General features: G+C 41.4%; 3 protein-coding genes and 1 long non-coding RNA gene across 13 annotated transcripts; 2 read left to right on the top strand and 2 right to left on the bottom strand.

Moving 5' to 3' along the window:
• Nucleotides 1-12,821: 12,821 nt before the first annotated feature.
• calr (calreticulin) lies at nt 12,822-32,584 on the bottom strand. Of its 4 annotated transcripts, none has more exons than XM_055641766.1 (9): nt 32,446-32,584; nt 21,956-22,057; nt 20,704-20,907; nt 19,350-19,444; nt 17,251-17,460; nt 15,458-15,571; nt 13,617-13,760; nt 13,429-13,521; nt 12,822-13,041 (listed from the first exon to the last, which is right to left on the bottom strand). In XM_055641766.1, the coding sequence occupies exons 2-9, from the start codon at nt 22,020-22,022 to the stop codon at nt 12,949-12,951; spliced, it is 1,020 nt and encodes a 339-aa protein (XP_055497741.1). In that variant the 5' UTR covers nt 22,023-22,057; nt 32,446-32,584; the 3' UTR covers nt 12,822-12,948. The 4 variants fall into 4 exon arrangements, with proteins under 4 accessions (XP_055497741.1, XP_055497739.1, XP_055497742.1 ...); XM_055641764.1 differs by lacking the exon at nt 32,446-32,584 and adding an exon at nt 24,622-24,877; XM_055641767.1 differs by lacking the exon at nt 32,446-32,584 and adding an exon at nt 23,451-23,473.
• Nucleotides 32,545-140,517, top strand: osbpl9 (oxysterol binding protein-like 9). 7 transcript variants are annotated; one of them, XM_055641760.1, is made up of 24 exons: nt 32,545-32,677; nt 38,984-39,034; nt 50,539-50,617; nt 61,812-61,888; nt 86,196-86,291; nt 90,076-90,123; nt 93,484-93,513; nt 93,645-93,695; nt 99,479-99,517; nt 101,297-101,390; nt 107,150-107,254; nt 111,552-111,711; nt 123,183-123,262; nt 124,162-124,280; nt 124,848-124,933; nt 126,902-127,076; nt 131,158-131,242; nt 133,307-133,417; nt 134,515-134,578; nt 134,695-134,835; nt 134,915-134,993; nt 135,821-135,912; nt 137,423-137,558; nt 139,594-140,517. In XM_055641760.1, exons 1-24 carry the CDS (start codon nt 32,567-32,569, stop codon nt 139,666-139,668), a joined length of 2,184 nt encoding a protein of 727 aa, XP_055497735.1. In that variant the 5' UTR covers nt 32,545-32,566; the 3' UTR covers nt 139,669-140,517. The 7 variants fall into 7 exon arrangements, with proteins under 7 accessions (XP_055497735.1, XP_055497732.1, XP_055497731.1 ...); XM_055641757.1 differs by having other exon boundaries at nt 123,156-123,262; XM_055641756.1 differs by having other exon boundaries at nt 123,141-123,262.
• On the top strand, nt 93,702-97,416 carry LOC129700938 (uncharacterized). The gene is made up of 2 exons (XR_008724118.1): nt 93,702-96,477; nt 97,081-97,416. It is a non-coding gene; the product is annotated as an uncharacterized LOC129700938 (long non-coding RNA).
• A 4,444-nt stretch (nt 140,518-144,961) lies between the features above and the next one.
• On the bottom strand, nt 144,962-222,463 carry LOC129700936 (nardilysin-like). The gene is given in 31 exon segments (XM_055641777.1): nt 144,962-145,646; nt 147,013-147,102; nt 150,098-150,214; nt 153,992-154,082; nt 155,969-156,052; nt 157,322-157,374; nt 159,615-159,662; nt 160,165-160,303; nt 163,673-163,704; nt 165,459-165,624; nt 169,008-169,135; nt 169,756-169,906; nt 172,975-173,026; nt 174,151-174,270; nt 180,274-180,360; nt 186,002-186,125; nt 188,055-188,159; nt 188,258-188,312; nt 189,539-189,597; nt 191,360-191,480; nt 197,145-197,222; nt 199,336-199,405; nt 200,480-200,553; nt 207,261-207,318; nt 207,829-207,951; nt 208,051-208,149; nt 209,027-209,097; nt 211,441-211,594; nt 213,066-213,147; nt 214,734-214,959; nt 222,081-222,463. Coding segments are annotated over 31 exon segments (3,204 nt in total). The 5' UTR covers nt 222,230-222,463; the 3' UTR covers nt 144,962-145,448.
• Nucleotides 222,464-225,480: the final 3,017 nt, after the last annotated feature.

Genomic DNA, 225,480 nt, shown 5'->3' with positions numbered 1-225,480 from the left:
AGCTGTCCACTCTGACTCTCTAAGGGACCAATTTTATCCCTCGTTATCCTTTTGCTATTAATATAGCTGTAGAAACCCTTTGGATTTACTTTCACCTTACTTGCCAAAGCAACCTCATATCTTCTTTTAGCTTTTCCAATTTATTTCTTAAGATTCTTTTTACATTCTTTATACTCCTCAAGCACCTCATTTACTCCATGCTGCCTATAATGATTGTAGATCTCTCTCTTTTTCCGAAACAAGTGTCCAATTTCCCTTGAAAACCATGGCTCTTTCCAATTTTTACTATTTCCTTTCAACCGAACAGGGACATAAAGATTCTGTACTCCTAAAATTTCACCTTTAAATATCCTCCATTTCTCTTCTACATCTTTCCCATAAAACAAAATGTCCCGATTTACTCCTTTTAAATCCTTTCGCATCTCCTCAAAGTCAGCCTTTCTCCAATCAAAAATCTCAACCCTAGGTCCAGTTCTGACCCTCTCCATAATTATATTGAAACTAATGGTATTGTGATCACTGGACCTGAACTGTTCCCCAATGCATACCTCTGCCACCTGACCCGTCTCATTTCCTAACAGGAGGTCCAGCACCACCCCTTCTCTAGTAGGTACCTCTATGTATTGCTGCAAAAAACTATCCTGCACACATTTTACAAACTCCAAACCATCCAGCCCATTTACAGAATGTGTTTCCCAGTCTATGTGTGGAAAATTGAAATCTCCCACAATCACTACCTTGTGCTTACTACTAATATCTGTGATCTCCTTACATATTTGCTCTTCCAATTCTCGCTCCCCATTTGGCAGTCTATAATACACCCCTATAAGTGTTGCTATCCCTTTCCCACTTCTCAGTTCCACCCAAAATAGCCTCCCTAGACGAGCCCTCTAATCTATCCTGCCAAAGCACTGCTGTAATATCTTCCCTGATAAGCAATGCAACACTTCCACCTCTTGCCCCTCCAATTCTATCACACTTGAAGCAACAAAATCCTGGAATATTTAGTTTCCAATCACAGCCCTCCTGCAACCATGTTTCACTGATCGCCACAACATCATACTTCCAGGTGTCAATCCAGGCTCTAAGTTCATCCACCTTTCTTACAATGCTCCTAGCATCAAAATATACAATTTAAGAAACCCACCCTCTCTTATTCTCTGCTTATTGTCTTTTTCTTCTTTCTCCCCTACATTCTGGGTCAGAGTGCTACCCTTCTCTGCCTCCTGCCTCACACACTGACTGCTAGCTTTCCCAATTTGAGTCCCTCCCCCCAACTGTTCTAGTTATAAGTCTCCCCAGTAGCCTTTGCAAAGCTCCCCGCCAGGATATTGGTCCCCCTCGAGTTCAAGTGCAATCCGTCCTTTCTGTACAGGTCGCACCTTCCCCAAAGAGGTCCCAATGATCCAGAAACTTGACTCCATACCCACTGCACCAGTCCCTCATCCACGCATTTATCCTCCACCTCGCTCCATTCCTGTATAATTATAATTCCCTGTTTTCTCTCTCCTGCCTTTCTTAAAAAGTGGGATAACATTAGCTACCCTCCAATCCACTGGAACTGATCCTAAATCTATAGGACATCAGAAAATGATCACCAATGCATCCACAATTTCTAGAGCCACTTCCGTAAGTACCTTGGGATGCAGACCATCAGGCCCTGGGGATTTATCAGCCTTCAGTCCCATCAGTCTACCCAACACCATTTCCTGCCTAATGTGGATTTCCTTCAGTTCCTCTGTCACCCGTGCTCCTCTAGCCACTAGTACATTAGGAAGATTGTTTGTGTCCTCCTTCGTGAAGACGGATCCAAAGTACCTGTTTAACTCATCTGCCATTTCCTTGTTCCCCATAATAAAGTCACCCTTTTCAGTCTTCATGTGTCCAACTTTGATTTCTACATGATTCAACAAGATTTCTAAAATTATATGAATTTTGCCTTTTTGAATGAACACAAATACAATGGTCATTGAATGCTGTTAGTAAACAGATACTGTTAGCTCTTGGGATAATGGAGAAATTTTTCCATTTAAGATATCAAATTTCTCTTGAATTCCCATTTGTCCAAATGCTTAGATCAAATTATCCAAATCTCAAAACCATGTATCTAGCTAGGTTTTCCTAATGTCTATAAATCACTTAGCAATATATCTATCTAAGTTACTGAGTTTTCCTTAGTAAATATTTTGTCATTGAAGAAATCATTTCTCAAAGTTAAACATGAAGCAATTACTTTAAAAGGCCTCTCGAATGCCCGTCATTACTGAGAGCACTTTTTGGCAGCTTCCCAAATTCGACACATTCCAGATGTTACTATTAAATACGGAACATATGCATGAAAGAATTATCTGAATATGAATGTTTTGCTAATATTGCCAACTGCTGCTTTCGTTCATCCACCCACCCTTGTTATAAACTGCTTCCCATTGTGAAAGTTAAATACAACAGTTTACTACACTTTCACCATTCTACCAACCATCGTGTACAGCATTAATCGGGACCACACAACAAAAGAATCAGCATTAAGCTAATTCACTGGAATTTAGGATGAGAGGGGATCCGATCGAAACATATAAAATTCTTAAAGGATTGGACAGGCTAGATGCAGGAAAATTGTTCCCCATGTTGGGGGAGTCCAGAACCAGGGGTCACCTACCCCCAACATCGGGAACATGCTTCCTGTCTCTAGCGTGTCCAAACCCTTAATAATCTTTTATGTTTCAATAAGATCCCCTCTCATCATTTGGCTGGCAAGCCGCTGACTAATATGAAACTGATCCTTCTCATGGAAAATGCTTTGGGTTTCTCACCGTCAAGTTTTCATTTGGAATAGATTCCTAGAATTGGAATGGGCTGGAGTAAAAATATAATTAAATGATACAACTCATCAGCATTATCAACCAACCCCTCTGGCCCATTTGATGGCCAATAAAGTAAAAGTGACAAAAGTTCTATAAAAATGTTTACCAGCCAGAGAGGAAAACCCAAGGTGAAAATGTATTACTAGTTTCTCTGTCAAATTGTACTTGGAAGATGGCAACTAGTGTTTGAGATAGAGGGAGGCAGAAGTGATCGAACCCTTACATCAGCATTCCGCAGACGCTGTCAGATCTGTTGAGTTCCTCCAGTAGCTTACCTTTAAGTGTTTGAAGTACTGTGCTGCAGAAACTCAAATTTTGTCCATATAATTATTTTTCACTTACGATCCTAACATCCTATTTTGTTATTTAACCACAATAAACATCACAGCAAAACCCAAAGATAGACACAAAGTGTAAGAGTAACTCCTCAAATAACTGTTTGGTATTCATCAGGATGCCTTGGCAGGGGTGAGGGGTTGGTTGATAATGCTGATGAGTTGTATCATTTAATAGTAAGATTAAATGAGAACTTACCAGTTTGAAGTTTGATCTGTATTTTATGAGTTACGATGAGGGATTACGTGAAGAACCCGTCCAGCACGCATATGCGACATACTTCAAAGCAGCGGAATCACAGGCCAATTGAAATAAATATAGTAAAGAAAAGGAGAACTAAGATACCAGTTGATCTCTGTAATTGAGGGTGGGAGCGGAGGGCACGTAATCCCTCATCGTAACTCCTCATAAAATACAGATCAAACTGGTAAGTTCTCGTTTAATCTTACTATTTTACTTCGGAGTCACGTGAGTGACTACGTAAAGATTTTAAAGCTCTGTGATAATAATAATAATAATAACTTTATTTGTTAAGCACCTTAAAAACAACCAAAGCTGACCAAAGTGCTGTACAGAAAAAAGAAAACAAGCAAGACATCATAAAACAGGCAGAACAACAGAACATACAACTAACACGAGGCGCATAAATTACATACAAAAATCCAAACAATAAATTAAAAAACATAAAACACAAGTACAAACAACGCAGCAAAACCAAGCAAATAAAGTTAATAAACAATTCAACACCTCACTGGTCTACAAAGGCCATGGAGAATAGATATGTCTTCAGGAGTGATTTAAAAACAGCTAGAGAAGGGGCCTGTTTAACGTGCAGAGGCAATTCATTCCACAATCTCGGAGCCGACACAGCAAAGGCACGGTCCCCTCTGAGCTTCCGCTTAGTCTTTGGCTCAATCAGGAGCAGCTGATCATCTGACCTGAGAGAGCGGGAGGGCGAATAAGGGTGAAGAAGCTCAGATAGGTAGGACGGGGCAAGACCACTTAGGGATTTAAAAGTAAATAAAATAATTTTAAAACGAATCCTATACTGAACAGGCAGCCAGTGGAGAGAGGCCAAAAGGTGAGAAACATGATCATGCTTTCGTGTGCCAGTCAAGAGACGAACAGCTGCATTCTGTACCATCTGGAGACGGGCGATGGAGGACCGACTAACCCCCAGATACAGTGCATTGCAGTAATCCAGCCGGGTGGTAACAAAGGCGTGGATTACCGTCTCAAAGTGCTGCCTTGACAAAATCGGCTTTATTTTTGCCAGCTGCCTCAGATGGAAAAAACCAGATTTAACAACAGCCCTTACCTGACAGTCAAATCTAAGCTCAGGGTCCACTTTAATCCCCAGGTTCGTGATGTTAGGTTTGAGATATGCAGACAAAGAGCCTAGATCAACAGGGGGGGGGGGCCCCAGAGGTGCCACCAAAGATCATTACCTCTGTCTTGTCATCATTAAATTTTAAAAAGTTCAGTGACATCCAGGCCTTTATGTCACTGAGACACACAAGCAAGAGGCCGACAGAGTGTACACCCCCCTTTCCCCAGAGGCACATAAAGCTGACTGTCATCAGCATAAAAGTGGAATGAAATCCCGTGCTTCCTAAGGATGGAACCGAGTGGGAGCAAATAGAGTGAAAAGAGGAGAGGGCCAAGAACTGAGCCCTGTGGGACCACACACGACAGAGGAGCAGAGGAGGATACAGAGTCCCCAAGGCTGACACAAAAAGTTCGATCAGCCAAGTACGACCTGAACCACTCCAGTGCTATGCCCCTGATACCCACCCACTGCTCCAAACGGGAGATCAAAATTTCATGATCCACTGTGTCAAAGGCAGCTGACAAATCTAAAAGCACGAGGACAACACAGTCACCTTGATCAGTAGCCAAAAAAAATATCATTAAAAACCCTCAAAAGGGCCGATTCTGTGCTGTGCCGGGACTTAAAACCGGACTGGAAAACCTCCAAAACGTCATGTTCCTCCAAAAAGGCCATCAAGTGCCTGTGCACGATCCTCTCTAGGACTTTTGATAAAAAAAGGCAGTTTGGAGATAGGCCTGAAATTCCCAAGAACTGCAGGGTCAAGAGCAGGTTTCTTAATCAGGGGTTGTACTACTGCATGCTTAACAAGCGCAGGAACAACACCCGAGGACAAACTGCTATTAACGACAGCGATAACAGATGGCCCTACAGTGTGCAACACCTCCTAAAACAGCCGAGGAGGAACAGCATCATTCGGAGAACCTGAGGGCTTTGAACGACCAACAATCTCATGCAAAAAGGAGAGAGACACCGGCTTAAAATGATCAAATACAGCCGTGCATGGAACAGATACCGAGGGGTCATAAGCAGATGGTGGGAGTAGAGCTCTAAGCATAGCGACCATATCAACAAAAAAGCGGAGGAAGTGCTCACACACAGCAGGGGACGCCTCCATACAGACTGCCTGCGGGGCATTAAGAACTGTGTTAATGGTGTTAAACAAAACACGAGGGCTGCGGCAGTCAGAGAGGATAATACCTGAGAAATGTTTCCTCTTAGCAGCTTTCACAACTTTCTGATAATGGCACCAACTCTCCCTCAACATTTGAAATGACACCTGCAGTTTGTCTTTCTTCCACTTCCGCTCAGCTCTACGACACTCGCGCCTGACAGCACGAGTCGTGTCATTCATCCAGGGCTCAAATTTAGGTTTAGGCTGCCTGAACTTCAATGGAGCCACAGTGTCCAAAACAGTCTGGCAGGTGGAGTGAAGCCATGAGCTAAGCTCCTCTGTATCACACACAGACTCAGGAACGATGGAGTTCAGAGCAAAAGCAGCCGAGAACTGAACAGCAGTGGAAGGGCTAACAACACGACAGTGCCGAGCAGGAGCGCGAGATCGAACTGCAGTAGGTGCAATAATAACCTCAAATAACACAGGCATATGGTCGGAAAACACGGCATCACAAATCACTAGATTAGAAACGGGCAAACCATATGATAGGACAAGATCAAGCGTGTGACCATGCTCTTGTGTGGGTCCTGACACAGATTGTACAAGTGATTTCAAACCATGTAACAGTTCATATTTCACTCACTGCCGTAGTCATTCAAGGGAGGAAGTATGTTATCGTAATCAACCATGAATCTGTTTGTAAATCAATAATGGTATTTATTAAACAATAACAAAAATAAAAAATGCTCCCCCGGGCTTAAATTATATATTTGCAGATTCTAAAACTCTTTCTGCAAATAAAACAGGTTCTGCTAGCGGCTTATTGTAGAACGTTTGGAATGTTTTCTCCATGGACCACTCCACTGTAGCCAGAATGTGGTCCAATGGCACGTCCATCCTTTTAGCCGCCGATGTGGATGCTGCCCTGGTGGAGTGAGATATACATCAGTATCTACTCCAGCAGCTCCCAGTACCTGCATGAGCCATCTTGAGATGGTTTGGCTCGACACCGACCATGAGGTTTCTTGTGGCTGACCCATAAGGCTTTTTCTCTCCCTCAGGAATCTCTTGTTGTGTTGATATAAGTGAGTAAATGAGTCATGAAATAACCGTGGGTCAGGTGGGTATGCCCGGAAATCCATAACTAGGCCTGAAGTTCCTGGCCTGCTCTGCTCCTGAATAGTGAAAGTGACATGGCCTGGTGTTATAACCATGTTGTCCAGTCGCAGTAAGTGGAGGGACTGGACTCTTTGTGCTGAGACTAGTGCCATCAGCATGACCGTTTTCAGGGTTAGCTGTTCCAGGGTGAGAGACCTGGCTGGTGACCACCATCCCTTTAGGTATGTCAAGACCACACTGACATCCCAGATTTGGGTGTACCTAGGTCTGGGGGGGTTGGAGTTGAATATCCCTCTCATAAGTTTGATCACTAGCGGGTGAGACCCTATGGCCTATTGTCCTGGTGCCCGATTTAAGTAGGCTGATAGAGCACTTCTGGCAGTATTGATGGCGCTGTAGCTCAGTCCTTCATTATGGTGAAGGCCGGCCAGGAACTCCAGTACATTGGTTACGGTTGTAGATGAGTATGTTGTCCCAGTTTTCGAGCAGTATCTTTCCCACACCCTGATGCTCGATAGGTATTGTTTCCAGGTGGACATACGGTGGGACGCTGTCATCGTGTTGATGGTCCTGTCAAATAATCCCAGGCCCAGCAGTGGTCTTTTCAGAATCTGCAACCCAGTAAATTAATTTTGTCATGGCATGGATGACTTATGCCTGACACCAGGTGAGTCAATAGGTCTGGGCTACTGGGAAAGGTCATTGGAGTTTCAATGACCATGTTGAGGACCACTGGGAACCATGGCTGTGTAGGCCACTCGGGTACTATCAAAATACCTGAAGCAGAGTCCATCTATATTTTGCGTAGTACCCGACTAATGAGGCAGAAGGGGGGGGAAAGGCATAAAATAAATAGTTCCCCCAGTCCAGCGCGAACGCATCTATCGCTGCTGCATCTGGGTCTGGTTCCCAAGCGACATACATTGGTACCTGGTGATTTAGTCTGGATGCAAAGAGATCGATATCTGGCGTGCCATATTGCTTTGTAATTTTAGCAAATGCTTTAGAATTTAACATCCATTCGGTGTTATCATTGAATTTGCGTGGCCTGGTGTCTGCCACTGTATTTAGCTTACCTGGTAGGTAAGTTAATGATAGCCAAATATGTTTATCGACACACCATTGCCAGATTATGTTGACCAAATTGTCACATGATATCGATTTTATTCCGCCCATATGGTTAATATAGGCCACCACCGTGGTATTATCAATCTGTAAATGAACATGCAAGTGGTGCATATTCATAGAATATGCTTTTAAACCATACAATGCACCCAACATTTCCAAATAATTTATGCCCAGTGTCTGTAGTAAAGATGATTCTAGGTTAGTCCATCTACCACCTGTGCTGGATATGGTATTAGTTGCTCCCCAGCCTTGAGCACTGGCATCTGTTTGTATAGTTAACGTTGGGTTATTGATGATGATAGGGCTGGAACTATGCCAAATGTTCTCTATCCACCATTGTAACTCTGATATTGCTTAACTGGGTAATTTCATGGTTCGGTCAAAGTGACCTGCATGTTGTTTTAACGCCTGCACTTTTGCCCTTTGTAGGTTTTGATAGTGCAGAGGTCCAAATTGTGTAGCTGGAAATGCTGCTACTATTTTGCCAATTACTCTTGCCACTTGTCGGATGGTTGGTCGATCGCTAACCATTAAATTGTTACACGTCTGTGCCAATTCTGCTGCTTTATCTTTTGGCAATGTTACAGACATGTGGACTGAGTTAATTGTGAATCCCAGATAGTCCATAGTTGTGGATGGCGTCAACTTAGATTTATCTGGATGCAAGACAAATCCCAGGGTTTCAAACAATTGTTTGGTAGCTAATACAGCTGATAGCCAATTGCATAATTTTGCCTTACTATTAAGATATCATCAAGATATGCCATGACAATATGTTTCTGTTTTCTTAATGTTGCCAAGGCTGGTTTTAATATCTTGGTAAATAGTCTTGGGGCTGATGTTAACCCATTAGGCAACGCTTTAAACTGCCATTGTTGCCCCATCAGGTAAATTTCAGGTATCTGCAATGATCCTTTTGAATGGGCACTGAATAGTAGGCATCTTTTAAATCGATGCTTGCCATAAAGTATCCTTTGGAAATCAGTTGTTTGGCAGTTACAAATGTTTCCATTTTGAAATGTATATACTTAACAAAGGTATTTAGTGAGGTTAAGTCAATGATGATGCGACATCCACCATCTTTTTTGTTTTTGGTAAATATATTTGAGACAAATTCCAAAGGTTCATGTTTGAATTTCTCAATGATACCCTTTGTCAATAACCTCACCAGTTCTGCTTGACCCTCTAGTTTTTCTTTGACTGAGAGGGTAAAGACCCTTTGGGATGCATGCTGAACTGGTGGCATATTTTCTTGAATTAATTCTATTTTGTATCCACGAATACTGTTAAGTATATAACTATCATTCGTGATAGTCCTCCATGCTTCCATGAACAGGTGTAATCTCCCCCCTGTTAGTACAGTTCCCCCACTTTTTATGTGCTGGTAGGAACCAGACCCACCTACCTCCATAGTTATGGGAGTGTTCCTTTCTTCTGTTTCTTCATCCGTCGTTGTGCTGCTGGATGTACTGCTGGTTGGGGGTGGCGCATTTTCCATGGGGTCCGCTTTGGGCCCTAGCCTAACAAAGGCTTTCGGGGATGGTATGCGGACCCCGAGCTTTCACCAGTCCCATGAGTTTGACGTCGACTGGTGGACGCGGTGGGGTACTGCCGTCTGGGTTGTGTGGGTCTCCTCGTTCCGGGGCCTGCCCTCATGAGGCCGAATGCTTTGGACTCTTCCTCTAGGTTTTTTACTTGTTTTGACAAGTCCTTACCAAATAGCAGGATCTGTGGCTCTGAGGCCGGTGTTTTGCACAGTCCTGCAAATGTGGGATTGAGGGCAGGTCTTATTATCTCCTTGCGGAGGTTGTTTATTTCATATTGGGTGTTGCACAGCATAGCCATAGTGTCTTGTTGGTTGGTGGTCATGTCCACCCCATCCACGGAACGAGGATAGGATGTTATGGCTGACGTCAGGACCTTGAGGATATGCTGCAATTTTAGTTCCTGGTTTGGGATACTCTGCCCAACGTACCCCCAGATTTGGCTGTTGACAGCCGGTAATTTGAGCGAAATGCAGTTCTCCGGAGGCAAGTAGAGTTCTAGTGCCTCATTGACTACCTGTTCTTATAGGGGTTTGAAGGACAGGTAGTCAATGTTGGCCGCCAGTTTTGGCTGCAACGGCCGCCCTGCTCGTGGTGTAGCCACGTAGCGATTCACCACACCCAGCAGCTCTTCCTGATCCTGTATCCCGTGCGTACTCCCGACATCTTCGGCCAGTGACCCCTGTTCCTGACCAGCCCAGTCCTGGTCGCCAATGCTGCCCTCGGCTGAGGGGGAAGCGATGGCCAGTGCATTGTAAGGCACTGGTGCGGGAGTGCCTGAACTCCCTTGGCAAGACTGCTCCAGCTCCCGAAGCAAGTATCGCTGGAGCATTTGCTCCATGAGCCTTTCCATACGGCTCAGACGGCTACCTCCGCCGCTCTGAGGCGGAGTCATCAGAGATTAACGATCGGTTTGTTTTTCTTTTTGATTTGCCTCCAGTTTGCTGCTGTTGGTCAGGCTGCGCTAGTGGTACTGGGCTCAGCATCAATGATTGTGGACCGCAGCGTGTGCGGTCCAGGTGCCGCCTCTCGCCCCCCCACTGATGGAACGCTCCTGTTCTGTTGGAGTCGAACGGGGGCAGTCTTTTTTCCTTGTCTTGCTTTGCTCATTTTCCAGCCTTTCTCGATCTGGAGTGCACAAAGCAGAGCAAAGTTTTGTAATTATGACCTCAGAGTAAGTACTTACCTGTTGTCTGCCTTTTTAAGCTTATAGCGGGAGCGCCTGTACTCACGTTCATCAAAGGGAGGGTAGAGAGGGAGGCTTGGCCACTGCCTGGGCTCCAGTCCAGGCCCAGGCTTGTCCTTGGTTCCAGCGGCAACCTCCAGCCGTCAGTTCAGCCACCGCCTGGGCTCCAGTGCAAGTCCTGACTTTACCATCCCTGTCCCTGGACCCAGGCTCATCCTTGTTTCCACTGGCGGCTTCTTTCTCGGCCCGTCATGGCCCCATCCCAAGCTCAGGGCTTGGCCCTCACTCCAGCTCCAGGCTCGGTTCCAGTCCAGGCCCAGTCGCCGGACTCGGCCCCGATGGTAGGGAGGTCAGAGCCAGTGATTGACTGGGCAGTCATCAGTAGTCAATTGACAAGATATTACAAAGTTGATATTACAAAGGACATTAATTGTCACATACACCAATTGGTGTAGAGAAATTTGAGTTGCCATTGCAGCACACCAATAAAAATAAACCACATTAAAGAATTTGACATTAAACATAAAAACATCCCCCCACAATGGTTCCCACTGTGACGGAAGGCAGCAAAGTCCAGTCCTCTTCCTCTTGTTCACCCTATTTGAGGCCTCCGCAGTCGCCGTGATGGCGGCCTGATGTTTCAGGCCCTCTCGCCAGATGATGGAGCTCCGGCATCGGTAAAACACTCTCAGCGGCCTGGAGTGTCTGGAACGGTCGCTTGCTGCCAGAGACCGCGGCTCCCGAAGTCCACAGGTCGCGCTGGTCGGCGCTCCAGCACTGGCAATCTCAGCGAAAGATCCCAGGCTCCGCAGTGTCTAAACTCAGCGCCTCCCGCGGCTGGACGCTCCGCAACCACAGCTCTGCGATGTTGGAGTTGGCGGTCTCAGCACTCCGGCGCTGCCGCCGAAGCTGATGTTCTGGCCGGTCCCGACAAGAAAACGCCGCTTCAGTCCAGATGGTAGGCCGCGAGGAGAGGGCGGAGATGTGGCTCGGAGGAAAGACGCATCTCTGACCAGGTAGGCTGAGAAAAGCAGTTTTCTCCCCACCCTCCCCATATAAAAAGACTAGAAGACCTCCAAGCCAAAACTTTTAACACACTAAAAATAAAAAAGGGTGAAAGGATGAACAGCTGCAGGCTGGGCAGCCATTCTCAACGGCGCCCCCACTCGACTTAGTTGATATTACTTAGTTAGTTTGCACACCAGGGTGCTTGGGGGTTACATAGAAACATAGAAAATAGGAGCAGGAGTAGGCCATTCGGCCCTTCGAGCCTGCACCGCCATTCAATATGATCATGGCTGCTCATCCAACTCAGTATCCTGTTCCTGCCTTCTCTCCATACCCCCTGATCCCTTTAGCCACAAGGGCCACATCTAACTCCCTCTTAAATATAGCCAATTAACTGGCCTCAACTACATTCTGCGGTAGAGAATTCCAGAGATTCACCACTCCCTGTGTGAAAAAAGTTTTCCTCATCTCAGTCCTAAAGGATTTCCCCCTTATCCTTAAACTATGACCCCTTGTTCTGGTTGAAGGGAAGTTTGCTCATCTCTCAACTCCTTGTCCCAAATTTCCCATTTAACTTCCAACTCCACCTCACCCTGGTTCTATATTTCACAGCTCTTATCATCCAACATGAAAGAACAATCTGTGGAAATCTCTTGTTAATGTTGTGTAAATGGGTGATATCTGGCAGAGATGCTGCCTCACAGCACCAGAGACCTGGATTCAATTCTGACCTCGGGTGTTGACTGTTTGGAAATTGCATATTCTCCCTGTGGTTTCCTAGTTACCTCCTCCTACACCCCAAGGATATGTGGGTTTGTAGATTAATTGGCCTTTGAAAATTGGCCCTAATATGTAAGGAGTGGATAGGAAAGTGGGTTGACGTAGAACTGGAATGAAGAGGTAGATAGACACAAGAAGGGTCTCAACCCGAAACATCACCCATTCTTTCTCTCCAGAGATGCTGCCTATCCTACTGATTTATTTCAGCATTGTGTGTCTATCTTTGGTGTAAACAAGCATCCGCAGTTCATTTGTACACATAGAATTTCAGCACACATGTGACTCAGTGCTGAAATGCCTGCTTCCATGCTAAATCTTTCCATCAATCAAGATATATCTCAATCCAAATTCTGATTTAACTTTTACTATCACATATTTTTGTATGCAAATATTTAAAATAACAACACAACTCTTTTAATTTTAAGACATGGTTTGTTTATGATGGCATAACAATGCAATTCCTGGAGATACGTTTTTGTCACAAGATGAAAATTCAAACGATAGACAAATTGGTTGAATAGTCAAAATGATTTGGACATTTAGAGTTCATATTTATCCGAATCAATCACCGTATCCATTTCTTTTATTTTCAGTTCTTCTGCCAATTTCTCTTTCATTTTCCTTTCACCATCCTATTGTGAAATAATTAAATGCAAAACTTCAAGTTTTAGTTATCAAAGTTAACACAACTTCATTGTCCTAGAAACAGGTGGGCAACTAGAAACAAACATGAAATTATGTAGTTCAGTACTGTACAAAGATATATAAATGTGTGTGTGTGAATAATTACTTTGGTGAAAAATGTTAGTTAACCATGATCACCAAGTTGTTCTACCATCAATAAAAATTAGAAATGCAAACTGCATTTGTACAATACCTTTCCTGTGAATTACCCTTGGGTTATTTTTCCCAATGCTAAAATATACTGTACAAATGTTATAATTAGAATCAAAAATGAGGAACTAGCAACAAATAATTTCACCCCAACCCCCACCCCTCTCCCACAATAAAACAGCTACCTTGGTTATCCCCCATGTTTGATTGGCATATTCCTCTGCATATTTGGCATCATTTGTAACAAGAAAGTTGTCAAAGATTGTACCAGACTCCACCTACGATACATAAAAACGTCACAAAAAACAGCAATACAATTTCTAGGTATTTCACTTTAAAATATTTGTTTCCTTGATTCTTAACATTCTATTACCTGCCACAAATCAAGACCAAGAACTCCAATGTTATCATACTTGTACAAATTGACATCTGGTGTGTATTCAGGATTTACAGTTTTTGGATGGACCCAAATGCCTTTGAAATTAGGGTTCTCAACCTTACGAGGTTTCCATTTACCCTGTTAAAAAAATGTGTTAAAATCATTTCAATATTCTCCCATCATTTGATCATTAAGAATATCTGTAGTTGATACAAGTAGCAAATAAAATTATATGAATCCATTAATATGTTATTAGTATTGATATTGCTTTATTATTGAAACATGTATACAGTTACAGTGAAATTTTTTTCGCAGATATGGAAGTATTTATCCAAGCGTAAAAGGACGCAAGCAATTTTGTAGAAATAACATCTATCATTGAATTAAACAGCACTGAAACTGGCTCTTCGGCCCAAATTGTCTATGCATATTTTGATAATTAGGCCTGACTTTCAAACTGCATCACACTAATTTAGGACAGTAATTGCCAAGTGGTGACATTTCTATCAGATCTAGTCAATGTGAATTCTTTACAGAAGATGCTTTATAAGTATTTTCTCAGAAGGATTGTGTGAAGGCTTAGATAAATATAAGCTACGAAAGAATTATTAAGCCTGAAAATGTACAAATCCATCTCTGGATTGCAGATCATCAGAACTTTGGGATTTATATATTTTCAGCCTTACTGCCACCTATTGTTCCCTATAGATCTAGCTTGGTGAGTTCAGATTCAGATTATCTATTGTCATATATACCTGGGTGCAATGTAATTATTGCTCACATGAAGATTAGAGAACACAATCCAGATTATAATGATAGATATAACCATGCATACAAGGATAAATGCAAAACAGCAGATATGTGCATAAACTGTAGCACAATCTGAAATAGTGAATCATGTTTATCGTATTTCTAAATTTGCTTAGGAATGTAAATGTTGCATTGGTTTTAATTGTAAGATTAACTCTACAAATATATCCTTCTCACCTCCCAAGTAATCCTCATTTTAAAATATTGTTTCCATTAAATTCCAGAGCATAAAGTTGCTTCTAATGCAAACTAAGACAATCAATGTTTGACTGATCTACAGATTTAACATTGAATCACTACCCCACATTGGCTGATGTAACTAAATTGTTCACCTGAAGGCCGTTTATTCTCTAGTAATAAAGTATTATTGGATTGGTTCACATATCTGTATACATTTGTGGGGCTGCTGCAATATTTTCTTGGATGAATATATTCCCCTGAACACCATTTTCATTTTCCCTGTGCAGGAAATTTCTGAATGCACATAAAAAGTGTTTTCTCATTACAAATCATTTAGTTCTCTTTTGAACACATAGTAATTATTTATTCCCAAGAATACAAGAAAATAGGAGGAATAGTAGGCCACCTGGTCCCTGAAGCTTGCATATTCCATATGATCATGGCTGATCAATGCTGGCTTAAACTACACTTTTGGTCCAGCTCCACATAACTCTCAATTCTCCAAATCTTTCAAATATTTACCTATTTCCTTTAATATATCTCAAGATACAATTAAATATACCCAATGACCTGACATTCACCACTCCCGTGGGTAGTACATTTCAGAAATTCACTACCACTGGATAAGAAATGTCTCCACTCCCCAGTTTTAAATGATTTATATTATGATCATGTTCCTCACTCTCCCACCAGCGTAAACATCCCTGTGCACCCTGAGGATCTTAAATGCTTGAACCCCTCATTCTTCAAAACTTCAATTTTTTTCAAAAGGTCAGTGATCCTCTCATAAAAATATATTGATAATAAATTGTAATCTCATAAGGAAAAGACAATTCCGTGTTCACCTTATACTCTATATTCTGAATCAACGGATGTTCCCATTCACCATCCATCTCAGTGTCCCAGTCATTTGGTTTCGTAGCATCAGGGTCTGGAATCTTTTCTGGTTTGTCCCAATCCTGATTACATTTTAAGAGGCAAGGCAAATTAGAACAAAGAATTAATATATATATCTTCTTCTGGGAGTGTTACCAGATTTAAGATGAAAATCTGCCTTGATTTAATTACAAAGGCTTTTGAAATTAGCTATTTTCCTGCAATAAATTTTCATTGGTCTCTAAAGCACTGATTGACCTCATCACCAAATTCAGATGACTTACTATGGTTTATTAAATTATCAACTCCTGCATTATACTCTTTCTGCTCTCTTTTGCATGTTTAAAGTATGCATACTCTGCATAAGCCAGCAATTTGTTCGAGAGATTGATTACCCAAATATCAGGTCTAGTTTAGTCTAAATTGACACATGCATCCCTTTTCTCTTCCAATTCAAATTAGAATCACCATTGCATCTCTTCAGTTACATCAAACAGAACATGGAACAATACAGCACAGTAACAGACACTTTCGCCCACAATATCTGCACTGACTGTGATGCCAATCTAAAGATACCACTATCATCCCAATGTCGAAGAAAAGCAAGATTTCATGCCTTAACAACAACCATCCAGTGGCCTTGACATCCATCATTATGAAGTCCTTCAAGAGACCCTCGGACAATATTCAATTGAACTTTACTGGACATTATCTTGCACTAAATGTTATTCCATTTTTCATGTCTTTCACTGTGGATGCTGATTGATTAGCATGCAACAAATGTTTTTCACTGTACCTCGGTACACGTGACAATAAACTAAGCTAAGTAATAACATCTGCCTGCACAAGGTGCATCTCCATCTATTCCCTGCCTGTTTATGTATCTGTCAGTGAATAGTTTAATTTTGTATCCCAGTCCAACTATTGCAACATAAAGTGTTCCAAAAAGCTCAAATGCAAGGCTGAGGGATGGCAATCCAGGTTCTAGCTTCAGCTTATACCATCCCACCCACAACCCCTCTCTACTTTGGCATTTTATTTATCATAATCATTTTGTTATTCACAAGCTTTTACCACACACACACAATATTTGTTGATCAAACTTTCATGGTTCTTCCCTAACACGGATCTTTCCTTATATTCTCTACACCCATGCCCTTGTTTTCAACAATTTCAGGTCATCAGGCCAAACCATTAAATCAATCTACCTGCCTGACTGACCTGCTGAATGTTTTGAGCATTTTACGATTTATTTTAGCGGTCAAAAGAAAGCCAGAAGAGGTATTTTGGAGGGCTAACTTGGAAGTGAAGAGAAATAGTGCGTGGCATAGTATATTGAGGAGATTTTAGAGTTTGAGATTTGATAGATGATGGCATGACTGTCGATAGTAAAGTTATTAAAAGGAGGGATACACAATAATTTAAAGTGCTGATATATAGAAGGGTTGTGGTGCTGGAGATCAATAAAATAGAGAGTAGCAATGGCATGGAGGCTGGAAGCAGGAACAAGAATTTAAAAACTGAAACACTGCTAGAAAATCATCTGAGAACCTATATGAGAGCCAATCTGAAACGTGAACTAAAGAATCACAGTCCTATAATGAAGATGCTCAAGAAGTGAGTAAATCATTAACTTCTAATAACTATCATCACTCAAATTACATATTTAACAATTGAAAGGGCAAATATATAGAAGGCTGTTACATTTCTAAAATTGATCATTATGGTAGTTTCAAGTTTGTTTTAAGCTTTGTCTGCTTACTTCCGGTTTTACATCATCAGGGTCATCAATCTTCTCTCGGTCATCCCATTCATCAGGCTTCTGAAAATTTGGGTCTTTAATCATTTTAGCAGGCAGCATGTCCCAGTCATCCTCCAGAGAACCAGATTCAACTTTTTTGTTATCAATCTTCACTTCATAAGTGTTATCAGAATTAAGTATTAGAGTGTAAAGATGAGTGTATTCGTCATCCTGTGGAGCAAAATATTAAATTTAGCATCGGAATCATAAATCCATACAGCATGGATACAGGCCCTTCAGCCCAACTCACCCATGCCGAGCAAGATGTCCCCATTTAAGCTACTCCCATAGGCCCAAATTTGGCCCATATCCTCGTAAACCTTTTCCATCCATGTACCTGTCCGAGTGTCTTTTAAATGCTGCACCTTCTTCAACTGCTTCCTCTTGCAGCTCGTTCTTTACCCACCATCCTCCGAGTGAAAAAGTTGCCCCTCAGGTTCCTATTAAATCTCTCTCTCTCATCTTAAACCTATGAATTCTGGTTCCTGATTCTCTATCCTGGGTCGGAGTTTGTTTATTCACCGTATTAATTCCCCTCGTGATTTTGTACTCTTGTATAAGATCACCCTTCAGCATCCTGCTCTCCAAGGAGTAAAGTTCTATCTGCTCAACCTCTTCATACTGCTGAGGCCCTCAAGTCCTGGCAACATTCTCGGCCATTGCTTTGTCCACTTCCCCGTCGACTGCAGCCGTGTCTCCTCCTTCTCCTGTCTCTTGAAAGATGCTTCACCTTGGAACATGTTGGCAACTCCGGGGGTGGAAGAAGAGGGAGCAGCAGAATGGACAAGGCGACCAGAGGAGGAGGAAGAGGCGGTGGAGTGGACAAAGCAAAGGCTGACGGGAAGAAGCAGCAGCTGGTGAGAGGGGAGGGAGCCCCACGGCGACAAAGCGCTACCTGTCGGTAGCAGCAGCCTGAAGAAAGCACTGATGGCCAGGGGCTACAACATGAGCCGCAACAACAGCCGCGTCAACCGGACGGTGTGGCAGCTGGTGAAGAAAGGTTCGCTGGTGATGTACAGCTGCATTTTTAATTAATTTTTTACCAAAAAATAATTTTAATTAACTATTTACAAAAAATACACACTAAAATATAAACAAACCCACCACCATAATACAAAAAAAACAACAAATATTCTTAAATATTATATTACTATTTCCCTATCCTTATTGAGGCTACCCTTCATGCAGTGCCCAATGGTCCCAGAAATACCCAGTGGGTGGGGGTGGGGGGGTGGGGGGGGGGGGGGGGGGGGGGAGAAAGAGTTGTTACCAAACTGAACTAACTGTGGAATGAATCCATTAACGGAGCCACTCTGCTGCTGGATTGCAAGTTGTCTCTGCCTTCCCTCTGGAAGCCTCCTCGTCCCCATCAGATGCCGAGTTCCCAGAGCTCTGGTTAAACGCGGGGGCTGCTCACAGTTAAGTCTGTGAAAGCGGCCCCATCAGAGACTGTGAGCAGCAGCAGGGTTCACTATAGGAAGGACTATTGCGCCTTTACCCCGCCCACCTGTCGCCTTATCTCTTCTCCCCTGAAGCAGGTCGGTTGGGCACAGTTGCCAGAAGCTGAAAACTAAATATTGCAGTGGGAAAACTGCGGCTGCGGTTCTGGCAACAGCCGGCGTTCTGTGCTGTCTGGAGGTGGGAGGGCGAGTGGGGGTGAAGAGGGGGAGAGGAAGTGGAGGATGGGGGAGAGAGGTGGAGTGAGCGGGCAGGCGGGCGCGCGTTGGGAGTCCAGCTGCGGGAGGCATGGCGCGAGGGTACTTGGAGGCATACTGGAGGCAGGTGGGCCTGGATTGGTCGGCATGTGGGCATTGTGACGTCAGCAGCTGGAAAGAGCCGTTCAGATTTTAAAATTGAGTTTTGTTTGAGTTTTGTGATAAATTTTACTCAAAATCTGGGGTAATAATTGACCAAGGAGTGGATGTGCGAATGTAAATGTAAAATCGCTAGCGAAATGGTAAACATGTCGCCATTTTTGCGTCTGGTTTTCGCGGAGTAATGAATCAAAGGCAAAATGCCGTACACCCACACACACAGAATTTTTTAAGTATATAGATTACCTTGCATTTAATATCTTTCTTAATCAAGTGATTCTTCCCTTTGTAGTTGAAAATCACATGAACCTTTTTGGTTGCTGCTCCACAAATATCTGGGCCTGATGAATATAATGGCTTGAAAGTTTATACATTTTTTCTTAAACTGTAGAGTTTCTTAATCTAAACAACACCACACTTTACTGAAGCTTGATGATGACCGTTTATATCTGCTCCATTAACAGCTTCAAAAATTGCACATCAACTGAATAACAAAGCTCACTGCAGCTTCTGTTCAGTCCAGTAAGTATTATAGACAAAATGTTGCATGTTCCTGACAGAATTTACATTTTCAAATAAATACTGGGCCATGAATTTTCTATTCTTGGCCTCATACCAACCACCACACACTCTGGTAGCAATGGAAGCAACCCTATACCTACATATTTCGAAAGGCCTTGGCCAGCTATAAAAGCTGCAAGTGTTTTTAATAATTTAAATTGAAGCAAATGATTAAAACACTTCTTGTTTACTGAAAATTTGATAAATACTTAAAAACGGAACTTGCATTCATTATCCTAATCACCAGCCCTACATACATGTGAAATTAAATTGATTTAAGGGACAATTCCCATCATAACAGGGAATCTCTAAGTCTGTTTTCAACTGCAAACAGGATCAGCATCCAAATCAGAGTTCTAAAAATTGATATTGGCATGAGATTTACGGGTTTAAAAAAAAAAAAGAGGCCCAAACTGTATGTTAGTTTTCATATTCCAAAAGGGTTATCAAATAACTTCTATATATACAGGTCCACCTCCAGTTTTCCAGCAACTGGTGGTCTGGCATCACCATTAAGGTCATAAGTGGCAGGAGTAGGATTAGGCCATTCGGCCCATCAAGTCTACTCCACCATTCAATCAAGGCTGATCTATCTCTCCTTCCTAACCCCATTCTCCTGCTTCTCCCCTTAACCTCTGACACCTGTACTAATCAAGAAGTATGCATTAATCAAGACAGAATTACGAGAACGCACTTGAAATCCTCCACCCCAGAAGACCTCTCCAATTGGCACCTAGACCGGTTGAGGCCGCCGATCTCGACTTCCATGGCCAACTGGTGAGGTTTCTAGAACTCTAACAACAACCTAAAGTTCACAATATGTACTTGGTCATAGTGCAAAGGAAAATAAAGAGGGCAAGGGATAAAGTGCTTTTTCCCCCACATGCATTGGTGCAAGATATGTTCATGGGACAACTGATGCAGATGCTTGGTGGTAAATAATAAAAGTATTTTGGCTCCTCAGCACTTCCTGCTCATTTTAAGCATGAGATTAAATTAAAAAAAGTAAAATTGACAATTAATTCTAATTACTACTTACCAAACATTATGTAGTAAGGGGAATCTCCATTCATATCCTCTTGGTTCAGATCAGTCGGAAAGAGCTTAATGTATCCTCCACCACAGTCAATATTTTGCTCATGTTTCACAGTGAACTGTGTAACCATAGTTTGTCCTTCATTATTGAACTTTTCAAATTTAATTGATCTTGCATAGTATTTTGCATCTTCACTTGTCTGAATTCCTGGGTTGGGATAGGAGTCGAAGGATGAAAAAATATACTATATATTTTATGATCTTTTGGACAGCAGACAATAAGCACTACAAGGAGTTTTAGCACCATTCAAGATTTCTGCCACATTAATTTACCACACTGTCAATAGCAAGCACAGAATGTGATGGCAAGAATATTAGAATTAGTAGTAGTGTATACAACTCCTTAAACCTGCTATGCATTTCAGCATCAATTGATCCTGAGTTTAGAGCTATTCAGATTATTTCACTCCACATAAACCAGGCATATAAACCTACTAAAATGCAAGCAACAGACCTAACAATAGGTGAAATTCTTTAAAAGTGTAAAAAATTAAATGTTCAGTACAAGTTGTTACCTCCTGTGTGTCAAGGCAAAGGGATGCCTCATTAGGGCTAGAAAACATTAAGTTAAGAATAAAAAAGTCAGGAAAAGAAAAGGTGACAAAAATGTGGAGAAACTCAGTGGGTGAGGCAGCATCTATGGAGCGAAGGAAATAGGTAACGTTTCGGGTCGAGCCAAAACGTTGCCTATTTCCTACGCTCCATAGATGCTGCCTAACCCGCTGAGTTTCTCCAGCATTTTTGTCTACCTTCAATTTTCCAGCATCTGTAGTTCCTTCTTAAACAAGAAAAGAAAAGCATCATTTTTTAATAGCACATAAATTGTTTGTAGATAAAGTTAAACATATAAATCAAAAGAAAGGACTTACAAAATTAAAGTAAAGGAATAATAACGAGAACAATATGTTTAACTTGACGAAAATGAAAGGTAATATTAAATAACAAAAATAAAATGAATGGAATATGTTTAGGATTAATTGAATGCATAGATGGAAAAGCAGTATCAGCTGGAAGTTGGGAGTGACATAAATCAGCAAGGATAGATTATACATTTTTAAAAAATTACCATGTGCAATTTTCCAAACACATGATCTTTTTTGATGGGATTGGAGAAATAGAAGTGGAGAAAAACTAAAAACTGGACACAGACAAGTTAGTGTACATTCACTTCTGCTTATCCTACAATCATTATTTACCTTTGTCTTTCTCAGAATCCCCATAAAACTTTCCAGCATTGAGTATGAATTTACCATAGTCCAACATGTGTTTTGATTCTATCCATCTGCTTTGCCAAACATCTGAAAATAAGTATTTGGATACTCATGATAATGCATCTGAAGGATGATGCGTGTATTATTACATAATCTAAAAAGTTACAAACAGATTCAACAACTAAACTATAATGAAAAATTATTTTCTCCGTGTCGCAATATGGCAGATTTATCATCATTAATGGCTGAAGAATGAAGACTATTTTCAATTTGGTTATTCATTCAGCAAGCCCACTGCTCTAGTGTTACAACTAGCCCATTTGACTTTTTTTCCCCCTTAATTTATGGGAAAAAGTCTCATATTGATGATTTATTATGCATCCTTAAATCCTTTGGTTTATATTGTCACGTCTACTGAGATACAGTGAAAAAATGTGTTTTGCATGCAATCCAGGTAAATCATACCATAGGTGTACATTAGGTGGCACAAAGAGAAAATGAGTGCAGAATATAGTACAGAGAAAATGCATGTTAAAAAAATGTGCATGGGTCGCAATAATATTGGCAAATTAGGAATTCATCCATGGCAAACAAGAAGTGAGGGGAGAAGAGAAAATGACTGGGGAGGGGACGGGGGCGAGTGGTCCTTGATTATATTGGCTGGTTTCCTGAGGCTACCTGAATGGTATATAAAGTGGATGTGGGGGCGGGGCAGGGGTGTCTGGGGCAATGGCTGGTTAGCATGATGGACTGGGATGTGTTCACAACTCTCTGCAACCTGTACTCCATTTCATTGTTGTTCGAGATCCGGCCCACTATAGCAGCATCACCTGCAAACTTATAAATGGAATTAGAGCAGAATTAGGCTGTACAGTCTTGAGTATCGTCTTGAAGGCAGAGCTATAGTCAAAAGAAGTCCAACATGAGTGCCCTCGTCATCTTGATGTTCCAGGGATTAGTGTAGGGTCTTGAAGCTGGTATATGCTGTGCACTTTTTGCGGCAGTAGGCGAATTGCGGTAGATCGTGGTTATCTGGGATGCTGGAGTTGATGTGCGCCATATCCAGCCTTTCAAAGCCTTTCATAATGCTAGTGGTCTTCTTAGAGCAGGTGGGAATCTCAGATTGGAGTAAGAGAGGTTAACGACACCTATGCATACTCCTGCCAATTGGTCCAGCTGATTCTGAGAACATGGCCAGGGCTCCATCTGAGCCTTCTGTGAGTTTGCTCTCATTAAGGTGATCTGACATTAAGATAGTGAACTGTGACACAGCTGCACCCAAGGCTATGGGGTGGGTAACGCTATTCCACTGATCTGCTGTTCAAAGTGAGCATAGAATGCATTGATCTTGTCGGGGAAAAATACATTGTCGCCAATGATTCTGATTGTCGCCCATTATTGCATGCGAGCCTAAGTTACCATTTTCACACAGTTTTCACCCAAATTGAATTGTTTTACAAGATAACAGTTTAGAGCCTACCTTATTATCACGGGTCTTAAACTCGTTCAAATCTGTATCTAATTCACATCTAAGAAGAGTCTCATCATCTTTTCAAGTCCCTCCACATAATTGGTTCTGTCATCACCGGTTACATTTTGGGAATTTCCTAACGTAAAAGTCATTGGAGCCATGCCATATTTCCTTGGTCTTCTGAGAGAGAAGAGGCATTGGTATACTTTATTGGCCAAAGTAATGGCCTACCTGGTAATTTAGAAACAGTCCATTAAATTTCCTTGTTTCTATCCCAGCATGTTGTTTTTCCATTCTTGAAGGTTATAGGTTCAGAATTGTTTTTTATCAGCTTGCTCTATACCTTCAGAGATTTGTGTATCTGCAGTACCTATTTTCTCTGCTGTTTCACTCCCTTGAAACTTTTATCATTTTGTTGCCTTATTTTTCCAATCAAACAGCCAATTTACATTTTTCGACAATTAACTTGGGGTTAAAAAAGATCAATTTCTGAGGTTCATTGTTTGTTATATTTCTATATTCCAGGTCAATCACAAGCTTTGAAATACAGTATTTAAGAAGGAACTGCAGATGCTGGAGAATCGAAGGTTACACAAAAAAGCTGGAGAAACTCAGCGGGTGCAGCAGCATCCATGGAACGAAGGAAATAGGCAACGTTTCGGCCCGAAACGTTGCCTATTTCCTTCGCTCCATGGATGCTGCTGCACCCGCTGAGTTTCTCCAGCTTTTTAGTGTAACCTTGAAATACAGTAGTTCCCTATGTGCCCAAGACCAAATAATTAAAACAAAACCGTTCACTTTACTAATTATTTTCTTCACTGCGGCAACGTTGTATCCAAGCTGACGATATCTTTTTTAATACAATAGGCTTTATGTTTTAGGATTTCCCAGCTCCCGGAGAAAGTCCGGAGGCTGAACATAGCTTGAAAATATTGAAAATAAAGAGAGAAGCATCCGTAAACTTCCAAGTTATCTTTATGAGTTTTGTTAAAATTTAGGAGCCAACGCCGATAAAGTTACACATCACGAATGGAAACGTCAAGGTAATGATTGCTTTTCGCACAAATAATTGTCGGTACCTATATATCAATGAGCAAACCCGTGTTACCACCCTACAAGCAGTAAAGGGGGCGACTCGCGCTTCTTACTTGTAACCTGAAGTGCAAACTTTGCGCCTTACCGCCATCCATGAACTCTTCCTTCAAATAGATCAGGGTGTCTGCTAGCGACTGGACGACCAACAAAGCCAGCAAAAGAACTACTACCTTCATATCACTGGGGTTAACAGATTGTTTCGTGCAGTTGTTATTCTTATCGTCAGTTTATCGTTTAGTAATTTTGGGAAACACAAAATCTTTCCAGCTACCTAACACCCAGTCTGCTGCACACTGGCAGTAAACCATTGGGTGGGCGTTAATACCTGACGGTGACCTGACAAGGCCAATGGCGAGAAACTACGCAGTGGGTGGGCTCTGTGAAGTCAGAGAGCTACACAGACCTGTCATCGTGTCTACACAGATCAGGGTTAAAAAAAACTAGAGCACATTTCTAATTTGCCAATTACATTAGTAACAAAAACACTCAAATACATTTACAAAAGACTCGACAATAAATTATAAAAGCAATAAATAGACTATTCCTTAACACCCACACGACATGTCCACATATGTCAGAATTGAGGCAACGCTAATATACCTGATTCCCACCTCTGATTTTACTGAGAAGCTATGCTGAACATGGAAATTCATTATGATCGACACAAGGAACTGCCGAAGCTGGTTTGCTAAATATAAATAAATGCTGGAGTACCTCAGCGGGTCAGCCAGCATCCCTGGAGAACATGGATAGGCACTAGTGATCTTAGAGAAACAAGAAACCAGGAATCCCAGCAGTTCTTCCACGTGAGCAGGGGTTCACGTGCACCTCCTATAACCTTAACTACTGCATCAAGTGTTCCTGATGGGGCCTCTTACATTGGCAAGACCAAGCGTAGACTTGGCGACCATTTCGCTGAATACTTATGCTCAGTCTGCCATACTGACCTTTGCGTTCTATCCCTCCTCCATTGCCAGAGTGCAAATGAAGGAACATCACCTCATATTTTGTTTTGGTAGTTTACAATGGTCTGACCATTGCCAATCAACCCTGTCTCCTCACCAGGGTGTGGGCGGGAGAGGTTGTGGGGGGGAGGAGGTGTGTGGGCAGGAGAGGTTGTGGGGGGGGGGGGAAGAGGGGTGTTTGGGCGGGGGGGTTGTGGGGGTAGCTGATGTGTGGAGGGTGGATTGGTTGTGGGGGGGAGAGGGGAGTGTGGGCGGGGGGAAGGGGTGTGAGAGAGCTCGGAGAAAAGACGGGGGCAGAGCCAGGGGGGAGAGGGGGGGTATCACGGGGGAGGGGAGGCAGGAGCCAGTGAGGGGGACCAGAGGGGAAGAGGCTGTAGCTGGCGGTGCGATGGGGACTTGCAGCGGGCGCTGCTCGCTGGTCGTTCTCCTCTGCCGGGATCAGCGTCTTTGCTTTCCGTTTGGCGACATTGGCGGCATCTCCGACACCGCGCCGCTTCCGGTCACTCCACAAATTGTGTCCGATTGGAGTCCTCTGTTGGCCATCCTCAGCTCCAGTAAAGACGCGATGGCGTAGGAATGGGCGGACCGTCCCGTGGAGTGACAGAAGAGACCAATCCGTGCGCCGCTGACTGGCAAGAGAGGAAATCGATCTACGCATGCGCGGTTTTTAAGATTTTTAAACGTCGCTAACTTTTACAATATACCAGCGATCTGAACTAATTTTTTTGCACTCGCAGCACAGGAGAACGGTGAGTGAGCTGGCGAAAAATCGTAGCGCTATTGTGTACCGTTTTTGTGCAAATGGAAATACCACGCAAACCGGAAGAGCACAAGATCAGTTTTAATTATGTATAGTTAGATATACACATTAATGTTGTTAAAGAGATACAAATTGCTGGAGTAATTTTGTGGCTCAGGCAGTATTTCTGGAGGACATGGATAGGCAACATTTTAGGTTGAGACTGAATTGATTGAGGGAAGGGGAATGGGAATGGGATAGGTGGATGCAGGTGAGGTTGGTTTAATTGGCAGATGGGTGAACAAGGGCTAGAGTTGAAAGGAGAAAAAAAAGGTGTCAGAAAAGGAGAGGAATGGAATGTAAAGCCAGAGAATGAGGATATAGGTGGAAATGATGAGGTGGGCGGGATAATGGGAGAAAATGGTGTGGCACAGGTAAGAGAGGGGGTTATTGCATAAAATTGGAGGATTGAATCTTCGTACCATTAGGCTGTAAGCCACCCATGCAGAATATGGGGTGTTGTGCCTTCAGTATCTTCTTCTCCCACTATCCTGCACCTCCCTTTCCCTTCAGTTCCCTTCCACCTATATCCTTCCATTAGGCTTTACATTTCACTCTTCTCTCTTAAATGTTGGGATAGTCCCTGCCTCAACGATCTCCTCTGGCAGCTTGTTCTATACATCCACCATCCTTTGTGTGAAAGGTTTACCCCTCAGATTCCTATTAAATCCTTTCCTCTTCACCTATGTCCTCTGGTCCTCAACTCACCTATGGGCTAGAGACTCTGTGCATCTACCTGATCTATTCCGCTCATGATCTTATACACCTCTACAGGACGGGATTTATGTATCTCACAACCTTAAGCTTCGGGCCTCGAGATCTAGGGGGGCCTTGGCCTCGCATATAAAACTTTTGACATAGTGGCGTTGTTACAAAACCTACCATCAGTGGCACTCCCCGCGGTCTTCCACCCTCGATTCCACTGACCCTCGCCACTCCACCGCCCTCCAGCAGCCCGCAGCCGTCGCCTTACCTGCAGCCTGGACTGAAGCTTCCATGCTGCAGACTCGCACTCCCCTTGGTTTGACTGCGCTGGGTCCTAGTGCCAGTCCCTCCAACCCTGGTAACATCAGTGGCTGTTCCACTGGGTCTTCCCCATCCCCCTCAAACCATGTGAGCGTAGTCCTCCCCACCCACACTACAGTCCTCATACCCCCTCCTCCCTGACCACCCACCACCCCCCCACCAGACATCGCCTCGGTCTCAGTCCACTCACCTGCTTTCCTCCGGCCCCAACCCCCATCCTTGCCGTGTGTTCACCATCCACCCCTGACCTCCCCCTCTCAGACACTGAACGGTCTGTCCTCAGCAGAGGCCTCACATTTGTCCCCCTCCGTCCCCACCTCAATGAGTTCCGCGCCTGCCGTGATTTGGAGCACTTCTTCTGTCGCCTCCGCCTCACAGCGTTCTTGCATGGGAAGGAGTCCTCGCCCCCCATTGATGATCCCTTTTCCCATCTCCAATGGAACCCCTCCTCTCGAGCCCCCCACAATCGCCGCTACGGGCGGCCCGATGCTCAGGCCCTCTCGCCGGGATGATGGAACTCCGATGTCGGAACGGAAGAACACCCTCAGCAGCTTGGACTTCCGAATAGGCCACTTCCTACTGGAGACCGCAGCTCCCGAAGTCCACAGGCTGAGCTGGGCGGAGATTCACGCTGGCGGCCCTCGGCAAAGGGGTCCCAGGGCTCCGCGATGTTGAAATCAGCGAGGCCCGAGGCTGGGAGCTCCGCAAACCACAGCTCTGATGTTGAAGCAGCAGGCCCAACACTCCGGAGCTTCAAACGACGATCCAGGTAAGCCATCACCCACTCCGCGGTGAATCCAATATGTATTTTAAAACGTACTGTTTAATGACAACATACAATAGGTTCTAAAAGTGTCACACTGTCACTGTTGGGTAGGCATGGTCCTCTAGTTGTGGGGGTGGGGGATTGGGAGGGGGGGGGCCTCACACGTGAAATAGCCTAAGATCACCCCTCCAAGGAATAGTCCCAGACTACACAACATCTGCCTATAGCACGAGAACATCGTATTTATTGTCCACTCCTAATTGCATTTGAGAAGGTGTTGAATAGGGAATCCCAGAGTTTAGCCCAGGTGGATAGATGGAACAGCAATATATTTCCAAGTCATGAATATTTGTCATTTGTAAGGGATATTGTAGATGGTGGTATTTCCATGCATTTGTTGGTCGTGGCTTCTTTTGCTAGTAGAGATTGTAGGTCTAGACTATTTTTGAGTAGAATTTAAATAACAGCAGTACATTTTGTAAATGGTAAAACTTAGCCACAGTATGCTTATGTAAAGAATTCATGAAAGCGATCGATGGCTGCCAATAAAGAAGGCTGCTTTATCCAGCATAATGTCAACCCCTTGGATGTTGGTGCATCATTCATTCAGGCAAATGAACAGCAATCCATCACACCCCTGCTTTGCATTAAAACTTTGGAGAGTAAGGAGTCAGCCATTGCAGATATACTCCCTAACATAGTCATAATGCACAGAAGCAGATCCTTTGGTCTAACTCGTCCATGTTGTCAGAGATTATTATCTTCTGCCATCTATGTGGCAGAAATGTAATTCAATTTTAAAATCATTATATCTAAATGTTGTAACCAAAGATAGACACAATGTGCTGGAATAAATCAAAGAGATAGGCAGTATCTCTGAAGAAAAAGGATGGATGATGTTTTGAGTTCTTCAGAATCAGCCTGAAGGGTCCTGACACGAAACATCATCCATCCTTTTCCCCCCACAGAAGCTGCCTGACCCGCTGAGTTACTCGAGCACTTTGTACCTCTATTTGGTATAAACCAGCATCTGCAGTTCTTTGTTTTTACATTTAAATGTTGTTAATGTATTATTTCAGACAAACATAGCCTGCTTTAACATTATTGCAGACAAACATAGCCTGCTTGGTGTACAGAATAAGGAAAGATGTTCCAATTCCGTCCATAGGTCCTCTAAAAATAGGACCTATGAACGGAATTGGAACAGCTTTCCTTATTCTGTACACAAAGAAGAGTCTTAGTCATTGAACATAGAAACATGGCCTTTGTTTGATCATGTTAATGCTGACCATTAGCACCCATCCATTAATCCCTACAAGTAGTCTCTCACCTACTATGCCTTGGTGACTCAAGTACTCATCCAAATGCTTCTTAAGTGTACCTGCCTCAGATTGTACCATTCCAGATTGCAACTACCTTCTAGGTGAAAATAAATTTCTTCCTCAGATGTTCTCTGAACTTCTTGCTCCTTATCTTAATCCAATGTCATCATAGCACCTCTTCCAGGGAGAAATGTTTCTTGCTATCTTCCTATCAATGCTCTCATAATTTTGGTTGGCTATAACAGATCACCCTATCAACCTCTTCTACTCCAGTGGAAGCAAACTCAGTGTCAGTAGCAGCTGTAAAATTCCATCCCAGGCAAACATCCTTGTGGATCTCTTCTGTGCCCTCTCCAGTGAAATCTTGTCCTTCTTGTAATGTAGTGACAAGAACTACATACCATATTCTAATCATGATCTGACCAATGTTTTGTGAAACCAAGTCAAAGAGCCATGACATGAAGCCAATGTTTGGAGTGTGAGTCACAATGCCCTCCATAATGTTTGGGACAAACCCATCATTTACTTATTTGCCTCTGTACTCAACAATTTGAGATTTGTAATAGGGAAAAAAAAATCACATGTGGTTAAAGTGCACATAGTCAGATTTTAAAAAAGGCCATTTTTATACATTTTGGTTTCACCATGTAGAAATCATAGCAGTGTTTATACATAGTCCCCCCCCCCCATTTCAGGGCATCATAATGTTAGGGACACAGCAATGTCATGTAAATGAAAGTCATGTAGTCATGTTTACTATTTTGTTGCATATCCTTTACATGCAATGACTGCTTGAAGTCTATGATTCATGGACATCACCAGTTGCTGGGTGTCTTCTCTGGTGGTGCTCTGCCAGGCATGCATTGCAGCCATCTTTAGCTTATACTTGTTTTGGGGGCTCGTCCCCTTCAGTTTACTCTTCAGCATATAAAAGACATGCTCAATTGGGTTCAAATCGAGCGATTAACTTGGCCACTCAAGAATTGACTATTTCTTAGCTTTGAAAAACTCTTTTGTTTCTTTAACTGTATGTTTGGGATCATTGTCTTGCTGTAGAATGAACCGCCGGTCAATGAATTTTGAGGCATTTGTTTGAATTTAAGCAGATAGGATGTGTCTATACACTTCGGAATTCATTATGTTACTACCATCAGCAGTTGTAACATCAATGAAGATAAGTGAGCCAGTACCTTCAGCAGCCACACATGCCAAGGTCATAACACCCCCACGACCATGTTTTACAGATGAGGTGGTATGCTTTGGTCTTGGGCAGTTCCTTCTCTCGTCCATACTTTGCTCTTGCCATTACTGTGACAAGTTTTGCTCTTTTAAGTACTTCTTGGCAAACTGTAACCTGGCCATCGTTTTTACAGCTAATCAATGGTTTGCATTGTGCAGTGCAACCTCTGTATTTCTGTTCATGAAGTCTTCTGCAGTGGTCATTGACAAATCCACACACGACTCCTGAAGAGTGTTTCTGATCTGTCGGACAGGTGTTTGGGGATTTTTCTTTATTATAGAGAGAATTCTTCTTTCATCAGCTGTGGATGTCTTCCTTGGCTTGCCAGTCCCTTTGCGATTAGTAAGCTCAAACAGTGCTCTCTTTTTTCCTAATGATGTTCCAAACAGTTGATTTTGGTAAGCCTAAGGCTTGCCTGATGTCTCTAACCATATTATTCTTTTTTCTCAGTCTCATAATGGTTTATTTGATTTTCATTGGAACAACTTTGGTTCTCATGTTGATAAACAGCAATAAAAGTTTCCTAGCAATAAACTAAAATGTATAAAAACTGACAATGTGCAATTTAACCACATGTGTTTTTTTTCTATTACATATCTTAAATTATGGAGTAGAGGCAAATAAATAAATGATGGGTCTTTGTCACAAACATTATGGAGGGCATGTATGAGGAAAAAGTACATATGTATTGGAAATCAGAGGAGATGCAGCCTGGAGTGCTGGGCATGATGTATCACTCTCCATTTTATGCTTTTTATGTTCCTTTGGCTGTATTCCAACCATTTAACTGAACTGATTTTATGGCTATTGTTCTTTTGTTTGTCTCTAACTCCTGCCATCACTCAGATGATTTCTATAACGTATCGCTTTGAGCAACCTCGGCCTCATCCTATCAGTGATCTTCCTTTGTCTTATCTCTCCCTCCCCACTATCTCTATAACTTAAACTAACTTGTCTTATTTCTTTCCCACACTTGACAAAGTGTCTGAACCTCTCTTACCACATATATTACCAAACCTGCTGGGATTTCTCAATATTTTGTGGTCTTGTTTAAGATTTCCCGTATCTCGATTTTCATCTATCCTTCTTTCTTTGTCCTCCCTGAACCCAGATCCATCTACATGACAATTATTATTCTTTAAATTAATTTGTGAATCCCATATATTACACCAACATCATTAGTTTCAATGTCTTATTGTAATTGTAATTTTATCTAAACCTTTAGTTGTAATTTTGGTCATTTTTTGGTCTGCAGCACCTCTGTACGTCTTATATAAAAATAATGAACAGATAAAAATGTCTTTCAAGTGTTTGGGGTCCAGGACAACAACATAAACGTTGAAGTTAATAACAAAACTGTTGTTAATGTTTGAATGCCCAATGACTGTTTACTTCATTGTCCACCCTGATAATGTGCACGTAGAGCCGCAGCAAGAACTGCCTTGTTTTGCTCCCGGTGCATCTGACAATTAATTAAACACTATCAATTCAGTTATGTATAAACACAATTAAAGTCTAAATAGGGGGGCCCGATCGAAACGTCCTCTATTCACGTTCTCCAGTTGCTGCCTGACACGTTCAGTTACTCCGGCACTTTGTTTATATTAAATATATTAAATACTCTCTCACCAGCTGAGAGAGCAGGTCCAATTCACTCCAAATATACAAAGTTTCATGGGGGCAGTTTAGCAACCGAGGGGTTAAGAAGGAAATAATTTGCTCACATTATAACATACATTAAAATGAGTCAGCGTTCCCGTAAATACAGATTTGTAGGTGTGTAAACCTGACCTCTTTAACAAAAAAATCCTCTAGCGATGATAACATTTGGGTCTCCTCCCCTCTACCCAGCTCCGTTCCCAATGAGCGGGCGGCGCTGACGTAGCTGTGGGTTTGTTATCATTCCCTGAAGATGGCGTCGATCATGGAAGGGCCGCTGAGCAAGTGGACCAACGTTATGAAAGGATGGCAGTACCGCTGGTTCGTGCTTGACTACAACGCGGGCCTACTCTCTTACTACACGGTGAGTGTATTCGAGGTGACTTAACAAGGTCGGTGGGGGGGTTGTGGTGGAAGCTGTAGCTGACTAGGTCTGCGTGCGAGGTTTATTTGGTTTCTCCCCTGCATGCCCGCCCTCCCTCACGGCGGACTACATTCCTGCATCGTGAGTGCGGCGAGCGAGCGAGGGCCCGGGCCCGAGTGGGCGGCCACGGAGCGTGTGTGTGACGCCGCTATTGTCCAATCACATTCCCAACTCCTCAAGACGACCTGGGAATTCAGTTGGACCGGCCAATCAACGTGGTAAATGGGCGGGACCTCTAGTTAAAGGGGTAGTTGGGCTGGTAGGTGAGGTGAGGGCAGGTTTTGCTTTATGATAGCGGAGTGGGCCCATTAGGTGATGGCTTTGTGAAACAAGGATCGGGTTTTTCATACGAGTGTGCAAGTGCTCTGCAGAGTATGGTAATTCCACAAGAAAACAATATTCACCCTTTTGAAACGAATGACTTGTAGTCCAAGGATGTTATCTGATGTTCGTTATTATCGGAACCCGATATTGACGCCAACATGTTTGCCAAACCCTGTTCCCTTTGTTTATAAATACATTATTACATATTTATCGTTTTCCTTTGGTTATGTCCATAATACAAAAGTTGGATAAATATTTATAAAAAGCAAAGTGTTATTATAACTTAGCGATTTATATTTTAACGTATCTCATTTGTAAACAAAATGTAATTTCACTGAATGCGAACACAATGCTCCCAACAATCCTGCAAAGTACACAGCATTCTGAAAAGCTAAGGAAGAAGAGATTATTGATCAATGGAATTGTTCTTGTGATGTTGCAACTGCCTTTGTGTTGCAGATAGTCACAATAGTTGATGGATATCACAATTATCTTAACTATCACAATGGATAGTTAAGATATAAAAAGCCCTGAGTTATTTAAAATTACATTTTCGTTTTAGGTTTTGATTAAAACGCTACATTGATTCTTTTTATCCAAACTGGTGCAAGATTAACACACAATTAGAACAAGCGATATTTCTTCATTTACAGGCGGCCAGTCTTTGACATTCAGTGGAGATTTAGTTATTGCTGACTGTTAACTCTGAGATTGTTTGATTTCTGGATACTAAAGAAATTGATGTATATTAGCTGCTTTGATCTTGTTGAAGGCAGAGTTGCTTTGAGAAAGAAGGGGCTCCACCTGGTCCAGTTATTTGTCTCCCCTCGCCAGAAATTGTGATTATTTTGGCCTTCAATAGCTAAATGATCACGCGTTATCAATAAATCTGATTTATCCCTCTTCTTTAAAACCTTTGACTATCAATTATTCCATGTTCTGAAAAAAAACCCACATCTATTTGGTGTTCAGCTAATTCCATATTTGTGTGTGTGTGTGATTAAATGTCTTTGAAATCTTCAGATCATTTAGTGATTATGATGATTGTAAATGATGGTGGGTATTATTTTGCATGAGTAGGTGCTACCCTCTCTTTAATTTAGTATGTTGAGTCCTAAATGGATCTATAACTAGACTAACTGAATAACTAGACTAAGTGGGACCCATTGGGTCCCATGTTTGCACGGGAGGGTTGGTCCCCCAATGCAATATTCCACTTCTCCACCAAATCCAATATTGGTGGCCTGTGGGGGGAGGGGAGGGCTTTCTGGAGTGCTAGTATGGGTGTTGTGGACCGAAGGGATTATTGCGGCTCAGTCACTCGGGCCTGGTGGGCTGGCAGTTCAGTCGCTCAGGCCTGGTGGGCTGGCAGCTCAGTCGCTCAGGCCTGGTGGGCTGGCAGCTCAGTCGCTCAGGCCTGGTGGGCTGGCAGCTCAGTCGCTCAGGCCTGGTGGGCTGGCAGCTCAGGCCTGGTGGGCTGGCAGCTGATGCCTGGTGGGCTGGCAGCTGATGCCTGGTGGGCTGGCAGCTGATGCCTGGTGGGCTGGCAGCTGATGCCTGGTGGGCTGGCAGCTGATGCCTGGTGGGCTGGCAGCTGATGCTGGTGGGCTGGCAGCTGATGCCTGGTGGGCTGGCAGCTGATGCCTGGTGGGCTGGCAGCTGATGCCTGGTGGGCTGGCAGCTGAGTTGCTCCGGCCTGGTGGGCTGGCAGCTGAGTCGCTCCGGCCTGGTGGGCTGGCAGCTGAGTCGCTCCGGCCTGGTGGGCTGGCAGCTCAGTCGCTTAGGCCTGGTGGCTGGCAGCTCAGTTACTCAGGCCTGGTGGGCTGGCAGCTCAGAAATTGCCAGAAATTTTGCCCAAAACAGGTGAGAGACTCTGTGTGAGAGAGAGAAGGGGGAAAGGGTGGAGAAACATTTTTCATCCTTTTTCTGCAGATCACAGAAATGAAGGAGGAAAGTCTATCCTGACCTGGATCTCACAGGGAGCAAATGAAGGGAGGGAGAATACTGGGGTGAAGTTTAATACTTGCAGGGGAAATACTGATGGGCTGAAGGGACTCCTGTGCTAGTACAGGCCTGATGGGCCATAGGGGCTCTTTTATAAAAATAAATAAATAAATAAAATCTGTGAAAACTGAGTGAAATCTCAATCTTTTTCTGGGCTTTTCCTGGCCTGGTACGGGTCTTTTGGGCCAAAATGTTCCTCCTGGGCTAATGAGGGCATTTTGGGCAAAAGGACTGGTTTCTCGGCTAATAGCGGCCTTAAGGGGCGAAATTAATGGTACCAGGCAGGTCAAACAACTCATTTCATTTCCAATTGCATTGCAGTTTCAAGCACAGGGCAGACCGAATAGCTCATTGCATTTTCATTTCACTTCCATTGCCATTGCAGTTTCAAGCCAAGGGCAGGCCAAGCAGCTGATTACATTTTCACTTCATTTCCATTGCCATTTCACTTTCAAGCACAGGGCAGGCTCATTGCATTTTCACTTCATTTCCATTGCTATTGCAGTTTCAAGCACAGGGCAGGCCAAACAACTCATTTCATTTTCATTAAGGGTTAACAAATAATTTATTCAAGTACAATGCATACTCGGTGTTCTGTAGTTTCCCAGCTCAGAAAGAGAGTCGTGACCTCTCCTTTGCCATCTTGCAGACAGACTGAGCCATGCCCCCACTTCCGGGTTTTATAGTCCCTCCCCCTCCCACCGGAAGGGGCGTGGCCTTCATGGCGGTGTTAAACACTAAAGTCTTTTATTTTTCATCCTCGGGGCCTGCGCAGCGGAGGAGGACTGAGTAAGATGCCAAAAAAATCACAGCCATTGTGGTAGCGTATTTTCTAAAATCAAAGCACAGTGCAAACAGGAAATGGTTAAGATGAGACTTAATTATATAGATTACTTTTAATCTGAAGTATATACTGTATGTTGGAGTTGGGTTCCTTCGTAGCAGTGATTTTGATAAATATTTGAAATATAATGGGTGTCAAAATGGCCGTTCTTCTAGGTCCTCAGCTGAGTGCTGGATATGCGATTGGTATAGATGGGTACTTGATGGTCAGTATGGATGTGGTGAACCCAGGGGTTTGTTGCCATTTTATGTGACATTGTTCATGCCCGAGACTAATCTATTCATGAGGTTGATCATATTGGATAAGGGGCAGAATCCGGTGTGTAAGTGTGATATGGATTTAATATTTTGGTGGAGGATAATGACTTCACTATCTGAGGAGGGAACTAAAACTCGCAAAGTGATGGATGCTGGTTCGTGAGATGATGTAGTCAAGATTAAAAAGTCATAGTATGGCCCACAAATTTGTGTCTAAACATGCATAATTGCCATTTGGTTCTGTTTCCTTGCTCCTGAAATGTATGATTCAATATCTCCAATGTTTCATATAGGTTTAATTAACTACTTGCTCAATTATATTACATCTTCAGTGACTCCCCACTTTAATATTGTTCATTTATTAGTCACAGAATGATATATAGTATTTCAGATGTGATGATCCAAAGATGTGCAGATTTGTAAGCTAACTGGCTTCTGTAAAATTGCCTCTTGTGTGTATAAGATGCGAAAGTGGGATAACATGGAACTAGTGTACGGGTGATCTATGGTCAGCGTGGAGTCGGTGGGCCAAAGAGCCTGTTACCATACTGTATCTCCAAACTAAAGGTACTGCATTGTGTCTGGAAACATGCAGAAAAGCAGGTAGAGAAAGCAATGTGCAGGATCTGTTTAGTACACAAATCCTGATACTTTGAATAGCAACTCCAAATCCTGGTCTAGCACGATATCACACGATATAACGGGGGGGGTAGACAAAGAGTTCCCACGGTGCTAGGCATTTCTGTTATTTGTTGCGAGTGACTTGTCCGTCTCCCGAGCTTTCCCGTTAAATCTTGAATGACATTGTATACTGTCAAGTGTAATTAAATCATCACGTGGCACAAATTATGTCACTTTTTTCACACACTATAAATATCCTCCCTTGGTTGAATTGGTATATACACACACAAAGCAGAGTTTTACTGTGTATGTGGGAGACACAGATGGAGTGAGCACAGTTACTGAGGCAGAGTCTCTCAGCCTGTGTGAGAGGGAAGGAGGGAGAGAGAGAGGCACACACAAGGTGGATGTGAAATCTCACCTGCCTGTTTCAGTGACAGACACCCACCGCCAGTAAATGAAGACACCCCCATCTGTCTCCCCCTCCTCTCCCTCCCAACTCGTCCCGTCCCGACCCCCTGGGAAACTGAAGGGAGCAACAATTAACTGCTGCCTGCCCGCTGAGTTAAAGAGTTCCCACGGTAAGACGATGTTAGTTGCGCCCAAGTTTAAATTTCCAACGTGTGTTTCAGAGTAAATCAAAAACTGTCTGAATCAACAAGTTAGACACAAAATGCTGGAGTAACTCAGCGGGCCAAGCAGCATCTCTGGAGAAAAGGAATAGATTCCATTTTTGGTCGGGACCCTTCTTCGGGATGATTGTAGGGGGGAACTGGAAGCAAGAAAAGACCGTGACAAATCAGGGCCAACAACAGATGACCTCAGCAGGGTATTTTGAAGAAGGGTCCCGACCCGAAATGTCGCCTAACCCTTTCCTCCAGAGATGCTGCCTGATCCACTGAATCACTCCAGCACTTTATGTCTATATTTGGTTCCCTGATAGGCCAATTGCTGGCTAGGGATAGTGTGATCCCAAGAGGGAACCATCGTTGCAAACCTTGGACTGGTTAACCAACATTTACTGCATGGGGGGGGGGGGGGGCAGGAGGAGGGGGTGGGGGGGCAGGGAGAGAGAGAGAGAGAGAGAGTGTAAGTTACCTAAAATTAAATAATTCAATGTTCATAGTGAACAAGGACAAAAATGTTGGTGCAACTCAGCAGGTAAGTCAGATCTGGGAAGAAAAACATAAAAAGCTGGAGTAAGTCAGCGTGTCAGGCAGCATCTCTGGAGAAAAAGAATAGGTGGCGATTCGAATCTGAACCCTTCTTCAGACATCCTATTCGGAATTGAGTCTGAAGATGTGTCTCGTCCCGAAACATCACCTATTTTTCTCCAGAGATGCTGCTTAACTCGCTGAGTTACTCCAGCTTTTTGTGTCTGTCTTCGTTTTAAACCAGCATGTGCAGTTCACTCCTTTACACGGGTCTCTGGAGAACATTGATTGGTAGCGTTCCGGACCCTGCTTCGGAAAGGCATCGATCACTGGTTGGCGAGGACTCCGAGCAGTATCTCTCAAAGAAGTACATATGAAAAATTTCTCACGGACGATAAAAATGCGGGACCTTTCAGTAAAGTCCCTTTTAAAGATTATAGTTATTTTCTTGAATCTCATTAACATAACTCATGAATAAGTTGATGTCCATATGCGGATGCAAATCTTTATTTTTTAAATTCAATCCCAAAGAAGACAATTTTTACTCACCTTCTGTCCCCTCAGTCCAGCTTCCGGGTTCGCAGGAGTTCCCACGGTACACGCAAGAGTCAGTACGGATATCGCACTGGCCACTACGTGCATATAAGGTTGCAATGTTCAACCACAAGTGTACAAGTCACTCTTGGAGAAATTCAAGCTTGTTTGAATTTTCTCCCGAGTCACCAAGTTACACGAGTACCTGCCGTTAGCGCCACGGTGGTCCACGAATGCCGTACGGTTATCGCAAGAGGTTCCCACGATGTTCAACTCTGGCGTCGTCGCCCCGTGAAAAAGGGGTTTAAGGAAGTGTTAACCAGATTGATATTAAAGTATCAGATGGAGAAATGCTTTACAGGTTATCATCTACCCATGTGCTCCACATTTCAAAAAACAATAATTGCCAACAAACATGCTGGTAAGAATTTGAATTGTGTGAATTTGATCTGCTTTATTTGTTATTGTATTTTAGAATCAGATCCACATTATATTTGTTTTTTTCCAGTCCAAGGACAAAATGATGCGAGGTTCCCGAAGAGGCTGTGTCAGACTGAGGGTAAGTATAACAAATTTCACTGTTGGTACATCCTTGGAATCTGATTGCTAATATCTTTTTTTTTTTTTTAAATGTAATATCGTGTCCTTTTTTTGCTTGTATATCTGTCATGGTTTCTCTATAATTTATTGCCCATCATTCTCCATGCTGTCTTTGGTTTCATCTTGTCTGTGAGATTCTATTTCCTTCAAAATTGTTGTCTAATTAGTTTGCCTTTGAAAGGTCAGTGTCAGAAGGGGAGTTAAACTGGTTAGATGCCGGGAGATCCAGTAAGCCTTGGTGGACCGAGCACAAGTGTTTGACAAAGCGGTCACCGAGCCTATGCTTGGTCTCGTCGATGTACAGGAGCCCACATCGGGTATACGGGATGAAGTAGATTAGATTAGAGGAGGTGCATGTAAATTTCAGTCACTTGGAAGGACAGCTGTGGTTCTAGATGGAGTCGAAGGAGGAGGTACAAGGACTGCTATTACACCTCCTGTGGTTGCAGGGGAGGGGGGTGGTTTAGGTGGGAAGGGATGAATGAACCAAGGAGTTGCGGAGGGACGTCACCTATCCATTTTCTCCAGAGACGCTGCCCGACCCGCTGACTTGCTCCAGCATTTTTGTATCTATTTAGGAATAAAACAGCGTCTACAGTTGTTATTGCATATAACAAAGCAATTGGATATCTGTAATTCTATCTACATGAGAAGTTTGCAAAAAGGATGAAATGACAAAATGATGCAGTTATTGAAGTGGTGGATAATAAACCAAGCAATCAATTAATAGTTGCTGCAAATCGATGGAATAGTACAATGGAAGGAAATAAATTCAGTAAAACTCCAATATTGCAGTATCCAATTTTTAAAAATAAATCCAAAAGATTTGGTATCTGGTGCACTGGGTTCAGATCATCATGGACTACTTCCGTGATATTCCCCGTGATCAATAAAGAAACTCCCCTTCTCTCTACTTTAACCCCATATCTATCTTGCCTGCAGCACCTGTACTCTGGAACATTACACTGGCAGTCTTGTAACTGTTCCTCTGTGAGTCAGGTTTTTTGCAATAGCTATAATGTCCTGGTCAAATATATTTATCCACACTCTGTTCTACTTTACCTGTCATGCCTCTGGCATTGAAATAAATGTAGTTTAATATAACTGTCTTTCTTCGCTCCCTGCCATGCTCCTGCCGAGCCTGTCTTTGGACTTGTTGTCATTGAAAATCTTCTACGGACGTCTCGCCTCCTACCTGCCTCACTACTGCCTTGGATCCCACCCCTTGCCAATCTAGTTGAGCCTCCCCCCCCTGTGTAGCACCAAAAAAAAATGTTACCAGGATATTGGTTCCCAAACCATTTCAGGTGCAACCAGTCTATTTTGTGCAGGTCACCTCTATACCATCAAGATCCCAATGGTCCAAAAATCTAAATCTCTGCCACCTGCACCAACTCCTCAGCCATGCATTCTCCTGTTCTATCTTCCTATTCCTAATGTCATTAGCACCTGGCACCAGGAGTAATCTGGAGATTACTACCCTTTAGGTTCTGCTTTTTCATCTTTTGCCTAACTCCCAATTTACTCTGCAGGACCTCGTCCATTTCCCTACCCATATCATTGATGCCAATGTGTACAATAACTTCTGCATGACTATCTCTCTCCCCCCCCCCCCCCCCCGCTTGAGAATGTTCTGCAGCTGCTCCGAGTCCCCCTAATTAATGAGTTTTGTTTCACAATAGTCCTCTCTGATCTTTCCCAATCCCAGTTGCCACGTATCCAGGCGTGGTGCCACAGACCAGAATGCTGCTGCTTTCCCCTGAAAGTTCATCCATCCCTCCCCCCTCCCCCTCCTCCCAGCAGTTTCCAAAAGAGTATGCTTGGTTTGGAGGGGAGATGACCAATCCTGCACGGTGCCTACTCTCTTTCCTGAAAGTCCACTTTCCACTTTCTATCTGCACCTTGAGTGTAATTTCCTCACTGTGGCGCAGTGGTAGAGTTGCTGCCTTACAGCGCTTGCAGCGCCGGAGACCCAGGTTCGATCCTGACTATGGGTGCTGTCTGTACGGAGTTTGTTCTTTCTCCCCGTGACCGCATGGGTTTTCACAGAGATCTTCGGTTTCCTCCTATACTCCAGACGTATAGGTTTGAAGGTTAATTGGCTTGGTATAATTATAAATTGTCCCATGTGTGCGTTGGATAGCGTTCATGTGCGGAGATCGCTGGTCGATGCGGACTCGGTGGGCCAAAGGGCCTGTTTCCGCACTGTATCCGTAAACTAAGCTCCTAAGCATGATGTTCTCTTTCTCCCGGATGATCCCAAGGCCATCCAGTGCCAGCTACAGTTCCTTTGTGCAGTCAGTCAGGACTGCAGCTGGATAAACTTCCCACAGTTATCTAGTCCACCTTCAGTCTCCCTGACTTCCCTCATCCTGCAGGATAAGACTAGTGCCCCAACTGCCATCTGTACTGCACTAAGACCAAGGAAGAGTTGTTCAAAGCAAAAGACGTAACCTATCTTGCCATTACCCTTGCACGCAGCTACTCCATACACGGCAGTTCCCAATAGACTGCTCCATTCGTGCCTGCCTTCCTTTTATACACCACTAGGAGCAGTCACTCCCAGATGCTTATGGTTGCTTTTAAATTTCCCGCGCGGCTCCTCCTCTCAGCTGCTCACTCGCAAGTATGGCACTCAGTCTGCAATTTGTCTTATTGTATTCAGGATTGCATTGGTTGTTTCAAAATATTTCAGTTATGACATTACTCTCAAACTCACCTTACAAATGCCACTTAAACTGATAGGGTGCTATTTGAATAATGGCGAATGCAGTAGATCAAACTTCCACGGGGTGGCAGAGCAGGAGAGTGTTTTCTTGTGTTCTTAGACAAATAAATTAGTAACAATTGATTCAGTCCAGTGTTTATTTTGTTCAATAAATAAAACTTTTGGCAATAGATTAAATGACATTGCAATTCTATAGATGGTCTTTCCTATTTCCTATCTCCATCTGCCTTTTGGAAGTACCTTTTCACACAGTTCTGGGTGTGAAATTCTCTGCCTCGGAGGGTGGTGCAGGCCGTTCTCTGGATGCTTTCAAGAGGGAGTTAGATAGAGCTCTTAAAGACAGAGCTGCCAACATTGAGCGCGAGACTCGTGCATTTTGCCCAGTTCTCACACTCTCAAGCTGATCACAGAACTTCTCACGTTCTGTCGTGAGAAATTCTGTGATCAACGAGAATTTCAAATCTAATATCAACTGCATGGGCAGCGGGTGTTGGAGAGCCGGGGCGGAGGGAGGGATGGAAGCAGAAGCAGCGGCGGGGGCAGATGTGGATGGGGAGCCGGGGCTGGTGAGTGTTTGCCGGGATGGCGAGCCGCTCGCTGCAGCTCCGGCCATGGATCAGCCTCAGTGCAAGAGTCCCTGGTCATCGGAGGTGTCGTTAGCGTTGCGCCGCTGCGTGAGAGTCTCTGTGCCGAATTCGCCCTGGTGTCCGGCATGGATCAGGCTGCTGCTCGGTGCATCCTGGAGAACAACCAGTGGCTGCTGGAAGTAGGTACCAAGCACTAGGTAGAAGCAGTGGAAGATAGTGGCCTTCAAATGGGGGTGGTCGGAGAAAACATCTGCTTGCCTGCTAGATTTTCACAAACTGCAACTGCAGGAAAAATGTTCCCGATGTTGGGGGAGTTCAGAACCGGGGTCACAGTTTCATAATAAGGGGTAGGCCATTTAGGACTGAGATGAGGACAAACTTTCTTCACCCTGAGAGTTGTGAATCTGTGGAATTTTCTGCCACAGAAGGCAGTGGAGGCCAATTCACTGGATGTTTTCAAGAGTTACATTTAGCTCTTGGGGCTTGTGAAATCAAGGGATATTGGTGAAAAAACAGGAAAGAGGTACTGATTTTAGATGAACAGCCATGATCATATTGAATGGCAGTGCTGGCTCGAAAGGCCGAATGGCCTATTCCTGCACCTAATTTCTATGTTTCTATGCTTGAGTATATGACAATAAAACATGACCACTTAATTTTAGCAAAATACTGAAAATATTTGGGGTGAAAATGACGTCAATGGGAGTGTTCAGCATTGGGAACCTAAGCAGGTAAGCAGCTATGATCAGGGTATGAAATAATTCGCACAAGTAGGAAAAATAGAAAATAAGGCGTTTAGAATGATGGGAGAATTTTGGTTTTTGGAGAATCCAGGATATTCTTGTGCACGTTTAACGAAGTTTGCATGCAGGTTCAGTGATTTACTTAAGCAAATGGAATAATGACTCTCTTTTATAAAGGCATAAGAATGTAAAAGTGACTGTCTTGCAGAAGTGAGCTTTAATGGGTCGACTGGGCTTGTATTCACTGGAATTTAGAAGGATGAGAGGGCATCTTATAGAAACATATAAAATTTTCAAAGGATTGGACTGGCTAGATGCAGGAAAAATGTGCCCGATGTTGAGGGAGTCCAGAAACAAGTGTCACAGTTTAAGAATAAGGCATAAGCTATTTAGGACTGATATGAGGGGAAACTTTTTCACCCAGAGTTATGAATTCTTTGCCGCAGAAGGCAGTGGAGGCCAATTCACTGAATGTTTCAAGAGTTAGATTTATCTCTTCGGGCTTAAGGAATGAAGGGATATGGGGAGTAAGCAGGAAAGGGGTACAGATTTTAGAAGATCAGCCATGATCATATTGAATGGCGCTGCTGGCTCGAAGGACCGAATGGCCTAATCCTGCACGTATTTCCTATGTTTCTAGTGAGACCGTATCTTGAAGTTTGTGCTGACCTGAGGTCCTTGCTTAAAGAAAAATATTGAGAGAGCGTGTAACAGAATGTTCACTTGACTTATTCTTGGAATGATTGTATTGTTCTTTGAATGATACTATTCTATGAAATTAGATTAAAGAATATTTCCACACCATAAAGTGAAGGTTGAATGTGATATCAATGAAACATGTTAAATTCTTAGTATGAGGAAATGCTGTGAGGATATTTTTCCCAGCTGGTCATGGGATAAGGGATAGGCCATATAATATCGAGATGGGAGCAATATGTTTATGCAAGGGATATTAGTAAACTCCTAGAATGCTGTGGCTGTTGGACATGATGGATTATTAGTCCCAAGTGCATTGGTAGATTTTTTTGGAAACTAAGGGATATGGGATACTGCACATACAGTGGCTTGCAACATTTTTCATACCCCTTGAACTTTTCCACATTTTGTCACGTTACAACCACAAACATAAATGTATTTTATTGGGATTTTATGTGATAGACCAACACAAAGTGGTGCATAATTGTGAAGTGGAAGGAAAATGATACATGGTTTTCAATTTTTTTTACAAATAAAAAACTGAAAAGTGTGGCGTGCAAAAGTATTCAGCCCCCCTGAGTCTATACTTTGTAGAACCACCTTTCATTGCAATTACAGCTGCAAGTCTTTTGGGGTATGTCTCTACCAGCTTTGCACATCTAGTGACTGAAATTTTTGCCCATTCTTCTTTGCAAAATAGCTCGAGCTCGGTCAGATTGGATGGAGAGCGTCTGTGAACAGCAATTTTCAAGTCTTGCCAGAGATTCTCAATTGGATTTAGGTCTGGACTTTGACTGGGCCATTCTAGCACATGAATATGCTTTGATCTAAACCATTCCATTGTAGCTCTGGCTGTATGTTTAGGGTCATTGTCCTGCTGGAAGGTGAACCTCCGCCCCAGTCTCAAGTCTTTTGCAGACTCTAACAGGTTTTCTTCCAAGATTGCCCTGTATTTGGCTCCATCCATCTTCCCATCAACTCTGACCAGTTTCCCTGTCCCTGCTGAAGAAAAGCATCCCCACAGCATGATGCTGCCACCACCATGTTTCACAGTGGGGATGGTGTGTTCAGGGTGATGTGCAGTGTTAGTTTTCCGCCACACATAGCATTTTGCATTTAGGCCAAAAACTTCAATTTTGGTCTCATCTGACCAGAGCACCTTCCTCCACATGTTTGCTGTGTCCCCCACATGGCTTGTGGCAAACTGCAAACGGGACTTCTTATGGCTTTTTTTCAACAATGGCTTTCTTCTTGCCACTCTTCCATAAAGGCCCGATTTGTGGAGTGCACGACTAATAGTTGTCCTGTGGACAGATTCTCCCACCTGAGCTGTGGATCTCTGCAGCTCCTCCAGAGTTACCATGGGCCTCTTGGCTGCTTCTCTGATCAATGCTCTCCTTGCCCGGCCTGTCAGTTTAGGTGGACGGCCATGTCTTGGTAGGTTTGCAGTTGTGCCATACTCTTTCCATTTTCGGATGATGGATTGAACAGTGCTCCGTGAGATGTTCAAAGCTTGGGATATTTTTTTATAACCTAACCCTGCTTTAAACTTCTCCACAACTTTATCCCTGACCTGTCTGGTGTGTTCCTTGGGCTTCATGATGCTGTTTGTTCACTAATGTTCTCTAACAAACCTCTGAGGCCTTCACAGAACAGCTGTATTTATACTGAGATTAGATTACACACAAGTGGACTCTATTTACTAATTAGGTGACTTCTGAAGGCAATTGGTTGCACTGGATTTTATTTAGGGGTATCAGAGTAAAGGGGGCTGAATACATTTGCACGCCACACTTTTCAGTTTTTTATTTGTAAAAAAATTTGAAAACCATGTATCATTTTCTTTCCACTTCACAATTATGCGCCACTTTGTGTTGGTCTATCACATAAAATCCCAATAAAATACATCTACGTTTGTGGTTGTAACGTGACAAAATGTGGAAAAGTTCAAGGGGTATGAATACTTTTGCAAGCCACTGTAGGTGTAGTTAAGGGAGATCAGCGATGCATTTTTGAATATAGAGAAGGCTTAGAGCAAAGTGCTCTATACCTGACCTTTTATTTAGATTCCTGCCTATGTCAATGTAACTCTCTCGTATTGTGAGCTCTATTCAACAGGCTAAATGGGTTTTAAGTACTCTCTACATGACCTGCCTCATTGATTTATATTCAATTTTGGAAGGACAGGACATGCACAGTTCATAGTAGGGGCCTGGAAAATGTTGTTGAGCAGAGAGATAGGTATATAGTCCCCTAAAAATGATGTCATGGGTAGATGGGGTGATAAAGAAGGCTATTGAATACAGACATTGGGATTTCATATTACATCTGTGCAATACATTGGTGAGGTTACATCTGTGTACGGTTCTGGTTGTCCTGCAACAGGAAGGATGTTATTAGGTGTAGAAAAAGTTTGCAGGGATATTGGCACCACTTGAGGGATTGAGTAAGTAGGCTGGATAGATTGACTGATTTAGAGATACAACATGAAAATAAGCCGTTCAGCCCACTGAGACCACGTCAATCATTGATTAAGCCTTCACACTCCCTTCCCCTCCTCCCTGCCCCCCTCCGCAATTTAACAGCTGCTTTGTCCATGCTGTCTTTGTTGTATTTAAATTGTACATATTCACATCCCTATTGTGTTCGCTAGCTGAAAGGGAGGCTATAAGAAGTATGTTGTTGCCAAATGTTGCAAGATGTAAGAACATCTAGGTTGTTCATTAATAATGCAATGAAAGGCAACCTCATGGCATTCCATTTTCATGAATGGATAAAACATTCAATAATTCAATTTGAACTTTAAAAGTTCTCTTTAACCTTGTTATATAGCTTATCTTTGGTTTTCTATTATTTTCTGGTTTATTTTTCCCTTTCTTTTGATTTTGAAGGCTGTATATATTACTGCAAATAGAAAGGGAAGTGAAAGCGATCTGATTATTTTATTTACTTGTTTTTTGTTACGTATTATTAGTTTAAGTAATGTGAAAAACATTATACTTCCTTGCAATGTGAAATCAAATCATTTGTTCCACAGATACGACTTTCAGGTCTGTACAAGGGCAGGTGGCATGATGTAGACCAATTATTTTCAGAAAGTCAAACATCTTGAATTATAAACTGAAATTGTGCCAGCAAGCCTGGCAGTTTCTGTTGAGATAAATTGAATATTTTGTATTTAATGACCTTTGTTATTAAAGTAATCGGACTTTAAGCAATTGCAGATTCCAGGGAATGTAGAGGGAAGAAAAAGGGTTCTGTTTTAGCATGGAGGGAAGGAGAGATTGAAGTGACAAGGTTAAGAAGATACAAGATGAAGTATAAAGAATCACTAGATGGGTCGATAAGAAATGTAAATGCAAGAATCTAATCATTACCTACAGTAGTTTTCCAAGTAAATTGATTGACAATATTCATCCGAAATTGTTAGGTTAAATTCCTAATATAAGACTGTAAAAGTATCTATCTGAAAGATGAGATACTGTTCATTGAACTTCTGTTGAATATCCTTACAATGTAAAAGGGAAGGGTGGGGGAGTTCAGGGACAGGAAGGTTGACAGGAAGGATAGAGAGTTGACATGACAGGAAGCTCTGATCCAGTTTGTAGACTGAACAAAGCCTGTTTCACAGTAAATGTATTATAATTAAGCTGAGAAGAGCTTAAAAGTGGAGGTGCACAGTAAAAAGTGATATATAGCCATGAAAAAGGCAATTGCTAACTTGTTCACGCCAGATAAATTTAAATCATTCAGCCATTTGAGCTACTTCTGTATATTCTTGTACACTTTTGAAATATGGAAGGTTTTTCTTGTTGTTGATGATGGATTTAGTTAGTCTTTGTAAATAAAGCATGAACTATATCTTTTATACAATACAAAATTTGCATAATTTCTATATGTGCTAAATTTACAGCATGGCCAAGCATGTCATTATATCTTAAACAATCATTAAAATACAATGAAACTTTTGAGATATATACTGGAGGATTTCTATTAGCACTGATCAAACTTAAGATTAGTCAATTTAGAGTGCCTGTCTGGACATAATTGCAAACTCCCCCGTATTTATACACGAGAATAAATGCTAAGTTGGGAAATTATCCAACTGATGGAAAAGCAGGAATCTTGCTTAAACTTTCTCAGGCGATATCTGATACTCTTTCAAATCTTCTGTGTATTCTCATGAATTTGATTGAATATTTTGATGAATTAACAAAATAGATCAATGAAAGCAGGGTGGTGGACCAGCTCGGGCTTTGTTAAGGTTCTGCGAAGTAGATTACTCTGGAAGATAAGATTGTATGTGATCCAGAGAGAGCTAACTAATTGGATACATAATTGGCCTGATGGTAGGAAGCAGAGGGTAATAGTCAAAGGTTGTTTGCAGACAGAAGGCCTGTGACTAGTGGTAAACCTTGGGTCAATGTTGGACCCATTGATATTTGTCAACTATTTTGATAATTTAAATGTGAATGTGTGAGGCATGGTTAGTAAGTTTTCAGATATCTGTGAAACGGAGGTTCTTGTAGATAGTGAAAAGGGTTATCAAGTATTGCAATGGGATCTTGATTAGCTGGGTAAGTGGGCCAATGAAAGGCAAATGAAGTTTGGTACAAATAAATGTGAGGTGACATTTTTGGTAGTCAAATCAGGGTCAAATTTTCACAATAAATAGTGTGGCCCTGGGGAGTGTTTTAGAGCAGAGAAACCTAGTACATAGTTCCCTGGAGGATAGCGTGGACAGGATGGTGAAGAAGGCATTTGGCATGCTGGTCTTCATCAATAAGGGCACTGAGTATAGAATTTAGGATGTTCAAGAAGGAACTGCAGATGCTGGAAAATCGAAGGTACACAAAAATGCTGGAGAAACTCAGCGGGTGCAGCAGCATCTATGGAGTGAAGGAAATAGGTAAGGTTTCGGCCCGAAACGTTACCTATTTCCTTCGCTCCATAGATGCTGCTGCACCCGCTGAGTTTCATAGCATTTTTATGTACCATAGAATTTAGGATGTTCTGTTGCTGCACATGAATTATTGCACAGAATATTGCGTTCATTACTTGTTGTACATGTGTATGGCTTGATTATACTCGTGACAGTATGATTGGTGTGGATAACGTGCAAACAAAGTTTCTCACTGCATTTTGGAATATATTTCTATAATAAATCCACACCAATTTCAGCACTGTGACTGCAGAATGGCCAAGAACGTGTTTTCCATCCAACAATTGGCTCAGTTCCTTTCTCTTCAATTACTGTTCACCACATTTAAGGCTGAATTTGTGCTCTGATTGGTTCCCCGATTGATTTCTTCAATATCTTCTGTGCCTCTCAAACACACAAACTTCAACTCAACAAACATTTGAATTTTTAAGCACCGTTGCTTGTCCTACTACTCTGACAATAAATGATTTAGAATGGTTTGGATGCAAATTGTTGCAAAAGCAATGGGGTTGTAATAGTTACACTATATTAATAAAAAGCTTTGCATAAAACATATAAGAATGTAAATTTAAAGAAAAGTTGAAGATTCTGAAAATTTAACACAAAGTACCAAACAGATATAGTGGTCAGACAATGCACATGAAGAGAATGTTTTGTTTTGGGCACGGTCTCATCAAAATTCCATCATAAACTCATTGTTAATTGTGATTTTAACCTTTCTCTTATTGTGCAATTGTTGTGAATATTTCTATATTTTCTATTTTTAGTTTAACAATGCAATATTTTAATATGTATACACACACGCTCGCACATGCACACGCACTCGTAGGCGCACTCACACTCTCACGCTCTCACTCTCACTCTCACTCTCACTCACTCTCACGCTCTCACTCTCACGCTCTCACTCTCTCACGCTCTCACTCTCACGCTCTCACTCTCACGCTCTCACTCACTGGCACACTCGCTCACTGGCACACTCACTAACTGGCACACTCACTCATGGCACACTCACTGGCACACTCACATGCACTCACGCACTCACTCATACGCACACTCACTCACACGTGTATATATATATGTGTATAAACATATATAATATATTTGTGTATTTATATGTATGTGTATATATGTATGTATGCAAGTAATACTTGGCCATTGCAGAACAGATGGAGTTAACACATTACAAAGAATTGATGTAATTTTGATTAGCTGTAGCCCATGGAAACTGTTGTCTAGCACAATAATTAAATTAGCATTTCTGATGATATATGTTTTGCTGATATTGATCATAATTGGATGTCTGCCAAGAGCATGATAGGGAATAAAGTTGGATGTTATTTGCAGGAATCTTGATTGATTAGGAAACATTTAACTTTCATTCTTTTTATAATAATTCAATTTTAAAATACTTGTGCATAATTGCAGGAATACTGATTAATTTGACTGGCCAGATTTTGTTTTAATGCTAGCATTTGAAATGCGCAGATTATTATTTTATTAATTAGGAATGTGTTTGAAATCTGCAGTGGATGTGCTGCAGATGAATCTTTCAGCTTTATTGTGCATTTTCCATTTCTAAAACAAAATGCATGCAAATTTAAATTTGCGTTCGGAATTCCCTGTGAAATCTCAGGAATGGTAGCCACATGTTAAGCTTATGCCCTGCAATGTTTAGATTCTCTCTCATTCGGTTTCTTAACGTTCCTGTGCAGTAGGCTGGTGATGTCACTGCTTGCTTCACCAGGCTTTTTGGTCTCTCTTTCACAGGGAGCTGTGATTGGTATAGACGATGAGGATGACAGCACCTTCACAGTTACAGTGGATCAGAAGACATTCCATTTTCAAGGTGAGAGCAGAGCAATTTTTACTTGCATTTGAAGGGCCAAAAGCACTGATTGTGGAAATGTTGAATAAAAACCTGGGCTTGAAATTTTGTGCCTGAATATGAATTTTGAATTTAAACTCGTGAACTGAATATCTGCTGAACATTCTAGATCTCTATTATCGAGCAGAGTAAATATTGGATATTTGACTTCACTGTTAAAATGTGTTAATTGAGGATTCATCTTCACCAGAATTTGGATATTATGTAAAAAATGAAGGAGGAGTTTTCAAGAGAAAATAATGCTGCTATCTGTTTACGATTTTTATGAACTGCTGGATGCTCTTTTAACTACTGCTGTACAGCCAGAAGACTGGCAGCACAGGCAGGACAGCGACCGAGCCAAGCAGGGTTGTGCCTCTGACTACTGCAGATGTGCATTAACAAGGAAAGCTGAAAGCAGCATTTGACTTTAAGGTGGAGATTTGTGTTCTGCAAACCTACAATATCTTCCATTGGCATTATTTGTCTCTTCATTCATGTGCCATCATTGCTTTCTCTTACTGATTTTAATACTAAGTTGATCAGCTTTTTGTCATGTTTCGTCACTGTATGCTGTGGTTCACCGGTAGGAAGGGTAAGACATTGTCATTCCAATTTTCTGTTCTCACTTGAAATTTTGTTACATCATTTAACATTTTTACTGAGAAAACCAGGATTTATGGAATGAAGAAAGTGTGGGGGAAAATATTAAGCTCGGACTAGTTTGTAATTTAGATAACAGTAGTGAATATGGACAGCTTCCCTGTGTTAAGAAAATGGGCATCAGTTGTAGTTGCTTTTCAGATATAATTACCCTTTTCATTTGCCTTAAATTTAAACCTTTATTGATCGACATTACTATGATTATACTTATCATGAAGTTAAGATATTTCTTCAGATGTACAACATATTGGACCTAAGATTTAACTGGAAAAGGATATGGTAATTGCTAATTTATTTCCAGCCACAAATATTCCATGCTTGTATGTGGAAATAGTAACAGGTCTTTGATGCTAATTTTGCAACATTTATTAGAGTGGATGTTAATATTTTGAGTCTGCACCATCTAATTGTATTGAAAACTACAGTACTCAGTATGCACTGTTTTGGAAAGTCAGTGCTATAGATGCAATTAGTTTGTCTCCATTACCAAAGAAGCCTCAAGCAGAATTCTATTCTTAAATCGTTCCACACTTATTGCTAGAATGCAAGGTTGCATGGATAGTTACCTTTTCTCAGTTTTGCTGCGCTTGAAATACTTTGGAAATTGAATTTTTATTGTACAAATTGAAAACATGATCAGCTAACCATGAAAATTAAGAAAATGCCATCCACTGAGATATTGCATTAACATGGGAAGTATTCTGCAAGCTTTAACATGAATATGAAGGATGTGAATGAATTGGAAATCATGAAAAAAAAGATTTCTGTTATGGAACTGAATGTTTAATTACCCAGAAAGGTCTGACCATTGGGAAAGCTTTATTGTAAATAAGACTGCCAATCTTGCAAAGCAAGAAAAGATATGGAAGTGTATGATAGAGTTTGCATGGATACTGGGTGTCCACCTGTGGGAAAGACATCAATATATACAAGATGCTCATTATTCTGGAGCGATTTTGCCCAAAAGAGTGCTAAATGTCTAAAATGCATTACCAAAAGGAGTATTTGGGAAATAAAAATACATGTACAGGTATTGATTTAAAGAGAGATGGATTAGGGAGAAAGTAAAGGATACTAATTGTCTGGGAGAATGTTTGTGTGGTGTGTAAAAACTGACATTTTCAGTAGTATTGTAAACTACTTCATCAAGTAATTTGCCTTTATTACCTAGCTGTTGGTGATTTGTTCTGAATAACTTTCATTAACTTTCTTTTCAACAACTGCTTGTGTACTAGCTCTTGTATAGGATTGGAATGTTTTGGTGCAACTTTGATTTATTCAAGTTTAGTTTTTTTTTTTAAATTAGCACCAAGCATGACAAAGAATGGAATGCTGACTTCATAGCCAGCATGCAAAGGGGTGGGAGAAGTAAAACGGCATGGAAAGGCCTGGATTTATTATTTCTTTGACTGCAATGACTAGTTTTGAATGCTCCATCTTTAGGATGATTTATTGGTTTGAAGGGGCTGCACAGTGAGATATCCTGACATAAGAAACATGACGTTACCAATCTTGCCAATTGTTGTGCTTTCAGTCTATTTTTCATCCATAAATGAAGTGATAAAAAGTGTCATCAGCTGTTTTAGTGAACAGCATTTAACCTCGTTTCAAATAAAGGCAATAATCAAATTCCAGAGGCTGATTGGGAATGGGGCAGCATTGGACCAAGGCACTTTTAAGGAACCCTATATTAAAACTATAGTTCATGAAAATCAAGAGGGAAGCACTTCAGTGTTGCACGTGAGTTTATTGGAGGTCAGTTATCTTAATCCAGGATATTTACCATTTGAGATCCTCAAAGCAATATGTTGTGTTTGACCAACTACGACTTCAGTCTGAAGAAGGGTTTTGGCCCAAAACGTTGCCTATTTCCTTTGCTCCATAGGTGCTGCTGCACCCGCTGAGTTTCTCCAGCACTTTTGTCTACTTTCGATTTTCCAGCATCTGCCGTTCCTTCTTAAACACTTCACAAAATAACTTCCTTGCATTTACAACAGATATTCCTCCGACATTTTCGCCACCTCCAATGGGAACCCACCACTTGCCACATCTTCCCATTTCCTCCCCTTTCGGCTTCCCACAGAAACCGCTCCCTCCGTAACTCCCTGGTCAATTCGTCCCTTCCCACCCCAATCACCCCCTCCCCTGGTACTTTCTCTTGCAACCGCAGGAAATGCTACACTTGTCGCTTTACCTTTACCCCCCCCCCCCCCCCCCCCCCCCCCCCCCCCCCCCCCCCCCCCCCCCCCCCCCCCCAAGGGGGGGGGCCCTTGACTCCATCCAAGGACCTTTCCAGGTACGGCAGAGGTTCACCTGCACCTCCTCCAACCTCATCTATTGCATCTGCTGCTCTAGGTGTCAGCTGCTCTACATCGGTGAGACCAAGCGGAGGCTTGACGATCGCTTCGCCCATCACCTTCGCTCAGTTTGCAATAACCAACTTGATCTCCCAGTGGCTCAGCACTTCAACTCCCCCTCCCATTCCGAATCCGACCTTTCTGTCCTGGGCCTCCTCCATGGCCAGAGTGAGGCCCACTGGAGGAACGGCACCTCCTATTTCACTTTGGTAGTTTACAACCCAGTGGAATGAACGTTGACTTCTCCAATTTCGGGTAGTCCTTACTTTCTCCCTCATCCCCTCCCCTTCCCAGCTCTCCCACAGCCCACCTCTTCCTTTGTTCTCCCCCCACACCCCCCCCCCTGCCCCCACATCAGTCTGAGGAAGGGTCTCGACATGAAACGTCACCTATTCCTTCGCTCGATAGATGCTGCCTCACCCGCTGAGTTTCTCCAGCATTTTTATCTACCTTCCTTGCATTATAATGTCAAATGTCAATTCCATTCTTATCTCTCCAGTAAATGAAGCTGCAAGACCTGAAAAACAGTGATGGTCTTGTAAGTGGCAGGTGATATTTGCATGGCACTACATGAATGGCAAATGGCCATTTCTAAAAAGATTAAATCTAACCATCATTAATTTACTGTACTGTTACCACCTTCTAATTCCCTCATTAACTTTCCTGGTGATTACCATTGCCCAAAAACATAGTAGTCTGACTTCAAGAGTAGTCAGAGGCTGGGTATCCTATGCAAATGACTCGCCTTCTGACTGTTCAAAGTCTCATCATGACCTTTGTTATCTTTTCATTATTTATGGGTCAAATTCTTGGCATTTCATATCTACTGAAGAAATAACATTCACTGCAAGGACATAGAAAGCAGAGGAATTTAGATATGGGCTGCCAAACTCGTGTTCCAAGAAAGATTTTAAAGCAAAAAAGGAATGATGGATTAAAATAAAATATCTAAGTGAAGCATGCTGACTTTTAAATCTTTGTGTAATTATTTATCCCCTTATTGACTTATCTAAATTTTCTGGCCTCATGTCCTTGACTCCAGCTTTATACATCCTACTCTGTTCCAAGCTTACAAGGTCCTTTTTTACTTCTTGTTGATTTGTATCCTTTAATCCATTCCACTTGCATCTTTAAATCTGTTTTATAGCATCGTCGTAAACATCAGCTCCAATTATCTGTTGAGCATGACTGTGCAGAAATATCTGCAGCTCGGGCTGATCCTCAGTTGTGCTTTGAAGGAGGCTGATATCAACTTGTAGAGATGGTTTGTTAATTATACCCATAACAAAAACCGAGAAATTGCATTGTCAAAAAGTTGTCTTTGTTTTTGCTTTGTGCCATGTTTTTTCTTAAATGTCTTTGTTTCTTTACCTTTTCCCAGAAGCAAAGGTCCAATAACATTTGGATCACCTTGACTGCATTTTAAAAAAGTGTACTGAGATTTAAATATTAAATAGCATCCTTTAAGTTGATAAATTCTGATGGCCTTGTTTCTTGAATTTTAAATTCCACCCATTAGCGTTTGATCCTGAGAGAAGTCCCAAGATGTATCTTTTCTTATGTCACAACATACTCATGCATTGGGCAATAATGATTTCAAAAAGGCATTGTAATGGATCTCTTGGTTATGGTCAGAATTTGGAAAATCTTACTTTTCCTTCCCTGCCCCCCTCCACCTCCAAATTCATTAATTTGCAAGTGTCTGTAAATTCATTGATTGTAAAAATCAGTATAATTTATTGGCAAATGTACACTTAACTGAATGCACTTAACTGAATGCAGTGCATGGTAAGGCTTGGACATAGAAGGCTTAATTATGCTGGGTGTGGTTGGTAGTTCCGAGTAGAACCAGTGGCATTTGACCATTCACATTGAAGGATGCCCCCGACTTAATGCAGACGTGTTGTAAGTTTGGAACTTAACAAATGACAGGTGCAGCTGCACTATGCTGGCCTCTCTAAACATAGGCTAGACAACCCCTTTTTCCAATAAATATCAATTTTATGCCTGGTAAGTAAGTGATTTTTAAAGTAATTTTAATTCGACAATGTTAATATCCTGTTTAAGTGTTTGTGAATTTCAATGAATACTAATTTTTAATTTTGAAATTTCCTTTAATTAAATGTTTAATACTATCAGTATGGTCAGATATTTAAGAAAAATGCTTTATTTGCTTGATCTGAGATAAAGCCATTGTCTCGGCATTAACTTCAGTGATAAGCCACAAACCTCTAGGCTGCATCTCCTGAGGTGTGGGCGCCCTCCCTGCGCACAATAAACAAGGGCCTATTGTGATTGAACCGTTCCATCCATACCCACTAGGTTCAGGAGTGTGTGACGATACTGACAAGAGGACCCAGCCCAAGATGTCCAGTCACCCACCGACTAGTAACACCCGATCCACCTTCACCCAATCTTCTGTTTCCCATTTTGTGTCAATTGCCATAGCATTTATCCATGACTAAGAGGATCAGCTTCAGAGCTGCTACATAATTACAACCAAGATTATAGAATCATCCAGTTTTGAAATAGGCAGCAAGCACAGCATCCTTCACTACATGTATTGTGACATGTTTTGGGGTTTGTGTTAAATAGAGATTTTAAGTTGGATATGGAAAGCACAGAAAGCTAAAAATCAACGAAGGCTAAACGGAGACTGAGTGAAGATTGAGCAGGAAATTAAAAAGTTAGAGTATTACTTTGAAGGCCGGGGGATGAAAAATGATTAGAGAGATTTCAATAGTGACAGAATTGCATGAAGATAGATACACTAAAGGCCAGAGATCATGCGTGGAAAAACTAGAGATTGATTGTTGCAATATTTCAGAAAACTCCTTAGGCAAGCTAAGCTTTTAAAGGGGATTGGGGAATTCAAATATAAATGGAGGAAAAATATGAAGATTGATATTTAGAATATCATTTGGGAGATTTGGATTTTGTTTTGGGGATCACATGACAGCATTGAATTTTTCCTGAATATTAATTTTATTGTACTGAATTGTGTATAGGTGAGACAAATGTTAATTCTGTAGCTATTTATGATCTGTACATAATCTGGTGTTTGATGTTTTAATGTGTAATAATTTGTTGGATGTAAAGTGTGCAGTAGTTTGAAAATAAAGCTCTTTAGTCTTCAATTTTTGGTCTACGTAAACTTATTTGCATTAAATTTCTGTGTCTCCTACCTCGACAGTTAATTAATTGAAAATAAAGTAAATGCATTTTTTTTCCCTCAAAATATACTGGAGCAAGTTAAGTTCAATGTAATGTTGGTCAAGAAGATGGGGGGGGGGAGACTGCAATTTGCCACCTTTTTTCTTCTTCTTGGATGTGAGTGGCAACAACTTTTCCTTTTGGATGCTGGATTAAATACCTCACTTAACCATCTCCTTTGTGTTGGTTTGTAAATGCATAGAATTTGCACCTTGTAAACCAGTCATATACCTAAAATAGGTTGTGTCAGTGCTCATTCTCTTGATGTGCCTGTTGCCATCTAGAATTATCTAATCATATTAGCATATTATTTTACCCCTATCTGGAATACTTTGTATAATATGCATTGAAGTATGTTGCTATGAAAAATGTGTCATATTGTGGTTCCCCAGTATAAAAGGAAGATCCCACATTTTGCCCAAAAATTAAAAACAATTAAGTAGAACAATTCTTTTGTTGGTTCTGTGAACATAACATAATTAGACAACTGTTAAATTAAATTGATTTCATCTTGGTTATTTAAAATATTTAGCAATTTAACCAGCACAATTATTAAGGCCAAAAGCACATGGCAGTCATCAGTATCTACACATATGGCCGAACTTCTACACAAACATGGAGGTTATAGTACTAAAGAGCTAGATACTGTAAGTAGCTGTTGGATTATTCATTCAAACAAAATTGATTTCAAATGCTTTTAATCTGAGATTTGAGAACATTTAAAACTTTTTCAAAATTATAACAACTATAGAAAGAATTCGCAAAATTTAATTTCCTGTTTGCTTATCACCACTCGTTAGTTGGCGACGTGATGGAAGATGGCTTTAGTGATGATTTGACATTGGAATTCCTCATCAATAGACATTGGCATCAATACCCTATTTGTTTTGCCTGTACCACTTTGCCCCAAACCTTGGTACAAACAGGGAGGAAGTAGGGGTGATTGCTCATGACAACTGATTAAGCAGGTATCAAAGAGCATTAGTAAAACTCTTTAGCATGAGTTTGATGGGCATCAAAGGGAAAACTCTTCACTGGTTTGAGTCATTCCTCATGTTTTTGAAGGCTGTGACTGTTAAAGGTCCATCATTTCACCCCCTTGACTGCAGAAATTAATTGGGGCATTTCCCTTGGTCCAATCATCTTCAGCTGGTTCATCAATAGTTTCTATCTTAAGGTCAAAAGCAGAGATGTTCACTGATGATTGCAGTGTTCAATTTTGTCTTTTTTTACTCGGCAAATGAAGCTACTGCAGCATGACCGAGACAAAATTTGGACTCAAGCTGATAAATGGCAAGTATTATTGTAACCATAAAAGTGGTAGGCTATTGATCATATGCAACAAAAGAGGATCTAACCATGCCTGGCATTGCTATCACTGAGTCCACATTCCGATATCACAATTGGTCAGATATTTAGCTGGATAAACCGTATAAATATTTTGACTATGAGTAGCTCACTGACTGTGTCCTGTAGCAAGTGAATCACCTACTAACACCCCAAGGCTCTTCAACTACAGTATCTGTCTCATTGTCTGGGAAAATGCAAGTTCAGCAACACTCATGAGGATTGACGTCATAGGGAACAAAGCAGCCCACTTGATTGGTACCCCATCCACTATCCTAAGACCTTTATTCTCTTGACGACAGAGGCACAGTTTCTGCAGTGTATAACATCTACAAAATGCACTATAGGTACTCGTCTAATATGACAGCATTTTGCACACTCTGGACCCAACTGTGGAAAGTCTTTTACAAGAAGATTTACAATAGTTTAAGAAGGCAGTTCATCATCTTTTCAAGGACAATTGGGAATGAGCAGTTAATGCTTTCCTTGCCAGTGATGCTCAGATCTAAAACAAAATTAAAGCCAAATACACTTTAAATATTAAAATGTATAAATAAACATAACAGCTTACGTTTTTGCATTTGTTGACAATATTTCTCTTTTGCAAAAAAAATCAGTGCCAGAAAATGCAGGTTAGGCAGCATTGAGGAGGAAAAAGGACAGATGACACTTTGGGTTGGGACTTCTTCAGACTGATGGAGTAGAGATGAGAAAGTTGGGAGAGAGGTGAGGGGAATAGGGAGGAAAGAACTGGAAGATGATAGAATCATTGGCGAATAAATGGAAACATAGAGCCAGGTGAAGGGAATTGGGGGGGGGGGGGGGGGTTAAGAGAGATTCAATGTTCATACCTTTATTGACTACCCAAACAGAATATGAGGTATTGTTCTCCCTGTATGAATGTGGCCTCACTCTGGCAGTGGAGGATGCCAAGGATATAAAGATGAATAGAAAACAGAACTAAAATAGCTAGCAGACGGGAACTCCAGCAGGCTTTCGTCGACAGAGTACGACTATTTGTGAAAACAGTCACCTAGTCTACGCTTGGTCTCATCGATATGGAGGAGGCACTGCAAAAGCGCTGAATGCAGTAGATAAGGTTAGAGGAGGAGCAAGTAAACTTCTGACTCACTAGGAAGGGCTTTGGGGACCCTGAATGGAGGTGAGGCAGGAAGTATAGTGATAGGTGTTGCACCTCCTGTGGTTGCAGGGAAACATACTTGGCGGGGGGGGGGGGGGGGGGGGGGGGGGGGGGGGGGGGGGGGGGGGCATGTTCGTTTGGAGCATTTAGTTTATAAGGAGCAGTTGGATAGACTGGATTCCCTTTCTCTGCAGCAAAGGAAGCTGAGGAAGCTTGATGGAAGAATACAACATTTATGGGGATAGATAGGGTACATAGTAAGCAGACTATGCTGGAGAAACTCAGCGGGTGAGGTAACATCTATGGAGCGAAGGAAATAGGCAAAGTTTCGGGTCGAAACCGTTGCCTATTTCCTTTGCTCCATAGATGCTGTCTCACCCGCTGAGTTTCTCCAGCATTTTTGTCTACCTTCGATTTTTCAGCATCTGCAGTTCCTTCTTATACATAGTTAGCAGTTTGTTGTTTTTTTTTCAAATGGTGGGGTGTCTAAAACAAAATGGTGTGTGTTTAAGATAAATTGAGGAGATCTTAAAAAAATATATATATTTTTTTCACAGTGATTGGAGTCTGGAATATAGAGTCTGTAAGATGGTGGAGGCGGATATTCTCATGACAATTTCACAAACATCTGGGAATGTGCTTGAGTCATCGAGGCACAAGATTGTGGACCTAAGTTGGATAAATGGGTTTAGTATAGATGGGTGCATCTTGACGGTATGGACATAGCATGCTGAAGGGCCTGTTTTTCAGCTGAACTTGTTATTGGAATCTTGCTGTACTTTGGTTTTACCACATTACCACACATATTGTGATTGTTTAAGAAGTCTGCTCACCTCTACCTTCTCGTGGCAATTAGATTCACTTGCCTGTGATTCACACACCCCATGAAGGAATTAAAAAAGTACTTTGTTGCCTGTTGTCCTTGGAAAGCCCCAAAGCTTTGTCGTGAAAGATAAGATAAATGCTTTTCTACAGAGAGTTGTGTGCCAGGTGCTGAAGGGCATTTCTTCAGGGCATTGTTTGATCCATATTTAGGAGGATTATAGGCATTTTTAATCTAATACCGCATATCTCGAAGAACAAGCTGAAGTCCTTTCCTCTTGTGCAAGTTTTCTTTAACACTCACACAGAATTAAGCCATCCGGTTTTGTGCATTTCAGTTTGAAACTTCTGGAAGTGAAGATTAGCAAGCAAGCAAGGAGAAGTTGCTCAAAGTAAAGAGATACAAGATACAAGATGCAAGATACATTTAATTGTCATTTGGACCCCCTGAGGTCCAAACGAAATGCCGTTTCTGCAGCCATACATTACAAACAAATAGACCCAAGACACAACACAATTTACATAAACATCCATCACATTGCTGTGATGGAAGGCCAAATAAACTTATCTCTCCACTGCACTCTCCCCCCCCCCCCCCGATGTCAAAGTCAAAGCCCCCGGCTGGCAATGGCGATTGTCCCGCGGCCATTAAAGCCACGCCGGGTGGTGTGAGGTCGCACACCGGGTCTTGGTGTTAGAGCCCCCCGGCGTGCGCTCGCAGAGTCCCGCAGCCATTCCAAGCCGCGCGGGGCGGTGATGTCAGGCCCCGCTCCAGGAGCTCCTCGACCCCGCAACTCGGGCGGGGGAAGTCGCCGTTGCGAGAGCCCTGAAAAAGCGGTCTCCCTCCAGGGACCCGCGGGCTCCTGGTGCCGCCGTCCACAGACCTGCAGTTGAAGCCTCCGACTCTCCGGTCGGGCCGCAGCAGCGCTCCTCCACCGCTCCACCCGCTCCGGACTCGGCCAGCTCCGCGACGGTGAGGTGAGTCGTCGGCACCAGAGTCCCCGGTCTCTTCCTGTTGGAGGCCGCTCCTCATTGCAGCCCCAACGATAACGGAGACCCGACGAGAAAAGGTCGGGTCTCCCGTGCAGGGAGAGATTTAAAAGTTTCCCCCTCCTTCCCACCCCACTCCAACCCCCCCACACACCCACCCCAACAAAAAATAACAAAAACTACATAAAAACATAGACAGAAAATAATAAAATGCGGACGGGCTGCAGAGGCTGCTGCTGACGAGAGTCGCGCCGCCCACCGGTGAAAGCCCCAAGTAAACCGAGAAGTGATAGAGATATGGCTAACAGACTTGGCAGAAGTTAATATCATGGTCATGGGTGATATAAGATACTCAAATGAATAATAAGGTGTACATTTTAAAACTCTGGAAACATCCATCCTTATTTGGTCATTGCTGAGTGTAATACGGTGAATTCAATTTGAGATTGGTGGGGGAAAATGTCAGCAATGGACTATTTATGGCAAATAAATATCCATGTTTAAAAGAGCAAAAAATAATGGGATTTAATTGCAAATACAATGAATTATTTGGCAATGTGGATGCTGGTTAATGGTAAGTTTTCCATTTCTATTGGTTCTATTATTGTTTTATAAAAATTTCCAATAATGTTTATTTTCACAGCCCGTGATGCTGATGAGAGAGAGCAGTGGATTCATGCATTAGAGGAAACTATTCTGCGTCACACTCTGCAGATCAGGGTGAGTCTTTATAGTTATAAAATGCAATATGTCTATGGGAATTAATTTCTAGATCACTTTCAGGAAAAACAGGTTTTGGCAGTTAGATGTCATAGCTAGTTCACTGCTCGTGTGCATTATCTATAGAGTATAATAACTGATGAGCACTTTATAGGTTGACCCTTTGTTAGTGGAGTAATGTGAAACTCAGCAGGATATTGCACAGTGAAGGTAAAGGATTCATTTGGAATATTTTGAAGGGTGAGTTTTTATTCTTTGGTATTCAAAGTGGGCAGTTTACAGAACCGACCATGTTTTCTCAAGTTGGTGATTTCTAAAGGAGAAAAAGTAAGGCTTCCATCTCACAACATTTTCAATCAATTTGGTTTTAATCTACTTGCACAAATCTGTCGTCTAATAAAAATATAGGCCTAGATAATGCTGTAAAATCTGAAATAAACAGTTAGGTGTTGGTCTTGCTTAATTTAACGGCAGTGGATTAGGAGGTCAGATGCATTCCGTTTGATTCTAGTTCCTTCCTCACCTCTACAAAGAATTGGTTCGGAAGTCGGAGAGAAGCTCATCAGCAAGGAGATCATTGCCAACACTTCTGTGGACAACTACCAACCTGAAGTAAATGAGTATCTTTGGGTAGCTAATGTACACATTGTGATTTTTGGGTGCAGTTGCCTCACGCACTGCATTGGTGGGACCATTTGCTGGTATGTGCAGTCAATGCAAGGGAAGGCACATGTGTTGTGGGAAATTATGATGTCCGTCAACTGGCAAAACTGATTTGGCATCAATCCAGGCTTTTTGGAACTGGATGCTCTGGCTAAGGCTTCCGTTAACCTTGCAGTGCTGTAACAGAAAAAGTTTCTCACTCCTGCACTAGCATCATTCGCTATCCATCCCCCAACTTCCATTCACTCATCCCATTGCCATTCAAAGAGATTATCTATATGCATTGTTGTTAATTGTTGATTTATTTCTACTGATTGTATGTTTATACAAGTGTTTTTTTAAAGTTGCTGAAGTCTACAGAGAGTTGTGAGCCAGGTGCTGTAGGGCATTTATTAACTTTGTACGTCAGTTGCTTCATATTTAGGAGATTAGGCATTTTATGTTGAATACAGCATATCTCGAAGAATAAGCTGAAGACTTGCAGCACAGGACCAGCTGCTGGACGAGGGAGTAGGAATAGTGGGTGCAGGCCATGTTTTCTCAGGGAATGTGTTAGATATCTGTGCTTCAGTAAGACAATCCTATTGAAATCTCCCCCCCCCCCCCCCCCCCCCCCCCAATCACATCTACAATCTCAGAGTGGGGACAGTAATGCTAGTAGCTCTTAGGTTGCCAAGGCAATTAACTTTGGTGTCGGGTTTTTTGGATTGGAGCTGGAGATATGTATAAAGACTCATGATATGGTTGAGCCAGAGGTCCAATGTTATAGAAAATATCACATCAGTTATTCGTTTATAATCACTTAATGGACATGGACAACATTTATGAGCATTTATCACTCATCCCAAACAAACCTCGAAGGTGAAGGTAAGCCTTCATCCTAAGATACTGCAGTCCATGTGATGAAAGTATTCATTCAGGGAAGGGAATTCTAGTTTTGGTATCTTTGAGGGGGTGACAATATATTTCCAAGTCAGATTAGTGTGGGGTTCAGAGGAGAACGGGAGGTGATGGCTTTGCATGCGCTTGCTGCCTTTGCTATATGCGTTGGTCACAGTTTAATTTAGTTTAGTTTAGAAATATAGTATGGATACAAGCCCTTCGGCCCACCGATTCTGTGCTGGCCAGCTATCCCTGTACACTCGCACTATCCTACACACTAGGAACAATTAACAGAAGCCAGTTCACCTATCTTTGGAGTATGGGAGGATATCGGAGCACCCAGGGAAAACCCACGCAGTTGCGGGGAGTATGTGCAAACTCTACAAACAGTAACCGTAGTCAGGATCAAACCCGGGTTTCTGGTGCAGTAAGGCAACAACTCAACCGCTGTGGCACCGTGCCGCCCCACAAGTTTTAGAAGCCTTGATGAGTTGCAGTACATTTTGTAGACCGAACACATGATTGCACTGGTGAAGGTGGAGAGGAGATTTACCAGGATTTGTTTGGGATGAGGAAGAGCAACTAGATCATCTGAGTTTGTTTTCCTTGAAACCGAGAGGAAACTTGATTGAAGTATACAAAATTGGGGGAGCATAGATAGGGTAGATGGTTGGAAACGTTTTCCCTTTAACAGAAGTATCTGAAACTATAGTTCATAGATTTAGGTGAAGGGGATCTGAGGAGGTGGTTTGTATGTGGGCTGACTACCAGAGTAGTTGTTGGGGACAGGTACTCTTGCAGCATTTAAGAAGTATGTAGAGGAATATTTCAATCATCATGACAGAAAACTAAGTAGCAAGAGATAGTAAATGGAATTAGTACAGATGAATATTTGTTAGTCAGCATGGACGTGTGGGTCAATATCCAAGAAGAGAGTGTAACTAATTATCCTTGTCATTCAGTGTTATTACTGTTACCTCATTTGTGTCCTGGAGGTTGCCATTGACCAGAAATTTACACTAAAACCGCCTACTAATAATACGAGCAACTCAAAATATATTAATCATCTTCAAGTGGCATGTCACGTGTGTGATATGTACAATCCAATCCTTGGGGACATTTCCAGAAATAGGGAAATTTTGGCGGATTCCAACCGATCTCTGTAGTCACCATTTGCTCTTAATATACCTAAGACAACTTTTCCATTGCACATATTCTAGTGAAACATCATATACTTTTGGGTAGATTCTAAATAGATACTCTGCTAAAATGTATTTGTCCATGGTTTTTTTGTTCACCATTTAGTTTATTTCAAATTATATTTTTGGAAGAATACATATTACCTTGCATTAAGCACAAGAGAATTTACAGATTTGTTGCGGAAGCCCTTCTGAAAGTAATTGCCACATTTAAGTAATCGTCTTGCCATTATTACCTGTTACCACTAATAACACAATTTGTTAGTAATTGATTAAAACTGTATGTTCTAAATACGTAATGACTGAAGCTGTTAAAGTTCTAAATGCTAAACTAAATGAGTTAACTCTCTCACCGAATTCTATGCTGGATGGAATGTTTTGAGAGATCAGAGATACAAAGAAAACGTTTAAAAAAAAAAGATTAAATTTTAAAAAATCAATTTTCATGTTGAAGTTAATTTAGTTTTCCATTGAGGTTGTTGTGCATAAGACTTATCACATCGCTAGAAATTCATTCGTAATTTTAACAGCCAAGGCCTTAAATTCTGGTGATAATGGGTGTCCAGTGGATACATTTTTTAAAGTATACATTCTTAAAATTGGATGTGTATTTCCACAGATACTTTATGATTCCAGCCTTTCTGTTGATTGCATGATGCCGGCACAAAATAAAATGCAAGTTGGGAATTAAAGACATTAGTTTTCCCTGATTAATAAGAGTTGGGGGCAGTTGGCGGGTACCCGCAAAGGAATTTCTGTTGACTGTGATCGAAGGTCAACATAGTTGGACATAAAGATTACATACCTTAACCTGGTGGCATTCAAAGGTTCAAAGGTTATTTATTTGTCACATATACCATAGGTGTAGTGAAATGCTTGTTGCCAACTCAATTCCACTCGGTTACTAGTACAATACTGTAGTCTGGTTACATACAATGAAAGTACAAGATTCTAATATACTGTACCACAATATTTTGACCCATATTTGATTTAAGATTATTTTAATATTTTTTATTCCTGAGGAATCAGAAGCACAGTGTGAAAATGCAGCAGAGAACCAAATCAATGTTAAAGAATGAAACTTCTCTAATTGTACAGCCCCTTAATGTTAGTAATTGGTTTACCGAAGGGGTAGATTCCCTGTAAATGTTCTGATATGTGTAATATTGTTAATCAAAAAACCTGTGCTGAATACATTATAAGAATGGAGTTTGGAGGATGTGGAATCGGTATGGGTAGAGCTGCAAAACATTAAGGGGCAGAAAACGCTGGTGGGTGTTGCGTACAGGCCACCTAACAGTAGTAGTGAAGTTGGAGATGGTATCAAACAGGAAATTAGAAATGCGTGCGACAAAGGAAAAACAGTTATAATGGGTGACTTCAATCTACATATAGATTGGGTGAATCAAATTGGCAGGGGTGCTGAGGAAGAGGATTTCTTGGAATGTATGCGGGATAGTTATCTAAATCAACATGTAGAGGAACCAACGAGAGAGCAGTCTATTTTAGACTGGGTATTGAGTAATGAGGAAGGGTTTTTAGCAATCTTGTTGTACGTGCTCCCTTGGGCAAGAGTGACCATAATATGGTTGAGTTCTTCATTAGGATGGAGAGTGACATTGTTAATTCAGAAACAATGGTTCTGAACTTAAAGAAAGGTAACTTTGAGGGTATGAGACGTGAATTGCCCAAGATTGACTGGCAATTAATTCTAAAAGGGTTGACGGTGGATATGCAATGGAAGACTGCATGGATATACATTTAAAGACTGCATGGATGAACTACAAAAATGTTCATCCCAGTTTGGCAAAAGAATAAATCAGGGAAGTTAGTACATCCATGGATAACAAGGGAAATCAGGGATAGTATCAAAGCGAAGGATGATGCGTACAAATTAGCCAGAAAAAGCAGCATCCAGGATGGGGAGAAATTCAAAGACCAGCAGAGGAGGACAAAGGGCTTAATTAGGAAAGGAAAAATAGACTATGAAAGAAAACTGGCAGGGAACATAAAAACTGACTGCAAAAGTTTTTATAGATATGTGAAAAGAAAGAGATTAGTTAAAACAAATGTAGGTCCCTTGCAGTCAAAAACAGGTGAGTTGATCATAGGGAACAAGGATATGGCGGACCAATTGAATAACTACTTTGGTTCCGTCTTCACTAAGGAAGACATAAATAATTTGCCGGAAATAGCAGGGGACCGCGGGTCAAACGGGTTGGAGGAATTGAGTGAAATCCAGGTTAGCCGGGAAGTGGTGTTGGGTAAATTGAATGGATTAAAGGCCGATAAATCCCCAGGGCCAGATAGGCTGCATCCCAGAGTACTTAAGGAAGTAGCTCCAGAAATAGTGGATGCATTAGTAATAATCTTTCAAAACTCTTTAGATTCTGGAGTAGTTCCTGAAGATTGGCGGGTAGCAAACGTAACCCCACTTTTTAAGAAGGGAGGGAGAGAGAAAATGGGGAATTACAGACCAGTTAGTCTAACATCGGTAGTGGGGAAACTGCTAGAGTCAGTTATTAAAGATGGGATAGCAGCACATTTGGAAAGTGGTGAAATCATTGGACAAAGTCAGCATGGATTTACGAAAGGTAAATCATGTCTGACGAATCTTATAGAATTTTTCGAGGATGTAACTAGTAGCGTGGATAGGGGAGAACCAGTGGATGTGGTGTATCTGGACTTCCAGAAGGCTTTCGACAAGGTCCCACATAAGAGATTAGTATACAAACTTAAAGCACAATTGTATTGTATTGTATTCAAATTTATTGTCATTGTCTCAATTTGAGACAACGAAATGAATTTCCCTTACAGGCAGTATCATAAAAAATAAAATCATTAAAAAAAAATAATAATAAATAAATAATAAAACATTATTTGAAACATTAAATTGAAATTGAATTTTAAAAAAGCACAAACACAGACAGTCCACGACACAACATAACATAAATGGCACCAAGGTGAGGATGGCACCATAGTCCAGCCAGCCTCCCCTCCGTGTTCATCCGTGGTCGGGGCCTTCCGAGCACCCGCAGTCGCCGCCCCGAGTGGCCCGATGTTCAGGCCCTCACGCCGGGATGGTGGAACGCCGACGCCGAACCCCGACGGTGAACATCCTCCTCCTCAGCGGCCCGGACCTCCTGATCAGCCGCTTCCCGCAGCCGGAGTCTGCAGCTCCTGAGTCCACAGGCCGAGCCGGGCAGAGTCGCAGGACCCCGCGCTGTCCATCAGCGCCGCCCGCGTTGGGAGCTCCGCAAACCGCAGCTCCAGGATGTCGGTACAGCAGGTCCAGCACTCCGGGCTCCATGCGGCGACCCCCGGTAAGGCATCGCCAGCCCCGCGATGTTCCAGCGCTGTCCCGCCGCTGCTGGAGCTCCGGTCGATCCCGGCAGGAAAGGCCGCGCCAATCCAGGTAGGTAGGCCACTGTGGGGGGAGGGGGGTGCGAGGACGCGACTCGAATAATAGTCACGTCCTCACCAGGAAGCGGCTGAAGGACGGTATCCCCCACACCGTGCCCTCTTCCCCCACATAAAAACACCAAAAACCCACCAAAAAACACACTTTTTCATAACTAAATAAACGAAAAAACAAAAAGATACCGGGCTGTAGGTGGAGGCTGCTGGCACCAGCGCCACCGGAAGTACACAAGGCATTGGGGGTTCAGTATTGATGTGGATAGAGAACTGGCTGGCAAACATGAAGCAAAGAGTAGGAGTAAAGGGGTCCTTTTCACAATGGCAGGCAGTGACTAGTGGGGTACCCCAAGGCTCAGTACTGGGACCCCAGCTATTTACAATATATATTAATGATCTGGATGAGGGAATTGAAGGCAATATCTCCAAGTTTGCCGATGACACTAAGCTGGGGGGCAGTGTTAGCTGTGAGGAGGATGCTAGGAGACTACAAGGTGACTTGGATAGGCTGGGTGAGTGGGCAAATGTTTGGCAGATGCAGTATAATGTGGATAAATGTGAGGTTATCCATTTTGGTGGCAAAAAACGGGAAAGCAGACTATTATCTAAATGGTGGCCGATTGGGAAAGGGGGAGATGCAGCGAGACCTGGGTGTCATGGTACACCAGTCATTGAAGGTAGGCATGCAGGTGCAGCAGGCAGTAAAGAAAGCGAATGGTATGTTAGCTTTCATTGCAAAAGGATTTGAGTATAGGAGCAGGGAGGTTCTACTGCAGTTGTACAGGGTCTTGGTGAGACCACACCTGGAGTATTGCGTACAGTTTTGGTCTCCAAATCTGAGGAAGGACATTATTGCCATAGAGGGAGTGCAGAGACGGTTCACCAGACTGATTCCTGGGATGTCAGGACTGTCTTATGAAGAAAGACTGGATAGACTTGGTTTATACTCTCTAGAATTTAGAAGATTGAGAGGGGATCTTATAGAAACTTACAAAATTCTTAAGGGGTTGGACAGGCTAGATGCAGGAAGATTGTTCCCGATGTTGGGGAAGTCCAGGATAAGGGGTCACAGCTTAAGGATAAGGGGGAAATCCTTTAAAACCGAGATGAGAAGAACTTCTTTCACACAGAGAGTGGTGAATCTCTGGAACTCTCTGCCACAGAGGGTAGTTGAGGCCAGTTAATTGGCTATATTTAAGAGGGAGTTAGATGTGGCCCTTGTGGCTAAGGGGATCAGGGGGTATGGAGAGAAGGCAGGTACGGGATACAGAGTTGGATGATCAGCTATGATCATATTGAATGGCGGTGCAGGCTCGAAGGGCCGAATGGCCTACTCCTGCACCTAATTTCTATGGGTACTTTGTAACAGTGCACAGTATTTCCCTGTGTAATGAGTGGCATGCTTTTGGTTATAGTGAAAAATAGCTTTGTAAATCAAAAAATAGATCTCAAAGAGTTGATGGTGTTATCATGAAAATTCTTAAAATTTGATAAATTGAGTAAGCTGGACATGAATATCCTGTAATGCTTTCCACACAGAGTATAAAAGTGACAGTGGACATGTCTACTAGAAAACTGGTTCCAACCCCACTCCTGACTTGCAAGGAGCACTAGCGAGTCCTTTAACCACCGAAAAAATCAACACAGACGTTGAAGAGCCCGCCCAAAACCAGGCTTTGGAAATTTCCCAATTTTAGATACAGACCAAATATCACATGATCAGCACATGTCATTCATGAGCTTCAACCACATATGGGTGAGGCTCTCTTTAGCCAAGGAGAGAACTGCTTCTCACAATTAACCACACGTGATTGCTTATATATGATAGGAGGAGAGGGGGTTGGGAGGCCTTTACACGTCAGTTGCCAAGTCCAAAATGTGCTTTATTGAATTTTATGTAAACTTGAGACAGATCCGAAACGTTGCCTATTCCTTTTCGCCAGAGATGCTGCCTGACTCGCTTAGTCACTCCAGCATTTTTTTGTCTATCTTCAGTGTAAACCAGCATCTACTGTTCCTTCTTGCACATTATTTCTTATTCTGGTATCCTGATGGCTGGGCAGAGGCATACCCACGATACACAAAGAAAAAACACATTTTATTTTTGTGGAGCATATATGGGGACAAGTTTTATAGATTTGCTGCGGCATAGCTCCTGTCAATCTTCATTGTTCTAGATTCACATGGAACTGAAATCACGAGTCAAGAGTGTTTTATTGTCATATGCCCCAGATAGAGCAATGAAATTCTTACTTGCTGCAGCACAACAGAATATGTAAACATAGTACACTGTAAACAATACGTGGACGCACATGCACACAGACCAATAGCAGTTCAATAATAATAATAATAGTCTATTGTTGCTCAGAGTTTATTTGTGGTTGTAGAGTTTAATACCCTGACGGCTGGAGGGAACAAGCTGTTCCTGAACCTGGACGTTACAGTTTTCAGACTCCTGTCCCTTCTTCCCGATGGCAATGGTGAAATGAGTGTGTGGCCAGGATGGTGTGGGTCTCTGATGCTGGCTGCCTTTTTGAGGCAGCGACTCCGATAAATCCTTTCGATGGTGGGGAGGTCAGAGTCGGTGATGAACTGGGCAGTGTTCACAACTTTTTGCAGTCTTTTCCGCTGCCGGACGTTCAGTTGCTGATGTATGTGTATGTGACAAATAGACTTGACTTGACTTGAACCAGGCCATGATGCAACAAATCAATATGCTCTCTACTATACACCTGTAGAAATGTACAGTGAACCCTGGAATCACTATAATATGTTTTTATGTACACTCTGTTTACTCTACATTCGCTACTACCTTGCTAAAAAGCAGTGCTTAAAATTGAACATCATATGCCAGTTGCAGCCTAACGATTGTTTTGTTTCCCTGCTGTTATATTCTCTACCTCTATGAATAAACTGCAGGATTTTGTTTTAATTTCTGTCTGAACAGATGCAATCAGAATGTTTGCATCCATATGCTATCTCTCTGTTCTTGCACCACCTATTCTTCCAGCAAAATCTATCACTTTTCATGAAATTATATATCTTTCTTATTGTGCCTAGTGCGGCCAAATATTTAATATATAGTTCAAGCACCAGTTCCTGGAGCTTTAAACAAAACGCTGTCGGCCACAGTGCCATAAGCCATTGAACACAGACATCAACCTATCCACGTTCTTGGCCCCTAGTGTTCTGGACTCTAATCCTGGCTCAGCCCACTCTCCAAACACTGGATTTGGCCACATTTTGGACCCATGGTCACATTCTGAACTAGTGACTAAGCCTGACACTGAGCGATTAGAGATTCCAAACAATCGTTATTAATCGTATATTATCATATTTATACTGTGTTTAGTGCTAAAGACCTTGATCAGGGTGTTGTCCGTGCAGAGTTGTACCTGTGCGGGTTTCCTCGGGTGCTCCGGTTTCCACCCACATACCAAAGACGTGCAGATTTGTACGTTAATTGGCCTCTGCAAATTGCCCTAGTGTGCAGTGAATGGATGAGAAATTAGGATAAATAGAACTAATGTAATCGATGGTCGGCGTAGATTTGGTCAACCGAAGGGATGTTTCTATGCTGTATAACTAAACTGAATTATAGATACCCATTCAAGTCTCACAACTTAATATGTTCAGTTATTTGCATCTAGCTAAAAGTAATAGCTATTAATTTCAATTTAGGACATGCCAGGTCTCGCCTATTAAGTTTAGTTTTGAGATACAGCACGGAAACAGGCCCTTTGGCCCACTGGGTCCGAGTCGATCCCCGCATATTAACACTACCCTACACACTTGGGGCAATTGTTTACATTTACCAAGCCAATTAACCTAATTGGACTGTGGGAGGAAACCGAAGATCTCGGAGAAAACCCCATGATGGTCACGGGAAGAACGTACAAACTCGGTACAGACAGCACCCGTAGTTAGGATCGAATCGGGCCTCCGGCACTGCATTTGCTGCAACTTCACCACTGCGCCGTTCTGCCACCCTACTAAGTGCTACAACTAGTTGAGACAGGAAGAGCTATTTAGTAACAATTAGTGTGCGGCACATTGGTGCAGCGGTATAGTTACTGCCGTACAGCGTCAGAGACCCAGGTTTGATCTTGACTACGGGTGCTATTTGTACGGAGTTTGTACGCTCAGCTGGTGACTGCGTGGGTGTTCCCCGGGTGCTCCTGTTTCCTTCCCCATTCCAAAGACGTGCAGGTTTGTAGGTTAATTGGCTCCTGTAAATTGTCCCTCGTGTGTAGGATAGAACTAGTGCACTGGTGATTGTTGGTCGGTGTAGACTCGCTGGGGTGAATTACCTGTTTCTATGCTCTCTCTCAACTAAACTGAACAGCTGTATTCACTCGTTGAACTACAGGAAATCTTTATCTTTAATTCCAGACATGTTTAAAATCAATTATTTAAGCTGCTGAGATTCTCTTTTCTGTTGGTCTAAATGCATCTTCAATTTGATAATCGGGAAAAACGGATACATTTTGACTGTCCCTGAATCTGGAGCTATGCAATTTTACACTTCTGTACCTGTTGCCTAATGAGCGAGGGGAGCATTGAGAGTGTCTGGGAAGAGACTCATCCTAGATTAAGCCGGTGGCCTTGCTGAGGCAGTGTGAAATGTAGATGGAGTTCAGGTAAGTGAGGTTGGGTTGCGTGATGGTCTCGGCTGCGTCCACAACTCTGTGCAATTTCTTGCAGTCTTGGATGGAGCTGTTCCTAAACCATGCTGTGATACACCCGATAAAATGTTTTCTACAGTGCATCTATAGATGTTGGTAAAGGTTGTTAGGGACTTGCCGAACTCTCTAAGTCTTCCAAGGAAGTAGAGGCGTTGGTGTGCTTTCCTGGCCGTTGCTTCGATATGGCCGGTCCAGGACAAGTTGCTGGTGATATTTATTCTCGATAGACCTAATCCAGGTGGCTATATTGTTGATATAACATATAAAACTTTGGCAACCACACATTTCACTGTGTCAATTGGTACATGTGACAAATAAATGTATCTTGTAAAATATTGTGTGTAACATAACAATGCTGTTAAGGCTTTGGGCTAACAGGCATATATTATAGCGAAAATATTCTTGTAGTGAATGATTAACTAAAATGTAGTTTGAGATCACTCTTTAAAATATTTATTCTAAGCATGTGAATATCACCGACTAGGCAGCATTTATTGTCACCTATTCCTTTTCTCCAGAGATGCTGCCTGACCCGCTGAGTCACTCCAGCATTTAGTGTCTATCTTCAGCATTTATTGTTTATCAAATTTCGCTCTGAATAGAAGTAGCTCAGTATTTCTACAGTTACCCTGGTATATTGACTAGACCAGCTCAGGTTGGTTGATTTCTGTTCCTGAAGGACCATGGTAAACCAGATGGATCTCTATGACAATCAATTTGTTTCACGGTCGCCATGCTATCAACATTTTCTTTTGAATATTTGATCATTAAATCTACTGAAATTAGTATAATAAGAACTGAAATTCCTACATTCGATATTAAGGGGTTAGCGATGTGGTGAAAAGTGGATCAGAGCTTCAGCTATGATCTAACTGCATGGCACAAGGGATTGAATGACTGTTCAATTTCTTATGTTCTTATAAGATAAAAGATACATTTATTTGTCACATGTACCAATTGGTACAGTGAAATGTGTGGTAGCCATACTAAGGAAGATGCCTTAAATTCATGGAATACATTGACAGCATGGACTGAAGTTAAAGCATCCTAGGTGCAAAAGGTGGTAACATTTTGAAAATGCCTTAGCAAGCGGCAGTTGATGATAGGGGAGTTGGAAATGCGAGTTTGATGTACTGTGATAACTGGTAACCAATTGTCTTGCAGTCATCAACATTCTGTATTTGAATAAAAAGGTTAAAATGTTTATCAAATAGGACTCTGGTGTTGAGGGTTCACTTCAGGTCCTCGGCCTTTATTTTGTACTTGGTACTACAGGGACCATGGTAACAGTTGTACATTGCAGAGCATATTGCTAAGTGCAGTGAAATGCATTCATACTGAGCAAGTGTGCGACTGAAATTTGAAAGCTTTAAAAAAAAAAAATGTTTTTTTTGTTATTACATAGATAAAATTGGTAAAATTTAGCGCGGTGCAATTTTGTTTGCAATAAGATTAGTTTTTGAAACGCTTGTTTAAACGAGAACAATGCTCGCCTCCCTAAAATGTAAACAAGTAATAACATGATCTAATGGGGCGAACCTAGACCAATCAGCGCAAACTCTTATAATATACAGGTTCTTAAACCAATCGGGAAGCTGCTGCCTGCAGATTCTTTAATTAATAGATTAGCAAATAGAGGAAGTACTGTTTTGTGTGGCCTCTAGAGCTACGATGCTCAAAATGTATATGCACAGAGTTCTTTGTTGAAAGAGAGCAAATAATTTTACTTTTGGAAAGACTATATAAAGGAACAAGGTAGTGTTAACTCTGGATTGAAATAGGTGAAAACATGGCTGTGAAAGGATTCACCGGTGTAAGTTGCAAAGACCTCCGACTGGGAAGTAGGCCACGTTGCTTTCTGTGTTTGATTTAGTGCCTGTGGTTATTCCACAGCGTCTAATTGTTTTGGAACTGTAAAATGGCTACAGTTTTGTTAGAGTAATAATGAATGTAGTTTTGCGTGCTGGATAGAGCACCTTGCCTGTATTTGCGTGCTCTCTAAATCAAGGATGTGGCAGTGCTGTTGTGCATGTTGAAATCGCTGACTAAAGCCTTTTCTAAAGAAATGTTGTGGTTCACGGAATTTTAATCACTGTACGCTTTGTATCGGTGGGAGATAGTTGCTCTCGTCTTGCTCCTCCCGCTTCTATATAGTTTTATGACACCGGTGGTGTGTATAATCTGGCTGTAATTCTACAATTTTTAAACATTTCAGTTAACTATTTATATGTAATAAATTCTAAGCGGGAATGGTGTCATCTAAGCCTTTATTTGACAGATGTGTTTTAAGCATACGTAGGTAATATTTAGTTTTGATGAATGTATTGTTCCCCTTGGAAGTATGCATTTAGGTAAGATTATTTTGAAGTTATATTTACTGATCTTCACTTACATGAATCTTTTTCTAATGCATGAGAATTCTAATGAAAACACGTTTTTTCACTCCATTTGTTTGCAGTCTGCTGGGAGAACGCAACGGGTAAGGTAGCATCTACGGAGAAAATGACAGGTGACATTTTCGGTCAGGACCCTTCTTCAGATAATTCAATCTGATGAAGGGTCACTGCTGAATGTGTCTGTCCATTTCCTCCACAGATGCTGCCTGGCTCGCTGAATTCCTCCAGCGCTTTTTTTTGCTCAAGATGCAGTTTTTGTGTCTCCAACTTGTTTGTGCTTGTGGTGCAAGGGTACTATTTACTTTCGGATATCTTCCTTACTACCCATTGTCCATGTGTTGATCTTGACGATTAGTATTGAGAACAATTACTGCCATGCTTGATCCTGATTTCAAGAAATTCATAAACTGCATTTCTAGCTGGAATGACTGGTTGCTGCATAGGAACAAAAGCATGTGAATATGAGGTAACTTTTCAGCTACTTCATCAGTGCAGTAATCTACAAGAACATCTTCCTATGTAGTTTAGAACGCAATCTAATTTTCATTGCATTAAGTTTAATAAGCGAGTTTATTCCCACTGTGCATGCCCAGGTCTTAGGTCACTAAGTATAAAACAGTCTTGGCAACGGTGGTGCTGCATTGTATGCAGGCTTGCATTTTGTCGGTAGTCAGGGTCGGCTCTCCGTCGTTGAGGGTGCTGTTGGGTTGCTGTTGGGACGTCCCTGTCCGGAGGTGTCCGGGGTGGCCCTGAGCTGGCTGGACGGTCCTGGACTTGCAGCCACTGGCTCCAGCCCGGCTCTGCCTATGGCCGGCAGCCCTCCACCTCCACCCCCCTCCCCTCAGTCCGACAGAGATCCTGCTGAAGATGAGCAGCCGCTGGATTGTGGGTACCGTTGGTGATGGTGGTGCTGGCGGCAGCAGCAACCTCCTCCCCCTCCCTTGCCCAGTCCCAAGCCCAGAGTCCCGGCCAGCTCTATCTCCAGGTCGGGGCTGAAGGTAGCCCACAGCGCGGCACAGTCGAGTGCCGGGCCGGAGGAGGCTGAGCCCAGGCTGCCGCTCTAGCGCAGGCAAGGCCGAGGCCCTCGCCCCTCCTCGGGGTTGTGGATGAAGTGGCAGCGGGTACCCTACGGGCAGAAGCCGGTGGTGTGCAAGGTACGGCTTGTACTTGGGGTAGCGGCTGAGGCCATGGGCGAACTGGCACTTGTCGCCGTAGCAACTCATCGGAGCGGGTTCCTCTGGAGTTGGAGTGGGTTAGATGCTGGCTGTGGGTCTGGGGCCGTTGTCGCGGTTGGCCCCGGTGGGAGAGGCGGAGGTGAGCTGGGGTTTACACTTCTCCACCCTGGGTCTCGGGGCCGTTGTCCTATCGGTCCGGATGCCACTGGGTGGGGATGGGACACTCGAGTGGGGGGGATTGGAACGACGACCAGGGACGGTCCAGTGGCGGTTTGGCAGTGCTTGCGGGTCTCCCTCGGCCCGGTCTCCCTTCGGCCGGCCGGCCCGGTCTTACTATCTTTAAGAGCCCTATCTAACTCTCTCTTGAAAGTATCCAGAGATCTTACCTCCACCGCCGTCTGAGGCAGAGAATTCCACAGACTTTCAACTCTCTGTGAGAAAAAGTGTTTCTTCATCTCCGTTCTAAATGGCTTGCCCCTTATTCTTAAACTGTGGCCCCTGGTTCTGGACTCCCCAACATCAGGAACTTGTGTCCTGCCTCTAGTGTGTCCAAACCCTTAACAATCTTATATGTTTCAACAAGATTGCCTCTCATTCTTCTAAGCCCAGCCGCTCCATTATCTCAGCATATGACAGTCCCGCTATCCCTGGAATTAACCTTGTAAACCTACACTGCACTCCCTCAATAGCAAGAATGTCCTTCCTCAAATTAGGGGACCAAAACTGCACACAATACTCCAGGTGTGGTCTCACTAGGGGCCCTGTACAACTGCAGAATGACCTCTTTGCTCCTATACTGGACTCCTCTTGTTATAAAGGCCAACATGCCATTCAATTACTTTACTGCCTGCTGTACGTGCATGCTTACTTTCATAGCCTGATGAACAAGGACCCCCAGATCCCGTTGGACTTCCCCTTTTCCCAACTTGACGCCATTGAGATAGTAATCTGCCTTCTTGTTTTTGCTACCGCAGTGGATAACCTCACATTTATCCACATTAAACTTCATCTGCCATACATCAGCTTTCGACCTTTGACAAGTCCCATGATTCCTTGCGTTTGCGGAATACCAAACTCGCTTATTGGAATGAAAAATATGTCAAATGTTCCTTTCTGCCAGAGGGTGATGAATGCAAACAAATCACTGTCTTTTTTTTACGCTCGCCCAGGGTCCACATGGCCCTAATAAAATGACTTATTAACTCACTAATAAACACTGAATTTTAATCCAGATTTGAAATAAAACAAAAATGATAGTTAGTTTTTCATGGTATTAACGAAACTCATTTTCAATAACAATATTTAAAATTTTTACCCAATTGACATCAGGATGCCTGTTTCACAATGAATGATTCTTGCGGTATTTAATATTTTACTGTTTCAGTTCTGTGTGGGGTGACAAACAGAAGCAGTTCCAGTAAAAATAGTTTTGTTCCTGCTTTTTTTTATAGACAACTGTTCCTGCGTTGGGTCTGTTTTTTTATCGCACTCAAATTAACCACCCCCAAACTCACAGGTGGGGGGAGGGGGGGGGTGAGAAAGGGGAGAGGAGGAGGAGGAAACATGACAGATTTTGGGTCTGTTTCCACAACAGCATTTGCGGGGGGGGGGGGGGGGGGGGGGGGGGGGGGAGGGGGGCGGGGGAGAGGGGGGGGGGGGGAGGGGGAGGGGGGGAGGGAGCAGGATCGGGGACGGGGGGTGGGGGGGCGGCACTCAAATTAGGCCACCAGCCTGCACCACCCAATATGATCACTCATCCACTCGGGTGATCCCTTTAGGGGGGACTGGGGGGGGGTGAGAAGAGGGGAGAGGAGGAGGAGGAAACATCTGACCCCAGATTTTGTATGTTTCTATAAGGGAGCGGTAAAGCCGAGTCTATCTAGTCTTTCTTCATATGAAAGTCCTGGTAGGGGGTGAAGTACTCCCTCTAGGGGGGATGGGGAGATGGAGAGGGGTGGGGGGCTGAGGCTGATTCTATGGGTGAGATGCCAGTTTATTTGAAATATTGGGAGGGGGGGGAGAGGGGGGAGAGGGGTGGAGGGAGAAGACGGGAGGGAAGAGTGGGAAAGGGATTGATTTGGGAGGGAAAGGAGAGCGGGGTAGGGGGTGAGAGAGATGTGGGGGGAGCAGGATAGGGGGGGAGGGGGAGGGGTGGGGGTGGAGAGGGGGAGTTGGGAGGGAGGGGTGGAGGGGGAAGGGGGGGAGAATTGAAAGAGTGGGGAGGGAGGAGGAGAGGGGGGGTGGAGAGGGCAGAGGGGAGAGGGAGAGGGGTGAGGAGAGGGAAACATAGAAATTAAGTGCAGTAGTATTCGGCCATTCGGCCCTTCGAGCCTGCACCACCATTCAATATGATCATGGCTGATCATGGCTGATCATCCAGCTCAGAATCCTGTAACATCTAACTCCCTCTTAAATATAGCCAATGAACTGACCTCGACTACCTTCTGTGGCAGAGAGTTCCAGAGACTCACCACTATCTGTGTGAAAAATGCTTTCCTCATCTCAGTACTAAAGGATTTCCCCTTTATTCTTAAACTGTGTCCCGCTTGTCCTGGACTTCCCCAACATCGGGAACAATCTTCCTGCATCAGACAAATGCAATTCAGGACTTTACTCTTCACAAGCAAAGTCAGAATGACGGTTAGGGAAGAATTCGAATAATCGCTGAGCGTTCTCTATGGCAACAATGTATTTCAGCATTGGGCATTGTGACATCACACGATGGAACGTTCACCATGGGCTGGGCTCCTGCAAAGGCATATGTAAATGAATCCATTCCGATTGGACATATGTGAACATCGGGCATTGTGACATCACACGATGGAACTTTCACCAGGGGCTGGGGCTGGTGCTGCTTCTGTGGGTGAGAAGCCAGTTTATTTTTGAAATATTGAGGTGGGGTGAAGGATTTGATTAAAAAAGTGTACTTAAACACGATAAAATGTAATGAGGAGCGGATACTTAGAAAGAAAAGCGAAATCTCTACCGAAATGGAAAAGATGTCGGCGATTCTGCGTCCGGTTTCGGAGTTGCGGGGAATCAAAGGAAGAAACGCGGCCGGAAGCCGTACATGCAAATGGATCCATTCCGATTGGACGTCTGCGAGCGTCGGGCGTCGCGATTGGACGTCCGCGAGCATCGGGCATTGTGACATCGCACGGCGGGAACGAATCAAAAGGCAGGAAGGGCGCCGTACGGCAGGCGGTCGGATGGGGTGAGAGTTTTATATATATACTAGACCAAGTGCAGACCCGTTGGCTCTGCTCCCCCAATGGTGTGATTCCCCCAACCCAATATTCCACCATGCACCCGTCTCCTCCAATGGAACTGAAGCCGTTGCCAAAAGTAAGATTCCAGCACTGCCCTGCCTCCCTCAGCAGTGGATTTAAAAAAGAAAATCCAATGGCACCTCCCCTGCCTGCTGCAGCAGTGAAAAGTTCAGAGTGTTCCTGTCTTGCTACTTTGTTTCGAAGTGTGTTGGAAGCTGACATGTAAATGGAGAAGCCAGTTAATTTTGAAATACTTGGGTGTGGAGGGGGGGGGAAAGGATTTGATTAAAAACGTGCACTTCAACACGACGAAATGTAATGAGGAGCGGATACTTAGAAAGAAAAGCGAAATCTCTACCGAAATGGAAAAGATCTCGGAGATTGAGCGTCTGGATTGGGCGTGGCAATGAATCAAAGGAAGAAATGCAGCCGGCAGCAGTACATGCAAATGGATCCATTCCGATTGGACATCTGCGAGCATCGGCCATTCCGATTGGACATCTGCGAGTATCGGGCACGAATTGAAAGGCAGGAAGGGCGCCGGACGGCAGTCGGTCGGATGGCCCCAGAGTTTTATAGATATACTAGACCAAGTGCAGACCCGTTGGGTCTGCTTCCCCCAAAGGTGTGGTTCCCCCAACCCAATATTCCACCATGCACCCGTCTCCTCCAATGGAACTGAAGCCGTTGCCAGATGTAAGTTTCCAGCACTCCCCTGCCTCCCTCAATTGCACCTTCCCTGCCTGTTCAGTGTTCCTGTCTTGCAACTTTGTTTCGAAGTGTGTTGGAAGCTGATAGGAAGGAGCAGCCGTCAACGAATCAAAAGGCAGGAATGGATCCGTACTGCAGGCGGACGGATGGATTTGAGTTTTATATATTAATAGATAGATATAGATATAGATAGGGTGCAGGAGTAGGCCATTCAGCCCTTCGAGCCAGCACCGCCATTCACATGGCTGATCACATTATCCACAATCAGTGCCCTGTTCCTGAATTGATGATGTTGGAGGAGGTGCATGTGAACCTCTGCCGCATCTGGAAAGACTGCTGAGGCCCTTGGATGGCGTCAAGGGGGGAGGTAAAGCGACAAGTGTAGCATTTCCTGCGGTTGCAAAGGAAAGTTCCAGGGGAGGGGGTGGGAAGGGAAGAATTGACCAGGGAGTTACGGAGGGAGAGGTCTCTGTGGAAAGCCAACAGGGGATGAGATGGGAAGATGTGGCCAATGGTGGGATCCTGTTGGAAGTGGTGAAAATGTTGGAGGATTATCTTGTATATACTAATAATAATAATACATTTTATTTATGGGTGCCTTTCAAGAGTCTCAAGGACACCTTACAAAAATTTAACAGGTAGAGGAAAAACATGTAAGGGGAATGAAATAAATAGTAGAGACATGACTAGTACACAAAGTAAATACAGAATTCAATACAAAACACAGTATGAGGCAATTAATGCACAGATGAAAAGGGACGGCACGTGGGGCTAAGGATAGGCAGAGGTGAAGAGATGGGTCTTGAGGCGGGACTGGAAGATGGTGAGGGACACGGAATTGCGGATCAGTTGGGGGAGGGAGTTCCAGAGCCTGAGAGCTGCCCTGGAGAAGGCTCTGTCCCCAAAACTGCGGAGGTTGGACTTGTGGATGGAGAGGAGACCAGCTGATGTGGATCTGAGGGACCGTGAGGGTTGGTAGGGGGAGAGGAGGTCAGTGAGGGGGGGGGGGGGCAGATGGTGGAGGGCTTTGTAGGTGAGGATCAGGATTTTGTAGGTGATCCGGTGGGAGATGGGAAGCCAGTGAAGTTGTTTGAGGACTGGAGTGATGTGATGCCAGGATTTGGTATGGGTGATGAGTCGGGCGGCTGCGTTCTGGACCAGTTGGAGTCGGTTGATGTAGGTGGAGCTGATGCCAAGGAGAAGTGAGTTGCAATAGTCCAGTCGGGAGGAGATGAAGGCATGGATGAGTCTTTCAGCAGCGGGCGGAGATGTTGCGATGACGGCTGGTAGGGTGGAAGGTGAGGACTCGCCATCATCCCCACTCGTAACAAGGGGGACTCTGCCCTTGTTATGAGTGGGGGGGGGGGGGGGGGGGGGGGGGGGGATGGGAGTGAGTGCAGAGTTATGGGGTATAGAAGAGAAATCTGCAACCAAAAGGATACAGACACAAAATGTGAGTTGCAAACAATCTGCTGGAGGAACTTGTCATGTCAAGCAGCATCTGTGGGTGGAAAGAAACATTCCTTTCCACCCACAGATGCTGCTCGACCCACTCAGTACATTCACCGGATTGTTTGTTGCTCCAGGTTCCAGCATCTGCAGTGTGTGCCTCATGAGAAAGTGAGTTTTCTGAAATTTATTGAATTTGATATTGAGTTTCAAAGACCACTAGGCGCCAGATGAGATGCTGTACTTAAAGTTTATGTTGTACCTTGTTGGAACACTACAGGAGGCTACAGACAAGGTTGGAATGGAAGTGGAATCCAGACTTAAAGTGGAAGATCAGGGTAGTCCCTGCAGGCTGAATGGAGATGCTCCATAGAGTGAATGGTTCGGGAGGTGGCATTCCAAAGCCTCCGGAACTCGGCCTCAGATCTTATTATGAACAGCAAGCCATGCCATTCTTTGAAATCTTGAATTGATGTACATATATCTGAAAACATAACAAAGACCAATGCTACTGTTGACTCAAGACTTGGTGAATTGAGTGGCTGACCGATTTACAGTGGGAAGGTTGCATGTTAGTTCATTGGCCTGTGCAGAATTATATTTCAATAGAAATGATGGCTAGGCATTGTGATTGGTCTTAAGTATACCAATTTAGAGAGATGATAATCATTCAGGTCTTTCTACATTTGGCACACGGTTTGTTTGAGCTTGGCATGTTCTGATATGGCAGACTATCTTGTTAAACCCATGATGAGGGGCAGGAAGGTGTCGGCAAAGAGTGGACCAGTGTCACATTCTGTGGGGCTCTCCCCAGAACATGCAGTCAGACTTTGACTTGAGGACAAGCATTATCTGGAGCTTTGGATTCTATCGGGCCAGTAATACAGTACAATCATATGTTGCCTTTTAAATTACAAGATATATAATTTCATTTTCTTACAAAATTTACGTTATAAAGGGTCCATTCCAATTCTTCCAAATATGAGAAAGTTCAAAGGATTTGTGTTGTCAATATGACTACTTATGTTCCTTCCTACGAATGGCAGAATTACTTTCCTCTCTTTATCTCGCTCACTCTCTGTCACTAGTTTTGTTTTGGTCATTATTCGTTCTTATCAGTCTTGTGCGCCATTTGATGCCATCATTAGAATACTGTAGAGATGTGGTTAAACTATTGAGTTTTTTTGTATGTTCTCTGATTTATGAGCATCTGTAAAAGCAGAACACATTCATTACCCATGGATGGGAAATGGGATTAGTGTGTACAAAAGGATTTGCATGGATGTTGTGGCCCAAAGGGCATGTTTCTGTGCTATGACGCTTAGAAAGCAAAAGTTCCTGCCCTACGTGTAGGAGATTGTACCCCTGAGGTGCACGATTCTGAAAAGGGAGAATTCCAGAGCAAAGTACCTCTATTGACAATGATCTTGGACTGAATCTTAACATACTTTGAACTAAGATTATCAATTTCTGACCTCATAACTACTCCCACTCTATATTAGATTGGAGTGGTGATGATCTTCCACATGGATTGGTGCCTGCATGGTGCTGTACACTTTCATCACACCTTTGCTGATCCACTCCCACTGAGACAATTACAAGTCAGCAGGCAAGCAAGCACATCCACAAGTATTTGTACCTGTCAGGTCGTGCAGAGTTGATAAAATGTCTAGCTTCTCTAATAGCACCATAATAGAGGGGAAATTGTCATGTCTGTGGCTTCCAAATCATATTGTCTGTCACAGAAGGATTTGCTGATCCTTAATATTTCCAACTGTGAGGATATTACTGAGTTTATCCTCTAGCTTAAGGCTACCAATTGCAGAAATCCCTCTGAGCTCTTTGGATGAAGTGGTATATGCTTCATCTTGGCTTCAGAATCTCTTGATATTCACAACCATACTTCAGGGTATCAGAGAGTTTTACCGTTATCTAATCTGCATTGTCCCATTTAAATTCCTCTAGGGTCACTGGTTTCACGTTCATCTTCTATGTCCTCCTGCCGTACATTTAACCTTCCTGCAGGTGTCAGTCAACCAGCAGGAGACTATGGACCAAGATGACTATCAGCATATGTTTATGGATCTGACTGATCAAATTTGGGCCACATGTAGAAAGGCTTTCCCGGACTGGACTGACCTATTGATCTTCACCAGGTTTATTGCCATGGTGTTTCATGTATTGAAGATGCTGCATAGCTTGATACCTTTTACTGTTTCAGTAAGTCTGGAGTTTGCTGTTGATGATGCAGTTGAAGTCACCACACAAAATGACATAGCAGGAGGTCACCAGCAACATTGGGAACCCATGGAAGACAGACAGCCTTTTGTTCGTCAGAGCTGGACTATACATGTCCATAAACCAAAGTGGAGTGATAAGAATGTAATGTCTACTCTGATGAAACAGATATAAATGGTTAACATTTAGAAAGATCTAAAAAATTAAACTAGGCCATTGAGTTTATTAACTCCCATCTCTGCCATTGCAATTGATATAAATCATAAGTTATGGCATTTTATTCAGTGAACCTAATCTAGTCCATATTCTTCCCACACTGAAGAAATTATGGATGTTTTTATTTGAATAAAAAATTAATGTCAGTATTGAATAAACTATAATGGAAATAATAGGTTTTAAGAAAATAAATTATGACGATTATTTCTATTGATCTCTGATTTGGAATTTAGATGATACTAGACCAAGTGCAGACCCGTTGGGTCTGCTCCCCCAATGGTGTGATCCCCCAACCCAATATTCCACCATGCACCCATCTCCTCCAATGGAACTGAAGCCTTTCCCAAATGTAAGATTCCAGCACTCCCCTGCCTCCCTCAGCAGTGGATTAAAAAAAAATGCAATTGCACCTCCCCTGCCTGCTGCAGCAGTGAAAAGTTCAGAGTGTTCCTGTCTTGCTACTTTGTCTCGAAGTGTGTTGGAAGCTGATAGGAAGGAGCAGCCGTAAACGAATCAAAAGGCAGAAAGGCAGCCGGTCGGATGGCACGAGAGTTTTATATATTAATAGAAGATAGATAGATAGATAGATAGATAGATAGATAATGCTGAGATTAATATAGAGGTTGGGAGTATTCTTTAAAATTGTGAATTTATGTTCTGGTCATTGGTAAAACAACTTATCTGGTTAATATTTAATTTGCAAATTATAGAACTTACTCCCTTCAGTTTGGCCACCATGTTTCTCTATGTTATAACTAAAGAATATTTTGATTAGTTAGCTTGGTTGTAGAATACTTTGGGACATCCTGTGTTCATCAAAAATGCTATACGGCATTGTTTTATATGTAAAAGTATGATTGTCGTAAATTATGTTGTATCTTGTATTCCGTTATCTGTGCATTTTAAGTGAATATGTGGAGCTCCTGTCTCAAGATAACTTGTATTTAAAAGTCAAATCAGTTTTAAAATCAGTGGCTTGGTATTTAGAGATGTATTTGTTTGAATTATACTCCACCAATGAAAAGACTAACATCGTGACTAGTGTTGATCTTATGCCTCTTACTTTAAATACATTGGCATGTTATTTTCTGCATATAATTATTATGAATTATTCTATTACTTTTGCATTGGTTCACGTCTAAAACCAAAACACAAATGGGAGTTATTACTTTATTATAATGAAGGGTTTAATTTCCTCATCAGTAGATTAATCTGTTGGTTTATCACAGTTTTCTAAAATATGTGGATTAATTTTGTTGGCCATTAGGATTAATCTCTGAGGGACCAGAGAAGAAAAAATAGTTAGATTGAAATAGGGACCAGAGAAGAAAAAATATGGTACCTCAGTGGCACAGCAGTTAGTGATGTTACTTCATGCTTCTCATGCCTCAGTGACCCAGGTTCAATCCTGATCTTGTGTTGCTGTGTTGAGTTTTCAAGTTATTTTTCTTACTGCATAAAATTCTGTTCTGTTTTCCAGTTTTCTCCCACATCCATGTAAATTGATTAGTCAGAGGTTATGGGGAGAAGGCAGGAGAATGGGTTAGGAGGGAGAGATAGGTCAGCCATGATTAAATGGTGGAGTAGACTTGATGGGCCGAATAGCCTAATTCTACTCCTATTCCTTATGACTTTATGATCATTAATGTGCTTGTAAGTTACTAAATTTTCCTTGGTGTAGGTAATTGAGAGAATAGTGCTATTAGGAGCCAGTGTAGTTGGCCTTCTGTGTGATAATAACAGCCAAGATCAGCTTGATACATTATTCTTCTCGTTTTAATCATATTATTAAAGTGTGTTAATTATAATGATGTCAGATTTATTTTAAAAAAAAAGGTTAAGCAGCGGTCTATCCACTCCTGATGCAATTTCTAGTTTTGAGTATCTGCTTGAGCAACTTTTACAAAATGATGTTTAACAGAGGAAATTATACTGCGTGGCTTTTTAATTTAAATGTTTTCTTCTACTGTCCAGTTGCCACACTGCTCACTATAATCTCTTTTGTAGGGTACTGAAACAGGATTTGTTCCAAGTGTTCAAGATTTTGACAAGAAGCTCGCTGAAGCTGATGCCTACTTACAGATTTTAATTGATCAACTGAAGGTAAATGTTCAGTCCTGTCACCTATGGGGGGGGAAAAAAGTGCACATTTCCCAAAAAGACCAATGTGATATTGCATTGTGGGGTGAAGGGCCTGTTCCAGTGCTGTACTTTTCCATTTAAGGCATAAATGTTTTTGGCAATTTGATCTGCAAGGACCAAATTCCACTCCTAGAATTGGGAATCTGCCAAATCAATTTCCTGACAGTTTTACCATAATTAGCCTCAGGTTTTTGTTAAATTTGAATACTATAAACCATCTCAGCTCTGAACACTACATGAATTAACAAAGGAGTAATCAATCATGATTCTACTATGACTTGGTTGGTAGCGCACTAACTTGTGAGTTAGAAGTTGGATATGCATCTCATTTGAGATGCATTGATGGAAACAAGTGTGGTTGGACACCAGTACATGGGAAATATGACACTGCAAGAGGTGCAACCTCAAGTGGATGAAGTGATTCTAGAACATTATTTTGGAGATGAGAGGGTTTGTTGCTGGAAACTATTTGCCTTACAACATCACAAAGTTTATAATTAATGGATTATTATTGAATCTTGCTGTGCATAATTTGATCAGCTCATTTTCTTCTTCACTGCAGTTCTGCATTTTAAAAGTACTTCATTGGTTATAAAGCTTTTTGAAATATCCTGAGATCATGAGGTGATTTCCTTTTTTTCTTTGTCGGTTCCCCTTTCTGTTTTGCCCTACCTTTTCTTCCATAGCTCGTTGATGGTAACATCTTGGTGAGTCTCTTCTGCACCCTCTGCAGCAGAATCACATCCTTCGTGTAGTGTGGCACCAGAAGTGTGCACAATACCGTAGCTGCAGGCTTGCCAATGTTATGTAAAGTTGTAACATATCCCAACTCTTTCATGTTCTACCATGGCTCTGAAAGCAAACATCCCAAATGCCTTCCTCGCCACCTTTTCCTCGTGCTACCAGTTGTAGGCATATATAGACTTCTACCCCAAGGTCCTTCTGTTCATCTATACTGCCCTTGTTTGCCTTCCCAAAATGCATCATCTCACACTTGAAACATAAAACATACAAAAAATATCCACAATGAAGGAGATCCATATTGCTCCATTCCCTGCCTAACCATGTGCCTATCCAAAATCTGCCGTAATGCCTCTAATTCCACCACCACCCCTGGCAGCACATTCCAAGCACTCACACCTACTGCGTTTATAAAAATAAAAACAGACTTTTCCCATACATCTCCTTTTAAACTTTGTCCCTCTTACCTTAAAGCTGTGTCCTCTATTCTTGGACAGTTCCACTCTGTGGAAAGTAACACCATTTTCACTATCTGTGCTTCTCATAGTTTTATATTTTTTTCAGTGTACTATGTTTACATATTCTGTTGTGCTGAAGCAAGTAAGAATTTAGTTGTTCTATCTGGGACATATGACAATAAACCACTCGACTATTTATTTTCATAAGGTCTCCCCTCAACCTCTGGTATTTTGGAGAAAACAATCCAAGATATGTCCAATTTCTCCTTGTAGCTGATCCCCCATAATCCATGCACCATTCTGAAGAATCTCTTCTGCACTACTCTTCTCCCATCATTCCAGTAATGGGGTGACCAGAACTGCACAGAATAATCCAAATGCAGCCTAGCCAAAGTCTTAGTGCTGCATCATGACCTTCTGGATCTTATACATAATGCCCAGAGAAATGAAGGCAAGCATAACATGTACCTTCTTTACCTACTTATGTTGCCACTTTCAGGGAGCTTTGGACTTTGCCCCCAAGATCCCTCAATGCTGTTAAAGGTTTTGCTATTAACATATACCTCCCAAAGTGCAACAACTCAAAATTGCTTGGATCAAACTCCACCTGCCATTTCTGCCACTTGTCTGAATAAATTCCATTTGCCATTGCTCTGCTCAATTTCCAGCTGATCATTATCAAGCAATGTATTATCTTATCACCTGCCAGTCTCTGTTTCAACATTCCAGCTTCCTCCACCTGACTCCAATTGAATTAAATTAAAATTGGGATCTGGGATGATAGGCAGATGGAACCAAGTGGGGGAGGTGTCTGTTGGATAAGGTGACCCCATGTTCTGGTCTTTCTGGTTACAGAAAGGTGCCCTTAATGAAGTTACAAAACGCTGCCTGAAAATTTGAGATATAGAATAAAATTTGCTCTCTCAAAATTTGAACGGGTGAAAGAGTCAATAAATCAACACTATTTTAATTTTGCGTGTCTTGACAAATGTGCAGATGACATGGCTGCACATAATGGAAAATTAGAAAACAGACCATTATCTGTAACATACCCTGCTATAACATGGGGATTGCCTGCTGTGTGCAGTAAGGACACTTGTCATTTTTCTGCCCTTTTATTATCTTTATTTCCGTTGGGGCTTTATTTATTTATTTATTTATGCCCTATTTCTACTTAAATCCTCAAAATTTCACTTTGCTTAAATGTATTATAATTTACTTTTGTACAATTATCAAATGTTTTATCACAACCGGAATTGTGACTCAATTCAATGGATAAACTTGATATTATTTTGAAATAAGTAATTCTTCACATAATGTGCATGCATTTGTATGTTAAATGTCTAATTATTTGAGTATGCAGAAGTGGTTTAAAAAATTCAGAAAGCGTTTAACACGTGTATGAGCCTAAAGATGGAACATTTTTTCTCCCAACCCTATGATATATTCCTAATTTAGCAGTTGGTATATGTAGGAAGAGACTGCAGATGCTGGTTTAAACCGAAGATAGACACAAAATGCTGGAGTAACTCAGTGGGACAGGCAGCATCTCTGGAGAGAAGGAATGGGTGACGTTTCGGGTCTGAAGAAGGGTCTCAACCCGAAACGTCATCCATTCCTTCTCTCCAGAGTTGCTGCATGTCCCGCTAAGTTACTCCAGCATTTTGTGTCTATCTATAGCAGTTGGTGTAGATCAACAACATGATATCCACCTCAAAGCCACCTGCAAGAGCTTGTGCAAGTGTTTCTATCCTGCCACCTACCTATGGCCCTCTGGTTCCGATCCCTGTTTCGGATTGACTGTTGTTTACCTATGGAAACCCATGGGGCTTTTCCCCTCTTATTTCTAGTCGTCTACATGACCACATGACCAATTGGTTTTTTTTTCCTCTAACCTTCCACTATCTGCCTCAAGTTTCAGGCACGCTGTCCACTCAAAGATTACTGATAACACCTCCATTGCTTGGATTAAATTCTTCAATTTTCTTGGAGATTAACGTGTATTTAACATGCTATGTTTGCACACCATTCCCAACTTTTTAACATTAATTTCTGTTCTACATTATGTTTGCTGTGTCCATAGGATTACAAGTAATTCAGTTACACCATAGGCAATAGGGTGTAATTACAAATTGAAAAATAGAATTCATCAAAATAGGGACGCAATTAAAAAAGCATAAGTGCATTAAAAACAAATCAAGATCATAAATAAACTATAACCAGATAATTTGTTTTTAATCTTTGTCTAGATACTGAAAGATAAAAAGTCTTGCATTGCTGTTGTCCTATTGTGCTTAGTTTTTATCATTTATGTTGTTCCAGTTTATCGTGTTTTTCATTGTTCAAAGAAAGAAAACCTAATTATAAAACATAATTTTGTTTTTGCATTCAAATTTTTCTCTTGTGTTGAGTGGTTGGTTGAGGCATGAATGGTTGCGAAAAGGAGCAGTTATTAAAATCTGGTCTATATTGAAGTAACTTGGATGAAGGCTTGCACTGTTGATTACTTCCGTTGTAATTGCATATTCCTTTTTTCACGCTTTCAGTTGTTTGATGAAAAAGTCAAGACTTGCAATGATGATGAGCAGAGAAGGGTAAGTTCTCAGTTATCGATGCGTTGTAACTTGAATGATTTGTACGTTAGCAACAATATGTGATAGTTTAGTCATAGAGTGATACAGTGTGGAAACAGGCCCCTCGGCCCAACTCGCCCACACCGCCAACAATGTCCCAGCTACACTAGTCCCACTTGCCTGCGCTTGGTCTATAGCCCTCGTGTCCTATCGATGCACCTGTCTTAACTGCTTCCTAAAAGATGGGATAGTCCCAGCCTCAACCACCTCCTCTGGCAGCTTCTTCCATACATGATGTCCAATATGATTTTTTTTTTAAACAATAGAGAATGCTTTAAACAATGATTTTGAGGCTAATTGCCTTGATTTGATGCATAATTGAGAAATTAATTAACATCAATGAAATGAGGAAGAAGAAATACAGCAGCTTCAGAAAGGGGAATGTGTTTTTGAACAATGTGATGAATTGAAAAACAAGTTCATACTTTTGATTTTCATTCCCACAGAAGATGACTTTAAGTAAAGAGGAAAAATGGGAAATGTGGGTACAGGTGGGGTACAGGGAAGTGGTGGGAGAAAAGGGGTATGGGTTGTAGGTCACCTAAAATTGGACAATTCAGTGTTTATGCCGTTAGGTTGTAAGCCACCCAAGTGGAATATGAGGTGCTGCTCCTCCAGTCTGTGTGACCTCACTCTGGCAATGGAGGTGTCCAAGGGCAGAAAGCTGAGTATGGCAAGGGGAGTTGAGATGGTGTGAGAAGTGAGAGACCCAGTGGGCCTAGGTGGACGAAGCGCATTCACACAAACCACCCCCCCCGCCCTTCGTACACACAGAGCAGTACATCCCAGGGACAGGCCCTTAAACCCGCATTGTCTATGCCAAATTAGAACTGTAAAGGAGTGTGGACCTTAATTTGCAAAGAGGATAATGTATAAATTTAAGAAAGTCTTGCTGCAACGGGACACATACCAGAGCTAGAGGGCTACATATGGTTTGGATCTCCTTTTTTAAATAGAAAGTTCCATTGGAGGTCATTCCCAAAAGATTCACCAGCATGATTCCTGGCAAGAATAGATATTCTCTGATAAATGGTTGACCCTTTACTTATTGGAATTTAGAAGAATTAAATATGGCTATATTGAGGTATGGACCATTTTTATGAGGATTTGAGAAAATGGATGCTGAGAGAAATAAGAATTGAAAATGCTGGCAGTTCAGGCAGTAGCTGTGAAGAGGGAAAGAGTTAAGGTTTCATCGATGACCAGAGATCAATAGATAATATCCTTAGATATTAAAGGATATGAGATTAGTGCAGGGAAGGGCTGCTGATTTAAGAGATTACCTATAAATTATTATATGGTGCAGGAGGCACAAGGACTTGATGGCCTACTTTGGTTTTGATTGCTTATCGTTCATCAATGTATATTGCAGATGCATCATCTGCCATTAACATGCCTTTACCACCCACTGTTATTCAGTGCCATCAGTATTTGCATCACTCAGTTCCCTTTGCTTTCCACATTATTACAGACATTCCTTTTGTTCTTGCAACAGCTTCCCATTCTTTGCAACTAAAATGTTAACACTGTTTCCTTCTCTACATGTTGCCTACTCGAGTATTTCAATATATTTTCTACTTTTCCAGATTCTTAGCATCAGCAGTTTGTTGCCTTTTGAGATGGTGAGAGCATAGTTTTTCCTCATGAGGAAATCTATAGTTATGAAGTAGTGTGTCAGAAATGTGTGTTCAGGAGAATCTATTTTTCTCAGTGGTTCATAAATCTTGAGAATTCTTAATCCCAGAGAATCATGGCAGTTGAATTGTTCATTATTCTCAAGGCCAAAAGCAAGATTTATAATCTTTTGAGGAATTTGAGTTATTGGAGCTGCCAGGAAAATAGAATTGAAGCCAAGATCAAGCTTTAGTGAACGGCAGAGAAGGCTCAAGGGGCCATATTCTGTACTCCTGCTCCTTCGGTGGCAACTATTCTTGCAAATTCTAAGCTCTGGAATTTTCTTTCTAAGACTCTCCTTCTCCATTAAGATAGTCAGTTGTCCTTCTGTAATTATCTTTGGCTAGGTGTCAATAAAAAATCGTCAGTATCGCAATAAGTTGCACATTGTTTATGCTTGCATCACTGCAGATCAAAAATGGTAGTGTTTATATACTTGGAAAAGCACAGATTCCCTCCGTTTTGTGTGTATTGTATGTGGGATAAGATTTCATTGGGTCAATGTGAACTGGTACAAGTTGTGTAGGAAGGAACTGCAGATGCTGGTTTAAACCGAAGATAGATACAAAAAAACTGGAGTAACTCAGTGGGGCAGGCAGTGTCTCTGGAGAGAAGGAATTGGTGACATTTCGGGTCGAGACCCTTTAAATTGTTTCCTATTTTAAAGTTGTGCATCTTCCCTGGTCTTTATATTTCCAATACAAGTTCCTGTGTGTGTCTTAATATGGACTGTTTGTGCTAACACACTTCCATGCAATATTCACACGTCCCTGATGACATTTCATCACCTTTTGTGGTGGGATGATCTCAATACAACATCACAAATTTGCATTCACAGCACTTGTCATGAATAGGGACGTGAACATTTCAAATCATCACTTTCAAAATTAATCTTGATAATTTGTTACGTTGATTTCACATGATGTTCCCTTTAATAAGACAAGAACATTAGTCCTGAATTTCTGCCTTGATTGATTAAGTAGATACAGTAGATCTGCCTACTTTTGAATGCAAGATTTGGATGTTTATACAATTCTTCTGCCTTTGGCATTGTTCTATGCGTTCTGCTCTTGGTTTGGCCTTTTCTGAGGCTTTTTCTTTCCAGATATCGTTCTCTATTGGTTGAGAATTGATGGATGTTATCTTAGAGAGAAGTGATGATTGGCTGCAATGGCTCGCTGGATTTTCAATAGCTAAATATTTATAAATATATTTACTTGTGTTGCGCTACTGTCTTGGTCTGTTGATTGAACTTGTAGAATAACTTCATCTTTAAGACCGTGAACTAATGAAGCTGCTGATGAAGTTTCCTGATGAACCATTGGAATATTGTGTTCTAAAACTCCAAGTGCTATGCTCATAAACTTTCCCAGTGTTTCCTAAGGGAAAATAAGTACTTTTTAATGTTTCTGACATTTTTTTGTTCTTTTAAATATGATTGAATTAACACCTACCTCTGAATTATTTCATTTAACAAGCAGTAAAAAAAATGCTTTAACTGCACTTTGGTTTGGATTTGATTACTAAAGCTGTTGTTTGCCCAAATTTTTAGTACTTGTAAAATATTTCAAATTTATCTCCACTGGAAACTATTTTTTCCCTGAATAATAAAACATCAACAAAACCTATTTGTTACATTTTTTCCAGAAAGTTGAAAGTCTCAAGGAAGTAACAAATGTAAGTACATCCCTATGGTTATTTTTTACTTGTTCACTAATCAGAGTTAAATTTCAAAAGTTAAATTTTGTATTAAACTGTGAAAAATGATTTTGACCATTGCCAGTGCTGTATGTTCTTTATTTTTGCAGAGCATGGTTGAATCTATTAAACACTGTATAGTGTTGCTGCAGATTGCCAAGGTAAGATGGCAGCCAACATCATAATTATTTTTTGTGCTTTGGTTATCAAAACCTAGTTGAGGGAACTAAGAATTTTTATTTGTGAAATATTTTTAAATAGTTTACTAGGACATTGCTGTATTATTTCTCGTATCATTATAAAATGAATGCAGCAGGGAACTTGCAAATATTAGTTCAGCAATGAGTCCGTTTTGGGCATAATTACTACAGTTTCAAAAACATTTTATGATCAATATGGCATCAGATTATAAATGGTTTGTTATCTTGAGATTGCAATGGATCACACGTATTTTTAATTTTTTGATTTGTACACAGGCCTATGTGGTAGGTGACAATAATGATAAAATTGACATGACACAAATGCAACCCGGATCAATTCAGTGACAAGTTGCTGGCCTAGAATTTGTGGTCATTGCTGAAACATTGGCACTCTCTGCTGACATCAAAGCAAGAAACCCACAAAGATCTAGCCGTCTCTGTATGATATGGATTTTACCATTCATGGTATTGCTGTAATGCTTTTGCTTTAAGAAGTCTCTGATGTCTGGTAACTGGTGTTGTGAGCAGGCAACTCAAAATTGGAAATCCCAGAAAGTTTTTAAAATATCTTTCAAAGTACAGAGCTACAAATAAAATTGGTAGAAAGTGAAATATTAAGATTTTTTTAAAAATACATGCAATTTTAAAATATGCAAGAGAGATCATTCAAAAAAACAAAAAAAAATTTGGCAAAGTCAAAAAGATTGTTATATAATAATTGAAACATTTTAAAACCTCACCTGAGTCTCTTACAACAAAGCTATACAGTTCTTTATTTCAACCTTTGAATTTGAGCTCCAAATGAAGAAGAACAACCTGAAACATGTACTTACCCCAGTTCAGAGCAGTTGGTGGGACAGATTTTAAGGAACCATGTAGCTACTTTCAGTTACTATTTGAGCACTGTGGCTTCTTGTTTTGTTATGTAGTGCCAAGTTTGTGGCAAGATGTTATCCTGAGGGGAAAGAGAACACTTCGCTGGAAACCCTGAGCTGCAAATGTTGAAATAGAAAATTCTGTGCTGCTGGTCACATTTAGTTAGCATTGGCTGCACAAATGCTACCTCAAAGCTCCAGTGACCAGCTTGATTCAGATCTTGGCTGCTGTTGAGGTGGTGTTTGCATACTCTCCCTGTGACTACATGGACTTTCCCTGCATGTTTCACTTCCCTTTTGCATCCCAAAGACATGTTATGGAGTAATTGGCAATTAGATTATTGTTGGTAAAAGGCCAATAAAAGGATAGCCATGTATGAGAGACCAATTAAGTTGGCACTGGGAAATATGGAAAGGAACAATGGGACGCGTGATTGCTCTACTGATGGCTGGTGTGGAACAGATGGGTGGAATGATCACCCTGTGTAATGTAAGATTTAATTTTAAATATGTTAATTTCTTTACTTGATCACTCCTCTCTTTATATCAGTTGCTATCAACATTGCTGTGTCTTTTGTTAAATCGAGATAATTTGTTAACGGACACCAAGCAATTGTTTAGGGAATTGACGATTAAAACGTAGGCTTTAAAATATAGGCTTTTAATTTGTTTAATCGCAATAATTAACACAAAACACGAATAATTTTTTTATCGTGTGTACGATTTGACTTATTTTGAAGTTAAGAACAATTCTCGTGCATGACGTTTTCAACTTCATCAATCTCTTATGCATTTTTTATCTGTTCTGGATATTTGATTAAATAGAGCCAACAGTCAAATTGTAGATTAAATTAGTTTTAACTTTTACATCTTTTAAATTATTTACTCAATTTGATTCTTTGCTGCATCATCGAGTTTAAAGTATTTGCATTACTTTATTCTGTACGTTTGAAATCTTGATGAACTCGTTCTTCATTTCAGTGTACTAAGCTTATGAATGTAAAGGCAAAGAATCTTTTCTGTTAAAATGCTTGTTTTCTACCTGACATTCAGCAGTTCCATTTGATTTGAGTTGAGTTCCATTAATTTTAAACTATTTTTATCTGGATGTCATTGGTGTTTAGATTTTTTTCTGTTTTTCATAACTGCCAAATTCTGTAGTTCATCAGCAAGAGGTTGTTGTTCCATGGAGCATCATGGGGATTTTTATTTCATAGATTGATGGATCGGAAATTACATTGAGATCTCTCTGATAAATAGTATCCAGTCAGAGAAGATTACACTTCTAGTTTGTATCATCCTTCTCTTAGTTTGCATTTTTCTCTTTTCTGTGCCTATTTAACATCCTTGTTTTCATCCTTTTTATTCCTCCCCAATCAGTGCATAGTTCAGAGAATAAACAAACAAAATGCTCTTAACTCCTGACAGCATCTGGTTATAATATACTGCTGCACAAGTTTGTGGAGGCAAAAATTGCTATATTTTCATTGTTTGACCAAGTTCAGCCATGTTGGGAATCATATACTAACAGATCCTGCATTTTGTTACATTTTCTGACTCAACTGATATTCAATTGATTATTTTTGCACCAGTTTCATCTTCATGCAGAATGAACAATGTTGAGAATTCAACGGCATAGTTCATCTGGCAGAAGAAATTAATGTCTTGATCCAAATCTCGTCATATCCCGTTTGCCTCCACGGATGCTGCTTGACCCACTGAATTATGGCAGCGGTTGGATTTTTTAAAATGTAGAAATTTGCCGCTTAAATTTCAATTCTGCATGTTCTAATAGTTCTAACAGCGAATACTGCTATAACATATATGTATTTTTTATTTGCTGTTGGGAAATACCCGATTCTGGCAACGTCTCCTTTTCTGCTTTTTCTTTGATTGTCCTCAAAAGTTTGGGATGACTATTAAATGGAAGGTGTTGGACAGAAAATGTGAAGACTTACAGCCACATTATCATTTATCATACAACATTATGATAAATAAATGGTGCTATAGATTCCAGTCAGGAAAGGAATTGATTTGAAAGCGTTCCACAATATTGCTATCTTTGACTTTATGATGGCCTCGCCCTTCAAATAGGTACAGATTGTAGGCCAAGCTGAAGCTGCATGAGGCCCCTGAGAGGGATAAACCATTCTTCTCATTCCATTGGTCGGCCATCCATTATGGAAGCCAAGTTTCAGGTTATGCCTGACTATTATCATTTTTCTGCCATCCCTTCACTACTAACAGTTGTAGTTGAGAACGTGGTTCTCTGCTTTGCTATTTGTTCTTCCTTTAGTTCTGGTCAGAATTTTCCACACTAAATGACAAGGGAGTATGTCACAACCTGCACGTATGTTTGGTAGTAGCTGGTAGACAAAAATGGAGCGAAGGAATAGGTGACGTTTCGGGTCGAGACTCTTCTTCAGACTGATGTGGGGGTGGAGACGGCGGGGCGGGAAGAAGAAAGGAAGGGGTGGAGACAGTAGAGTGTTGGTAGTAGCTGGATGGGTGCATCTCTTAATCACCATGACACCTTGGATAATTGTTCATTTTCACATACTTGTGATGCTCATAGTCTCTTGTTTCCAGTTCCTTTGGAAATAAAATACACTCTATGTGAGCTCCAGTTGCTGATGAAGGAGAGTGTGGAACATGGTTCATCTAGTATTATTTACCTGATAATTGCTGTTAGTTCCTACTTTTGTCTCCTAAAGTAACAGATTCGCATGGTCAAAATTCATGGCTACCCAAATTAGATAATTTCCCCAAGGGCTCATACTAGGCATTGCCTGAATTAAAAACAATTACCCTGCTCAAAAATCTTGAAGAACGTCCAGAGAAAACATTGCAGATTCAAGTTGGTTATATACATCTTTTGAAACTGCATTCATCACAATTGTTGGCCAGAAACTGTGCCCAATGAGGTGGAATTTTGGATAAGTGTGCAGAATATTAAAATCTCCCTGATTATTTCACAGTGGGCTCTTTGATGATCCCATGTTTCCCATGTCTTTAGCAGTGAATGCTGACATTTTCTCTGATGCTGACATTGTTGTTGGACGTGAGATACCAGGGTTAGCCAACTAACCCTAAGTACAGATAGACTCAAAATGCTGGAGCAAATCAGCGGGTCAGGCAGCATCTCTGGAGAAAATGGATAAGTAATGTTTCAGGTCGGGACCCTTCTTCAGACTGTTTGTCTTTGGGAGAGTGGGAAAAATTATGGAAGCGAAAAAATAGATAGCAGGACAAATCGGGGCTGCCAACAGATGGCCTCAGGTGAGCAAGTTTGCTGATAGACAGATTGTTGGATAGAGACCGGTGTGAGCTCAAGTGGGATATGTAGTTGAGAACTGTGAAGCTACATAATGGACTTTTTAGTGGAGGAAGAAAATTGGTGCAGAGGAAGGGAGTGGAGGGAAAGAAAGGGGGGGGGGGGGGGGGGGGGGGGGGGGGGAGGGAGGAGAAGGGAAATGTTTGTAGAAGTTACCTAAAAGTGGAGAATTCGATGTTCATACCGTTGGGTTGTAAGCTGCCCAAGTGAAATGTGTTGCTGTTTCTCCAATTTGTGTGTGGCCTCGCTCGGGCAATGGAAGAGGCCCAGGTCAGAAAGGTCAGTATGGGAAGGGGAGTTAAAGTAAAGCAACCAGGAGATCCAGTAGGCCATGGCGGATTGAGCACGTGTTCAGCAAAGCGGTCGCTGAGTCTACGTTTGGTCTTGCCGATGTACAAGAGCCCACATCAGGAACACTGGATGCAGTAGATGAGGTTAGAGGAGGTGCATGTGAACCTCTTTCTCACCTGGAAGGACTGGATGGAGTCGAGGGATGAAGAATAAGGATGGGTGTTACATCTCCTTCGGTTACAGAAGAAAGTACCTGGGGAGGGGGTGGGAAGGGATGAGTGAGCCAAGGAGTTACGGAGGGAGCAATCTGCAAAAGGCATAGAGAAGTTGATGTAGGGATGATGTAGTGGTGGGATCATGATGGATCTGATGGAAATGTTGGAGGATGATGTCTTGGAGCTGGGGTGAAAGGTGAGGACCTGGGAACTCTATCCTTGTTTAATCTGGAGGGAGATGGAGCAAGAGCAGATCTCCGGGTCACAAGAGGCTCAGATGAGGGATCCATCTATAATCAATTATTACCATTGATTCAAGATGTGCGCAGCCTGCAGCAGCCCTCTTGCTTAGTTGCCCGGTCCAGTCATTGTTCCCTGTATGCAGAGAGAAAAAGTACAGTTTTTGTACTTTTACCAATTGACACTGACCTTGAGCACACGAGGCCAGAGTAGCATTTGGTATCATTCTGATTATTCTCCCTGTGGGGTAAACACCAGAAATTCTTGCTTGTCCCATGGCAGCACAGCAAAGAAAATGACTGCTACATGGAGAAAATATCTAAAGTACAGAAAACTGAAGCTTAAACACTATTTATCATGGTACTGTTCAGTCATAAATTTCAGCTTAAACTGGTTGTTTCATATGTTTACTTGTTTGTCATTAAAAAATGCAAAGTAAGATAATTTCTTCTTTCAAAACACGCTTTGTATCTGGTATAATGAACACTTTATCCTAAAAGAGATACATAGAAAAACAGTGATATGATACCTTGCTCTAAACAGTTTGACGCATTTTCAAAGCTGGTTAGAGTCAGGACTTAACTAATTGGGTGATTCATTTCAATGTAGCTATTAAATTACAGCTCCAGTTTTTTTTTGAAAGTTCTTAAAATGGGAAACATTTAAATTCTGGGCACGTTTAGTTCTACGTATACTAATGATTACCAAAGCTTTAAATGGGGGTATTTTAGACTTTGCCCAGTTGTTTAACGGTATCTTGAAAACATTTTTTCTTTCCAACATTTTAAGGACCAAAGTAATGAGGAGAAGCACGCAAATGGAATTATAGTAAGTTTGTAAACCAGTCTGATACTTTATTACTCTTTTTCTTTTATAGTTGGGTATACACTACAAGGAATAAATTGTGACATGCAATGCAGTTTAAAGGAAATATCTTCCGTATACGTTTCTGGATGTTTGATTACTGATTTACTGCTATTTACTTTTTCCTCTGGTTGCCTCTGTCTCTCATAGGTCTTCTCTAGCTTGGCATCTACAGTGATTTGTAAATGGCAAGACAATTAATGTTCCTACCATAACATAATTGTACTGATCTATTCATGACAGATTTGTAATTGTGCCCTTAAATTAAAATTGTATAGTGTTGCTGCATTATATTGCTTCTCAGGTTTTTGGATTACAGTAATAATGCAGGCTTTCATTTTGAGATCCCTTGCCAAGGTTTAGTTTGACCTTAATCAGTTGCTGGACTGCAGTTTGCAACCAAACAGGAAATATCTGGTGCGTAAGCTTATGTAAATGCTGGGTTATGGAACTCTCAGTCTGATCTTTTTGAAAATCAGTAATGCTGGGTTTCTGGCATTTTTAATTCTCTATCCAGCTCCTGGACCTTCTTTAATATTTGCTTTATACTTGCTTGGCATTCATTTGCCTGGTTGTAGAATTAGATGCTGTTTAAACCCTGCTACGGTTTAAGTGTGCTGCTTGCTGGTATTTTTGTTGAATGTCGTGTAGCATCATGTAGTATACATTGCAACGTGCTGACGATGAATGAATTCACATTTCAATAAGATTCATCTGTGACATATGGTAAGTTTTACATATATGGTGTTCATTTATTATCTGTAGCTTTCAATTAATGAATGCACCAGTTTCATTTTTCAACATCAGATGTTGAAATGTTAAAGTCAGTTCACTTTATTTAAATGTAGTAAAGAAAATACTTTATGTATTACAAGCAACACTCTTGAAATATTTTACTTCTATTGGCGAATAGTAAAATGAGGATAGCATAAATGTTACCTGTAAGATGTTTTTTTAATAGTTGCAGGTACATCAATTATATAGCATATTTTCTCCTTGATGAAATCCATACTTTTACATATATTTGGGGTTATTCGCTGCTTGGCTGCGAGCCATTTATTTCACATTGAATTCTTTCTGCAATAGGCCATAGTTGTGAAAAATAGACTGCTTTTTAAAAACTCCAAAATTTGAGTATTTATTCACCTTTTAAAATTTGGATATAATGTCACAAATGCGTATTGTTTCAAGATTGTTGCCTGGCTGCTGCTTCATTAATGTTGTAACGTGACATTTTTGAGTACCTATTCAAATGTATATTTTGGGTACTTGAAATTTTGCTGGTACATCTAGCAACAATCAAACATAAAGTTGATACGTACAAATTTCTACTAATATTTTTAAGGAATTTGTATGCATTCCAAAATTGCTAATGTTCTGTGAAGTTGTGTTAAAGTAAACCAGACATGGCATGTATGGGAAACTGTGCTTTCATAATTGAAACCACTGAACAGCAAAAATAATTCTCAAATATTGCACATCATAAACTACAAGACATGTATTAACATGGGTTTTCAAGCTGCTAAGTGCTCCAATAGCTAACAGGGTTATATAATTGATCACTGTGTTAATTCTTATAGTTTATAATATTTCCTCTTTGTTAGTTTAAATTTCTCCTCACCCTTCCCTTCTCAGGTTTCAGCTGACTTCCATTCTGGATCTGTTTCTGTACCCTGCTGATTTCCATTATAACTGTGGTGATGCAACATTTTTTTACAATTTCTCTTTTTCTGATCTCTCTAGAGTACCATCAATCCAGTGGATGGAATTTTTCTGCCTAATCCTTTGGATTCCGCTGTTATTAGCACTATGCCTACCCAGACTGTATTACCACCAGGTATCTAGTTACTTCCTCCAATTAATTCATATGATTGTAATAGTACTATTATAAGTAAGTAGTCTAATAATGAATGCATTTAAGAAAAACAAGTAAAAATCACAGAAAAAACAAAGTGCTCGAGGAACTCAGTGGATTAGACATGTTTGGAGGGAAAAGGACAGTCAATATTTTGGTTCTGGACTCTTCTTCACACAGGAGAACTACTTCGAAGTGGGCATAGTTTGAGGAGATGTTGCAGTGGAGCAGTAAAATGGAGACATGAGATTTGTAGATGCTGCTATCTTGAGCAAAAAACAGTGCTAGAGGGACTTGGCATGTACTGTGAATAAATGACCTTGTCAAATCAATAGTGTGGCTATTGCAGCTTCCTGTTATCTTTGTATAAGTACCATTCAGTGACTTCAGGCAAAGGAAGATGCATAATTGAAGTAAAAGTTGAGAAGCATCTCTCAAGTAGATAGAATAGTAAAGAAGGTGTATTTTATGCTTGCCTTTATTTGTCATAGCATTAAGTTAGGAAGTCATGTTGCAGCTTTATAAAACTTTGGTAAGACTGCATTTGGAGTATTGTGTGCAGTTCGGGTTGCCCCATTCCATGAAGGATGTGGAGGCTTTGGAGAGAGTTCAGAAGTTCTAATCTCTGGATTAGAGGAAATATCCTGGATTAGAGGATATCAACTATAAGGAGAGTTGAGCAAGCTTAAATTGTTTTGTATGTAATGTTGGAGATTGAGGGGAGACCTGGTAGGAGTTCCTAAAATTATGAGAGGCATTATATAAGGTGAGAGCATTTTCCCAGTGTGGAAATGTCAAAGACAGAGGTCAGAGAGGGAAAGTTTTAAGGAGAGTGCGGGGAAAGTGGTTTTGCATTGAGAACGATGGGTGCTTGACCAAGCTGCCAGTGATGGCAGCGCAGCAGATACAATAGTGGCATTTAAGAGGCTTTTGAATTGAATTTGTGCATAAATATCTGGGGAATGGAAGGATGTGTTCATGTGGCGTTATGTTCGGTGCAGACATGTGGGCCATAGGGCTTGTTTTTGTGCTGTGCCGTACCATGTTAAGACTATGTTCTATGCACTCGGGGATCATGTGCCCCTCTGTTGGCTTAGTAAAAATAGCAACTGCTGTCTAGTTCACCATTTACATTGAAGATAGAAAATAAATTTGTAATAGGAAAAATCTGGCATTTTACATCCAGCAATATAATTTTCGCAATGGTTATCTCCCCCTCATCTGTACCTGATGTATGAATGGACCCACCCACATTAACTTAAACTCTCCTCTGTTTATGTATTGACATTTTAACATTGCATTTCCTTGTCAGACCAAAGCTCAGTTTCTTGTTCTATTCACCCAGATTCCTGGAGTCATTTTGCTATTTCTTGGTCATCGTTGGCTCGTTGAGGCCCAATCTAATTATATATCTCTAAGAGCAGCAATTTGTCTTGTGGTAATTAGTCCAAGTGAAAGTTATTGCATATGAAGCTTTATTTCAGTGGTGAAATTGGGACTGAGAACCCTGCTGCATCAGTATTGAAACTTGAAATATTGTGCATACTATTGGTCACCACACACTAGAAAGGATATGGTCGAGCTAGATCAGCATCTCAGTCGGCATGGACGAGTTGGGCCAAGGGGCATGTTTATATGCTGTGCAATTCTTCGGTGCTAATGGCTGGAAAATTAAGCAAAATTTGCCTTGGTTGTTTCAGGATGATACTGTAGTGCAGTGATTATGTTAATGGACTTGTAAGCCAGAGACTAAGACTAATCTTGAAAGATGAATTTGGATCTCCCCATGTTGGCTCGAGGAAGTTAAATTCACTTGAATAGAATCTGAAAATAATAATCGAGCATTATTGGGCTAAACTACAAATCCATTTAGTTTATTAGTGTTCTTTGGGGAAGTAAATCTATCATGTTTTCTAGAGTTTTGCTGTTCAAGGAGGCAGCTCACTGCTTCGATCTGATCAAAATCATTAGAACAGATAAATATATGTTGGGTCTTACCAGTGTTGCTATGTGAGTTAAGAAAAAAAAGGTCCTTCTTTGGCAGTAAAAACATTTGCAGTGGATTTCCTTTGCTGGGCAATAAATAACATTTGCTATTGGTTAAGAGGTTTTTAAGAAGGAACTGCAGATGCAGGAAAATCGAAGGTAGACAAAAGTGCTGGAGTAACTCAGCGGGTGCAGCAGCATCTATGGAGTGAAGGAGATAGGCAACGTTTCGGGCCGAAACCCTTCTTCAGACTGATGTAGGGTTTGGGGGGGGGTGCGGAGAAGACAGGAAAAGGAAGAGGAGGAGCCCGAGGGCTGAGGGAGAGCTGAGAAGAGGAGGAGACAGCAAGGGCTACCGGAAATTGGAGAAATCAATGTTTATGCTGCTAGGGTACAAACTGCCCAAGCGAAATATGAGGTGCTGCTCCTTCAATTTCCGGTGGTGCTCACTCTGGCCATGGAGGAGGCCCAGGACAGAAAGGTTGGATTCGGAATGGGAGGGGGAGTTGAAGTGCTGAGCCACAGGGAGATCAGTTTGGTTAATGCGGACTGAGCGGAGGTGTTCGGCGAAACGATCACCAAGCCTACGCTTGGTCTCACAGATGTTGATCAGCTGACATCTAGAGCAGCGGATGCAATAGATGAGGTTGGAGGAGATGCAAGTGAACCTCTGTCGCACCTGGAACGACTGCTTGGGTCCTTGAATGAAGTCGAGGGGGGAGGTGAAGTGACAAATGTAGCATCTCTTGCGGCAAGGGAAAGTGCCCGGGGAGGGGGTGGTGCGGGTGGGAAGGGAAGAATTGACCAGGGAGTTACGGAGGGAGCGGTCTTTGCGGAAAGCAGACAGAGGGGGAGATGGGAAGATGTGGCGAGTGGTTGGATGTGGCGAAAATGACGGAGGACTATTTGTTGTATGTGACGGCTAGTGGGGCGAAAGGTGAGGACTAGGAGGACTCTGCCATTGATACGGTTGGGGATGGGAAGAGAGAGCAGTGTTATGGGGTATGGAAGAGACCCTGGTGAGAACCCCCATTCCCTGAAGAATGAGGACATTTCCGATGCCCTGGTGTGGAACACCTCATCCTGGGAGCAGATGCGGTGTAGACGGAGGAATTGGGAGTAGGGGATGGAGTCCTTACAGGAAGCAGGGTGGGAAGAAGTGTAGAAGAGTTCATTGTCACATGTATATAAAGAAATATAATGGAAACAGAGTATAAGAAATTGTGGCGTAGTTGGTAGAACTGCTACCCCACAGCACCGGGGACTCGGGTTCCATCCTGGGCTCGGGCGCTGTCTGTGTGGCGTTTGCACGTTCTCCCTGTGATCACGTGGGTTTCCTCCGGGACCTCCCTAAGCTGTGTGGGTTTGTAGGTTAATTGGCCTGTGTAAATTTGGCACTATTGTGTCGGGACTGGATGAGGAAGTGGGAGAATATGGAATTGGTCATGGACTCAGTGTGCCGGAAGGCCTGTTTCCATGCTGTGTCTTCAACTCTAAACTAAAGGTTCAAAATTGGATTTTGAAGGAAATTTCCATTGCAAAGAAAACAAACTCTGGCTAACTTACACTAAGGATATATTGAGGTACAATATTGTAGACATTACTGAATGGCAGCTTGTTAATGGAAGGGTTGGACAAATGGATTGTTTTCATGGAGGTTGAGGCTGGATCTGACAGAATTGTATAAAATATGAGGCACAGGTAATGGTATTATGTTGTCTTTTACTTGGGTCAAAATTAGACAGCAAGGGTTTCAGATGAGACAGGCAAATTTTAAAGAGGTTAACGGCCCCATTTTTTTGTTTTTAACACAGTGTATGCACATCAGATCAGATTCAGATTCAATCTTTATTGTCATTGTGCAGTGGTACAGTACAATGACAATGAAATGCAGTTAGCATCTCACCCAGAAGAGCGAACATAGAATAATGGAACAGTAAAATATATATATACATATGGTAGGTTTTTGTGTTGAATTATTCTATGTTCTTGAGGGGTGTTCAGGCTTTTTTCTTTTAGTAATGGAATTGAGATTGTCAGTGTTGGTTTGAAGCAAAGTTCAGAATTTATTGAAAATGTCTAGAAATTGAAGCCACGTGGATTCAAACTTAAAAACAAAAGGGGGAAAATTATACTATTGGGAGTCCCCTAAGAATGACCAAACAATAGGCAGGGTTAGAAGTAGAAACTAGAACCTGCAGATGCTGGTTTATAACAAAGGTAGACACAAAGTGCTGGTGTAACTCAGCGGGTCAGGCAGCATCTCTGGAAAAAAAACGATTGGTGACGTTTTAGTACGGGGTGAGGGGGGGTGGGGGTGGGTTGGTAAAAAGCTGGAGGTGAGAAAAGACTAGGACTAATCAGGGTTGGTCATAAATTTCCTCTGGTGATCCCATTGATGGCTAGTGAATGTGTGATCTCCAGAGGAAAACAATATGGAGTACCGTGGAACTAGTAAAACTTCTAGGATGGAGGCAGGGGAGAAGGACAGAAATTATGGTGGGGTCTTCAAATGTATTTTGACTAACATATGTAGAAGATGCAAAATCCCTAGAATACATGAAATGCAGCTTTATCAACTTGAAGCTGTTGACTCTCTCCAGCACCCTCCCACAGATGAAGATGGGTGCATGATTCTTCGGCTTTCCCATCCCAATGTCAGACAAGTAGAATGGGTATCATTGGGCAAAAATGGTGCATTGCTACTGAGACGAATCAAGATAGAATTAGTATAGTTATGGAAAAGGACAAGTATACCAGCTATCAGATGGGGCAGAGTAACTTGTTTTTAAAATAAAATTATCAGGAGGCAACTATTTAATTGTAAATCCGCTTCAGACCCAAGAAGAACTACCATTTAAAAAAAAAAAAAATTATAAAATGAAAACAATGCCTTTTACAGACAGAGGGCTAGAGGATTACAAAAGAAAGCGTGGTACCTTTGAGTTCAAAAACAGTGATATTTCTCCTCAAGATAACGGTGTTGCCCCAAAGGTAAATTTACAGTTTCTCCATACATCTGCCCTCACCTCCGTTGTTATGTCATGCAGTTATAAGTAAGAGGGAGTATTATTAGCCCTTTCCGTTTTATTTATTGCTGTTTTTAAAATCTGATATGACAACTAGCAGCCCCTGCAGTATTTTATTGTGCGTTGTGGACTTCAGTTAAACCAGCAGGCTGAATGATACAAGGTGTTAATATTTATTGTCTTTAGTAAAGTTTTGCAATTGAATAAATACGAATAAGTGAAATATAAAATAAACAGAATAACTTCCAGAGAATGCAATTGGTCCTGGTCAATGCAATAGGTGAATGACTTCTCATTATTCATGATGCCTCGCTGCAGATGGTGTTACATGCTTACAATTTGAGCACTCATGTTGAAAATGACGCATGAATGCTTTTATATCACAAGCCAAGTGTTACATTTGCTAATTACCGCTATGTATTAATAGAATAGGAAATATTAACGTGAATCTTTCCAATGCTGATTCAACCATGATAAAATATTGCTTTTTAAGAATTGATCCTGTTGTTTCTAGTATTGAAATGTATTACATTTTAAAATGGAAAAAAAAACGGGATGTGTTGTAAACATGAAGTACAGTGTATACTGTTGAAGACTTTGGGTTGGTCACAAAAGAACATGCTGTACTTTCTTTTGATTCCAATCCGGAACATTGTATACCACAATGTTTATTGTTCAAGCGGCTCTGTAATCAGGAGTTTAAAAGATTATTTTTTTTTAAAACAGAGCCTGCCCAGTTATGCAAAGCAGAACAGCGTCCATCAACTTTGGCTGTGGGATCTAATGTTAATGCAATGGGTAATCACCAGACACCAACTCCTAACAGTACAGGTTAGATACATTTTATTTTTTCTCTTTGTTATGCAGACTATGTACTGCTGCTCAGATATAGATTACATCTTTATTTGCTTCATTAAAGTTTGACCTTTCGCAGTGAGTGGAATTAATAATATGTAATACGAAATAGGGAATCGGCATTCAACTTCATGAGTGAGACTGACACATGGCCAGTTGCTCTTGTTATCCTTAGGAATCCCTGCCTTATCCTACCCTGCTCCACTCAGGAGATTTAAAGGAGTGAAAGCTGTTCAGCTTTTGCAGCGCTCCAAGAAAATTACTGAAAGCTTTCATTTGACAGGGTTTAGAGAACAGGTTCTTTCTCAGTTTGATACTTGACTGCTATAATAGGAATAAATTGATTGTTACAGTGCCCTCCACAATGTTTTGGATAGAGACCCATCATTTATTTATTTGCCTCTGCACTCCACAATTTGAGATTTGTAACAGAAAAAAAATCACATGTGCCCATTGTCAGATTTTAATAAAGGCTATTTTTATACATTTTGGTTTCACCATGTAAAAATTACAGTTGTGTTCATACATATTCCCTCCCATTTCAGGGCACCATAATGTTTGGGACACAGCAATGTCATGTAAATGAAAGTAGTCATGTTTAGTATGTAGTTGCATAGCCTTTGCATGCAATGACTGCTTGAAGTCTGTGATTCATGGACATCACCAGTTGCTGGGTGTCTTCTCTGGTGATGCTCTGCCAGGCCTGTATTGCAGCCATCTTTAGCTTATGCCTGTTTTGAGGCTAGTCCCCTTCAGTTCTCTCTTCAGCATATAAAAGGCATGCTCAATTGGGTTCAGATCGGGTGCTTGACTTGGCCACTCAAGAATTGACCATTTTTTAGCTTTGAAAAACTAATTTGTTGCTTTAGCAGTATGTTTGGGATCATTGTCTTACTGTAGAATTAACTGCCGGCCAATGAATTTTGAGGCGTTTGTTTGAACTTGAGCAGTTAGGATGTGTCTATACACTTCAGAATTCATTATGCTATTACCATCAGCGGTTGTATCGTCAATGAAGATAAGTGAGCCAGTACTTTCAGCAGTCATGCATGCCCAGGCCATAACACCCCCATCACCGTGTTTCACAGATGAGGTGATATGCTTTGGATCTTGGGCAGTTCTTTCTCTCCTCCATACTTTGCTCTTGCCATCACTCTGATGTAAGTTAATCTTCGTCTCATCTGTCCACAAGACCTTTTTCCAGAACTGTGGTTGCTCTTTGAGTACTTCTTGGCAAACTGTAACCCGGCTAAACAGTGGTTTGCATCTTGCAGTGTAGCCTCTGTATTTTTGTTCATTAAGTTTTCAGCGGACAGTGGTCATTGACAAATCCACACCTGACCTGAAGAGTATTTCTGATTTGTCGGACAGGTGTTCAGGGGGTTTTCTTTATTATAGAGAGAATTCTTCTGTCATCAGCTATGGAGGTCTTCCTTGGCCTGCCAGTCCCTCTTGCGATTAGTAAGCTCACCAGTGCTCTTTCTTCTTAATGATGTTCCAAACAGTTGATTTTAGTAAGCCTAAGGTTTGTCTCTAACAGTTTTATTCTTGTTTCTCAGTCTCATCATGGCTTCTTTGACTTTAATTGGCACAACTTTGGTCCTCGTGTTGATAAACAGCAATAAAAGTTTCCAAAGGTGATGGAAAGACTAGGTGCTGAGAGCTCCCTTATACCTGCATTAAGGAGGCAATTAAACACACCTGAGCAATTACAAACACCCGTGTAGCCATATGTCCCAAACATTATGGTGCCCTGAAATGGGGGGAACTATGTATAAACACTGCGGTAATTTCTACATGGTGAAACCAAAATGTATAAAAATGGCCTTTATTAAAATCTGACAATGTGCTCTTTAACCACATGTGATTTTTTTTCTCTTAAAAATCTAAAATTGTGGAGTACAGAGGCAAATAAATAAATGACGGGTCTTTGTCCCAAACATTATGGAGGGTACTGTATAGCCTTGGAATCAGATTTAATAGTCCATATTGATGTATTGTTGCTATTTTACATTTAACATATTTATTCCCCAACTGGTTATTTTGTAGATCAAGATAGGGTTAGTATGATAGTCTAATGACTGGAACAGATGTTCATATTTGCAATGTCTGCATTTAATCTGCTGGTTTTGAGAATTTCGATCCTATTGTACCTCCCTTTATGGCTTACCAAACGTGGAAATGGAAACTGCTGCTTTTCATTTAGTGTTGGCAATTTTAGCAAACAGTGTGAATTAGCTTTTGTTTTGTCTGAAAGAACAAAATATTGATATTGGTGTCATTACCGTACTTGAATTCTGGAGATAGTGTTGGCAAAGAGCAAGATAAAAGTCAAATGTTATTAAATATGTCATCTTGGTAGAGGGAAAAATTAAATGCTTTTGGTTTGAATTTTACGTAGTCATGTTGTTAAGAAGCTAATGTGTGTACCTAGGTCTGTGAACTGCATTTTGGAATGGGTTAGGCGGTCTCGTGTTTCCCCTTTGTGTAATAGTTATCTATTTGTTTTTATAATGGCTTTTATTAAAGAACAGTAGAGCATGGGAACAGTCCCTTCAACCCATAATGTTTTGTGCCAAATATGATGCCAAGTTAAACTAATCTCCTTTGCCTGCATATTTCATGTTCCTCCATTCCATGCATATTAATGCGCCTATCTAAAAGCTTTTTAAACACCACTTTTGTTCCTGCTTCCACCACCACCCCAGGCAGCGCACTCAAGGCACCCACCACTCTCTGAACGTTCCGTTTCCATGTTGTGTGACTCTGACTGTCAATGTGGACCCCATGCATCTTAATTATCTGGACCAGCCTAGCATAAGGGACTTTATCCAATGCCTTACTAAAATCCATGATGACAACATCAATGACTCCATGCTAAAAAAATTAAAGTTATTAAAGACATGACCTGTGACGGACAAAGACCTGCTGACTCCCTAAAAAAGTAATTCCCAAATGCGAATAAATCCTATTCTAAAAGTTCCCGATCAGTAGGTTCCCTACCACTGACGTGTGTTTTACCCGCCTATAATTTCCTGGATTATCTCTACTTCCCTTCTTAAACAAAGGAACAACATTGGCTCCTCTCCAGTCCTCCAGGACTTTGCCTCTGGCTAGAGTGGATACAAAAATCTTTGTAAAGTCCTCTGCAATCTCCTCTTTTGCGTCTCTCAATAACCTGGGATAGATTGCATCAGGCTTTGGGGATTTATACACCTTGATGCTTTTCAAGAGGCCCAACATCATCTCTTTGTAAAATTTCTTGTGTTATCTAAAAAAATCTATGTCGGTTTTAATTCAGTGCAAGTGTTTAATAGAATAGTAGAAATTGTTCGATTGACCTAGGTGTAAGTTGGGTTTGGGACAGAAAAGGTAATGTACTTTTGTTTCTATGGTTGATGAAGTTGTTTGGAAGGTAGGTGAGGACAGGTAGGACTTCCTGGGAGAACCTGCATTATAAAAGTCATAAGCATAAACAAAATATTTACATGATTTTTAAATACAATTATTATTTTTTAATTATATATTTTCCAAAACTGATTATTATCAAAAATAAAGAACTTATTTTATGATTCCAATAAGGAAAACAAAAATCACCCGTCACAGTGCAGAAACAAGAAATTGCAGATGCTGGTGTACAAAAAAAGATACTGTGCTGGACTAACTCAGCGGGTCGGGTAGCATCTATGAAGAGCAAGGATAGGTGACGTTTCGGGTCAGGAACCTTCTGCACATTCTAGTCTGAGCCTAAAGAAGGGTCCTGACCCGAAATGCCACCCATCCATATTCTCCAGAGATGCTGCTTGACTTGCTGAATTATGCATTTTGGATATTTTTAAACAAATGTGTGCCCTGGATGAACAAATGATCGTATCTATTGTGTGCAAAGATCTATTTGGGGACTGGTGGGGTGGTTGTTTGCTTGTTATTCCTCCAATTTGTAACCTGAAAGAAAATAATTACGTACATGGTGCACACTGCATTCCATTTGGAAAAAAGGACACATGTTTTTGTCAAGTTCGCCTTAGCATTCAAGTGAAATAGCTAACTTTAGCTGTAGTTGGTAACTGTTACAACAATAAAGGGAAGTAAAGTGCATGTTGCAAAGCAGCTGAATGTTTTAGATTATCCAACAATCAGCATACTATCTTTAACAAAATTGCCTATTTTATGACAAAACACAGTCTTAACTTGCATCTTTGATATTGGGGGGGAAGAAAACTCCCAGTAACCAATCTCATCCAAAGTACAATTGGGTATTTGTATTGATTAGGAAGTGGGCAGTCAGCACCAACCAGCAGCATCACCTCACCCAGCCACGTAAATCTGTCTCCAAACACCGTGCCAGATTTTTCTTATTCCAGTAGTGAGGATGAATTCTATGATGCCGATGAATTCTACCAGAGCAATTCTTCACCGAAACGTTGCTTGGAGTGAGTATATTAAAATTTACATGAGTATTTTTTAACTATTAAAAAGAGCAATGGCAAATTAAATGTTATCTTTCAAAGTTTTGTTAGCTATATTCAAAATGTTTTTTTCTTTTAAAAATGCTTGGTGTTATTGTCTTCTGTGAAAAATGTTGCAGAAGATTCAACTTTTTACTAACTGAAATGGTGTGTGCTGTTCTGAGACTGGTTTAAGGTTGAAACCTGAGAGAAAATAAAAATCCATTCTGCATTTTCCCTGCTTTTCCCTGTTGGTACTGTTGTTTTTTAATATGAGAAAGCAAGTTCTGGCTTTGGATCCAATCTAGAAGAAACTCACTGAGCTAATTCCTGGAATAATAGGATTACCCTGCCATGAAGAAATTAAGAAAAAAAGAAAGTGTTTATTCTTTGGAGATTAGAAGAGATTAATCTTATTGAAACATACAAGATCCAAAGGAGATATGAAGTGAAGATGTTGAGATGTTTCCACTAATGGGGAAACTCTTAAACGAGGCATTTAGTGACATAGTTACATTTAAAATTGATGTGTCAGAATTTGTCTTGCAGTGGGGGGGCGTGGAATTCTCAACCCCTGAAGGTTGACGAAGTCAGAGGAGGTGAATAATTTTATTTAAAGGTCAGGGAATTGAAGTATCTGGAAAACTGCTTTGGTAGTTAATATTAATTGGCGATGCTGGCATGAAGAGCCGAATGACCTTCTCCTGCACCTGTTTTTTATGTTTCATACTGTCGGATTGTGAAAATGAGATTCCATTCCTCCAGTTTGCATGTGGCCTCTGGTAATGGATGAAGCCCAGGACAGTAATATCAGTATAGAAATGGGAAGGGGAGTTAAAATGATTCCTAAATCTCCTCCCTCATCACCGCAGGGATAATGTTCTAGAGAGATGCGGCCTGATCAGCTAAGTTGCTCCAGCACTTTGTCGTTTATTCAATTTAGACTCTGTTTTGTAACAGAACACATTGATATACCCTGGAAGGGCTTGTATTTATCTTGTGTTTTAAACGTGCATTGATGTTTACTTTGGAATAATTGGGTTATTCCTCCTTATTATGTATCATTGTTAACAGTTCCTTCGGCTCGGGTTCTGTTCATCTCTTCTTCAAGTTTCCCCATCATAACACATGGAGAGAAGGCAGGTACAGGATACTGAGTTGGATGATCAGCCATGATCATATTGAGTGGCGGCGCAGGCTCGAAGGGCCGAATGGCCTACTCCTGCACCTATTTTCTATGTTTCTCCTCTGAAAGACCCCCTACCCATCTTTCCCTGCAAATACCCTTGAATGCCCCACCTCGAATATCCAAATATCCACCTCCACCTTGAATGTATTAAACCCTTTAAATTCACATCAATCTAATCCAGAATTTGAGGTTTTAATCCCTATAATTTGCCATGATCTGAATCCAGAAATCAAGAAGACTGAGAGTATCTGAATAAGACTGCAGTGTTTCAGGAAAACAGCACACTATCATCTTTAAGTGCAAATTAGATGGTTAATAAATTAAGCAGCTTTGATGAAGGTCACTGAATCCATGTGATTGCAGCAGAGCTAATCGATTCCACAACTGCAACTTTTGAATAGTTGACCTTACCGTCCCACCCTCCTGTATTGCCTCTTAATTCTCATCCTGCAGAGTCGGACCACACTTGCCTTGTTATATTTGTACATTTCAAGGTTCAAGACAAGAGAATTGCCAATAAAGGTTTCTCCTGCTGCCTTAATAGTTCTTTAATGATATGAAGATAAATGCATTCACCTTCAGGTTTAAATCGAAACTTCCATATTTGTGCAGCTCAATCACTAACTTTTCTTCTCTATTGGTAGAGACCTATTTTGTTTGTATGCAATATTTAAATTATAAAATGGGGCAATCTTCATTTGTGGACTTTCAGCATTATACAAGAATTATTTGCAATTTAATGAATTCCATCTTTCCAGTCATTATCATACAGCACGGAATCGGGCGCTTTAATCCGTCGTGTCTGTGCAAATCACCATTCACCTGACAAGACTGATTCCACACTAAATCTGCTTAATTCTCCCGCAGCTCGCCCTGCACCCTTTCTGTTTCTATCACTCACCTAACCCTAGATATAATTTATAGGAGCCAATTAACCAACCAATCCCCACATTTTTGGAATTGGGGAGGAAACCAGAGCACCCGGCTGAGAACAAATAAACTCCACACAGACAGCAATGGAGGCCAGGATTGAACCTAGGTCATTGGAGCTGCGAGGCAGCAGTTTTATTGCTATGGCGCCGTAAAATCAGCCTATGTTTATGAAAAATCTAATTTGGTGCCCTATCTTTTCCAGTACGCAAACCACAAGTATATTATCATAAAAGAATGTTGCTATGCGAAGGTCATTCAAACATTGTGTCAAACATCACAACTTCATTGATTGTAATTGGTATTCTGGGAAAGCATTATTTTTGTAATAAATTCTAATGAACAAAATTATACCAACCTTAGGTTACACAAACTTTTTTGATAGTGCAATTTTTTTTTCACCAAGAATTTGGAAATAAAGAGTATACAATGCTTAAATTGAGATGTCTAAAATACTTTAAAAAAATCAATGTGTAAATGATTATCTGAACTTCTATCAGATTTGTTTTGTTGATCTACAGTTATGATTTTTTTAATTCATGGCAGAAATTAGACATTAATGAACCACTTGACAATTCCTGCTTCCATCCTTGACAATGGTTACTGGAACAACATATGCAGCACCTGTTTCCGTCAGGAGAAATTTGTAATATCTATTTTAAGGTCCTATGCCGTATGATTTTGACCAGATCGATTTTGAGCATTCTGTGACTAGGTTCATTGGAGCATGTTGTCCTCAGAGTCCCTATATTCTGCCCAGGAAATACCTCATCAATAAATATGCGCTCATCTATGAGGTGGCTTTTGGAAGCTATAATTTCAGTAAAATACCCACCATTTCCAGCAGATTCGAAATGCACAATCTGATGAATGGTAATTGGGCAAACCTTTACTATTAGGTTTTTGATCTAGTTTTGATGGTCAGTTTCTCAAATATTAAATATGATTGTGGGTATTATCTGCCCTTCTTAAGTCAATGAAATGGTAAAGTGTGGGCAAAGTTAAAACATTAAAATTATAAGCTTAAAATTAAACCTAATATTTCCAAGTATCATCCTTCGAATCTCCAACAGACCACATTATGGGTGTAGTCCTAAACACATGCACACCAAAACTAACTGTTCAGTAGTCATCTTCCAAACCACGCAGAAAAATGCTCAATTATATCTTGCGCACTGAAAGCAGGACAAATATAATCCAGCTAATTACCACCCAATCTGTCTGTTATCAGTCAGATATGTCTCATACATATGATTGTGGTAATTGGAGGTCAACCCTGCCACAGGAAATCACCATGGGATTTTCTCTGGGAAGTGTCTTAATCCCAACCAATGCAATGTTCAGTTCTATTAATCTTCTTCTTGCATATGGCACAGCCTAAAGTTGTAGGACAACTTGGTCTATTTGATCTTATTTGATTGTGCACACCAGGTTGATTGTATTTGTCTAAACAGGGCGGACCATGTGAAGGTTGTAATCTTCCATCCCAGTTCTATTAATTATTTCCCCGCAACCAAAACAGTTCATGCAGTAAGACTTGGATAAATTCAGGCATGGGCTGATGTGGTATTATTTGTGCCACAAGATTACCTAGATGTGAAACAAGAAAGAGCATGCGACAACCTACCCGTGTCCTCGGCGGCATTACCATCACTGAGCTCCCACCATGGCCAGAAGCCTGACTGAAATGTGAAAGAGTCAAAGGCCGGGTATTCTGTAGCAAGTAACTAGTATAGCTCTAGCTGTCTGTGGAGTCTGCATATTTTCTCTGTGACCAAGTGGGTTTTCTCTGTGTGCTCTGGTTGTTTTCCGTATCCCTAAGACATACAGGTTGGTAGATTAACTGGCCTCTATAAATTGCCCCTGGAGTGTAGGGATTGGATGAAAAAATGAGATAACATAGAACTAGTGTGAACAGGTCGTTGATGGTTATTGCCTGATTGCTAACCCATGTTGTGTCCTGTGTCATTAGTAACAGTAATTATTGATTCCTGTCTTTATGTTCATTTTCATTGTTGGCCTTGCCTTTGTAACCTAAGAAGGATGACAGGATATCCTATTGAAACATATAAGATTATTAAGGGTTTGGACACGCTAGAGGCAGGAATCGTGTTCCCGATGTTGGGGGTGTCCAGAACCAGGGACCACAGTTTAAGTATAAGGGGTAAGCCATTTAGAATGGAGATGAGGAAACACTTTATAACACACAGAGTTGTGAGTCTGTGTAATTCTCTGCCTCAGAGGGCGGTGGAGGCCGGTTCTCTGGATACTTTCAAGAGAGAGCTAGATAGGGCTCTTAAAGATAGCGGAGTCAAGGGATATGGGGAGAAGGTAGGAACAGGGTACTGATTGTGAATGATCAGCCATGATCACATTGAATGGTGGTGCTGGCTCGCAGGGTCCGAATGGCCTACTCCTGCACCTATTGTCTATTGAAGGTACTCTCGTGTATGAGGGTAGACAAATCTCCAGGGCCTGATCCGATATATCCGAGGACATTGTAGAAAAGTATTGAGGAAATTACGGGAGCCCTGGTTGAAATTTAAGAGTTGTCTCGTGTATGAGGGTAGACAAATCTCCAGGGCCTGATCCGATATATCCGAGGACATTGTGGAAAAGTATTGAGGAAATTACGGGAGCCCTGGTTGAAATTTAAGAGTTGTCTTTAAATACAGGACAGGTGCTGAAAGACTGGAGGGTGGCAACTGTTGCGCCTTTGTTCAAGAAGGACTGCAGGGAAAATGCTGGGAACTATAGGCCAGTGAGAGTAACACCTATGGTCGGAAAGTTACTAGAGAGTATTCTGAGGCTTAGGATATACAGGCAATTAGATGGCCAAGGGCTCATTAGTGATAGTCAGCATAATTTTGTATAATAATAATAATAATATCTTTTATTGTCATTGCACGTCAGTGCAACGAGATTTAGTATGCAGCTCCAACCGATGAAAAAGAAAAGTTAAATAAATAAGCCGTGTGGCGTGACAATCCGAGGGAGACAATCCAGGGGGGGTGGGGGGCACTCAGCAGGGCCGGTTCAGAGCTGCTATAGCTCTTGGATTAAAGCTGTTTCTGAGTCTGGAGGTACGGGCGTAGAAGGCCTTGTAACGTCTGCCGGAGGGAAGTAGTTCAAACAGTCCATTACAGGGTTGTGATGAGTCTTTATGGATGCTGACGGCCTTCCTGAGGAACCGTGTATTGTAGATGCCTTCCAAGGCTGGTAGCTCTGTCCCAATGATCCTCTGCGCTCTGTGGACGACGCGCTGAAGAGCTCTCTTCTCCGCCTCCGTGCAGCTGAGATACCACACAGAGATGCCATACGTTAATATGCTCTCTCTGGTGCAGCGGTAGAACGTTGTCAGCAGCTGTTGGGGCAGACCAGTCTTTTTTAATGTCCTCAGGAAGAACGGTATGTGGGAGGTTAGGTTGTGTCTCACAAGTCTTGAGTTTTTAAGACAGGACCAAAATGGTCGATTAGGGCAGAGCTGTAGATGTGGTATATGTGGACTTCAGCAAAGCACTCAACATTGTTCCTTCAGCATGGAAGGCTATTCTGGAAGGTTAGATTGCGTGGGATCCAAGGAGAGATAGCGGAATGGATAGAAAATTGGCTTCATGAAAGGATGGAGGGTGATGGAGGAAGGTTGCTTCCATGACTGGAGGCCTGTGACTATGGCGTGCCTCGGTGCTGAGCCCGTTACTGTTTGTCATCTATATCAATGATTTAGATGAGAACCTACAGGGCAAGATTAGCAAGTTTGCTGATGATACAAGAGTGGGTGGTTTTGCAGATAATGAAGATGGTTGTGAAAAATTGCAGCAGGATCTGGATCAATTGAACAGGTGGGTTGAGGAATGGTTGATGGAATTTAATACAGAGAAATGTGAGATGTTGAATTTTGGGAATCCTAACATAGGCAGGACCTACGCAGTGAATGGTATGGCTCTGGGTAGTGAAGTCCAGCAGAAGGATCTAGGAGTACAGGTGCATGGTTCCTTGAAGGTGGAGTCGCAGGTAGATAGGGTGGTCAAAAAGGTTTATGGCACATTGATCTTTATCAGTCGGAGTATTGAGTATAGAAATTCAGAGGTCATGTTCATAGAGTAATACACTGTGGAAAGAGGCCCTTCGGCCCATCTTGCCCACACCGGCCAATAATGTTCCATCTACCCTTGTCCCACTTGCCTGCGCTTGGTCCATAAGCCTCCAAACCTGTCCGATCCATGTACTTGTCCAACTGTTTCTTAAATGGTGGGATAGTCCCAGCCTCAACTTCCTCCTCTGGCAGCTTCTTCCATACACCCACCTCTGTGTGAGAAAGTTACCCCTCGGATTCCTATTAAATCTTTTCCCCTTCACCTTGATCCTATGTTCTCTGTTCCTTGATTCCCCTACTCTGGGTAAAAGACTGTGCATCTACCCGATCTATTCCTCTCTTGATTTTGTATACCTCTAAGATCTCGCATCATCCTCCTAAGCTCCATGGAATAGAAACCCAGCCTACTCAACGTCTCCCTATAGCTCACACACTCTAGTCCTGGTAACATCCTCGTAAGCCATTTAGAACGGGGATGAGGAAAAACTTTTTCAACCAGAGAGTTGTGAATCTGTGGAATTCTTTGCCTCAGAAGGCAGTGGAGGCCAATTCTCTGGATGTTTTTAAGAGCGAGTTAGATAGAATATCAGTTCTGGGCACCATGTTATAGGAAAGATATAACATGGTGCCCAGAACTGATATTCTAAATGCGGTCTCACCAACGTCTTGTACAACTGCAACATGACCTCCCAACTTCTTTACTCAATACTCTGATTGATGAAGGCCGAAGTGCCAAAAGCCTTTTTGACCACCTTATCTAGCTGCAACTCGACCTTCATGGAACCATGCATCTGTACTCCTAGATCCTTTTGCTCCACAACACTACCCAGGGCCCCACCATTTACTATGTAGGTCCTGCCCTTATTCGACATCCCAAATTGCAACACCTCACATTTCTCTGTATTAAATTCCATCAATCATTCCTCCACCCACCTGGCCAATCGATCCAGATCCTGCTACAATCGTTCACAACCACCTTCACTATCTACAAAACCATTAATTTTTGTATCATCAGCAAACTTGCTAATTTTGCCCTGCATGTTCTCATCCAAATCATTGTAGATGACATACAGTAACGGGCACCGATCGCTTTCGCACACCACACGTCACAGGCCTCCATTTTGAGAAGCTACCTTCCACCATCGCCATCTGCTTCCTTCCAAGGAGCCAATTTGCTATCCATTCAGCTGTCTCCCCTTGGATCCCATGAGATGTAACCTTCCAGAGCAGCCTACCATGCGGCACCTTGTCGAACGCCTTACTAGTCCATGTACACAACATTTACAGCTCTGCCTTCAATCTTTTTGCTCGTCTTCAAAAAAATCATCAGATTTGTGAGACGGCCCCCCACGTGCAAAACCATGCTGACTGTCCCTAATCATCCCTTGCCCATCCAAACGCCTGTATATCCTATCCCTCAGAATACTCTCCAGTAACTTACCAACTACAGATGTTAAGCTTGCCTGCAGCCCTTCTTGAAAAGAGGCACAACATGTGCCACTCTCCAATCCTCTGGCACCTCTCCTGTATTTAAGGACGACATAAATTTCAACCAGGGCTCCCGCAATGTCCTCTGATATATCTGATCAGGCCCCGGAGATTTGTCTACCATCAAACACAACTGTACCTTCAATACTTCCTCGACGGTAACCCTGACTGCTCTCATGACACTTCCAGTGACTGCTTCAATTTCCTCCATCCTACTATCTTTCTCCTCGGTAAATACAGAGGAGAAATACTAATTGAGGACGTGGCCCATCTCCTGTGGCTCCACGCGGAGGTGACCGTTTTTATTCCTGAGAGGTCCCACTCTCTCTCGTTACCCTTTTTCCCCCTAATGTATTTATAAAATCTTTTGGGATTGTCTTTTATGCTACCCGCCAGAGCTGTCTCCTGGTTCCTTTTTGCCCTTTTGATCTCCTCTTTTAGTTTGCACCTTAGTTCCCGAAGTCATACCGCCATCCATATCAACGGGACTGAGGTGGAGCGCGTCTCCAGTTATAAATTCCTCGGAGTGCATATCTCGGAGGACTTGTCCTGGTCCCTCAACACCTCCAAGCTGATCAAAAAGGCACAGCAGCGCCTTTACTTCCTTAGGAGGCTCAAGAAAGCCCACCTGTCCCCCCAGATCCTGACCAACTTTTACCGCTGTACCATAGAGAGTATCCTGACCACCTGCTTCACGGTATGGTACAGCAGCTGCACTGCTGCGGACAGGAAAGCACTACAACGGGTGGTGAAAACCGCGCAGCACATCATCGGTGCCCCGCTCCCTGCCATGGATGCCCTCCACCGAAAACGGTGTCTGAGACGGGCTGGGAAGATCATCAAAGACCCCTCACACCCCAACCATGGACTGTTTGCCCTCCTCCCATCAGGGAGGCGGTACAGGAGCCTCAGGTCACGTACCAGCAGGATGAGGAAAAGCTTCTATAACAACACAATCACACTGCTGAACTCGGAGTCCCGACGATAGACTTCTCTGGTCCCTCCGTCCCCCTTTGTTTAATCATTCTGTATTTCCTGATTATTCTGTATCTTCTCTCTTTCTATTTTTTTTCTTGTTTTTTCTCTTTATGTACAACTACTACGGACTGACGCAAAACTGCATTTCGTTGTACTGATACTTGTATTTTGTGCGATGACATTAAAGTTGAATTGAATTGAATTGAATTGAAACTCCTTCAGGGATGCACTTGATCCCAGCTGTCTATACCTGTCCCATGCATTCTTCTAGTTTTTGACTAACGTCTCAATTTCCCTCATCAGCCAAGCTTCCTTATGTTTGCCTGCTTTGCCTTTCACTCTAACGGGGGTGAACGCATCCTGAGCTCTCTTCAGTACACTTGCATCCCACTTGGCCGATGTTCCTTTCCCCTCGAATAACCTGCTCAGTCAACTCGAGCGAGACCTTCTCTCATACACTCAAGGTTGTCCTTACCCCAGTTGAGCATTTGAACACGTGGACCCTCTCCATCACGATCCATAGCTATCTTAAACCTTATAAGACATTGGTGAGGCTGCATTTACAGTGTTGTGTTCAGTTCTGGGCACCATATTATAGGAAAGATGTTGTCAAGCTGGAAAAATTACAGAGAAGATTTACGAGGATGTTGCCGGGACTAGAGGATCTGAGCTATAGGGAATAGGTTTTGAGTAGGCTAGGACTCTATTCCTTGGAGCGTAGGAGGATGAGGGGCGATCTTACAGAGGTGTATAAAATCGTGAGACGAATAGATCGATAGATGTAGAGTGTCTTGCCTAGAGTAAGTGAATTGAGGACTAGAGGACATAGGTTTAAGGTGAAAGGGAAAAGATTTGATAGGAATCTGAGGGGTAACTTTTTCAGTGTGTTGGGTGTATGGAACAAGCTGCCAGAGGACGTGGTTGAGGCTGGGACGATCCCAACGTTTAAGAAACATTTAGACAAGTACATGGTAGGACAGGTTTGTAGGGACATGGACCAAACACCAAAAAAGGTGGGACTAGTGTAGCTGGGACATGTTGGCCGATGTGGACAAGTTGGGACGCAGGGTCTGTTTCCACACTATTACTCTACGACTATACTCCTTAAACACGCATTTACCTTCCAGAGGTGTGTGTGTTGAGTCTTTTTCTGGAAACTCCTTGGAGAGATTTACTGTATTACTATAAAAGCAAATTGTTGTTTTGTCATAAAGATGCTTCAGTGACAGGAATGTGGCTTTATGACATCGAACAAGTTTGTATGCAGTAACAATGCACAGTGATGTATTCACAACATACTGTTGTGGTATGTGACGAATTTAATAGTTTGATGATGCATTACGATTCTCAGAAGATATGTCCATGAAAAAAAAGGCGTTATACTGTTGTTTGCTGAGCATGATGATGATGATCCCTTTAATTTGTTCAAGCTAGAATGAATGGAAAAGTAAAAAAGTGAATTTAATTGTTTACAAATGAATAAGATGAAGATGGTTTAACTCAGCAGGAGAGCATACTTACTTGCCAATGTGTGTAGAAAAACTGTAAGTTTATTAAAACATAAGTTCATTTTATTATGCAACTTATTTTGCAATTTTTAATCATTCTTACACATTTATAATCTGCATGCAGAATATTTCATCTAGATACTTTTTTTTAAATGCATATTTTAAATGACATTTTGTGTTGTTGCTTTAGTTGCCAGGGGATATGACTATCAAATCTAAAATCATATAATTGAGATCATTATTTGCACATTCACGGACATGGCTATAGTAACTTAGTTTTGTCATGCTTATCTTTGTACAACCCAAGATCAATCATTCAGGGTATAAGGTTACATACAAATTGGGACACTGGATTTAATTTCATTAAAGTGTTAAAAGTTTGATCTTCAATTGCATCCTGATTTTCCGCGTAATATTTTGTGACCTTTGTTTCTATATATTAATAACTGCTTTCACCAAAAAGGTTTCCTTTTTTTGGACATTGTGCAGATTAGAATTATTATACTGTTAGCTTCGGAAACCAGTTGCCATTCATGCCTTGCATAAGATGTGAGTATTTGGTGTTGCTTTTCATGAATGGTGTTGAGGATGTGGTGAGCACCTGTAGAGAATATGTGCAAATTGATTTATCTTGTTTAAATGCCCATGACAGTCTTGGTTTTGAAATTTAGCAGACTATTTAACCTTTAAATTGGTTTCTTGGCTGACTCCACATCCGTGAGGGTTATTTTCAGCAACATTCACTGGATAGACATCAGCTTTTCTTCCCCTCCTTGTTAAAGAGGAACATCTACAATTGTCTTTGCTGAGGTCAAGTAAATTAACACTTTCTTTGAACAAAACTTGATTGTCAATTTGGATCCACTTCTCAGAGCAGCATTCACCTAATTTCACTTTACTAAGAAGTAAATAGAATTGTAAATGTTCAACAGAATCTAAAAATGTGTATTAAATGATCTAGACTCTCGATAATGATTTTGAACATGGTTAATAATTTTAATAATGTAAAATGGAAGTGACATTTTAATTTAGTTTTCTCATTTGAAGGTTGGTTTTGGTTGCTTTAAGCTTTTCCCCCCGATTCTTCTGCAACTGACTTTGGCTCACCAAGAAAATAACTAAAAGCTTTACTCATGAAATTACGTAATCTTGGAGTTTAAGTTTAGAAATCGATATTTACAATGTCACTACATGTAAGTTTTCATCTTACATATAAATATTATAGAGTTTTATTTTGTAGTGCAACATCTCCTGTGATCACACACAGCAGCACAGGCGGAAGTCTAAAGCGCCCAGACACCACAGAATCGCTGAACTCATCTATGTCTAATGGAACAAATGATGCAGGTATGGATTTGCTAAATCATGAGTATTTCTTAAATTGAAAGGAATTAGAAACTCTTAAAGAATGTCCCCTAATAATTATCCATTATTTAAATCAGCCGAGTTTCTTCCTTCTTGGAGGTGAAAAAATACTTCCAATCCTTTTGTCAAAAAAATACTATATTATATTTCTTCATATAAGCTTTGTAATAAAGACTAAAGTTCATTGCCTATAACATTGAATAGAGAGATTGAGTGAGTTTTGTTGTGAAGACCCAGGCATGCAAATCTTAGATTAATTCCTATGTTTTATTTAAATAAGCAATGGTTATGTTAGCCATAAAGTTTCTGTAAAAAAAATAACCATGCTTATGTTCATGATTTTAATTTAATAGTATTTTGTTTCAATCTGCTGAATGTTTGGCAGGCTGTATGTAAATATTCACATAAATACCTTATGGATACGTAATTTTATTATGTATGCATATTTTTGATCTATATTGGTGATGCCAGTTGACAGCTAATAAATGGATCTTATAGCTGTATAGATATTTATAGATATTAATAGCATTGAGACTATTTCAAAATCTTTCTTTACATGTGGGCAAAAGGCTTTGACTGCATTGTAGCTGATGAATTTTGATCTAGCAATTTACAAAGTTAATTGGAAAGTATGACTAAAATCTCACCAACAGAATACCAGGTTTTTAGAAAGGAAATCTTTGAGCAAAGCCAGATTTTAATTTGTCTTTTATTCATGCATGTTTAGTAACCATATAAAGTTGAAACATTTCAGTGTAACATTTTATTTGCCATATATGAACATTCTAGGCTTCACTATTCACCAGCTCATCTTGAAATTTCACACAGATCTATGACATATACTGGATATATGATTATTAATTGCTTTATATCATTCCAAGAGCTGTTTGATACGCATGATGAGAGAGATGACGAGGGTGAAGGAGAATCTGTGGAAGAGCACAAGAGCGTCATCATGCATCTCCTATCCCAGGTCCGACTGGGCATGGATCTGACAAAGGTAAGAATGGTGGTCCAATTTGTTGTAAAAGCGGGTAACAATTAATTTTCTGATAAAACTTCTTTGCTTTACCCTGTCTTTTAGGGTAGTTAATCTGTGGAACTCATTGCAACAGGGGGGCTGTGTAGACCGTCAGTGGATATTTCTAAGGCAGCGATAGACAAATTCTTGATTAGAACAAGTGTCAAGGGATATGGGGAGAAGGCAGAAAAATGGGGTTAGGAGGCAGCGATCAGCCCTGATTGAATGGCGTAGTAGACTCAGTGGGCCGAAAGGCCTAATTCTACTCCTATAACATGAACTTTTATAAAATTGGGGGGGAAAATCAATGTTTAATCCTTTTCTAATATAATGAATCATCAATTTTATCCTTGTTCATTTAATTAGCAACATGCTGTTTATTAATTTTGATGCATTTTCAGATTCCCTTTTCTTTATTATATATTTTCTTATTTAGTTCCATTGTTTTGGGCACCTAATGCAGAGCCACTATTTTATAGTTCTGAAAATAACTATTTGGAATTTTTGTGTCAGTTAACTTAATACAAAATGATGATCCTCTTGCAGGTGGTACTTCCCACGTTTATTTTGGAAAGGCGGTCTTTGTTAGAAATGTATGCAGACTTCTTTGCACATCCAGATTTATTTGTAAGGTAAATAATTTCCTTGTGTGTTAATCTGGAATTACTGGAAAATCTGTAATCATGCTGCTAATAATGTAACGTAGGATTGATATGTGGATTTAATTTTAAACCATTTTCTTGGTTGATTGTTTCTATGTTAATTTCTCATAATCTTTTAATGTTGACATGAGCCTTCACAACAAGAGGAGTTGAGTATAGAAGCAAAGAGGTCCTTCTGCAATTGTTCAGGGCTCTAGTGAGACGACACCTGGAATGTTGTGTGCAGTTTTGGTCACCAAATTTGAGAAAGGACATTCTTGTTATTGAGGGAGTGCAACGTTGGTTCACAAGGTTAATTCCTGGGATGGCGGGACTCTCATATGTTGATAGAATGGAGCGGCTGGGCTTGTATACTCTGGAAGGAGTATACTTTTGTATACTTGGAAGGATGAGAGGGGATCTTACTGAAACATATAAAATTATTAAGGAATTGGACACACTAGAGGCAGAAAAAATGTTCCCGATGTTGGGGGAATCCAGAACCAGGGGCCACAATTTTGTAGGCCATTTAGAAAAGAGATGAGGAAAAACTTTTTCACACAAAGAGTTGTGAATCTGTGGAATTCTCTGCCTCAGAAGGCAGTGGAGGCCAATTCTCTGGATGCTTTCAAGAAAGAGTTAGATGGAGCTCTTAAAGATAGCAGAGTCAGGGGATATGGTGAGAAAGCAGGAACGGGGTACTGAATATGGATGATCAGCCATGATCACAGTGAATGGTCGCCCAATTATAGGAAGGATGTCAACAAAATAGAGAGAGTACAGAGGAGATTTACTAGAATGTTGCCTGGGTTTCAACAACTAAGTTACAGAGATAGGTTGAATAAGTTAGGTCTTTATTCTCTGGAGCGCAGAAGGTTAAGGGGCGACTTGATAGAGGTCTTTAAAATGATGAGAGGGATAGACAGAGTTGATGTGGGGAAGCTTTTCCCTTTGAGAATAGGGAAGATTCAAACAAGAGGACATGACTTCAGAATGAAGGGACAGAAGTTTAGGGGTAACATGAGGGGGAACTTTACTCAGAGAGAGTGGTAGTGGTGTGGAATGAGCTTCCAGTGGAAGTGGTGGAGGCAGGTTCGTTGGTATCATTTAAAAATAAATTGGATAGGCATATGGATGAGAAGGGAATGGAGGGTTATGGTACGAGTGCAGGCAGGTGGGACTAAGGGGAAAAAAGTTGTTCGGCACGGACTTGTGGGGCTGAGATGGCCTGTTTCCGTGCTGTAATTGTTATATGGTTATATGAATGGTGGTGCTGGCTCGAAGGGCCGAATGGCATACTTCTGCACTTATTGTCTATTGTCTAATCTGCATTACATCTTTGTGAAGGTAATACTCATGAGTTTTTAAGTGATAAAGTTGAAAACTGTCATTAAAAACAGAATCAGATGATTGTAAACAATTTTCTCTTGCAATGTACATTATTGCACTTCAGGATGGAAAATAGTATAGACATAATGTTGACGTGAGACTAGTTGCAGTAATCTGGAGCAAAATACAAATTGCTGCCGGAACTCAGCAGGTTAAGCAACATTTGTGGAGGCAAAGGGATAGTCAACATTTAGGGTCAAATGAGCCAAATCAAGACCCTGAATCAGGGCTGAGATTGTATAGGAGGGATAGTTTGTGTAAAGAGATGAGATGTTGCTTGACCCACTGAGTTCTTCCAGCAGTGTTTTATATCATTGCCTGTCTGAGCCCCCCAATCCTTAAATCACCTGCGAATAGGATCAGCTTCTCTCTACTTGTCCTATCTAAATTACGTGCTACTTCTCTGTCAAAATTAAAGAGGGCATATTGTGTGACTATTTACTTTTATGCACAGCAGTGCATTGGTCTGGGAGCTAAAGACAGCATTGTCATTTTGTTCCTACATTGCTCTAGTATGTGTTTGTTCATCTGCAGTTTGAATAAATATACTGAAATACATTTCTTATAAAGTATTGTAGACCAAATTGACCCAAGGGACCGAATGGTGCAGGTCGTCAAATGGTACCTCTCAGCCTTTCATGCTGGTCGCAAAGGATCTGTAGCCAAGAAACCATATAACCCTATTCTTGGAGAGATCTTCAGATGCCATTGGATAGTGCCTGAGATTGAAACTGAAGAAAATACAGTGAGTTGCTTTTTCTAATAATTGTCTTTTTAACAATTCACGTTGCTCTGTTTTGGTTTGGTGCAATAATAACTTTCTAGTCATTGTTACCTTTTGATTGTTGTGATGTTGATCTTTCATCCATAATCAGTGCACCACATTGAATGATTAGGAAGGTAAACTTAATAATGAGAAAATAACACTAACTTGTAAAACTGCTGCACAAAAACCATCAATGGTTCAAATTTGTGTCTACTGTTATTTTCCTTCTCATTTTTATTCCTCATTTCCTTTTCTGTTATTTCTTTTCAATCTTCTTTCTTTTAAGGGCTTGTATCCTTTAGTCATTAATATTCTGTTGCTATTCTTGAAAATCCACGATGTGAAGAAAAAAACATTCTGCAGCTCCTTCTCCCTTCACAATGTATCAATGTTTTGGATGAGGGGACCGCTTGTGTAATATATTCAAGTTAGGTCATGAAAATAAGCTGAGTGGCAGTGTGGGCTATGAGAATATGGTAGAGAAGTTTCAGAAACGGAGAGAGGCTGAATTAATGAGCACAGCAGAAGAAATGTAATGTGAAAATGTGAGTATCCATTTTGGTACAAAGAAATAAAAGCAGAGTTTTTAAAATGTTGAGAGGTTAAATTGTATTCCCAGAAATGGATTTACTTGTATCATTCAGCACAGTTACAACAGGCAGTGTTGTAGGCAAACATGTTGATCTTTATTGGAAGGAGTAAAGATGTCAGTTTCCTTGTATGGTGCCCATATTAGACCATACCTGGAGCATGGTCTACAGATCTCGACTTTGCATAAAGCACCATATACTTGCGATAGCAGAAGTGCTATGAATATTCATCAGATTGATTCCTGGATAAAGAATTTATGCTACCAGGAGAGATGAAGCACCCTGGGCCTATACTCTCTTCATTTTAGAAGAACGAAAGGTGATCTTATTGAAACATACAACAACTAGTTTGATAAGGTAATGCAGAAGTGATTGAAATTCAAAAACCTGTAAATGCTAGAAATTTGAATTAAAAACAAAGTGCTAGACACATTTGACAAGTTTGTGGAAAATGCATTAACTTCTCAGGTTGAATGCCCTTTGTCAGAGTTTGCTGAGTTTCCAGCTATTTCTATTTTTAATGCAGAGATGATGTTTCTCCTGGCTGTGCTGTCTATAAACAAAGGTCATCTCAAGATAAGCTATCAACAATTCACAATCAAGTTTAGAATAATCCTCAACATCTGTGGAAACTATGGCATAGATTGACTGATAGATTATTGGATGCTGAGGGAATCTAAGAGCAGAATGTCCCTGTATTGAATTCCATCCATAACCACAGAAAAGTTCTGGATTAGTAAGATTTTCATGCTTCAAAATAAAGAGGGCATGGGTTTAAGGTGAGAGGAAGGCGTTTTAAAGGGGTTTTGAGGAGAAAATATTTTACACAATGAGTAGTTTATATCTGGAACTCGCTGCTGGAGAAGGTGGTGGAACGATACATTCATTATGTTTAAGAGATATTTAGACAGGCACTAGAATGACCAAGGCGTAGAAGAATGTTTAAGAAAGAACTGCAGATGCTGGAAAAATTGAAGGTAGACAAAAATGCTGGAGAAACTCAGCGGGTGAGGCAGCATCTATGGTGAGAAGGAATAGGCGACGTTTCGGGCCCAGACCCTTCTTCAGACTGATATATCGGGGGGGGGGGGGGGGGGGGGGAGAGGGGGGGAAAAAAGAAAGGAAGAGGCGGAGACAGTAGGCTTGTGGGAGAGCCGGGGAGAGGGAGGGGAAGGAGGGAGAAAGCAAGACTATCTGAAATTGGCGAAGTCAATGTTCATACTACTGGGGTGTAAACTACCCAAGTGAAAGATGAGGTGCTGTTCCTCGAATTTGCGCTGGGTCTCACTCTGACACGAGGAGGCCCAGGACAGAAAGGTCGGATTCAGAATGGGAGGGGGAGATGAAGTGCTGAGCCACCGGGAGATCGGGTGGGTTATTGCGAACTCAGCGGAGGTGTTGGGCGAAGCGATTGCCAAGCCTGCGCTTGGTCTCACCGATGCAGAGAAGTTGACACCTGGAACAGCGGATGCAGTAGATGAGGTTGGAGGAGGTGCAGGTGAACCTCTGCCTCATCTGGAAAGACTGCTTGGGTCCGTGGATGGAATCGAGGGGGAAGGTAAAGCGACAAGTGTAGCATTTCCTACAGTTGCATGGGAAAGTACCCTGGGAGGGTGTGGTTTGGGTGAGAAGGGACGAATTGACCAAGGAGTTATGGAGGGAACGGTCTCTGCGGAAAGCAGAAAGGGGAGAAAATGGGAAGATGTGGCCAGTGGTGGGATCCCATTGGTGGTGGTGAAAATGTCGGAGGATGATATGTTGTATGCGACGGCTGATAGGGTGGAAGGTGAGGACAAGGGGGGACGCGGTCCTTGTTACGAGTAGGGGGATGGGGAGTAAGAGCGGAGCTGCGGGACATTGAGACCCTGGTGAGAGCCTCATCTATAATAGAGGAGGGGAACCCCCATTCCCTAAAGAGTTAGGACATCTCCAATGCCCTGGTCTGGAACACCTCATCCTGGGTCCAGATGTGGCATAGACCGAGGAATTGGTAGTAGGGGGGATAGAGTCCTTACAGGAAGCAGGGTGGGAAGAAGTGTAGTCCAGTCAGCCATGGTAGTCAGTGGGTTTGTAGTAGATGTCGGTCAGCAGGCTGTTAGCTGCGATGGGGATGGTGAGATCTAGAAATGGTGTGGAGATGTCGGAAATGGTCCAGGTGAATTTGAGTGCCAGATGGAAATTAGTGGTGAAATGGATAAAGTTAATGAGTTCTGCATGGGTGCAGGAGGTAGCACCAATGCAGTCATCGATGCAGCGGAGGTAGAGTTCGGGGATAGGGCCATGGTACGCCTCGAACAAGGATTGTTCGATGTACCCTACAAAGAGGCAGGCATAGATGGGGCCCATGCACGTGCCCATGGAGCATTGGATTTGAAGAAAATGGGAGGAGTCAAAGGAAAGGTTGTTGAGGGTAAGGACCAGCTCGGCTAGACGGAGGAGAATATTAGTAGATGGAGATTGCTTGGTTCTGCGGACGGGGATGAAACGAAGACCCTCCTGGTGGGGGATGGAGGTGTAGAGTAACTGGACATCCATAGTGAAGATGAAGGAATGGAGGCTTGGAAAACGGAAGTCATGAATAAGACGAAGAGCATGTGAGGTGTCTTGGATATAGGTGGGGAGGGATTTGACCAGGGGGGATAGGGTGGAGTCGAGGTATGTGGAAATAAGTTTGGTGGGACATGAACAAGCAGAAACAATGGGTCTGCCCGGACAATCAGGTTTGTGGATTTTGAGGAGAAGATAAAATCGGGCCATGCGGGACTGGGGAACTATGAGGTTGGAGGCTTGGGAGGGCAGGGAGCCGGAAGTGATGAAGCCAGTGATGGTGCTTGAGATAATGGCCTGGTGCTCCTCTGTGGGGTCATGGTTCAAGGATAAGTAGGAGGAGGTGTCTGAGAGTTTGCGCCTGGCCTCAGTCCGGTTGAGGTCAGCGCACCAGACTACCACGGCACCTCCCTTGTCGGCAGGTTTGATCACCCAATCGGGGTTGTTGCAGAGTGAGCAGAGAGCTGTACGTTCAGGGGTCCAGAGGTTATAGTGAGTAAGGGGAGTGGAGAAGTTGAGGCAGTTGATGTCCCACCGGCAGTTTAAAATGACCAGGCCTAAAGAAGGTAGATGGCCATGAGGGGGAGTCCAAGAGGATGGGTCCATTGGAGACGGGAGAACCGGTCATCACTGGGGGTTGAGGAGTCCTTCCCATGGGGAAAAAAGCTTGGATGCGGAGGAGAATGTGGGCAAATGCGGGCAAGTGGGATTGGTGTGGATGGGCTATAAGGTTGACATGGACATGATGGGCCAAAGGACCTGTCCTGTAAACTTTTTGTTTTATGTAAAGTCGGATTTATTCTTTCTAATGTTACGATTCAAATAATGTACAACAGTGTTCATAAATGTATATTTCTGCCTGTGTACATTAGGAACGTTGCATTCTCGGTAAATATTTTCAAATGAACCTTCTTTCACCACAGGAACCTGTTGCGGAAGGGCCAATTCCAGAGGCCAGCCAGAACAGTGTAACCTTTGTGGCAGAACAAGTGTCGCATCACCCTCCAAGTCAGTGTAATCTCAGTAATCGTGTAGAAGATATCTGAATGTGCCATGGAATCTCTTTATTTTTGACCATTTTTCTATCTATTCTAGCGCTTCCTTGTTTGATGGTTTTGTTACCTTTGTTCACTATTTTTGGAAGGTCCACTATTTAGACTTAATGACCCGAGTAAGATAATAGCAGGGGGCACATTGAAACATTTTTAACAATGAGGACAGTGATGAGGGACTTTGGATATGTGAAAAGACAGGTGAAGCTGGAAATGCTTAGTGCAGGGAATGTTAAGATGTTGCATTTTCTAATGTTTTGATTAAACAGAGACATTTGTTTCTCCTTGTAGGAGAGTTGTAAAGTAGAGGACACAAAGTTACAGTGATTGTAAAACAGAGAGTAACAAATAATATTTTTACACACAATGGGTTATTAAGATCCGGATTGTACAGCCTAATCGGGTGATACAGGAGATTCGGTAATAATTTTTCAAACAGAATAGGATAAAAAGAATTGAAATGGAAATAATTGATATGTTTTGAAGGAAAAAAACGTGGGGTGAAACCAGTTGATTGCACTTAATGGAACAAGCTGGAATCGTGAGGTGCAGAACGTATTAATTACAGTAATGTGAGACGAAAGAGAGTGTTTAAATTGGGCAGCATCTTTGGTGAGAGAAAAACTGAGCTAATATTTGGTACATTGGCCTTCATCAGTCAGCGAATTGAGTATGGAAATTGGGACGATGTTATGGTTGTACAAGACATTGGTGAAGCCACATCTGGGAGCTCAGTACACTGATACATAGTGCCCTGAAAATGGCATCCTAGTTAGATATGGTGGTCGATACATTGGCCTTCATCAGTCAGGATATTGAGTATAGAAATTGGGATGTTATATTACAGTTATACAAGACATTGGTGAGACCACATATGTAGTATTGTGTTTAGTTTAGGTCACCCTGCTATAGGATGTTATTAAGCTGGAAAAGGTTCAGAGAAGGAGATTGCCAGGACTTGAGGGCCTGAGCTATAGGGAGAGGTTAAGCAGGCTAATAATGTATTCCTTGGAGTGTAGGAGGCTGAGAGGTGGTCTTGCAGAGGTGTATAAGATCATGAGGGAAATGGATAGGGTGAATGCACAGTTGTTTACCCAGGGTAGGGTAATCAAGAACAAAAGTACATTAATGAGAATCTGAGGGGCAACCTTTTTCCACACAGAGAGTGGTGCTCTGGAATGAGCTCCCAGAGGAAGCAGTTGAGGCAATTATGACAACATTTAAAAGACATTTGGATAGGTAAATGGTAGGCATGGGCACATGCTGACGGGCCTGTTTTCATGCCGTATGACTGAAGAGTATCACGTGATTACATGACTGATCATGTGAAATTATTGTACTCAAGTGCACTTTCACAAGATTTGTTCTTTTTTTTATGCAAACTAAAAACTAAAAGGGGCAATGCAGTGGCACAAAGATAGAGTTGCGACTATAGACCTGGGTTTGATCCTGACTACAGGTGTATCTGTGAGGAGCTTGTACGTTCTCCCTGTGACTGCATGGGTTTGCTCAGGGTGCTCCAATTTTCTCCCACACTCCAAAGATGCACAGGTTTGTAGGTTAATTGGCATCTGTTAATTGTAAATTGTTCCTAGGGTGTTGGATAATGCTAATGTACGGGATGATCGTAAGTCAACACTGACTCGGTTAGTCAAAGGGCCTGTTTCCATACTGTATCACTAAAGTCTAAATCTTCTCTGTGAATAGTTTGAGCAAGGTACCGGATTAGCAGTTTGTTGCTTCACCATAACTTTGTAACATGTTGGGCAGTACCAAAATGAATTGTATTCTAAAATTTGTAATGGGGAGTACTGATCCTGTCCATTCTTGGTTGAGGAAACTACATGGGAAGCTGTATGGGAGCAGGAACTAGTTACTTGCAAGGCATTCAAGCATAGACTGAATAGTTTGTGCTTAATGGCCTGCTTTGGTGTTGTAACTTCTTAATTTCTTTCTGTATCTAATGCTTCATTCTATTAGTAGAACATTAATTGATTAAAGTTTTCCCCCTTTGTTATAGTTTCTGCATTTTATGCTGAGTGTTTCGCAAAGAAAATCCAGTTCAATGCACACATTTGGACTAAATCCAAGTTTCTTGGAATGTCTATAGGAGTGCATAACATAGGACAAGGTGAGTTTATTTCACAAATGTCCTCCTGCACTAACATTCTATATTTCCATTGCAATAAGCCACTAGCACTATTTACTGCATTTAAGTTTATGTTCTATACATTTTTCTCCCCGCTCTCCTCTGCTAATGATTTTTGTTAATGATGCATTGGACAGGAGTCTTACTCCCTTATTTGTTGAACAGTCTAATACACTGGAATCTCTAACGACAATTGATATAACAATTGGGCTGTAGTTTCATTACTGCCATATTTGCAGTGGAGGTAATCATACATGATACCCCTGGAAGACCTCAAGGGCCTGACCCACTTACGCGATGTTTTCGGTGACTTGCCGGCACCCGTTGTAGCCGCAACAGGTCACCGAAAATGTTCAAAATGTCGCGGGGTGACGCCAGTATGGTCGTGAGTAGTGGCCCAGAGTCTGACCTTTTTCTGGTCGCCAATGGATTTTCAACGCTTAGAAATTTTTCGGCAACCTGTTGCGACTATGACAGGTGCCAGCAAGTCGCCAAAAAATTTGCATAAGTGGGACAGGCCCTTCACTCTCTGAAGGAGGCCAATTGTAGAACATTGATAACCAAGGCTGATTTGTAAAAGCTGATGCAGATTTGACACTGACCCTGGATCCAGGTTGGGTTGGGACTAATGAGTTTATCCTTGAACTGTTTGGGAAATAGTACTCTTATTCATTTATTCTTAAAAATACAGGATTATTTTTCATTGTAACCTTCACAAATATAGCTCAACTTACTCTCAAATTCAAATTTTTTGAAAAACAAACTGTTTAGTTCCTTTTAACTGGCTAGTTTAAATCGAGCTTACTCTAAATGTCAGAATTTGGACGTTTTTAACTCAATTCATTTTCACCTGCTGGTCATACTTGCCTGATTTATGTTGAACGTTCCTGTTTCACTTTGTACAATTTAATGCCTGCTTTTTTTGCATTTGTTCATTTGAGCATATTACGGTAAAGAAAAGTCAGTGGGGTTAATTTATTTTATATTTATTTATGTTTTAATTATCTGATAATAGTTTCCTCACCATGACCACTTACAAATTCTAATTCACCATTTGTCTGTTTCTTGTATTTTGACAGGATGCGTCTCTTTGCTCGATTATGATGAGCATTATATTCTCACTTTTCCAAATGGTTATGGAAGGCAAGTATTGTCTAATACAGTGTCACTTACCATTTCCATATTGTCAATCAGTATGTATTAAGAGAAGCTTATTATTCGAAAGACATGCTAAATGTTATGATTCATTTACTTCTCAGGTCAATTCTAACAGTTCCATGGGTGGAACTAGGAGGCGAATGCAGCATAACCTGCGCAAAAACAGGATACAATGCCAGCATTATATTTCATACCAAGCCATTCTATGGAGGCAAAAAACACAGAGTAACTGCAGAAATCTTGTAGGTTTATATTACATATTTTATTGCCATTTTTCATTACCTATATGAAAATACCGATTAATTTATTTTGCTATTTCAGTTCTCCAAATGACAAGAAGTCCTTCACCTCAATTGAAGGGGAGTGGAATGGAGTGATGTATGCTAAATGGAGTACTGGGGTAAGTTTTGTTAACTCTCTGTGTGTGTATAATGCTGTCTGACATGCCAACAATGCATCCATGCCAACCTTCAAGCACCCAGTTACACTAGTGCTGCACTAATGCCATCTCATTCAACCCTCATTTCGATCAACTGAATCTGCCACCCATATGACTTGGGGATCTTGGAAAAAACTGGCTCACCTGGGGAAGACCACTAGAAATACATGCAAACTCCACGCTGACAGAACTGGTGGCAAGCAAGTACTGAACCAATTTTGCTGGAGCAAATAACAGTTCTATTATCTGCACCACTGTGCTGCCCTGCTGAATATCTCCAGCATTGTGTTTTCATTTTTGATACCCAGCTTGCAGGTTTTTTCAAATTTTGATTAATTTTTATACATTTTCAATTCAATTGTGCTATCTTGATGTTTCTCATAAAAACTGAAGATATTGTTCAGTTTGTTAACAATCCTTTGGCTGATTTCACTAGGTAGTTAAGATAACTTAATTATTATTAGCATTGTTGGAATTCAATGTTATTGAGATGTTAATTATAAATTTGTATAAAGTCATTATAACCTTTTTAAGATACGCCTGCCATATTTAGATGGACACCTGTGGCATCAGGCCGGTCCCATATGAGTGGCAAGTTAAAGTACAAGGAAAGTATTGCTGGGGGTCTCTATGTGAGGAGATTTTTGAATTGTGCCTGGAATCTGATAGTAAAAGAAAGTATAGTGTGCAATTACACTGTTTTATGATTATAAAATTAACATCTGACAGTAAATGTGGTTATAATGTCTTCATGGCTTAGCTAATATTGACATGCGTTTCTAATGAAGGAGGGCAGCATATTTGTGGATACAAAGAAATTGCCCATTATCAAAAAGAAAGTGAGAAAACTGGAAGATCAAGATGACTTTGAATCTAGAAGGTAATGATCTGTAATCTTTGTATTCCAAATAAATGTGAATTTAAAAGAGATAGAAGGAGTGGGGTGACAATTGTACTCGCTTTCTATAATGAATAATATACATTTATTGGAGTACACTGAAAGCTCATTGTACTAGATGGCTTCGAGACATCTCAATTTTCACCAATTAAATGCATTTCCCTACATTTCCCTAAATAGAGAGAGTACAGAGGAGATTTACTAGAATGTTGCCTGGGTTTCAGCAACTAAGTTACAGAGAAAGGTTGAACAAGTTAGGGCTTTATTCTTTGGAGCGCAGAAGGTTAAGGGGGGACTTGATAGAGGTTTTTAAAATGATGAGAGGGATAGACAGAGTTGACGTGGAAAAGCTTTTCCCACTGAGAGTAGGGAAGATTCAAACAAGGGGACATGACATGAGAATTAAGGGACTGAAGTTTAGGGGTAACATGAGGGGGAACTTCTTTACTCAGAGAGTGGTAGCTGTGTGGAATGAGCTTCCAGTGAAGGTGGTGGAGGCAGGTTCGTTTTTATCATTTAAAAAGAAATTGGATAGTTATATGGATGGGAAGGGAATGGAGGGTTATGGTCTGAGCGCAGGTATATGGGACTAGGGGAGATTATGTGTTCGGCACGGACTAGAAGGGTCGAGATGGCCTGTTTCCGTGCTGTAATTGTTATATGGTTATATGTTATATGGCTATTTACATCCATTTCAAGAGCTCTAGATGATTTATTTTAAAGTTATGAACATGAGTGCTTTCTGCACCTGTATGCACCTTGTTTTAATGCCTTCAATGCCTAAGTGAAGCATTAGATTTCTCTTAAAGAATAAAAATTACTCAAATGGAAATTGCAGCCTGTATCTTCCCCTTTGCTCTATCTGTTGTAATTGAGTTTAACTTGATTTATTTTTATATATAGTATTATTTGACCTGATTGGATAGTATGCAAAACAGAGCTGTTCACTGTACCTCAATACACGTGACAATAATAAACCTAAACCTAATTCATATTAGTGGGAGAATAAAATATGGCCATGATGATTAACAATGTGGTATACCGAGAAATGACCCTAATTGTTTTCATGTAATGCGTCTAAATATGGCAAGATGAGCAAGAGTTTGCCTGTTGTTTTATTTACATGTGTTCTTGCAACAGAACCGATGGCTGTGGGCACAAAGGGTTTGGTACATGTAACTCAGACCTTGCACACTCACTAAGATTTCGCAAAAATCTACCTGTTTTCATTATCATTTTCTGCTCTCTTCGCTGCATGTATTCAATTAATTTTAATAATGAGAGTGAATTTCTTAAGAATTTTAGCTTCAAAATCAGTCTTGCCACTTTGTGCTCTCTTTTTAACACCCACTTCTCCAGTGAAAACACTTTGTAAATGGAATAAATATTTTATATCTTTGTAAAGTGTCTATCATGAAATGATTTCTTAGTGTTGATAGCTTGTCAAATAACATCAGGGAAGAATAAGAATTTCATTTGTGGTTTCATACAGACTTTGGAAGGACGTAACACACAACTTAAAAATAAAGGATATTGATGCTGCCACGGAGGCAAAGCACAGACTTGAAGAAAGACAAAGAGCTGAAGCAAGGGAGAGAAAAGAGAATGAAGTTCAATGGGAGACACGGGTATGTTGTTTCTGATGAAATGAAAAAAAATGAAATGATTCAATTTATTGTCATTGTCAGTGTACAGTACAGAGACAACGAAATGCATTTTTAGCATCTCCCTTGAAAGGGAGACACAGGGCGTGTCCATTAAATTCCATAAAGACGAGTGTGCAGTTAATATTGTTGGTAAAGGTGGAGACAGTGCAAATGAGAAACACTGCAATTTGTTGAGGAAAGAGAAGGTGGAAATTGCAACAGTGGCCTAATTTTTCCATCCTGGGATAATCAGTAGAGGACTGGAAGTTTCAAATGGCACATCCTATTTTTTAAATCTATTTAAATCAGCCAAACTACTGTTCATGGTAGGCAAACGTTTACTCGCAATAATCGAACATTAACTAACATTGGGAAGAACATGGGTTTGCAAATCTAAAGGCAAAATGCTGCCGATTATCAATCTGAAGAAACAATGCTGTAAATGTTCAGCAGGCCTTGGTAGCATCTTTGGAGAAACATTCCAGGTCCAGAGCTGTTCAACGTTTTAAATTGCAGAGAAAGTGAACAGGGGTGGATGGAAATTAGAGATGGTTTTTGATGGGTTGGAGACGAGGAGAGATTATCTTATGTAATGGGTGATGGTGTTGCTTAAAGAGCATCTCAGAATTACAGCTGGTAAGGGCTGGTGAAAAAGATGTCTGGAGGAGGTATAAACCGGGAGGTGGAAGATGAAATCTTAAATACCGTAAGAACGAGAGGAAATAACTGAAAGAAGCAAGACCAGAATGTCTGATGATAATTTGTTGTATCCTGAAGGCTGTATTGTGCCAACTCTGAAAATGAGGTACCGGTATAATAAAAATCTTGCATGCAGTAGCAGACTCTGACAATACACGAGCATATAAATTATACACAAATTATCCAACCCAGCAAAATGAAAAAGTCTATTATAAAAAATAAGCTGGACCTTAGCACAAAAAAAAATTAGAAAATAAATCCATCCTAATGCAATGTAGTGCTAGTGGGCAATAGTGTTCCTTTGCTGAGGTCAAATTAGGATTGGGCAGGTCAGCTCAAGTGGCTAATAGTTGCAGGAAAGTGGATGCCCCAGAACCTGATGCGGTGAAACTTCAGGCTTCCACTATCGCCCACTACCACTACCTCCTGCCCAACAGTCGTGGTAAAATGAGGGTATGGCCCAGATGGTGGGAATTCCTGATACTAGATGCCGCCTTTATGAGGCAGCACCTGTGTAGATGCATTCAGTGATGGGGATGGTCCAGGCTGAGTCCACTGCCCTGCAGCTTCTTGTGTGCCTGTACATTGGAATTGCCATACCAGACCATGATGCAACCAGGATGCTTTCTACACTGCGGAGGTTTATTTGAGTATTCAACAACATGCTTCTAAAATTAGAGGAGTTTGCAAGCCTTCATTGTGGTTACATTATCGCCAGCCCCTTAACAAAAACTGGCACCTGGTCTCCCGACTTCCCATTACTGAAGTAAATGAGTTCCTTGGTCTTGCTGATGTTGAGCAAGAGGTTGTTGTTACAGCACCACTCGACCAGGTGTTCTCTCTCCTGTACACTATATAGCTTTGCAACTAAATGTATGAGTTCTATTCCAGTCTTTCATTTCCCTAATGTCGAGGAGATGACAACAGTTATAATTAGTGGCACCATAAGATTTCAATTTGCACAAAAATACTCCCTTCAGCCTGTCAAGTCCACGGCAACTGTCAAACATCCATTTATACTAATCCCTAACCATTTTATTCTTCTGACACGCCAATGTTCTTATTCTATCACTAACCTGTGCATTTGGGGCAATATATACATCCCGTTTTTGAGATGTGGGAGACAATTGGAGCACCAGTAAAAACCTACATAATCATAGGGAGAATGTACAAACTCCACACATACAACACAAAAAGGCAGGAACTTGAACCATGAGCTGTGAGGAAGTGGCTATATGAACTGTACCACTCTTATTGGGTAATTTTTAATGTATTTTTCTAATTATGATGGAAATTACATTTGATCTCTTACCTCCAGGTGTTCCACGAAGATGGAGAATGCTGGATATACGATTATCCACTGCTGAAGAGGTTGGGTGGCAATAAATATTAAGATAATGCTTCAAAAATGACTGAACTGAACACATTTAAAGCCTACAATTGAAAAATACTTTCTTTTGCCTAACAGAAAATTTTGTATCAAGATTCATAATATTCAATAAAACACTATTACTTTGTGGTTACTTAAATGCATTCATTTAAGAAATGCATTGTTTAGATTTCATCCGGTAAATTTAAAGTGGTTCGTTTCTCAGGGAAATTGGACTTCAAAAAGATGTGGTTGAACAATTAACATCCTGCAAGAGTTGTGAAAGTGTTCTTCCTTTTTAGTGCTGTACAATGACTTGGAATGTTTGCTCCACATCAGAAATTTATAATTTTTGTTGCGATTCTCCAAGTATACAATTTCATCTGCCAAATTTGTGTAATCTCTGAAAATTTCAAAAACACAGCCCGAGAAATAGATCTTGGATATCTGTACAACCTATTGTACAGTCTGTCTGTAATGTCATTTACAGATATAACAAATGTATCACTTTCATGTATTTGTGTTTTTAGGTCCTTTGTTTACAAATGTAGGGCTCTCCTAGAATGATTCATTATTGCTTGAACCTCTTTTCATTGATATGTGTACATATATATAGTATATAAATATATATATATATGGAGAATTTCATTAATATGGTGTGTTTATTAGTGAACTGGAATAAATGTTTATAGATAGCAGATATAAAATGAAGCCAATGACTGCTTTATAATTAAACACACTTTGAGGCCTTCTTATTAATTTCAGAGTGTTACATTTGATTGAAATCTGTATATAATTTTATTCCAAGAATGAATGATTGCAGCTAGTTTTCATTCTGTTTATTGTAACAACATAATAAACCTTCATAATATACATCTTGCAGTGCTCATCATGAATTTGCATAAGTAAATTTGTACTGCGCTACCTGTACTGTTGAACTGTTAAAGAAAAACTTGTTTTTGGGTGTAGGGCAAGGGAAAGTATAATGTGTTAGTTGATTAAAATTAATCTGAAAACTTTGATTTTTAATGTCAACAATTTGAAAATGTAAAATATTTGTTAGCTCATTATTATATATTTGGATCCCTATTTTCTACTTGTTGATATTTTAGCCTCACCGTTTTATGGTTTTGGCAAAATACACTTCACTGGCTAAACCTAGATGGCCAAAATTAATGTTTCTTTGTTAATGTGCAAATACAGATTCTTGACTGTTCTCAGTTTTAAAGAAATGGTTAATTTCACACGTTTCAATTCCAAAAGCTTTAAAGTGCCCTCCTAGAGCTAGAGTAAAGGTTATCTGATCATAGTTATCTCTAACTATCAGCAATTTGTTTAAATTTTAGATTTTGGTGGTCTCTTAAAACTAACTATCACAAAAATTATTACCACAAAGGCAAGATGCTCGGAAAGAGCATCATAGGTTTTACATGCCTTTTAATTTTCAGAATTTTTGACATCTTCTGTATTGCTCTGGAGATATTATATTTAGACTGCAGCAAATGACTTATCACCGCATCCTCAAGAACAACAAGGTAATAATTATTAGCTCGTGGAAGCAAATCCCAAATCAGTATTTCTCTAGTTTCATTAGAACAGTTGAGATCAATTTGTATGTGATTATTCATTTAAAATAGGAAGAATTAGTAGCATTTGGCATAATGTACAATTTTTCTTATGCTCCCTCTCCAAGTATGTGGATGTGCTGTCATAATTAGCATCTCAAAATAATTGCTCTTGGTGGTGTATAAAAGGAAGGCGGGCACCAGCAGAGCAATAGTTTTGGGAGAGGTCGTGTTTGTGCAAGTGCATTGTTTTCAAGAGAGTTTAAGGAATCAAAGGATTTTGGGGAAAAAGCAGGAACAGGGTACTGATTTTAGATCAGCCATGATCATATTGAATGGCGGTGCTGGCTGGAAGGGCCGAATGGCCTACTCCTGCACCTATTTTTTCATATTTCTATATGTTTGAGGGCAAGTACTGAGCCTTTGGCTCACAAGAGCAGCATGGAGGCTGAGGGGGGGGGGGGGGGGGGTGATGGCAAGATAAGGTAAACAATTTGTTATCAACTTTTGCTTGGTCTTAGTGCAGCAGGGATATATAAACATCTGGATAAACAGGGTCTGATTAGGAACAGTCAACATGGATTTGTGCCTGGAAGGTCATGTTTGACTAATCTTCTTGAATCTTTTGAAGAGGTTACTCGGGAAATTGATGAGGGTAAAGCAGTGGATGTTGTATATATGGACTTCAGTAAGGCCTTTGACAAGGTTCCTCATGGAAGGTTGGTTAAGAAGGTTCAATGGTTGGGTATTAATGGTGGAGTAGCAAGATGGATTCAACAGTGGCTGAATGGGAGATGCCAGAGAGTAATGGTGGATGGTTGTTTGTCAGGTTGGAGGCCAGTGACTAGTGGGGTGCCACAAGGATCTGTGTTGGGTCCACTGTTGTTTATCATGTACATCAATGATCTGGATGATGGTGTGGTAAATTGGATTAGTAAGTACGCAGATGATACTAAGATAGGAGGGGTTGTGGATAATGAAGTAGATTTTCAAAGTCTACAGAGAGATTTATGCCAGTTGGAAGAGTGGACTGAAAGATGGCAGATGGAGTTTAATGCTGATAAGTGTGAGGTGCTACATCTTGGCAGGACAAATCAAAATAGGACGTACATGGTAAATGGTAGGGAATTGAAGAATGCAGGTGAACAGAGGGATCTGGGAATAACTGTGCACAGTTCCCTGAAAGTGGAATCTCATGTAGATAGGGTGGTAAAGAAAGCTTTTGGTGTGCTGGCCTTTATAAATCAGAGCATTGAGTATAGAAGTTGGGATGTAATGTTAAAATTGTACAAGGCATTGGTGAGGCCAATTCTGGAGTATGGGGTACAATTTTGGTCGCCTAATTATAGGAAGGATGTCAACAAAATAGAGAGAGTACAGAGGAGATTTACTAGAATGTTGCCTGGGTTTCAGCAACTAAGTTACAGAGAAAGGTTGAACAAGTTAGGGCTTTATTCTTTGGAGCGCAGAAGGTTAAGGGGGGATTTGATAGAGGTCTTTAAAATGATGAGAGGGATAAACAGAGTTGACGTGGATAAGCTTTTCCCACAGAGAGGAGGGAAGATGCAAACAAGGGGACATGACTTGAGAATTAAGGGACAGAAGTTTAGGGGTAACATGAGGGGGAACTTCTTTAATCAGAGAGTGGTGGCTGTGTGGAATGAGCTTCCAGTGAAGGTGGTGGAGGCAGGTTAGTTTTTATCATTTAAAAATAAATTGGATAGTTATATGGACGAGAAAGGAATGGAGGGTTATGGTCTGAGCGCAGGTATATGGGACTAGGGGAGAATACGTGTTCGGCACAGACTAGAAGGGTCGAGATGGCCTGTTTCCGTGCTGTAATTGTTATATGGATGGCAGACACTGGTATGCTCCTCCTGCTGGATGTGGGAAGTCAGAGACGTGTGCCACAGTTCTATTAGTAAGTCAGAGACGTGTGCCACAGTTCTATTAGCTTCAACTTGTGAACCACCCCTGTGCTTATCCATAACAATTTTAAAGTTCTAAATTGCAGTACGGATAGTTTTAATGGTATCAGACAGGAACGTGCAAAAGCTGATTAAAGTAGATTGTTGACAGGCAAAGGAACATCTGGAAAGTGGAATGCTTTTAAGGAGAGGTGCTTTAAGACCTGGAAGGTGGCTAATGCTGTGCTTCTTTTAAGGAGGGCTGCAAAGGAAAACCTGGGATCTATCGACCAGTAAGCCTAACATCGATGATAGGAAAGTTACTGTAGAGGATGCTGAGGGATAAGGTGCACTCATCTAGAAAGTGTGTGAATGATTATCTCTCCTGAACTTGAGTTTTAAGAAAATGATGAGGCCAAGGTCATGGATACTGTCCACATGAACCAGCAAGGCCTTTGATTTTCCATCCAGTAGGCTTCTCTGGACGGTTAGATCGCATGGGATATAGGAAGAGGTTTCAGAATTGGATTTGTGGTAGATGGTGGAAAGTGTTTTTTGGACTGGAGGCCTGTGACCAGAAGTGTGTCTCAAATGTTTTTAATGTTTTTTAAAACAGCAATGCTGGGTCCCTTGCAGGTTGTCATCTATATTAATTATGAGAATGTGAATACTAATTTTGCTGATGTCATGAAAATAGTGTCTTGTAGTTATCCAAACTCAAGCTGATCAATTATTGATTAACTCATCGGTAAGGTTGGCCAGTTAAGTTTATAAATGACCGTTCATTCCCATTCTACTGAAATTTTCAGTGATTTGTGAAATAGAATGTAGATTTCTTAGCTCAAACTTTCTAATACTATATTCATATACAGTTTGTGGGAGGAAAAATAAAAATTTTCAAAGAGGGTTTCCAATATAAGTGCCCAGCAGAAGCTTATATTCTCAGTCATGAATAATCAATTGAAGTCAAAAGAAACTGAACAATAAAATCCTAACCCCTGCACTTCTAGATATTGGCCATCTTTCTATGTAACCCACCCTATGATTGCAGGGTTTAATTCTGTGATATCCACACATTCCTTTTGCTGCCACCAATGCTGACCTGACCCAGAATTCTACTAGCAGTTTTTTGCTTAAACCAATCAATAGTTTGTTTATATTAATATCTACACACAATATATTTTATTATGTAAGTGCATGAGAAAACCACACAGATTTTCTGTATCAGTTATTTTTAGAGAATCGATACTTTGCCAAATTGCTCTTCACAGAAATTCTAACCTTTTTTTCACTTTAACTAATTGCACTCCTTGGCATCAGCAAATAGAACCACAATGCAAAACCTAACAGATCTTTCAACTGTCAGATAACAGTGAGCAAAGCAGCTGGTGGAATGAAAATTTGTTTCTGATGAATGTTTAAATTCATAAGGAGCCCCCTTATAAAGTCACAATCCAATATCTCAGATTAAAATGATGAATAAGATTTTCACCACCTCCATCTCCTGCAAAAAATCCCCAGTACAATCTATTTTTCATCTCGGTATTCTAAAATATAAATGATTTTGAATTAAATGTGTGGATTGTATTTATTCTGATTACAGAATCAGAAATTTACAGGGAATTTAAAATGTCCCAACTCCCCACCAAACCTATAAAGCATTAAAACAAAAATACAGGTCCATGACAACTCACTTATAGCTTTTGGGGTGGGAGATTGCAACCTTCACCTGGTCCGCCCTGTTTCGACAAATGCAATCAACCCGGCGTGCACAATCAAATAGAACAAGGTGTCCTACAACTTTAGGCTGTGCACACCATACGCAAGAAGAAGAAGACTCACAGCTTTAATTAAGGATTAGTTTTTTTTATTCTTTGCACAAATATCAATTTATTTATTAAGAACACCAGTCAATTGGAGATTTAACCATGGCTCAACAACCTAGTGATTACTTCTCTTGCAGAACTGGTATGTTCTAAATAGGCAGGTTTGTACATGGAGATTTTGTTTTACCTCCTCTCAAAATAATCCATTGCCAAACTGGTGACATTTTCCCCAAAAAGTGAAGTAATGGCAAACCAAAGTGCAATATAATTTAAATATTTACCGATATTTGTGGCTCAATGAATTCTGATGCAACTACATCATTATTGGATGATCAATAAAAGCACAAATCTTAAAATACACTCTCAGATAGTTATATTAGCACACTTATGGTGGAATGCCTTTTTTTTAAAAGCAGAAGCATTAATCAGGATTTCATTTTACATGTAAATGCACATTCTTAGCAACACACTATATGTTATTGTGGGTCATTTCCAACTGACAGATGTCATTTCAAAACTTTATGGTAGGGATAAAGCTTTAGATTTGATGTGAAAGCAGAGATGTTGTTAATGGGAATTGCAGTTTTCATCAGCGGAGAGACGGCTACAAAGGAAATCCAGAGTTCTTCCCCACACGCAGACTGATATTCATATTTGGAGCTATCAGTGACCTGATCCAGTTCGTGTTGCCCAGATCCAATCACCTATGAAACATAAGCAACAAAAAAATAATACAAGTACAACAGAATCACAACCATTTCAGCATGAAAGTAAGCCATTCAACCCTTTCAATCCATACTAGCTCTATACAAGAGCAATCCAGCTAGCATTGTTTCCCTGTCAAGAGCCCTGCAATTTTTTTTCTTTTTCAGATTCTAACTAATGACTGCATAAAAATATTTTCATCCCATCACTGCATTATTTTCCTAATCACCTACATACTGCAACCCCATCAATCTCAGTATCATCTGCATCTAACCAATCTAAGTTTACAGCCCAAATTATTTATCAATATCACAAACAAAGAACCCAGCATGAATCCTGCCTGAACTCCAGTGGTCACAGACCTCCAGCCTGAATATTGTCCTGCTACCACAATCCTGTCTTTTATCAGTAAGCCTGTTATGAATCCATAACAATGAAAGATTATAGCAATATGTCTGCAATTTCCATTCTTCCTTCAGCAAATAAAGATAGATATAGATGTGGTAATTTAACTACTCTGTTCAGCTTTCTAAAATCTCATTCTTACTCATTTTAGCCATCAGCCTCTTCAAGATATTACAAACCTCTATCTGATACAAACACTGTTCATTGCTGAGATTCAAATGGCATTATCTTCCTTGGTAAATACCAACATAAAGCATTAATTTAGCATCTTGAACATGTCCTGTGAATCAGATATTTTTGAACGCAGAGATCATAGCTAAGGTGTTTAATGAGTATGTTACATTGATTAGGAGGGGAAAGGGGAAACCCCATTTACTTAAATATAAATAGTTGTTAAATGTCTCTGAACATCAGAGCTCACAGGAGCGTTGGGGTTAGGGGCAGAAGGTGCAAGACCTTTTAAGTGCACTGCTAAAATCCCATCCAGCCCATGCTGCAGGTATTCGAGCTGTATTGGACAAGGTAAACCCTCTGCGTCCAGACCAGGGAAGTTCAGGCATAGGGGAAGCAAGCCATCACAATCTACCCATTATTGATTCATGAAAGGTAATTATAATGGCACAGAATGTCACATAAAATGCTCTTTCCACTGATTAGACTAAAAACAAACATGAAATTCATCCTAAATCATTTCATTAACAATTCACATAGAATACTGAAAAAAAAAAGACAGCAAGGGACAAGATTTCCATGAATTAAATTTGGGATTCCTCTAATTGTATAGCAGAGAAACCACTAAATTATTAGGAAAGTGGGTTTTAAAAATTTACGATAATAGAAATTTAAATATGTTTTGCATCTCACACAAAACAATTTCATGGCAGACCTTCTACATACGAGGTAAATATCCAAGAAGTCATTTATTGTTAAGGATAAACCTACTGGGTAGGCGGTACTTACATGAATACTAAGTTTTTTACTCTTCTGCCCCTGGTGCCCTGCGAACCAAGCTACCAAATCTGCTTTGGTGAATGATTTAAGGGCTTGAATCTGTTTAAAACATAATAGGTATGGTATTAACATATTTGTTGTATTTTTCTTAATGCGATAATTTTGACAAACATCAAAAGTACAGAATAAAAAATGCATATTCTTTCTCTCCACTGTATTATAGAAATCAAGGTACCATGCAATACAAGCAAGTCCAGTTACATAATTAAATAATCAGGAGGAAAGTTCCCCACTCATCCTCAGTTTATATAGATTTGTACAAAGCATATCCACATGCTTTATGATGTATATTAGAAGGATGGGCCTTCAAGGCTGTTCTGCCATTTAATAAGATCATGACTGACCATGCTGTAACTTCATTTCTGCATTCCTACCTACTTGTGGTAACCTTTTACCTTGTTGCTTAATAAGTATCTTCTGGTTCAAAGTATTCAAATACTTCAATTGAACCACAATTTCAGGAAAAGACTCCAACAACTCTGAACCCTATGCAAGAAAAAAAGTTTCCACACCTCCATATAAATGGTGACACCTTATTTTAAAACAGCAACCTCCAGTTCCAGATTTTCCCACAAGAGGAAACATCTTCTCCAAATCTACCCAGTCAAGACCACTATGTTTTAATTAAGTCAACTTCACTAAACTGCAGTAAATACATTATACAAATACAAATGTGATCTTACCAATGCTCTACAAGGCTGAAGAATAACCTTAGATAGACAAAAAACTGGAGTAACTCAGTAGGCCAAGCAACATTACTGGAGAAAAGGAATAGGTGACGTTTTGCGCCAAGACCCTTCTTCAGACAGAGTCAGAGGAACAGCGGATACAGTAGATGAGGTTGGAGGTTGTACAAGTGAACCTGTACCTCACCTAAAAGGACTATCGGGGTTCCTGGACAGAGTCGAGAGAGGAGGTATAGAGACAGGTGTTGCATCTCCTGCGGTTGTAGGGGAAGGTATCTGGCGGGGGGGGGGTGATTTGCCTGGGAAGGGGTGAGTTAACCAGGAAGTTACGGAGGGAATGGTCTCTGCGGAAAGGGGTGGAAATGGGAGGATGTGACTAGTGGTGGGATCCCGTTGGAGGTAGAAACCTCCTTTCTGTGTTCAAACTCCTCTAACATCCTGTTAACTTTACAAATTATTTGCTACACCTGCATACTATAGCCTTCTCTGGACTAAGACACCTAAATTCCTCAGCAATCTCTTCACGTTCTAATCAAAATATATAGGTCCTCATGCTGGTTTTAATACACCACTCCTATTAACATTCAGCATTTCATCCATCTATGTAAGATATATCTCACAATATTCACAAGACTAACCAATTTAGTGAAATACATGTCCAAAATAGCAGCTATTATAAAGAAACTAAATGTCATATGGATAAATAAAGGTGAACAAAAAAAACGTTTTTTTCCTTTTAAGCAGACGATAAAACAAATCACCTAATTCATCCTCCACGACAATGGGGTTTTATCCCTGCTTGTTGCCAGTGAATCACAATTGTGGGCTAGTTGTGGATAATATTTGTTTCTACTGCCATTTACTGGTTTATGCAGAGGTGACTCAGGCATTGGGTTCCAATCAACCACTTGTCTAAGTATGTTTTTTGATGATACTAAAATATGCAGCATTTACAGAGAGACATTTTAAAACATCTGTGAGTTAAGGAATGGCCTAATGCCAGTACCTTTATTGATAGTGTTGATCTTTGAAACAGAGAGAGTAACAAATTACACACAGGTATATAAAAGGTGGTGTTTTTATGTCTGTCGCTGTTGGAACATTCTACAGCAGCGTAGCCTTATTTTCACGCAAATTATTCTCATTCACATTTGCCCATCACAGCCCACTTTTAGTTCTTTTTGCCCTTAACCTACAAGCATGTTTTGTGGGACGAGAGGGGAAATAGGAGCATTTTGAAAGGAAACCTACATGGTCAAGGAAGGAATAAATGCAAACTTTGCACAGACAGCACCTGCACTAAGGATCAGACCCAAGCGGCAAACAGCATTAAATGTTGTACCATCCACCCATGACTAAATTGCATAAATGATCCTATTATCCCTCAGGTAGACACAAAATGCTGGAGTAACTCAGCGGGTCAGGCAGCATCTCTGGAGAGAAAGAATGGGTGACATTTCGGGTCTAGAAGGGTCTGGAAAAGGGTCTTGACCCGAAACGTCACCCATTCCTTCTCTTCAGAGATGCTGCCTGACCTGCTGAGTTACTCCAGCATTTTGTGTCTACCTTCGATTTAAACCAACATCTGCAGTTCTTTCCTAAACTATTGTCCCACAGTATCTGTTTCACTGCAGAAGTAGGTATTCTATACCAATTCTACCCCACTCGGAAACAAATTTATACAAGGTCATTACCGTTCCTAGTTAGATAGGGAATATGCCCAACTAAAAGTACAGTGCATTTTAAAACAGCATTCTCTGACTGCAGCATACATGAGTGGATTTTGGTTAGGGATAAAAATTAAATTAATTGATTAAATAAAAATAATTAATTAATGTGGGTATGGCAGGATAAGGGATGTTGTAGCTTTTGTAGGAAATGATGAAAAACCATGTGTGCAGCCAAAGAAACATGGGCTCAGAATTAATGTGTTAAGAGTCTGAGATATCTTTTCTCGTGGCAGATAAATTGGCCAATGTAAATTTCCCGTAGTATGTAGGCGAGCAGTAGAATCAAGGTGGTTCTGGACAGATAGAATTGAGATTAAAATGGGATCAGTAAAGCGTTAGTGCTTGTAGGTCGGTGTGGACTTGTGGGCTGAAACACCTGATAGCAGGCAGTACGACAATAACTAGATTGTATTAAATAATTTTAAAATGGTTTGGTCTTAAACAAAGATGATAGAATATTCTCACAATCATTGGTCCGATATCTTTAAACTGCAAACATTTAAACACACTATGTATTAAAGAAAAGAAAATTCACTGCTTAGTTAAATATTGTTGCATTAGCTAGGTTGCATGGAATGTAGCATCCTCCTTTCTTATTTTTACTTAGCTTAATAATACCTCATGGGTAAGCCTGTCAAACAGGTATTGCTGTGTAAAAATTTCATCCCAGTTTCTGTCCACTTCTTCTCCTAGATGTGTGTCTTCACAAAGCTTAAGCTTAATCAATGCAGTTACCTGTTCAAGTAATAAAAATGATTAAATATTTAAAATATATTTATAAAGTAGCAAAAACCTGTCTTCGAGTACAACATTCCCCAAATCAAGTAATCATCAACATAAATTTAGTAGAATAAAAACCACAGGTGTACTTTTCTTTTAATAGATTTAATAATATATTTCATGAATATATGAATTAGTAAAGGTTCAAAGTGGCAGTATTTTAATCAGCTTCCTAAACTCAGTTACATTTACTTAAATGAAACTGATTTTCCAAGTGCAAAATACAGCTGCTGCCAAAACCATAGTTCAACTACAAGATGAATTTCTACAAAACAGATTTATAGCAGAAGAAAACAACTCTAACAACGCTCAACAATTTTAGAGCAATGCAGGGAGGTCCACTAAAAAAAAAGACCAACGTATAACAAATTCACTTTGGAAAGTGGCAACTGAACATATAAACACCACACCCAGATCATAAATTACTGCGTTTAAAAAAAGCTTTGTCCTCATGTCACCTCTGGATCTTTTGGTAATCTTGATCCTTCAATTGTCTAAAAGTCTCTTAAATAACTAATGGAAATAAAATTTCTATTTACCATATCCAAACACCATCATGATTTTGTATATTATTAAATCTCTTTTTCAGTAATGCCATAGAATAATTACCGATGGAAGTCAATTTATTTGGTATTTTCAAAAGGATTCATGCAGCAAAGCAAAATTATTTATTAATGTCATAACAAATATGCGGACTTGGATACAACTTGGTTCAAAGGGTCATTTGCTACCTCAGCGTTGCTTGGTTTTAAAAGGACATTATTAATTGTCCATGTGATACTGGATATCACTCCATAGCTTGTTTTACTTACTAAACAGATCTTAACCAGGCCTTGGGTTTTATGGCTTAAGTACATCTTTAATAACAGATATATTCACAGACACATATTGGAGGAAGGTTTTAACTATATTGTGATTAGTGCTGTTCTAAATTGTTGGGTAAATTATGTCTTTAACTTGAACTCTTATAATAGATATACAGCAATGGAAACGGGTGCTTCAGCCTACTAAATCTATTCTGCCCGTGCACAAATATTTCTCATTTCATTCCATTCAACAATTGTCCTTTTGTCTATCTGCAAACTTCTGCTGAGGGTTGAAAAAAACGGAATGATTTCCAAAATAAGCTAGGGTCAATTTGTGATTATTTGTTTTCCATAGAAGTGAATATTCACTGCTGTGGTTGCTAACTGTGGATTTTACCTCCTTTTCTGGAAGTATTATAATAATAATAATAATAATAAACTTTATTACGGACTCAAGGTCCAGACAAGGGGCAACATTACATATCAAATATCATAAATACATATAAAATCTTGGTATATCACTTATAAAAACATCATAATTTATATATTAAAAAAAACCCACAATACATAAGTTAAAAATCCAGTTAAAAAGATGATCAATGTCCTACAACGAGACAACGATACCAGTGTCTCCACAGCTGGGATTCGTAGTGTGTAGTACTAACCCTTATGGGCCACAATAAGCACATTTTTAGATTCATTTATCCCGCAAATGAATTTATACATGTGGTGTCTTAGGATAGCTTCTAAAGTACTGACTCCTGCAGCCACAAACATATTACTGGCACTACACCATTTGGGTTGCCTTAGCAGTGTTCTCATGGCATCGTTATATGCCACCTTTAGTCTCTGCATACGTGTCTTTAAATAGTTCGACCACAGGTGCGCAGTGTAGAGTGGTGTGCAGTATGCTCTAAATAGCGACATCTTCACCACATCTGCACACGCACCAAATTTATGCAAGAGAATATTCGCCTGTACATACAGCATGCGTGGTTGCCTATAAATATCCTCATCATCTTTCATTTGTTCTGTAATAACATGCCCTAGATATTTTATCTTATTACAGACACTAAGATTATTGTCAGACAATTTAAAATCAGGATATTTTAGACATTTATCCTCTTTGGTTCTACAGATCATAACAGCACTCTTACTAGCATTATATTTAATGTCATGTTCCACACCATACACAGAACATATAGTAAGGAGCTGCTGGAGACCAGCGCTAGATGGACTAAAGACCACAAGATCATCTGCATACATAATATGGTTCACTAAAATATTACCAATCACGCACCCAGTGTTACAGGTTTTCAATTGTTTAGACAGATCATCAATATATAGATTAAAAAGGACTGGGGACAAAATTCCCCCTTGTCTAACACCATTGCTAACCCCAAATGGGGCTGAGACCCTGTTGCCCCATTTTATTTGCATAGTCTGGTGGGCATACCAGTAGGCCAGAATTCTAACAATGTATTCAGGCACCCCTCTTTGACTCATTTTACCAAACAGCTTTCTGTGATTAACACGGTATATTCACCACCCTGCAGTGAGGTACACCACCAAAATCCTCCAGGTCCATGAAGATTTTTGATGTCTCACAGATGGTCAGATACAAAAACATATTTACTCAATGCTACTGTAAACAAATCACTCTTACAAATATTTAACACTGCGGATGCAAGGACACTTGTTTCGGACAGCTTGTTGTCAAAGGTGTGTACCTTGCTGATCCACAATGTGTCCACAATTGGTAAAGCAATTCTGCACATGGCAGCATCCTGGATACCTTGAGATAAGCCTGTTCATCAAAATGTTTTTATTGTGGTTGTGTGTTCTTTTTTACTGTACCGCTGCTGGCAACCCAAATTCCACCGACCTTGGTTGTGTGGCAATTAAATTATATCGATATCAATCAATAAATTATATCAATATCAATATCAATCAATATCCACACCACATCATACATTGATGACAGATTTATAATCCAACCCTTTATGATAGCACGGCAAAATCTGTTCATGATGTTTGTTCGTCAATTTGGGAACAATCACTACAACTTCATTGGGGAGGGAAGGATCAATAAATAGGTCCAATGTTATGGCATTGTAAATTAGAATAGGGACAAGAGAGCTTTGGATGATGTTGAAGTTTATGGAGGATGGAAGATGAGCAACTGATCTGCAGAACACTCAAATGTCAACATGACATAAGCAAGGATGTGTTTCATCAGCAGGGCTAAAACATTAATGACTATGAGACAGAGGCAGAACCAGTCTTTGTGGTGGACAGAACAAGGGTTTTGAATTTCAGCTCAGAATAAATAGGAAGTTCAAAAAATCTAAGTTTCACACAATCTGGTTCACCATAAAACAGTGACCCGATTGAGGAGATGGAATTGGGACTGAGGTAAACGGAATATAGCCAAGGGCAATAGTATTGGGGATTTGTCAAAGTTTAATTGGAGTAAGCAAAAATCAAACAAAAAAAACTGCAGATGCTGGAAATATAAACCAAAAACAGAAAAGCTAAAAATGCTTAGCCGATAAAAAGAGTCTTAGACCTGAAACTTTAACATTTGTTCCTTTCCACAGGAACTGCTGTTATTTTTATTCCAGCATTTACAGTTTTTGTTTAAGTGGAGTAAGTATATCTGTAGCAGGATAAAATGCAGTGCAAGCTGACAAAACTAAAGTGTTGCAGGTTGAACACATAAACATACTTGTGGAATAGATGTATTTTCTAATATTTAAGCAAGAGCAAATACACTATAGAGATGTGTTTTTTGTCATTTTGCAGTGATGATTTTGTTTTCATTTAAAAAGTCCAATGGATAATGAGAACCATTAAACCATGAAGAAAACTGGTCTTCAAAGCTTTACAACAATATTTTATTTGAATTGTTTGTAATATTACTTACCTGAGTATTGAAGGAATCTTGAGTCATTGATGTTAGTTTTTTATGAAAACTGCTCAGAAATTCTTCTATTTTCATGTCTACAACTTCGGTACTGTTAAGAATTTAAATGTAATTAACAACAATGGAATCAGAACCCAGTACATGAAACTATAAAACTTTATTAGAGGTGGAAGTTTGGGTTCCCCTCAGTCCTGATCCATCTTCAATAAGATCCTGGTTATTGCTCCACCTAAAGGCCATTTTCACCCCAATCCCCCAAATTCCATCAATTACTTGAACATACATCTGCACCCCTTTGGATTACAGATTTTCAAAGATTTGGAACCCTCCAAGTAAAGAGGTTCTCCTAACCCCACTCTAAGTAGCTGATCTCTATTCCCAAGGGTATTCCTCAAGTTCTAGACTCATCATCCAAAGATTACCATTGCTTTATCTTCATCAATTTCTTAGAATTACTAATGTTTCAATCGATAAACCATTCACTCTTCCGATTTCCATGTAGCTTAGGGCAATCCTCCTCAATATCTATTGACTGCAAAATCTCTTCAACACACAAATCAAGTGAACCTGCACTGCAACATTTCCAAGGCAAGTATATCTTCTTAGGTACTGAGACAGAAACATCTCAGAGCAAAGCAAATAAGATGTGATCACACCAAACGCCCTGCACAATTACAGCAAGATTTACTTGCTCCTGCGTACCACCTTGTTTGTAATAAAGGCCAAGATATAATTTGACTTTCTAATTACTCTTGTTTCATGAAGCAACACACAAAGATCATGTTGTATATCCATCTATACTAACTCAAAAATAAAATACGACTAGGAGTTAAAATCTGAAATGAAAACAGAAAGTGAAGTGAATTGTGAACATCTGTTAATTTTCCAGGGCACCATCACCATAATTGGGAAAAATTAGAAGTAAAGCAAATTTTAAGAAGCAGAAAAACAAGAGTAGGGACCAAAGAATATAAAGAAAGCTAGCTGTGTGATAATGCAAGAAGATATTAATTGACAAAACAGTATGGTGGTGGAGGAAATTGGTAAAGAGATTAGTGAACAACAGGCAGGTTTAGAGAAAGTATAAATGGGAGACAGAATCACCATACAGAACAGTGGGTTTACTAAAAATTGCAGTTACTAGCTTTGGCTTTTCTGACAAAACAACTATAAGTTCACATTATATTCTAACTGCCACTTTCTTGACCTAATTATGTCCTTTTGAAAACTTTATATCTTTCCTCACACCTCACTTATTCACCTCAAATCTGGATACGCTACACTCTTTCCTGCCCTGGGTATCGCATGGCCAACAACATGAGCAATGGCAGAATAATGTTCAATTTACTCTACAATCTCAGCCCAGCTATCAACTCAAGCCAAATGGTTACCCACACACAAAAAAAGAATAATGATAATTCAAATTCATTGTCAATTACAATAATGGGGAGATGTTTGAGATTCTTGCATATTCATCTTCAGCTACTGAATTAGCATGACACAATACACACTAGTGTGCCCCTAATGTAGGGACAAAAGAAAAATGTATTAAACAGATCGGCTCTTTGTGCAAAATGTCCTACATAAATCTTGCCATGTGCGTTTACTTGCTCACGTGTCCAGTGCAATCAGCTGCTTTTCTTAACTTTGTGATTGCTTTTAATTGATCCACCTATTAGAATTTAAAAACGTGAAAAAAAATAGAAATTGCTTGGAAATTAGATAGATGCCAAGAATGTAAACAAATTATGATTGGGGGGAAAAAAACCAGGGGAATGGGGTGTCTATCTATATTTAAAATTAGTCAGGTGTGGGGGAGGAACAGCATCCCATTTGGTAAATAATGGAACAAACTTTGAACCAAATGAATAATCAGCATCAGTACAGTTCTCTAATGTTCAAAGCTAATTGCTACACACTTCCCTCTGCCCACCCCGAAGATTTGATAAACAGAACGAACCAAAAACAAAAGCATACCTAAATTTTGTTGCCTGTGTTTCCACTGTGATAGAGAATCCCAAGACTCCGGAAGTATTTCGGCAGGTAGGATACACATGGTACCTGACGTACAGAATATGAAGAAGAATATTTCAATTAATGAACTATATACTACATGTTTTGATTATTACAGTGATGGGCATTTATGGACTGAGCAGTTAATTGTATTATAATCAGAGAGCAAATTTCAAGAATCTCTCCCAAGCAACTCATGTCATTCTTTAGTTTTAACCAACATATAAGATAAATTCAATTGATTACAAAATGTTTTTCCATCCAATTCAATTTAATTATCACATCCAATGAGCCAACATCTCCTGTATGTTCTACGAGGCACCAAGTGGAAAGATCATGAATGCCCAGCGATTAACAAACATATTTCTGAATTAGTACAATATTATTATGTATTATAAAAATAAAGTTCCCCTTTCTAAATTTTAATTTTTGTTTTCCTCTTACTTATTTTCACTAAATATTTAACATTGCAGTGTTCATTATAATCTACAATCAACACAATTGGCTACCTCTCATAAATATGGAGCCAGGCCCCAAATGCATAGTGGGTTTTTTTAACTAGCTAAAATGGTCTATTTCTAAATAGGTTCATTGAAATCTAACCTGTCCTTCCAATAAGCAAGTTAATCTTATTACTCGAACCAGTGAAAAAAAGTCTCCCGAGGGAAATTCACAGCAACCCAGGAGCCAAGCATGAGCATTAGTTAATCTACAGACCACCTTCAATCATGCACTCTGATCAAAATGAAGCTTTCATCTCTAATGGAATATTTTAATAAAATAAATCTATAAATAGATAGCTATTTTGATCTTCAATTTTATTTTTGATAAACCTTCATTTCATGTCAACAATTCTTTCAAATCATGCTGGAAATGCCTCTATATTGTTAGGACAGGATTTAGATTGGTTTTAGAGTTAGAGAATTAGATACACCACTCCTATTAACATTCAGCATTTCATCCATCTATGTAAGATATATCTCACAATATTCACACGACTAACCAATTTAGTGAAATACATGTCCAAAATAGCAGTTTCTATCCATATATCTGTATATATAGTGTATTTAATGTTCAAATTATGTCTTTAATCAAAATGAATCACATCACCTGCTATTCTCAGCTGTTGAAACTTTCTTTTTTTCAATTCTTACTCTGCTATAAATCCAGAGCACAATGTCGCTCAATTATATCTATATTTACTCTTTTCAACTTTAATGAAATCCTGGTTCTATTTCACTTTATTTTCAAGAAGGATATTGCAGGAAAAGGCCTTGAATGATACATATTATTAAGGAAATGGAGAAAAATATTTACCCAAGTGTTTCTTTCGTCCTCAGATAATCAAAGCAAGGTTCTTCCATGTGCATCTGAAATCCAGGATAAAAACCTATCTCAGCATAAACAAAAATCTTGTATATAGGGGATTTGTTTTAAATAACATGCAATACCAAAGGGTTGAAATATTTGGACCATTTTGGAGGAGATTGTGTATACACTTGTTGTCCTTTTAAAATTCAATAGTTTCAAGACAGTTCCTCCAGAGGGAGGAAAAAAGGGAACTGTATAGGAGTTCACATGACCAATAGTAAGGAAGTTTCAAGAACCTGCCATGAAGGAATATGAAAGTTTGACAATAATAACAGAATTGAGTAGAGGGAAATGAAAGGGAATGAAAAGGAAAATGGCGTTCAACAAATGTTTAGGAATTTTCTAAGATTGTAGCTAACAAAATAGATGAGAACAAGCAAGCTGCTGTGATGCAATTGGACTTTCAGAAGGCTCCTAAAGGTACCTAACAAGTCAAGTCAAGTCAAGTTTATTTGTCACATACACATACGAGATGTGCAGTGAAATGAAAGTGGCAATGCTCGCGGACTTTTGTGCAAAAGACAAACAACAAAACAACCAAACAAATTATAAACACAATCATAACACACATATTGTTTTACATAATAACACAGATACACAATACAAGGTATTGCAAGTAACATACCAGTGTACCCAGTGGATTGGTTAACAGAGAGTAGGAATAAATGAGTTATTTCAGGTTGGAAGGTTTTGACATGTGAAGTGCCATATACATTGGTTCTGGGACTGCTGCTTTTCACAATTGATATCAATAAAATGTGTGAAGGGAATCAAGCATAATTTATCCAAGTTTGAAGATGATATAAAGATAGTTGGCATTGAAGGCTCTCAGGAGAATGAAGGCTTCAGGAGGCGGGCATCAAGAATAGGGGTCAGGGGATATAGACAAGTTATGGGTATTGTTGATGTAACATTTTGTGAACAAAAACCATGTTAATTAGTGTACAAAGGAATAAGGATATGTAGGGTTTCCAACTTCAACAATGAAAAAAAACCTAGTTATCAATGCAGCAAAAAAAGGGAAGCTGTTATTGGCCTGATACACTTAGGCGATGTTTTAGGCAACTACAGGCGACTAGTTTGTCGCCACATGTTCGCCGGGAGCAGTCTCCTCAGTCGCGCAAAAAGTTGTAGCATCTTTCTGGTCGCCGTTAAATTTTCAACATGACTTCTCCTGTCGTAGGTTGTCGCCGTTTTTTCGGCGACCTACTACGACAGTCGCGGCAGTTGCCTAAAAGAATCACCGAGTGGGACAGGCCCTTTAGATTTGTCATCCACTAGAACAAGGAATACATTTTAAGAGGCAGGGATGTAATGTTCAGACTCTATAAGGTGCGGGTAAGGCTGAATTTGTAATATTGTGAGCCATTTTTGGCACCATATCTGAGGAAGGATGTGCTGGCTTTGAAGAGGGTCTATAGGAGGTTTACAAGAATTATCCCAGGAATGAGTAGGTTAACATATGATGAGCGTTTGACGGTACTGGGCCTGTACTCGCTGGAGAAAAATGAGTGGGGACCTCATTGAAACATACAGAAGAGTGAAAGGCTTGGATAGAGTGGATATGGAGAGGATGTTTCCACTAGTCGGAGAGTCGAGGACTAGAGGTCATAGCCTGAGGATGTTCTTTTAGGAAGGAGATGAGGAGAAATTTATTTAGTCAGAGGATGATGAATCTGTTGAATTTTTTTACCACAAAAGGCTGTGGAGGCCAAGTCAGTGCATATTTTTAAGGCTGAGATAGATAGATTCTTGATTAGTATAGGTATCAGAGGTTATGGGAAGAAGGCAGGAGAATGGGGTTAGGATGGAGATATATCAAACATGACTGAATATTGGAGTAGACTTGATAGGCCAAATGGCCTAATTCTACTTCTATTCCTTATGATCTTATGATCTAGTTTAGCAGACCTTGTTCAAAAAATGTAATTTGATTAGTAAGTGACAAATATAAATAGGGTTGGAATATGAGTACACTAGAGAGATAATTAATTTGTAACAGACACAAAAAGCCAAATGGATCACATCTGTGCTAAGCTTACACTACCATTATATCCACATACCATTTGCGCATACCATCAAAAATGAAGTGCAAAAATGGAGACACTGTTCAATAAGATGAAAAATTCCAAAGAACTTCAAACAAATATTAATAAATCTCAATTATTCTTTCAACTAGTTATTTATTAATTCTACAATTACTAATTTTGCACAAGGGTTTTGTTTATCATTTACTTACAACAAGTAGTTCCAAGAGGGCATTTTCTTTTACTTTGCAACAACCTGACTAAAATATAAAATATTAAAGTTAATTATTTATTCTTGAAAGAATATTTTACTTGTTCATAGCCAAATTAAGACACACAACAATGTTAAAAATGAATGTCAAACAACTCTGTACAATCATGTAATACAAATTATGTTTATATTTTCAGAGAGTATATTCATATTATATTGTGCATTTTAAAAGTTTATGGTAAAATTAAGATGGCATTAGAAATATTCTCTGTAAAAGTTCAAGTTCCAAAAAAACATGCAAAGATTTTCATGGGCAATTTGGCCATAATCACCATTGCTTTGAGGGACAAAATAAAAAAGTTACTGAAATCGTTCTAACTCAGTTACATTAATCGTTAGAAAAAAATGATTATGATTTTCAAGGAAGAGAACTAAATATTAAGTCATACAGCACAGAAACAGGCACTTCAGTACACTAAATATGGATCAACCATCAAAGAAAACAACTAAAATTGGGTAAAAAGTAAATTATATTGTTGTTTGTGACCCACCTGATAGTAAACAGTGACCTCAGAATTGGGATCATTTTTGTTTAAGGACTTAATTTTGCATATATGATGCTTCTGAGGTAATTCCACAACCCTGAACTGGACAGGTACGTGCCTCACCAGTGGCTTACACTGCAGCTTCCTGTAAAGTAATTAGCAAGTTTTTTTTGTGTAACAAGCAGTAACAATGTTATGATTTTTAAATAATATAGCATGTGGCTATCTTAGAAGAGAAATCTGAGGGATTCTCAGATACTATAGTGATATTTAAGAGACTTTTAGACAATAGGCAATAGTGCAGGAGTAGGCCATTCGGCCCTTCGAGCCAGCACCGCCATTCAACGTGATCATGGCTGATCATCCACAATCAGTACCCCGTTCCTGCCTTCTCCCCATTTCCCTATCTTAAAGAGCCCTATCTAGCTCTCTCTTGAAATTATCCAGAGAACCGGCTTCCACCGCCCTCTGAGGCAGAGATTTCCACAGACTCACCATTCTTTGTGAGAAAAAGTGTTTCCTTGTCTCCGTTCTAAATGGCTTACCCCTTATTCTTAAACTGTGCCCCCTGGTTCTGGACTCCCCTAACATCGGGAACATGTTTCCTGCCACTAGCGTGTCCAAACCCTTAACAATCTTATATGTTTCAATAAGATCCCCTCTCATCCTTCTAAACTCCATAGTGTACAAGCCCAGCCGCTCCATTCTCTCAGCATATGACAGTCCCGCCATCTCGGGAATTAACCTTGTAAACCTATGCTGCACTCCCTCAACAGCAAGAATGTCCTTCCTCAAATTAGGGGACCAAAACTACACACAATACTCCAGGCGTGGTCTCACTGGGGACCTGTACAACTGCAGAAGGACCTCTTTGCTCCTATACTTGACTCCTCATGTTATAAAGGCCAACATATAAAGAGTAAACCTAGCAATTATAGACCTGTTAGTTTGACTTCAGTGGTGGGCAAATTAATGGAAAAGGTACTTAGAGACAATATATATAAGCATCTAGATAAACAGGGTCTGATTAGGAACAGTCAACATGGATTTGTGCCTGGAAGGTCATGTTTGACTAATCTTCTTGAATTTTTTGAAGAGGTTACTAGGGAAATTGACGAGGGTAAAGCAGTGGATGTTGTCTATATGGACTTTAGTAAGGCTTTTGACAAGGTTCCTCATGGAAGGTTGGTTAAGAAGGTTCAACTGTTGGGTATAAATGCAGGAATAGCAAGATGGATTCAACAGTGGCTGAATGGGAGAAGCCAGAGGGTAATGGTGGATGGCTGTTTATCGGGTTGGAGGCAGGTGACTAGTGGGGTGCCTCAGGGATCTGTGTTGGGTCCTTTGTTGTTTGTCATGTACATCAATGATCTGGATGAAGGTGTGGTAAATTGGATTAGTAAGTATGCAGATGATACCAAGATAGGGGGTGTTGTGGATAATGAAGAGGATTTCCAAAGTCTACAGAGTGATTTAGGCCATTTGGAAAAATGGGCTGAAAGATGGCAGATGGAGTTTAATGCTGATAAATGTGAGGTGCTACACCTTGGCAGGACAAATCAAAATAGGACGTACATGGTAAATGGTAGGGAATTGAAGAATACAGTTGAACAGAGGGATCTGGGTATAACCGTGCATAGTTCCTTGAAGGTGGAATCTCACATAGATAGGGTGGTAAAGAAAGCTTTTGGTATGCTAGCCTTTATAAATCAGAGCATTGAGTATAGAAGCTGGGATGTAATGTTAAAATTGTACAAGGCATTGGTGAGACCAAATCTGGAGTACGGTGTACAATTTTGGTCGCCCAATTATAGGAAGGATGTCAACAAAATAGAGAGAGTACAGAGGAGATTTACTAGAATGTTGCCTGGGTTTCAACAACTAAGTTACAGAGAAAGGTTGAATAAGTTAGGTCTTTATTCTCTGGAGCGCAGAAGGTTAAGGGGGGACTTGATAGAGGTCTTTAAAATGATGAGAGGGATAGACAGAGTTGATGTGGACAAGCTTTTCCCTTTGAGAATAGGGAAGATTCAAACAAGAGGACATGACTTCAGAATTAAGGGACAGACGTTTAGGGGTAACATGAGGGGGAACATCTTTACTCAGAGAGTGGTAGCAGTGTGGAATGAGCTTCCAGTGGAAGTGGTGGAGGCAGGTTCATTGGTATCATTTAAAAATAAATTGGATAGGCATATGGATGAGAAGGGAATGGAGGGTTATGGTATGAGTGCAGGCAGGTGGGACGAAGGGAAAAAAGTTGTTCGGCATGGACTAGTAGGGCCGAGATGGCCTGTTTACGTGCTGTAATTGTTATATGGTTATATGGTTAACATGCCATTCGCTTTCTTCACTGCCTGCTGTACCTGCATGCTTACTTTCATAGACTGATGAACAAGGACCACCAGATCCCGTTGTACTTCCCCTTTTCCCAACTTGATGCCATTTAGATAGTAATCTGCCTTCCTGTTTTTGATACCAAAGTGGATTACCTCACATTTATCCACATTAAACTTAATCTGCCATGCACCTGCCCACTCCCCCAACCTGTCCAAGTCACCCTGCATTCTCATAGCATCCTCCTCACAGTTCACACTGCCACCCAGCTTTGTGTCAACTGCAAATTTTCTAATGTTACTTTGAATCCCTTCATCCAAATCATTGATGTATATTGTAAACAGCTGTGGTCCCAGCACCGAGCCTTGTGGTACCCCACTAGTCACTGTCTGCCATTCTGAAAGGGACCCGTTAATCCCTAATCTTTGTTTCCTGTCTGCCAACCAATTTTCTATCCATGTCAGCACTCTACCCCCAATACCATGTGCCCTAATTTTGCCCACTAATTTCCTATGTGGGACATTATCAAATGCTTTCTGAAAGTCCAGGTACACTACATCCACTGGCTCTCCCTTGTCCATTTTCCTAGTTACATCCCCAAAAAATTCCAGAAGATTAGTCAAGCATGATTTCCCCTTCGTAAATCCATGCTGATTCGGACTGATCCTGCTACTGCTATCCAAATGTGCCACTATTTCATCTTTTATAATTGACTCCAGCATCTTCCCCACCACCAATGTCAGGTTAAGTGGTCTATAATTCCCTGTTTTCTCTCTCCCGCCTTTCTTAAAAAGTGGGATAACGTTAGCTACCCTTCAATCCACAGGAACTGATCCTGAGTCTATAGAACATTGGAAAATTATCACCAATGTATCCACGATTTCAAGAGCCATTTCCTTAAGACCCTGGGATGCAGACCATCAGGCCCTTACATAGGCACATGGATATGCAGGGAATATAGATCAGGTGCAGGCAAAGGAGATTAACCTGGCATCATGTTCAGCATAGATATTGGGACCAAAGGGCCAGTTCCTGTGCTGTACATTTCTATGTCCTATGTTAGAAAGTTATATTTTATTTACCAAGGTGAATATCTTGCTTCTCTTTAGAATTCAACATTAATAAATCATTACGAATGTCCCCAAACTAAATGCTTCATATGATAAGAAGAAAGACTTACTTCACAATATAATTTTGAAATTCAACAGATTCCTTGGAAGAGGAAAAAAAAATTAATTTCATGCCACAATTCACAATTTTTGATAAGAAATAACAAATAAAAGTAGATAGATACAAAAAGCTGGAGTAACTCAGCAGTTCAAACATCATCCTTGGAGAAAAGGAATAGGCGACGTTTCAGGTCGAGACCCTTCTTCACTCAGACCCTTCTCAATCCGAAACATCAACTATTCCTTTTCTCCAAGGAGTTACTCCAGCTTTTTGTGTCTATCTTCGGTTTAAACGAGCATCTGCAATTCCTTCCAAAACAAATAAAAGTAATTTGAATAAAGAAGATTTACTAATTGAACGTGTTTACATTACAACGTGTGCCCCATCAGAGGCTTTTTCCTACAATCATGTATAACTCCACATCTATACTTCTACTTGTAGTTCCTCAAACCATTTTGGCCTTAAATGCCAGATCATAATAGCATCATCAGCTATCCTTTACAAGATGTCAGTATAGAGAAAGAAAAGCAAAAGCAACAATAATAAAACTTGTATTTATATAAAACATACATTTTTAATTAAAAAAGAGATTATTTTACTTAGAAAAAATTTCCAAAAACATACTGCAGATATTTGAGGCTACACCAAAAGATGACAGTGGAGGAAGGTAATTCAAAATGATTCTTCGTGATTCTAACGTGAATTTTACAAAAGGATTTTTACAAGAGCAGTAGGGTTGGAGAAATTGCGCAAACAAAACCGACCACGGTTTACGTTCCCCTGAGGGAGGCAAATAAGGGAATGTACACAATGTTGGTGTAAGATAAATGAGCTTTATAGGAGTTATAGAGTTATAGAGACAGTGAATGGCAAGTTCCTGGGTATTTAACTGTAAATAAAAGATGATGGATTTAAAAAGTGAAGTCTTAGAAATAGGTGAGATCTAAAATGAGTGAGCAAGCCTCAAATCAAGTTGAATTTTTATGAAGGGTTCAAGTCCCAACATTTAGATGAAGTGAATTGCAATTCAATACAGGAGATTTAACAACGCAGAGGCACTGGTGAGCTTGGCAAAGAAAATGGGGAAGAAAAGCAGAGTACAATTATTGTTCATGTGGTGTACCCACACACATATTGATGTTATTGCCAAGGGCAAGGATGTGTTAGGAGCTTAATTCGCCTGGTGTAATGGAAATATGTGGGGGAATGGGACTGAGGGGGGACAAGGCTGTGGCATAAACTCAATGACCAGAACCGCCCCCTATATTGCGAGAACATAAATATATATTAAAAATATGGCAAAGTTGGAGCTTCATAGGCGAAGATGGCCAGCCTATAACGTGGCTAACTCAATGTCATGCCTCACTGAGTGGGTCCAGGAGGATTTCATCCATAAATTGTTCAACGTGGACACAGGCACAGTGAGGAGAAACTATTATCTCAACTGTAACTTCTTGATAACCTTTCACTGATTTGCTAATCACATATTGACCTATTTCTACCTTTAAATCTTTCAAAAACTACTCCCATTACTCTTTAAGGAAGAGAGTTCCAAAGACTCTCAACCCTCAAAGGAAAACAACTGCCTCACCTCTGTCTTAAATGGGCAAATCCTTTTTTTTTTAAAAAAGCGACACCTGGTTGTAGATTTTATGTTATCCAGAATAATAACAAGTTAGAAAATGTTTCTGCACTCTCCTCCAACATCCTTTACATTTTTGCTTTAATCTCAGAAATGTTCAATGTTAACAGAAACTATCATTTGCTGGTTAACAATTTTGCGCTAAAACATTTACTTTGCTTGTGAAATTTCCTTGCACTAATCCTTCTACAAAAAGGTTGCATTTTAAGTTCTTCACAAATGACATCAATGCTTCGATTGTGATTCCATCTTTCATCAAGGTCTGGTACTTCTGTGTCAAAGACCACCGTTCGTGTTCCAGAATCAAAAGACGTATATCTCTGCAAAAAGAGAGGCAAAATGAAAAATCATCTTGCTGATGCATGGATTTCAAATCTGCAATTGAAAATTTAACATATTCTGGTGCAATTATAGTCAGCATGCACTGGCTTTCTCAACCCCATCTTTTTGTTAGCATGAAATAAGCTCTGCAATATCCAAGTTAGGTTGCCATACAAATTTATGTTTGTAACTTTAAGGGACAGCATGGTGGCGCAGCAGTAGAGTTGCCAGAGACCTGGGTTCGATCCCGACTATGGCTGCTGACTGTATGGAGTTTGTACGTTCTCCCCGTACCCGTGTGGGTTTTCTCCGGCATCTTCGGTTTCCTCCCACACTCCAAAGAATCACAAGTTTATAGGTTAATTGGCTTGGTATAAAAATGTAAAATTGTCCCTAGTGTTTTAAGATAGTGGTATTGTGCAGGGTTCACTGGTCGGCATGAACTCGGTGAGCTGAAGGGCCTGTATCTCCAAACTAAACTAAGTAGACAATTTTTATTCATGAATAAGACAATTAATAGTCAAGGTAAAGAGGCATGGGTTCAGAAAACTCCATGATTAAACAGTGCATAATGTTTCAATTTAAAAATTTCAAAAGTATCACATGAGATCATTAAATAAATAGCAACTTTTCACATGTCATAAAGTGCTTAAGAGTTTTTGATGTGATATCTTTGAACTAAGCAACATGTGCTGCATTTTAGATCAATTACACTGCCACTTTTACATGGTATTTGTGCTGTGATAAAACCCACTTGTGGGTGCAGGGTCACACTATTTATTTAAGTTAAACTCAGCAGAAATCTTTGTTAACTGGCTCCCAACTTGAATAAGTTGTTTGTGTCAGTCTTCACAGTGGAAAACACCAATAGCGTGCCAGAAATTCAAGAGTCAGAGAGCAGAAGTGAGTGCAGTCACTATTACTACGAAGGTGCTTGGGATGCTGAAAGGTCTGAAGGTGGATAAGCCACATGGACCAGACAAACTACACCCCAGCTTTCTGGAAGAGGTAGCTGTACCGATTGTGAAGGCATTAGTAGTGATCTTTTAAGAACCTCTAGAATGAGGAACAATTCCAGAGGACTGGAAAATCACAAATGTAACTCCACTGTTTAAGAAGGGAGCAAGGCAAAAGAAAGGAAATTATTGGCCGGTTAGTCTGACTTTGTGGCGCCACCCGGTGGTTCGGCCACCTGAATTCATACCCTTGGCAGTCGGGGTTAGGGTCACATGACTGGGTAATGGAGGGAAGCAGTTGTCACGAAGTTTAGGGGTGTGCCCTAGTATAAGAATGGATACCTGGGTCAGACCTCCCCCATTCACGTGTGTGTTGATCTCTTTACCTGAGCAATAAAGTTCTCTTTGTTTTCTCCACGCGTGGCTCGTTTATTCGCCCGCCATATTAGTGACCACGACGATCGAAAACGGTCATTTTGGATTTCAAACATATTCGCAGCCAACGACCAACCTCAGCAGCCCGAGGTTGCCGACATTCCAGCCCAGCAGAACGCTGTCTCCCTGAAGCCGCTCGTGTTTTGGACTTCGCAGCCCCAGGTGTGGTTCCAACAAGCCAAGGCCTAGTTCCACATTCGGCGCATCACAGCCGACGACACCCGGTACTACTATGTAATGGGCGCGTTGGATCAGGAGACGGCCGGTCGCCTGGTCCCTTTCCGTCCGAGCGCCGCCAGATCAGGACAAATATGAGGGCCTTAAAGCGCTGATTTTGCAGACCTTTGGGCTCAGCCGCCGGGACCGCGCTGCGCGGCTCCTACACATGGGCGGCCTCGGCATTCGCAAGCCGTCAAGAGCTGATGAGCGAGATGCTCACCCTAATGGACGGCCATCGGCCCTGCCTGCTCTTCGAGCACGCCTTCCTGGAGCAGATGCCAGACGACATCCACCTCCTGCTCACCTGTGAGGATTTTCCAGAGCCTCTGTAGCTAGCAGAGCGAGCCGATGAGCTGTTGCAAGCCAAGCAGCAGGGCATTGGCTCGAACGATCGAGTAGCGGCGGTACCTTGGAGGGCACAGAAACCAGGCCCTGCGCCCACTGGGAGTCCCGCTGCGCTGCCCGTGAGGTGTTATTACCACCAGCGCTTGGGCCCCGCAGCCTGTCAGTGCCGCCTGCCCTGCTTGTATCCGGAAACGCGAGGGCCGGCCCCCAGTAGTTGCCACGGCGGTCAGCCTAAAACATCGCCTCTACGCATGGGATCGGCACTCAGGATGACGGTTCCTGGTTGACACGGGTGCGGAAATTAGCGTTTTACCCCCGTCGGGGATGTACACTCGTTCCGGCAAGCGGGGGCCTTCTCTCACTGCAGTCAACGGTTCGCATGATCCCGCTCATCTTTGGCCCCTGCCATTTCACCTGGACCATTACGGTGGCCAATGTCTCCCAGCCGTTGCTGGGCGCAGATTTCCTCAAGGCTCAATCCCTGTTGGTGGATGTGCGGGGGAAATGCCACATTCGTCTACCCTTTCAGTTTCGTGATTCGGGTTCTGGGAGGGGGGGTCCTGTGGTGTTACCTTGTGGTTCGGCCACCTGTATTCGAACCCTTGGCAGTCGGGGGTAGGGTCACATGACTGGGTAATGGTGGGAAGCAGTTGTCACGAGGTTTAGGGGTGCGCCCTAGTATAAGTATGGAGACTTGGGTCAGCCCTCCCCCATTCGCGTGTGTGTTGATCTCTTCACGTGAACAATAAAGTTCTCCTTGTTTGAACCATATGTGGCTCCTTTATTTGCCCGCGTTAACTTCAGTGGCTGGTAAGAATATAGAGTCCATTATGAAGGTTGAGGTTTTGGGTACTTGGAAGCACATGATAAAATAGGCCATGGTCAACATGGTTTTGTTAAAGGGGAGATCTTGCCTGACAAATCTGTTGGAATTCTTTGAGGAAGTAACAAGCAGGATAGACAAAGGAGAGTCAGAGGGTGTTGTTTACTTGGATTTTCAAAAGGCCTTTGATAAGGTACGGCATGCAAGACTGCTAAACAAAATAGGAGCCCATGGTATAGGAGGACAGGTACTACCATTGACAGAAGATTGGCTGACTGGCAGAAGCCAAAGAATGGGGATAAATAAATACTCCATTTTATCTGTAGTTGTTGAATTTTAACTCCCCTTCAAAATAATTTAGCAAGCCGCTTAGTTGTCATCACCACACTTATTCAAGGACTTGGGTGCGGCAATAAATGATAATCATGGCAACAATATTCACATCCTATAAATGAAATAAATTTATATTGTCAATTAATTCATATTAGATACAATAAAGATTTTTCTGAAGATGTGATTAAAACATTGGGAATGCAGGAAGAGGTCACGTGCCAAACTCTTAAAAATGACAAAAATCACTCAAAACATAAATGAAATCACTTACTTTCCCAGTTTTTCAGGTTTGATTAGAACATTGAAGTAACTTTTTTTTAATTGTTCCACAATCATTCCAAACACATCTGGAGTGGTTGCAAAGTCAGTCAGATGATCAACTATGAGTTGAAACAGAAGCTGGAGAGAAATAATTTAAATGATTTAGCTGTGGAATTTAGCAAATATCATGCACTTTTATGAGCAATACAATCTACTTTTGCATTTACATTATTTGAGAAATTGGAATGAAAGTTTTTCACAAAGCAAACTCCACTTGATTTGTTTATATTATACCCTTCCTTAGTTTACTGTCAATTCAATGCCCTTCCTCTGCAGGAAGGTTGCCACCCAAACTCAAATGAGAACTCAGGCCTCAGCAGCCAATGTCAAGATTCCAATCTTCATTATTTATATTCCATGTGCTACAACAAACCCTGTTGCATTGTTTGTCAGTTCTCAAATCTATGGAACCGCTCACATCATTCAACTTTCAAACTCCAAGTCTCCAAATTTTTTTCATAATCTCAAATTTTTGGATACCGATTTGCAAATTCTGCAAGGGCGAATTTCCGTAACCCAATGACTAATGCTAGGGTCACCAAAACATTTACACAAACAATATTGTAGCTAAAATATCAAATTGTTATTCCTTTCACTTGCGAGTTTGTACTCAAAATAAGGAATTACAGTTGAGTGAGAAACAGTTTGTGGTTAAATAAACAATGCAATCAATGAAATTCAGATTGAACCCTACATACCTCAAGTTTGTGGTTAAATCCTTTTACTTTGATGACCAATCCATGCTCTTCAGCCACTAGTTTATACTCCAACTGAGCAACATCGGCTTCATATGCAGGTTCAGCTAAGTTGTGAGCCACTATGTTGACAAATAAGTCAAACAGCACCAAGCTATGGGCAAATAAAGGGATGTGTAGAGTTAAACAGACAGGCACAATCCACAAAATACCTTAAATCTCTAAAAATCTGTGCGCAATTACTTCTGTTAGTAACCTTTTCAAATTGGCTTCTTGAGCACGTAACATTAAGCCATGAGATTGAAAATAGTTTAAACCCATGAAGCCTACTAATGTAGGGAACATAGATCCAGCATAAAATTTTCATTTGGACAATTAGGGGAAAATATTACATTCTCCAAGCAGGTACTTTGAAAGGTACTCAAGAAACGTTAAAGTGTCACCATTATGGGTAGCACAGATACAAAACACTTAGTATTGCTGCCTCGCAATCTCAGTAATGTGAGCTCAGTCTTGACCTAGGATGCTATGTGTAGTTTCCACATTCTCGCCACGATCATAAGGGTTCCCCCAATGGTGCTATCTCACATGCCAGTCATGCTGGTTGGTAAATTAACTACCCCCTGTAAATTACCTCCCATGTAGATGGGTGGCAGAAGAATCATGATGATGGTATAATGGGAATGCAAAATAAAAAATGCAATTACTATGGGTAAGTGCGTGATGTGTCAGCATGGACACGGTGGACTAAAAGCCATCTGTGAAGCAAGGCAAATCTAACTAAATGCTTTCCACCCTAAAGCTTATAGTACAGCAAGAACTATTATCATTCACCAAGTACTGATTTCATAACTATTATTCCCTTAATCTGTATATTTATTGTTCATATATTCAAACCAGTGAACTATTGAACTACACATGCTCTGCTCTTAGACTGTGGGCCAAGGTACTTTTTCATTTCGTGACCCAAATCATGTATCTACTGTATTTATAACATATTGTGTAAAATTATTATAGAAATCATATCTGAAACTCGTCAAGACCAAAACTTGCACATATTTTTTAAATATTAGAAAAACTGCAAAGTTTCCGAGTAGTAATTGTCCAATCAATGCACATTTGACATTGAGTAGGACGCCAATTGACCAATCGCGCGTTTTGTTTCATGGTAGCTAGGCAGCGAGCACAATGGGATCATGGCTGCCTCCTAATTACATCAAAACAATAGCAAGGTTTCGAAGGAATCTGGGGATCTGTAATAACAGTAAGCAAGCTACAGTGGACCAAGGCTGGCTGGGAGGCTAGAGTTAATGTGTACCATCAACTGTCACTCATAGCACCTCATGATGGTGGATGTTAGAGTCATTGAGCAGGAGTCATCAAGGTAAACTTCCTCACCTTCCTTAGCAGCAGAAGAATATGAGAGTGATGAGATCTACAAAATTGGAAGCTTGGAAATATGCACTGAACAGTGAAATTCCTTTTTTGTATAGCTCACATATGCACAGTATCCATACTTTGGCACCATTTACAAAAAGAAAAAGTCCAATGTCCACAGTCCAGTTCACATACTGGATGTACTGGAGCGCCCCTGATCCAAGTAAGCCCAAGTTGCTGTATGGTCTCTTCAGTCTCCCACGACCGGCTCAGTCTGTGAACCAATGTCCCTCTCCTCGCGTAACCGCCTTTGTGTCCAGGGAGCACCTCCTGCAGCCTATCTTGAAGACGCTGAAGGCAATATCCTGATCCCTCTCCCACTAGCCCACTCCTCTCGTCCATCGTCGCCATCAACTCCCTTCTCCTCGACTCTCCAGTCTGCAGGGCTGAGCTCGACTACTTCATAGCATCCCCTGCAGGCAACTGCCCGCTTGGTTCTTGGTCCTCCAAAATATTCCAAATGGAATTTAAACTGGATCCACACACACATGGCCACGGGCGGCATGCTGGGTCCATCTTCATTCTCGGCAGCTGCTAGATTAGTTTTGGCTCCCTTCATTTTGCTTTGTTTGGTGGAGAGTATCAAATGCATGGAGGAACTTGATAACAAGCATGAAGTCAACAAGCACAGATGCAAATAGTGAACACAATTGTTGTGATGCAAGGGATTTGGGGAGCACAGCTTAATAAAAAATAAAGCACAGGATTTCTAACTCATGGGTTCCAAATGCATTGGAATAATGTAGAGTAGAGTCAAGCTACCAAACCACACGTCATCCACACATGGAGTATACATTTCAATAAAATATTCTAGTTTAGATTGGGTCAGGCTGGGCTTGCCATGCTAGTTTAGTACTTTGCCCAAGTTAGCTTAATGTTTGTGCATTTTTGTTCCCCTTTTGCTCAGTATTTAATCTTCAAACCTATCAATGGCACATTTAATGTTGTTATAATTACAACTAGGAGCTAGTCATCGACTTTAGGAAACATCCCATCATGCTCTCTTCTCCCTTTTCTGGTCAGGCAGAATATATAACTTAAAAACATAGACCAACAGATTCAAGAACAGCTTCCCCTTTACCATCAGACAAATGAACAGATCTCTCACAAGCTAAGGGTGTAGTCCCGATCTCCCAGCCTCCCTCATTGTGGCCCTTGCAATTTAAAAAAAAATCTGCACTTTAAAAAAGCTTCCTAATGAAATCTAGAGAACATATATCATCCTTGAAATATACCCAACGTTCATAACCTCCAGAGCAAGCTAATATTGATGGAAACTTGGAAAGAAACAGTGATATATGACAATGACATTTCAGAGAAAAAACACCTGGAATAGTCAAGACTGACAAAAAAGGGAACGCAGAGGATGACAACATAGATAAGGGCAGTAAACATGAAAACACATTTACAGTTAACGGAGATCGTTATAATGTCACATTACAAAAATGCAGCTGTGATAGGTCCCTCCTTTTATTAACGATCTCAGTTAATTATAAATGTGTTTTCATGTTTACTGCCATCTTATCTATGTTGCCATCCTCTGCGTTCCCTTTGTGTCAGTCTTGACTATTCCAGGTGTTTTTTCTCTGAAATGTCATTGTCATATATCACCGTTTCTTTCTTAAATCAATAATTATTGAATTATTTTCAATTAAATACATTTCTACAATATTCTGTAATTGTAAATCTTACATGATCTAATTTGTGCCGCATTTATGACAGTTTTAATGGTCACTCTTATTTCTTTAGAAGTTGTGTATATTTATACATTGGTTAAACTCTTACTTTTCTGAAGACTTATGAATGTTAGGCGATATCAAATGGAAGCGGGTGTAACCTGTAAAATAATAATCCGATCATGAAAGCAGTAATATACAAACTAATTGTTGTAACAAGCATTTCCAATGCCAGATAAATGAAAATCTAAAATAAATACCTTTGTTATCTTCCAAAAGGTATTACCAATGAGATTATATGCTTTAAATTAATTGTTTTAACACCAAATAAAAATGACTATTTTACAATGATGTACATTATACAAAAACAATATTACAATATAACCTTGAAGATGCTTTGCATGCAGGGACATGATTAGACAGGAAACATGAGATACACAAATGCTGGAATCTGGAGCAAAATATAAATTGCTGGAAGAAGTCAGCATCAAGGCCAAGCAGCATCTGTGGAAGCAAAGGAGTGGTTGATGTTTTGGGCCAGGATTGAGAGTAGTGTAGAGAGGAGTTAGCTAGTACATAGAAGTGAAAGGGTGAGATAGTGGTTGGTAGATGATAGTTTGAACCATAAGTTAAAACAAAAAATGGCAGGTGGGGGAGGGGAGAGAATGGAGAAAGGTAGAGACAGGAATATGTTGATGACTGGTGGAATTAAATAAGGAAGGGATGGTGAGTTGATGGGGTAGAAAATTAGAACAGTAAACCAAGGGAGAAGAAACAATGAACTTGGGTTTGATTGCAAGTGAGGGACGATGATGTTTAGGTATTGTGGGGAATAGAGATGGAAACAGCAATCAAAGGGATAGAAACCTGGGTGGATGTAGGAGTGGGAAAGAAGCACTGTGGAGTAAGTTAACTGAAATTAGAAAATTCAATGTTCATACCACTGGGCCATAGGCTATCCAAGCAGTGCTCTTTTTCTAGTTTGTGTTTGGCTTCTCCGCGGCACTGGAGAAAGGCACGATCAGTGTGAGAAGGGGAAGGCGAGTGATAATGACATTCAATCAGAAGCTCAAAATGTCCATTGCGGACAAAATGCAAGTGCCACAAAATGGTCACCCATTCTACACTTTAGGTCTCACCAATGTGGAGAAGGCCACATCCACCACATCTTAGTCTACACTCAAAGTCTAGACTGAGATGTTCTCAACCCTATGACCAGGACATATTTATTGATGCACCTTTCATTTAATATAAATTAGGAATAAAAAGTAAAGAGGTAACTTACCTTTAGGAATTTCAAACTTAGTATCTTTTTTGTACCACAAGCATCCACACGGATTATTTACAATTTTCGCAGGATATATAGTATCATTGCAGTCAGAGCTCTTTAGTGTAAAATCAGTTGCTGGAAAACAGGAAACCATTATTTCTACCGTTAGCTACGAGAAGGTTAATGTTTACTGGCTTAAAACTTTTCTTAAGATTTTAGTTTGTACTAGACTAAGTGGGACTCGTTGGGTCCCTGTCACAAGGGACTGGTCCCCCAACGCAACCCGTTCCCCAATGCAATATTTCACCACTCACCTGTTCCCCCAATGCAACCCATCCCCCCCAACGCAATATTGCACCACTCACGCATAGCCCCCAACTGTGCAGGTACGGCTCATTTCCCCATATCCCCCCCAGTGCTCCTTCCCCCTCCTCTTCACCATCCTCTTCTTTCCCCTCTCCCCACCTCTCCCTTCTCTTACCCAGTCACTCCCTCCACAACTCCTCTCCCCTCGCTACTCCACTATCCCCCACTCCTGACCTCCCCCATCCCTCCACTATCCCTCCTGACCTCTCCCACGGCCCTCCTCTCCCTCTATTCCCCACTCCCTACCTTCCCCACATTTCTCCCTCTATTCCCCCTCCTCTCCTCCACTCCCTCCCTACCCTTTCCTCTCCCTCAATCCCCCCACGCTCCCTCCTCCCCTCCCCAGGATTTCCCCTCTCCTCCCCCACCCTTAGTGACACCCTCCATCCACGATAAGCAGCATTTGCAGGTGTGTGTGTGTGTGTGCGTGCGTGCGTGCGTGTGTGCGCGCGCGAGTGTGTGCGCGCGTGAGAAACTCCTCGCAAACTGCTCAGCCACCCTGCAACTCAACTCTCCCTCCACCCACTCCGGCTCAGCCGCCGCTAAGCCCGTCCCCACCATGCCTGCCTGCTCGCTGCTGCCACTGCCGGGAGTGGGGGGGGATGGAGTCTGTTTTCGGCACGGTGGGCACCACAAGTTTCGATGAGCTGGTGGAGAAGACCTCCTCCGAGAAGGCCATGAGGGCAAGTTACCGCAACGGCGGCGGCAGAGGAGACGGACCTGGGGAGACGGGTAGACGGGACTGCCATTGCCGCAGAGGGCAGGCGGAGGAGAGGGGCGAGTGATGAATGTGAGAGAGACGGGACCAGGGCCTCCACTGAACCACCCCCGCGGCCGCCGCCGGTGGTGGGGGAGACGATGGACAAGTTACTGTGAGGAAGGCAGAGAGGAGTTTGTGACTGAGGTGGGAGAGGCCGCCGCCGGTGATGCAGGAAGGGTCGTCGCCATCCCGGCCGTGGCATTGACTGACAGGAGAAGAGATCAATCTGCGCGGTGCTGATTGAAGGAATCTACGCGTGCACAGTTTTTAATTTTTTAAACCTCGATAACTTTTACAATATACCACCGATCGGAACGAAATTTGTTGCACTTGCAGCACAGGGGAACGGCGAGTAACCTGGCGAAAAATTGTAACACTATAACGTACCGTTTTTGTGCAAATAAAAAAAACCCGCAAACCGGAAGAGCACAAGATCAGAGTTTTAGTTATGTACTAGACCAAGTGCAGACCCGTTGGGTCTACTCCAATGGTGTGATCCCCCAACCCAATATTCCACCATGCACCCGTCTCCTCCAACGGAACTGAAGCCGTTCCCAAATGTAAGATTCCAGCACTCCCCTGCCTTCCTCAGCAGTGGATTGAAAAAAAATTCCAATTGCACCTCCCCTGCCTGCTGCAGCAGTTCCAATTGCAATACCAATTGGCCCTCCCCCTCCTGTTGAAGCACTTGCTGTGATATCCCATTGAGGTGAAAAGTTCAGAGTGTTCCTGTCTTGCAACGTTGTTTTGAAGTGTGTTGGAAGGTGATAGGAAGGAGCGAATCAAAAGGAAGAAAGGCAGCCGGCAGCTGGACGGACGGACGGCAGGCGACAGCCACAGAATTTTATATAACAACTAGACCAAGTGCAGACCCGTTGGGTCTGTATCCACAACGGGCGTTTCCGGGGGGGGGGGGGGGGGGGGGGGGGGGGGGCTGCGGCATCACGCTCACATTAACCACCCCTCAAACACACAGGTGGGGGGGAGGGGGATGAGAAGAGGTGAGGGAGGGGAGATGAGGAGGAGGAAACGGGACAGATTTGGGAGGGAAAGGAGAGCGTAGTAGGGGGTGAGAGAGAGGGGGATGGGAGAGAGATGCGAGGGAGGGGGGGGATGGGGAGAGGGGAAAGAGTGGGAAGGGAGAGTGGAGGGGGAAGGATAGAGGTGGAAGAGTGGGGAGGGAGGAGGAGAGGGGTAGGGGGGAGTGATGGAAGAGGGGACAGAGGGGTAGGAGGAATGGGGCGGGTGGAGAGAGGGAAGGGGGTGGGGTAGAGAGGGAAAGGGGGTTGGGAGAGAGGGATGGGTGGGAGAGGGTGAGGGGTGAGGAGAGGGAAACATAGAAATTAAGTGCAGGAGTAGGTCATTCGGCCCTTTGAGGCTGCACAACCATTCAATATGATCATGGCTGATCATTCAACTCAGTATCCTGTACCTGCCTTCTCTCCATACCCCCTGATCCCTTTAGCCACAAGGGCCACATCCAACTCCCTCTTAAATATAGCCAATGAACTGTCCTTCTGTGCCAGTGAATTCCAGAGATTCACCACTCTCTCCTGTGTGAAAAATGTTTTTCTCATCTCGGTCATAAAAGATTTACCCCTTATCCTTAAACTGTGACCCCTTGTTCTGGACTTCCCAACATCTGGAACAATCTTCCTGCATCTAGCCTGTCCAATCACTTAAATATTTTGTAAGTTTCTATAAGATACTATATAAGATACAATCTTCTAAAATCTAGCGAGTACAAGCCGAGTCTATCCAGTCTTTATTCATATGAAAGTCCTGACATCCCAGGAATCAGTCTGGTGAACCTTCTCTGTACTCCCTCTATGGCAACAATGTCTTTGAGCATTGGGCATTGTGACATCACACAATGGAACGTTCACCATGGGCTGGGGCTGGGGCTGGTTCTATGGGTGAGAAGCCAGTTTATTTTTGAAATATTGGGGGGGGGGGGAGAAGGATTTGATTAAAAACGTGTACTTAAACATGACAAAATGTAATGAGGAGCGGATACTTAGAAAGAAAAGTGAAATCTCTACCGAAATGGAAAAGATGTCGGCGATTCTGCGTCTGGTTTCGGAGTTGCAGTGAATGAAAGGAAGAAAGTCCGATTGGACATCTGTGAGCATTGGGCATTGTGACATCACACGATGGAAACAAATCAAAAGGAAGAAAGGCAGCCGGCAGCCGGCGGACGGACGGCAGGCGGCAGCTACAGACTTTTATATAATAACTAGACCAAGTGCAGACCCGTTGGGTCTGTTTTCCCCCCAACGGCGTTTGCGGGTGGGGGGGGGGGGGGGGGGGGGGGGGGGGGGGGCTGCGGCATCACACTCACATTAACCACACCCCAAACACACAGGTGGGGGGAGGGGGGTGAGAAGAGGGGAAGGAGGGGAGAGGAGGAGGAGGAAACCAGGTCAGATTTGGGAGGGAAAGGAGATTGGAGTAGGGGTGAGAGAGGGGATGGGGGAGGGAGATGGGGGGAGGGGAGGGATGGGGAGGGGGGGGGGGGGAGGAGAGAGGGGTGGGGGGGAGAGAGGGGAAAGAGTGGGGGGGGAGTGGGGGGGAAAGGAGAGAAGTGGAAGAGTGGGGTGGGAGGGGTAGGGGGAGTTGTGGAAGAGGGACAGAGGGATAGGGGAAGGGGGCGGGGGGAGAGGGAAGGGGGTAGGGTAGAGAGTGAAGGGGGGTGGGGGGGAGAGAGGCATGGGTGGGAGAGGGGAGGGGGGTGAGGAGAAGGAAACATAGAAACATAAGATTCTATAAGATCACCCCTCAATCTTCTAAATTCTAGCGAGTCTATCCAGTCTTTCTTCATATGAAAGTCCTGACATCCCAGGAATCAGTCTGGTGAACCTTCTCTGTACTCCATCTATGGCAAGAATGTCTTTGGGCATTGGGCATTGTGACATCACACGATGGAACGTTCACCAGGGGCTGGGGCTGGTGCAAAGGCATATGTAAATGGATCCATCCCGATAGGACATCTGCGAGCATTGGGCATTGTGAGATCACATGATGGGAACAATGCAAAAGGCAGACAGGCAATCGGACGGACGGCAGGCGGCAGCCACAGACTTTTATATAATAACTAAACCAAGTGCAGACCCGTTGGGGGGGTTTGCGGGGGGAGGGGGGCGTGAGGTGTGAAGAGGGGAGGGAGGAGGAGGAAACGGGATAGGGGGGGGGGGGGGGGGGGGGGGGTGGGGGGGGGGGGGGGGGGGGGGGGGGGGGGGGGGGGGGGGGGGGGGGGGGGGGGGGGGGGGGGGGGGGGAAGGGGGGGAAAGGGTGGGGAGGGGGAGTGGGGGGGAAGGGGGAGAGAAGTGGAAGAGTGGGGAGGGGAGGAGGAGAGGGGTAGCGGGAGTGATGAAAGAGGGACAGAGGGATAGGGGGGGAAGGAGGTGGGGGGGAGAGAGGGAAGGGGATGGGGGTAGAGAGGGAAGGGGGGGGGGGGGAGAGAGGGATGGGAGAGAGAGGTGAGGAGAGGGGGAGGAGAGAGTGTGAGAGAAGTGAAAGAGTGGGGAGGGTGGGAAGGTTAGAGGGGTAGCGGTAGCGGGAGTGGTAGAAGAGGGACGGGGAGTGGTGGAAGAGGGACAGAGGGGTAGGGGAAAGGGTGGGGGAGAGAGGAGAGGAGGGAGGGGAGGGGAGAGAGGGGGTGGGGGTGGGAGAGGCGTGGGGTAAAGGGGATAGAAGTGGAAGAATGGGGAGGGAGGGGGTAGGGGGAGTTGTGAAAGAGGGACAGAGGGGTAGAGGGAAGGGGGTGGTGGTAGAGAGGGAAGGGGTTGGGGGAGAGAGAGAGATGGGCGGGAGAGGGAGAGGGGTGAGGAGAGGGAAACATAGAAATTAAGTGTAGGAGTAGGCCATTCGGCCCTTCGAGCCTGCACCGCCATTCAATATGATCATGGCTGATCATCCAACTCAGTTTCCTGTACCTGCCTTCTCTCCATACCCCCTGATCCCTTTAGCCACATGGGCCACATCTAACTCCCTCTTAAATATAGCCAATGAACTGGCCTCAACTACCTTCTGTGGCAGAGAGTTCCAGAGACTCACCACTATCTGTGTGAAAAATGTTTTCCTCATCTCAGTACTAAAGGATTTCCCCTTTATCCTTAAACTGTGTCCCGCTTGTCAACTCAATGTCAAACGTGCTTTCATTGGACTAAAAAATTCCCGACATTTTTCCCGTTTTTCTCTAATTTAATAAAAATGTGCAAGTCTTCTTCATATCGAGTTTCAGGGGTGATTTATATAAATATTTTTACACAATATGTGAAAATTTCATGTAGTTTGGTGACTTGGGTCACGAAACTGCAGAATAAAGCTCCTCGGCCCACAGCCTATTCTCTGTACTCCCAATATGGCAACAATGTCTTTCAGCATTGGGCATTGTGACATCACACGATGGAACGTTCACCATGGACTGGGGCTCCTGCAATGGCATATGTAAATGATTCCATTCTGATTGGACATATGTGAACATTGGGCATTGTGACATTACACGATGGAACGTTCATCAGGGGCTGGGGCTGCTTCTATGGGTGAGAAGCCAGTTTATTTTTGAAATACTGGGGGTGGGGTGAAGGATTTGATTAAAAACGTGTACTTAAACACGACAAAATGTAATGAGGAGCGGATACTTAGAAAGAAAAAGTGAAATCTCTACCGAAATGGAAAAGATGTCGGCGATTCTGCGTCTGGTTTTGGAGTTGCAGGGAATTAAAGGAAGAAATGCGGCCGGAAGCCGTACATGTAAATGGATCCATTCCGATTGGACGTCTGCGAGCGTCGGGCATCGCGATTGGACGTCTGCGAGCATCGGGCATTGTGACATCGCACGGCGGGAACGAATCGAAAGGCAGGAAGGGCGCCGGACGTCAGTCGGTCGGATGGCACGAGAGTTTTATATATTAATTAATAGATAGATAGATAGATAGATAGATAGATAGATAGAAGTTACCTGTAAATCGAAAGACAAACTTTTTTTTTAAAGAAAAGACACGACTCACCTATGTATTTATTCTTTTCTGGCAGATGAAGGACAGGATTCAATTCGAAGTCACCTGCCCACGTTTTAGTCCAATCTTTGTCAATATCTATCAAATAGTGAAATGAAGACAGCTTTTAAATTAATCACTTGAGGAAAATGACTATTTTTTCCCCTCAAATTCGAAAAATAAAGGACATAATTTGTGTATCCATGAGAAAATTCCCATAGCTTGCCTCAGCAATAAACCATATAGTCATACATGCAATGTTTTAATTAGTATCAAAACAGAAAATAATTTTCAATTACTTAAAATTACTCATTGGACATGTTTAGAACCATGAAATTAAATAGAACAGTCCTATCGGTATTCTAAAACAAAAGTTAACTCTCACTAAACACCTCAACGTTCAAGTCTGACACCTATCAAGTCTTTATTCTGCAGGGGTTACTAAATAGACTTCTAGTAGATGACAAGAAAACAGATACCACGAAATGCTGCTGGCAATTACACTATGGCTGCTCATGGATACCACTTCTATTACGTTGCAGCCTTGCATTCCAGCATATGCAAGCTGAAACCAAGCAGTTCAATGGACATGTTTGGACCCAGCTCTGACTGGAAACTACCCACATTTCTGATCCAAGTGTAACCAACGTCTATGTCATCTCTGGTTCCAGCTTGAAGGGCATACCTGGCCTACATCTAGGGTCCATCTGTACATTGACTGTTAATATAAATACCACTTGAACATAGATGCAGCTGTAGTTAAGCGGGCAAAAGGCATATTAGCCGAATGAGATTGGAGCTTCGAAATAAGGATGTTTTGTTACAATTGTACAGGATGCTGGTAAAGCTGCAGTTGGAGCACTGCACTGAAAGATATGGCAGCAACGGAGGCAGTCCAAAGGATATTCCTGGGATGAGGAGATTGTCTAATCTGGAGAGGCTACACTAATTGGGTACGATTTAGTAGACTGAGGATTGACCTTATTGATCCTGAAGGGGAATGTTTTTTACTTGGGGGAAGAGTTTCAAAGCAGTTACATAGTTACCCCAAGAGGTAGGTCGTGTAAAAAGGAGGTGCATAGAAATTAGTTTTCAGAGTGAATTTCTAAAATTCTAGATCCCAGAGGGCAGCTGGGGCCAGATCATTTGAAGTATGTAAGGTGAAAGTAGATACGTTTTTGAAAGATTGGGGAGATGAGAGCTCATTTCACTCATCCCTCCCCTTCCCAGGGAAGTTTCCCCTGCAACTGTAATGGTGTAACACCTGTCCCTACACCTCGTCCCTCATCTCCATCCAGGAAGCTAAACAGTCTTTCCAAGTGAAACTGTTCATCTGCTCCTCCTCCATTTTTGTTTATTGCATTCGGCGCTCACGAAGCGGCGTCCTCTGACTCAGTAAGACTAAGTGCAGACTAAGCTACTACTTTGCCGAGCACCTGAGCTCACAGTTCGCTGTGGGTATCTAAATATTCCAGCCATTTCAATTTCCACACCACATGTCTATCCTCAGCGTCCTTCACTGTCAGGGTGAGATCAAATGCAAATTAGAGGACAAGCCCTTTAAATTGCATCTGTGTAGTTTACAACCCAATGGCAAAAACATTGAATTCTCCAATTTCAGGTAACACGCACCTCCTCTGTCCCTTTCTCTCTCTCCTCACTATAGTTCCCACCTGCCACACCCTTCATTCAGTTCCATTATTTATCTTTCTTTCTGATCAGATTCCAAAATCAGCAGCCTTTTGTTTTCACCTACCAACCTCTGTTTCTATCAAAGATCATAGAGTGGAGCAAAATAGTCCACTCGTCGAAAAAGCCATAGTAAGTCATGGGTAAACCTCAGCGCCATTTCCGTAACCGGCTTCCGTCTCCGCTCCAATCTATGATCTTTGGTCATGGCGTCTGCTTTGGAGTGGACTATCTTGCTCCAGTGTATGATCTTTGGTTTACAACGAAGATGGACACAAAAAGCTGTAGTAACTCAGTGGTTCGGGCCAGGCAGCATCTCTGGAGAGAATGAATGGGTGACGTTTCGGGTTGTGACCCTTCTCACCCAGATAAAGTTAATTATTTTTATTTTCTTATTTTTCTTATAATTGTGCCGTGCTCTAAAACTGCAGACGCTAGCTTCAGCTCCTAGCTCAATATGTATGAAATTGTTGCAATGCAGAACACAGTTCTGAATCGCTAAAGACCGATGCATTTCATTTGCCCAAGTGCGCGCCGCATGCAGAACTGTCGCGGTTCCTAATGGATCGTATTGCGAGTCTAAAATCAAATTATAATCCGATGTTCCTTGATGCAGTTTCTTGATTGTGAATTAGGAATTTATGCACTCGGGACATTTTTCCTCGATTTTTGTTTGGGGAAAATATAATTGGTTTCCTTTTCAAATGGTTTACACCGTTAACTAATCACAACTGAAGTAAACTCTTTTAAAAACACGTTGTTCCCGCAATTCATCATTTAGGCGGTTTAAAAAATATATATGAATGCCAATTAGCAGAATATAGGGTAACCAGCTATAACCATGTGTAACTATTTATTTTACAGCAAAGAAATATTTAGATTTTAAAACGCAGGGATTTTAATCGTCGGATTACAGTAACGGTGCCTCAACATTAAGTGAGATTTCTCTACAAATCTCAAATGTTACCCATAATAAAAAAATATTTCGAATTCGTGTAAACGTCTATCACTCTTATTTATTCGATCCAAAATAAAAAGACGAAATGTTAATAAAATGCTAATCATTACAAGCTTTTTTGGTTGTTTGTGGCAAGAATCTTCATGTTGTAGTAATTTGCATTTAGGCGGATTGAAACAAGTAAAGAAAATAACTCTACTGGGCTAAGTGCAGCGAGATTCGTAATCGCTGTATTTTTCACCCATTCAAACGGGCCCCAAAGCATTGTGCGCGCCGATTTTAGAAACTGTCATACAAGTAATGAAAAGAGAGGAATGAAGCGTGAATTTACTGGTGATTAATACATCCCGGGATCGGTTTCAACCAGGGATGACGTTAAGTACATAAACTGGAGCCAAGTGCATTAATCATCCTTGAACACAAAGATCAGCTCCGCCTCTATGATCTTTGCTTGAACACTGACTGTTGCATTTCGATCACCAATTGTATCCTCGACCCGACAGATTGCGTGTATAAGAAGGAGCTGCAGATGCTGGTTTAAACCGAAGATAGACACAAGATGCTGGAGTAACTCAGCAGGACAGGCAGCATCTCTGGCGAGAAGGAATGGGTGACGTTTCGGGAAAGGGACTTTCAGTCTGAAGAAGGGTCTCAACCCGAAACGTCACCCATTCCTTTTCTCCAGTTCCTTCCTAAGCATTGCCCTCTCCTTCATGCCATTTTTAATGTTCGAATTGCAGATAATGCAGGTCATTGAAATATTGCTCTGACAGCAAGCAAACATTTGTTAAAATTAATGCCATCCTGGGCTGTAAGCCAAAGCTATCATCCATCCTCCTCAAAAAAGACAATGTTTGCATGCTCCAATTTCATTCTAAGTTAGTATTTCAGAAACTTTTCAATTACCATACCAAATCATTCCCTTGATAGTTTTCCTCATTTCTATTTTCATATAAAGAAACCAACCCGACCCGACTCCGCTCTATGATCTTTGCTGCTTACACATTCCACGGAAGTCGGGTCGGCTTTGCTAAAATGGTGGACATCCCGCCCCGTTCTGTACTACTCGTTAGTCCATTGGATTTTGCAGGAGTGGACCATCTCTATGATCTTTAGTTTCCATCTCCACTCTTCCCTCCTCCATCTGAGTATTATTTGGCAATCACCCCTCCTGACTTGCATCCACCTATCACTTGCAGGCTCGTCCTACCTCTTTCCTCCAACACTTTACGCTGGTTACTTCCTCTCTACACTTTGTCAAGACCGAAGGTCCTGACCCAAAATGTCAACTGCCAGTTTCTGCAGATTGTGCTTCAACTGCTGGATTCACCAGATTACCGATTAAGAAATATGTTACACTAACCAACATGCCCAGTAATACATAAACAATCTTAAGGGTACACAGACCAGTGGTTAGCAACTCAGTGAATAACAAGGACTTAGTATTAACAAACAGCTGGAAATAAAGAAAATTGGCAGATTGATATATCTACCTACTCCGAGTTGCCGTGTGAACATTTTTCATTACATAAACTAGCATCCAATATTAAGTTACAAAATTGAAATTAAGAACAATTGCAATAATGAGATGAGCTTAACAGAATGGACTTAATCAAGAAAAATTCTATTTAGATAAATCTATATCATAAATCAATGTAGAATCCAGTTCACTGTCAAAATTGTGTGCAAATCAATCACCATTTTAGGAGCTTGAATTTTAGGCATATAAATTTGGTGATGATACCCCAAAGACGCAAAAACTGGCTTCATTCTAAGTAACCAAGAACAGACATTTTTTTGCCACACCCCAGAATACACAGTTCCTTAAATATATATATTTTTTAAAGTCTGCAAAGCAAACCATAAATGTTTCACCTTAACTGCAACAGCAAGTACCACAAACCCTCAATATCAAGACCGGGAGTGGATACATAACTAAGGGGCAAAGAAAAACTGCGAGGAAGGGCAGTCAGGAGCCAGATGAACAGTTGTCGTCTGGAGGAAAGCAAGAAAAGAGACAAAAACTGAAGAGAAATTTAGAGATGGTGTGTCAAGGTGGGGTAGGAATTGGGGAAAAGTGAAAAAAGAGTAGCCTTTGAAACATTGGCCCCATAGCAGATGCGTCCACGTCGCGGGGCTGGAAACTAAAAGTATCCCGAGCTGATTCTGCAACCACCATCATCTATTGCAACACGTGATGGCTCTCACTGATTACGACAGACGATGACAGTGATGTCAACATTTGAAACATGGAAGATGGACACGAAAGAAGAAGACCTGAAACATTAACTATTTCTTTCCATAGTGCTATTGAACCTGTTGAAGGCGTCTTAAATTTTCTGTTTTTATTTAATTTTCAACATCTACAGTTGTTTGTTCTTCATTGATCCTCAAAAAATCTATTTCCAGACTTCCCTCAGTCAAGTAGCTTCATAAATACGAAACCCTGTGAGTAAGCAGGTCAGGTCAGTGAAACACGCACAACATCTAAGCAGGAGGAAGGAGAGGAGAGGTCCAAGGCCCATCATATGTTCGAGGGGCAGGTGGTGGGCGGGGGTTCCCGGAGAACCAAGCCTACATGGAGCAGGAGGAGGAAATGTGATGGGATGAATATCGTCTTGGGTGATGTTGCAAATAGTGGAGGAAGAAAGACCATAAAACACTTCAATATAACATGGTCTATCTTTTTAGACTCGTCAAAAATAAATTGGGTTACACACTAATTGATGATATACCTGATTTTTCTAAAATATTTCCTATTTCACTGGTTCAAATCCTACTGCCTCCAATTACACATGCAATAAGTAGACTTCAGATAGCACTTGTTTTCTCCCTCCATCCCTTTCCCAGTTCTCCCACGAGTCTTACTGTCTCCGACTACATTCAATCTTTGTCCCGCTCCCTCCCAACATCAGTTTGAAGAAGGGTCTCGCCCTGAAACGCCACCCATTCCATTTCTCCAGAGATACTGCCTCACTCGCTGAGTTAGACAATGTGTCTACCTTCAATGTAGCCTATTTCCTTACTGATTTCTAGCCTTTGTCATGGTAGTGAATATTTACTGAGCTACATTACTTTCATTAGCCATTTTACCTTCAACGTCATACAACGTCCCAAACCACCGCTCTGTTTGATGACATTTTCCTTCATTGTTGGGAGAAAGGAGAATCAAATTTGCATTCTGTGGGGTCAGTTGGTTTAAAGCAGCAGCAATAACCTGAAAAGAAAAGATTTAAACAAACACTTTCCAACAAAGAGAGACCAGATCTACTGTATAATTAAGAAAATGCACACTATATTACAACAATATGATGTCAAATTAATTGAAACAAAGCGGTTTGTTTTGAGAGAAAAGCCAAAATGGTTCTTTTTTTATAATTCTTCCAACATTAAATTTATTGGAAAACTTTCATAAAAATGTGTTCTTTCCAATTTTTCTGTTGACTTTTTCAAAATGGAAATTGACTCGCCATTCTCTATGTGCACTTACAATAAATGCTATTTTGAAATAAAACATACACTCTATAAGTTTTGAAATACTTGTGAGGGTCTGGCACAGCAATCAGCACACTTGGAAATCAATCTAATAGGGATGATAACCCCAATTCTTTAAACAACTTAGATGGGTAAAGAGCAACAACACAAAGTAAAGACAAAAGATGTCTCAAAGTAACAAAAAGATCTCCCTCTCTCTCCAATCTCAAGCTGTAACACATTAATATTGTACTCTTACATAATATGCAAATAACAACTATATTACAATTATTGAAGGAGTTCTTCAGCAAATAGAAAAAATATATAGTAGCTCTACAAGGAGAGCACTTTACTTAAGGTGTCTCCCAACAGATAGATGAAGTTACAGAAACACTCAGCGAGACATTTTCCTGAACAAATTTAAACCTTCAGCCTCAGAAGAGCAAACATACTGTATACACCAATTAAACTAATCTTTCTGCAAAATTATTTCTGATATTTCCAAGAAAATTGGAAAATAATTTTACTCACAATGGGTGTTAAGAAAATCACTTTACTCAGTGGGCATTAAGAAAAATTCTGATTGGTGCAAACAAAATATATCCTTCATGATAAACAGTGTATAGATCACAATCAATTACTTAACCTGAACCACATATCTTCTGTGTATTAACATAATTGATATATTAACTTGAGTCTGCCAGATGGAGGAAAATTATTGCCATAAATGTGAGGTTATCCATTATAAATGTGAGGTTATCCATGATAAATGTGAGGTTATCCATTTTGGTGGCAAAAACGGGAAAGCAGACTATTATCTAAATGGTGGCCGATTGGGAAAGGGGGAGATGCAGCGAGACCTGGGTGTCATGGTATACCAGTCATTGAAGGTAGGCATGCAGGTGCAGCAGGCAGTAAAGAAAGCGAATGGTATGTTAGCTTTCATTGCAAAAGGATTTGAGTATAGGAGCAGGGAGGTTCTACTGCAGTTGTACAGGGTCTTGGTGAGACCACACCTGGAGTATTGCGTACAGTTTTGGTCTCCAAATCTGAGGAAGGACATTATTGCCATAGAGGGAGTGCAGAGACGGTTCACCAGACTGATTCCTGGGATGTCAGGACTGTCTTATGAAGAAAGACTGGATAGACTTGGTTTATACTCTCTAGAATTTAGGAGATTGAGAGGGGATCTTATAGAAACTTACAAAATTCTTAAGGGGTTGGACAGGCTAGATGCAGGAAGATTGTTCCCGATGTTAGGGGGAAGTCCAGGACAAGGGGTCACAGCTTAAGGATAAGGGGGGGAAATCCTTTAAAACTGAGATGAGAAGAACTTTTTTCACACAGAGAGTGGTGAATCTCTGGAACACTCAGCCACAGAGGGTAGTTGAGGCCAGTTCATTGGCTATATTTAAGAGGGAGTTAGATGTGGCCCTTGTGGCTAAGGGGATCGGGGGGTATGGAGAGAAGGCAGGTACGGGATACTGAGTTGGATGATCAGCCATGATCATATTGAATGGCGGTGCAGGCTCGAAGGGCCGAATGGCCTACTCTTGCACCTAATTTCTATGTTTCTATGTTTATCCCATAACAACAATGCTAATCTCACAGAAATTTCTCCCAATAGTTCAGTCCTGCATTATTATCGAATAATCAACTTCATAATATTTACCTCTGGCTTGTACTCAAACAGCAATTGGTCTCCAGTGAGAAAATCTTCTTTTTTAAAAAGCTGCATATTTTCACAAACATTTTCAACAAAATCAATGGGATCAGTCTAAGGAAAAAATATCAAAGATGAGGGATATTATCTCTATTACTAACTACTTAGCAAAAACAAAGATTGTGAGGAAGAGAAATGGCACACGCTATTACCTGTTCCAGGTAATGGAATTCATTATCTTCAATCTTCTGAATCTCTTTATAAATTCTGGTTAGAAAAATACAAATAATCAGGCATTTATCAAATTATTTATTATTCCAAAGAAAATAAAGTAAAAGAATTCCAAATGTTTAGTAGATAAAGACAGCTCCAAATGTGTTACTGAAGTATGTAGACAGAACATTTGAGACAGTCCTTTACCTTCACTGAGTTAAAACTGGACCAGGGAAGAGGGTAGCAATCATGGTTCTTGATTGCTACCCTCTGCTAAAAGGTCGTACAAAGGCAAATACATATTCAGGCTCAGAAAAGATAACCAATATCAGAGCTTTAAATTACAAGAAGTCTGGTTATTTTATTCTAGAAGGCTATGGACAGTAAATTTCAGATGCATTCAATAAAGTAATGTGGAGGGAAGGTAATTCTAGAATAGTTTCAAATTAAAACTGGGACAACAAAGAGTGTGACAAAATGCTCTTAGAGTAATAAACGCCCTTAGATTCCTAAAAAGCCTAGTAGATCTCACTCACTCTGATATTATTCAATGGACAGTATAATATTGGAAGTGAGTGGCGCACAGCTTAGTGCTTGGAATGGTAGATTAACAATTTTCTACAAGCTAGGATAGGCTACAGGACTTGATTGAGACTTTATTGTTATGTTCTCTGTTTTGCAAACACTACACAAGTACGCAAAGAGTTGCCTCAAATAGGGTGCCGACAAAGTTACAACAGTATTCAATATAGTCCCGATGGTCCCTCTTCCTTTCTAGCCTCCCTCCCACCTCCGACCAGTCCCTCTTTGTTCTAGGTGGCTCCCCCACACTGGGTCCCTTTTGGTTTTCTCGAAGGCCCCTCCACACCAGGTTCCTCTTTGTTCTTGACGGCGCATCCCTGAACTACCGCCGCGACTCATACGGCCCGTCCTCGACCAACCATCAGTAATGTTTGTAACTACTACAGTTCTCTCCTCTTGCACGCATGAACATTGCATCTATGTTTGCCATAAAGATTGACACATTAAGGGTCATTTGAAAGAATAAAGGGGTTACCAGCAATGACAAATGGCACTGCAACGTTATTTTCAGGAAGGACAGTCTAAGATTAGTGGGGACGAAATAATATTTTTCTACCCTTTGATAATAAATCAAGGTTAATTTTCATACTGCATAGATTTTTTTTTTCGTGTATGGAAGAACATTAGAAATGGCATGCAGAGCTTTCCGTGCTTGTATAATGAGCTTAAATATAAAAAATATACAAAAGAAATATCACCTCTCCTGAGGGCCAAGGTTTTGTAGCATTTTCATATACTGAAACACAATATGTGCAACCTATAATTAAAAAAAAACAGATATCATCGTAAAGGAAACCAAAGGCTCAAAATTTGTGACTGGATGAAATTCTCAAGACATCTCTATTACAACTGACCTCAACTTCTACACAGTTAAATGCCAAAATCTGGAAATTGTAGTCAGACTCTCCTACTTTACAGGTGAGCAACTACATGAACTGTTTCTGTAATCAACGTGGAATTAATTTGATGAGCACAAACATTATCAAGAAATACTGAAAACATTGACTGTAAAACATTGAAGGAATGAAACCAATGTTTTAACAAACAGCAAACAAAACCATTATCACTGCAGAAAACCCCAACCGACCTGAAGACCTAACTTTCCACCTGTGGTATGGATTTTTTTTTCAAAATATTGTTAAAAATATATCAATTTTTGTTCATTATTCCTTATGCATCTCCCATTCACTAGTGTGCTTTCTGTCAAGTGATTTAAAATGTGAATTATATTCTATGGTTTTTAATTCCAACTTTACAGTCTTCAATCACATCGATTGATCAGTTGGTACAATTTCTTCACTACTGTCGGATTCAGATTCAGATTCAATTTTAATTGTCATTGTCAGTGTACAGTACAGAGACAACAAAATGCATTTAGCATCTCCCTGGAAGAGCGACATAGCAAATGATTTGAATAAATAATAATAAGTGTCCGGGGGGGGGGGGGGGGGGGGGGGGGGGGTGGGGGTGGGGGGGGGGGGGGGGGGGGGGGGGGGGGGGGGGGGGGGGGGGGGGGGGGGGGGGGGGGGGGGGGGTGATTGGCAGTCACCGAGGTACGTTGTTGAGTAGAGTGACAGCCGCCGGGAAGAAGAAGCTGTTCCTCGACCTGCTGGTTCGGCAACGGAGAGACCTGTAGCGCCTCCCGAATGGTAGGAGGGTAAACAGTCCATGGTTGGGGTGAGAGCAGTCCTTGGCGATGCTGAGCGCCCTCCGCAGACAGCGCTTGCTTTAGACAGACTCAATGGAGGGGAGCGAGGAACCGGTGATGCGTTGGGCAATTTTCACCACCCTCTGCAATGCCTTCCGGTCAGAGACAGAGCAGTTGCCATACCATACTGTGATGCAGTTGGTAAGGATGCTCTCGATGGTGCAGCGGTAGAAGTTCACCAGGATCTGAGGAGACAGATGGACCTTCTTCAGTCTCCTCAGGAAGAAGAGACGCTGATGAGCCTTCTTGATCAGAGTAGAGGTATTGTGGGTCCAAGAGAGGTCATTGGGGATGTTGACTCCCAGGAACCTGAAGCTAGAAACACATTCCACCTCCGTCCTGTTAATGTGGATGGGGGTGTGCCTGCCGCCTCTGGACTTCCTGAAGTCTACAATGAGCTCCTTGGTCTTCTTAGAGTTAAGGGCCAGGTTGTTGTCAGCGCACCATGCTGCTAAGTTCTGGACCTCCTCCCTGTAGGCCAGCCAGTAGGATGCTGTAGATGGTGTCAAATTGAAAGGTGATTTTGATGAAATAATCCTCCAGACCTTCCAAATCTATCTGGCCAGCTTCTCCCAATATGCACCACACCCCTAACCCATGCCTACCCTCAAAAAGCTAGAAGTAAGGACCAAGCTAATCACAAAACATGGGCAGTGTTCATAGATTGACAATGAGGATAATTTGCCTTGGATTTGAGAAAATTAGGAGACTACTCAAAATAAATTCAACAAGAAAAGACAAAGAAATTTTGCATGTGATATTAACCGGAATAGAAGTTAATAGTTAATGGATAATGGACCACTGTCCTTACCTCATAGAACTGCCGATAGCCATCATCAGTTAATGTAATTGAGATGTTGAACACAGAATATGTTGAATTTTGTTCAAATCCAGTTTCGCCATTTCCTCCAAATAAGGCAAGAGCTAAATACCTAGTAGAAACACCAGTTAAGTATATGGAGACTGAAGATATAACTAAAACTATTTGAACAAGGGATTGAAACAAATAGATGAGGATGCTTGTCAAGTTTGGCTTTGTTTGTTTAATTCACAGGACTATATATAACCAGACATGGAGATTAGTATTCTAAGGTCTTCAGTTTCCACTGGGCCAAGATGTTAGAAGGGAACTGCAGTTTGAGACATGACATCCTAATGCCTCCTGAATCAATCTTCAGTCCCTAAACCTGTAGAGTGTTCAAAGTTGCTTTAACTTTACTTTTTTTTTTAAAGATAGATAAAATGTTGTTAAAAACATACATGACACAACATTGGCTCTAAAGTTTAAGGATGAATGTAATCCTTGGTTTTGCATCTTGAAGCAACAAAGTAACAAAACCATCAGGATTATTGGAATAGACGGAGAATAAATCATTGGCAGCAGATTTGGGCTATCATAGGAAGAGAACTAAAAAAAAGATAGATAATTGGTTGATTCGCTAGAATATTTCCAAAGATTAGGTACCTTCTCCTGGGTTACCCTCTTCTTTTTAATGTAGGTACACTAAACCTTGTGATGAATAAAACCGTATTGTATTGTATTGTATTGTATTGTATTGATTGTCTTTAATCTGAAATGGCTTTGGGAAGTTGGATTAAAGAAAATCCCACAATTTTTTATACCCACATTAAAAACACGAAGATAACCAGGGAGAAGGTAGGACCACTCAAGAATAAAGGAGGGAATTTGTATCCGGAGTCAGAGGATGTAGGCGAGGTACTAAATGAGCACTTTGCATCTGTTTTCGCCATGGAGAAGGACATGGAGCGCAACAAGATCAGTGTGGAGAATACTAATATGCAAGGGCAGTTTGAGATTACTAAGGAGCTGGTGCTGGGGCTCTCAAAGAGCATTAAGGTGGATAAATCACCAGGATCTATCTGATGGAATCTATCCCAGATGATTGAGAGAAGCAAGAGAGGAGTTTGCAGGAGCCTTGACGAATATCTCTGTCTCTTCTCTAGTTAAGGCAAGGTCCTGGAGAACAAGATAGCAGGTAATGTTGTGCCTTTGTTTACGAAGGGAAAGAGAAAAAAAAAAAAGGCTAATATAAGCCGGTGAGCTTCAGATCAGTAGTATGGGAGGTATTGGAGAGGATTCTTTGGGAAGGATCGAATTGCATTTGGAAAATAATAGATTAATCAGGGGCAGTCAGCAAGGCTTTGTATGCGGCATGTTATGACTTACTAAGTTGATAAAGGTTTTTGAAGAGTTGACTGATTGATGAGGGTAAAGCAGTGAATGTTGTCTACATGAATTTTAGTAAGGCATTTGATTAAATCCCCCATGGTAGGATGATCCAGATGCACGGGATTAACAGTGACCTGGTCACATGAATTCAGACCTGGCTTAATGATAGAAGACAGAGGGATGTGGTGGAAGGACAATATTCAGGCCGGAGGACCGTGACCAGTGGAGTTCCGGGGGATTCTGCCCTGGGATCCATTGTTTGGGATATATATACATGACTTGGATTTGAATGTAGATGAGTTGTTCAGTAAGCTTGCAGAAGACACCCAAATTGCCGAGGTCACGGACTGCAAGGACGGCTGTCAAAATATACAGCAGGAAACAAATCAGCAATAGAAATAGGTGGAGAAATGGCGGGTGAAATTTAACCCGAGCAAACAGTTGGGAAGTCAAACACAAAGGGAAAATACACAATTAATGGCAAGACCCTTGACAGCATTGATGTACAGAGAGATCTTTGGTTCCAAGTTCATAACTCCCTGAAAGTGGCAACACTACTTAAGTGGAGTACTAAAGGTATGCTTGCCTTAATTTGTTTGGGCATTGAGTATAAGAGTCAGGGAGACATGATGAAGCTTTTTAGGCTTTTGGTTAGGCCAAATTTGGAGCATTGTGTGCAGTTCTGGTCACCCCTATACAGGAAGGATGTGGAGACATTGGAGAGAGTGCAGAGGAGATTTACCAGAATGATGCCTGGATTAGCTACAGGGAGAGATTGGACAGATATGGATTGTTTTCTATGGAACACCAGAGGTTGCTGGGACACCTGATTGAAGTATATAAAACAAGAGGCATAGATAGGGTAGGCAGTCAGAACCTTTATCACCAGGACGAAAATATCAAATGTCAGAGGACATAGCTTTAAGATGAGAGGGGCAAAGTTTAAAGGAGACGTGCAAGGCAAATTGTCTTTCTTTTTCCCCCAACACAGAACCTGTGTGTGCCTGGAATATGCTGCCAGGGGTTGTGGTGAAGGCATAGACTAGTGGCATTTAAGAGATTTGCATACAGGGAATGGTGGAATCTGTATTATGTGCAGACAGAGAAAAGTGGTCTTGGCATTATGTTTAGCACAAATGTTGTGGGCCGAAGGGCCTGTTCATGTGCTGTGTTGCTCTATGTTTTCATTGGCGATTACAATTATAATATAGTTGTTTACTATAAAGATTAAGGGCTGACCAATTAAAAAATCTTTAAAGTTACGCGAGATGTGGCAATAAATTGTTTCAAAGTTGCAAGGGAGCACACAATTTAAGGTAAACAAGAAAGGAGAGTTCAGAAAAAAGCTAGTTGCCTAGAGAGTAATTCAAAAGTGCAATTCTCTGTATTTTAAGAGTACTTTACACAGTGCACAGTATAAAATTATCTCTTTAATTACTTGCGTTTAAAAAGTTTCAACTAAAAATTCAATTGTAATCACCATGATTCCACTGGCTTCATTGGAACTATTCAGCAACAACTGCAACTCCTCAGATAATGAAGCAGTCCACAACCAAATGCAACAAGACATAGACAATTGGCAGGCCTGGGCTTATAAGTGGCAAATAACATTCACGCCACACAAGTGCCATGCAATGACGATATCCAACTAGAGAAATCACTGAATCATCCACTATAAATATCCTGTGAGTTTGTCAGTGATCCAAACTAAACTGGAGTAGCCACAGACTCAATGTCTGGATGAGTGCAGGTTCAACAAGACTCAAGAAGCTTGACACCACACAGGAAGCATCACCCCCCATGAGAAGCATTCCATCCACTGCCATTCCCTCACTCCGTCACCAACACATCAGCAGCATTTTGTACCGTAATAATAATAATACACTTTATTGTCATTGTAAATACATACAACTAAATTTCAGGTGCTCTGTCCAACGTATCAGATAAATAATAACGACAATGGAAACAAAAATGGCAAGAAAAACGTCAAGTCGTCAGAATGTGCAATATTTACAGTATAGTGTTGTAGCAGTACAAAATATTGGCTATGGGGGGGGGTGGGGAGGAGTGTTCAGTGCAGAGTTCAGAGTGCTGATGGCCTTGGGGTAGACACTGGTTGTTAATCTTGTGGTGTGTGATTTGATGGACCTGTAACACTTTCCCGAGGGCAGAAGGGATGTGCGGGATGAGATGAGTTATTTAGTATGTGTGATGCCATCTGCAGGCAACATAGAAGCATAGAAAATAGGTGCAGGAGTAGGCCATTCGGCCCTTCGAGCCTGCACCGCCATTCGATATGATCATGGCTGATCATCCAACTCAGTATCCCATCCCTGCCTTCTCTCCATACCCCCTGATCCCTTTAGCCACAAGGGCCACATCTAACTCCCTCTTAAATATAGCCAATGAACTGGCCTCAACTACCTTCTGTGGCAGAGAATTCTACAGATTCACCACTGTAAAAATGATTTTCTCATCTCGGTCCTAAAAGACTTCCCTCTTATCCTTAAACTGTGACCCCTAGTTCTGGACTTCCCCAACATCGGGAATAATCTTCCTGCATCTAGCCTGTCCAACCCCTTAAGAATTTAGTAAGTTTCTATAAGAGAGCTATAGATCTCTTGTAGGGCAGCCAGATGTGTGTTGGTGATCTTCTGGGTGGTATTGATGACTCTCTGCAGAACCTTGTCAGCCTCAGAACTGTTGCCATACCACACCAGGATGCCATGTGTCAGGAAACTCTCTATACACGACGGGAGTCTGAGTTGTTTAAGTGACTCTCGATCCTTCGCTTATAGGCTGATTTGGCATTCTTGATGCCCCTCTTCAGGTCGGACCTGGCCGCACTATACAGCTCTGTGTTGCCGCACCGAAAAGCCATATTGCGGGCTTTTAAAAGGAGTCGGACGCCTTTGGTCATCCATAGATTGTTGTTGGGAGGGATATGGATGCGTTTAATGTTAGTGACATTGTCTACACAGCTTTTTATGTAAAAAAGTAGTGGAGTTATAGGTGTCACTGTCCTCATCCTGAAATCTACAGGATGCACAGCAGCAACTCACTAAACTCCTTTATCCGTAACTTCCAATCATGTGACTCTGCCAGCTTGAAGGCCAAGGGCAGCAGAAATGAAAGAACATCACTCTGTGGAAGTTATCCTTTGCGCCACACACCATCCTGACTTGGAAAGATTATTCCTTCACCGTAGCTGGGAAATAATCCCAGAACTTTGGATAGTTATATGGATGAAATCTATGAAAATTGGATAGTTATATGGATGGGAAGGGAATGGAGGGTTATGGTCTGAGCGCAGGTATATGGGACTAGGGGAGATTATGTGTTCGGCACGGACTAGAAGGGTCGAGATGGCCTGTTTCCGTGCTGTAATTGTTATATGGTTATATGGTTAACTCTTTCTAACAATTTACAGCACCATTGAAGGGCAACCAGGGGTAGGCAATTAAGTGCTGGCTCAGCCTGCGAAGCTCAAATTGTTTCAATGAGCATATTAAAAAGAAACCATTTCAGAAGTGGAATACGGCATACAAACTCAACTCTTGTAATGTAGGCCTTAAACAAAGGAACAACATTGGCTACTCTCCAATCTTCTTGGACCTCTTCTTTGCCCAGAGAAGTTGCAATAATTTTTATCGAGGCCACTTTAATCTCCTTTCTTGTTTCTCTTAATAACCTGGGATAGATCCCATCAGGCCCTGGGGGATCTATGCACCTTAATGCTCTTCAAGAGCCAACACCACCTCTTGACCACTGCTTGATATCAAACCGCCCTTGCATATTATTATTCCCCACACTGATTTCACAATAACCCTTTCTGGCTTAAGCCCTCCCTTCACCACCTCCAGTTTAAATTCCATTTGGAATATTTTGGAGGACCAAGAAACCAAGAACCAAGAACCAAGAACGGTACAAGTGTTTCTCATTTGAGAATACAGATGTAAAGTTTTCCTTTGGTACCTCAGCTACATCCTCTGACTCAAAGCACAAATTCTTACCTTATCTTTGAGTGGTCCTACATTCTGCCTCATTACATGTTCATTTGATATTACTCGAGTGCTCTTCCCCCATCATTGATCTGAATCATCAAAACCTGCTTATATTTTGTTAAACCTCGAAAAGCATATTTTATGCTTGTGACCAGAAATGAGTCTCTTTTTTTCAAATCACTTCTTCCAAACGCATTTCAGGATTATATCACAGTATCTTGTGATGCAGAGCAATGGTTTATTAATTTTGATATGGGAACCAAAAGCATTCTGAACCATGTGACATATGGGTAGATTTACCGTTCCACAGCAGTAGGTATGAGAGCAATAACATTTAATTATCCACCAAGCATCATTAATCATCTATACTAGTGCAATGCCTCACAATGCCTAATACTTACTTTGAGCGAAGCAGGGACAGGATACTGCCTTTACCTTCATGTCCTATTAGCCATGATATATAATGGAGTGGCTTTGTCCTGAAAATAATTTTTTTTAAACTGTAAATGTTATAATAGAGGAAAGCATATTACCAAAACATGGCATAAGAAGCAGAAACAACAGTTCAATATTCCCAGGTTCAAGATTTTCGGATAAAATAGTGACGATTAAAAAAAATGGCAATACTGATTAAATATATAATTCAAACAATGAGAAGAATTGTTAGAATAATAATCTAATGAACTATATGGATTGAACTGGCAGTGAAAGCCCACTAGTCTCAATAATCAGCCCCATATAATATAGGAAGTATAATAAGAAGGTTTACAGAAGATAAAAAACAGCTATAATGTGAATTAGAATCTAAAGCTTTAAACTCCAGGAAGATATAGTTGATCATAAGAACACAAGGTTTTCACTGCAGATACTCTAAGGTACTCAGCTATATCAGATAAGTGAACCGCCATAATGTAATACAAAAATGAATATTACAAGTTTTAGTTTATTCATCTCATTACACCAACGCTGCATTGAACAATGCATTAAAAAGAATATAAAATACAAGCTATAAAAATTGAAAACCATAAATGCTAAAAATCTGAAATAAAAGTAGAACACATCAAAAATAAACAAGCCATCATTTAGTATCTAAGTCATAGGAGCAGAATTAGGCCAGTCAGTCCATCGAGTCGACTCCGCTATTCCATCATGGCTAATCTATCTTTTCCTCTCAACCCCAATCTCCAACCTTCGCCCCATAACCCTTACTAATCAAGAATCCCCATCTTAAAAATACCCAATGACATACTACAGCCATCCATGGCAATGAATTAGTTTCACTGCCTCCGACTAAAGACATTCCTCCTCATCTTCTTTCTAAAGGCATGTCCTTTTATTCTGAGGCTGTGCCCTCTGGTCCTAGGCTCTCCCACTTTTGGAAACATCCTCTCCACATCCACTCTATCCAGGCTTTTCATTGTTCGGTAAGTTTCAATGAGGTCCCCTCCTCATCCCTCTAAACTCTAACAAGTACAGACCTTGTGCCATCAAACACTCATCATGTTTACCTAAGCATCCCCGGGATCATTCTTGTAAACCTCCTTTGAACCCTTCTCCAATGCCAGCACATCCTTCCTCAGATATGGGGCCCAATACACCAAATTCAGTCTGACCAGTGCCTTATAAAGCCACAGTATTACATCCCTGTTATTATATTCCAGTCCTCTCAAAATAATTGCTAACATTTCATTTACCTTCCTTACTACCAATTCAACTTGCAAATTAACCATTTGGAAATCCTGCACCAGCACTCCGATGTCCTTTTGCGCCTCTCCCCAATTAGAAAATAGTCTATGCCTTTATTCCTACTACCAAAGTGCATGGCTACACACTTTGCTATGCTGTATTCCATTTACCCAGTTTCCCAACCTGCCCAAGTGTCTTAAAGAAAATTGGCAGGTTTATAAATTTCAGGCAGATGCAAGTCCTCAGAAATATGCAAATAAATTCAGGTACAAGTATTCTATAATGCAATTGTTGCGTTCCTAAGAAACCTCATGTTATTTTAATAAATGCACTATAAAAACAATTGTTTCAATGGGGATCAGGCTGTATGTTACTCCCTGGTCAACTTGTTCCTTCCCACCCAAACCACCTCCTCCCCAGATGCTTTCCCCTGCAACCGCAGGAGATGCAACACCTGTCCCTTTACCATCCCCTCGACTCCATCCAAGAACCCAAACAGTCTTTCTAGGTGATGTAGAGGTTCACTTGCACCTCCTCCAACCTCATCTACTGTATTCGCTGTTCCAGGTGTCATCTTCTCTACATCGGCGAGACCAAGCGCAAGCTCAGCAATCGTTTCGCTGAACACCTCCCCTCCGTCTTAACCTACCTGATCTTCCGATGGCTCAGCACTTCAATTCCCTCTCCCATTCCCAATCTGACCTTTCTGTCCTATGTCAGAGGGAGGCCCAGTGCAATTTGGACGAACAGCACCTCATATTTCGCTTGGGTAATTTACACCCCAGCGGTATGAACATTGACTTCTCTAACTTCAGATAGCCCTTGCTTTCTCTCTCCATCCCCTCCCCCGTTCTCCCACTAGACTTACTGTCTACATTCTATCTTTGTCCCATTGTAATTTTATACCTGTAATACTGCTTCTGAGGTGGAAGTGCCCAAGTTATATTCAGAGAGTGAACATTCTTCACAGGGATAACTGTAAAATAAAATGGTGGTGATGTTTTTTCTAAATAAAATCATGTTTTGCTTAAAACCTTAAACATTTATTTCTACTGCATCAAAGGGATACACTTGCTGTGTGATTGAGCATATCACCACATTAAGATTTGTAGCTATTTAACAATTGTTTTTGAATACAGGTTCAATGAAAGCCTTCAAAATAGAACAAGCTCATTAGTATGGAAAAATAAATTCTGTAAGGCATCAAAACTTAAAAATGCGTTTCAAATGTAACTTCGTTAATTTGTTGTAAAATTTATGAATTATTCTTAATTTTTGCTTCCTCTTGAAATGGCCCCCTTAAGCAAATTCAAACGCATCAACTACGATGTTAATACCAAAGAACACAAGCCAAAGGACACAATGCACAGCATTTTGATGTACAACACTTTTTGTCACGCACAAAGTGGTAAGTGCCTGGAAAACACTGCCAGGGATAGTAATGGCAAATTGAACTAGTTAGATTAGCATCACGTGTTTAAGAAGGAACTGCAGATGCTGGAAAATCGAAGGTAGACAAAAGTGCCGGAGGAACTCAGCGGGTGCAGCAGCATTTATGGAGCGAAGGAAATAGTAGTAAATAGGCAACTATTCGGGCCGAAACCCTTCTTCAGACTCATGGAGCGTAGGAGGATGAGGGGAGATCTTATAGAGGTATACAATGAGAGGACTAGATTGGATAGATGCAGAGTCTTTTTCCCCAGAGTTGGGGAATCGAGGACCAGAAAACATAGATTCAAGGTGAAGGGGAAAAGATTTATTAGGAATCCGAGAGGTAACGTTTTCACACAGAGGGTATGGAACAAGCTGCCAGAGGAGGTAGTTGAGGCTGTGACTATCCCATCTTTTAAGAAACAGTTAGACAGGTACATGGATAGGACAGGTTTGGAGGGTTATGGACCATGCGCAGGCAAGTGGGACTAATGTAGCGGGGACATTGTAGGCTGTTGTGGGCGAGTTGGGCCAAAGGGCCTTTTTCCACACTATTAATCGATGACTCAATAACTCTATGATAAAAGAACAGTAAATTAGTTTCCAATAGTGCACATACCTCTATAAAGTTTATTAAAAGCAGGTGTATCAAAGGGATCCCTGACATCGGAAAAATCTGGTTTGGGTAAACCACTTCATGCAGAAAATAAAGATAAGAAAATATTTCAGAAATCTGCACAAATAATTACATTTGTCTGCTTTACAAATACAATTCGAAACCAAAAATCAATTTATTTTACCAATATGTAACTAATAATACTATAACACAATAATATGATAAAGATAAATCAAGAGCTTTTGATAGGAAAGGTTTTGAGGAAAATGGGGCCCAATGGAACTAGCTTAGATGGGGCATCTTGGTCGGCAGGGATGAAATGGGCTGAAGGATCTGTTTCCATACTGTATGACTTTAGAGCTTAAGCCATTCTGTAAACTAACATAAATGTTTTATTAGGCTTTCCAAAATACCTCATCAAATCCAATGACAAAGCAAATTATGTATACCAGGAAAATCTCTGATTCGGTAATTAATAACATTGATTTTGCTAATCTCATCCCAGGTGATGGTAAACTAAAGCTGCACAACATCCCGGATTAATCAGACCAAATTGCTTCAGTGTGTACCAAACAGCAGGCAGTATATGATCACCATTTCCCTACCCACAATAACCTATACACAGCCCTTTCATCAAAAGTCACGTCAAGGAAATAACCATAGAACAGTGATAAAATTAACATTGAACCAATGGATTATTCAGCTACTATTTAAAAGACACTGTGAGGTCTGTTTTTTTCTTTTATATAGTGTGCTATTCCTGGATACATGGGTACTGAGATAATCCCATATTGTCCAGAGTCTTGACAACAAAAATGCACACCCTGCCCCTTGAAATACTCAACATTCAGTGAAGAGACACTCCAGTCACCAAAAGTTGTGCCAAAAGCGAATAGCAGTGGTGAGACTTCTCAAGAAGTTGAGGACTTTTGCATTTGTGCAAAGTGGGGAGAAAAAAGAGAACCATAAGCAACGTTCCTTTTACTGATCATGTATTGATCCATTCATCAAGAATGTCCACAAGCAAGTAGCTAGAATAAGGTCACTATCAATGTTCATGCATAAATATAAACCATGTGACTAAAATATTAAAGGGCGACTATTACCCAAATGCTGTCGGAGAGCGGCCTTGTCGAGGGAAGTGCTTTGTGAGTCTTTGGCTCGAGAGTCATGGGCTCAAGAGTTTTTGGCGAGAAGGCCGAGGTGAGACTATGCCAAAAGTTGAAGAGGGTGAGACGCAGTGAAGAAATGACAGGCACACCAATTCAGTGTAATGCTTGCAGGATGTTGGACGTCAGGGACACTGATGGTACCTCTGGCTGCTACAACTGTGGAAAGTGTGTCCAGGTTCAGCTCCTGAAGTACCGTGTTAGGGAACTGGAGAGGCAACTGGATGACCTCAGGATCATCCGGGAAAATGAGAGTTTCCTGGACAGGACCTACAGCGAGGTTACCGGAAGAGAGAAGTTGGGTGACGATGAGGAAGGGAAGGAAGCTTGGAGTGCAGGAGACCCCGGGGGTTGTACCTTCTTGGAAGCCGTCGGGACAGAAGACACTGCCAGTCTGAGCGGTGGACAGCTCTGCGAGTCAAAACATGGCGCTGAGGCACAGCCGAAGAGACAGACGTCAGGCAGAGCTGTGGTAGTAGGGGACTCCATAGTGAGAGGTACAGACAGAGGTTTCTGTGGCAACAGGTGGGATTCAAGGATGGCGTGTTGCCTCCCTGGTGCCAGGGTCCAGGACCGATTGCAGAGCATCCTCAAGGGGGAAGGAGGGCAGCCGGAAGTGGTAGTGCATGTCGGCACAAATGTCGTCAGGAAAAAGTGGAAAGAGATTCTGCAGCGTTACTTTAGAGCTCAGAAGAAGGGTGAAAAGCAGGACCTCCAGCGTGGTTATCTCTAGTTTGCTTCCAGTTCCTCGTGCTGGTGAGGGCACAAACAGGGAGATAGGGGATCTGAATGTGTGGCTGAGGAGCTGGTGTAGGGGGCAGGGATTTCGATTCTTAGATCAGTAGGATCTGTTTTGGAGTGAATTGTACAAAAGGGATGGGTTGCACCTTAACAGGCAGGAGACCAGCATTCTGGCAGGCAGGTTTGCCACTGCTACACAGATGGGTTTGAACTAAATAGTGGGGGGGGGGGTGGAGACAAATTGGAAATACAAGGACAGAGTTAAACGGAAAGAGAAAGTAGGAAAAGTTAAGAAATACACCAGAAAGCTCACAAAGGGATAGAAACATAGAAATTAGGTGCAGGAGTAGGCCATTCGGCCCTTTGAGCCTGCACCGCCATTTAATATGATCATGGCTGATCATCCAACTCAGTATCCCGTACCTGCCTTCTCTCCATACCCTCTGATCCCCTTGGCCACAAGGGCCACATCTAACTCCCTCAGGATAGGAGAGTAAAGCCAAGTGAAGTAGGAATCGATATGAAAGGCGAGGCGAGTAATGGATTAAAGGTATGAATGTCCCATGTAGAAGAAGTAAAGTGGATGAGATTGAGGCTCAGTTAGAGTTTGGTAGATATGACATTGTGGGGATTAGAGACATGGCTGCAGGAGGATTGGGTCTGAGAACTGAATATTCAGCGTTATACAGTGCCCTCCATAATGTTTGGGACAAAGACCCATCATTTATTTATTTGCCTCTGTACTCCACAATTTGAGATTTGTAAAATAAAAAAAATCACATGTGGTTAAAGTGCACATTGTCAGATTTTAATAAAGGCCATTTTTATACATTTTGGTTTTACCGTGTAGATATTACAGGAGTGTTTATACATAGGTCCACCTCCCCCATTTCGGGGAACCATAATGTTTGGGACACAGCAATGTCATGTCAATGAAAGTAGTCATGTTTAGTATTTTGTTGCATATCCTTTGCATGCAATGGCTGCTTTGAAGACCGATTCAGGGACATCACAGTTGCTGGGTGTCTTCCCTAGTGATGCTCTGCCAGGCCTGTATTGCAGCCATTTTTTAGCTTGGAAAAACTCTTTTGTTGCTTTAGCAGTATGTTTGGGATCATTGTCTTGCTAAAGAATGAACCTCCAGCCAATGAGTTTTGAGGCATTTGTTTGAACCTGAACAGGCAGGATGTGCCTATATACTTCAGAATTCATTATGCTACTACCATCAGCAGTTGTATTATCAATTAAGATAAGATAAGCCATAACATTCCCACCACCATGTTCCAAGATGATGCTGTATACTTTGGATCTTGGGCAGTTCCTTCTCTCCTCAATATTTTTCTCTTGCCATCACTCTGATATAAGTTAATCTTCATCTCATCTGTCCACAAGACCTTTTTCCAGAACTGTGGTTGCTCGTTTAAGTACTTCTTGGCAAACTGTAACCCTGCCATCCTATTTTTGCGACTATTCAATGGTTTGCATCTTGCAGTGTAGCCTCTGTATTTCTGTTCATGAAGTCTTCTGCAGACAGTGGTCATTGACAAATCCACACCTGAAAAGTGTTTCTGATCTGTCGGACAGGTGTTTGGCGGTTTTCCTTTTATTATACAGAGAATCTTCTGTCATCAGCTGTGGAGGTCTTCCTTGGCCTGCCAGTCCCTTTGCGTTTAGTAAGCTCACTAATGCTCTTTTTCTTCATAATGATGTTCCAAACAGTTGATTTTGGTAAGCCTAAGATTTGGCTGATGTCTCTAACAGTTTTATGCTTGTTTCAGTCTCATAATAGGTTATTTGATTTTGGCACAACTTTGGTCCTCATGTTGAGAAACAGCAATAAAAGATTCCAACGGTGATGGAAAGACTGGAGGAAAGTCTAGGTGCTGAGAGCTCTCTTATACTTGCATTAAGGAGGTAATTAAACACACCTGAACAATTACAAACACCTGTGAAGCCATGTGTCCCAAACATCATGGTGCCCTGAAATGGGGGGGGACGGGACGGACTATGCATAAACAGACTATGGAGTACAGAGGCAAATAAATAAATGATGAGTCTTTGTCCCAAACATTATGGAGAGCACTGTACGTCCTATAGAAAGGACAGGCAGGTGGGCAGAGGTGGGGTAGCTCTGTTGGTGAGGGAAGAAATTCAGTCCCTTGCGAGGGGTGACATAGGGACTGGCGATGTAGAGTCGCTGTGGATAGAATTGAGGAATTGTAAAGGTAAGAACACACTAATGGATTTTATCTACAGGCCCCCAAACAGTAGCCTGGATATAGGGTGCAGGTTGCAGCAGGAGTTAACAAAGGTAATGCCACTGTGGGAGGTTTTAATATGCAGGTAGACGGGGAAAATAAGGTTTCTTCTGGGCCCCAGGAAAGGAAGTTTGTAGAGTGCCTCTGAGATGGATTCTCTGAGCAGAGAGAAGGCAATTCTGGATTTAGTGTTGTCTAATGAACCAGATTTAATAAGGGAACTCAAGGTATAGGAACCCCGAAGAGATAGTGACCATAATATGATAAGTTTTAATCTGCAATTTGAAAGGGAGAAGGTTAAACCAGAAGTGTCAGTGATGCAGTTGAACAAAGTGGACTATGAAGGCATGAGAGAGGAGTTGGCCAAGGTTGACTGGAAAAAGATCCTAGCAGGAATGATGGTGGGACAGCAATGGCAGGAATTTCTGGGCATAATCCAGAAGATGCAGGATCATTTCATTCCAAAGAGGAAGAAAGATTCTAAGGGGAGTAAGAGGCAACTGTGGCTGACAATGGAAGTTAGGGACGGTATAAAACTAAAAGAAAAAGTGTATAACTTAGCAAAGAGTGGGGGGAAGTCAGAGGATTGGGAAACTTTCAAAGGACATCAAAAGGTAACAAAAGGGGCAATATGGGGTGAAAAGATGAAGTATGAAGGTAAGCACGCCAAGAATATAAAGAAGGATAGTAACAGCTTCTTAAGGTATGTTAAAAGAAAAAGATTAGTAAAGACAAATATGGGTCCCTTGAAGTCAGAAACAGGTGAAATTATTATGGGGAACAAGGAAATGGTAGAAGAGTTGAACAGGTACTTTGGTTCTGTCTTCACTAAGGAAGACACAAACAATTTCCCAAATGTACTAGAGGACAGAGGATCTGGGGTGACGGAGGAACTGAAGGAAATCCACATTAGGCAGGAAATGGTGTTGGGTAGACTGATGGGACTGAAGGCTGATAAATCCCCAGGGCCTGATGGTCTGCATCCCAGGCTACTCAAGGAGGTGTCTCTAGAAATCATGGATGCATTGGAGATCATTTTCCAATGTTCTATAGATTCAGGATCAGTTCCTGTAGATTGGAGGGTAGTTAATGTTATCCCACTTTTCAAGAACGAAGCGAGCGAGAAAATGGAGAATTACAGACAAGGTAGCCAGACATCGGTGGTGGGGAAGATGCTGGCGCCAATTATTAAAGTAATAACAGCGCATTTGGATAACAGTAAAAGGATTGGTCCGTCAACATGGATTTATGAAGGGGAAATCCTGCTTGACTAATCTTCTGGAATTTTTTGAGGATGTGACATGTAAATTGCATGAAGGAGAGCCAGTGAATGTAGTGTATCTGGCCTTTCAGAAAGCCTTTGATAAGATCCCACACAGGAGATTAGTGGGCAAAATGAGAGAACATGGTATTGGGGGTAGGGTATTGACATGGATAGAGAATTGGTTGATAGACAGGAAACGGGTTCCTGTCAGAATGGCAGGCAGTTGGCGAGTGGAGTGCCACAAGGCTCGGTGCTGGGGCCTCAATTATTTACAATATATATTAATGATTTAGATGATGGAATTAAAAGCAACACAAGCAAATTTGCAGATGACACAAAGCTGAGTGGCAGTATGAAATGCGAATAGGATGCTAGGAGGTTGCAGGGCGACTTGGACAGGTTGAGCTAGTGGGCAGATGCATGGCAGATGCAGTATAATGTGGATAAATGTGAGGTTATCCATTTTGGCGGCAAGAATAAGGAGGCAGATTATTATCTCAATGGTGTCAGATTAGGAAAAAGGTAAGGGCAACGAGACCTGGGTGTCCTTGTACACCAATCACTGGCAGTGAAGAAAGCTAATGGCATGTTAGCCTTCATAACGAGAGGATTTGAGTAAAAAGGTCCTTCTGCAGTTGTACAGGGCCCAGGTGAGACCACATCAGGAGTACTGTGTGCAGTTTTGGTCTCCTAATTTGTGGAAGGACATCCTTGCTATTGAGGCAGTGCAGCGTAGGCTCACGAGGTTAATTCCCGGGATGGTGGGACTGTCATATGCGGACAGATTGGAAAAACTGGGCTTGTATTCACTGGAATTTTGAAGGATGAGAGGGTATCTTATAGAAATATAAAATGACTGGACAAGCTAGATGCAGGAAAAATGTTCCCAAAGTTGGGGGAAGTCCAGAACCAGGAACCACAGTCCAAGAATAAAGGGAAGGCCATTTAAAACTGAGTTGAGAAAAAAAAAAAATGTTTTCATCAGAGTGTTGTGAATTTGTGGAATTCTCTGCCCCAGAAGGCAGTGGAGGCCATTTAAATGGACAAATTTAAAAACAGAGTTTGATAGAGCTCTTGGGGCTAGCGGAATCAAGGGGTATGGAGAGAAGGCAGGCACGGGTTCCTGATTATGGATGATCAGCCATGATCACATTGAATAGCGGTGCTGGCTCGAAGGGCCGAATGGCCTCCTCCTGCACATATTTTCTATGTTTCTATGAACCACACTTCATCAAGAAGCCAATATCTTCAGAAAAAACACGAAAAATACACGCAAAAATGCATATTTTTCTCTTTAAATTATTAGCAGTAGATTAATGTTGCTTGAAATAATAATATATAGAACATCCTACTTGTTTGGTATTTGAGAAAATATTTCTTTCACCCATGCTTCTAAGGTATCCAAGGTTTCTGCAATTGTTAGAAGGAAATAAGTATTACATCAACCAATCTCATCCTATATTGACCTAAACTATCTGAAACAAAAGTTTACATTGAACATTCAAAATTACTGATATACTCATGAACATTATAAAACATTTATCCGGTGTTCCAGAAAATGTACATCTATTAATTTTGTTTACTGTATGCCTCCTAACGGGAGACGCTTAAACATCTGTAAATCATTGCTTAAATGTTAGTCAGTTAGTTTGGAGGGCTTTTTTGAAGGGGGGTAAACTACTAGTCCATTCATGTTGCATTGAACATTATAAAATCACTGTGCAGTAACTTCCAGCGCTGTAATAGGTTGTCAATCACTATTGTGCGAGGATCCAAATCCATCGTCACAGCGCAAAGCAATGAATATAAAGTTGCCGGGGTCGGACCTTTTGATCCAGCGGACAGTCAGAGTCATGTCGCCGACTCCCGACATTCGCGGAGCTGGGACGTCCGGCCCGCGGGCCGCGCTGGATTTGGAGCGCCTCGCAGCCAGGGGTAGAGTCGCCGGGGGAGCAGAATAATGGCGCTTCCAAAACTCTTTAAGTCTAGCATAGGTATCAATGTTCTTCTCTTTTGGTGTATGCTTCAGAGTCTGAGAATTTCCTGTTAATATTACAAATAGATATGAATCAATGGAATGTAAAAGCAAAATTTACATATTCTTGATGGATAAGCAAGGTAATGCGAAAACGGACATCTTACCCCAAAAGAATTTTCCCATAGGATGGCCAGGTCTAGCAAGTACTTCCATTAATAGTCAATCACTATTGTAGGATCCAAAATAATAAGCAATGAATTTCCCTTTGCTGGACAGTCAGAGTCATGTAATAGCAAGAATAATGCTTCCAAAAACTCTAAGTCTAGCAAAAAGTATGCTTCAGAGTCTAATGGTATTACAAATAGATTACAATGGAATTAAAAGCAAAATTAGTACACACATTGAAACGGACATCTTACCCCAAAAAATTTTCCTAACAGGATGGGCACATAGCAAGACTTCAATTCTTTCCTGCGCCTTGTAGCAAGCAGCAGTTAGTAATGATTCGTATTAGTACACACAGAAACGGAAAAAACTTAGAGCCCACGTCTTGCCTATGATTGTACACCGGAAAAAGATTCCCCACCTTATATTGACCAAATCCCCATATGTGGTACATGCGCCTCTAAATCTTTCCTATCCATGAACCTGTCCAAATGTATTCTAAAAAAATTGTTTTCCATATACATAGAAAAAGCTGCGCCTCAGATTCCTATTAAATTTTTCCCCATTTCAACTTTAACCCACATCCTCTGGTTGGTGATTGCCTAATACTGGATAAAAGACTGTCCATTTACCCTATCTACTCACATCATGATCTTATATACCTCTAGGCTCACCCTTCCTCCAGTGATCCAGCACCTCATCCGTGTCTAATGATGATTAATACATGTCAACCAGGGCGCCTGCAATTTATTTTCTAGTTTCAAACAGTATCCTTGGATATACCAGCTCAGAGCCATGAGATTTATCTACTTTCATGCACCTTAGGACATCTGGCACATCCTTGACTGTAATACTTAATGAGACTTTGTTCGACTTAAGACTTAAGGGCAGGTTATAGTTAAACCTTACTTTTAGCTCTATGAATTAACATAAGGTACTAGAAAAAACATGTACATTGAAATGGTACTTTACCACTGTCCACAGCCTCCACTTCCCGATCAATGGTATCTTGGATCATTAAGGGGCCAATGAAGAATTGTGCCCATCTGAAAAAAATGCACATTGAGACTGAATTCTTAGTAACGATGCTGAACAATGCTAGAGTTGTTAGCGCTCACTGTGATTTTCCATGAAACTTACACCAAAATCAAGATTTTCACTTGCATGAAAATCAACAATTTCTGGCAGCAATTTGCCACTAACCAACAAGTTATGCGAAAGCCTCTCTCATTGCTCCCCCTCTCCATCTCTAGAACATGTTTTACGCTGGACTTGTGCCTCCAGCTCTTCACCCTCCTCTCCCTCATCCCCTACTTTCAGTCGGAAAGGGTCCCAACCCGCAACGCCACTCATCGTCTTTATCCGGAGATACTGCCTGACCCGCTGAGTTACTCCAGCATTATGTGTCTATCCTCATGAAGCTTACCCTGACATACATAACGTAGATTAAATTTCCATACTTTAATTACGAATTTGGTAGAGTACTGTATAGCAGGTCCAATGAGGTACAAGAAATGTTCTATTGATTGAAGGGAACAATTGGACAAAAAAAGCTTAGGTAAAAAAATAAAATTGTGATTTAGAAATTCTGTAGATAGGTTTTTAGTTGAAAAATACTTCCAACTCTTCCCAACAAGGTTTAAAACTATTTAATGTATTTTTATTTTAATGTTTAAATGTTTTAAAATTGTTTTAGAGCAGCTTTTACATCCTTCATGGTTAATATTTTTATTTACATTTTTCAAAGTTTTTGATTTGTTCAGAATAATTCAAATTGCTTTAAAATATTTTAAATGTTTGGATGTCGGAGGCTGTTGCTCAGATATCAAACTTTTACTGTTTGCAGAAAGAGACTGTGTTGGCCACTCCATGCATGGCATGTCTTATGGCACGTAGAATTTCTCCTACATATTTTATTAAGAGTGCTGTATTTTTTTCAGTCCTCTCTTTGGATATTTAAAATGATTTCATGTTAAAATGATTCAGGCAACAGCCAGCTACAACAAGAAAATGCAAACCAAATCTCTGGTGCTGTTTCAATGAGAAGTCACACAGCGTGACACAACACCAGTTTAAACCCCAAAAGCCAGGAAGAATAAATACCAATTTCAACCCAATTCTATCCAAGAAGAAATCTTTGTGGATATAGACACGCCAAATCCGAATATGCAGGACCAGTCCAGTATGTAATTTAATCTCCCTTTTATAGATGAAACTGGTCTAACATAACAAATGAAATTTAATACTGATAATGCATTTTGCATAACTGAAAATTTGAGATACAAATACACAGACTAGAGTTGAATTACAACAGTGAAATGTATTTTTTAATGGAATCAATGAGTTACAATAAAACATCTGATAAATAGGAAATGTAAAAAAGCAAATAAAAATGAGTGGAATACAGATTAAAACAAATCCGACAATGGTGCTACCATGATCCATTTTGATCAACATGCCATAAAGTATAGTTTTTGGACCGATAAGATTATGAGGTAACTAACAAAAGAAAAGTTTTGCAGATGCTGAAAATCTAAAATAAAAACATAAATGCAAGGAATATACAGTGGGTCAGGTGGAATCTGTGATTAGAGAAAAACAGATCATTGTTCAGGTTGTTGACCTTTGATCAAAATCTTGTTGATCAGAACGATCATCTCCGCTTCTCATTCCACGCACAATGTCAGTGTTTCCCCCCCCCCCCCCCCCCAAAAATAGATCTAAACTGATCCCAAAATGAACAGGATTATTTCAATTGTGAAAAGATAAAACTAAAATCTACCACCATCTTCCAATATCCAATTCCTTGGGCAAAAAAACCCCCAAAACCTTTTCTGCAACTTAAAGCTAACTTCTTCTCTCATTTTCCAACTCTGATGGAAGGTCTTCAAATCAAAACATTATTTTTCTACATGTGTCGTCCGATCTGCTGACTGCTTGCTTACAGCATTTAGTTTTTGAGTTCGTTTTGAGGTAGAACGGAAAAATGCCCTTCGGCCCACCAAGTCCATGCTGACCAGCAATCCCTGCACACTAACACTATCCTACATACACTAGGGACAATTTACAATAATACCAAGCCAGTTAACCAAACAAATCTGCAAACATTAACTTTGGAATGTGGGAGGAAACCAGAGATCTTGAAGAAAACCCACGCGGGTCACAGGGAGAACGTACGAACTCCATACAGACAAGCACCCGTATTCAGGATCAAACCTGGATCTCTGTTGGTTTAAGGCAGCTACTCTACCGCTGCGCCACCATGCCACCCTAAGCATTTATTTTTTACATTTCAGATGTTATTGCATCTGTGATTTTTCAATTACATCTGTGCCTAACAATAAGACAGTAAATCAAAAAAGCTTATAAGTTATAGAATATATGCTTACCTTTCAAGGGCAGCCTTGAAGTACTTTCTCTGGATGTCAAACTGAAATACAGTGCGTTCACAATCAGTTGATGCATTATCACTACCACCATGTTTTTTCAGGAAGGCATCAAAACCATTTTCATCGGGATATTTTTCACTCCCCATAAAGACCACTGCAAAAAACAAAAATGCATGCAGAAAACAAGATAGTCATAAAAATACAACTAAAAATGAATACAATTGATTCAAATTATAAAGTAACATTCTTGATAAAGAAATAAAATTTCAAAGCAGAACCGAATTAAATTCTCTCTAGCTTACTTTGACATTCAGACTTTATAATATCCACTGTAAAAGAAGCAACATCTATATATTAAAAGCACTTGGCAAAGTGAGGTAGTCTGAATGGCTATATAGTGCTGATAATATGTTGCTCAAAAGCTAAATTACTTTTTCACTGCTGTCAACGCAATGTCAGAAATGAATGTAAAGTGTCAATGTACAAAAGATGCAAGATCAATATGCCATATAGGACAGAGAAATTAAGTATTCAGCATACCATAATTTACATCAGGAACATTTTTTCTATTATCTGTGTTTCATAATGACTTGCACAAAAATGACACTTTTACAGAAAATGCCTTAAGGTTCTTAATGAAAATAACAGAATAATGAACAACAATAGAATGACAGGTGATTAGGATCAAAAATGAGGATTAAAGAGGTAAATTTCGAAGATGGAACAGAAGAAACAGAAACACAGAAAATAGGTGCAGGAGCCAGCACCACCATTCAATATGATCATGGCTGATCATCCTAAATCAGTACCCCGTTCCTGCTTTCTCCCCAAATCCCATGATTCTGCGAGCCCCAAGAGCTACATCTAACTCTCTTTTGAAAACATCCAGTGAATTGGCCTCAAATGCCTTCTGTAGCAGAGAATTCCACAGATTCACAACTCTCTGGGTGAAAAAAAGTGTCCTCATCTCAGTCCTAAATGGCCTACCCTTTATTTTTAAACTGTGACCCGTGGTTCTGGACTCCCCCAATATCGGGAACATTTTCCTGCATCTAGCCCGAAGAATTGTATATGTTTCTATAAGATCCAATATAAGACAGGTGATTCTAAAATGCATGATAGCTACAGGTGGAGAAAATGTTGTTCTAACACGGAAATCTGGGAGGGTTTCAGTTAACGGCAAGCGACAATGGGGCTATTCTGCAGCTCAAAATCACCATTCCAGCAAGACAAAAGGCAAGTTGGGCAAGAGGTTGACAGATCAACAAACATCATCAAGTACTTAGTTTCAAACTTCATGTTTGCACTGCAAATGTTAGCAAGCTGCAGAAAGTAGAAAATAATTAACTGAAGTCCACACCAGTTGAATATTAACAATTAATTATAAATCATATTTCCTCTATTTTTCCAAATATACCAGTAAGATTCATCCAGATTCACTAACATCTAAAGTTAACTTTGCACAAAAGAATCAAGTTGCTTCAGTTCATGATATATCAAGTACAGCGCAACCCAAATTTCAGTATTGACTATAATAGAAATCACAAGAATACACAATGTGAATGACATTTAAGGATTTACTCTCACATTTACCAAAGCTAAATTATAAAACAGTCTTAACTCACTGTGTTCCAAAAAGTGTGCCAATCCTGGAAGGTCATCAGGATCGCTAAAACTTCCAATCCCCACACAAAGGGCAGCTGCTGACTACAAACAATGAAATACATTAGAAATGTTTTCTATTCCCTAGTGTCAAAGATTCCCCTACATTGTGGATAATAATAAGCAAACAATCAATCAATTGATATTCTATATATTGCTGCTACAATACATGGATATCTCACATTTTCTACCAAAGCCTGATGCCTTAGAGACTTCCTCCAGTTTCAGATTCAGATTCAACTTTAATTGTCAATGTCAGTGTACAGTACAGAGACAACGAAATGCAGTTAGCATCTCCCTGGAAGAGCGACATAGAATATGATTTCAATAAATAAATCTGTTTACATGCATACAGTCATAGACTTCTTTTGTCCTGTGGGAGGAGTGTCCGGGGGGGGGGAGAGGGGGGGGGTGATTGGCAATCACCGAGGTACATTGTTGAGTAGTGTGACAGCCGCAGGGAAGAAGCTGTTCCTGGACCTTCTGGTCCGGCAACGAAGAGACCTGTAGCGCCTCCCGGATGGTAGGAGGGTAAACAGTCCATGGTTGGGGTGAGAGCAGTCTTTGGCGATGCTGAGCGCCCTCCACAGACAACGCTTGCTTTGGACAGACTCAATGGAGGGGTGCGAGGAACCGGTGATGCGTTGAGCAATTTTCACCACCCTCTGCAGTGCTTTCCGGTCGGAGACAGAGCAGTTGTTTGGTTTAACACTGAAACAAAAATTAATCTCAAAAATAAAGGTTTTCAGGCTACTAAAATATCTCCATGTCAATGGTACTCATTTGAATTCCCAGAACCTTAATCCAATGACAATTAAACAATGGTGTGCCAAGTAAAAACAATGTACCCTGTTTTGTGGGGTGAATGAAGAAAACAATTCTATAAATCAAAGAATACACATATTAAGCAATGACTTAACTCCAAGAAGACCAAGGAGCTCATTGTAGACTTCAGAAGCTCTAGGGGCGGCACGCACATCCCCATCCATATTAACCGGACGGAGGTGGAACGTTTCTTCAGCTTCAGGTTTCTGGGGGTCAACATCTCCGATGACCTCTCTTGGACCCACAATACCTCAACACTGGTCAAGAAGGCTCACCAGCGTCTCTTCTTCCTGAGGAGACTAAAGAAGGTCCATCTATCTCCTCAGATTCTGGTGAACTTCTACCGCTACACCATCGAGAGCATCCTTACCACTGTATCACAGTATAGTATGGAAACTGCTCTGTCTCCGACCGGAGAGCACTGCAGAGGGTGGTGAAAACTGCCCAACGCATCACCGGTTCCTCACTCCGCTCCATTGAGTCTGTCCAAAGCAAGCGATGTCTGCGAAGGGCACACAGCATCATCAAGGACTGCTCTCACCCCAGCCACAGTCTGTTTACCGTCCTCCCATCCGGGGGGCACTACAGGTCTCTCCGTTGCCAGTCCAGCAAGTCCAGGAACAGCTTCTTCCCTGCAGCTGTTACATTACTTAACTCTGCACCCCCCCCCCCGTACTGTACACTGCACAATGACAATAAAGTTTGAATCTGAATCTGACTTTCAAGCTGAAGAAAGGCATGAGGCAGGCAATTGAGACAAGTGTTTATGCAGCAAACATTTAATAGACAAGTAAAAGATTCATTACCTGCTTTTCTGATCTCTTTTTCCCACTGCAATAGCGCTGTGAATCATCATCGTCTTCATAATCATCAGATGAATATTCATTGGAATCATCATTCGACATACTCTCAGAATCATCATCATCATCACTCTCACTTTCCTCTTCCTCAACCTGCATTTCCACTTCAGACTTACCAATGGACATATCCGAGATTAAGAGTACATTTAAACCATTTCCTAGTTTGATATATCTGAAAAACATTGAGAGCATTTTTAACAAATTACTTTTTATATAAAATGGACTTCATGTTACAAGGATAAGCTATGTAAAAATTGTAAAATGTCAATAAATATATTGTATAGTTTTAAAATATTTATTCTTATTTATTTATTCTGCTTCATCACATTTATAATTGTTACAGCCTTTTCTATTCATGTGCTGAAACCTTACGCTTAACCAGACAAGACAGAATTGCACGAGCATGGAGATGGGATTTTGAAAGCAAGAATACGTTTTTTTTATATTTGGATGATGCTTGAAGATCATAGAATATATTATTTCAGTCTGAAAAAGGGCCCCAACCCAACGCATTGCCTACCCACGTTCTACAAAGATGCTAGCTAACCTCCTTGAGTTACTCCAGCATTCTGTGTGTTTTTTATTAAGCCAACATCTGTAGTTCCTGGTGTTTAATAATTTTCCACACTTGCATCAAATAAATACATGACTTGATATAATTTATATTATAATATTAAAATATATTTATTTAGGATAGGCAACTTTTGCAGATGTGTAAATAGCAATCTAGCTAACCACACAACTTCTACAACCTTCAAATATGTGTTTATTTCAATATTTCCGTAGATATTTTACTCATGCAGTTTCTCTCAAATAGTCTTGCTGATAATCCAAGTTTCTAAATAAATTCTGTATCTCATTTTGGCTAAATACACTTCCACACGGCAGAGTTGATAATTGTCACATCTGTGGAATCTTTTAGGTTCCTGGGACCTTAAGTGGAGGTTACCATCGACTCCACGGTCAAAAAGGCACAACAGAGGTACTTCCTGCGGCAGCTGAGGAAGCACAATCTGCCACAGGCAATGACGGTCCAATTCTATACAGCCATCGTAGAGTCTGTCCTCACCTTCTCCATCATGGTCTGGTTTGGCTCACCCACCAAGCACGACATCCAGAGGCTACAGCGAATCGTCCGATCAGCTGAGAAGGTTATTGGCTGCAACCTTCCCTCCATTGACGAACTGTACACTGCAAGGGCCAGGAAGCGAGCAGGTAAGATCATCTCTGACCCCTCTCACCCTGGCCACAAATTCTTTGAATCACTTCCCTCTAGGAAGGCGACTCCAGACTGCCAAAGCCAGACATAAAAACAGCTTTTTTCCACGAGTAGTAGCTCTACTCAATAACCAAAAATCTGTAGCCTCCTTTTGCTCTGGTATTTTATTTAATGCACTAGTTTAATCAATAATGTTTTATTATTAATGTTTAATGTTTTATGTATCATTCTTAATTGTCACTGTATGTCATGTTGTCACTTGCGGGCAGAGCACCAAGGCAAATTCCTTGTATGTGAATATTTAGCCAATAAAAGTATTCATTCATTCATTCATTGTTAAGACAAAGTCTTTATCATACTAAATAAAAATGCCACTTTGGCTCACCGGTGCCGAATGGAACTGAATTGGTACCAATACATATATGGAAATATTGATACAGATAATTGATGTCTGTGAAAAAGAATTTATATTTCTCATCCCAGTTCAGGATCACTATTTGGAAATCACATTGTGATTACTTACACGACAGTCCCTGTGTCTCAGTGTTTTCACGATTCTTAAATGTTCTGAGGTCACAAATTCATTAATGAATGAATCCATTAATGAATGGAACAAAATCTGAATGAAACATTTCCTGGAAGGAATCAGCAAAATGCATAGTTTTTTTGCTGTCCTAAATAATAAAACTTCCCCATAAGAACTATCTACCAAAGAAAAGGGGAAGAAGGCTCTTCTCGGTCTTATTATTGTAACCTCCATCATCAAGTCGGTCAATAGACAACAGACAATAGGTGCAGGAGTAGGCCATTCGGCCCTTCGAGCTAGCACCGGTATTCAACGTGATCATTGCTGATCATCCACAATCAGTACCCCGTTCCTGCTTTCTCTCCATATCCCTTGACTCCGCTATCTTTAAGAGCTCTATCTAACTCTCTTAAAAGCATCCAGAGAACCGGCCTCCACCGCCCTCTGAGGCAGAGAATGTGAAAAACTATTTCCTCATCTCTATTCTAAATGGCTTACCCCTTGTTCTTAAACTGTGGCCCATGGTTCTGGACTCCCCCAACATCGGGAACATGTTTCCTGCCTCTAGCGTATCCAAATCCTTAATAATTTTATATGTTTCAATAAGATCTCCTCTGATCCTTCTAAATTCCAGAGTATACAAGCTCAGCCACTCCATTCTCTCAGGATATGACAGTCCCTCCATCCCGGGAATTAACCTTGTCAACCGACGCAGCACTCCCTCAATAGCAAGAATGTCCTTCCTCAAATTTGGAGACTAAACTGCCACACAATACTCCAGGTGTGGTCTCATTAGGGCTCTGTACAACTGCAGGACGTCTTTGCTCCTATACTCAACTCCTCTTGTTATGAAGGCCAACATGCGATTCGCTTTCTTCTGCTGTACCTGCATGTTTACTTTCAGTGACTGATGAACAAGGACCCCCAGATCCCTTTACCCAACGTGACACCATTTTGATAATAATCTGCCTTCCTGTTTTCGCCACCAAATTGGATAACCTCACATTTATCCACATTAAACTGCATCTGCCATGCATCTGCCCATTCACCCAACCTGTCCAAGTCACCCTGCATCCTCATAGCATCCTCCTCACATTTCACACTGCCACCCAGCTTTGTGTCATTTGCAAATTTGTTAATGTTCCTTTTAATCCTTTCATCTAAATCATTATCATTATTATCATTATCATCCTATATTGTCATCTTGCAAAGCAACAGTTGTAGAGTGCAAAATGAGAAGACGTTTCCCAGGGAATACCGGAGCATCGCACATAAAAACTTAAACATTTCACGCATAAAATAAAAACGATAAAAAAACAATCCAATTCCTTACATAACAGTACGAATAGTTAAAAGACAAAAATAAATAAATTAATATATATTATAAATAGTTGCAGTCCCAGCACCGAGCCTTGCGGTACCCCACTATTCACTACCTGCCATTCTGAAATGGACCCTTTAATCCCTATTATTTGTCCGCCAACTTTTTTTCTATCCATGTCAGCAACCTATCTGCTCTCATTTTGCCCTCTAATCTCCTATGTGGGACCTTATCAAATGCTTTCTGAGTCCAGGTACACTACATCCACTGGCTCTCCCTTGTCCATTTTCCTAGTTACATCCTCAAAAAATTCCAGATTAGTCAAGCTTAATTTCCCTTTCGTAAATTTATTGCTCATATTCTATGTCGCTCTTCTAGGGAGATGCTAACTGCATTCCGTTGTCTCTGTACTGTACACTGCACAATGACAATAAAGTTTGAATCTGAATCTGAATCTGTAAATCCAAGCTGACTCGGACCGATCCTGCTACCGCTATCCAAATATGCCACTATTTCATCTTTTATAATTGACTCTGAGGATTCAGATTCTTTTAAGTCAATCTTTAGTTTAATAAAAATCAATACAAACACTTGTTACAACATAACAATTTCTATTACAGCGCTGTAGAGTTCTTAGCACTCGCCACACAAGCCAACAGCTCCGAGGTGCAAGTTCTAAGAACTGACTAACATTCCAGAAATGCAAAGATTATATAGTGCTTAATAATAATAATAAATTTTATTTATGGGCGCCTTTCAAGAGTCTCAAGGACACTTTACAAAATTTAGCAAATAGAGTAAGCGGAATGAAATAAATAGTAAAGGCATCACCAGTACACAAATTAAAGACAGAATTCAATCCAAAGACAAAAATCAAAAACACAATATGAAGAGAGAGCAGCGGCAGCTAAAGCGCGCCAGTGTACACTCTCCCTTCCGGCAGCCATCTTGGACACAGAATAACAGAGTAAATAATCATTTACACACAAAAAAACATCACCCCACAATGGTTACCACTGTGGGGGAAGGCACAATGTCCAGTCCCCATCCTCAGTTGTCCCACAGTCAGGCCTATTGAGGCCTCCACAGTTGCCTCTACAGAGGCCCGATGTTCCTGGCCGTTCTCGCCGGGTGGTGTTGCTCCGGCGTCGGGAGAGTCCTCACAGTGGCTGGGACGGCCGATTCCCTACCGGAGTCCGTGGCATTCCGAAGCCGACAGGGCCGCGTCGTTTGGTGGTCCGAGGCTCCCGATGTTAAAGTCGGCGCTGCTGCCCGCGGCTGGCCGCTCCACAGTCCTGCAGCTCGACGGTGTTGATCACGGCTGTCTCAGCACGGCACTGTAACAGCTCCAGCGCGGCGATCCAGCGTGGCGACCCAGGCAAGGCATCGCCCCCGCTCCGCGATAGCGCTCCGGCGCTGAGCCGCCACCAAAGCCAAAGGCGATGGGCGGTCCCCGCCAGGAAAACACTGCTCCACTCCCGCTGGCAGGCCGCAAGGACGGATTGACGGTGCAGCCCGTGGGAAAAAGCTGCCTCACCGACCAGGTAGGACCTAGAAAATAGTTTCCCCCTTCCCCCCCCACATAAAAAAGACAAATTCCCCAACATAGGACAAAATTCCTAAAAACTAATTTAAAATAGTGAATTGAACGGACAGCTGCTGGTTAGCAGCCGTTCAGGATGGCTCCTCCTTAAGCATCCGTATATAATATTACATTGTCATTAGGCACAGTTTAGTAGCATTATTCAATCACCTAAATTAACAAATATAATTTATGTATTTGTTATCGTACACATGCAATTTGTACAAACAGTTGTACAACTTCGTTTATCTTAGTAGTGAATCATTTTGCAGTTTGGGTGTTACTCAGGCAAGATGCGTCCTACACAGCATTCATCACTGTGGTGGAAGGCACAGAAATTGGCCAGTCCTCCTCCATTTTCCCCCGTGGTCGGGACCTCAACCCTCCGCAGCCGTCGCTGCGGGCGTCCAGATGATAAAGGACAAGGTAAAAGTCCAGGTAAGTCCAGGATCGGCTCTTCCCCACCGGCTTCAGGCTGGTGTAGGCCGCAAGCCGGCGGTCGAAGATTTAAAGTTCCCGCCACAGCCAGAAGCACCGCAGACCACAGGGCCGACAGACGAAGCTCCCCTCCAGGGATGATGGTAAGTTCACGCCGGGCCCGCGGTAGAAGTTGGCCGCGGGCCGGCATTCAGAGCTTCTTCTTCCCCCCGGGTCCCCCACGATGTATCACGGGCTGTAGACGCCGCGCCAGCTGGAGTTGTGCAGACCGCGGCTGCCGCGGGCCAGCAAAACCGAGCGCTCCCCTCCGGCGAACCCCAGCGAGGGCTCACCCGCTCCACGCCGAGAGTCCACGCTGCGCCCGCCGCTGAAGTCTCCGGGAAAGGCCGCGCCGATCCTTGTTGTTAGGCCACGGGGGAGGCGACCTGGAAAAAGTCGCCTCTCCGTGGAGGAGGCGACCAAAGCGGTTTCCCCCTCACCCCCCCACACCACCCCCCACACAAAACACAGAAAGAAACATTAAAAACATATATTAAAACATACTAAAAAAACAAAAAAGTAGCAAAAAACGGACACGCTGCTGACAGGGCGCCGGCTTGCAGCGCCCCCATGTTTTATTCTTAATACCACGACTCCAGCATCTTCTCCACCACCAATGTCAGGCTAACTGGTCTATAATTCCCCGTTTTCTCTCTCCCGCCTTTCTTAAAAAGTGTGATTACATTAGCTACCCTCCAATCCACAGGAACTGATCCTGAACCTATAGAACATTGGAAAATGATCACCAATGCGTGCATGATTTCTATAGCCACTTCCTTAAGTACCCTGGAATGCAGACCATCAGGCCCTGGGATTTATCAGATTCAGATTCAACTTTAATTGTCATTGTCAGTGAACAGTACAGAGACAACAAAATACTGTAGAGACAACGAAATGCAGTTTGTGTCTCAGCCTTCAGTCCCATCAATCTACCCAACACCATTTCCTGCTTAATGTGAATTTCCTTCAGTTCCTCCATCACCCTAAATCCTCTGGCCACTGGTATATCAGGGAGATTGTTTGTGCCCTCCTTACAGAAGATGGATCCAAGGTACCTGTTCAACTCGTCTGCCATTTCTTGTTCCCCATAATAAATTTGTCCTTTTCAGTTTTCAAGGGTCTAATTTTGGTGTTAACTAATTTTTCCCTTTTCACATACCTAAAGAAGCTTTTACTATCCTCGTCTTTTCTCCCTGTATTGCCTTTTTAGTTATCTTCTGTTGCTCTTTAAAAGTTACTCAATCCTCTGGCTTCCCGCTCATCTTTGCTATGTTATACTTCTTACTTTTATATTAATACTGTCCTTGACTTCCTTGTCAGCCACGGTTACCCCTTACTCCCCTTGGAATCTTTCTTCCTCTTTGGAATGAACTGATCCTGCACCTTCTGTATTATTCCCAGAAATACCTGCCATTGGTGTTCCGCTGTCATCCCTGCCAGGGTATCTTTCCAGCCAACTTTGGCCAGCTCAAATTGTAGAATAAAACTTATCATATTATGATTACTACCTCCGAATGGCTCCTTTACCTCGCGTTCCCTTATCAAATCTGGTTCATTACACAACACTAAATCCAAAATTGCCTTCTCCCTGGGAGGCCCCAGTACCAGCTGTTCTAAGAATCCATCGCAGAGGCACTCCACAAACTCCCTTTCTTGGGGTCCAGTACCAACCTGATTTTCCCAGTCTACCTGCATATTGAAATCTCCCATAACAACCGTAGCATTACCTTTACGACGTGCCAATTTTAACTCTGGATTCAACTTGCACCCTATATCCAGGCTACTGTTTGTGGGCCTGTAGATAATTCCCATTAGAGTATCTTCACCCTTACAATTTCTCAGTTCTATCCATACTGACTCTACATCTCCTGATTCTATGTCACCCCTCACAAGGGACTGAATTTCATTTCTCTCCGGCAACAGAGCTACCCCACCCTCTCTGCCCACCTGTCTGTTTTTTTCGATCGGATGTAAACCCTTGAATATTGGGTTAATTGGGTATAAGCTACACCCGGTAAATAGTTAGATTTAACCCGTTCTTCATGTGAATTTCCCATCCTCCTAGAGGGGGAAATGTTCTGGAACTTCATCAGGCCAACCTCTCCCCATCCTTGCTCCGGCCGAGACAGCCCCCGACATGTGACTACATGGCCGCGGCCTCTCTTTACCTGTACTCTTTAGGGTCACTGGGAGATTTGACAATGTCCGGATCGCCTCGGTTATTGTTGGGTTTAGAATCCTCTTCCTCCTCCGATCCATGATCCACCTTCTGGCCCGAATCCCTGGCGGCCGTTTTGGATTTATTCCTGACAGGCATTGCCAGGCCGCGCCAGCCAACCCGGCGAGAGATGGTGGATGCGCTCGCCGCGGCCCGCTGCCACCCGCTGCAACTCCCCGCCCAACCAAACCTGCAAGCGGCGTAAATACTGCAAAAGGCCCTTTAAACAATCGAATCAGCTCCGCTGCGGTGAACAGATAAATGCCGAGTGTGCAGGGAATGGGATGTGGCGTGGATGGGGATCTCTAGCTGGAGAGGGCGCTTGCTGACCCCTAGCTGACCCCACCGTCTTCATGAATCGCCAAACCGTCTGCAGCTCTCACTCAAACCGGCCGAGCAGGAGCCGCCTGGTCCCGCCCACCTCGTTCCGATTGGCGCTTTTGTATAAAGCGCCAGATCCGTGCGGTTATCTCGCCCGTCAATCATTAATGGTAACCATGAAGTTAGGTTGCAACGGGCAACCGGAGCTCAGTGACTTCAATGGGAAACGGCATCGTGGCGCACAGTTTAAAGGTAGGCCGGGTGGCCGGGCAGGCAGTCAGGCTAATTGGCCTGTGCAGCACTTTACGCAGAACAAGAACCTCACTCTGCTGACTTCACGTCCCCAGTGTCATTCAACACACCCTCGCATCTGTAACATTTAAGATGGGACCAGGTTCCTTGCGCGGTTTACAACTTTCTCATTAAATTGTTTCCTCTGGCCCCACGTGCAGAATGGGTGACTAATGGAAGAGATAAGCAAAATGAGAAAGGAGGCAAATCCACTGGATGCTTTCAAGAGAGTTAGATTTAGCGCTTTAGGACTTAAGGAATCAAGGGATATTGGAGAAAAAGCAGGAACGGGGTACTGATTTAAGATGATCAGCCATAATCATATTGAATGGCTGTGCTGTCTCGAAGGGCCGAATGGCCTACTCCTGCACCTATGTTTCTATGTTTAGGGGAAAAGAGCGCCTGTCGGCATTAATATAAGACCCTGAGTTTTTGGAAAAAATATCAAGGACTGAACATTTTGAATTTTCCACACATTTTCACCTTTTTATTCACCTTCATAAAACGCTGATCTGGAGTACTATGTAGCAATGTTACAGAATTTTGAGATTTAAAAAATCAAGTCTGCAATTTATCCCATCAGATAAAGCATAACAATAAGATTAATTTGACACCTAATTCACTTTCATATCTCAAGTAATAAAAAAGTTATGGCCATTTTCATACTCGGAAATTAGCATCTTGTTCCCTATTGATTTTCTATGGACATAACAAAAAAGCTGTGATCGTGGACAGTCAAAAGCCCATAACCTTCTTAAAAATTAAGAGAACTGAATGAAATTTTCAGTTATCATAGATTGAAGCATTCTGAAACAAATATAAAATAATCTTACTTGGATGACCTGAAATTAAAGCATATAATTAGTTAGTTACCCAATTGTAGCTAATTTCAAACTTCAATTACTAGATCTAAACATCTATCCATTTCTTAATAAATGATTAACATTTTTAAATAGCCCAAGTGTCCAAATAATATTCACAAATAATTCACTATAAAACATGATTTTTAAATCTCATTTACATCAATTTATAGGCCAAATGGAAGGAATTTAGTGTTCAATTGCTGTAAATTAAAGTCAATTTAAATCGGCTTTCTAGTGGGTTCCTGTGAACGTGCTGGTTTAGAACGTTCACATTGCGCTGGATTTGTGCCCTCAAACGCCCAGAAAAATACTGCGGGATATAAAGAGCCCAAAATGAACTACTCGCTATAGAAAACTTTATACACAGGGTTATATACAAGCCCCATTTAATGTAAAAATAAGGTACATACCTTTAATTGTTTGTTTTATAAAACCCTGGGGCTGCGAGAGGTTGTGGGTTGGGAGAGTGATTTTTAAACTACTATAACTATTATACAAGGCCATAAAAACTAATAATACCTTTTGCGACGGGGTCTTTCAGCGATTTTCCGTTAATGATTTACTAGGCTGAACATTTTCGATTGCAACAGCCTAGTAAAAATCGCATTTTAAACCCGCCCCCTCTAAACAGCGCCAAAATCGCGCACACAGGGTAGGGCAGATGCTCAGCCACGATTCAGGTAGGTTTTGTAACATACCTATACTATGTGCAGCTCACATCTTCAGTTTCTCGTCTCATTATCGGGGGGAAATCAAGCATTAGAGCGGGTACAGAAAAGGTACACAAGAACTGGTCTTCAAGAAAGGGCCAACCCTAAACGTCTCGGTGTAGGAAGAGACTGCAGAAGCTGGAGTAACTCAGCGGGTCTCTAAACGTTTCTCTCCATTTCCTTCCACGGATGATGCCTGACCCGCTGCGTCCCTCCAGCAGTTCATGTTTTTCGTTCAAGATTCCGGCATCTGCGGTCTCTTAATGTAATCACAACAAGAATGGTTTCTGGGGTGAGAAAGCTGAGGAGGGGGTAGACAAAAGTGCTGGAGAAACTCAGCGGGTGCAGCAGTATCCATGGAGCGAAGGAAATGGGCAACATTTTGGGCCGAAACCCTTCTTCAGACTGATGGGGTGGGGGGGGGGAGAAGAAAGGAAAAAGGAGGATGAGCCCGAGGGCTGAGGGAGAGGAGACAGTAAGGGCTAACGGAATTGGGAGAATTCATAGAAACATAGAAATTAGGTGCAGGAGTAGGCCATTCGGCCCTTCGAGATTGCACCGCCATTCAATATGATCATGGCTGATCATCCAACTCAGTATCCCGTACCTGCCTTCTCTCCATACCCTCTGATCCCCTTAGCCACAAGGGCCACATCTAACTCCCTCTTCAATATAGCCAATGAACTGGCCTCGACTACCCTCTGCGGCAGAGAGTTCCAAAGATTCACCACTCTCTGTGTGAAAAAAGTTCTTCTCATCTTGGTTTTAAAGGATTTCCCCCTTATCCTTAAGCTGTGACCCCTTGTCCTGGACTTCCCCAACATCGGGAGCAATCTTCCTGCATCTAGCCTGTCCAACCCCTTAAGAATTTTATAAGTTTCTATAAGATCCCCTCTCAATCTCCTAAATTCTAGAGAGTATAAACCAAGTCTATCCAGTCTTTCTTCATAAGCCTGGGAGTCAACATCTCCGATGACCTCTCTTGGACCCACAATACCTCTACTCTGATCAAGAAGGCTCATCAGCGTCTCTTCTTCCTGAGGAGACTGCAGAAGGTCCATCTGTCTCCTCAGATCCTGGTGAACTTCTACCGCTGCACCATCGAGAGCATCCTTACCAACTGCATCACAGTATGGTATGGCAACTGCTCTGTCTCCGACCGGAA

Source organism: Leucoraja erinacea, chromosome 10 (assembly GCF_028641065.1).
Source record: "Leucoraja erinacea ecotype New England chromosome 10, Leri_hhj_1, whole genome shotgun sequence".
In the NCBI taxonomy this organism is placed as follows: Eukaryota; Metazoa; Chordata; class Chondrichthyes; order Rajiformes; family Rajidae; genus Leucoraja; species Leucoraja erinaceus.
Note: the sequence above shows the minus strand (reverse complement) of the source record. Positions and strands in the feature narration are given on the sequence as shown.

Coding starts and splice junctions, on each gene's coding strand:
- calr (XM_055641764.1), bottom strand. CDS start 24,712: ATGAAGGTAGTAGTTCTTTTGCTGGCTTTGTTGGTCGTCCAGTCGCTA. Junction 17,461..19,349: donor AGAAAGATATTAAATGCAAG/GTAATCTATATA, acceptor TTTGCTCCACAG/GATGACGAATACACTCATCT. Junction 15,572..17,250: donor CTGATGATGTAAAACCGGAA/GTAAGCAGACAA, acceptor AAATGTAATCAG/GATTGGGACAAACCAGAAAA.
- osbpl9 (XM_055641756.1), top strand. CDS start 32,567: ATGGCGTCGATCATGGAAGGGCCGCTGAGCAAGTGGACCAACGTTATG. Junction 61,889..86,195: donor GTCACACTCTGCAGATCAGG/GTGAGTCTTTAT, acceptor TCTCTTTTGTAG/GGTACTGAAACAGGATTTGT. Junction 133,418..134,514: donor AGTGCATAACATAGGACAAG/GTGAGTTTATTT, acceptor GTATTTTGACAG/GATGCGTCTCTTTGCTCGAT.